We start from the raw sequence: 288358 nt of genomic DNA, 5'->3' as shown, positions 1-288358 counted from the left end.
ATTTTAGTTCTGGGCTCAAAGGACACATTAGATGGAGGAGATAAATTGGTGGGGAACTGTATTCAATGTTTTAGGCACATAACGGCTGAGTGCATGGCAGCGTGGTGGAGCATTAATCTAGCAGGTACAAGACTCCAGGTTCAGTTTCTAGCACTGAAAAATATAATCCTAAATCTTTGAGCATTTTGATATTATGTTGTCTTCATGGGTATGATTTCTCCTTCTTTCTATCTAATTCTAGGAGTTACCATGGAGTCAATGTTTTCAATGATAGCAGAACAATTTAAATGGTTTGCTTTTCTAATTTTCTTACAAAGTCCACGAGAGGAAACTCAAACTTATCCTTACAACCCAGTATCAACCCCAGCCATTTGTACAGCTTAAGCAGATTCAAGTTTCACACACCTTTTATTTCAAAAACTATGTGATCATTTCAGAGAACAATTCTAAGGACAAAATAAAAAGGCATGTTTGCTGACCTTGGAATCAGAGGATACTAATTTAATAGCATTTTAATCAATATCTTTGGATAAAGACTGTATCACACATTGTACTTATAGTCTAAAAGAAGTGTCTGTTTACTACAAAAGGACTTTGGTGGCATGAGCTGTGCTAATAGTTCCTGGAAATATGACTATTCTATCTACCTCTTATAGGGAACAATTGATATTTACTGCCTCTGAGAGGGGGGAAGTAGGGAGAGACTAGGGAGCAGGAACGAGTTATGAGAACAAGATGTATTGCCATGTTTGTGGCGAAGGATGATTAGACACACGAGTCTCAGAAGATAGCATATAAATCAGGGTATTCTGACATCATAATATAGGAGGTCTTTTAATGGAACTGATTTCATAGTCTTGGTGAGTCATAAAAAGTCTATTTGAAAAACTGCAATAATAATTAGACATCTGCCAAGATTGGGGGCTGGCACCGCTGGAGAACTGCAAAGTTTTCAGAAATCTGCTTTTAGGGAGACATCTCTCAACTAATTACAGAAGTCTTTAAAAAAAATCAAGAGACTCAATGTGAACCCTTTCTTTTTTTCTTTTTTCTTTGCTAATTGTTTTATTTGTCTACATTTCAAATGTTATTCCCCTTCAAACCCAATGTATGAACATTCTGAGAGAGAAGGCAGAATATGGTGTGGTTCCATAGAGACGACTCCAAAAAAGTTAGGAGAGGTTTCCACTTTTCTGAAATAAAAGTGGTAATTTAAACATGACTAAATTGTCATGTGAGTGCTTTAAAAGTCCTTGTGGCAACCTTTCTAATATTTAACTTTGTAAACATCAGAGTAGAACTAGAGTATCACAAGACAAGCCTTTAATGAAGTACCAGTTGTGGGAAAGTGTGGTCTCTTAAGTCAGAGAATGCGATATTGATCTAAAAATTCCGATTCTGCCCTATCAGCAGAATCATCGATTTATCCATGGCTTTTTGAAACTAAGAAATGATTTTTTAAAATGCACTAACAAATGAACTCATGAATTTGAAGCCAGTGTGGGTTCTTTATTTCTTCTGCTCACTCACAAGTAAATATCACTTTAACATCATGTGTTGATTTGTTCCTACATATGAGTACGATATATGGGAAGCCAGTGACAGAAATGCTTTATCCTAGATTCAAGAAGATTATGAGAATTTAAAAGTATTATTTCCTCCCAAAATAGTGGAGAAGAAAGGGTATAAAGGAACCGTCTAAATTTCCTTTAAGAATGAGCAAGATGGGACAAGAACTGCATAGGTATTCCTGGTCAGGTTTTAGTGGGAGAAGATGTGCTTAATCCCCGAGAGACTTGAGGCCCTAGGGAAGGGGGAGGTCTGGTGTGGGGAGCACCTTTCAGAGGGAAGGGGTAGGAGGAATGGGATGAATGGGATGAGAAACTGTGGGAGGGGGACTGAGAGGTGGCAATGACTAGAATGAAATAAAATAATAAAAACTGAAAAAAAAAAATCTGTTCTCAGTCATAGTGATTATGAGCTCCAGAGTGTAATAAGTTCCATCTTTTCCATTTATAATATTTAAGTTTGGATGCATTATTCTTTTACTATATCTATTTATTAATGAATCATTGATCTATACTTCATTTATGTGTGCATATTTGTTTATACCCTAAATCATTATTCAAAAGTAGATATAAAAAGTATGATTGTTTCTATTAATATACCCCTGATACATGGATAATTAATCAAAATCAAGACCCAAATAATCATCACTTTAAGAGTTGGTAAATTTGTTGTATGAAGTTAGGTAAGCTGTGCATCTGTTTTTAGAAGTAATCATATTTATTGCTAGCTTTTAAATTAGGTCTACATATTTCTAAGAAACCACTACTCTGATGATTCTAGTCAATAGTAACTCAGAAAAACAATCTTTTCTCTAGGAAATTTTAGGATTTTTAGATTGATTTTATCTTAATCATATCTTCCTGTTTTAATCTTGCCAGATTCAATCTGATCATAAAATACTGCATTATCTGAATTAGTGTGTTTATACTTTGGGTTTGAGAGACAATCGTAGCATAATTTTTATTTATCTTTTTAACCTTTTGTAACCTAAGGTCAGCAACAGGGATATGGTGTGCTTCTTATAAAGATTTGGTGAATTCTACCAAAGATTAGCTGTATTTAAATACATTTTGAAATTTTCATGACAGAAAAGTATTGTGGACACTGTTGTATACCTTTGCCGTAAACCCTATAAAATTGCATTTGTAGACCTCGTTTCAGGTTAGAAACAGAGTTTTCTAAAGAATTATGGGTCGTTGTCCCTTTCCTACATTTTAATTAGAATAAATGGGATTAAATAAATGTAGTGTAAGTCATTTCTGCATTTGCTATAGCCCAGGCAGGCTAATGATGAAAACATTTCTGAAGTCCCACGAACATGTTCAGGATTCATATCTAAAGCTACTAAAAAAATTACATAGCTCAGATTCGTTTCCAGACGTCTGCCTCAAGTTTCTTTCATTTATGTTCACGTATGCAGATGCCACTGCAGGGATCCTGGTGGTCGTGACTTCCCATTGACTCCGGTAGGGACACTTTTCTCAACAATTCTGAGAAAATGCTTTCACTAGCATTACTGATCTAATAAAGTAAAATAGGGCTCTTTGGTCTAAAAGACGCTTTATATCTTTTATCTGAGGCTTTTATCCCCCATCCTGAGTGAATAATGGATTAAAAGTTAGAGTTGCCAGCTTTCCTCCCTCACTGTGTCCATAATCTCCCCAGTAGAAAAATACGCACTTAAGGAAAAAGCTAGGGAGTCTTAAGTTTGAATTACTAATAGACAGCTAATGGAATTTATATTCCCAGATTTCCAAATGGTGTAAATTTGAGTGCTCACAGAAAATCAATGGACTGCATATTAATGAATTGATTCCAAATGCTTTGGCATTGATACTAGCAAATACAGAGATCATCTCTTCAAGAAGTCAGCTGACAGTTACGAGTTCATCAGATTGTCTGCTACAGAGTCAGATTTTCATGTCCTTATCACAAGGGAAATACTGTACTCTTGGTTCTATGTTCAATTCTGTGTTGGTCTTGTATGTTCCATGTTGGGCCTGGCAGTATAGCATACATACATAATTATATGTAGATTAATAATTAATATAAAGCGCTCTGTTCAATCAGCTGAAAAGGGCATCTGTGAGAGGAAATTACGTTATTGTTGCCAGAATGTAATAACATATTGCATGGGAGGGGGGACTAGATTCATGTATCCATCGATAATGCCCAGGGGTTAATTATTTGCTAACTAAGTGTTGGCTAATGAGATTCTAATTTGATTTTTCACTAAATAGGTCTTATTTTTTACAAATAGGTCCACAAAAGATTTCCCTTTCCTTGTGGCATGTAAAGGAATTGAACTCTTTTTAATGATTAAATGTTTATGTTTTATTTATTTCATTTATTTATTTATTTATTTATTTATTTATTTATTTATTTATTTAATTTGAGACAGGCTTCATTTCCCCTCAAGTTCACTGTGTTACCAAGTGACTTAGTTAGGGTTTTACTGCTATGAAGAGTCACCACGACCAAGGAAACTCTTATAGAGGATAATATTTAATTGGGGTTAACGTACAGGTTCAGAGGTTCAGTCCATTATCATCAAGGCAGAAACATGGCAGCATCCAGGCACGCGTGTTTCAGGAGGAGCTGAGAGTTCTACATCTTCATCTGAAGGCTGCTAGCAGAATACTGATTTCCAGGCAGCTAAGAGGAGGGTCTTAAAGCCCACACCCTCAGTGACACACTTATTTAACAAGGCTGTACCTACTTCAACAGGGCCCCACCGTGTATTAGTGCCATTCCCTGGGTTGAGCATATGCAAACAATGGCACCAAGGCTGCATTTGAGTTCTTTCTGCCTTCACATCATGGATAGAGTTGTTTTTATGTCTTTGATTGCAAAAGTCACCGAAGGAACACCCTAGTCTTTTGTACCTTTATATCTTTCACTACGAGAACACAATAAGGAAGTGTAACCTGTCACCAAACACCAAATTTACTTTTGATATAACTGGCCTTTAACTTCCCAGATACTCAAATGTGAGCAATACACTTGTCTTATTTATATATTACCAAGTCCTTGGTGTTTTGCTATAGTACTAAGAACAGATGAGGCAAATAGAGTTATCTTTCTTAAAAGTTTGATGTATCCTACTTTATAACGTAATATACAAAGTGAAGGTATATAATTATTTTCTATATAAATGCTTGAAACCTAGGTAAATATTTTGATCAGTTAGTATGGCTTTTATGAAGATCTACAGTAGAATAAAGCATAGAGTATGTCTGGTTTTGCTGCTGCTGCTGCTGCTGCTGCTAGTGTGTGTGTGTGTGTGTGTGTGTGTGTGTGTTGTATGTGTTTGCGAGTCAACTCACAAAAAGTTAAAAGCTAATCCCTTAAGTAGACTGAATCATTGAATTAGTAAAGCCAAAGTCACTGGTGATAGCTATTCTCACTGTTGAACTAGAAAATTGAAAGATTGAGATTCTCATTTGAAGTCAAAATATTTAAGATACTAGCCTCAGTTTCTAATTTAGGATTCTGAACTCATTTGGCCATGCGAAACAGTCCAATTTTAACCTGTCTTGCCTATGTTTTATATTGGCCCCTGTTCCTTTTGAGATAAGGTCCAGAAGATAACCTGATATGGCTTTGAATACTCAGTCTTTCTGACTCTCAACCTTGCGAGTATTAGGACTACAAGTACAATGCTGGGGTGCCTGTCTTTTCAATTTACAAAATATTTTAAGCTGCTACTGAACTATCACTAAAAGTTCACACATCATTAATTTTGTTTCAAAGATCGCATATTTGTAAATGTTGGCTTTTCAAATAAAAATCCTCCTCAGGGCTTCCTGTTTAATTTCTTGGAGATGAATGTGGAAAATATAGTGGATGCACAGAGTGCAGGAGAATTCTAGTGGTGATGCAAATAAACTTTGGGAGACATGTTACCGGGTTAGGTTGAGCAACAATAAGTTCTCATTAAGGAAAGTGTGGAAGGCAACCAAACATGAAGTGTTTATGGATGCAGATAAAAGGAATCATCTATATCTCTAATTCCTCAAACAGATAAGAAGTAGCATTTTTGGTTTAGAAAGAAATACAGAAGCAACACACTGCTAAATTGTTTGGTTTTTCTCATTGCTACCAGGCCATCCATTAAGCTTTTAACAACATAAGACAAAATTACTTATATATTAAATTTTTACCAGGTTAAAATAATCAACATATGTTTTTGGCTTTTGGGAGTTGTCCTTATAACAAATTTGAGTAAATTACAAAGGTGCAAAAATTAAAGAGAAGTTTTTGTTGTAACATTAATTCCAAAGAGTTAGACTTAGATCAAGGAGACTGACTCCAAGGCCTTGTACATGCTAGATAAGCACTTTCTGTCCATATCTCCATTTTCACCTCTTCAGGGTCTCACTATATAGCTCAAACTTGTGCAATCAGACTTGTTTTTTTTTTTTTTTTTTTTTTATTTTTTTTTATTTATTTATTTATTTTTATTATCTTGAGTATTTCTTATATACATTTCAAGTGTTATTCCCTTTCCCGGTTTCCGGACAGACATCACCCTCCCCCCTCCCCTTCCTTGTGGGTGTTCCCCTCCCAAACCTCCCCCCATTGCCACCCTCCCCGCATAGTCTAGTTCACTGGGGGTTCAGTCTTAGCAGGACCCAGGGCTTCCCCTTCCACTGGTGCTCTTACTAGGATATTCATTGCTACCTATGGGGACAGAGTCCAGGGTCAGTCCATGTATAGTCTTTAGGTAGTGGCTTAGTCCCTGGAAGCTCTGGTTGCTTGACATTGTTGTACTTTTGGGGTCTCAAGCACCTTCAAGCTCTTCCAGTTCTTTCTCTGATTCCTTCAACGGGGGACCTATTCTTAGTTCAGTGGTTTGCTGCTGGCATTTGCCTCTGTATTTGCTGTATTCTGGCTGTGTCTCTCAGGAGCGATCTACATCCGGCTCCTGTCGGTCTGCACTTCTTTGCTTCATCCATCTTGTCTAATTGGGTGGCTGTATATGTATGGGCCACCTGTGGGGCAGGCTCTGAATGGGTGTTCCTTCAGTCTCTGTTTTAATCTTTGCCTCTCCCTTCCCTGCCAAGGGTATTCTTTTTCCTCATTTAAAGAAGGAGTGAAGCATTCACATTTTGATCATCCGTCTTGAGTTTCGTTTGTTCTAGGGATCTAGGGTAATTCAAGCATTTGGGCTAATAGCCACTTATCAATGAGTGCATACCATGTATGTCTTTCTGTGAGTGGGTTAGCTCACTCAGGATGATATTTTCCAGTTCCAACCATTTGCCTACGAATTTCATAAACTCGTTGTTTTTGATAGCTGAGTAATATTCCATTGTGTAGATGTACCACATTTTCTGTATCCATTCCTCTGTTGAAGGGCATCTGGGTTCTTTCCAGTTTCTGGCTATTATAAATAAGGCTGCGATGAACATAGTGGAGCACGTGTCTCTTTTATATGTTGAGGCATCTTTTGGGTATATGCCCAAGAGAGGTATGGCTGGATCCTCAGGCAGTTCAATGTCCAATTTTCTGAGGAACCTCCAGACTGATTTCCAAATTGTTTTACCAGTCTGCAATCCCACCAACAATGGAGGAGTGTTCCTCTTTCTCCACATCCTCGCCAGCATCTGCTGTCACCTGAGTTTTTGATCTTAGCCATTCTCACTGGTGTGAGGTGAAATCTCAGGGTTGTTTTGATTTGCATTTCCCTTATGACTAAAGATGTTGAACATTTCTTTAGGTGTTTCTCAGCCATTCGGCATTCCTCAGCTGTGAATTCTTTGTTCAGCTCTGAACCCCATTTTTTAATAGGGTTATTTGTTTCCCTGCGGTCTAACTTCTTGAGTTCTTTGTATATTTTGGATATAAGGCCTCTATCTGTTATAGGATTGGTAAAGATCTTTTCCCAATCTGTTGGTTGTCGTTTTGTCCTAACCACAGTGTCCTTTGCCTTACAGAAGCTTTGCAGTTTTATGAGATCCCATTTGTCGATTCTTGATCTTAGAGCATAAGCCATTGGTGTTTTGTTCAGGAAATTTTTTCCAGTGCCCATGTGTTCCAGATGCTTCCCTAGTTTTTCTTCTATTAGTTTGAGTGTGTCTGGTTTGATGTGGAGGTCCTTGATCCACTTGGACTTAAGCTTTGTACAGGGTGATAAGCATGGATCGATCTGCATTCTTCTACATGTTGACCTCCAGTTGAACCAGCACCATTTGCTGAAAATGCTATCTTTTTTCCATTTGATGGTTTTGGCTCCTTTGTCAAAAATCAAGTGACCATAGGTGTGTGGGTTCATTTCTGGGTCTTCAATTCTATTCCATTGGTCTATCTGTCTGTCTCTGTACCAATACCATGCAGTTTTTATCACTATTGCTCTGTAATACTGCTTGAGTTCAGGGATAGTGATTCCCCCTGAAGTCCTCTTATTGTGGAGGATAGCTTTAGCTATCCTGGGTTTTTTGTTATTCCAGATGAATTTGCAAATTGTTCTGTCTAACTCTTTGAAGAATTGGATTGGTATTTTGATGGGGATTGCATTGAATCTGTAGATTGCTTTTGGTAAAATGGCCATTTTTACTATATTAATCCTGCCAATCCATGAGCATGGGAGATCTTTCCATCTTCTGAGGTCTTCTTCAATCTCTTTCCTCAGTGTCTTGAAGTTCTTATTGTACAGATCTTTTACTTGCTTGGTTAAAGTCACACCGAGGTACTTTATATTATTTGGGTCTATTATGAAGGGTGTCGTTTCCCTAATTTCTTTCTCGGCTTGTTCCTCTTTTGTATAGAGGAAGGCAACTGATTTATTTGAGTTAATTTTATACCCAGCCACTTTGCTGAAGTTGTTTATCAGCTTTAGTAGTTCTCTGGTGGAACTTTTGGGATCACTTAAATATACTATCATGTCGTCTGCAAATAGTGATATTTTGACCTCTTCTTTTCCGATCTGTATCCCCTTGATCTCCTTTTGTTGTCTGATTGCTCTGGCTAGAACTTCAAGAACTATATTGAATAAGTAGGGAGAGAGTGGGCAGCCTTGTCTAGTCCCTGATTTTAGTGGGATTGCTTCAAGTTTCTCTCCATTTAGTTTAATGTTAGCAACTGGTTTGCTGTATATGGCTTTTACTATGTTTAGGTATGGGCCTTGAATACCTATTCTTTCCAGGACTTTTATCATGAAGGGGTGTTGAATTTTGTCAAATGCTTTCTCAGCATCTAATGAAATGATCATGTGGTTCTGTTCTTTCAGTTTGTTTATATGATGGATCACGTTGATGGTTTTCCTTATATTAAACCATCCCTGCATGCCTGGGATGAAGCCTACTTGATCATGGTGGATGATTGTTTTGATGTGCTCTTGAATTCGGTTTGCCAGAATTTTATTGAGTATTTTTGCGTCGATATTCATAAGGGAAATTGGTCTGAAGTTCTCTTTCTTTTTTGTGTCTTTGTGTGGTTTAGGTATAAGAGTAATTGTGGCTTCATACAAGGAATTCGGTAGGGCTCCATCTGTTTCAATTTTGTGGAATAGTTTGGATAATATTGGTATAAGGTCTTCTATGAAGGTTTGATAGAATTCTGCACTAAACCCGTCTGGACCTGGGCTCTTTTTGGTTGGGAGACCTTTAATGACTGCTTCTATTTCCTTAGGAGTTATGGGGTTGTTTAACTGGTTTATCTGTTCCTGATTTAACTTCGATACCTGGTATCTGTCTAGGAAATTGTCCATTTCCTGAAGATTTTCAAGTTTTGTTGAATATAGGTTTTTATAGTAAGATCTGATGATTTTTTGAATTTCCTCTGAATCTGTAGTTATGTCTCCCTTTTCATTTCTGATTTTGTTAATTTGGACGCACTCTCTGTGTCCTCTCGTTAGTCTGGCTAAGGGTTTATCTATCTTGTTGATTTTCTCAAAGAACCAACTTTTGGTTCTGTTGATTTTTCTATGGTCCTTTTTGTTTCTACTTGGTTGATTTCAGCTCTGAGTTTGATTATTTCTTGCCTTCTACTCCTCCTGGGTGTATTTGCTTCTTTTTGTTCTAGAGCTTTTAGGTGTGCTGTCAAGCTGCTGACATATGCTCTTTCCTGTTTCTTTCTGCAGGCACTCAGCGCTATGAGTTTTCCTCTTAGCACAGCTTTCATTGTGTCCCATAAGTTTGGGTATGTTGTACCTTCATTTTCATTAAATTCTAAAAAGTTTTTAATTTCTTTCTTTATTTCTTCCTTGACCAGGTTATCATTGAGTAGAGCATTGTTCAATTTCCACGTATATGTGGGCATTCTTCCCTTATTGTTATTGAAGACCAGTTTTAGGCCGTGGTGGTCCGATAGCACGCATGGGATTATTTCTATCTTTCTGTACCTGTTGAGGCCCGTTTTTTGACCAATTATATGGTCAATTTTGGAGAAAGTACCATGAGGAGCTGAGAAGAAGGTATATCCTTTTGCTTTAGGATAGAATGTTCTATAAATATCCGTTAAGTCCATTTGGCTCATGACTTCTCTTAGTCTGTCTACATCTCTGTTTAATTTCTGTTTCCATGATCTGTCCATTGATGAGAGTGGGGTGTTGAAATCTCCCACTATTATTGTGTGAGGTGCAATGTGTGTTTTGAGCTTTAGTAAGGTTTCTTTTACATATGTAGGTGCCCTTTTATTTGGGGCATAGATATTTAGGATTGAGAGTTCATCTTGGTGGATTTTTCCTTTGATGAATATGAAGTGTCCTTCCTTATCTTTTTTGATGACTTTTAGTTGAAAATTGATTTTATTTGATATTAGAATGGCTACTCCAGCTTGCTTCTTCTGACCATTTGCTTGGAAAATTGTTTTCCAGCCTTTCACTCTGAGGTAATGTCTGTCTTTGTCTCTGAGGTGTGTTTCCTGTAGGCAGCAGAATGCAGGGTCCTCGTTGCGTATCCAGTTTGTTAATCTATGTCTTTTTATTGGGGAGTTGAGGCCATTGATATTGAGAGATATTAAGGAATAGTGATTATTGCTTCCCGTTATATTCATATTTGGAAGTGAGGTTATGTTTGTGTGCTTTGTTTCTCTTTGTTTTGTTGCCAAGATGATTAGTTTCTTGCTTCTAGGGTATAGCTTGCCTCCTTATGTTGGGCTTTACCCTTTATTATCCTTTGTAGTGCCGGACTTGTAGAAAGATATTGTGTAAATTTGGTTTTGTCATGGAATATCTTGGTTTCTCCATCTATGTTAATTGAGAGTTTTGCAGGATACAGTAACCTGGGCTGGCATTTGTGTTCTCTTAGGGTCTGTATGACATCTGTCCAGGATCTTCTGGCCTTCATAGTTTCTGGCGAAAAGTCTGGTGTGATTCTGATAGGTCTGCCTTTATATGTTACTTGACCTTTTTCCCTTACTGCTTTTAATATTCTTTCTTTATTTTGTGCGTTTGGTGTTTTGACAATTATGTGACGGGAGGTGTTTCTTTTCTGGTCCAATCTATTTGGAGTTCTGTAGGCTTCTTGTATGCCTATGGGTATCTCTTTTTTTAGGTTAGGGAAGTTTTCTTCTATGATTTTGTTGAAGATATTTACTGGTCCTTTGAGCTGGGAGTCTTCACTCTCTTCTATACCTATTATCCTTAGGTTTGATCTTCTCATTGAGTCCTGGATTTCCTGTATGTTTTGGACCAGTAGCTTTTTCTGCTTTACATTATCTTTGACAGTTGAGTCAATGATTTCTATGGAATCTTCTGCTCCTGAGATTCTCTCTTCCATCTCTTGAATTCTGTTGGTGAAGCTTGTATCTACAGCTCCTTGTCTTTTCTTTTGATTTTCTATGTCCAGGGTTGTTTCCATGTGTTCTTTCTTGATTGCTTCTATTTCCATTTTTAATTCCTTCAACTGTTTGATTGTGTTTTCCTGGAATTCTTTCAGGGATTTTTTCGATTCCTCTCTGTAGGCTTCTACTTGTTCTCTAAGGGAGTTCTTTATGTCTTTCTTGAAGTCCTCCAGCATCATGATCAAATATGATTTTGAAACTAGGTCTTGCTTTTCTGGTGTGTTTGGATATTCCGTGTTTGCTTTGGTGGGAGAATTGGGCTCCGATGATGCCATGTAGTCTTGGTTTCTGTTGCTTGGGTTCCTGCGCTTGCCTCTCGCCATCAGATTATCTCTAGTGTTACTTTGTTCTGCTATTTCTGACAGTGGCAAGACTGTCCTATAACCTGTGTGTCAGGAGTGCTGTAGACCTGTTTTCCTGTTTTCTTTCAGCCAGTTATGGGGACAGAGTGTTCTGCTTTCGGGCGTGTAGTTTTTCCTCTCTACAGGTCTTCAGCTGTTCCTGTGGGCCTGTGTCTTGAGTTCACCAGGCAGGTTTCTTGCAGGGGAAAAGTTGGTCCTACCTGTGGTTCCAAGGCTCAAGTTTGCTCGTGGGGTACTGCCTAAGTCCTCTCTGCTGTGGCAGCAACCGGGAAAATCTGTGCCGCTCCTTCCGGGAGCCTCCGTGCACCAGGGTTTCAGATGACGTTTGGTGTTTTCCTCTGGCGCCTGGATGTGCACAGAGTGCAGTCTCTTCTGGTTTCCCAGGCGTGTCCGCCTGTCTGAAGGTTCAGCTCTCCCTCCCACGGGATTTGGGTGCAGAGAACTGTTTATCCGGTCTGTTTCCTTCAGGTTCCGGCAGTGTCTCAGACGCAGGGGTCCTGCCGCTCCCGGGCCCTCCCCTATGGGAACCCAGAGGCCTTATACAGTTGCCTCTTGGGCCAGGGATGTGGGCAGGGGTGGGCAGTGTTGGTGGTCTCTTCCGCTCTGCAGCCTCAGGAGTGCCCACTTGATCAGGCGGTGAGGTCTCTCTCCCACGGGGTTTGGGAGCAGAGAGCTGCTGCGGTCCGGGATCCGCCGGTGTGGGACTTCCGGTAAACACAGGAAGTGCCCGGCCTTAGAGGAATTTTGCCTCTGTGTGTCCTGAGTTCACCAGGCAGGTTTCTTGCAGGGGAAAAGTTGGTCCTACCTGCAGTTCCAAGGCTCAAGTTTGCTCGTGGGGTACTGCCTAAGTCCTCTCCGCTGTGGCAGCAACCGGGAAGATCTGCGCCGCTCTTTCCAGGAGCCTCCGTGCACCCAATCAGACTTGTTGAATGACAAAACTTGTACAGAAACTCTGTATGAGTAGCCTCTGAGCCAGGATGTTTGAGAATCTCTTGCTTCAGCCCCTTAAATTGCCGAGATTATAGGCTTGTAGGGCAGTTTGGAATCTGCCTTAGTTAGGGTTTCCATCACTGTGAAGAGACCATGACCAAGGCAATACTTATACAGGAAAACATTTAAGTGGGGCTGGCTTGCTGGTTCTGAAGTTCCGTCCATTATCATGGCAGGAATCACGACAGGGCTCAGGCATGACACTGAAGGAGCTGAGATTCTATATCTTGTTCTAAAAGGAAGCAGAAGACTGTCTCCAGGCAGTTAGGACAAGGGTCTCAAAGCCCACCCTACAGTGACACTCTTCTTCCAAGAAGGTCGTACTTCCTCCAGTAAAGTCCCACCTCATAATAGTATAAGTTCCCATGGGTCAAGCATACTCAAACTGTCACATAATCCATTTTATTATTAGGTAATCTTGTCCTTATTTGGCCTCTATGAAGAAGAAAAATGGATTTATAACACCTGCTATGTGGAAAATTTATTTTTAATTCAAAATAATGAAGTATGCTGTATACTTAATTATGTTTTAAAAAGTAGAATGAAGAGAGTCTTACATTTTAGAGATTAAAACAGTATTTGTAGAGCTTGGTTTAACTTCATTTTTTTCCTTCATAATGAGATTTATCAAAGTAATTATCAGAATAAAATACAAAGTGCTATTTTAATAATTTTTGAGACATAGTTTTATAGAGAAAATTGTAAGTATACCATGCAATGGAATAGTATTCAAAATTGAAACCATTTTTGATAGGAAATGATTATATAACAACTACCAGGATGTGACATAAAAGTTTTTTTCCAAAAAGTTCTTCCAAAAATAGTTTCAACCAAAATCCATGAATCACAAATAACGAAGGAGGGAAGATGAAAGGCTTAACCGTTTTGTATTTGAGACAGAGAAATTGTGCTGTAAACATCAAAGAGACTGAAGCATGCTTACAGGATGGGAATTTTCCAGTTCATACTGCTTATTATATTTCAACATCCATCCACAAGTGTTTTCTATAATTTAAGTCACAGTCCCAAAGTACAAGCTACCTTCTTAAGGATTTTGTTTAAAGTTAGCTACAGGAATAAAAGAGAGAACAGGAGAATATTCATTACACGAAGAGGTAATTGTTCAATAACATTTAGCACAAAAGAAAAATTCTTGACATGCTTTACATGAACTTTTTGTTGCTTCCATTAGAAAGGCAAGACTCCAGTGGTTGTTCATCAAGATGTAGATCTCCGTGTCTTCGTATGACAGTTTGGATAAGACATGGATAGAGATATGACCTGAACTAAGAAAGTGTTGTAAGCAGTGTGCTGCTTAGTTGCTTCAGGCCTTGCCTTTCCTTTCCTTTCCTTTCCTTTCCTTTCCTTTCCTTTCCTTTCCTTTCCTTTCCTCTCCTCTCCTCTCCTCTCCTCTCCTCTCCTCTCCTCTCCTCCCCTCCCCTCTCCTCTCCTCTCCCCTTCCCTTTCCTCCTCTTCCCTCTCCTTCCCCTCCCCTCTCCTCTCCTCTCCCCTTCCCTTCCCTCCTCTTCCCTCTCCTTCCCTTCCCCTCCCTCCTTTCTCTCCCCTTCCTTTCCTTTCCTTTCCTTTCCTCTCCTCTCCTCTCCTCCCCTCCCCTCTCCTCTACCCTCCACTCCCCTCTCCCCTCTCCTCTCCTCTCCCCTCCCCTCCTCTCTCCTCTCTTTCCCTTCCCCTCCCTCCTTTCTCTCCCCTTCCTTTCCTTTCCTTTCCGTTATTGTCCTTTCTTTCTTTCTTTCCTTCCTTCCTTCCCTCTACCTTTCTTTCTTTCTTTCTTTCTTTCTTTCTTTCTTTCTTTCTTTCTTCATTTCTTTCTTCATTTCTTTCTTCTTTCTCTTTTTCCCTCACAGCCTTTCCTTTTCCTGTTTCATCTCAACTCTTCCAATATGTCTGTACCTTATGTGAAACAATAGTTACAGGCCAGAGCTAATCTCGGAACTAATCTTGACGAATAATACCTCATTTCCATAAAGATCTATATCCTAAAACAAACAGACTTGTGCATTATGAGGGCATGTGAAAGCAGGGGACTGGATTGTCAGTGCATAACAGACAATGGTGTGCTGGCAAATATTGAGGACTTTGCTCTTTGAATGTCAAAGTTCAGATCATTAGTGCTTGCTGATTTATCTGGTATAATTTTACACATCATGGTCAGTTTTATATATTACTTAATGCAGACCTGGGAAGAAATATGCAATGATCCATCCATGTAATATTTCCATTCTATAGATAAAATGAAGGTAATAAAGTCAAAGTTATAAAGAATGATAAAATACATTTAAGCTTTAAACAAATGGCAATAGATATATAAAATATGCATATTTATTATACTTATTTTGAATTAATTAAAATGTACATTTGTATATTTTAGTTTCCAATAATCATTTTGAATTTTCAAAACAAGATGACAGAGCTCCTGGAAAATTTAGAACTTGCTTTCACAAGTTCTGACAATTGGGTTTCAGAATGTTCTGGGAAAACTGAGGTGAGGTTAGTGTGTGCCCTTAGTCCAGGGAAAAGTACTGAGAGTTTGGACCACAATTATAACAGAAGCTTGGAATAAGTGACTTATCAAGGGGAAACGGAGGACTGGGAAATACCGAAGAGTTCTCTTTAAAAGAAAGTCTTTACTTCTTAACGAAATGTTAACTGAGTGAAATAGAAAGGATAACTCTGGAACTGAGAGCAGAGTTAGGAAGTCTCCTTGCAAGTGCTGTTAACGATGTAATATGATGTAATAGTGATGTTTTTCTGTTACTCAGACTTTGGACATTGTGAAAAATGCATGGGTGAAAGACTGTCATAGATGGGTTATCTGGACTTGTGGTTTCAAGAGGCTTTATCATATCATTGGATAGCTTCATTGCCATGAGTTAGAAATGATGAGGCAGAAGATTATGGTATAGCTTGATAGACATAAGATGTCCATATAGAATATGGGAAGGAGAGAAGGCATCTGTGGGGAGAGACACCAAAGGCTCAGAGCAAGGCACATTTCAAAGATCCCTTCCCGGTGACTTCCTTCCTTCTAGTCAGATCAGGAACTGCTAGCTGAGGAACAGCATCCAATTCATGAGCCTTTGTAGATGACAATTTATATCAAAGCAACAGTGGTTAATGGAAGGAAACAAAACTATTTTCACTTGCTTGGGTTTGAAAGGTAGTTGCTCTATTACTGAATGCTGTCCAGTCTTTTGAAGAGTGCATATGTGTACATTTGCATCTTTAGCAGTTTATACTTGTTTAGAGTGCATTTTGATCCTACATCTCTAATACCCTTTCTTAGGTCTTCCCACTCCATCCCATGAAACTATAAATTTCCCTTTTCACTATATATATATATATATATATATACATATATATATGTAATACTGATGAATTTTTCATATATATATAAATGAGAGATTTATTTTGTGTCATATATATAGATGAGAGATTTGTATTGACTTTTTAAAAGTATAAGCTAGGGTTAAAAACAAAGTTAAACTCAATTTTGAATTTTATTTTTCTACCAATATCAAGGACATCCCTGGCAAAATGACTTCTTTCTAACGTGATGTTCCTACAAGTGCTAGAACTTGTTATTCAAAAGGGTTTGATTGATGCCCAGAGACAAAGGGAAACCTGGCTTCCTGAGCACAGATTCAATCTCTTTTTACCCCTTTATTATTCAAAATATTCATTTCTGCTCTCCAGGTTAAAATGGGCTTAATTAAATGTCCTGGCTGCTAATTTATAATCGGTTTGTCTTCACATTCTCTTTCTTAGGAAAGTACTGAATTTTCAGTTGGTTTTAAAATTTATGTGGGCTTAAAAAGAACTCTGAGTTACAAAGCTCTTTTTTGGCTCACACTTCAAAAACAAAACAAAAAATGTGATTTCTTTTAAGACCCTATTGCAGAAGAACTCTGGGGGCCTCTATGCTCTGAGGTAATCTGTCTTCCTTCAGAGATGTGTTCCACATCTTTCATGATAGTGTAAAAGTGTGACAGCATGCATGTTGTCAATGCATAGGTCAAATAAGCCAGTGGCATAAATTTCTATACTTTGAAATCTATATCTCTTGCTGATCTCTTCAGAAATCTAATGTTTCTCAATAAATCTTTTCCATCATACAAATGTAGTTTCAAGGAGGACAAGGCATTGGCTATAGAGAATAGAAGTGTCCATAACAGATGTCACAGTCCATTTGATACTGCTGTGAGAGATTGCTTAAATCTGGGTATTTAATAAAGAACTAAACTTTATTCTTTGAGTTTGGACAGCTGAGAAGTTTAAGATCAGGAATTGAGTGCCCATCCATTGAGGGTTTTCTTGTCGCTTCATTTCCTAAAAGGAGAGGAATCTGAAGTCAAGAATGAACAAGAGAGGGGGCTCACGGCCTCAGATTACTAATCACTGGATTTATCTATTCATTTGGGTGCCACCCTCATGACCGATGCACTTCAACTTGGCTACTTCTCTGTGCTACTGTAATGGACCTGAAGTCTCTAACACATGCTTTCCAGGGGAACACATTTAGCCTTTCTCATAGACTATACCAAAGAACACCAATTTGACTTTCTTCTATTCATGAGAGTAAATTTTTGTCAGATACCCACCAAGTGAGTTCAACATATTTGAACAGGACAGTTAGTGGGACTATAGAACAAAGAGGTATTATACAACCAGAATTATACTAGCGTTAGGTTAGGTTAAGAATAGCTCTAATTATTTAGCCCTTATCAGTGAGACATTAATGCCTGAGCTATTAATAGAGACTCAGAGTCCACTTTTCTCATTACTGCATACCTTTCTAATGAGAGTATGGAAAAGGAAGGCTGTCAGTTATGTCCTGATTTTTTTAATTCCTTCTTATTTACTTATTCACTTTACATCTTGATTATAGACACACCCATCCCTCCTCTCCTCCTTCTCCCACCTTCATATCCCCTCTTTCTTTCCCCCTTCCTCTTCTCTTGTGAGAAAGTCAGTCCTCCCCACCCCCACCCCTTGGGTTCTAAGCTGCTCTGGTACATAAAGTCACAGCAGGACTATGTACATCCTCTTTCACTGAGGCCAGTCAAGGAAGCTGATTTTTTATTTGAAAGAGTGATGTACAAGAGTTTCTAGATTGTCTTCTTAAAGACAATGGGAGGTCCTTGCATACATTACACAAGAATTTTAGACAGGGTAGGGAATATGGCATGCAGCCTCCGACGCAGTCTTTAATGATGACTTCCTCTTGCTCCTCATATTCATGTATAATCTTGCAATTACTATACTCTGGACCTGTCAACTTTCTTTGGCAGTATGACAGAGCTGATGTGATGTCATAATAAACACTCGACACTCTGGGCGATCCATCCTGCGTAGCCTCTTACTTGCTGAAATAGCAGTCAGGTACTTTGGTACTAACTGTTCTGTGGAAGCCCATGGTAAGAAAGAGGGTGGCTTCTGAGTAACAGCATTGAAGAATAAATTCTTATTAAGAACTACATAATTAACCTCAGGAAATCCAGCCCTAGACAAAACTGAAGATGAACATATCCTCAAATGACATTTAGATTACATCCCATACATGAACCAAAAGAGCCTGCTACTTCCATATATCTTTCCCAAGGAAAACTAGAGATGCTTATTTTTTAAACAGCTGAGGAATGCCGAATGGCTGAGAAGCACCTAAAGAAATGTTCAACATCTTTAATCATAAGGGAAATGTAAATCAAAACAACCCTGAGATTCCACCTCACACCAGTGAGAATGGCTAAGATCAAAAACTCAGGTGACAGCAGATGCTGGCGAGGATGTGGAGAAAGAGGAACACTCCTCCATTGTTGGTGGGATTGCAGACTGGTACAACCATACTGGAAATCAGTCTGGAGGTTCCTCAGAAAATTGGACATTGAACTACCTGAGGACCCAGCTATACCAAGGGGAAGCCCTTGGTCCTGCCAAGACTGAACCCCCAGTGAATGGGATTGTTGGGGGAAGGGAGGTAATGGAGGGAGGATGGGGAGGGGAACACCGATATAGAATGGGAAGGGGAGGGGGAGGGGGAGGGGGGATGTTTGCCTGGAAACCGGGAAAGGGAATAACAATTGAAATGTAAATATGAAATACCCAATTTAATAAAGATGGAGGAAAAAACCATTAATTATGATATAATTGGTTACAAATATAGTGCTGATCCATTTTTTTCTGAATGCAATACTTGTACAAATATACATTCTATAATCACACATTGTTCTAAATTAGTATCATAAGAATGACACTATCTACTAGGGCCCAGGTGAGAAAGAGCTGTTTTCTCTAAACATTTATAACCGAGGACAACTTAATAAAGAGCCTACTTAGAGAGGGGTTGAAAGAGGTGTAAGAATCAACAAAAGATGTCAAAAGTCTCAGAACCTCACCATAACAGAAACTGCCAAAGACCTGGACTTCAGTTCAGAAAATATTATTGGTACCAAGAGGAATAGATGCTGAGGGAAGTGGGGGCTCATTCTTCCATTGGGATCTTCAAGCTTAGCTGTCATTTTAGCTCATGGGAAACTAGAGATGGATACCAATGCAGTGATTTCTTCCATTCTCCTCTCAGGTAAGTACACTGGCACACATACCTATGTGTGTCCATGTGGAGGCCACAGTTTTATATTGATATGTCTTCCTCTGTTTTCCACCTTATTTTTTTTTGAGATAGTATCTTGTTGCTGTAAGGAAATGTGGGAATGCAGACAGATTGTCTGACCAACGAGCCACTCGTATTCACCTGTCTCTTCCAAATTATGGGATTATTTGCCCAAGGCAATGCATGTCTCACATAGTTGCTGGAGATTTGAACCCAAGGCCCATGCTTGCAGAGCAAGCCCTTACTCACTTAGCAATCTCCTCATTCTCTCATCCTATCTCCAGATACATTTTTTTTCTCCAGATTTATTGTCCAAATTAAAATTTAGCAACCCAAAGGCCAGTAAGACTGGCTTTATGGACTTCTGTGGATCAGGGTGGAAGAGGAAGGTTATGAATCTCCACAGTTGTAAAAAGACAGAGGGGATATGCAAAGATGGCAATCTAAAGCAACCAGAAAATAAGGTGAAGTGTGGGTGTAATACACTTAGGGAAGAGTTGGGTTCTACTTTTTAGCAAAAACATAAAACCCCCATCCTAGACATAGGCTACACCACTATTCCACCATTTCATGGTCTCTATTACATATTTCTGACCAACACAAACTAAGCGAGGGTAGACCAACTTTAGATCTGGCTCATAAAAGCCTTGGATGAACTTGACTTTATGACCTTTGGAAGATTTCACTGTCTTGAAAGAGTGCTGTTTTGTACGGTAGAAATACTCCTACAAGTATAGGGTCTCTGGATGTCTATGTGGAGAAAACATAACTATACACTAAAACAAATTCATTATTTCTAAAAAAAGATGAAATAGCAATTTTCAAAATACATATATTTGAAGCTTCTTTCCTTGTGAAATGTAGTCAGTGTCAAGTATTTCAGTGGTATGGGGATTAGGCATTATAATACATTTTTCTCTGTATCACAGACCTCATTGACTACTGTGCCTTCAGTATATATGATTTTATATCTAACTTTACTAGTGTTGGGTACATTAGATTAAGATTCTGAGGAGGTAGTAGAAATCTTCCACTATAAACATCAATATTCTCAAAGTAGGGTCTCTTTTTCCCAACTGGATAAAACATTATTTTCAGGCTCCCATGTCTTTCTTAGATTTTTTTTCCTCCCAGCGTAATGTAGGCAATGTCCCTTCTTAAAATGGGAATGCTTATTACTAACTACAATAAAGTGATAAGATGAGGTTTCAAAGACGCACACTAATGGTGATGCAATTCCGACCAATTGGCTTATAGCAGTCCTGCTGTAATAGAATCAGAGCAGCTGGTCCACAGAGGCTGTTCATATGGGAAGCCTTTAGAAAGACCCAAAGACAAAGTTCATGGCTGGCAACATGCCTCAGTGGGTAAATAATGCTTTCTATGTAACCCTAGCAATCTTTTTCCATCTCAGTTGGAAGGTGCAGGGTAGAGGGTGGAGGATTGGATGGCGGGGGGCTGGATGTGCAGGGGGTGGTGTGCAGGCTTCAGGGTTCAGGGTGGAACGAGGGAAAAAGGTACTTCTACAAGTTGTTTTGTGGCATATATTACATAAAGAAACTAATAAAAAGAATAATTTTTCTTTTAACTTTATGAAAAATTCCAGGCCCCAGAGGACAGAGCCAGGAGCTCAGAGGGCAGAGTCAATGCTTACAGTAATAACGACAGCAGCAGTAACAACAACAAAAACAACAACACACCCAGACAGTTGAATTTAGTTATTTTTATTTAAAGAAACATGCTCTTTTTCTTATCACGACTGTATACCTATGCTTCCTATGTTTCCTTACCTCTTACTAATGGACCCGTTCACTGCAGGAATCCTATGGGCATACAGTCCTCTGTTGTATGTGTGCAGGGAAAGTGATTCTTTTCACAAGTTTTCAGACTGGATACTTGTGTAGAACTGATGAAATGTATGGAAGTTCCACTCTTTAGAGTCCTTGCTGCACCTGGACCTGATTTCAATAGAAGGACGCTTAGCTTGAGGCAAATAATTCAATTGAATTAAGCTTGAAAATTTTATAAGCAAATAATAGATTATTGGCCTCAGAGTGAAGGCAGCAGGACATTTCTCAAAATGTCTCCAAATGTATCTTTTTGTCACATGCTGTTTCTCCGTGCTGTCTTCTAGGCACTTTCCACTGACAGGGACATGAACTGATACCTCTCCTTTTCTCATTTGGATGCATCTGTTAGTACCATGTCTTTTTAAATGCATTATAAAGAATAAAAAAAATGGGATTGTTGCATTTGATTGCTAATCAAAAAAGCCTTACCTAAGGTTTGTACGTAATACCCATGTTTCATAGAAATAACAAAATTTTGTGTTATTTCTAGAGTTTGATTTTTCCTAAATGAAATATAAGACTTTGTAGGGCAAAATAATTGGGGGGGGGGAAGCATAAACTTAAAAGAATATGCCGATGCACTGCTAACTTAGGGCTGTCTACTTTGACTATCTACCCAGCAAAATCAATGAACACACGAGGCTGGTTACTTTCATTGTGGAGTTTCTGAGGATTGTGTTGTAACTATTGGAAGATGATCATGCTACTTTCATTCAAGTATATTCTATAATGGCCTTTTCTTTTGAATTATTAGGAAGTGAGGACTGTAGAAATGTCAGTGACGTCAGAATTCTTTGGTCAATTATTTGAAGTGAGTCTCAAATTCGTGGTTATGGGATGGTTTGCTTCTGAGATCTCCATGCTAATTAGATGCTCGGCTTTTATTGCTTCATGACCACCTGTTTTGGGTGACTGTCTATTTAGGGCTTTTTTCCCCCCATGGTGGGAGATGCCATCACTCTGCTCATATAAAAAGACTGGCTGAGCAACGCTGAGGAGTTAGTTAATTAGCATTTCTCCATGGTCTCTGCTTCATATTCTGCCTCCAGAGTCCTACCTTGCTTGAGTTTAGGCCCTGATGTTCTTTCATGAGGACTATCAATTATATCCATGTATAATGTATATATTTAATATTTATACTTACATATAATATACGTTGTATAACACAAATATTTTACACACACACACAGGTTGCTCTTGTGCTGCTATGTATTCAAATGCTAAATACTCTATCCCAAGTCTTGGTTGCTCCAAGGTGAGCAGATCCTCATGTATACCATCTTTTGTTATGCAAACCTTGCTTCCAAGTTATTCCTGGTTGGTGAATAAAGATATCTATAGCCTGTATCTTGGGAGAAGAGAAGCAGGTCAGGCTTGAGGTCGTGAGCTTAAGGTCACAGGCAGAGACTGTGAGGTGGAAGAGAAGAGAGGAAGAAGGAGGAAATTGCCATGGGTAGGTGGACCATAAGCACATGGCCATGAGGGATGGCCTATTGGAGGAGGAAAACATGGCAAGTGATATCTCAGAGGTTTTGAGAAGGAAGTAGACCAAGTAGTATAGAGGGCTGCTATCTGCCCAGCTCTAATGCTTTATGGCTAATTATAAATATAAAGGTTCATATCTTTTGTTTGGAAGCTAAATGACCTAAGGTGGCAAAGATAATATTTACACACACACACACACACACACACACACACACACACACACATACATATATGCTACATGTTATATAGTAAGAGGGAGAGAGGAAGCAGGGATGAGAGAGTGTCATTTACACTCTAAACCTAAGTTGTCCTGACTTGTTTCCAATACTTAGAATTTTATACTCTATGTATCAAAAATGTTTTGTCCAAGTTACCTGTGTTCGTTGCTGAAATCTTGGAAATCATTAAATTATTTGTGCCCAAAGATTTTCCAAGGGCTGATAGAAATACTGGAGGGGAGTGGAAATACTTGGTAGAAGTTAGTTATTAATGATCCTTGTGTTGACTCTGTAAATGTAGAGCATTCTGCCTCGAAAAATGAGGTCAACTCTCAACAGGAAATCATTGTAAAACAACACCAGGCTTTGAGCCCTATAAGAATTTTTACATGTTTAACATCATGGTAATCAGCCCAGCAAAGCTAATGGAATTCAACAAGTGCCTATATGAGTGTTTTTTGATGGTTCTCTCATATCTATATATCTATGTATCTATATATCTATATATACATCTACACATCTATATATTTATATATCTATATCTATATATACACATCTATCATCTATCTATCTATCCATCTATCTATACATTTATCTGTCTATTTATCTATTTATATCTTTATCTCTATACATATCTCTATATCTATGTATCAATATTTCTCTATATTTCTATATCTCTATATCTAGTCTCTCTCTCTCTCTCTCAGTCTATCTATCTATATTTGTATGTGTTCTATGCAACAGGGCACACATTCTACTTTGACAGTTGCTTAAACTAATTGTCTTAAAGTAAATAATGTTGCAAATACAATAAAGATAATGATGCTAACATTTCATGAAGAGAGGTATATACTGTTATATCAACATTTTCCTGTGTCCCCAGCAATATTTTTGAGGCTTACCAGTTTTTCCTATGAACCTCCTCATACTATAGTAGAGGTGCTCCTGTTGGTGAAGAACAACTTGGCATTTTCCTGCTTTGTTGTAAGCTGTGTTTTTTAAGGAAATGGTACTACATTGGTGCAAAGTCTAGTAAGATATTTTCTCATGGAAAAAGCTGAAGTTGCTGTTTCAAAAACCTGTGGTTAAATTTGGATTGCTAATTGTTCTCTGGAACATTGCATAGATTTCAGTGTGTGCAAAGTGATGGCAGATAACCAGAAACGCAAACCTCAGCCGGGTCCATCACTCTATTAGCTTCATTCCCTCCCACTCCACATTCTAATCAATGTGCAATGTCTGGGCATAATAAGACATGCTTCATTTCTTCTTCTTCTCTAGTGGGAGATTCTCTTTGAGTCAAAGCTAATTTAACTCATAATATTTAGAGTTCCTGTTGTAATTGTACAGGAGGGCTCTGTTTGCAAGAATGCTGAAAAAAAAATCTCCCAGCAAGATAGATGTAAAGTATATCATCTTGCTGACAGACACAGAATGGAACCAATGTTGGGCATAGTGGTAGAAGTGACTCCTTTTCAAACATCAGAAACTCATTTCTAACTGGCTCAAACAAATGAGGCCTGAAAGACCACAAATACCAGAAGATCCAAATATCTGCTTCTAGGTCAGAATACAGTGGAAACTCAAAGATGTTATTAAAAGTTGTATGTGTGTGTGTGTGTGTGTGTGTGTGTGTGTGTGTGTGTGTGTGTGTGTGTGGGTGGGTGTGGGTGTGGGTGTGTGTATGAGCATGTGAGTATGCATGCATGTGCCTGAGCTTGTGTGTATATGTGTATCTCTCTCTCTCTCTCTCTCTCTCTCTCTCTCTCTCTCTCTCTCTCTGTGTGTGTGTGTGTGTGTGTGTGTGTGTGGAGTTATATGTCTGCCAGCTTGTATGGGTAGGTATGTATGGAAGTCAGAAATTGATATAGAATGTCTTGTTCTCTTATCCTCTTTTATTAATTTTTTTGAGGCAAAGACAAAGGTTTCTCTGAGATCCAAGAACCTTTTTAATTAATTAATTAACATCTCAAACACTGCTCCCCATCCCAGTCTCTCCCTTACAAATTCCCTTCCTCTCTTCCCTTCTCCTCTGAAAGAGTCCTCCTCCCAGGTAGTTCCCTTCCAGCCACATGCAAGATTAGGCGCATCCTCTCCCACTGAAACCACCACCCCACCTACAAAACTTTCAGTCCAAAATTTATCCTTCCTAAAAGAAATGCAGGAATGGAGCAAAGACTGAAGGTAAGTACAACCAATAACTGGGCCAACTCTAAACCCATCCCATGGGCAAGCACCAATCCATGACATTATTTTTTTTCTTTTTTTTTTTTTTTATTAACTTGAGTATTTCTTATATACATTTAGAGTGTTATTCCCTTTCCCGGTTTCCGGGCAAACATCCCCCTCCCCCCTCCCCTTCCTTATGGGTGTTCCCCTCTCCTCCCTCCTCCCATTGTCGCCCTCCCCCCAACAGTCTAGTTCACTGGGGGTTTAGTCTTAGCAGGACCCAGGGCTTCCCCTTCCACTGGTGTTCTTACTAGGATATTCATTGCTACCTATGAGGTCAGAGTCCAGTGTCAGTCCATGTATAGTCTTTAGGTAGTGGCTTAGTCCCTGGAAGCTCTGGTTGCTTGACATTGTTGTACATATGGGGTCTCGAGCCCCTTCAAGCTCTTCCATGACATTATTAATGATACTTTGTTATGCCTGCAGACAGGAGCTTAGCGTAATTGTACTCCGAGAAGCTCTACCCAGAAGTGGACTGAAACAAGTGCGGCTTCCAGAGTTTTTCAATTGCCTAAGTTGGCTAACCTGAGGCTATGGGGATCATCCTGTCTCTGCTTTTTCTTTCTTTTTTTATTTCCCATTTTTATTAAATTGGGTATTTCTTATTTACATTTCAAAGGTTAGTATTATAGGCATATTCCACCACAGCTGGCCCCTAACATTTTACTTGGATGTTACCAAACTCAGCTCCTAAGGCTTGTAGGGTAAGCACTGTAGCCATTAAGCCATCTCCCCACTCCCCTGTTAACATAAATTTTATTTCAACTCAGGAGTTCTAAGTGTTGAAGTCTTTATTCTGATAATGTCACATATGATTTGGTGCTGATAAAGAAAAACTTCCTGAAACACAATATATGTGATATTCTTTACATTTTTATTCTCATCTTGATAGAATGTTTTCTCTCATAAATCAACTAAATGAGCATTTAAGTTTGCTTGTATCTGCCGTGGTGATACCTTGAGCCTGTCCTTTTTGTATTTGGCTTTTTACTAACATCTCCACAGTTGATCTATGCCAACTTTTCAAAAAATTCTGTTCCTCCCTGTTTTTGGGGAGCCTCATTTTCTTCTTTTCCATTTTATGTGTTTCTTCTCAGCCTGTTTTTTACCTCCTCTTTCTTTGTGACACGCATTGTGTTGAAGTGAATCAAGTGAGATCCCTGAATTATGTGGACTCTTCAATCTCTATGGAGACTTCTCTAGATGGAATTTTAAATGAGACTACAGCTTTGGACAGTAGTTTGGATATAAACTTATAGAAGATTATAAGTTAGAGATGTCCAGGGTCTTGATCATCAGGTCTCTCAAGGAATTACTCTTGCTATTCAGTCAAACTTATTTGAAGGAAGTTGACCAGTCACAGTAGATTGGGATTAGATGATATCTGTAGCTTTTGCCCACTTGGCAGTAACTAGCAAATGATAGAAAATGTTTTTAAAAAATTGATGTGCATTAAAATTATGCACATTTTCATATCATATTTATTACAGCTATAGAAGCAGCTCTTCTGTAGACAAGTATATTTATTTGATAATATAAGTGGTCTGAGTTGATATAAAACACCAAGTAAAATGTGTTGGAAAATCCCATGCTCTTTTATGTAAGAGACTCCATCAACCATGAATTCTCATAGCAGCAAGAGGTCCTAGGACCTCATGTGCACTTCATGGACATTGGTGAGTAATTGGACAATGACTGTGAATATTAATTACAAGATAATAAACTGGAAATCTTGCCTCAGTTGTCAGTTCTTCTCAAACTCTAATACTTACTGCTTGATTAGTTTTAATTTTGTGTTTTACATTGTCATGTCTAAAGTATAATTTTAGTTTTTTTTCAGTCAATGACATCAATACCTGCCTAAGTGTACATAAAAATGTCACTTTTTACTTTCCCACTAGTTGTTCCCTGTTGTTTTTTTTCCCACATTTAAGTAATTTTAATATTGGCTTTTTCCTTCTGTTCATTTCCCTTCACCTCTTTCAGTGGGACAAGCTCACATGCTAGTGCTGATTGGTGTCAGCTTATACACACTGAAGGTTAGATTTCTGAAATTTTGTAAAGTGTTTGCTAAATATTTGGTCACTGAGTTTGTAGGAGTCAAGGGGAGAGGTTTCATACTGTCGAAACTAGGAAATGTACAAATATTTTCTCCTCTTCCTTTTGTAAGTTGTTAAGTCTTTACCAGAATACCACTGGCTCCAGTAGATTCCAAACTGGCTTTTACTGCATCTGTTTTTGAGTTGTGTCCCCAGCTTACTTTGCTTCAATCACAAGAGTCATGGTAATGAGTCTGAAAAAAAAGTCAGATTATGTGATCTCCCTCCTCTAAACAATGCATCGTCTTCCCATTATACTTTTGTGGTGGCATTGCTCAGCTTGCCCTGTGGTTTCTAGCTCGTCCCTCATTGTCCTTAGGCATTCCAGCGTTTCTTCTCTTCATCCATATTTTGTGCCCATGTTTTTCTTTCAAATGCCTGCCTGATGATCACAGGACCAGAGCCAGGGATAGAAACAACAGTTAACAAACTGCTCAACCAGCTCCCACAATTGCATTCAGATCTGCTTTCTATGTCATATGCAATGGTTCTGTAGATCATCACTGATGCAGCTCAAAATGCAAACCAAACACATTACACTTTAGCTGTGTGTGCATTCACTTGTGTGACCTTGAGTAGACCTTCTTCTGGTCCTACACTAGTGTCACACTGACCTGTGTTCCTAAAAGATGTTAACTGTTCTGAGATATTTAGAGTTTTTGTGTAGTTGTTCTGTCTGCCTATCATGATCAGTTTCTTTTCACTGAGTCTCACTCAAAATGCCATCTTTCTAGGGTGTTTACCAGATGACCCAATATTTCATCTGAACAAAAATCTATTAAAGTTTCTTTTTGCATAATCCTGCTAGAATATTTTTTTCATTTATTTGATTATTTCTTCTTAGTAATATCTGTACAAGAGTATATACTGAGCCTAGTATATACGTGTTCAGTGTACATAATAATGTTCACATTGTTTTATACTATGTACAAAACTTGGGGAGGTAATGTTTATAATTAGAGCTCCTCCTGAGAAATCATAAGGGTTTTTGACAAAAACGGCTTGAATATCTGGGTCAAAGAGAGTTAGAGAGAGGACTGTGTGAAAAAAGATAAGAGAAAAGGCAAAATCTTGTTAGAGCAAATTATCTAGATTCCTTCCAATGTCTTCTTGAATATTGTTAGCTTTTCTTTTTTATTTTATGTTTTTTGGTTACTTTGTTTATTTACATTTCAAATATCATCCCCCTTCCTGTTTTCCCCATTGAAAAGCCCCCATTCCCCTGGCTCCAAGGAGTACTCCCCAACCCACCCACCCACCCACCCACTCCTGTCCCATTTGCCCTAGCATTCACTTACACTGAAGCATCAAGCCTTCATAGGACCAACGGTATTTCCTCCCATTTATGCCTGACAAGGCCACCCTCTGCTACATATGAAACTGGAGCCAAGGGTCCCTCCATGTGTATTCTTTGGTTGGTGGTTTAGTTCCTGGGAGCTCTGGGGGGATCTGGTTGGTTGATATTGTTGTTCTTCCTTTAGGGTTGTCAATCCCTTCAACTCCTTCAGTCCTCCCCTAACTCCTCCAAGGGGGTCCATGTTCAGTCTGATGGTTTGTCTCAAGCTTCTACATCTGTATCTGTAGGACTCAGACAAAGCCTCTCAGGAGACATCCATATCAGGCTCCTGTCAGCAAGCATTTCTTGGCATCAGCAAGTGTCTGCGTTTGTACATAGGATGGATTCCCCAGGTAGGGCAGTCTCTAGATAGCTTTTCCTTCAGTCTCTGTTCCACTCTCTGTCCTTGTACTTGTTTTAGATAGGGGCAATTCTGGGTTAAAATTTTGTGAAGTGTGGATGGCCCCTTCCTTCAACCAGGGGCCATGCTATGGTTTCTACAGGTTCTCTCTTCCCTTTGTTGGGTATTTCAGCTAATGTCATCCCTGTTGGGTCCTGGGAACCTTTTTGCTTTTCTGGCATGTGAGATTTTCTGGTAGCTACTCCAAGTGCCCCACCCACCATTGCTACATACCCCTGTTCAATTTCCTGACTCCTTGTACTCTCTGTCTCCTCCTGCACCGAATCCTGCCCGCCCCTATTTTTTTCTCTTCACCTCCTTTCTTCCTCCCAACTTCTTCCCACCCTCAACCTGTCATTATTTTGTTCCCCCATCTAAATACGACTGAGGCACCCAAAGTTTGGACTTCCTTTTTTCTCGACCTTCATATAGTCTGTAAGTTGTATCATGGATATTCCCAGTTTTTTCCTACTATCTACTTATCAGTAAGTACATACAATGTGTGTTCTTTGGTGACTGTGTTACCTCACTCAGGATGATATTTTCTAGTTCCATCCATTTGTCTGGGAAATTCATGAATTCATTGATTTTAATGGCTAAGTAGTACTCCATTGTGTAAATATACTACATTTTCTCTATTCCTCTGTTGAAGGATATCTGGGTTCTTTTTAGCTTCTGGCTATTATAAACAAGGCTGCTATGAACATAGTGGAACATGTGTCTTTTTTATATGTTGGAGCATCTTTTGGGTATATGCTGAGGAATGGCATAGTTGGGTCCTCAGATAGCACTATGTCCAATTATCTGAAGAATTTCCAGACTGATTTCCAGAGTTGTTGTACCATCTTGCAATTCCACCAGCAATGCAGGAGTGTTCCTCTTTCTCCACATCCTTGCCAGCATCTGTTGTCACTTGAGTTTTTAATCTTAGCCCTTCTGACTAGTGTGAGGTAGAATCTCAGGTTTGTTTTGATTTGCATTTCCCTGATGACTAACAATATTGAATATTTCTTTAGGTGCTTCTCATACACTTGAGATTCTGCAGTTGAAAATTCTTTGTTTAGCTCTGTAGCCCATTTTTTTTTTAAAAAAAAAGGGTTATTTGATTCTCTGGAGTCTAGCTTCTTGAGTTCTTTTTAGATATTGGATATTCACCCTCTATCAGATGTAGGATTGGTAAAGATCTTTTCCCAATCTGTTGGTTGTCATTTTGTCCTCTTGATAGTGTCTTTTGCCTTACAGAAGCTTTTCAATTATATGAGGTCCTATTTGTTGATTCTTGATCTTAGAACATAAGCCATTTGGTGTTCTGTTCAGGAAGTTTTCCCCTGTGCCCAAAGATTTGAGACCCTTCCCTATTTTCTCTTCTATTAGTCCCAGTGTATCTGGTTTTATATGAAAGTCCTTGATCCACTTGGACTTGAGCTTTGTAGAAGGAGATAACAATGAATCACTTTTAAAGCTTTTGCAGTTCAGCTCTTATTTTGAGATCTAACTTCATCTGTATGGGAAGCATCTGAAGAATAGCTTTTCTTTATCTATTCTTAGAGTGTTTATTTCTAGCATACAGAATCAACAAATATTTTCTGTGTTCGTGTTTCTGTTGAATCACTCTACAAAATTTATCAACAATATCATTTTCTGGGTTTTATTTATGATAAACATTGAGGATTTTTAATTAAAATTTCACAAATTGACTTTTTAAATAATAATATAATAGCATTAACATTATCAAATGTATGCGGCTATCTATCTTACTATATTTTAATATTTAAATTTTTATACTGCTTTTATTTAAAAATTATAATATAATTACATGATTTTCCCCATTCACACATGCATGCGCGCGTGTACACACACACACACACACACACACACACACACACACACTACTAAATATACAACTACAATCTACTCAGTGTATATTTTGTTGCCTGTATGTTTATGATCTCAGGGTTGACCACTTAGGGTTAGGTGAATTGAGGATCTCTTCCATATGGATATGGAAATATATCTTTTAATTTAGCATTTCTATTCATCTAATTTAGGCATTCATGTTGATGAGCCTTCTTGAGTTATACTTCCTTGACATTTCTTTCTTTTCTTTTCTTTTTTTTAAATTCTTTAATCTCTTTTACAGTACAGTCTTTATCCTCCTCCAGGTCTGCCCTCTAACTCTCATTTCATACCTGTTCTCCCCGCCATCTCCAAGAGGATGTTCCTACCCCCTAATCCCCACCCCACCTGACCTCCTTATTTCCTGGGGCCTCAAGTCTCTTGAGGGTTAGGTACATCTTCTTGAACTGAGTCCAGAACAGGTAGTCCTCTGTTGTATATGTATATGTTTTGGGGGCCTCATATCAGCTGTTGTATGCTGCCAATTGCTGCCTCAGTGTCTGAGAGCTCTCAGGGGTCCAGGTTAGTTGAGACTGCTGGTCTTTCTTTAGGGCCGCCCTCCTCCTCAGCTTCCTCCAGCTTTTCCCTAATATAACCACAGGGGTCCCTGGGCTCTGTACATTGGTTGAGTGCAAATATCTGCATCTGATTCAGCTGCTTGTTGGGGCTTTCCAAGAGCAGTCATGCTAAGCTCCTGTTTGTAAGCACACCATAACCTCAGTAAAGTGCCAGGCCTTGGGGCCTCCCCTTGAGCTGGATATGTCTTTGGGCCTGTTGCTGGACCTCCTTTCCCTCAGGCTCTTCTCCATTTTCATCCCTTCCGTCTTTCAGACAGGAACAATTCTGGGTCAGAGTTTTTGACTGTGGGATGGCAACCCCATCCTTTCATTTGATATCCTGCCTTTTCTGTTCCTTTGACTTTTACATTCTTTCTGTCCCCTCTTCTGAAACTATCCTATTATTTCCAAAACAGTTCCACCGCAATATTGGGCATCCAGTTTCTACCAGAAATTACAACATAGAATAGCATAGTGCAAAGTGATGAATTGTCAAATGATGCCTTATCTAACAAGTATGTTAAATGCAAAATTAAACAAAGATTATTAAATATTTAATGCAAAAAATCATTGCCAACCCACTTTAAGAAATGCCTCTAGTGCAGACATTTTATTATGTTGCATTCCTATGGTAAATTGTGTTTGTTAAAGAATCTTTTTCCAGGTTTTATTTTATTTTCCTTTGATAGCTGAAAGTTGGGTTATTTTTTAATCCAATTTTAAAGCCCCTGCACCTTTGTCTTCATGAGAAATAAGTGGTAAGTAGGATACCTTATTTGTAAGTAGGATAGTTTGAAACTCAAGTACAAAAGGAAAAAGATCTATTTCTTTCAAATCTCTTTACTAACCCCATTTCAGGCAACAGCCTACGGAGCCTGCTTTCCTTTTCCAAATACCATTCATGTATAATGAATACCCAATGCTTTCTATTCACTCCGTTCAGATAGGAGCTCTGGAGAACCAGAGATGAATTAAAGTCTTCACTTCTGATCCTAAGATGATTACTAGGAATCTCCAGGAAAGGACTTCACTGAGAGCTACAGCATTCAGCTGAATGGAGAGGCTATTATCTACCTGAATAAGTGCTTGTTAGCCTAGTTCAAATTCCAGAATCTTAAAACTTTAAGCACAAAAAAATCCCAGGGAACACAGAGCTTAAAATATATAATATAAACCTTCGAATAGAGGGAAATACTCTTGAGAGTATAACCCTTCTCTTTTCCTGTTCAGAACTAGTAAAAGAATCAGAGCGAATGCAGCTGGGACTATCGATCGTGCATTTTAAAGAAAAGGCACTCTCTGTTTCCAATGCCAAATCTGAATAGAATGAACAAGGCAGAAAGTTTAGTGGAAGTGTCAGGGAAACTTGGAAAGCAGGGGCAGGGGGAGCCAGAGGTAGCCTACAGACCAGTCCCTGTAATCTCCTGGTAATTTCATCAAGGGGAAGCTTTGTTGAGAACATCAGAGTTCAGCGTGTCTGACAAACATTTCGGAGTCTCTTTCCATGACCCCTGGAGGAGTGTAGAAATGACTGCGAGATTTGTATCTAGAAAAAAAAAAAGACCCCGCACTGTGCTTGTTTCTGAGGATTGAAAGTTGTAGAACTACAGTCTGCATTTTAATTGGGTCAATGGACAAAACAACACAAAGTTGATAATAAAACCCAGCAGGGTAGAAGCTGTCCTGTTTCAAATGTAGAAATATGAGCTACAAGAATGGATGATGGTGAGACCTACATACAAAGTTAACTCTTGCGGGCTTTCTAGAAATTAGTCTATGATGTCAAATCAAATAATTGCTGTAGGAAACAACCTTTTCCAATGTTGGATTTTAGCATAAATATGTAAAAGCTTCTTAATCTTTGTGTGGCTTTCTTTCTCATTTCCACTGTGTGAAAAATTCTAATATTTCCTTGGCTCTAGTTAGGTCACATCTAGCTTCCTGGTGTCAACATTTCAAGCCATGCCTTTCTGGGAGATGCACTTGCTCCACTGTAAAGTGCTACCATTTTTCCCTCTGACTTGGAGCTTCTGTCAACCACATGGATGGTTGCTCACACCCATGCTCTAGAAGTCTCTTAGTAAATGCTTCTTCTGGTTGTAGTTTGTGCTTTATTTCTACAGTAGACTTTCTCCTCATGGGGCCAAAAAAAATTACATAAGGTTTTTCATGAGTCTAGAAAGCCATCTGTCCATAATGTAAGAAGTGGGAGGAATCTAAATTTTATAAGACTCAACCTAAAGAGTCTGAGTTTTAGTTAATTAATTTGAGACAGGATTTGCTATTTAGGCTTGGCTGGCTGGTACTCATTATGTAGATCATCGACAGATTAAAATTCACACTATTCTAATTATAGTCCCTGAGTAGTGCACTATGGGGAGGGACCGCCCCCCAACCCATGAAGTATCATTGTGAGGCACTGCTGCAGAGCTGTCATGGCAGTGGGCACCTCTTCTCCAGTCACTCTGCAGCCATGGTCTCTTAGCCAAAGCTGCCTGCAGGCTGGACTATGTCAGCCCTGATCCATAGGCCTGGTTTATGAAAAAGGGAAAAACAAAATAACAACAAAACAAGAAAACAACAATAACTATAACAAAACCCACCATTCCCTAAGTAGAAATACCCACCAGTCCTTGAGTTTGCCACAGAAACCCATCAATCCCTTAGCAAGAAATCTCACCAATCCCTGAACAGAAAATCCACCAATTCCTCATTTCTCCAAGATTGTTGAGATCCCACCAATCTTCACCCTGGAAACCTCTTCCCCCTGAGAAATTCTAGATAAGCCCTGCCCAGTGTTCAAATTTTGATACTTTTTGCTGTAACAGAGGCAGATACCCTCCTGGGTTTTTCCTCCGAATAAATCTCCTATGCGAAGCTTTCTGTGTGGTGTGACTGTGTGGAGCTGTAAGGAGCAGGGCTGTAGGGGAAGCCTTTGGCTTTAGAGCTGCAACATTTACAGGCATAATGCGTGAGTGCTGGGATTATAGTGGTACAAAAAAAGTGCTATCCCCAAATCAATATTCTGGATGAGCTATTAATTAAATTGTATATCACTGTCGTTGTAATTCATCTATACTAAACATTATTTGATTCAGCATGTGTCCTTCATTAATCTATTACACACCAGAAATTTATTGAAACCCCAGTATTTCCCTGCTGTCACAGGTGTAAAAGTGACCACTCAGATTTGTAGCCTCAGGGAGGACACTCCATTCTTCCACAACTCACAGATGTCACAGGGTGTGTAATGCTGCTGTTTTCATCAGAGGTTGCACGCTCTAGACCTCGAGATTGGTCAAAGATTGGTGGACCCCAGATCCAAGTGGGTAACTACAGCTCTTCGATTAATTCCTCCTTCATCTCAAGACTATGTCCCTAGAAGAACCAGTGAAAGAAGATACGGAAAGCTTGCGGTTTTCTCATTCATCTGAAGTGCTCCACGCATGGGTCGTCAGTCAGTCAATTCAAATTGCAATTTTTCTGAAAATGAATTGGAGATGAAAGCAATTCAAGCAGTTATTTCTCAAACTTGCCATTCTTAATCAACAGTAGTGTTTAGGATAATTAGCAAGAGATATGCAATTTACATGAAAGCCGCTCAAGCAAATGTTTTCTAAAGTGCAGTTGGTTTCTTCCAGAGCAACGAGGCATTGTTTTTTTGTTTTTTTTTTTTTTTTTATTATTAACTTGAGTATTTCTTATATACATTTCGAGTGTTATTCCCTTTCCCAGTTTCCGGGCAAATATCCCCCTCCCCCCTCCCCTTTCTTATCGGTGTTCCCCTCCCCACCCTCCCCCCATTGTCGCCCTCCCCCCAACAGTCTAGTTCACTGGGGGTTCAGTCTTAGCAGGACCCAGGGCTTCCCCTTCCACTGGTGCTCTTACTAGGATATTCATTGCTACCTATGAGGTCAGAGTCCAGGGTCAGTCCATGTATAGTCTTTAGGTAGTGGCTTAGTCTCTGGAAGCTCTGGTTGCTTGGCATTGTTGTACATATGGGGTCTCGAGCCCCTTCAAGCTCTTCCAGTTCTTTCTCTGATTCCTTCAACGGGGGTCCTATTCTCAGTTCAGTGGTTTGCTGCTGGTATTCGCCTCTGTATTTGCTGTATTCTGGCTGTGTCTCTCAGGAGCGATCTACATCCGGCTCCTGTCGGTCTGCACTTCTTTGCTTCATCAATCTTGTCTAATTGGGTGGCTGTACATGTATGGGCCACATGTGGGGCAGGCTCTGAATGGGTGTTCCTTCAGTCTCTGTTTTAATCTTTGCCTCTCTCTTCCCTGCCAAGGGTATTCTTGTTCCCCTTTTAAAGAAGGAGTAAACCATTCACATTTTGATCATCTGTCTTGAGTTTCATTTGTTCTAGGGATCTAGGGTAATTCAAGCATTTGGGCTAATAGCCACTTATCAATGAGTGCATACCATGTATGTCTTTCTGTGTTTGGGTTAGCTCACTCAGGATGATATTTTCCAGTTCCAGCCATTTGCCTACGAATTTCATAAAGTCGTTGTTTTTGATAGCTGAGTAATATTCCATTGTGTAGATGTACCACATTTTCTGTATCCATTCCTCTGCAATGAGGCATTGTAATGGGAGATGTGAGACTTCCCTTTCCTGGCATTGCGGGTGGCCTTTCTCCTAAAACACGCCCCTTTTCTTCTGGCCTGGCATCTGGTCTTTAAGGGTACTTCACCTGTTCGAGTGCCGAACTTATGTCAGCGTAGATCCTCAGGGATCTGAGTGTAGAGGCCTTGGGCAGTATCCATGACATCTTAGAGCTATATGGCAGACTGAAAAATAAGATCTTAGTTTCAAAGTTTCACTGTGTATCCGTAGATCTATTTCTTCTAGCAGATGTTAACACGAGCATACACAGTGATGGGTTTGGTTTGGGCACTTTCGTGCATACATGGTGACCATTCACCTTTATCTGTAACAGTTCTTCCCCGTCTTTGTGCTCTCTCAGTGCTGCTCTCTTCCTGCTTTCATGGTTACATGAGTTCCACTTTTTCTCTTATCCCATTCCCTTCAGATATCCTCCTCACTCATAATTCTCTCTCTCTCTCTCTCTCTCTCTCTCTCTCTCTCTCTCTCTCTCACACACACACACACACACATACACACACACAATCACACACACACACACACACACACACACAAATGCACACTCATTTATACATTTAGACCTAGATTCCTCGTGTGAGAGAAAATGGCAATGTTGTCTTTCTGTGTTGGCTTATTTTGCTTATCATAATTATTTCTGATTCTGTCCCACTTTCCTGAAAATTCCATGATCTTACTGATCCTCATGTCTTTGATAATATTTTCTTGCAATTGTAAAGATGTATTGATGTATAAGCTGTGCTTTGTGGTTAACATATACAGGTAGCAGTAGATCACTGCACATTGATCTGTTGTATAGAAGCATTGCTGTGTTCACGTCTTAATCCTTTAGATCATCTTGATATAGAGTAGACAAAAAGCGTTTCACCTGTGAATAATAGATCATGCCTTACGTTCTGATGCATATGTCTTCTATTCTTCTCATTATGCTTTGTGCTATCCAGAAGATTTAGTAGTATAAGAGTGAATAAAATACAGAGTGGTTGGCATTTGCAGTTATTTATCATAGGATTAAGAACACTTTCAGAGTTATTATTTCTGTTGATATTATTTATCAGATTAAGAACAATTTGGAACAGTCTAGACATTCGAGGAAGAAAAGTCTATAATCTTGTACTTACAAAATATAAAGTTGAAGGACCGCTGTGTTTACAAAACTCTTGGATGTCCTGGAGGAGCTGGCTTCAGGGCTTCAACACTGGAGCTATTGATTCCATGAACACATTGCAGTATGTGTAATATGGGGATCAGGGAAGTGTTCCTGTTGTGCTTTGTGTTGCCCAGGTCTCCAGAGCCTTCCTTTCTAGAACGCAAACCAAGACGAAAGCTGTCATTTCACATATATACTTTTCCAAATATACCCCCGTGTGCTTCTAATTGGCAGAAGCAAATTTATAGGCTGCAGGTAGGTGGAAACAGAAGAGTCTGTGGTACAGCACAATATGGAAAGAAGGCATGAAATGTGCTTGTCAAACTACATGGTCTGTAATGAGCATCCAGACCAGTATTCGCATTTTATTTTTCAGTATTATCCAGATACCCTTTATGTGTTCTAAATCTGTCAGATTGCAAAACAGCAGCTCAGTGCTCCTGACTGACACGGTAGCTTTTCTAGCAGCAATGAATGGGCGTACTCCCTCTACTGAAGAGTTCCTTATTCACATTTCATCCCCCTGGGTGTATAATAGTCTTTATTTTGGGTGGTATACTAATTGCTCTGACGTGCTATCTTTTCTGGTCCTCTTAGAATTTCATTCAATGAGTTTTGATACCTTTCATTCATCTACCCCCAGGCTTCTTCTCCTTCCTCTCAATGTCATTCTAGGAAGGTGTTCTTTCTCTCTCTCTCTGTACAAGACTACTCCTTCCAATCGTATGTGTTCCTCATGGAGATGACTTCCAATAAGATTTGTCATATAATGTGTGATTGTAAAAGATGCATAACTCTCTGTGTTGGTTATTTTATGTCACCTTAACACAACTTAGAATCATTTGGGAAGAGTGACTCACAATTGAAAAAGAAAGGGCTCATATCGTTGGCAGATAGGCAAGCCTGCAGGGCGTTTTGTTGATTAACAATTGATATGTGAGGGCCCAGGCCACTAAAGGCTGTAGCACTCTTGGGCATGTGTTTTCAGTGCTATAAGAAAGCTGGCTGAGTAAGCCATTGCGGAATAAGCCAATACATATCTAGCATTGTTACATGACTTCTGCTTCAGTTCTTGCCCCCAGACTCCTGGCTTTTGTTCTTGTCCTGACTTCCTTCAGTGACGGAAGGTGATCCAAGTGTCATAACCTAAAATAAACCTTTTCCTCTCCAAGCTGCTTTTGGTCATGATGCTTTTATATCAGTAACAGAAACACTAAGTAACACAATTACTTTTGACATATTCTATTTATTTATTTATTTTTTATTTTATTTTATTTATTTATTTATTTTTTTGGAAAGCAAGTTACAGAACCTACTCATTCTGAAGAGTAAGCACTGGATGTTGGGAATAACTGTGATCATCCTAGAGTTTGACCTGGGCCTTCTGTTGAATTTTCTATAACTAGTAATCAGTGTAATTCTTATCTGGCTAGAGATTAATACATAAAGATAGTATGAGACTCTGTTTTGTTTGCCAAAGTGCTTAGTGAATATCTGAGAAGAGGATTAAGTTTGTAGCATTTCCTGTATAGACTTGAGAATGAAATTATTTTTGCTGCCTTATTTATAGAACTTCGGGAACTGTGAGGTATTGTAATTAGATCTGTGTATAAGGAAACAGATAATTGAGCTCACTGACCATTATGCATTGGATTTAAATAATTTACTTGACCTAATGTGTTTTTCGTTCCATCTACAAATTAAAGGATTCAAACTACAGAGATTTGGAAGTCCCTGTAACCTAAAAGTGCGTGACTGAAAAAGTTTTCTAAAGTAATTTTAAAGGACAGATGAAATGGCTCAAATGTAAAGGTGATTGCTGCTAAGTGAGAATACCTGAGTTCCATTCCCAGGTCCCACGTAGAGGAGGGAGAAAACTGACCATCGTAAGTTGTCCTCTGATGGCTACATATGGGGTGGCACTTGATGTCCACAAAAATAAATAGATAAATAGATAAATAAATAAATAAATAAATAAAGCAGTGGAACATGGAAAAGCAGCTACAAAATGGCATTTTAAATCTCATTGCATATGAAGTCTTTCCCACAAACTTGTTTTAATAATAGTAGGAAGAAATAGACAAAAAAAATTCAGTATTTGGTGAGTTTTATATTATATAGAGGAGACAGGAAAAATATTTCCACATTTGGAGATAATTCAATTACAGACAACTGAGGGCAAGAAAAATCTTTCATTTTTCCCTCTCTCAAGCTTTTACCGACTTAATATTTGACCTGTTTATACTTTTTCTCAATATAATCCATATGCTAGGATCATATACTTGAAATAAGTAAATTGATTTGTAAGAATTGTTTGAAGTCTTAAAACTCTTTGAATTCTGTTTAATCAACTAAAATTTTCTTTCCTTTTTTCCTTTAGATATTATATATATATATATATGTATATATAAATTGAATCAACATACTATTGCTCTAGTCACTTGGCTCAGGAAATTATCTCCTGACATAGTTCTGAGTAGACTGGTAAATTCTTTTATTTCCTTACTTATCAGAATAGGCTTTTTTTTTAAATAAACCACTTGGTATCACTAGCTGTAAAAACCTTTCCCTGATTAATGTAGAATGAAAGTGTTGTCAACGTCTTCAAAAACAATTTTTTTAGTGTAATAGACTCCTATTAAATATAATGAATGGAAACCAGAGGGAGTCGATGAGACTCTAAAGAAAACTCAGAGTCTGTCTTTTTACCACGTCTTTGTGACTATTGACTGTTACAGTCAAGGGACAGATGGTCATTAATAGATCACTTCTCTCTATAACCCTCTTTGTATTAAATTGAAAGCAAAAGATTCCAATACCTAGGGATCTCTATTATCAAGTATATTTGTATTTTAAAATAGAGGCCCAGACTGATATTTTATTGTACTAATTATATTTACTATACCAGAAAAGTCATTTAGTCACAGATCTGAAAAGACAAACCAAGCATTATTCTTATTTGTTTATATATATATATTTTGAGACAGGATCTCACAATGTAGCCCTGACTGGCCTGGAATGTGCTATGTAGAGCAGGCTGTGACCTCAACACAGATATTTGCTCACGTCTACAGTTCTCCAGGAGTGCTGGGATTAAATGTATGAGCCATCAAGACCAGCTCAACCCCAAATTTGTGCAGCGCCTTCCTTAAAAACATTCGAAGGTTACCTTCTCTACATGTCCACAGCGTGGTGGAAACGTGCTTTTTATGTCTGATAAATGTGTTTTTTTATGACTGTGTCCTTAGAGCAATTTTGGATTCTATCTACTATGAGCTGAGAGAAAAAGAAATTCATTACAGCTCTGCACTGTGCAAGCAAAGCTTAGAGTCTTGTGAGAAGCTCGACTGAAAAAAGAAAGGTCACACCAAAAGGGAGTATAAGCTTCCACCTTCCTTAATGTTTGGGAAACATCTAATCTCCCCAACACAGTCAAGGGAGGAAGTTGCTCTAAGTGGTTTCAAACGAAAAGAAGACCAGGGAAAGGAGAGAGAGAGAGAGAGAGAGAGAGAGAGAGAGAGAGAGAGAGAGAGAGAGAGAGAGAGAAATGGATTTAGGGTAGAATATATGGTGCGAATATATGGTGTGATATGTCCACATCTCAAGGACTCCACAATTTCTTTAGTCCACCCAATAACTCTGTGGACTGTGGATGGATGAGTTAAGAGAGTTAAGAGAAGCAGAGTTATAGTTTCAGTGAGGTCCTAGTTCTCCCTATATATAGCCTTGTCATCAGAATCTATGATGTTTAGACTGTGAAAACTTAACTATGCTCACTCATGTCTGGGACCACATGCCTAAAGTCCTATTTCGGTATGCTTGCATCAGTCGCTTTTCAAAAGCCCTGTCTTCCTGAGACAGTTAATAACCTCCTTGGGGTGGGTTTCTTTCTGATTCCACTTTAACATGCTCTCCTTTAACAATGGTCAGCTTCTCTCAGGGAACCTACTTCAGTGTCTCGCCTGCAGTGTGGAATAGCAGTAACGCCTCTCTGGAAGATTCAAAGCACATGGTAAAAATGTAATCAGGAACGTTTGTCTTTTTCTGAATTTTTTTGTCTGTAAGGGTCTCATCACTGGGAGAGGTTAATAAACACAGTAAATATTGACCAATGCACGGTGGGAAACCATGAAACCATAACAAAAAATGGACTAAAAAAGGGTGTGTGTGTGTGTTGTGTGTGTGTGTGTGTGTGTGTGTGTGTGTATACAAAGATAACAGTACTAACCACACAAAAGAGAATATGAACTGGAGGGTGGGGGTAGAGAATGGAAGGGGTTCAAGGGAGGTTAGCTGGAAGGGCTTAAAGAAGGAAAGGAAGGAGGGAACAGGATGTAAATCTGTTCCAATTAAATAGAAATTTCATTTTAAAAATGTCTCTTTTCTCTTAAATAAAATAAAAGTCTGAAAAATAAAATCTTGAATCTAAGGTTGGCAAAGCTCTCTATAAATGAACATCTGTTTAGTAGAAGCGAGGTACATTTGAGAATGCAAACAACGTATTTCACTTTTGGCAAGTGAACATGAATTCTAACACAGACAGATTTCACTTTTGTGAGATTAAACTTTACTTCTAACTATAGGTGCTAGGGATGATCCTTGCGTAAGTAACTCAGAAATAAGAATATAGGAAATAAAGAAGGGAAGTAGAGGGGAGAAATAGAAAGGGATCATTAGAAGGAAAATAGAAAGAGGGAACAAGGATGAGGTTCAGAGAATGGAAATTCTGAGGCTGGTAGACAAAATAGGTGGCCATTAAAGAGAAGGTGTTTGGTGTTTATCTTATAGACTGGTCTATAATAATTCTTAATACAAAGCTTATTTTTTGTTTTTCTCTTTTGTATTTCTAATAGATCTGAGAAGAAAACAGTCTGTTGTTTAATCAATAGGGATTTTTCAATGGGTCTCCAAAAAGGGGGGGGGGGAGAGGAAGATCTGCGTAACCACTGTTTATTATGGCTTAAACTGGCTTCTTTAGCAAATACCTGTAGAATGTAGTAAAAATTCAAGTCTCTAGGTTGTTTTCCTGAAGATTTTGTTTTATCTTATTATTTAATGAAAATGCTTTAAGGGATAAGTTTTTATGCATGTATTTTTATCTGTATTTATGCATATACATATATGTGTGTGCCATGTCTAGAGAACGTGTAGTCACTCATTGACTTTCACCTTATTTGGAATAGGTTTTCTCTGTTGTTTCCCCACTGCCTGAACTAGGCTAGGCACCTCATGGATTTTTTGTGGTCTTTATGTAAGAGCACTAGGATCACAGATACTTTTACAGATCAATTATCAGTACTCTTTGAGGAAATCAATTTTCTTCTCCCAGCAGATATCAGTTGCTAATGTCATCTTTGAGAAGGGTGGGACCATCCTCATCAGAGCCATTCACCTCTCATTTCCATGCTGGGATTCTGTCTAGCTTGAGCCTGTGTAGTTCTGTGTATGTTGTCTCAACTGCTATGAATTCACATGTGTTACTTACTGCCTTGCTGTGTCCCAGAAAGCACTCTTCTTTTGAAGCTAATGCCTTTAGTTCTTATAACCTCCATCCTTACTTCTACGATGATCCGTGAGCTTTAGGAGGAGAAGGTTATGATCTAGATGTTCCATTTAAATCTAATAATTCTGCTATCTCTTATGTTTGAGGTCTCTGTGTTAATTTCCATGTGTTGCAAAAAGAAGTTTCTGTAACAAGGAATGAAAAACGAAAGATGAATTAGTCCATGGGTATGTCAATAAGTCATTAAGAGTCAGTTTAATACTTTCAGCAGAATGATAGTAAGATCTCCCTTGGAGCCTGTGACTTGTCTCTCAATGGTTCTTGGCCTATGCATATTTGATAGTGATGCCACACATGGGTTTCAACCATGTGGAGCAGGCTTATATCTAATCATAAAGCAGTTGGTTACTCTCGTTCACGGAGCTAATGTACCAGGGAACATGTCTTATTAGGCCGGCAGTTGCAGTAGCTCCCAGAGTTCACATCTGGTTAAGAATGATGATTCCTTTTTTCCCCTTGGTAGTATGCAAAGCACCTTCCAGCTATATGAAAGCTAATCAATAGAGATGAAGTTTCCTATTGAATATGAGTTTGGTTTCCCCATGTTCTATTACTCAAGTACTCAGTGTCTTCAGCAGTACGAGTGGTTCATACAGTATCTTTGAATGGAAGAGTAACTGCCTGTACGTTATCTTTTGGATTGTAAACTGGCTATGTGTAACATAATTGCTGGCAGAAGTTTTCCGGGAGGTTGCTGGGAGGAGGGGCTTGGAAGAGAGGAGGGAGAGAAAGTGGTAGCTGAATGTAATATATGAAAGAGAAGGAAAAGAAACAGGAAAAGAGAAAACCAATTAGTTTGTAACTTGTTCTTCAGAGGTTGAAAGAACTCTCAAGTATACAGTTATAGACTAAGGTGTAGAAGTTTGATACAGACTCTTATAGTCCAGCCTTTTCCATTGTTTTTCAGTAAGTAGCAGTTTAAAATAGCAGTAACTTGGTCGTCACGATTTAATGACCTTGGAAAAGAAAACCAAGGAGCAATAGATAGACTGTACAACCAGAAATTGGTTTCATTGGAAGCAAGAGAAGAAGATGTTTCTTATTCTGATTTTTTGGTTTTATGATAATCCTTCCAATTGAAGATTCTGTATAATACTCTTTTCTCCTCTCAGTCTCAAGTGTGGTGCTAGGTGTTCAAATGTTTAATCACACACACCCACTACTTCTATTTCTGTGTGGGAGCCAGGCAGCAAATGAAGAATTCATTTGAAAATTTATCACATATTAGAGAGAATTAAAACTGAGGAGAGGAGTTATCCTGAGAGGAAGCAGGGCTCTCAGGCCAGTGGTTTTACTCTATAATATCTCCAGCAAGACATTAAGAAGGTCAGGGTTGAGTCTGCCCCACATGTGGCCCATACATATATAGCCACCCAATTAGACAAGATGGATGAAGCAAAGAAGTGCAGACCGACAGGAGCCGGATGTAGATCGCTCCTAAGAGACACAGCCAGAATACAGCAAATACAGAGGCGAATGCCAGCAGCAAACCACTGAACTGAGAATAGGACCCCCGTTGAAGGAATCAGAGAAAGAACTCAAAGAGCTTGAAGGGGCTCGAGACTCCATATGTACAACAATGCCAAGCAACCAGAGCTTCCAGGGACTAAGCCACTACCTAAAGACTATACATGGACTGACCCTGGACTCTGACCTCATAGGTAGCAATGAATATCCTAGTAAGAGCACCAGTGGAAGGGGAAGCCCTGGGTCCTGCTAAGACTGAACCCCCAGTGAACTAGACTGGTGGGGGGAGGGCGGCAATGGGGGGAGGGTTGGGAGGGGAACACCCATAAGGAAGGGGAGGGGGGAGGGGGATGTTTGCCCGGATACCGGGAAAGGGAATAACACTTGAAATGTATATAAGAAATACTCAAGTTAATAAAAAAAATAAAAAAAAAAGGTCAGGGTTGGAATTACTAGGTTATCTACCACAATGTGGTACCCTGATTTTGGAGGTAATATAACTTTTAGGATTGCGCTAGGGCTGGATCAACATAGGCAAGAGAAATGTATAGAATATAAAGTTAGAGAACTATAGAATTCAGGCCATGTAGGACAGGATAGATTATCACAAGAATCTAAGCTTCTATGTGACGAACATGCAAGCACACAGAAGAGCTGTGCTCGCCAATCAATCTGTGTTGCCAGGAGTAACATACTGATGTATGTGCTTCCTCAGCCGGTGTCTCAGCTATGGTTTCTATTGCTGTGAAGAGATGCAATGACCTTTGCCACTCTTAAATAGGAAAGTATTTAATTGGGACTGGCTTACCATTCAGAGGTTCGGTCCATTATCACTATGGTGGGAAGTATGATGGCATGTAGGCAGGACTGGTGCTAGAAAGGTAACCCAGAGTTCTACAAGTACATCTGCAGGCAGCAGATGAGAGAGTGACAATGGGCCTGGCTTGAGCATCTGAAACCTCAGAGCCAGTTCCCAGTGACATACTCCCTTCAGCAACACCACACCTCCTAATAGCATCACTCTTCTATGGGGGCTCTTTTCATTCAAATCACTACTCTATACTTCCTCAGACTCTGCTGTATGTGACTCCATTGAGCAAGACAAATTATAGGATGTAATTTAGTCTTGGACACTATTTATAGTGATATACTTGGAAACTTTCCCCTTCATGGATTGTGTAAAACCCCCAGCCCCCAACAATGCATTTAGCAATGTCAAAACCTCACCTGATTCTGGTCTAAATCTGGCTTCATGTACTGTCTGTATACTCATTAAAGTTTCTCTATTCCTATTGATACTTAGATTTAAACCCTTTCTATTTAACTATACTTCTAGTATCTTTGTTAAGAAGAACAGAAGGCTGATTTAGCCTGAGCTGGTTTTTGGTACATCTTCAGTTAGGCAAAGAGTAACTCAACACCATAATTTTTTATAATAGGATTTGCATATAAAAATGAGATGCATTATGGGAAGAAACATATACAGAACAATTTTGATAAGTCTTAATATATTATATATATAATATATTATTGCTCATGCTATACCATTTAGCAACCATTTTTTTTCTTCTTTTCAACCACTAAAAAGACTTCACAAATGGTAATCTGATGTCTTAAGCCCCATTTCACTCCTGTGGCTGCTGCTTCTGTGTGTGGTACTTATTTTTGTGCTGTGCTTTGCTCTCCATTTAGATAAGGAGTCCTTGTTACTTTTGCAGCTCTTTGGAAAAGAGGTCAAGAGGCTGAAAACATAAAACCCAGATTCCACACATCACAAACACTGCGAAGCCTTTGGTTATAAACGAAGGTGACTGAACACAAAATTTTGTATGAGAGTTTAGCTGTCATAGTGCAGTTTAAAGTCATGTGATAGTAGAAAGAAAATGTCAAATGAATAAGTTAAAATTACTAGTGCATTAAGAAATCACTAATTCACCATATACCTATGTTTACATTCTAACTTATTTCTTTTTTAAGACATCTGATCTTCTATTGTTCAAAACATTGTAGAAATGTTTTGATTCTGTTTGATTGTATTTTTGATAAGAGAGTGAAAAGATAAAAGAAGAAATAAAAAACTGAAATGTATTTTTTAATGGAAACATATTCATGTTATGTACTCACTAATGAGCAGGTATTAGCCAAAAATAAGTACAGAATACCCAGGATACAATCCACATATCTTAAGGAAGTTAACAGGCCAAAGGGCCCAAGTGATGATGTCACAATCCCACTTGGGAGGGAGAAGAAATCAATCACAGGAGGGGGAGGGAGGGAGGAACTTAGGTAGGAAGGGGGACAGGGAGAAGAGGAGGAGAACATGAACAGATATTGGTTGGGGGAACAGGACAGAAAACCTAAGGGCCAGCAGAAAGAGTGGAAACAAGCAATCTAGGGAGGTAGGAGGTGGGGGGTGCCCTCCAGAATGTCCAGAAATCTGGGAAGTAAGATACTCTCAGGACTCAAAGAGGGGGGAGAGGGAACTTGTAGAGCCCACCTCCAGCAGAAAACAGGGCATCAAGTGAGGGATGGGGTTGCTATCCCACAGTCAAAACTCTGACCCAGAAAGGTTTCTGTCTGTAAGAACTGCAGGGATGAAAATGGAGAAGAGCCTGAGGGAAAGGAGGTCCAGCAACAGGCCCAAATTGGGATCCAGCTCAAGGGCAGGCCCCAAAGCCTGACACTATTACTGAGGATATGGTGTGTAACAAAAAGGGCTGATCATGACAGCCCTCCAAAAGATCCAACAAGCAACTGGAAGTATCAAACATAGGTATTTACATGCAACCCATGGACAGAAGCTGCTGATCCTCGTGGTTGAAATAAGGAAAAACTGGAAGAAGCTGAGGAGGAGGGCCACCCTGTAGGAGGACCAGCAGACTCAGTTAATCTGCACCCCTGTGCTCTCTCTCAGACACTGGGCTTCCAACTAGGCAGCATACACCAGCTGATATGAGGCCTGGAACACAAATACAGCAGAGGACTGCTGGGTCTGGACTCAGTCAGAGAAGATGCACCTAACCCTCAAGAGACTGGACTCCCTAGGGAGTGGGGAGGTGTGGTGGGGTAGGGGTAGGGTGGGAATATCCTCATGGAGGTGGGAAGAGTATGGAATGTGGAACTGTCTGAGGGTGGACTGGGAGGGGGATAAAATCTGGACTGTAAAGATTAATTAAAATTAAAAAAAACTTAATCACTTAAATAATATTGATGTGTCAAATATTTGAACATTTTTATAATTGCTAGAGTCACTTTTGCATGGACATAGCACAAGATGTTAATAATAATAGATACATCAATCAGGTTAATATAAAGAACTTCCATTTTTGCCTATTTGTAGAAATTTAAGAAAACATGCTCTTGAGTTCATTAAGTATAAACTAAGAATACAATCTAACCTTTAAATCGAAAAATTCCTTTAGTTTTAGAAAATTGTAACAACTCTCATAACCTCTTAGTAAGCATTTACCAGATCAGTTTAAATTTAGCATAAGCTACTTGATATATTTAAAACCTGTAGAACTATAAAATTTTAATGTATTTTCCAACATGAAAAGAAAAACCTCATTTACACATAAAGTTTAATAAAGAGGATTGTTAGGTTGTACCAAATGGAATCATTTCATTACTCGGTTTTTTTTATTTTTTTATTAGGGAAATCTTGTATTTATTTGAATAATGATTCTTTTAATAAGAAAAAAAGCTGCTCTCTTTGTGAAACCATGTCCTCTTTATGAATCATTAAACCTACCAAAAAATGTAATAATGTACACAATACTGTTTTTAAATTAAAACAAACATTCAGAGAAATGTTAAAAGTTTGTAGGCTCAATTTCCATTGTTTGGTTTTTATGGAAAATATTTTTTCTTTCATCTTTTAAAATAAAATGATATTAACCCCCTCTGTTTTTTAATAACCCTTTATGATCCTATATACCTAAGCTATGTAGAAGTGGGCCAGACAAATAGAGACTCTTAGAAAGGTGAACTGACATATGTCCCACTTCCTAAAATACATCTTGTGGCCCAGATATCATCTGATCCCACCATATGTTGTTTTAAATGCAAAGCACATTTTCTGGCCTGATATTTCCTAATCTTACTACAACAAAGTCAAATGCTTCCAATTTTCATAGACTTCAGAGAATGTTGTTCAGAAATGCCCAGTAATTTATTTTTGCATTATTTTGCAGAACAGCAAGATTACTTCAGCATTGTTAACAGATGTTTTCTGTCCCCACAATGGTTTGCTGTTATTTCTTCAAGCGCAAAGATAACAGGGAAATGCAATAAGAAATGTATATTCATTTTTCCCATAACATTTATCACAATCAATACAGTATCGCAGCAATACTAGTACTTCTCTGGTCCTTTGAGGCTGGAAGTGTTTGTAGTGGAGCAATGGTATTGGGAGCTAGTGCCAGGATATATTCATGGAAACACTTAGCGATAATACTGCTTCAGTAGAGGCAGTAATGGTATAAACAGGGCAAAGGAAATACCAGGGTTGCAACAGATGCAATTGATTATATGCCTTAGGGAATATTCCACTCATTTATTTTAAATTCGGTCTATGTAAATCAAAAGACTCTGATCCTGTCAGGAAGACATACCCCAGGCATGCTAATGCACTGTGACAGCACTCTTGCATTACTGACATGACAGATCATACCTTTGGCTGTGAGAAGCCACTGAAGACCGGCTCTTGCACTGTTGGTCATGGAGAGTAATCTTATGGAAGGATCACAATTACCAGGACCTGTGATATGCTCTGTTCCTGAACCGGAAAGCAGCAGAAAAGGACAGCTTTAGCTACCATTCCCTTATGTATTCAAATTTCTTTTCAGAAAGGAAACAGCAATTCTCAATAATGTTCATAGTGGTCGATTCATATTCCAACAATGAATTCTGGGCATCTGAAAGGTCAAGTGACGTGTTCTCCCGAGACAGACTTTCAGCAAAGGAGGATTTGCTTCATGAAGACAAGGTCCCTTTTTCTCATTCCTCTCTTATTTATTAAGGGTTCTTTTTAAAAATGTCTTCTCTTTGGGGCTGGGGGGATGGCTCAGTCAGTATCTTGACTCGATGTGCAAACAATAGGCCGGACTCCCAAAGATGTTTCGGGTATAGCCTTGTGCTTCTCTAGTTCCAGTACAGGTCAAGAAGAGACAGATTCATGGAGCCCATTGGCCCTGTAATACAGCCTCAGAGATGGGTTTAGTTTCAGTGACACATAGATACTGTCTCAAAAGAGGAACTGGGTAAGGATTTAGGAAGACACTTACCATCAACCTGTAGTCTCTATTAATGCCCATGTGCACAGGTATCAACAGAAACAGGCACATATACCCATATGAAAACTGTCTCTGTTCCTGTTTCTTTCTGTCTCTGACTCTGTCTGTCTCTGTGTCTCTGTGTCTCTGTGTTTCTGTCTCTGTCTTTGTCTCTCTGTCTCTGTCTCTCTGTCTCTGTCTGTCTCTGTCTGTCTCTCTGTCTCTGTCTCCTTCTCTGTCTCTCTCTCTCTCTCTCTCTCTCTCTCTCTCTCTCTCTCTCTCTCCTTTTCCTCTGTCAATACAACCAGATCTGTACCAGCAGAAAAAAAACTATAGCTTCTGTCAGAAATGATGCAAGGGCTAGGAAAAGCAATTTATGTTTACTCTTTTCCCACTGATTGAAAGATCCACTGTACACCAGATTCACCTTGAAAGTATGATACGGATAATGGGCCTTTTCAAAGCTAGGACTTAAAGGGAATTGCTAAGCACTTCAAGAGACAAAAAGAAGGAGGTCTCTGGTAATTAATGATAATTTACAGCCTCACTCCTATGAAATTACACATTACATGCACATTAATTATGATTAGCATTCCTTCAATGAGTCTTGCTGGGAATTTATAATGATTTGTTACTTGGGATACAATGCTGTCACACAATATTTTCTGAAGAACAGGCTTCACTTGCCCATGTGATAAAAGAAGGCTAAATTCTAGCATTGTGATTCCTTTCACTAGATTATGGACTAAGCAATCAGTGAATGATAGAATTTTTGCTATAATCCCTTAAAAATTAGAGTATATCCTGTTTGTCCTTGTGATTTTGAAAATAAACCTATTATTTTTCTTAACAAGAAAACATTTTTTCCGTATCCCTACCTGTTTTTTTATTAGTTCTGATACAAAAGTAACATGTAACCTCTTACTCAGTCTTATATGCACTTGGGAATCTAGCAATTATTTGGAATTGAAATTCCACATAAATGTCATTCATGGGAAATGATCATCAACTATGAGGTCTTGCCCATAAATTTAGACGATCAAGAAATACCACACATGCACATGCGTGCACACACACATACACACACACACACACAATCAACTTTGAACTTGTAAGGACTAAAACCTCAGTTATTTGACTACTGGAAGATTCATCCTCACTCTCCATGTGTACAAATCTAGCAAGATGAGACAATCCTTTATCCCTCAGTGTACCAAGATGTCTGCTGATAATAACCTCACTGGAGTCTGTGGCTAATCATCCTTGCTGCTTTTCCTCCTAGTGTGGGACTGAGAATCTTTTCCAAGTTGATCATTTCAAAAAGTCTGATCTCCCTAGATGTAACCACAGCCCAAATCCTGCTGCATCGTGCCATGCTGCCAGGGGAGAAAAAAAGTCTCTACTATTCCCATGATCCTGGAATGTCTGACCCTTCCTCTTTCCCCAGTTCCAATCGATAAAGCTCTTTCTCCTCTCCTCATATCCCTGAAATCTAGTTTTCAAAATACCCAAATGAGGAGAAGAATCTGAAGGCAATTAATATCTTAAGCTTTACACACACAGCCTTGTGGTGGACAAAATAAAGGGGCAAAAAACAAACAACAAACAAAAACCAAAAAAAAAAAAACCCAAAAACAAAAAAACAAAACAAAACAAAAAACTCTTGGATACCTTATGGAAATGTGCAAAGGGAAAATATTGTGAGAACAGAATACCAATTAATAGCTCAATAAATTACCAACCTCACATTTTTGAAAATCCCACCTGGAATTTTTAATATATTGGTACCCATAGCTCATTTAGAATCATGCATTCAAAAGTGAAATGGAACACCCACACAGGGGAATATGTGCTCTAATCCAATCGTTTCCAACCCAGAAGATTCTGTGTCATTTCATAGGCAAACCTCAGTAGACATTCAAGCCAAAAAGGAGGTGGAGTCTCTGTTGTTCCAAGAACGTGAATATTTCCAAATGACCTGTATCTTTCAGCAATCTGATTTTTATCAGAGAGTTCATGGCATTTAATTTTTGAACCACATTTTACAAAATCTAGAAAGTAATCATTTATCATCCAATTTCCATTATATTTGGAGATTGATTAATTTTTTTTGTTTCCTTTGAGACAGATTAAATTTCAAAGAGCACTTAAAAGTTAGTTGCCAGTTTGGTCTGACTTGGTGTATTCTGCCAACCAGCACTGTGGTAAAATGTCTATAATATATGTCAGCTACCTATAATAAAAAGTGCAATGCCCAGAATTTAGACTGATATAACAAGTTAGAGTAGGTGATTTCAGGAGGTCTTGGCTGGTTTGCTAAAGTGTTAACAGGGATAATAAAGCCAGCATTTATGGTACTTTCTCTTGTTGGGATTGCTTCGGGGCTCTATAAATATGAGTTATTTTTATTTTTACAACAACCCAGTGAGGCTAGTGTTATGATCCCCACTCCACAGGTAGATCTGAGACAAAGCTCATTATTGGCTTACCTACATTCACATACAGAAGCTATTTGGATTTGAGCCCGGAAGATGAACTCCAGCGTAGAGAACGTGTACCATAATTTCATTTTGTAGAGTAGAAGGAGGTACCACTGCCTTACATAAAATGTATACATAAACTTCTGTTTTAAAACACAAAAAGAAACTAACTGTACTCATGGCATAAAAAGGGGACTTGTAACCAATCAGACCTCCCAGGGACAAAACCAAAGAGTACACATGGTGGGACCCATGGCTCCAGCTGCATATGTACCAGAGGATGGACTTGTAGGACATCAATGGGAATAGAGGCCCTTGGTCCTGTGAAGGCTCTATGTCCCAGTGTAGGAAAATGCCAGAGAAGATAGGCAGGAAAGGGTAGATGGTTGGGGGAACACACTTATAGAAGCAGGGGGAGAGAGGATGGGATAGGGGATTTCCAGAAAGGAAACTTGGAAAGGAGAAAATATTTGAAATGTAAATAAATAAAATATTAAATAAAAAAGTTTGTTACTGTATTTCAAGAGAGTAGTGATTAGAATATGTATTTATTTATTGGTACATGTAAAAACCACAACTGATAGTTAATATATACTTGCACTATGATAAGAATACAGCTAAGTGTGATGTGAGTCCAGAATACCATGAGAATTGTTTAGTTGAGTCGTCTTCAAATTATGATGTTATATTCTAAAACAATCTTTTTCTTCCTTTTTTTTTTTATTAACTTGAGTGTTTCTTATTTACATTTCGAGTGTTATTCCATTTCCCGGTTTCCGGGCAAACATCCCCCTAATCCCTCCCCTTCCCCTTCTTTATGGGTGTTCCCCTCCCCATCCTCCCCCAATTGCCACCCTCCCCCCAACAATCACGTTCACTGGGGGTTCAGTCTTAGCAGGAACAAGGGCTTCCCCTTCCACTGGTGATCTTACTAGAATATTCATTGCTACCTATGAGGTCAGAGTCCAGGGTCAGTCCATGTACAGTCTTTAGGTAGTGGCTTAGTCCCTGGAAGCTCTGGTTGCTTGGCATTGTTGTACATATGGGGTCTCGAGCTCCTTCAAGCTCTTTGAGTTCTTTCTCTGATTCCTTCAACGGGGGTCCCGTTCTCAGTTCAGTGGTTTGCTGCTGGCATTCGCCTCTGTATTTGCTGTATTCTGGCTGTGTCTCTCAGGAGCGATCTACATCCGGCTCCTGTCGGCCTGCACTTCTTTGCTTCATCCATCTTGTCTAATTGGGTGGCTGTACATGTATGGGCCACATGTGGGGCAGGCTCTGAATGGGTGTTCCTTCAGTCTCTGTTTTAATCTTTGCCTCTCTCTTCCCTGCCAAGGGTATTCTTGTTCCCCTTTTAGAGAAGGAGTGAAGCATTCACATTTTGATCATCCGTCTTGAGTTTCATTTGTTCTAGGCATCTAGGGTAATTCAAGCATTTGGCCTAATAGCCACTTATCAATGAGTGCATACTATGTGTGTTTTTCTGTGATTGGGTTACCTCACTCAGGATGATATTTTCCAGTTCCCTCCATTTGCCTACGAATTTCATAAAGTCATTGTTTTTGATAGCTGAGTAATATTCCATTGTGTAGATGTACCACATTTTCTGTATCCATTCCTCTGTTGAAGGGCATCTGGGTTCTTTCCAGCTTCTGGCTATTATAAATAAGGCTGCGATGAACATAGTGGAGCACGTGTCTTTTTTATATGTTGGGGCATCTTTTGGGTATATGCCCAAGAGAGGTATAGCTGGATCCTCAGGCAGTTCAATGTCCAATTTTCTTTTTTTTTTTAATTTAGAGAATACTTTATTAGTTTTTGTAATCAAACCCACGTATATAAGACCTTACATATTTAATACAGTGTGTTACCCCTGTACAAATGGAAAAAACTTAAGTTCAACATTTCTAGACCAATATGGCTGTTAATTTCTGTAGAGTGCCAACTCAACACAGTAAACGGGGATACTTTTTTCGAAAGTTGACAGCACAGGTAAAGTTTCAAAAAATTCAAATTATATATCTGTATATATATATTTATATTTATATAAAAAGACCAATAATAGCAGTGTGTTATGCATCAACAGCAGCAACAGCTTTTCCAGGTTCTGCAGTCATCTGAACAAAACTGTAGAGACATCCAGCACACTCCATTAAAAAAAAAAAAGTAAAAAAACAAAACCCGAGAAAACAGCACAGTTCTGTTACTCTTGTGGTACCTGGCACCATTTTTTTTTAAATTAGCTTCTCAATCATCATCTGGAAAGAAAACATTCTGAGCAACATCATTAAAAACAGCTCTGATAAAGCACGGTCACTACTACGTATCATAAAGCAGGTACAAGCTATTTTACATCCACAGAGGTATGATACAGTACTGTCCTACATCTATAATACTAGAGGATACAAATTAAAAGGCATTATTTGAGACTTGATTCTACTTTTCCAGCAGAGGGCCCAAAGGATGGTGTGACACAGCTTTGTAAAGAAACATACTCTAGACAGGATTTCCTTTCACTAGTGGCACACTTCTAAGGATTCATTCTCTCCATGAATGTCAGCTAAAACCGTTATTAAAAAAATGAAATATCCCTAGAACAAAACCGTATAACCACCGGATTCACATGAAGATGACCTAGTGGAGACAAGCTGGACCTCACCTTACCAACAAGCTATCAAATCTGTTATGTTAAAACAGTGAGACCTCCAAGGAAGGAGATGCCAAGTAGTGCTTCAAAGCTTCGGACCACAATCAAACACAGCAGCCTTTTCAACAGAAGCAGAAGCTCATCTGAATATGCTCATGGATGCTGACATCAACATTTAATCATCTCCTCACTCATCCAGGAAGAGGGGGAGATCAGTTACTACTGTACTTTATTGTGTTCAACCAAATCACCATGTTACAAAAATAGCAAGCGGCCATAATAAAAATTAAGGCTCCTCTATCCAGCACCAGATAGCATCATTTTACTTTCAAGCCTAGAAATTGCACACTTGTATATAAACCAATCGAAGATGAGGATTGAGAGTTCATCTTGGTATATTTTTCCTTTGATGAATATGAAGTGTCCTTCCTTATCTTTTTTGATGACTTTTAGTTGGAAATTGATTTTATTTGATATTAGAATGGCTACTCCAGCTTGCTTCTTCTGACCATTTGCTTGGAAAGTTGTTTTCCAGCCTTTCACTCTGAGGTAGTGTCTGTCTTTGTCTCTGAGGTGTGTTTCCTGTAGGCAGCAGAATGCAGGGTCCTCATTGCGTATCCAGTTTGTTAATCTATGTCTTTTTATTGGGGAGTTGAGGCCATTGATGTTGAGAGATATTAAGAAATAGTGATTATTGCTTCCTGTTATATTCATATTTGGATGTGAGGTTATGTTTGTGTGCTTTCATTCTCTTTGTTTTGTTGCCAAGACGATTAGTTTCTTGCTTCTTCTAGGGTATAGCTTGCCTCCTTATGTTGGGCTTTACCCTTTATTATCCTTTGTAGTGCTGGATTTGTAGAAAGATATTGTGTAAATTTGGTTTTGTCATGGAATATCTTGGTTTCTCCATCTATGTTAATTGAGAGTTTTGCAGGATACAGTAACCTGGGCTGGCATTTGTGTTCTCTTAGGGTCTGTATGACATCAGTCCAGGATCTTCTGGCCTTCATAGTTTCTGGCGAGAAGTCTGGTGTGATTCTGATAGGTCTGCCTTTATATGTTACTTGACCTTTTTCCCTTACTGCTTTTAATATTCTTTCTTTATTTTGTGCATTTGGTGTTTTGACTATTATGTGACGGGAGGTGTTTCTTTTCTGGTCCAATCTATTTGGAGTTCTGTAGGCTTCTTGTATGCCTATGGGTATCTCTTTCTTTAGGTTAGGGAAGTTTTCTTCTATGATTTTGTTGAAGATATTTACTGGTCCTTTGAGCTGGGAGTCTTCACTCTCTTCTATACCTATTATCCTTAGGTTTGATCTTCTCATTGAGTCCTGGATTTCCTGTATGTTTTGGACCAGTAGCTTTTTCTGCTTTACATTATCTTTGACAGTTGAGTCAATGATTTCTATGGAATCTTCTGCTCCTGAGATTCTCTCTTCCATCTCTTGAATTCTGTTGGTGAGGCTTGTATCTACAGCTCCTTGTCTCTTCTTTTGGTTTTCTATATCCAGGGTTGTTTCCATGTGTTCTTTCTTGATTGCTTCTATTTCCATTTTTAATTCCTTCAACTGTTTGATTGTGTTTTCCTGGAATTCTTTCAGGGATTTTTGCGATTCCTCTCTGTAGGCTTCTACTTGTTCTCTAAGGGAGTTCTTTATGTCTTTCTTGAAGTCCTCCAGCATCATGATCAAATATGATTTTGAAACTAGATCTTGCTTTTTTGGTGTGTTTGGATATTCCGTGTTTGCTTTGGTGGGAGAATTGGGCTCTGATGATGCCATGTAGTCTTCCTTTCTGTTGCTTGGGTTCCTGCGCTTGCCTCTCGCCATCAGATTATCTCTAGTGTTACTTGTTCTGCTATTTCTGACCGTGGCTAGACTGTCCTATAAGCCTGTGTGTCAGGAGTGCTGTAGACCTGTTTTCCTGTTTTCTTTCAGCCAGTTATGGGGACAGAGTGTTCTGCTTTCGGGCGTGTAGTTTTTCCTCTCTACAGGTCTTCAGCTGTTCCTGTGGGCCTGTGTCTTGAGTTCACCAGGCAGGTTTCTTGCAGGGGAAAAGTTGGTCCTACCTGTGGTTCCAAGGCTCAAGTTTGCTCGTGGGGTACTGCCTAAGTCCTCTCCGCGGCGGCAGCAACTGGGAAGATCTGCGCTGCTCTTTCCGGGAGCCTCCGTGCACCAGGGTTCCAGATGACGTTTGGTGTTTTCCTCTGGCGTCTGGATGTGCACAGAGTGCAGTCTCTTCTGGTTTCCCAGGCGTGTCTGCCTCTCTGAAGGTTTAGCTCTCCCTCCCATGGGATTTGGGTGCAGAGAACTGTTTATCCGGTCTGTTTCCTTCAGGTTCCGGCGGTGTCTCAGGCGCAGGGATCCTGCCGCTCCTGGGCCCTCCCCTACGGGAACCCAGAGGCCTTATACAGTTGCCTCTTGGGCCAGGGATGTGGGCAGGGGTGGGCAGTGTTGGTGGTCTCCTCCGCTCTGCAGCCTCAGGAGTGCCCACCTGATCAGGCGGTGAGGTCTCTCTCCCACGGGGTTTGGGAGCAGAGAGCTGCTGCGGGCCGGGATCCGCGGGTGTGGGACTTCCCCAATGTCCAATTTTCTGAGGAACCTCCAGACTGATTTCCAGAATGGTTTTACCAGTCTGCAATCCCACCAACAATGGAGGAGTGTTCCTCTTTCTCCACATCCTCGCCAGCATCTGCTGTCACCTGAGTTTTTGATCTTAGCCATTCTCACTGGTGTGAGGTGAAATCTCAGGGTTGTTTTGATTTGCATTTCCCTTATGACTAAAGATGTTGAACATTTCTTTAGGTTAAAACAATCTTTCTTAAAAATTAAATTTTTAAGGACACTCTTCTGATTGGATTGTTTCATGTTTCTTTTCTTTTCTTTTCTTTTCTTTTTTCTTTTGCTTTGGTGCGAGAGGAGTTGTCATAGAAGCCTTCAATGTCTCTCATTCTCTATTGTGAATCTACAGTCATTGAAACCACTGCAAAAGAAACTTTATTTCTCATAGTAGCTGACTGCTGCATGGATCATGGAGTTGCCACCTGGCTTCTGGCATTGGAATGGACCACAGACATCCACATGACCTCCAGCAGCATCGAGAACATAGACCATAACATTGTCTCCAGGGGCAGCATAGATCAGGGACCTCAACATGGCTTTGGGCATCAGCCCTGATTATGAATCTCAATACGGTCTCCAGTGACAACATGCATTATGGAGGTGTTTTGAGGAGGTTCAATCCAGAAAATGAACCATTCTTTCTCTCTGGGTTGTTGTCAGGGCAGCCACATGACTGGGCAGTATGTTTAGGGCAAGACCTACCATGTTTAATTTTTAAAAGTGAGTTTGTTGAGCAAGTCATTTAAACACAATCCAGGTCTTATAATACTTTCTGAATTTTTTTCTCTAAAGTTACCTAGGTTTTTATTCCACAAAGTATTCATAGGTGCCTTTTGAAATATTCCATGTTTTATTCCCATTCATTTTTGGTACAAACAATAGGAAAACTCTACTATATATTATTAGGTTATTTTAAAAATGTTTCTAAATTTCTATTTTTCTTGATATAGGAGGAAAACTTATTTTCTTTTCTCAAAAGAGATTGCTCCACTAAGGAAAATCAACCTTTGACTTTACCACATGCTGTAAATGAGGTTTTTCTAGTTTACTGTTTGTCTTTGTTATGATTAACAGGATTTTGAAATCCAAATTATTTATTTATTTTATCTATGTGAGTACACTATTGCTCTCCTCAGACATACCGAAAGATGGCATTGGATCCCATTACAGATGATTGTGGGCTACCACGTGGTGGCTGGGAATTGAACTCAGGACCTCTGGAAGAGCAGCCAGTGCTCTTAGCCACTGAGCCATCTCTCCAGCCCCATTTCCATGCATTAAAGACAAAATTGACTAGCTTATTGAAGTCTCTAAGTTTAAATCCTTTGTAGAAAAACAGGACATACAATGATTATGACAATTGAAAAACACCCTTTACATAGTCACCTTTAATTGCCATATGCCATCGTTTCTTTATCACAACTGTTTGCTCTTAAGCAGGAAATTGGATACCATTAAAATTATTAAGATATATTTATAATGTATCTAGTTCATGCACGATAATTAGGAGGTTTGCGCAAGAAGAGGTAAATAACAAGATATAAAATATAAATGAGTGGAGGTATTATTGCACAATGGGCATGTGAAAGGAATAAAAATGCATGTGAGCAGAAGTCAGGTGTTTGGGTAGGATGACTAGGTTGGAATTTCCTTGGAAGAAGATAGTAAGACTTGCCAGTAACCAGGCTAAGATTTCTTTGAAGGAGAAACAAGTGAAAGTCCCAAAGGCAGGAGCTTGTCTCACATGTTCAAACAATAACATGATATGCAGAGAAAGTGATGAAAGTGATGAGATGTCTACCAACAAGAACTTGGATGACATACATTAACGGAGGCAGGAAACATTTACTCTTTATTCTGATTGGGCGTAAAGTTTCAAAAAAAAAAAAACCTGTTCTTGGCTTTTTCAAAGAATATTTTCTTTCTTTTTCTTTTGAAATGAGTGATGACTTTTGAATATTAAAATGAGTTGCATCGTAAGGATTTTCTCGAAAGCATTCCACAGTTCTCTACATTTGTCTTTGGATAATAGCAAGATGTTTACGTATAGTTTAAGTAGATCGGTATAAGTGAAATGCCCTTTATCACCGTGCAATGTAGTATACTTTGGGGAATGTGGCTGTGCCCATTTTAAAAGCTGCAATGAGATGTAAATAAATTAAAAGAAAATATTTAGCTTGGTTATTGATAAACACATAGACATATGAACTTATAATTAAAGTTACTTGCATATATTATTACATTAGCAACAACATTGCTGTAAGAGGATGTAAATGTTTTGAAGAAGTATATTCTGGAGGGCTGAGCATAGGAACACATGCCTTTAGATCTAGCACTTGAAAGGCAGAATCACGAATGAGAGAAATCTGTGATTCTAAGTAAAGCTGGTCTAAATATCAGGTGGCAGGCCAGCTCTGTCTACAGAGTAAGACCGGGTGTCAGAAAATTCCTCAACTCCTCAAAAACAAAATTCCCCAAACAACAAAAAAAAAACAAAAAAAAAACCCCTAAAAAACATAAAAACAAAAGTAGCAAGCACATGTAGACAAGCAAACAAAAACTGAATCTTTTGCTCTTAACATAGAAATGAATTATTAACAAAGTTATAGTAATGATTTCTTTAAATTTATAGTCATATGACGGATATTGCTACAATGATTATGCTTGGGTCACATCAAATGTGCCCACATATAAGAATAAAATATAGGTCCTATCACATATGGAAATATGAATACGGACACTCACCTTCAATATTCAAAGGTTTTCTTAATAAACCAGGAAAAAAACCTGCAATGTTGTTCACATCTGGTCTTGTGTTGTATTTTTATGCATGAGGCAGGTAGGAGAGAAAGTGAGAGGAGGGAGATCAGAGAGATGGTGGGAGGAGAGACTAACAAAGATTTTTATTTTAAAAACATGGAAACTTGCTAAATTTTCTCTCTCTCTTGGAGACAGTAAGAAATGACTGGTAATGAGAAGACTGCATGTGGATTTGTCACGCATGTACACACTGAATTGTCTTTCCCCTTAGCCTGTGTCATTGTAATGCATAGACATTTCAACATTAATAAAAATCTATAGGCACACGACTGAGGCATTATCTTAGCAGCCTTGGTGGGCAGCTCTCTGGTAATTAGTACCCAAGTTCACCTGCACCAGTGGTTGACAAAGAAAATTACTTGCTTTCTGACAGTCTTCCCCTTGACTTGGGTTTTATTTTCCAAAGGCGAATGAGTCACTTACGTAGAAAAAACGGAAGCAAGAGAGTCCATTTTTATTATCTCACAGGGGACACAGAATATGCCAAGGACGGCTGACATTATCTGAAGGCTTGTGGTGAAAGCTCAGCTAAACTAAAGAGACAAGAGAGATTTTAGCTTTTGGAATCTTTTCTAATACCAAATAAGAACAAATACATAGGTGCTGACCTGGCAGTCTCTCACAATACACCTCCAAAGCAAGCGATGTGAAGTAAACAAACCTCCCCTTGAAGAGTGTCTAGAAGGATAAAGAAAACAGTATAGTTATTTTTCCACCTGTAAAAATATTACAAATATGAAAAGCTGGGTGATCTAAAACAAGAGAGTTTAGTAAAATTTTACTTATCAAATTCGTTCAAGCATTTAAAGTATTATCCTGCTTATTCTTGTCAATTCAAGGTGATGTGCTCTAATGTGGAAAGCCATGTTCCCGTGTTCATAAAAAAACATATTCATTGAGCTGTGCTTTAATGTAACCAAAGTTGGTACCATGTGAATTTCTGTTGTTCTGTAGTGGTAAATGATGATGATGATGATGATGATGATGATGATGACAATGATAGACCAGCTCTTGCTAATGCTGACACTGCAGATTCCACATTGCATCTGAAGAGTATTTTCATCTCAATCAGCAAAGCGTCTCAATCCTACTTTCTTAAGTTTCCAGTTTCCCCTGCTGTAGTAAATAAAGAGTGAGACACCAGCCCCTGCTAATGCTGACACTGATGGGCCACATCACATCTGCAGGGTATTTTCATATCAATGAGCAAAGCATCTCCATCTGATCTCATTGCCATGGCTAGCCCCAGAAGCAACCACCCTTCTAGTTCCCAAGGTGGGTCATTGCCACATCAGTCCCATACAGATACTGCCTGTCTTGCAGCTTTTTTTGCTGTGGACTCTGCTCACATTCCCAGCAACCTAGCAAAATCAAAACTCAATAAGGTTGTAATTTATCAATCAGATTTATACCAGTAAATTCGTACCTCACAAAACATCATACAATAAATTCTGAACCAATTAATATTGATATAAACTGCCCACCAAGATAAGACAAATTGTCCTATAAAAATTCATCCCTTATGAAATATTCATAACTACCTGTAGCCCTTTGAGGTCACACAGGTCTGGGTCATTCTCCTCTGCCTCCATTTCCCCTCTCTCCTCCCCTCTCTTCTCTCTTCCCTCTCCAAAACTCTGTGCCTGCCTTACATTTCCACTGCCCAATCACAAGCCTTGCCTTATCTTGTGCCTGCCCTCAACTGCATACAGACATCAATACATTGTTCTTTTTGTTTCTTTGAGCCTCTGGCTTTATTTTCTATGTCATAAATTAGGAATTGTCAAAAACACTATTTAAAGTGCTTTCCTATAAAATTCAGTGCTAGAAATGTACAAATAAACAAGGATATTCTGCAATGCTTTTAGAAATATGTAATTCTCTATATTTCTCTCCCTTTTACTTTGTTTACAGGGGATCTTAATGACATAAAGAAGCCCAGTTTCTGGACTGTTAGAGTTATATGATAGAACTATTTTCAAATACTTACTTATACTTCCAGTAAATTTTGATTCTTTAATTTTATTTTCTTCTTATTGCATGTGGTTGTATGTGTACATCTGTGAGAAGGTAAAACTTCTGCATAAATATATGGGGACTGGATGTTTTAGTAACTATGATTGAAATGTCTTAAGTCATTCTCACAGTTGCTTTTACTCAGGCAATAATGTTATACATACAAAGTTAAATTCACTGGATACAATCTAATAATTAGTGAAAATTAGATTGTTAGTCCATGTCATTCATATTAAAGCCAATGAATACTAATATTTCAAAAAACCACTTTACAGAGTAATTGTAACTAAGTGTAGTCACTTGTTTAATTTCTTTTCCAGTGGCCACATGTGAGGTGATGCAGACCTTGGGAAGATAAGCTTGATGACCATAGCTTTGAAGCCAGTCCAGGTTTCAGAGTGAGAATCCTGTCTCAAAACCCTAGTGAAAACCAACACTACCAACAGAATCAGAAATTTCTTCAGAACTATATTTTGTAGAGAGTTAACATAATGTTCAACATTATTTTACCATAATTTTGTCAGCTTATGCTTTCTTTACTTATTTTATAACAAAAGACATTCCAGAATAAGTCTCTCTCCCTCTTTTCTCTTATAATATTCAATCTTGAATCTGTAGCTTATTTGGGCAGTTATGGCCATTTTTACTACATTAATTATACCAATTCATCATTATGTGAGGGCTACCTCTCTTCTGGTGTCTTCTTTGGCTCCCTTTTTAGGCTCTTAAAGTTTTTAATGTATAGTCTTTCCCTTTTTGAGATTTATCTCCGTATATTTTGTCTTTATTTCTGAAGTGTTTTAATGAATTGACCATGAAGATTTCAATTCAATTCTTCACAGAAATGCAAGAGGGAATCTCGAAATTCACACAAAAGGACAAAATGCCCAGAAGAGCCAAAACAGTGTAGAGCAGTAAAGACATCCCAGGAAGTAGCTCCATCCCTGGTTCAAGTATGCCCCAGAGGAGCCTTGGCGACGTAAACAGCCTGTGGTGGTGGCAAACAAGCATGTTGATCAAAGGATTGTAAATGAGAACCCCTACAGTCAACCTGAATTTTTCAAAGAGACCCTAACCAAACATTAGAGAGAAGACATTGTGAACAAATGGTCAAGCTGGAAAGATACGTGTAGAAATACTGAAACTAAAATCTCTCTACATCATATAAAACTCAAATAGAGATAGATCAAGGGATTTAATATTAGACCTTGGAGCCTGAATCTGTTTGATAGAGGACAACGGAGAAAGTGTTTGAATTTATAGACACAGGAATGGACTTTCCGAACAGAACACAATAGTTATTGGACCAACAATTTACAAATGGGTTGCTAAGAAAAGCAAAAGATTTTAGTGAAAAGTCTGCTAACAGAATGGCAAATATTTCTACATCAACTATGTATGTGATAGGTGCTGGTGTCTAGAATACATAAGGTGCACAAAAGGAGTTCAGTAAAGAAACTAGTGAAGTGGCTGCCCTATGATTAGGAGTAAGGTCTTTATTGTGCATAAGAGAGAGCTAACATCCAGAGGCATCTGGAAAAGTCCAGAGCAGAGAGACAAAGGAGCATACTACATAGACAGCATTGTCTGCAGGAGAAGAGAGAAGAGCACTGAATAAGAGAAAGGATAGTAGTGAATGGTGTGGGATGAGAGAAACACATCTGCATCATAAAGAGTGGGGATTAAGTACTGCCTAGGCTAGCACAGCGCAGGGGGAGTTGGGAAGGTTAGAAAGGTCAGGAAACTAGTGTTGGAGCTTAGAAATGTATATTGGATAGTTGTGAATAGCAATTTAGGGAGCCTGCTGGCAGCTTTGATACAGTTAAATGTCAAATGAGATCTTAGGTTCCTTATGCCAGAGGCAAGGAAAGTGAGTTCTCTTGGTGAAAGGGAACTATTTCACAACTTCCTGAGTTATCTTGGTTTTTATCTAACCACCAGAATTCTTCTATAGTCAAGCTTGAGTTGGGCCAAGATTGTCAATTTTGGACATAGGCACTTCCTGAAACCTAACACAAGCCACACACACACACACACACACACACACACACACACACACACACACACATACACGCACACACACATGCACACGCGCACACACACAAGCCCTAAACATCCAAAAACAAATTAGCCTAATTAAGAATTGGGACATGGATTAAATGATGAGTTATCAAAGAAGAAACACAAATGACCAAAAATGCTTTTTAAAAAGATCTAATATCCTTATTCTTCAAGGAAATGCAATTTAAAACTTTGGGAGTTTACCTTACCCAAAAAAGAATAACTAAGACAAACAGACAAGCAACAGAAATGACCATTAGATGTTGGCCAGCATACAGACTAGTCCAGCCACTCTGAAGATCAGTGAGGAGATTCATCAAAAAGCTAGAAATATTTTTTTACCATATATCTCAGGGTTTCTATGGCTGTGAAGGGACCCCATGACCAAGGCAACTCTTACAGAGGAAAACATTTAATCTAGAGTGGCTTACAGTTTCATAGGTTTAGTGCATTATCATTGTGGGGAGAAGCATGGCATCATGTAGTTGGACATGTTGCTGGAGGAGCTGAGAGTTGTACATCTTGATCTGAAGGCATCAGAAGAAGACTGTCCCACAGTGGGCAGAGAGTGAGCATAAGAAACCTCAGAGCCAGCCCCGTTAGAGAACCACTTCTTCCAACAAGGCTGCACCTACACCAACAAGGCCACTCCTCCTAATAGTGCCACTCCCTACGGGCCAGGGATTCAAACATAGGACTCTATAGGGATCAAACCTATTCAAACTACCACACCACATGGTCTAACCACACCACTCCATGGCATATTCCCAAAGTAGTCTACTTATTATATACAGAAATTTGCTCACCCATGTTCATTGCTGCTCTGTTCATTGCTGCTCTATTCAAAATAACTTGGAAATGAAAATAATCCAGATCAGCTGAAAAATGGATAAGGAAAATGTGGCACATGCACAATAAGAAATTATGCAGCTGTTAAGAACAATGATGTTATGAAATTTTCAAGAAAATTGATGGAGATGGAAGTAATCATTCCCAACAAGGTAATCCAGACCCAGAAAAATAAAATGGATGATGTCTCAATGCTAGCTGTAAACTATCTCTCTCTCTCTCTCTCTCTCTCTCTCTCTATATATATATATATATATATATATATATATATATATATATATATATATATGTGTGTGTGTGTGTGTGTGTGTGTGTGTGTGTGTGTGTGTGTGTGTCTTGGAGTACCCATAGAAATCAGGAAACTAGTAAGGGGCTATAGAAGTGGGATTTCAAGCAAAAAGGTATATAACACAGGTGGTATGAAGAGGTAAAAAGGAATAATACTAAAGGGAGGGTTAAATGGGGTGGGAATGGTACACATTAAATACATCTGAAAAAGACATTTGAAAACAAACTACTGTAGATGCTTTCTAGAACTTGTGCACATATAAAAGGAGTTTAAGTGGGGTTACCCAAGAACAGGGTAAGAACCATGCTTTTCTCAGACAGCCTTGAGTGTCAAATGAAAAGCACAGTGGAAGGTATAAGTTACCTCTTATTGCATTGTTAATCCACAGGGTCCTATAGATGTCCCGATATGTTATATGCTATTGACATTGCTCCGGTTACCCTATAAAACTTGATAGTATGTTGCTAAAGCTGATGGCACAAACTTGATTCAAGACATAAAGAAATCAAGCTGGTGCTGACTAGAAGTTCAACCTTGCCAACTTGCTTACATGGTGCTAGAACAGGCTATATATAGTACTTGGGAGAACCATCATCAAAAGTCTTACCCATTTGGGGACCTCAAGAGATATAGTAACAACTACCCTGGCTAAATATACCCACTGGCATGGTAATGGCAGGAACGGGTTTGCGATTAAAGTGTATCTTAGTTATAGGGGACGAAAGGAATACTACAAAAATCACAGCAGGCAACAAACCTGAGTTTTACTAGGGAGTGGTCAGCAGGGGATATTAAAATGGCTACCTCTGGAGCAAAGATGGAGACAAGTCAGGCTATGATGGGCTTACAGGGGGTATGAAGCATTCACATGGAAAAAATACTGAGACTGTGGAAATGTATGGTGTTGGTCATTAGTAATGGTAGAACCAATGAATAATTAAAGTCAGGATGAGGGATGAGGGCACCCCAAGGAACCTGGTTCCAGAATGTGTGCAGTTTTTAGCTGACCAACAGGAACAACCATTCACTTTTGAATGAAATTTAAGGCTAATGACTGCCAAACAGAGAAGGAGAGACATTGAAAGCTCTGCTCTAAATGGCACATCTATATCACATCTTCCCTTAAGGCTCAGGGATCACTGAGGAGGTAGGGATGGGAAAAAATTATAAGAACCTAAGGTAGTGGACTTATGCAAAGGAAAAAATAGATCTGATCTGTCATATCCATGAATTCACAACAGCTATGAGTACATGTATAATACCTGCACAAGATCAAGCCAGGTAAAAGTCTTAACATGATTTCGGATTTTCATGCCACTACATAAGGAGCTATTGGCAAATGGTGGCTGTTAGGGAAGGAGAGTCAGTTCTCTTCAGAGATGCCATCCCTGAGAGGCTACCCATGCTCCCAGAGATGGTTCCATATCTATACATACACATGCAATATAAAGTTGACTTTGAAGGTTTAGAAAGGAGCACATGAACTTGTGAGAGGAAGTGAAAAGTCAGAAGGGAGGGAATGGGAGGTGGATTTGATCAAAACATATGCAAGTATTAAATTCTCAAAAATAAATATGAGCACATAAAAATATTTTACTTAAAATTGTATATACTTTAGCAATTTACAGAAAGTAGAAATTCTATCTTTCTTTATAAAATAGTATGGTTTTTTTAATGGACTTTTAAGAATAACATTCTTCAAATATTTTGTCTAAAGTGATATCATGCATCTCGAAGGGGCTCGAGACCCCTTATGAACAACAATGCCAAGCAACCAGAGCTTTCAGGGACTAAGCCACTACCTAAGGACTATACATGGACTGACCCTGGACTCTGACCTCATAGGTAGCAATGAATATCCTAGTAAGAGCACCAGTGGAAGGGGGAGACCTGGGTCCTGCTAAGACTGAACCCCCAGTGAACTAGATTGTCGGGGGGGGGGGGAGGGCGGCAATGGGGGGAGGATGGGGAGGGGAACACCCATAACGAACGGGAGGGGGAGGTATTAGGGGGATGTTTGCCTGGAAACTGGGAAAGGGAATAACATTCGAAATGTAAATAAGAAATACTCAAGTTAATAAAAAAAAGAAATTATAATAACTAAAAAATGTATTTCAGAAGTTGTAAAAGGATCTAAAAAGCTTTTAAAGAGACTGAAAGGATGAAGGCAGAGAATGGAGATGTCATTGTTGATTCCAGAAAGATAAATTCAAAGGGGTTTCTTAATAATTGCTTTGAATTTAAAAAAGGTTTTTACATAGAGACATTTTTTTCCTGTTCTTGATCTTCCTAGGTATAGACACAAGGTGGAAACAGCTCTATTTATTGTTTCACAGAAGTTCACACAGAGAGAAAATGTTTTTGACAGTGAGATAAATCAAGTGCTGACACAGGTAATTAAGGATTGTTAGGTTATCGTCAACTCTTATCTCAGGGGAATCACTTATTTTCTATAAACAGCTATGCAATTGAATGATTTAGATGGTGGTTCTGGAAAGCAAATCCCAAAATGAGATGAAAAATTCTAGTGTTTTCCTAATTTATGCTTAAGTGATTTTATTGTTGCATATACAACATATTCAAAGAGTTACAGCTATTCCTTTTTAAATTAAAAGTGGAGACAAATATTAGATTTAAAAACTATTTTACTTTTCTATTATTCTATTTATTTACATTGCAGTCATTGACACCCCTAACTTGTTTCCCCTCCCACAGTTGCTCAACTCATTCCTCCTCCCCCTTGTCTCCAAGAGGGTGCTTCCCGCACCAAGTATCCCTCTTCCGTGGGACCTCAAGTCTCTTGAGAGTGAGGTGCATCTTCTCTCACTATATATAGTGATACTATAGCAGTCCTCTGCTATATATGTGCAGGAGCCCTTAAACCAGCCCTTATGCTACCTGGCTGTTGGCTCAGTCTCTGGGAGCTCCCAAGGGTCCAGGTTAGTTGAAACTGTTGGTCTTCCTATGGAGTCATGGCCAGTTCTTTAGCTTTTTCAATCTTCCCCCAATTCAACCATAAGGGTCCCTGACTTCAGCTTATGTGTCTGTCTCAGCTGCTAATAAGGCTTCTCAGAGGGTAGCCATGGAAGGCTCCCATCTATAAGCACACCACGGCATCAGTAATAGTGTCAGACCTCAGTACTCTCTGCCCTCCCCCATAAGTTGGATCCAAAGTTAGGTTCAGTTTCTCTCCATTTTTCCCCCTGCATTTCGTTTAGACAGGAACAATTCTGGGTCAGAAATATTAACTGTGGATTGGTATCCCCTTCCTCCACTTGAGGCCCTATCTGTCTACTGGAGGTGGGCTCTTCAAATTCCCTCTTCCCACTGTTGAGCATTTTGACTAAGGTCACCCCCATTGAGTCTTTAAAGTCTCTCATGTCCTAGGTATCTGGTACTTCCTAGAGGGTCCCTCCACCTCCCACACCCAGAGGCTACCTATTTCTATTCATTCACCTGGCCAGAGGGGAGAAGGAGGGGAAAGGGGAAATAGGATGAGGTATGGAGGGGGGGACATTTTAGTTTTACAAGCAGCATATAATCATCTTATATAAGGCCTGTGCACCACTGTGGGATCCTAGAACATGTTGGACATTCATCTAGGAAGCATTTGATATGTTGCATTAGGGTTATACATTTCACTCCCTCACATTTTGACAGCTGAGACCATAACGAAAACTATTTGTATTCTCATAAACTAACACAATACTGTATATGACGTCTTCTGTTAAGATGTGGTGAAAGTAAGAAAGCAAAAGAGAAAGATATTTTTTCCTCTGATGGATGTCTTAAAAAGCTGACCCTGAAGGTCAGCAGAACATATTGTCCAATAACAGAAGGGCAATGTCAGAGATGAAGCAATATACTGGATAAGATTGCACTGCCTTAGAGCCCAGCACTTGGGTAGCTGAAGTAGGATGTTTAAAGATGATTTTTCTACATTAATTCCCAAGCCTTGAGGAGAGGAGGTAAGGCAAAGATGTCCACTTTAGAGTTGAACACTCTAAAGTCTCTTATTCTTTGTATCTTGAAGAGTTGTAGGTCATAAATCCAATCAGAAGGTATGTGGTTACTCCCATAGCATTCCTGCCAGTATTGTACCATTGGGCACATCTTGTCAGGTCAGTTTTTATTGTAGTTTTCTCAGTTCTCAGCTGAGTTAGACCTTAAATGACTTTTCTCCCATGTAGTGTACATAGTCTATTCATGGGTTCATATCTCAAACTGCCACGTTGGAGTTGTTGTTGGTGCCAGTCCTTCCAATGGTAACTAAACAACAAGGAGTTATGAAAAATATCTCTTCTACATAGAAATCTGTCACTAGCTAAATGTGTTCTAGCTTTGGTGCCTACTTGTAATTATTTTATTATATTTCTTTTAGATATCGACATATTGTACCCTAGTGTCCAGTGTTAAAACATAACGTGTGAAACTGTAAATGGACTAATAGGAATGAAGATTCTTGAACAGACACTCCAGTCATTTGGTCTTAATCAGACTATTGAAACAATAGTCTTGAACAAATAGAATTTCTTTGGGAATCTTATGCTAGGAGAAGTAAAAGTTGTTTGCTAGAGGAGGGACTTGTCACCTCTAAAGAGACTTCAAATAGTTCTATCAACTCCTCAGGCACCCTTCAGGATGAGACTGAAGCCTAGATAAGATCTGTCAATGGTAGAATCACAGTATACAATTGCGTGTCAATAGTGGTAAGAATTATACTATACCTATAATATACTGTATCTCAGGGATGGGAGGAATCACACTACACAATGATGTCAGTTGTGGAAGAATTGGAATCCGCAATGACCTGTCAATGGCGGGAGAAATCACATTACTCAGTGATTACACCATGAAGGGGACTGCTTAGATATGCATGTCTTATAAATCTCTGTTTAAACATTAATCTCATTTTAGTTATTCAAGGATGGGGTGGGGTAGGGGTATCCCTGGGTCTATTTGTTTATCTTCCTAGTGTGGCCACACTGAATGAATAGTTTTCTGCTTCTACATAAGTCAATCAATTAATTAATTAATAATTAGAAGGAAGGAAGGAAGGAAGAAAGCTCAAAAATTAAACAAAACAACATGAAATACCCAGCTGGCCCTATAATTTTGGTGTATTTAGAGAAAGTGGCAAATATGTGTAATCACCCAAAACCAAACAAACAAAAAGGACAAAAAAAACCTCTCATTCTCCACTAATATGCATTTAACCTAATAATAATAATATGTGACTGACACATATAATTCATGTGACTCAATGTTTCATTCCATACATAGATACATTATATATTGTATATTTGTATATTTAAACACTGTTTCAAAATTTTCCTCTCCTCTTTTGTTAGTGTCTTGACCTTTCTAGAATACCAGAAACTAGAGAAAATTGTGAGAAATGTGAAATATTCTTCATGGGATAAATGTATGTTGAATTAAAGACTGATATCCCTGTGAACAAATGAAAGCAAATTTTTGCAAAAATGGAAAATTATCTGACACATTTTCTTATATATTCTTGATTTTTAGGTGCCAGATACATTTTTCTTTGTGTTTCTCTTTGGGTTTGTGATGATTTTCTTTTGGTGTGAAATTGAAAAACATTATTATTATTAGAGTCAAATATTCATTGTTTGGCCCTGAAATATCACTTTATTTGTAACTTTTATTCTTCATTCTTTTAAATAATCTTTTAATCAATCTTTTTTCATCTTTTTTTAGTGGAATTTTTTAATTTTTATTTTAAATGTCATCTCCTTTCCTGATTTCCCCTCCAGAAACCATGTCCCCCAACCGTGCTTCTCTGAAGGTGTTCCCTCACCCACCCACTCACTCACTCACTCACTCACTCCTACCTCCCTGCCCTGACATGCCCCTACACTGGGGCATCACACTTTGATGCCCCACAAGGCCATCCTCTGCTACATATGCGGAAAGAGCCATTGGTACATCCATGTGTTTTTTTGGGATGGTAGTTAAGTCCCTGGGAGCTCTGGGAGGACTGGTTGGTTAATATTGTTGTTGTTCTTATGGAGTTGCATACCCCTTTGGCTACTTTAGTACTTTCTCTAACTTGTCCATTTGGGACCACATTCTCAGTTCAATGGTTGGCTGCGAGCATCTGCCTCTCTATTTGTCAAGCTCTGGCAGAGCCTCTCAGGAGATAACTGTATCAGGCTCCAGTCTGCATGCATTTCTTAGCACCTACAATATTCTTCTGTGTTTGGTGTCTGTATATAGGCTGGATCCCCTAGGTGGGGCAGACTCTGAATGGCCTCAGTCTCTGCTCTACACCTTGTCTACATATTATTTCTTGTGAGTATTTTTGTTCCCCCTTCCAAGAAGATCTGAAGCATCCACATTTTGGTCTTGCTTCATGTGGTTTGAGAATTGTATCTTGGATATTCCAAGCGTTGGGGCTAATATCCATTTATCAGTGAGTGCATACCATGTGTGTTCTTTTGTGATTGGCTTACCTCACTCAGAATAATATTTTCAAGATCTATCCATTTGCCTAAGAATTTCATGAAGTGATTATTTTTAATAGCTGAGTAGTATTCCATTTTCCAATTCTTGATCTTAGAGAATAAACTATTGGTTCAGGAAATTTTCCCCAGGGCCCATGTGTTTTAGGCTTTTCCTCTTCTATTAGTTTCAGTGTATCTGGTTTTATGTGGAGGTCCTGGATCCACTCCGAGTTGCGCTTTGTACAAGTGAATAAGAATGGATTGATTTGCACTCGTCTACATGCCAGCACCATTTGTTGAAAACATTGTCTTTTCCCCACAGGATGGTTTTAGCTCCTTTGTCAAAGAGCAAGTGACCGTAGGTGTGTGAATTCATTTCTGGGTCTTCAATTTTATTCCACTGATCTACCTACCTGTACCAATACCATAGAGATTTTCTCACTGTTGCTCTGTCATACAGCTGGAGATTAGGGATAGTGATTCTCCCAGAAGTTCATATATTGTTGAGGATAGTTTTGGCTATCCTTGGTTTTTTGTTATTTCAAATGAATTTGCAAATTGCCCTTTCTAACTCTGTGAAGTATTGGGATTTTGATGGAGATTTCATTGAATCTGTAGATTGCTTTTGGCAAGATGGCCATCTTTATTATATTATTCCCACCAATACATAAGCATAGGAGATCTTTGCATCTTCTGCTATCCTCTTCAATTCATTTCTTATAGAGACTTGAAGTTCTTGTCATACAGATCTTTCACTTGCCTGGTTAGAGTCACACCAAGGTATTTTATACTATTTGTGACTATTGGGAAGGGTGTTGTTCTCCTACTTTCTTTCTCAGCCTATTTATCCTTTGAGTAGAGTAAGACTACTGGCTTGTTGTAGTTAATTTTATATTTAGCCAGTTCGCTGAAGTTGTTTATCAGGCTTAGCAGTTCTCTTGTGGAACATTTGGGTTCACTTAAGTATACTATCAAATCATCTGCAAATATTGATTATTTTGACTTCTTCCTTTCCAATTTGTATCCCTTTGACCTCCTTTCGTTGTCTGATTGCTCTGGCTAGGACTTTGAGTACTATATTGAATAAGTAGGGAAAGAGTGGGCAGCTTTATCTAGTCCCTGATTTTATGGGATTTCTTCAAGTTTCTCTCCATTTAGTTCAATGTTGGCTACTGGTTTACTGTATATTACTTTTACTATGTTTAGGTATGGGCCTTGAATTCCTGATCTTTCCAAGACTTTTATCCTGAAGGAGTGTTAAATTTTGTCAAATGCTTTCCCAGCATCTAGTAAGATAATTATGTGGTTTTTTTCTTTGAGTTTGTTTATATAGTGGATTACATTGATAGATTTCCATATATTGAACCATCCCTGTATCCATGGGATGAGGCCTACTTGATCATGATGGATGATTGTTTTGATGTGTTCTTGGATTTGGTTTGCAAGAATGATATTGAGTATTTTGGCATCGATATTCATAAGGGAAATTTGTCTGAAGTTCTCTTTCTTTGTTGGCTCTTCATGTAGTTTAGTATAAGCATTAATTGTGGCTTCATAAAAGGAATTTGCTAGTGCTCCTTCTGTTTCTATTTTGTGGAATAGTTTGGACAGTATTGGTATGAGGTCTTCTATGAAGCTCTGATAGAATTCTGCACTGAAGCCCATCTGATCTACGGCTCTTTTTTGGGGGGGGTGGGGAGACTTTTAATGACTGCTTCTATTTCTTTAGGGGTTTTTGGACAGTTTAGATGGGTTTTCTGATCCTGATTTAACTTTGGCACCTGGTTCCATTTCATCCAAATTTCCAGTTTTGTTGAATATATGCTTTTGTAGTAGGATCTGATGATTTTTTTGAATATCCTCAGATTCTGTCTCGTTATATCTCCCTTTTCATTTTTTATTTTGTTAATTTGGATACACTCTCTGTGCCCTCTGCTTAGTCTGGCTAAGGGTTTATCTATCTTGATTTTCTCAAAGAACCAGCTCCTGCTTTTGATTTTTTTTTGTTTTTTGTTTTTATTGATTCTTTTGTATAGTCCTTTTTGTTTTTACTTGGTTGATTTCAGCTCTGAGTTTTATTAATTCCTGCAGCCTACTCTTTTTGGGTCTGTTTGCTTCTTTTTGTTCTAGAGCTTTTAGGTGTGCTGTCAGGCTGCTAATGTATGCTCTCCAGTTTCTTTTTGGGGGCACTCAGCGCTATGAGTTTTCCTCTTAGCACAGCTTTCATTGTGTCCCATAATTTGGGTATGTTGTGCCTTCATTGTCATTAAACTCTAAGAAGTTTCCAATTCCTTTCTTTATTTCTTCCTTGACCAAGTTGCAGGTGGGTAGAGTGTTTTTCACCTTCCGTGTGTATGTAGTCTTTCTGTTGTTTTTAACTGTTAATGAAGAGCAGCCTTAGTCTGATACGTGCATAAGATTATTTCTGTCATTCTAGCATCCAAGTAAACCTTCAAAGATGAAAAACTCCGATTCCGAAATGTTAAAGAAATTGCTTAATGGTACAAATAAAATAGTGGGAAGAAATAGTAATTTTTGTCCAGTTTAGAGTTCCTTCAACTAATTGGACAAAAAAATCAAAATAATGAGAATGACATCTTAGAAAGCTGGGGAAACCTGATGGCTCATTAGCTTACTGAATTAACAGCTCCTAAAACACCCTAAGCCCTTTTATTTGAAAAGGAGCATTTTTTATAGCAGCTACTTTATCTGCCATTTTCTTTATCTGTGGTTAATGTTTTCTCAAATGATCAAATGTGGACACAACTCTGACTGTGACATAGGAGCCTAACTTTAATGCAGGATCCTATTGCATTACTGGCAAGTAGCCCACGATCCTTTAAGGCTACAAAATGAAAAGCATAGATTTAGTTACTTGAACTTATTATAAATTTTAATCATATGAAAGATGAGTAACACATGAATTATACTTAATCATTTAATACATTTTTCTAAACTGCATTTACACAGTCAGCTTCTTCTTCAAAAATATACTTTGTATTTTCCCCTAATATTGTGCTCATGGATAAGACATGGTTACAAATTAATGAATGATTCTATGTAGTTTCATTCATTCAAAAATATAAAGTAAACTATGATGTTGTACATTGAGACTTTAATCAATTGCCAAAAACATACCCAACCTCTTTCTGGAACTGGATTATAATTTTCAGATAGTGTGAGAATATGTTCACAATTCATTTTGTCATTATGTGGCAGATGCAGTTATGATTTACTTTGTCCACTATTCTCTATCAACACTTTTTCCAACACTTCTGTTAGTGTAGAGACTTAATAAACCTTATTGTTTAAGCCTTTACATGTGGTGCTCATCAATTACCATGGCCTAATTTTTTTGTAATGGTTGCTTTCAAACTCCTGGCCTATTGCTAAATAATATACAAGCATGAAGAAATATGCTTTAGCACACAGTGATGTCTCTACTATAAAAATCAAGCTCAGTAAGTAGTTGCAAATATGTGTATAACTGTCAGTTATATTAAATCAAGAAATGAGCTTGACCTATTTTGTACAACTATAATTAATTGTATAGCACTAATTTTGTATAATAAGTGGTTTGCCAAATTGAGAAAATATAATCACTTTATTACCCTTTTATCCAATACTTTATCATCCTTTTACCCAATACTTCATCACAGAAATAATTGATTTGTTATTTAGTTCTCTTCAAATATATTTATACAACATCATATAAGACCTATGTTTGGATCTGATGCAACTTCAGCATGTATTTTTATTGATATTGTTTGTTCTTTCAGTTAGAGATAATGATAGTATCTATCATATGTGGTATTTGATGAATAAAAGCTAGTGTTATCTATACCTGTCACAAATACACAATAGTTTCAAATACCCTAGTGTAGTCTCAGCAGGCAGGAATAAAGTCTTTTAATTGGCTGTAGACTTAGAAAGTGTCTGAATGGTTTATCCTGGGAGTTTAGGTGTTATAAAGAAAAGACATATTAATGTGATGTTATAAACTATTTAGCTTTCTTCCAGTCTTGGAAGAACACATTATAATTAATGTGCTTTGGACAGTGAACATATTTCTCCATAGAACTGGAAAACAGAAAAATAGTTCTATCCACAGTCCAGAATGGAATCTGGCTGCATCTTGCCGACATAATCTACTGTCTTGTGTTTACAGATAAATGGATGAGCAGCTGCCTATATGTGCTGTTGAATTGGATGAAAATTAGTTTGACTGTACTTTCATAAATGTATTCAATTTCCATAGAATGTAGGCTATTAAATCTTAGTTAATGTAAAATAAGAATCCAATCAATTTAAGAAAAACTCTACCTGTTACTTAATTATTTATGTGATTCCGAACAATAGGGCCCCTATCTGGACCTCTGTATTTAACCAAATGTTCATTTTTGTTTTTTGTACACGGAAAGAATTAACTTGAGAAATTTCTTTTACAGTTGATCTTGTACCTTTTTCTTTTTTGACTGCTTGTCTTTGTGGTTTGATCTTTGTAGAATAGATCTTTAGAAAGTATCCCCTTACAGTAACATGGTACTAAAATAATTGAATGATTATGATACCTTCGTGGTAATGCTTTATCATTTTTCTAATTTGAAAAACTAACACATAAAAAGATTCACAAATAAAAAACAAAAAAACAAAAAAACAAAAAAAAAATAAAAAAAAATAAAAAAAAAAAGAAAAGAAGGGGTTGGGGATTTAGCTCAGCGGTAGAGTGCTTGCCTAGCGAGCGCAAGGCCCTGGGTTCGGTCCCCAGCTCCGAAAAAAAAAAAAAAAAGATTCACAAATTCTCTTCTTGAGTATATATACCATTTAGTCATCAGGAGGGAGAATGAACAAATATTCTGACTTTTTCCCAGAAAATATACATTGAATAATTAAAAGGGCTTTTTCTTCATTTACATTATTTCTCTAGAATTCATTTTAATTTAAAGAAGATTTACCTTGACCCTAGTATCACTTGTCAAATCTTTGTTTTATGATATTTTGTAGCAGTGAATTGTTAACCTGTTCTGAGCTCCCAGGAGGTGATCACACTTCTTGGCATCCACCAGAGTTGTCTAGATTCATGAATAAAAAGACACACACTTGCATCCTTTATATTTTGATATGCCTTGACTAGCTCAATGGCTGGGCATTTTCAAAGCTCCCCATGGCGTGCTCACACTTTCTTCCAGTATTCCAGAGTTAACACTCTCTATATTTATATTTTATCTTTGGTGCCCTGTTTCCTTCTGGTCAGCACTCCCTTGGGGTCGCTTTCCCTTTGCACCTACATTTTAGCTGACTCACTGTCCTGTTTCTTCACAGCATGGTCAGTCCTATGACCCTCTTGGTGGCCTTCTTTTTTCTCCCCTTTGGCCCTTGTCCTAGTATCTAAAAGTCTTGCCTCTGTCCCTCTGACAAGCATGTGTCCAATGGCTCTTTATTGATCAATCAAAACCCAGTTGAGGGGACACTCAACATTTGGACATGTAGATTTCCATAGGATTTTGGCAGCAGAATTAAGACAAAGCATTAGAGACAATCCCCAACAAGGTCTATATAATATTTAAGACGTTTAACATGAAAACTTCATCATTAACACTGGCTGTGTGTCACATAGTGAGACAGCGAAATCTGGCCTGTGGAGAAACATTCACACTTCCGGAATGAAGGTGAAGATATTTTTAGAAATAAATTCTGAAAAACTTTCTTTATTAATAATAGTTCGATGTGAAGTCAAAAGCAGACCCATCTCTTAGGCAAACACTTGAAGTTATTAAACTACAGTAAGTTGCAAGCTGTCTTTTCCATTTCCTCTCATTAAGCACACCAGATGAGAATAATATGACAGACTTTACAACCTTTGATTAATTGTTAAGTCAATGTAAACGTTCATCTAATCTCTTGTACACAGCTGCCCATTTGCATATGTATACAGAACACATGGATAGGTTTAAACTCAAATGACAAAGCTAATTTTAGACTAGAATAATCAGATATTCTTATAATATGCTCATGTTAGTGGGACTCTGAGATTGCATAAAAATAGCTTTTCTCAGTTTACCTAAATATTTGTATGTCACAATGTAGCAGTGACTTGTTATTGGAAGCCATTTACACTCAGCAGGGTTTACTGGATCCTCCACCAAAAACAACATTCATGGAAATCTGATTACACAACCAGACTGTGAACGGAACAGACATTTTATTACCTTATGGCAGATCCAGATTGGTACTTTGCATAGATCTAGGGACCACCATTATGCTGCTATGTCCTATGGGATGCTTTCCGTGCAGAATATCACCCTCCACCCCTAGAGTTGTGCAAAGTAGCCTATTGTATAATGCACAGCTCTAGACACAGGCAGTTCTCTCTTCACAGTAGCAGCTGCTATTTTCTCTTCTTATATTACAACACAGCTGTAATGATTAAAGCATACATGTGGAGTCAGACTGCCTGGCTTCATACTTTATATGCTTTGTTACATTCTTTACTTAAACATTTATGTAGCAATTATTATCATTATTATTTGCCATGCAATATCATAAGCATATTTATAAATATTAACCCATGTGGTCCTCATAAGAGCAGAACCAATATTCCAGCATACACAGTCTGGCCTAGTGCCCATGTCTTCAACTTTTTCTGAGGGACATTGCGAAGGTAGTTCAGTTTCTGGAAAATACAGACAAAATGGTAACTTTATTATATTTCTTTTGAAAGAATCCGTGATTTACTACCTGCAAGATATGAAGGAGTTTCTAGCACTTAGTATCCTGTGACACAGTCAGCTTTCCCGTAGGCTATGTTAGAATTGTTCTCAGAATTTCATTATCAACAGTATGTTATATTTCTTTCCTTCCTTTTTAATATGGTTTGGGGCTTTGTTTTAGTTTTGGTTTTATTTCCTAAACCAAATTGACTGTCATCAAGTCTTCTATTCCAGTTCTCTTACAGAAAGAACCTTGCCTAGTCAAATGGTTCAATCTCCATCTATATATGATTGGTAGCTGGCAATTGAAACAACTTTTAAGAGAACTACAAAGATGCTGGGTTAGGGACTGGCAAGATGACTAAGTAAGAAAAAGTGATTTCAAGACAAGCCTGAAAAATGGGAGTTCAATTCTTGGAACCCATAGTCAAGGGAGAGAACTGATCTTCTAAGGTTGTCTTCTGACTACCACAGATGTATGCTATAGCATGCACTTGCCTACATTTATGTATACAAATAATGTATATGAATAATATAATCACATGCATAAACACTAATAAATAACATAAGTTTTAGTGCTGGATTTGTAGATTCCTGTCAATGGGTCAAGGACATGTAACTAGGATGATAGTCATATTACTGAATATAATAATAATAATAATAATAATAATAATAATAATAAGGCTGATAGTCAATTATGAAACAGCTTTTCTTTAAATGTAAACACATACATAACAGATACTCCTACATTCGTTAGTATGAAGGTATGCTGTGTGCAAATGAGTAATATACTTTATGTATAAGAGTGTTTTGTCCTCATGCATTTCTATGTGCCACATATGTGTTTGGTGCCCCTGGTATGCGGATAAGGGTGTCAAGTCCTTGGGAACTAGAGTTACAGATAGTTATGTGATAAAACATGAAAGCTGAGAATTGACTCCGATCCTCTGGAAGAATAGAAAGTGATTTTAACCATTGAGTCATTTCTGCAGCCCTTGTGTACCACAATTTTAAGTACTTTCAATGTATACTCTTCTCATTATGAAAATACTTTGTTCATCAATTTCACCAGTTACATAATCTGCTAAGGAGTTGACTATGTATTCTATATTAGTGAAATGCTAATGTGCCCCAACCAAGTTCATGCATCAACTGTCTAGGCCTATTTGCAAAAGATCAAACTTAATAATATTACATTAGATACTTGTTTTTCTTATACTAAAAGTTTAATTACACTTTGTATTATATTATACATAGTATCGTTTACACCATTTAATATTATTTGCTGTTTACATCAATTTTGTTGATCAAATAAAAAATATAAGTTTGCAAACAGAGACGAATCATTGTTTACATAAAATAATTCAGAGTTGAGAGTGAGAAGGGAGAAGCCAAATGGCTACAAGGCATTGGTCTAAATTCAACAGAGAGTGAAACTATGTGAGAGCATGAATAATTTGTTACAATTATGTGGGTTAGAAAGGAGTCCTTAAAATGCAAAGAGAAGCCCCCTATCCCATCCCTCTCCCTTTCTTTAATAAGGATGTTTTGGGAATGGGAATAGCATTTGAAATGTAAATAAAAATATCCAATAATAAAGGGAGAGAAGTGAAAGAAGAGAAAGGAAAATACCTGGAGAAAGCTTTCCTTATGGAACCTTTTTCCCCCTAGAATCTGTCAGCGAGATGGAACACAATCAAATAAATATGAAGAGAAAAAATGCAAAGAGAAGGCAGAAAGGATGATTCAGATTTTATTAAAGAATTGATTCTCTGGAGGCTGAGACAGAAATCAAGTGGCCTTAGTGGGCAGATGATAAAGGATGATGGGCTTTAAAAATAAGCAGTTTCCTCCTAGATGTTGGGTAAAGAGTAAACTTCATCAGAAAAAATGAAACCCTCTTATATTTGTCATTTTCTTTAGACTCTCTGGGGGAGATGTCAGAGATAACCCATGAGGGATCAACACAGCTGTCCCAGAATGAATTCGTGACAGAAACTTATGGAGCCGTTTTCAATGGATTGCCATTAGGGAAGAACTCATATAGCACAGGCAACATACTCAAGCATATTAAGGATGAATGGTCAGTAGAACACATTAAGTTGAGCACATTAAGTTGTTTCTAGAGCCTCCTCAGGGTCTGATGAGACTGGGAATGGAGGATCAGGTAGGCAGAGGCAACGATTTGACTTTGTTTAGCTTATTTGACCTACTTGTATCCAAAATGTTATTGGAATTCAGTGGAAAAATTATTAAGTCTGTATTTATTTCAAGTAGAGCATGGAGAAATCTTACCCTTAAACACATTTCCTAACCATATGGAGTAAGTATATAATACCACAAGAGGTAGTGATCCTTCAATGAGAGTGGAGATGAATGTAAATATAAACATGTTTTGGAAACATGTGAGGCAAGTGTTTATATTCCTCTCATTACTTCCTACTATACAATTTTCTTTCTTCAATCTTGGATACTACCCAATAGTGTGCTCGGAAAAGCAAGGCATTATCCTCAACCTCCTCCCTCCCCTGTATCCCTAGAATAGGCTTTTGTAACATGTAGATTATGAGGACATGTTTGTGTTTCATGTGTTGGGTCTAGCCATCATCAAAGAAGGAAAAGAAAGCACAACATTTTTAGGATGTTGGTTTTTGTTAAAAATCTATCATTTGCTCTAATTATTTTATTTCATAAGTTGTGTTGTCTAGGATGTATTCATAGCCTATACTCAACAAAACTAGAAAATCTGGAGGAAATGGACAATTTTCTAAACAGATACCAGGTACCAAAGTTAAAACAGGATCAGATAAACCATCTAAACTGTCCCATAACCCCTAAAGAAATAGAAGCAGTCATTAAAAGTCTTCCAACCACTAAAAGCCCAGGACCAGATGGGTTTAGTGCAGAATTCTATCAGACCTATAAGGACCTAAAGACCCTAATACCAATACTGTTCAAACTATTCCACAAAATAGAAACAGAAGGAACACTATCCAATTAGTTATTTGAAGTCATAATTAATGCTTATACCTAAACCTCACAAAGACCCTACAAAGGAAGAGAACTTCAGACCAATTTCCTTCATGAATATCGATGCCAAAATACTCAATTAAATTCTCACAAACTGAATCCAAGAACACATCAAAATGATCATTTATCATGATCAAGTAGACTTCATCCCAGGGATGCAGGGATGGTTGGATATACAGAAATCCATCACTGTAATCCACTATATAAACAAATTCAAAGGAAAAAACCACATGATAATCTCATTAGAGGCTGAGAAAGCGTTTCAAAAAATTCAACACCCCTTCATGATAATAGTCTTGGGAAATATCAGGAATTCAAGGCCCATATCTAAACACAGTAAAAGCAATACATAACAAACCAGTAGCCAACATTATACTAAATGGAGAGAAACTTAAAGGAATCCCACTAAAATCAGGGACTAGATAAGGCTGCCTACTCCTTCCCAACTTATTCAATATAGTACTCAAAGTCCTAGCTAGAGCAATTATACAGCAAAAAGAGGTCAAAGGGATACAAATTGGAAAAGAAGAAGTCAAAATATCACTATTTGCAGATGATTTGATAATATATTTAAGTGATCCCAAAAATTTTACCAGAGAACACCTAAACATGAAAAACACCTCCAAGCAAAGTGGCTTGATATAAAATTAACTACAACAAATCAGTAGCCTTCTTCTACTCAAAGATAAACAGGCTGAGAAAGAAATTAGTGAAACAACACCCTTCACAATAGTCACAAATAATATAAAATACCTTGGTGTGACTCTAACCAAGCAAGTCAAAGATCTGAATGACAAGATTTATTTTCATTTAGTCCTCCAAGTTTCAAGTCAATGTGAAATAAAACAGTAAAGATTTAGGTTAATGAAAACTTGGTACTAATTGTGACTTGGTTTCATATATATATATATATTGCAAATATTGTCTTACTTCTGTCTTAGGAAGTTTATTGTGGGAAGTATGGTGTTCCCTCAATGTTCCCTGTGACCATTCCCATAAAAGGCAGGCAACTTTGATGATCACAACATAGAGTCAAGATAGTTATTCTGGAAAACATTTTTAAAAGTAGTGGTCTAGTAAGAGGATTTTCTGTTTTCTCCAATGGTTTACTGGATACTATATCAACCACACTCCAGGGCAGGTTCCATTCATAGGAAAAGTCATCCAACACAAAATCTACTCTTTCATTAGTGATTCTTGAGGGTTTTTTGTTCCCTTTTCTCATTTATTTATCATCTATCTGTCTGTCTTCTGTCTGTCTGTCAGTCTTCTGCCTGTCTGATTGTCTATCTGTTTGGTTTGTTGGTTGTTTTGTTGGGCTTATTGTAATACTTTGGCGTCTTTTGCATTGTTGGATTTTGTTTGCTAGGTTTTCACTGTTGTGCTTTTGTATTTTTTTTTAAAGAAAAAGAACATAGAGTTGAGTGAGTAGGGAGATGAGTAAGATCTAGAAGGATTTCGGGGAGGGAAACATGACCAAAACACATTGTATGCAAAACATTTGTAAATTAAGATACTGCTGTAAACACAACAAAAAGGGGTTAAGAATAGAATCAGTAATAGGGTATTTCTGAATCAGCAGTTTTGAATCTCTGATGATTTAACATATAACAATAGACCAACCCTTGTAGGGAATCAGATTAGTGTGAATTAGCCTCGAAGGTTTCACACTACTTGGTTTATCTATATTTTTGTAGTTGACTATCTTTTCTGATTTTTATTGTTATTGCTGATAATAAGGCTTTCTGATAAAGAATTCATTCTGTACTTTTGATATAACTTTAAAAATATCTGTTTATTATGAGTTAATATTATTATTAGATATGGGATACCCAATATTTATGTTATTTCTGTCACCAATTACAAAGCAACATAGACATAAAATAATGAAAATTTAACAACACACTTATTGATTTTAATTCATTTTTAAATGTTATCTAGGTCAAAATAAACACTAATTAGTTTTTAATTTTCTCTTTACTTCCTTTCCCTGGAAGTATTCGAGTAGACTGATCAGGAATGAAATTTGTCTGATATTTTTCTCAGTATCCCTTACATGGATATGCAGAGAACTTCCTCAAAACTTCAATAATTGGCAAGTGTATGCCAGCTGGATAGAAAATTCAAGTGAAATGATTTGTGATGTCTTCATCTGCCCATTCTGGAGAATATTTCTGGATATGATGTTTGAGAAGGTAAAAACACACATTATCTGCTACTGTTATACTAAAACTATAACTCATTTTTTGCTGATGAAGAATAAACTTTTTGTTTGTTCTTTTATCTTTCAGGATTTGATTTTTTTCTTAACATAATTCTCTTAAGCAAAATACTTCTTCCTTGTTTTCCTCTTCCTTCTCTTCCTCCTGCTCTTCTCTTTCATCTTCATCATTTCCTCCTCCTCCTGCTCCTCCTGCTCCTTCTTTTAAAAGTCTCATTATATACACCAGACTTGCCTAAAACGCACCTGTCTCTTGAGTGATAGAAATGTGCATCTCTACACCCTCCATAAATAAAACACTTCCACTAAAGATGTTCTTATATTTACCTGCAGGGTTAGATTAAACAGACTATAACTTGAATTATTTAAAAAAAATTAAGTTAATGGAAAAATAGCACACATTATTCATACATTTCAGAAGCTGGTTAAATGTCCATTTACTTTCTAAACCTTTCTTTGTAGGGGGCATTTTAATTTTTTCTTTATGCCTTATCTTTAACCACTTTGCCCTAGAGCTTCAGAAATATACTTTTCTTTGTGTTGACTTTGCTATTTAATTATTACAAAGCAGTTAAGATACAAGTTAATTTTGTTGTTTTTCTTCAATTGTTTATCTCCTAATTACATTGCATTTTATTTAGAGCAATTATACCTTGTACTCAGTAAAAATATATGGTTTTAACTCTTGTCTCTACTATGAGTGCTATATTTTATCACTTAATTGGATAAAGTTTTGGGTACTCTAATGCTTTTATAATCCTCAATTCAAGTTATTCCAATGTATGAAGGTTGTAAGTTAATTTTCCTTTAAAGCTCTAACAGATGACTCACTTCTTTTAAAGATACTTATATTTATTAATCATTTGAGAATGCTATACATTGCATTTTGAAAAGATTCAGCTCTGACTCTTCCAACAACTCCGTCCAGACCCACCTATCCCTCCAATGTCCCATCTTGATGTCATCATTTTAAAAATTAACTCACTGAATTCCATTTGTGTATACTTGTGAGTATAGGACTATCCATTGGATCTTGCTGGAACTTCTAGGAACTATATCCTTAAACAAACCTGATCTTCTCTTCCACGGATGCCATCCATTATCAATAGCTCATGATGAGTTAACTGTATAGCTTTATTGAGCTCTTAGTTGCATGCTGAAGTATCATTTGGCCTGATTTTGTGCAGTCTTTCCCAGGCAGCCATAGCTGCGGAGAGTTCATGAGTCCAGTGGTTCTGCCATGTCCAGAGGACAGCGTTCCATGACATCTGATTCCTGTAATGTTGTCATGTAAGTTTTCAGGATTATCTCTAAGCCTTCAGAGGAGAGTAGAGGTCCTATTTGTGGCTGAACAACTGATAACACTAACTCTGGTCACATTGATCAGTTGTGAGTTTCTGCATCAGCCATCATCTACTGCACAAAGGATTTCTTTATGAAAGACTGAAAGCTGCACCAATTTAAAAGGATAGACAGAGGAATTTATAGGGCAGCCTGAAACTATGTCCCAGATAACTCATTTTATCCTGTATTAAATGTTTCATGCAACTGAAAAATCTGAACCCGTTCAGCTTCAAGCAAAATCTGACCTACTATTTATAAATAAATATTAGCCATGTCCATATTCACATTTGACCATCTGTTGTTTTTGAATAAAATTTATCATAAGATTAGCTCTCTTTGTGGTCCCAAAATACCTTCCAGGCTACATTGGCTTTAAATATACATTGGTATATTCACTGGTATCGTATTCTATTGAAATCTTTTTAAAATATTTATTAATTTATTTATTGTGCATACGTATGCAGGTCAGAGAACATCTTTTGGGAGCCTCCTTTCACCATGTCTCTGGGGATTGAACTCAGGTTGTCATGCTTGGTGGCAAGAAAGCCTTATCTATTGAGACATAATTGTATTCATTCTCTCATGATTCACTATAATTCCCAATTTAAGTCCTAATCCTAAATAAAGCCAGTCACCCTGCACTTGAAGTGAATTATATTAACTTTGTCTAGAGTCATAAACTCTGTTTCTTGTAGAGTTTCTTCAGAATTTTATAGCTACCTATATCCATCATCTGTTACTGCACAGACCAAGCTCTCAAAACTTGGTGGCTTGAAATAACCACATTTATTATTTCAGTTTCTGTGAGCTAGGCTACAGGGATTTTCTTCTTGAGTCCTTATTCCTGGAGCTTCTCAAAAGCTTCAAACAGACTTTGGTCGGTATGACAAGTAATTGCAACCTCAACTGGGAACCTACTCTCCAGTTCTTCCTTGCGGTTGCTGGCAGAAGTCAGCTACTTGCAGGGTATTGGAATGGTGGGCTCAGATGCTTGCTAGCTATTGGCTGACATCCTCTTTCAGTTTCTTACCACATGTGTCCATACAATATGGAGCTTTGTATTCCTAAGACTTGAAGTAAAGAAGGCTATAAGGAAGGGACGCCAGCAAAAGCAAATTCACATTTTCAAAAACAATCTGATCATAGAAGCTCTATTCATTTGTTCTTGGAGATCCTAGCTATTAAATGTAAGGCACAATCCAGCCCACATATAAAGAGCTGGGATCACTGGGGGCCACGTTAGGAGATGTCTACCTCCCTTCCTCAGCTCATTTTAGCAGACTAAACATTCATTTGTATTTGTGGAATGCTAACAAGTGTTGAAGGTGTGACTTCTGAGAGTAAATTCACTTTCTGCTTTTTGGTTAAAAGATCAGCTATGTGATGCCTTAAGGATTAAAATGTCTCTGCTCTCTATCAGCATCACTCACTAAACAAGTAACAACGAGAGCAGAAAGAGTCTAAAGGCAATGGGTGGGTTTGGAGAACGGATTTGGTTTTATTTTGTTGTTTTAAATTGCTAATTGTAGACACCCAAAGGCCTTGAAATTGATTCCAGGCAAATATCCAGAACATTGAACATGTTTCTTTTAATCAGTTTAGGTCATCTGATTTTTACCTGAATAAATGACTTTCTAATGAAATAGCTAGGCTGGCCTCTATTGGTCACCTGCTGTGGCGACACAGATAAGGTTTATATTTATGAACTGTTGAAGTGTGAAACCTAATTCCATAGTAAAAAAAAAGAGTGCAGAAAAATTCAATCCTATAAATCTCACAGTCATATCAAAGAAAATCTTTTCAAGATTTCATCCACACGAAATACAGAATGCATTCCAAAATTAGTTGAATTTTCCGTGTAGTCTGTCTTCCTTTGTTGTATCTGATTTTCTGAGATGTGTGTGGGAGCATTCAGGTATTGAAATGACTCAAATTAAAAAGAATTTCCAGTGTATTGGGAAAGATTAGACACACTCTCTTGAGAACATGGAAATGGCTTCGTAGAGGCATTACATCCGAGTGGATGAAGCAGCTGCTTTGAAAGATGTCAGCTCTGATCCTAGCATTAGCTCTGATTTCCACTGTGACTTGGATAAACCGTGCATTATCTATGCATATGCACCTCTCTCTCATTTATAAAAGACAAGGCTAAAGCATCCATCCTGCTTACCGTAGACCACGACATTCATCTGAATAAAAAATGAGTTCTCGTCCCATACTTTCCCATGCATCACTGATGCTTAAAAGAAAAATTTCCCACTCTAAGTTCTATCTGGATAGGGAGCATTTAAATTAAAATTTTATGTAGACAAGAATTTTCAACATACTAATGGTGGTTACTTCCAGGAGCATTAAACATTGATTAAGCATAAGCTACAGTTCTCAGATTCTTTATATTGTATTATAATTTTTCTGAGATGAAAGAGAAAAATGTCAATGATATAAAGGCAATTCAAGCCAGAGAGTTTTACATTTATGAGAGGGTTAGAAATCAGAAGCCCTAAGACAGGCAGCTCTTAACAGTGAAGGCGATGAAGGAAGGTTTCAAAATGGGTTTGGTGTGTGATTGGAAGAATTGATAGGATTTTAAATTGTGCAGGTGATGGGTCAGAACTTTTACTTTGAGAAGAAATGTTCAAAATGGATCTGGAAGAAAGGCATAAGCTTTGTGCAGAGGGGAGAGGGTTCAGTGTGAGTCGTCTTGTATATAAGACACATCTTGCAGAACACACGGTGTAAGCTATTAGTTGGGCTGTAATCACAATATGGAGAAACTTGAAGCTCAGGGGAAGGCCTTTTCATGGAACTTTGTGCAACAAGAATAATTATTAGGGGTTCTCAGTGACATATTTAATTCGAGAGAGGCTGAGTTAGGAAGCAGATGTAATAGTCTAGAAATGGTCCGCTACATTAAGTGTGGTTTTTCCCAGCAACCAGATGCTTAGTAAAAAATTAAACGAACAGGCCTGAAAAGAACTCCTAGCTTTAAGTAGGTGATATAAATGGCCTGACATTATTATTTTTTCATTAAATTTCTTTGTATTAGATCATTTCTAGCATGTGTGTGCATGTGCCTGTATATGTGTGTGTGTGTGTGTATGCCTGTGCATGTGCCTGTATATGTATGTGTGTGTGTGTGTATGCGTGTGCATGTGCCTGTATATGTATGTGTGTGTGTGTATGCGTGTGCATGTGCCTGTATGTGTGTGTGTGTATGCGTGTGCATGTGCCTGTACATGTGTGTGTGTGTGTGTGTGTGTGTGTATGTGTGTGTGTGTGTTGCTTTTGGTAAAATTCAGTTATTTATAAAGAAAGAGTAAATTTTTAGACTTTCCTGTAACATTCTTTTTTTTTTTGATACAACCTCTTAATTTTTAAATAAGCACTTTAGTTTTTTCAGGCCATTTTAGATTGGCCTTCCTTCTTCCTTCCTTTTCTCCTCCTCCCTTTCTCTCTCTCTCTCTTTTTCTTCCTTGACTCTTCCCTCCCTCCCTTCCTTCCTCTCTTCCTTTCTTCACTCCAGGTATTTCCTTAGTTCAGTAGTAACTTGTTCTTGCAAACACTTAGTAGTTCCTGTGTGTTGTTAACTCTAACCAAATTTGAATGTTCTCCATGTTTTAGAAGCATGTCTTTTTTTGTTTGTTTTTAGTTTAGTTTAGTTTTGTTTTGTCCCTCATTTTTGTGGAGTGGGGATACTGCATCTCATGGTACAGCTCGTGCTGTCTTGAACTGCCTATATAGCCCGGATGGCTTCAAACTTGACATTCTTCCGCGTCATACTCCTGAGGGTTGCAGTTACAGGTATGAGATCAGATACCCAGCTATCCGAAGTTTACTTTTATGTGCAGTAGAAATATAAGTGAACAAATATGACTTTCTTTTTAATTTAAAAAACAACTGTCCTGAATATTCTTTTTAAATATGTGAATGTTACAGAAAGACAAGGTGTCTTATGTAAAATAAACAAAACATTCCTGCATGAACGGTGCTAATTTTGGATGCTCCAATTTATGTGTATTTGTATACTTAAAGTTTGGATATGAATATGGCTCTCAAATAGTTAATGTTAATAGTCATCTTTAAGAATCACTTAGTCAATTTTTACCTCTAGAGTTCTGGAAATAAATAAGAAGGGAATGTTGAAGTTTCAGCTGAAACTTTACTTGTAAAAGCACAATTCATTTGCTACTGATCGTGATGTGTATCTGAGTCACTGGTCCGAGGAGGTTGTCATAGTAACATTGATCACACACCATGTCTGAGGGTATTTATAAAAGAAAGTGTTTAATTTCAATTTACAGTTTCAGAGGATTAGAGTCCATGATGATAGAGCAAAGGAATAGTGGCATAGACAGCTGAGAGCTTACATCTTGATCCCCAAGTAGGAGCCTGGGGTTAGGGGAATGAAGAGGGTGAGAGAGTGAGAGCTGGGAATAGTTCCAGTCTTTTGAAGCCTCAAGTCCTGCCCTGAGTAATTACCACCTTATCCTTTCAAAAAACAAAACAAAACAACAACAACAAAAAAAAATCTTTACTGACTAGAGACCAAACATTGAAATAAATGAGCTTATGGTGCCCATTCTCATTCAAACCTTCATGGAGGTACGCTTACAGCTGCATTTCTATCTCCTTCCCCTCTATTCATCCACATGAAATTATGCCATGTACCTTGCATTTAAGAGGCTTCTTATTGCTCCTTCCACACATATAGAACATAGCTGTTTTAGGAATAAGTAAGTGTGGTTAAAAAAAATATCCTTATCTCCAAAATTTTCAGCTTGTTCACATGACATTATTTGGCTAGGGCATGTGGAATGAGAAAAGTGTTAATATATGTCACATGAAAGCCATCACTTTATGAATCCACTATGGGATATTGCCAATTGATGGATTTAAGAATGAAAATTTTACCTAAATAGAAGGAGGTGAAGAGTTGTAATCTAGGAGGCAATTATTTTATTATTATTATTATTATTATTATTATTATTATTATTATTATTATTATTAATTATTTACTATTATTATTAGTGGAGTTTCTATCTATCTCTCTATCTCTCTAGCTACATGTAAACAAGAGTACATGTATATGTTTAAGTGGCAGTGAAGCCAGAGACCAACACCTGGCATCTTCCTCAATTGCTCTCCATCTTAAGTTTAGAGATTAACTTATTCTCTGATTAAGAGTTCAGGAGGTAGGTTGGCTAGTCCGTGATCTCTAGGAATTTATCTTTGCACTTGAATTATCAGCACACACTGCCACATATAATTTTTAATGAGGGTACTGGTAATATGAGTTCAGGTCTTCATGCTTGTATGGAAATAATTTTATTGAATGACTCCCCTCCTCATTTATTTTATATTTTTTTTATTAACTTGAGTATTTCTTATATACATTTCAAGTGTTATTCCCTTTCCCGGTATCCGGGCAAACATCCTCCTCCCCCCTCCCCTTCCTTATGGGTGTTCCCCTCCCAACCCTCCCCCCATTGCCGCCCTCCCCCCACCAGTCTAGTTCACTGGGGGTTCAGTCTTAGCAGGACCCAGGGCTTCCCCTTCCACTGGTGCTCTTACTAGGATATTCATTGCTACCTATGAGGTCAGAGTCCAGGGTCAGTCCATGTATAGTCTTTAGGTAGTGGCTTAGTCCCTGGAAGCTCTGGTTGCTTGGCATTGTTGTACATATGGAGTCTCGAGCCCCTTCAAGCTCTTCCAGTTCTTTCTCTGATTCCTTCAACGGGGGTCCTATTCTCAGTTCAGTGGTTTGCTGCTGGCATTCGCCTCTGTATTTGCTGTATTCTGGCTGTGTCTCTTAGGAGCGATCTACATCCGGCTCCTGTCGGTCTGCACTTCTTTGCTTCATCCATCTTGTCTAATTGGGTGGCTATATATGTATGGGCCACATGTGGGGCAGACTCTGAATGGGTGTTCCTTCAGTCTCTGTTTTAATCTTTGCCTCTCCCTTCCCTGCCAAGGGTATTCTTGTTCCCCTTTTAAAGAAGGAGTGAAGCATCACATTTTGATCATCCGTCTTGAGTTTCATTTGCTCTAGGCATCTAGGGTAATTCAAGCATTTGGGCTAATAGCCACTTATCAATGAGTGCATACCATGTATGTCTTTCTGTGATTGGGTTAGCTCACTCAGGATGATGTTTTCCAGTTCCAACCATTTGCCTACGAATTTCATAAAGTCGTTGTTTTTGATAGCTGAGTAATATTCCATTGTGTAGATGTACCACATTTTCTGTATCCATTCCTCTGTTGAAGGGCATCTGGGTTCTTTCCAGCTTCTGGCTATTATAAATAAGGCTGCAATGAACATAGTGGAGCACGTGTCTTTTTTATATGTTGGGGCATCTTTTGGGTATATGCCCAAGAGATGTATAGCTGGATCCTCAGGCAGTTCAATGTCCAATTTTCTGAGGATTCTCCAGACTGATTTCCAGAATGTTTGTACCAGTTTGCAATCCCACCAACAATGGAGGAGTGTTCCTCTTCCTCCACCTCCTCGCCAGCATCTCTTGTCCCCTGAGTTTTTGATCTTAGCCATTCTCACTGGTGTGAGGTGAAATCTCAGGGTTGTTTTGATTTGCATTTCCCTTATGACTAAAGATGTTGAACATTTCTTTAGGTGTTTCTCAGCCATTCGGCATTCCTCAGCTGTGAATTCTTTGTTTAGCTCTGAACCCCATTTTTTAATAGGGTTATTTGTTTCCCTGCGGTCTAACTTCTTGAGTTCTTTGTATATTTTGGATATAAGGCCTCTATCTGTTGTAGGATTGGTAAAGATCTTTTCCCAATCTGTTGGTTGCCGTTTTGTCCTAACCACCGTGTCCTTTGCCTTACAGAAGCTTTGTAGTTTTATGAGATCCCTTTTGTCGACTCTTGATCTTAGAGCGTAAGCCATTGGTGTTTTGTTTAGGAAATTTTTTCCAGTGCCCATGTGTTCCAGATGCTTCCCTAGTTTTTCTTCTATTAGTTTGAGTGTGTCTGCTTTGATGTGGAGGTCCTTGATCCACTTGGACTTAAGCTTTGTACAGGGTGATAAGCATGGATCGATCTGCATTCTTCTACATGTTGACCTCCAGTTGAACCAGCACCATTTGCTGAAAATGCTATCTTTTTTCCATTTGATGGTTTTGGCTCCTTTGTCAAAAATCAAGTGACCATAGGTGTGTGGGTTCATTTCTGGGTCTTCAATTCTATTCCATTGGTCTATCTGTCTGTCTCTGTACCAATACCATGCAGTTTTTATCACTATTGCTCTGTAATACTGCTTGAGTTCAGGGACCCTCCTCATTTTTTAGCAGGGAGATTTTTAAGGTATTGAGAAGTCATTAGTCAATCTGAGAAGTCAAAGAAAGGGAAGCATACAGGGTGGTCTTCTGCCATCTGCATCCATACTAGACATCTGCTGGTGATTATACAACAGCCATTGTTCAGCAGGCTGACATTCAGGAAGGATAGTTAAATACAGAACAGGCCAACTAACCAACAACCGAAGAGTACATGTGGAGCAACCCATGGCACCCTCATAGAAGCAAGGGAAGGGGAGACGGAATAGGGAGCTCCAGAGGTGAAACTGGGGAAAAGGATAGCATTTGAAATGTAAATAAAGAAAATATTCAATAAAAGAAAAAAATACAGAACAAGCAAGGACAAGAAAGTAGACATACTCCTTATTTTCACTCCTTCTAGAGAGTAATGGTTCCTGATTTGCTTCTGCAAAACTCTCTTCTAGTTAACTGTAGCATGAAACTTTAGAGGTAAATGCAGTCTATGAAAGGGATGGTTACAAAATGCATGGTCTATGCTACTTGCATGGCACCATAGGCGTGAGCCATGTTGTGAGTATTCCTTTAACCATGAAGCAAGATGAATAAGACATGGTGTGGAGCCACAGTTGGATGAGAGCCTCAGTAAATCCTCAGCTCTTACATAACAATAACAAGAAGTAAATGTTTAGTGTAGTAAGCCACTGAGATGTTGAGGTTGTGACTCATGTATACTCCAGTGTCAGTGGAATTGATACTGGGAATGAAAGGCTGACTTACCCAAAAGACACAGATCTGTGTTATTTGTTTGTTGTTGGTTAGGGAGGAAACAGGAATCTGGGGGAATGAGTGACCTGTGTTTTCCATGTTCAAAACGTTCTGTAAAAAGCCATAATGAATAACTTGGAAGAGACATGATGACATTATAAATCAAGGATAGGGTGAACCATTCCATAAAAGAATGCCACGAGTATGAGTTGGTAGTTATCAGCTGCATTTAATAAGGTTTTAAGGAGAAAGACAGACACTCACAAAAGAATTGTCTTTTTAAAATAAAAGATGAGAATTAGAAAAAGAATGAGACTTGCATGTACTTTTTTATATTTAAAGAAAATGGTACTTTTTTATATTTAAAGAAAAATGATAAATTGTGTAAATTTTATTAACATACAGATACAGATGAGGATGCTTGCAGCTAACCATCAGAGTGCGGGGTCCCCAGTGGGGAGTTAGAGAAAGGACTGAAGGAGCTGAAGGGGTTTGCAACCCCACAGGAAGAACAACAATATCAACAAACCAGAACCTCCAGAGCTCCCAGGAACTAAATCACTACCTAAAGAGTACATATGGACATGTGGATGAACCCATGGCTCCAGCTGCATGTGAAGCAGAGGATGGCATTGTCTGGCATCAATAGCAGAAGCCCTTAGTCTTGTGAAGGCTCGTTTCCCTAGTGTAGGGGAATGCTAGGGTGTTGAGATGAGAGTGGGAGCATCTTCATAGAAGCAGTGGGGGGATGGGAGATGAGGGAAAGGGGATAACATTTTAAATGTAAATACATAAAATATTCAAGAAAAACGAAAAGGATTCAGACAATTTTGGGCAAAATGAACCCCCAAAATATTATGGTATTGTTAATTTTTAAATGTTTCAATTAGATTAATGTGGTCCCCAGAAAGATTTGTTGAGGAAAGTGCAATCGTTTCGGCAAAGAAACAATGCTAAGGAAGTTTAAATAAAATAATTGAAAGGGGAAAGCTATATGTCGCAAATTACTGCAGCTGTGCTACTGGTGCATGGACTTGGCTTTTTAAGATGTATGTAGCTAGGAATAACATTAGTCTGAATTAGAACTTGACGGCATATGAAGTGTTGAATAATTTTCAAGTTCATCAGGAGGCTTTTCAAGTTTGTCAGTATTCACCTGGAAGAAAAAAATAATCCTAAATATATAGTAACCTTGTAGTACTTGAGTAACCTTGAGTAACCATTGTCATCTCCTCTAAGTAGCAGAGTGAGTAGTATATCCCAGGTCTCCATTATTGTGATCTGTATATTTCTATCAAGAACACTGACCAACTTGGCATTTAATAAAAGCTACAGGCAAGGACATAGTAACCTATGTTTTTTAGTATGAAGAAAACACTCAACAAATAAAATGTGTCATTTCTTAGATGGTACCATATTACATTAGAGGTCAAACCTTAAATTTTTAGAACAACAAAGGCACTTAACAGATACCCCACAGTTCTTAGTATGGTAATCTATGTGTCAAACTAGAAATCATTAAGAATATAAATATGTGAAATTATTTCAAGCTTTGTAAGAATAAAAATATAAAAAATGTATGTGCACATATATGAATGCACATCCATTTACATGTGAATATATATATCACATATGTATATATGCATTTGAAATCCAGTACAATCATAGCGTAAAGATTCATAATTCCAGGTCCAACATATCCAATGTGTCTTCCGACATCCAGATGTGCCTGTGGTGCACATGCATGCAGGTAAAACATCATATCCCCACAATAAAAATTAGTAAATCTTAATAAAAAGTAAAGATGGGGAATTTCAATTCTTTTAGTGGAGCTACACATTCACAAACAAATTGATAAAGACTTTATAAGAACATTTCAATATTTTTCATAAACAAGAATAAAAGAGTTTTGAAAATTTTTGAGTGAAATGACAAAACTGTCATAAAATTAACAAAGCATGAAATTATATATGATCAAGATAGTACCATGAATGCAAAGTTGACTTAATTCTAAACTCATACCATGCAACTAATCACATAAAGCAGTAACCGTAGTGATCATATTATATATATGTTGCAAGATGTAATTATCTTTCTTTGGTAGGAATACCATACCTTACAAATAAAAGTAAATATGTCATGGTTGATAAAGAATATTCACAAATGTCATTCAACAAATATATTTAGTGAGGAAAAACTCAACATTTTCTATTATTAACCAAAGGTGTTTGGTATTTTAAGAAAGAAGAAACAAAGACATAAAAACTAAAATTGAAGAATCAACATATACTATATGAATAGACATTTTCTATGCAGATGTTTTATAAAGTCTATTAAAATCCAAAAAATTACAGAGTTAAATAAACAGAATAAATCATTACTAATAAATGTAATGTATATACATGCACACATATCACACACACACACACACACATATATATATATATATATATATAAATCCATACATACATGTAAAGCATTTTACAGATTACAACTAAGAAATAAAATCTGAATATATATCTCCCCTTAAATAATAAAATATATTGTATGAAAAATTAAATAAAAATTAAAAGGGATTAATATAAATATAATTGATTGAACTAAGTATTTGTAGACCTCCAAGCAGAAAACTCTGGAATACTTCCGAGAAAGAATAATGTCAAAGGAAATAAATGAAAAGAGGCCTCAAATTGGTAAACTTAACACTCAAAACAGAGGGGCTGATTCAAACAGTATTGAAGAACGTTCCGTCAAGCTCTTTCTGCTCCTTTAAATTTACATGAATATGTGAAGCACATAAAACCACTTTTAGAACAAAAGTTTATTGTACCTAAAAAACTAAGGAGTAAAGAAAAAAAAGTGCTACCATATATGACTGCAGATTTGCACACAACTTGAGCCTGGGCTGCATGGAGGATTGTATATGTGTAGGACAAGAAGCATGTAAATGCAAACATAGGATGCTTACTGTGGTGGTTTGAATAGGTTTGATCCCCACAGACTCATGTGTATGAATGCTTGTCCCATAGGGAATGGCACTTTTAGAATGTGTGGCCTTGCTGCAGTTCGAGGAAGTGTGTCAATGAAGGGTTGGACTTTGAGGTCTCCTATACTTAGGCTCTTCCTAGTGTGGAACTCCAGTCTCCTTCCGGCTGCCTTTGGATGAACGTGTAGAACTCTCACCTCTCCTCCAGCACTCTGTGTGCCTGCAAGCATGCCATGCTTCCCACCATGATGATAATTAGCTAAACTTCTAAAGCTCCAATTAAATGTTTGACTTTGTAGGAGCTGCCTCGGCCATAGTCTCTCTTCCCAGCAATGGGACCCTAAGATAATTAGTGATCATTAAAATGTAAATGTAATCAAAATACAACACTACTACATATACAACAAATGATTAAATTACAGTCCTAGAGTTTGTAAGAATTGTGTGTGACTTGAACTGCCTTAAAATGGTAGCAGGGATCCCAGGTGGCAGAGTTGCAGCTGTTTGCAAGCTTCTGATGAACTAGTAGACTTCCACTAGACGGTTTTTCTACAAAACAATAACAGAACCAATGCTAGCATGCTCATAGGATTTTGCTCTCATTATTTAGGCCACAGTATATAATATTATTAATAACCAAACTCTAAAAGAGTAAAAATTTCAATTAGCAAAGTCGTTGATAAATTCTCTTGTAGTCATACACATGGAATTGCATTCATTGAGCAACAACTCAGCCACAAGGAGCCAATACCTTGTAAAGAAATATAATGAAATGAATGAACCTCTAAACTATACTCAAGGGAAAGCATCTAGATACAAGGAGTGCATATCATATGATAGGCGTTGGCAAAGTGCTGATGTAAAGGCTGTAAATATTTTAGGTTTTATGAGCCATGTGGTCTTGGCCATAATTAGTTAAGTGCCATTTTAGCATGTAATCAGACAGATAAAACACCAATGAGTTTCACTGTGTTCCAATAAAGTTTTATCTGTGAAAATACATGCCAAGTTGGCTTTGGCACTGAACTGTATTGCCAACCTCTGCTGTTTGATGCTGTTCATAAGAAGTTCTAGAATAGAAGAAAGAAATTTACAGAAATTAAATTCAAAGTAGACATGATCTAGGATGCAGTAGCTTGCTTATTATGGTGCAGGAGAGGGATTTAGTATAAGACATATGTAGAATTTTAACTAGAGTGGAATTATGTATGGTATACAATTGGCAAAACTCACCTCGTAAGTGTATGCAGAAGTATAGAGAGAAGAAAACTTCAGCAGATACAAATGTCATTACCCTTTACATTGCTGGAGAACTAGGTACAAATCATGGAGAGAAGGGTGAAATTTAGAAAGACTACAGAACTATCTGTTTAGGAATTCATGAATAAGGGCATAGTATACTTTGTATGCCATAATGTAGAATCTGTAGTATCTGTTATTAATGGCCATTTTGTGTTTAATTATAGATCTCTCATTCAGTTATGTTTGTCATGGATAGTAAATTAGACTGTATAGTAGTTCCTAGATGTTTCAAGATAATTTTACAGAGAACGAACCTTCTAAAATTTGTTTTGTGATCATAAGCCACTCATTTCCTTCAAGCATATTAATACTAGCATAGAAATAACCACAGTTTGAGTGTAAAATCTCTTGAATGCATTGCTGCCAGATGGATGAGTTTCTGTCCACCAGAAGGGTGTTTATAGTCTCACTTAAGCTCTGAGTGCCCTTTTCAAAAAGACAAGTTGAAAATTGTCTCTGTGTCAAACAAACGTACAAAAAGCTAGCACCCTGAAAATCCAGGAACAAAAGTCTGTATGGTGATGGAGTGATGGAGCTGGGCAGCTTTGAGGATATTAGGTATGTTAGGGTTATTTCAGTCCAAATATGAAACTATGCTACCCTGCAGATAATGCAAGCATCCTTCCAGAGGAATTTTGTGACTGTCATGATGATATGTCTACTAAAGTTGTCTAAATAAAGAGCATGAGACAGACCTAAGGCAGGGAGGGAAATCAGCATTTACGAACAGGAAGTGGAGCTTGTCTAGGGGGTCACAACTTTATTTTTTACTTCTAGTGTGTCTGATAAATTTGGAGCCTGGTTTCCTTGATAAGATTTTAATATGCCAACACTTATCATAAATTCACGTCTCCACAATAAATGTACATGGTGACTCATTTTCTTTTCCAAGGGTAAATCAAGTATCAGTCTGTGCTGAAGGAAGCCACCTCCCAGGAGGTTTCTGAGTCTACCCATGGGCCTGCAATCATGTTTTCTCTTAGAATACAGTTGAAAACTCTTGTGAAATCGAGTTTTCTAGGATCGTGAACAGACTGAAAAACATACCAGCTTCTATAATATACAGTAACTTCAAGTACCCTGAACTCCATAGAATATTTTCTTGGTTTTGTTGGGATAAATGGTAATGAACAGAATATTTAATTTTTAAATTTTATAATCTGGTTATAAAGTCCCATATTTTTCCATCAAAAATAAATTAGAATAGGATAAATTTGATAAAAATGAATACCAAAATTACTGGCACAACTTTTAATATTAACACTGGGAATATTTTAAATAAAATATATATTTACTTTTTATGACATTAGTAGTGAGAATGAGTAACTCAATACATGGTTGTGTGATAAAGAAAAATGATTTCTAACATAAAATTTCTTTCTTCTTCTAGGTAGGTGCTTGCATAACGGATTTGCAATTAAGTTCAATAAATGTGAGAATGTACTGTCTATAAAATTATCTTAACCAATGATATCCAATGTAGAAAATATTAATATAATTTCAGTGGCATTTGAATAATTTGAAAACTTTCATACTTTGATTGTGCTTAGGTTCATGCTTTATAATGAAAACTGTTTGATATTTTAATTTTAGAGGGTGAGGAATCTAAACTCAAGATGTAGCAAAGGTGACTTTCAATCATCAAGAGTGTCCTTACCTACTAATGCTCGCAAAAAGTATCCATGATCCCCAATGCTGCTGATCTAAGGAGTCCACATGTGCTTGGTTATTGGTTTCCCTTCATTTTAGCCAGAAAAGAAGAACTCTTCTCATTCACATACCTTTAGAATGTGTGTTCTTTCTTCCTTTCTTTCTTCCTTCCTTTCTTCCTTTCTTTCTTTCTTTCTTTCTTTCTTTCTTTCTTTCTTTCTTTCTTTCTTTCTTTCTTTCTTCCTTCCTTCCTTCCTTCCTTCCTTCCTTCCCTCCTTTCTTTCTTCCTTTCTTCTTGTTCTTCTTCTTGTTCTTCTTCTTGTTCTTCTTGTTTTTCTTCTTGTTCTTCTTGTTCTTCTTCTTGTTCTTGTTCTTCTGGTTCTTCTTCTGGTTCTTCTTCTGGTTCTTCTTCTGGTTCTTCTTCTGGTTCTTCTTCTTCTTCTTCTTCTTCTTCTTCTTCTTCTTCTTCTTCTTCTTCTTCTTGTTCTTGTTCTTGTTCTTCTTCTTCTTCTTCTTCTTCTCTTCTTCTTCTTCTCTTCTTCTCTTCTTCTTCTCTTCTTCTTCTTCTTCTTCCTCTTGTTCTTCTTCTTCCTCTTCTTCTTCTTCTTCTTCTTCTTCTTCTTCTTCTTCTTCTTCTTCTTCTTCTTCTTCTTCTTCTTCTCTTCTTCTTCTTCTTCTCTTCTTCTCTTCTTCTTCTCTTCTTCTTCTCTTCTTCTTCTTCTTCTTCTTCTTCTTCTTCTTCTTCTTCTTCTTCTTCTTCTTCTTCTTCTTCTTCTTCTTCTTCTTCTTCTTCTTCTTCTTCTTCTTCTTCTTCTTCTTCTTCTCGTTGTCCTTCTCCTTTTCCTTCTCGTTGTCCTTCTCCTTCTCCTTCTCGTTGTCCTTCTCCTTCTCCTTCTCGTTGTCCTTCTCCTTCTCCTTCTCGTTGTCCTTCTCCTTCTCCTTCTCGTTATCCTTCTCCTTCTCCTTCTCGTTATCCTTCTCCTTCTCCTTCTCATTGTCCTTCTCCTTCTCCTTCTCGTTGTCCTTCTCCTTCTCCTTCTCGTTGTCCTTCTCTCCTTCTCCTTCTCCTTCTCCTTCTCCTTCTCCTTCTCCTTCTCCTTCTTCTTCTTCTTCTGATTATCCACTTTCATGTTTGCATAATAACAGGGTAAGATGATAATAACGCACACAAAAGTTACTGAGTCACACATATGAAGAATTTGAAATGATTTTTAAATATTTCCTTTGATATTATGACACCTCAATTCTCTGCCAGTAAATCCCAGTGCTGATTTAAGGACTGACCAAGCCTGTCTCTATCACTGTGAGTAGTCTGTTTTTGAATTTCAAGGAAATGAGTCAAACACCAGGATTCCTCATTATAGACATTGTTAGCATCCTTGTCCTCCTTTGTTCTGCTCAGCTTTGACTGCAAAAGGCCTGTTGTATGGGGACATTAGTACAACCAACACTTTAAAAGAAGCACATTTAATTAAGTATGTAACTTTGGCCACTTTTTAGTAAATAGGTGCCCTTTTTTTCTTCTCTTTATAGATTGCTTACTTTAATAAAGCTTGCATAATAACAGGGTAAAATAATTATAGCATACACAAAAGTTATGAAGTCACAAAAATGAAGGATCTGAAATTATTTTTAAATATTTCCTGCATAGGTATTGTATAAAAGTTTATTTTCATTTTCAATCTATTTATAAAGATCTTTTCAGGAAAAAAATGAAACAAGGACAGAAATTGTTTATAATAGTGTAATAATAACGAACCAAAACCTAGTGGTGTGAAAGCGCATATTGTTTAATGGAATGCACTGACTCTGGAAGAAGTTATTGCTACATGTGATGATCAAGAAAAACTTTTATCAACACTCTTTATCTCTATGACGATACACGTTCATTTAAAAATACCAGTTGCATATTTTCTGTATGGCAATCAAAAAGAAAAAGAAAATAAGAAATTGGCTGGGCTTTGTTAAATAATTTCCGTTTTGGGTTTTATAATAAGTATGATTTTAGATTTTGTAACAAATATGTCTTTAGAGGAATGATTTCTAATGAGAATCCATTGTGTGGGCTGTGCAAACTGTAATACTTAATCACACATGGCTAGTCAAATTATGGTTGTTAACCTCTCATGAAGTGTCACAAGTTTGCACCTGAAATCAATTATTTCTGCTCATACTAAGACAGATTATAGACACGACACTCAATCTTAGGGGTGAAACAGAATGAAATGGTGTGCTTGTTAAAGCACAGATGGCTATGTCTACCCCCACACTAATTTTGTAGATCTTGGGTAATGTTTAATATCTAGGGTCCTAATGTTCCTGGGTGGTATTAAGTTGTAAACCTTTACTTTATATGGTTCTTCTTACCATTTGTTCCCTGCTTCTTTGTCTCTTTAAAACTGAAGATAACTGCTTCTCAAGCTGATGGCCTTTTCTCATGTTTAGTGCATGTGAGAAATGCAGTAAAGAAGCTTCCAAAATGGCCCTTCCGTTTGGGGAACAGTTTTATTGTGAATAGGAGAGAAAAAATATCCAGAGGCATCTGTAAGAATCAAAACACAGAGATAAAGATTAGATTGGCGATGATCATGAGTCAAGAAGTTGGAGAGTGGGAAAGAATAGTGGAGATGACAAGAAGTAGAGAAAGCAGAAGGCACAAGAGAACAGCAAGAAAGAATGATAGCCATTGCATAGCAAGAGAGAGATTAGTAAAAATAGGCAGGTGATAAGGAGGATGAAGAGCTGGCTAAAAGGTTGTCTGTGAGATAGAGGGAGTTTAGGGTAGAAGAGGAAGGAAGAAGGGCCAATATGTGGTTTTTGCTACGTCTAACAAGAACTTGTGAGTACAGACTGAGGAACTCAGGGCCAGCATGGGCTTTGGTATGCAGCCATAGGTCCAATTCAACAGACGGCCGTATGCCTCCTCTTCCAGAGATAATGGAAATGACTTCATTTGGGGACAGAAAGTGCATTTCACAAGACATGCTGGCTGTTATCTGACTGCCAAAAAACCTTCGATAGTTCAGCTTGAGCTCATCTATAGATATATGGACTGTCTGAAACGTAATGTTTGTGATCATCAGAAAGCTAATCAAGAGGCATGTACTGATCTTTCCCTCACAAGGTCAATTCAAATCTACTGTTTTTCTAAATTTCGCTCACGTTGGACTCCAGTTCTGCAGAACTTTATCATGCCCTTTCTTTAATCTTGTCTTACAGTGAAGAGCTTCTACATATGCAGCCAATATATACTTATTAATTCCTCTCAAGTATAACTTTTCTTCTACACTCTTAAGTCCACATCTCTACTTTTTAAGTCATAGTCACTGATACATATCCAGCTCTATTGCTACATCTTCTGATGGATTTTATGAGTCTTATTGAAATGAATTTTCCAGAATGCTGCTTTGCATAGATCATATCTTCCTGATTCACTTAAATTACATATATTTATTTTTACATTATCATAGTTCCCAATGCTCAAATAACTCCTATGCTTGCCTAGAATTTTTCAGGTTTGCCTATAATGTTTCCCTAACTTACAGGAGAATAATTGTTTTGTTCGGTGTACCTGTTCCTTTGTCTTGTGGGTCTTGAAGGTGTTGCTCAGTTTCTCCTTAGTATGCCGCATTGAACATAGGAGGGATGTTTGTTTATTTACGTTCTCATGGAAGAACTAAATGTGAGACCATGTGTGATAAACAGTAGTAAAATCCTGGATGTGATATCTACATCTCGATTTGGCCTTTTACCTCTCAAACTTTCCTTTTTCTACAAGATGGATTTATTTGGGTTCTGCCAGGCAGATGTCCCAATGTTTGTATACCACATTTGTTATCATAAAATTCACTTCTAAAGACCATTCCTAGACTTAGCTAAGGTCTACTAGTTCTTTAACATGATGCATAACCATTTTCTCCTTCTTCAGGCTTTTCTATTTAGAGTTTGTTGTTTTTATCTGGCAAAGAGGATCCTCAATTTACATGGAGGAATAAGGTGTAAGACTGTGACAAGCTCCACTTTCTTTAATTCTGTACCAATCCTTGTTGATTAATGAATTTTGGGTTGGACTTTTCTTCTCCCACTATAACATTTTCATTATTAAATGTTTGGTAATACCTCTAAGTGGTGAGAGTGCGGTGGTTACCAAAGTGTGGATTATTATTCCTCTGACTTTTATTTATTAAAATAGTAGAGAATGAGAATGAGAAGTAAATGATAGGAAATTTGGGCAATGTAGTGTTCACTTGGGAAGTATCCTCATAAATATTTGGCTTAGCATGACTAACTTGATTAGTTTAGTTCACCAGAAGAAAATTGCACATAAATTGGTTAGATTGAGTTTCTTCCTCTTTCTTTGTTTTTGTTTTTTGGTAGCCAACAATACCATTGTGAAGTATGAAGCTCAGTTGTCACAAATGTGGGCAAATTTAGAAACCAGGGATGGCAGCAGGGACATAATGCCCTCCAGGAATATTGGTCAATAGTTCAAGAAAAATAAGGTCAAGTTTCTCTGATTCTCTGTCACACAAATACCCAGCATTGTATGTTTTGAGCCTGTGACATTAGCAGGCATGGTGTTATTTGATTGCATTCCTGTCCTCGTTCTCATTTTCCTTGACATTTAGGTATTCTGAGGGAGCATAGCCCCTATAAGTGGACCAAGAAATGTAGCAAAAATAGCACCTCTGCATTTATGATTGTGGTGATCCATGACGTTAGCATCTTCTGTCTCTTAAAGTTAGTTGCAGTCGAATGTAAGTGGCTAGATTGTCAAGGGTCCTGCCTTTTCTACGAGGAGGATACAAATATTAAGCATCGTTTATCTAACTTCTGTCTTAGAAATGCTTTCATGAGGGAACATTATAAAGGAGTACCTTTTTTTGATCAAATGGTCCCAAGATAACTTTTGTCTCTGCTACCGGTTATGTAAGGTATTGGTATGGTTAACTGCACGCTACATGAAAAAGATGTCCAACATGTGCTAAGAATCATAGATCTAATTTTATGAGCTTATACTTTTAACGTGAACAAAGTCAACTTACTGGGTAATACATTCAAGGTAGGATGTTCTTAAGTTCAAACAGGGCTCCATTTAATCCCAAATGAAGGCAGTCTCTATCCACTTCAAAGCTAACCCAGGGCTCCTCTACATAGCTACTGGGCTTTCTTAGGTGAGCAAAGTGAGAAGGGATGGAAACCAAAGGAAAATGGAGATTTTATGGTTCTGAGGTTCTGCTTGTCTCTCGTTTTCAATAAAAACTATCTCTTAGCAGTGTAAAAACTTGGAAAAATACAGTATATTTCTTCTAATTCTGATGGCTTCCTGTATTCTGAAAGAAATTTGCATATTGAGCAGTTCATTCCAAAAATAAATTTATCAAATAAAAATGACTCATGACTAAAAACAGAGTGAACTGTATACACACAGTTTTTCAAGAAATCTTCACACTTTCTTGACTTGAAAACTGAAGTAAATTTGACTGCATTGAGTTAATGCATTCCCACACAAACAACTGAATATTTGGGAATCAGTTAATATGATATATTTATATTACTATAAATTCCTTATTCTTAAAGACAACCACATAATCAATATTTACAAAACTTTTTTATGTTTTAGGTGAGTTTTATTGCAGTGGATGGAATCCTATTGTAAGTTAAAATGAATAATATTTTCAGTTTGTATCTCATATTGAAAATAAGAGTAGGTTGACTTAGATAGTGCAGAAGTCTGAAAATGAACTCAAGCCGGAGCATAGACAGATTCTGGCAGTCAGAAAAAGGCCAGCATTCCTTACTGTGAAATAAATTTCTGTCCACCAAAAGGAATCATTTCCCTTGCCTCTGGTAGAAGGAACATAGGGTTCTGTGCTGACATATATCTGGGATTGCATATTAAAGAACATGCCTGCCTCAAGGTTTCCTCAGTCCCTACACACAAGGACTTATTATACATTTCAAACCCCCATACTAGCATGCTGTCCCCTCTCACCACATCCTTCTCTATCTACTACAAACTCCCAGGTCTGTTTCAGCTCATTTGCTGCCCTGCCCTCCAACTTCTCATTCTCCTTATAAGTCTCATGAATTTTGTAACCCTTGTTCTCTCATTTTTCTCATGAAAATATCCATGCCATGTCCAGTCTACTTCTTCCTTTCTCTGCTCTGCATATATTCTTTCTCTTACATCCAATAAAAAAAACTGTTCCTCTAAAGGAATGGCCATTTCAGCAGTTCCTTTACTGAACTTTCTTGGATATAAGTCATTCAGCAGGTATTCGGTTTGCCTCAGTAGTGTAAGCCTGAGGAAATACTTGTGAAATTTCAGATTAATACGTTTTCCATGTGAATAATATTTTAATCTTAGACTCTTAGTCCTTTACCTTTCGTACTTCTTCCAGCTTTTGCTTCTGTACAGAGGTCTTCTTAGTGTGGTATGATAACACAGTACTGCAGACTGGGTAGGGTTTGCAAGCATGACTCACTTTCTAATTGTTCTTGAAGCTTGAAGTCCAAAACCGAAGATTCTTGATTTGGTTTTGGGCTAGAACTTTCTGGCCTGTAGATGATGATGTCTCGTGGCCCTTTGGTGACACATGTGAGGAGAAAATATGTCTGTTCAAGAGGGTCCCGCTTTGTGTTTTAAGGTCAACGCTAACATTATGGAAAGAATACTACCTCTTTAGAGTACTCTCCTTTAACGTTAATTACTGACTTGGAAGGCAATCTTGCAAACATGAGGGTTTATGGCTTTAAAATGTGAGTTTTAGAAAAGATGAAACTCTTATTTTCTGTTACTCTAATAGCAGAGTTTCCTCCCTCCCTTGGCGATTACTGAAACTATGCTTAAAAGACTATGTGATGTGTTTTTTTCCTTTGCTATTTCCAGGGAGGATTTTCTCCAGGCTGCAACTGAAATTTCACCTACACTGTTACTTCTGATGATGGTGCCTTTTATATCTTTGGTGTTCTCCATGCTCTGCCTCACTTTCTTCTTTTTCATTCTTTTCCTGACAAATCATTTTCTTATGGTCAGGGAATTTCTTTGTGGCTACAGTAGGCAGAATGATGGACTTGCTTCCAAATCCCCACCCAATAGTCTCTCTACCACCTTAAAGCTGAGTACCTCTTAAAACCTAAAACAAACAAACAAACAACTAAGCAAAACAGAAACCTGAGAACATTTGGTGAGACACAGTTCAGACCTATGAACTTAAGAATACAAGATAATTTGTTTTTAAGTTTGAATCTATTAAATTTGGGAGAACTTATGGTATCAAGTAGCAAAAGTAACATAGTAGAGACCAGTCAGAAAGTAGATATGGCTGCCAAATGACCAACTTTTCAAGTATGTGAAAAGTTCCATCTCTAAATGCTAAGCACATTTTCCCCCAGAAAATTCTTTCTTGAGAGATTTCTTCTTTAAAAAAAATCTTTGTTTTTATATTTTCAACCTGTTTGCTATGTGTGCTTAATGGTTATGATTCGTGCTCTTCTTCCTTGAAGATTCCTGACATTAGAGAGAACACAGAGTATATCATATTTATTACCTTAGAGATAGGTTTCACGTGTGTTTCACTGGGGCTGCTTTCATGAGAATAAATTGTGTTTTATGGTGTGAACACATTTAATGAGCATTTTATGAGCATGTAATGCATTGTGACATTTAAAATAAATTGTTACACCTCACGGGGTCTGCATAGAAATAGTATTTTACATTTTTTAAGGGATATGATATTGTATGTTAGTAACAAAATCTGTGAGAATAAACAGTTACAAGCCCAATCTAACACTTTTTAAAAAGTTTTTATTAGATATATTTCTTTACTTACATTTCAAATATTATTCCCCTTCCTGGTTTCCTGTCCATAACCCCCATTCCCTCCCCTCCCCCATACAGATATTCCCCCTATACATCCCCCTTACTACCCCCCCCATATTCCCCTGCACTAGGGGTCCAACGTTGGCAGGACCAAGGGCTTCCCCTTCCACTGGTGCCCCAACAAGGCTATTCTCTACTACATATGCAGTTGGAGCCCTGGGTCAGTCCACATATAGTCTTTTGGTAGTGGTTTAGTCCCAGGAAGCTCTGGTTTGTTGGCATTGTGGTTTTTTTTTTTTTTTTTTTTTTTTTTTAGTTTACAGCTTTTATTCCATGTTTTCAGAACAAGACCATATCTGACCTATACATAAGCCGCCCATGAATTCACAATGAGAAGTTAATAACAGCTATTTAACAATCTGAAGTAAAGCAGGGCTGAAAGAGTCTGTTCTTTAACCTTCATTTTGAATATGCAGGTATGACCCCTAAAGGTGTGTTTTCTAGACATAACTTCAGCTCGTGTCTCTTCGGTCTTCCTCTGTCTGTACTTTCTTTTTTTCTTTCTTTCTTTCTTTTTTTTTATTATTAACTTGAGTATTTCTTATATACATTTCGAGTATTATTCCCTTTCCCGGTTTCCGGGCAAGCATCCCCCTCCCCCCTCCCTTTCCTTATGGGTGTTCCCCTCCCCACCCTCCCCCCATTGCCGCCCTCCCACCAACAGTCTAGTTCACTGGGGGTTCAGTCTTAGCAGGTGCTCTTACTAGGATATTCATTGCTACCACTGGTGCTCTTACTAGGATATTCATTGCTACCTATGAGGTCAGAGTCCAGGGTCAGTCCATGTATAGTCTTTAGGTAGTGGCTTAGTCCCTGGAAGCTCTGGTTGCTTGGCATTGTTGTTTTTATGGGCTTACAAGCTTCTTCAACTCTTTCAATCCTTCCTCTAATTTTCCCCAAGGGGGTCCTATTCTCAGTTTGGTGGTTTGCTGCTAGCATTGACCTCTGTATTGGACATGCTCTGGATGTGTCTCTCAGGACAGATCTATATCCAGTCCCTTTCAGCATGCATTTCTTTAGCTTCATCAATCTTACCTACTTTTGGTGGCTCTCTATATATGGGCCACATGTGGGCTAGGCTCTGAATGGCCATTTCTTTATTTTATTTTATTTTATTTTTAATCTTTTTTAACTTGAGTATTTCTTATTTACATTTCGATTGTTATTCCCTTTCCTGGTTTCCGGGCCAACATCCCCCTAACTCCTCCCCCTCCCCTTCTATATGGGTGTTCCCCTCTCCATCCTCCCCTCAATACTGCCCTCCCCTCAACAATCACGTTCACTGGGGGTTCAGTCTTGTCAGGACCAAGGGCTTCCCCTTCCACTGGTGCTCTTACTAGGATATTCATTGCTACCTATGAGGTTGGAGCCCAGGGTCATGAATGGCCTTTTCTTGAGTCACTGCTCTAAATTGCTTCCATATCACCTCCTATGGATATTTTTCTCCCCCTTTTAAGAAGGACTGGGAGCATCCTCATTTTGGTCATCCTTCTTCTTGAGCTTCCTGTGGTCTGTAGATTGCATCTTGAGTAATTCATGCTTTTTGGCTAATATCCACTTATCAATGAGTGTTTACCAAGTGTGTTTTTCTGTGATTGGGTTACCTCACTCAGGATGATATTTTCTAGTTCACTCTATTTGCCTATGAATTACATGAAGTCATTGTTTTTGATAGCTGAGTAGTATTAGTTCATTGTGTAGATGTACCAAATTTTTTGAATCCATTCCTCTGTTGAAGGGCATCTGGGTTCTTTCCAGCTTCTGGCTATTATAAATAAGGCTGCTATGAACATTGTGGAGCATGTGTTTTTATTGTATGTTGGAGCATCTTTTGGGTATATGCCCAAGAGAGTTATATTTGGGTCCTCAGTTAGTAGAATGTCCAATTTTCTGAGGAACCTCCAGACTGATTTCCAGAGTGGTTGTACCAGTCTGCAATCCCACCAACAACGGAGGAGTGTTCCTCTTTCTATATATCCTCACCAGCATCTGCTGTCTCTGGAGTTTTTGATCTTAGCAATTCTGACTCCTGTGAGGTGGCATCTCAGGATTGTTTTGGTTTGCATTTCCCTAATGACTAAGGATGTTCAACATTTCTTTAGGTGCTTTTTGGCCATTCGATAATCCTCAGCTGAGAATGCTTTGTTTAGCTCTGTACCCCATTTTTAATAGGGTTATTTGACTCTCTGGAGTGTAACTTCTTGAGTTCTTTATATATTTTGGATATTAGCCCTCTATCAGATGTAGGATTGGTAAAGATCTTTTCCCAATCTGTTTGTTGCTGTTTGTCCTAATGACAGTGTCTTTTGCCTTACAGAAACTTTGCAGTTTTATGAGGTCCCATTTGTTGATACTTAATCTTAGAGCATGAACCACTGGTGTTTTGTTCAGGAAATTTTTCCCACTGCCTGTGTTCAAGACTCTTCCCCACTTTTTCTTCTATTAGTTTGAGTATATCTGGTTTGATGTGGAGGTCCTTGATCCACTTGGAGTTAAACTTTGTACATGGTGATGAGAATGGATCAATTTGCATTCTTCTACATGTTGACCTCCAGTTGAACCAGCACCATTTGTTGAAAATGCTATCTTTCTTCCATTGCATGGTTTTAGCTCCTTTGTCAAAGATCAAGTGACCATAGGTGGTGGGTTCATTTCTAGATCTTCAATTCTGTTTCACTGGTCTATCTGCCTGTTTCTGTACCAATAACATACAGTTTTTATGATTATTACTCTGTAATACTGCTTGAAGTCAGGGAAGGTGATTTCCCCTGAAGTTCTTTTATTGTTGAGAATAGTTTTTGCTATCCTGGTTTTTTTTCCAAATGAATTTGCAAATTACTCTTTCTATCTGTATAAAGAATTGAGTAGGATTTTGATGGGGATTGCATTGAATCTGTAGATTGCAAAATGACCATCTTTACTATATTAATCCTGACAATCCATGAGCATGGAAGATCTTTCTATCTTCTGAGATCTTCCTCAATTTCTTTCTTCAGCGATTTGAAGTTGTTTGGTTAGAGTCACACCAAGATATTTTATATTATTTGGGACTATTGTGAATGGTGTCATTTCCTTAATTTATTTCTCAGCCTGTTTATCCTTTGAGTAGAGGAAGGCTACTGATGTGTTTGAGTTAATTTTATACCCTGACACTTTGCTGAAGTTTTTATGAGGTTAAATAGTTCTCTGGTGGAACTTTTGGGGTCATTTAAGTACACTATCATATTATCTGCAAATAGTGATATTTTGATTTCTTCCTTTCCAATTTGTATCCCTTTGACCTCCTTTCACTATACTGAGTAAGTAGGGAGAGAGTGGGCAGCCTTGTCTAGTCCCTGATTTTAGTGGGATTGCTTCAAGTTTCTCTCCATTTAGTTTGATGTTAGCTACTGGTTTGCTGTATATTGCTTTTACTATGTTTAGATATGGGCCATGAATTCCTGATCTTTTAACTTCTTAGTAATTCTAACCTAGTGAGCATAGGGTTCTGATACATTGTTTCCATTTAGCTTTGGTCTTTGCATAATATCTCACAATTTATTTATCTAGTGGCCAAAGGTTCTCCAATTGAGAATCCCAAAAGACCTATATTTTTCACACTTTTCATGAGGGTTCCCATATACTTATTTTTAATTCCCTTCTTGTATTTTCCTTCTCTCTTGGGATATAAGCCTTGAAATATTATGAACTTCATTTTTTTCTGTATTTTATAATTAATAATTGGTTTATATCATATGTGATTTATAGTTTCTTAGTTTAGAGGTTGCCCTACCACTTATTTTATCTTAATGCATTAAATTACTTTATTATTTATTTTTTTCCTGGGTCTTGAACATGCTAAACAATGAGCCCTACCAACTCTTTTAAGTAAAGTTTTCCTCTTGAAATGCAACTAGAATTATTTATGCATATATTGCCTTTCATTACATTATAGCTGTCATAGCAAAAATTCATAATTATGAAGGGATTTCATGATCTAAAATTTAAAACAACTGAAAGATGTAATCATTCATTTTGTTATGAAGGTTAAGAATTAAAGGACAGAGACTTTAGAAGGGTTTTGTGTTAGTTATTGCTTCAGAGGTACAGTCCATTATAGCACAAGAGACATAGGAAAAGAAATAAACTAGGAATCACAGGATGTAGGCCAGAGCATGTAGGACAGCTTCACCGTCTATCTCTAATGATCTGCTGCCATCAGCCACAGTCCTCTACTAAAGGCTCCAAAATCTCCCAAAAAATTGCACCAGCCTAGGAGACAGTGTCAAATAATAAACTTATGAGTTCACTTTAGATTTAAATAAAAGTAAGAGATTTTGTAATATGGGACAGGGAACTTCCAATATGCGCTTTAAATACTCTATGTAAAAAGTTGGTTTTGAAAAGTAAGAGACTGCAGTAAGAGAATAAAGAATCAGTTAGAAGGGAGTTATGCTGGCCAAATGATGCTGAACGCAGTATCACAGTAACAGTAATGGCTTACCACAGCGTCAATTAACATACGCTAATATAAATAAGTGTGTACGTGATAGAGAAGGAGAGAACTCTTACAATAGAGCGACAACTGATAAATGTTAGAAGTAGGGAATTATCATTTGGCAGCACCAGAGGAGTTTGATTCAATTGAGAATTGCTAGGAATGGTAGTACAACTATAACCAAGTAGAATCCCTGTTTGCTATTCTGTTCCCTATGATTACCTACTCTTGTTAGAAGGCTATGCTCAGTTGAATTGATTGAAAGAGTGCTTATATTACAATGGAATGGTCATAGAAAAAATAGGATTAATTTTTCTTACAAGTTCATAGTCCCTTGGTTTTTGTTGGTGAAAATCCCATTGTCAGTCCAAATTTCAGGTCAAGAGAAAGAGATATATATCATCTCTGAGTGAAAACAATAAAAAATCACTATAGCCTTCTTTGAGCTTCCTTTTTCATAACAGTCAGTGCATCTGGAATAGAACTTAAGTAGTGTTGGCAGTAATATTGCAGTGTTGAATGGATACTTGGTTTACAAGGTTTTCTGGTGAATATCAAAGAATATGTTCTACTTTTGGGGAAATAAACACTGGAGTGTTTGCAGTATTTAGGGACAACAAAGTACTCATCTCATTTGTAGCTCGCCAGAGCAAACTGAAAGACAACCATCTTTGCACATTCTTTTAGGTGAAGAGATGTAAGAGGGATAGAGAAAGCAACTGGACAACTGTGTTAAAATACTATTAATTGTTATGGTTAAAGAGAATATGGGTGACCTGTCTATCTACATTTAAGTTGCAACATTTCAAAATAAATTACAAATTTAAATATTTGGATTTTCCCTTTGTGTATGGTATGTATGTATGTGTTCACTTGTGCATGGGCTCAGCATGCATGTAGAAGCTCCCGAGTTGAGGTTGGGAGATTTTCACTCTATTACTCTTCATATTGCTATGCATTGAGGTAGAGCTATTGCTGAACCTGAAGCTGGCTAATTCATGCTAATCAAGTTAGCTGCCCTGCCCTCCCATACCTCCTTCTAGACCTCTCACTTTATATGAATGTTACCATACCATCCATGCTTTCATGCACCTTCTTGGAATCAGACTTCTAGTCTTCATTCTTGCTCAGCAGGCACTTTATTTATAAAATCATCTTGCCAGCATTTATACTTAAGATGGGCAAATCCTTGGCCAAACTAATAAAAAGGCACAGAGACAGTATCCAAATTTTAAAAAAAAATCATAAAAGTAAAGGGAGACATAATAGTAGAAACTAGGAAATTAAAAAAATCATCAAGTTTGACTGCAAAGGATTGCACTCCACAAAATTGAATAATCTAAATGAAATGGGTGAATTTTGAAATGGATGAACATATACCAAAGTTAAATAAAGATCATATAAACTACCTAAACAATAACCCTCCACCAAGGAAATACAAGCAGTCATTAAAAGTCTCCCAACGCACAAAATAAAGAAAGAATATTAAAAGCAGTAAGGGAAAAAGGTCAAGTAACATATAAAGGCAGACCTATCAGAATCACACCAGACTTCTCACCAGAAACTATGAAGGCCAGAAGATCCTGGACTGATGTCATACAGACCCTAAGAGAACACAAATGCCAGCCCAGGTTACTGTATCCTGCGAAACTCTCAATTAACATAGATAGAGAAACCAAGATATTCCATGACAAAACCAAATTTAAACAATATCTTTCTACAAATCCAGCACTACAATGGATAATAAATGGTAAAGCCCAACATAAGGAGGCAAGCTATACCCTAGAAGAAGCAAGAAACTAATCGTCTTGGCAACAAAACAAAGAGAATGAAAGCACACAAACATAACCTCACATCCAAATATGAATATAACGGGAAGCAATAATCACTATTCCTTAATATCTCTCAACATCAATGGCCTCAACTCCCCAATAAAAAGACATAGATTAACAAACTCAGAGCTAAACAAAGAATTCACAGCTGAGGAATGCCGAATGGCGGAGAAACACCTAAAGAAATGTTCAACATCTTTAGTCATAAGGGAAATGCAAATCAAAACAACCCTGAGATTTCACCTCACACCAGTGAGAATGGCTAAGATCAAAAACTCAGGTGACAGCAGATGCTGGCGAGGATGTGGAGAAAGAGGAACACTCCTCCATTGTTGGTGGGATTGCAGACTGGTAAAACCATTCTGGAAATCAGTCTGGAGGTTCCTCAGAAAATTGGACATTGAACTGCCTGAGGATCCAGCTATACCTCTCTTGGGCATATACCCAAAAGATGCCTCAACATATAAAAGAGACACGTGCTCCACTATGTTCATCGCAGCCTTATTTATAATAGCCGGATGCCCTTGAACAGAGGAATGGATACAGAAAATGTGGTACATCTACACAATGGAATATTACTCAGCTATCAAAAACAACGAGTTTATGAAATTCGTAGGCAAATGGTTGGAACTGGAAAATATCATCCTGAGTGAGCTAACCCAATCACAGAAAGACATACATGGTATGCACTCATTGATAAGTGGCTATTAGCCCAAATGCTTGAATTACCCTAGATCCCTAGAACAAACGAAACTCAAGACGGATGATCAAAATGTGAATGCTTCACTCCTTCTTTAAATGAGGAAAAAGAATACCCTTGGCAGGGAAGGGAGAGGCAAAGATTAAAACAGAGACTGAAGGAACACCCATTCAGAGCCTGCCCCACATGTGGCCCATACATATACAGCCACCCAATTAGACAAGATGGATGAAGCAAAGAAGTGCAGACCGACAGGAGCCGGATGTAGATCGCTCCTGAGAGACACAGCCAGAATACAGCAAATACAGAGGGGAATGCCAGCAGCAAACCACTGAACTGAGAATAGGTCCCCCGTTGAAGGAATCAGAGAAAGAACTGGAAGAGCTTGAAGGGGCTCGAGACCCCAAAAGTACAACAATGTCAAGCAACCAGAGCTTCCAGGGACTAAGCCACTACCTAAAGACTATACATGGACTGACCCTGGACTCTGACCCCATAGGTAGCAATGAATATCCTAGTAAGAGCACCAGTGGAAGGGGAAGCCCTGGGTCCTGCTAAGACTGAACCCCCAGTGAACTAGACTGTGGGGGGGAGGGCGGCAATGGGGGGAGGGTTGGGAGGGGAACACCCATAAGGAAGGGGAGGGGGGAGGGGGATGTTTGCCCGGAAACCGGGAAAGGGAAAGAAAAAAAAAAGACAAAAAAAAAAAAAGAAAAAAAAATGTATATAAGAAATACTCAAGTTAATAAAAAAAAGGAAGTGCATGAATTAGGTGTATTTAATTCAAAATATTAAAAAATAAAAAAGTCTCCCAACCAAAAAAAAAACCCATGGACTTTTTCTGGTAGTACAGAACTCTACCAGAGTTTCAAAGAAGAGCTGCAACCAATACTCCTCAGCCTATTCCTCAAAATAGAAACACAAGGAATACTACCTAATTTGTCCTATGTGGTCAATCACCCTGTTATCTAAACCACACAAAGACACAACAAATTAGTTATGAATATCGACGCAAAAGTACACAATAAAATTCTCCCAAACCAAACCCCAAAACACATTGTTGTTTAGTCCTATCAATGTGGACCACTATTGCTCCAGGCAGGTAACTATTGTACCTCTCATAACTCATAGCTTATTGAGACTGATGATTAGTTTCCTTTTTCAGAACATGGATAGAATCTGCCAGCACAATGAAAGCTAGTCATAACAGATGATGCTTTTAAGTGAGTAGCAGTTCGATTTCTCTATGTTCTATGACAGAAGTATGTGACATTGTGGAGGTAACCAACAACACTAGGGGAATATCTCTAAGACCCATTTGTCCAAGGACTCAGAAATGTAACCTATTCCAAGTACTGGGTGTTCTATTTGGTAGCATACGATGTCTGGTTGGGGCATTGTTTCCCCCATTACTTTGGAACTCCATATATGAAAGATTTTATGGTAGTTGGCTACAGTATGGATTTTCAGATGGCCTTCAGTATTTGGTATCCCTCCCCATCTCTGACTTCTGTGCTGTCTTCCTACTCATCTCACCATGTAATCCTTATCTAAATTTTCCATTATCCCTTTATAACATTACATTCCTTTTCCCAGATCTTGGAAGATCTCCCCTCCAACTCTGGTTACTATCTATCTAACTTCTATGGATATTCCAAATGAACATACATATCTAAATCATAAAACTAACATAACTCCTGTAAGAGAAAATGTGCCATTTCTGTCTTTCTCTGTCTGGGTTACATCACTCGAGATTATTCTAGGCTAACTGTTTTCTAGACACAAAGGACTGACACACACAATAACTCCCAGATGTTATGACAGCACACAAGATATTTACAACTTCAAGCTAGACAGAATGCCATAATGATAAAGGGAAATCGAGCACAATGTCATACTTCTAACCAGTCGTCTATTTGCAATTGCTAGTTGCTGGGATCACTAAAATCAGTTTTCTTTCAATGGAGTAACATTGAGTCTATCAACCATGTTCCAGGGCTAGCCTCATGTTCAGGAGAAACTGATCAACACAAAACAGACTATATATTTTTAAGAGATAGAAAGAACATTAAGTAGTAGGTTTCTGAAGAGGTTTGGGGAGGGATTATGGGAGTGGAAAGAATATGATCAAACTATATTGTATACAAGTTTTAAAAATAATGTAAAAAGAGATAAAAAGGGGGAAGTCTGAAGTAAGACACCCTCAATACTCATAATTAGTATAATATAGACTGATGATGAATAGGACTTTTGATCAGAGAGATATGGCATTGAGCAATGGGCTGCTTGGAATGTGGTTTTCAGCACAGAAGTTATTCTGACGGCCCATTTACACAGAGAAGCAAACATGCAAAGCTTGAAGGTCACACTGCAACTCTAACATTCTGCTTTGTCCTCAATGCTCACCCTAGAAAACAAATGAACAGCCAAGTTTAATTTTCACCAAGCTCTGAGACCATTTAAACACAGTCAGATTTATTCAGAGTCTAACAGATTCCTTAACTCAGACCAAAAGCTGTGGCTCTTCTTTATTTGTTGGAAAAATTCTTCTACATGAGCTTATTCCAAATGGATAAATAGACCAACTGTGAGTAATGTGGTTTGTTTTGTGCATAGCGTATACTTTTACAAGAGAAGAAATCTTCCATAATAGAAGTGGTTCTTGTTGAACTGGAGGTATAGTTGGTAATTAAAACAATTTTTACTGCGTCAGTAGCAGTGACTACTAAAATATCAAAAGGCACAAAGTAAAAAGTAGCGAATTTTTGAGCTAGAGACTCAAGGAAAGTTATCAACATATTCAAATACATGAATAAGTAAATTTTTTCTTAAGCAAATTGTGTGTGTGTGCGTGCGTGCGTGCGTGCGTGCGTGCGTGCGTGTGTGTGTGTGTGTGTGTGTGTGTGTGTGTGTGTGTGTGTGTGGTGAATGCACCCTCACAATATTTTGAAACTGAAAAGTATATAACTCCCTTATTTTCCACATCTCTACCCAGGATACCATGCTGACGTCTTCCTCCACCGAAAGTGCTGCCATTTTGTTGAAACTTTGTATGAAGAGGATCCCTGCCGTGGGCTGGAAATGCTCTTCCTTCAAAAAATGAGAAATCGGGTGTCAAATAACCTACAAGAAAAGGTCTTACCGGCTTTATTATTACTCTGTAGTCATTTTAACTGTGGCTAAATTCTTTTTGTAATCTTTTATTGATTCTCTTTTAGTTATACATCATGTATCCCAGTCTGCTCATCTCCCTGTCCTCTCATTTTCACCCTTTGCCCTTGTAGCTCCCTTCATCAGGACTCCTGGTTACTTGGTGGTTGCTCTGTGTCATGGAGGTCCTGCAGCTTTGGAACAGCAAAAATGGCCACTTTTCACGTCCCAACAATTCACAAATGATAGAGATTTTGGAGTGGGTCAACTCATATCCCTGGATCTGGGTTTTGGTAGTAGCTGAGCTGGTCAGCAAACCTGCTTCCCCTTATCCGCACCACCAGGGCGAGTTCTCCAGCACTGCTCCGGCTAAGTTACCAAGGCAGTCATCTGCAGGAGCTACTCTCAGCTCTCCTCCTTTCATGCGCTTGAACCCCGCTCACGTGCGCGTACACCTCCAGAGCCAACTCCACTGTGCTGCCCAAGTAAGGTACATAACCTACTCTCCCAAGTGTTGGAGTTAGCGAGGAGGCTGGACTAAGTCTCCCACTCTCATGACCCCAGAGCCAGCTTTCTCTGCTACTACAAATGGGAAGGGAGAGAGAGGGGGCATATCACCTCATGAAAGGTGAGTGGTAGGGCTTGATCTTCTTTATTCTTGCCCTCAGGGGTAGCTCACTTGCAGACCCCCTCCACCAGGATCAGGTCTACTGTGCTGCCCAGAGGAAGTGCAGGGCTCAATCTCAGGAGTGCTCCTGCCAGTGAGAGACCAGGCCAGAGTACTACTGCATTCAAAGGGCGTGGGGCCGGTTATTCACAGCCCCTGGACATGCTGGAGGCTGCCCCAACCAGTGTCATCCCCATGTTCTTTAGTGGTAATATGAGCCACAGACAGGACATTGACAAAGGCTTCTGCTTCTGAAGAGCCACGGACTCAGACTTGCCCCCAGGAGCAGCTCAGTAAGGAACTTGGCCCAGGCAGACAAGCTGGCCACTCATAATGGCTTCTCCTTTTCGCCCTCAAGTCTCCAGTTTCGTTTCTTTTCATAATGCTGAGGCTGCTCCTCTTCTCTTTCTCTCCCATCTGAGCATCATATAGTCACGCACTGTAATGGCTTCTGCTGCAGGCTGGACACACGGTCTGCAGATCCCTGGGTGGGTGACATCCTCCTTCCATGCTGTGATATGGTGGCAAGCAGGTGCCTTTGACCTCCCCATGAATGCACTGGAAGGCAGGTCTGCGAGTGTCATGATTCTCCACAAGGTTTCTGTCTGTCCTCTTCTTCATTTGCTGTGCAACCTGGATTTGATTTGATTTTTATGACTCTTAGGCACAAGACAGCTTTGGCCACCAAGCCAGACATTAATCTAGGACGAACAAAGGACTGCCACCTGCTCTGCCCCTGACTGATAGAAGACCGACACTATCAACAAGGTGTCTTGTTGCCCATTGCCAGGAGGGATTAACTCTGACTAAATTCTTAAAACTGAACATATGTAGGATTATTTCAACCATGTAAAATCAACACAGTGTATTAATTCATTTCCAGGAGTCAAAGGAGTCATAGAAACAAGACTGCCATATAATGTGATAAATTTTTTTGTATGAATTTGAATAAGAATTGGAATAATACTAGGTGACTGTAATATTGGTAGCCTGGATCCTGCAACAACAGTTAACCTATTAAATGACGAAAATCATTTACATGTGTTCCTGCTTGAGTGCATATCTGTGACTTGTTCACATGTTGGACCTGTCTCTACAGAGAAGGAACCGTAGATAAAATAAGAACGAATGAAAGATAAGCAAACATAGCTCAAAACTGACAACTCTGATCAGAGCATGTCCCCTGGCTAGCTCCACACAAGCGGGAGTCGTTTGAGTAGTGGGAACTTCAACTGAACAAAAACCCTCTTTAAGATTGTCTTTTGGATAAACATGTGGTAGGGTTTCTTGATTAAGGAATGTGTGGGTGGACCTACCCTATAGGACATGATGCCATTGTTGGGAAGGTGGTCCTGGATGATACAAGAAAGCCAGAAAAGTGAGCTAGTGGGCAGCACTCCTTTGTGACTTCTTATTCAGGTCATGTCTTCAAGTTTCTTTTTCTTTTTCTTGGATTTTTTTATTTACATTTCAAATGTTATTTCCTTTCCCAGTTTTCTGTCCATAAGCCCCCTATCCCACCTCACCTCCCCCTTTGTCTATGAGGGTATTCCCCATCCCCAACCATACCCCCTTCTTGTCCTGACATTCCCCTACACTGAGGGTCCAGCCTTGGCATTGGTGCCCAACAAGACCATCATCTGTTACATATGTAAGAAAGCCATGAGTCTGTTCATGTGTACTCTTTGGGTAGTGGTTTAGTCCCTGGAAGCTCTGGTTGGTTGGTATTGTTGTTCTTATGGGGTTGCAAGCTCCTTTAGCTCATTCAATCCTTTTTCTAATTTCTTCAACGGGGACCCTGTTCTCAGTTCAATGGTTTGCTGCTAGCATTTGCCTCTGTATTTATCATGTTCTGGCTGAGCCTCTCAGGAGACAGCTATATCGGGCTCTTGTCAGCATGCACTTCTTGGCTTTATCAATATTGTCAGTTTTGGTGGCTGTATATATATATATATATGGGCTGGATTCCCAGGTGAAGCAGGCTCTGAATGGCCATTCCTTTGGTCTCTGCTCCAAACTTTGTCTCCATATCTCCTCCTATGAATATTTTTACTCACCCTTTTAAGAAGGACTGAAGCATCTGCACATTGGTTGTCCTTTTTCTTGAGCTCCATGTGGTCTGTGGATTATATCTTGGGTAATTCAAGTTTCTACCCTAAGTTTCTTACCTGACTTCTCTCAGTTATCTACTGACACTTGGAAGCTTATTATGAAACAAACCCTACACAAAGAACTATAGGCATCTGAGGAAAGGTAGGAGAGGGAGAAGTGGTCTTTCCTAGAGAAGAGCATACTGGTTACCCAGTGCCGAATGATCATCCCTGAAACCACACATGCATACAGGTGGAACAGGTTATATATAGGAATATTTATGTATGTGTATATACATATATGAATACAATAACAAGTAGTGAAAGAGGAAACAATGGATTTAAAGAACAGTGGGAAGGGTGTGTATTGAATGGTTTAGAAGAAGGAAATGGAGGTAATTAATATTATAATTATATTATAACATCAAAAATAATTTGAAATAAGAAACCCCTTTTGCACAAGTGGCTTTTAATCATGATGGTTTATCCCAGCAGGAGAACCCTAAGACTGCACGGCTCTCTGAGTTTATGGATGTAAACAACAGGAAGCTTGGACTACTTGGAAGCCCCTCAGAAGCCGCGCACCATGGCTCCCGGATCCTTCTCAGCTTTGTTTTATGCTCCCATCTTCTGCTAAATGAAGCAGTTTCCTTGTAATGTCTTCTCAGCTTTCTCCCATTCCGAAAATACATGTTTAAATGTTGTGGTCTTCAAACCGAGAATTTCCAAGCCGTCTCTAGATGGGCATTCTTTTTTCCTTCCGTTCTTTTTCCTAAGTCCCCTCTGCTTGAGGTGTTCCCATACCCACTTTGAGCACTTCTCTTTTATGAAACACTGATCCCTTTTAGTTATTTTGTGGATGTACCTCAGCCAAGAGTCGCACTGAGGGATTGTCTACACTGGAAGTTCCGGTGGCCATGTCTGGGGGCTGGGGAGGGGTATTGGCTGAATGAATTGGTGAGGAAAACCCACCCCATTGAGCATAACACCATTTCCTAGGCAGTGTGTCTTGAGCTGCATAAATAAAGTGAAAAAACCATGCTAAGCACAAAGAAGCATGAAAGAATGTATGCATTTACCTTTTTCCCCCGTTCTTCATTATGGGTGTGATATGGGCTGCTGGGGGAAGTTTTCACCTTGATTTCTTCACACTGATGAAATTTAAAGCACAATTAGGGAAGAGTTGAAAGAAGATGAAGGGAAGGGTATAGGAAGACCCCCGAGATCTCTTGGAGTCTAAGCCACCAGTCAGGCAGCATACACCTGCTGAAATGAGTCCCCCGAAACACATACAGGAGAGGACTGACCAGTCTGGCCTCAGTGAGATATGATACACCTAACCCTCAAAAGACTGGAGGCCGCAGGGAGCGGGAGGTCTGATGGAGTAGGGATGTGGAGGGTGGGGACATTCTTTCAGAGATAAGGGAGGAGGTATGGGATGGGGAATGGTGATGGTGGGGCAGACTGGGAGGGGGTAGCAGCTGGACTATAAAGGAATATATAATTAATAATAATAATAAATAATAACAACAGCAATATAGATATAAGCTTAAATACCTTTCTTCTCCCCTATTTGCCTTTTGTCAAGAAATTTTACCAGCAAATACAAGTTCTTTTTATTGTTTAGATTTTTGCACACATGTGTCTGTGCGTATCTGTTGTCTGCAGAACGTAGAAGATGTGAGTGGGGTTACAAATGGTTATAACTATCATGTGGGTTCTGAGTTAATTCCAAGTCCACAGGAAGGAGAAGGAGTACATTTAAGTGCCAGGCCATCTCTCCAGATCCTAGAAACTAATCTTGTTCGAGTGCTGTGCTCAGTGTGAAACATTTTGTAAAAGACAAAGAAAGGTAAAAAACTAACTTTATCAAATAATTTTTCAGACTCTTTCAATCCTAATCATTTTATTTGCTTCCACATATTGCTTAATATTTTATACTTTTCTTGACACAGAATTATAGCTACTGCACACATTCGTTTAACATTTGTTTTTCCTTTGACTAAAAGCACAGAGAAGTAAAATAAAACTATAAGACTCATTGACATTGATAGTCATTACTAGCTTTTATCCTTGTTTTCTATTTAATGATTCTCCAAATCGGAACTTCAGAGCTTGGGGGCTCTGTTCATGTTCAAACAAATATTTCCCAAAGTAATCCTTCAGCTGGGGAAAAAAAAACAACAAGATAGGCTAGCAATTAGTTTGAAGTCTTATAGAATAAATAATAAACAATAGAATGTTTTTCTTTCACTTGTAATTTACAAAACAGAAAAAATTATATATATATAATTTTGCTTAGATTATAAGATGCTCTTTAACAATGTATTTTATATGACTGTCTGCTTATCTTATATATAAAAAATTTAACTAAATTTACTTTAAAATTATATTTTAAAAGAAATAAATCAGTTAAATTGGAATTAAAATTATATATATTAAAGTAAGACCTTACAAGTTGAATTTTCAATTTGATCTGAGTTTGCCAAGAATCTTAAGTGGCAAATATTTATTTAAATCGGAAGGGAACCTACAGAGGACAGGTTTTAATTAGGATGTCTTTAAGTCATTGTAAAAGATACTTCATCCTAAGTATTTTCAAATTTGAAATGCAATTAATATTGTAATTTACCAGCTGTTTCAGGTATAATGAGTTGTATAGAGTACTACTAAGTGAAAGATAATAAGTAATAATTAACTGCTAAGTCTTGGTGCAGGTTGAATTTTATTTTTGGTATAATTTCCAGAATTACAGAAGCGAATGCCTACAGTGTTGTGCCAGGAACTATTCATGAACCCCAAAGGACCACCAAGGAGCTGAATCTGATGTGATTCCATTAGAGTCTCTTTATCCAAACTCGAGGTGGGGACACACCACTGTCTCTGACAGGGGAATGGGAGCGAGCCCCAAGCCCAGTTGCAGGCAAGCATTTATAAAGGCAAGAAGAGGGGTATCTAGCTTGGTATACTTCTGATTGGGGATCATATGGCCTTTAGCATAATTGACTGATGCTGGGAGCCTAACTAAAAACTTAAATTCTGCTTTCCTCCTAATTGGTGGTTGTTAGGAAGTGAAGTGTCAGGGGCAGGCCTGTAACCCAGAGGTTCAAATTTGTTGGGGGCTGGGGGACTGGTGCTAGACACAGGTCTTGTTGAGGGTAGCCTGGATAGTGGTGCTAGGTACTTGAATGGTGCCTGTTAGTTAACTTGAGTTCAACCTTAGGTCAGGATCTCTAAGATCCCATCTTAATCCAAAAGATTTGGTCTCTCAACAGCAGTTGGTCAAAATACTTAGAAAGTGAAGTTGCAATTTTTGTACTTAAACATCTGAAAGTACAATTTGCAAGTACGTTTAGATGGGAGACCATAGATCTTTCAAGAGTATTTTTTACCTACAAATCACTATGTGGTTCTTTACCTTTTTCAAAAACCTGTTAATTTGAGAGGAATTTCTGTAACAAGATTCCTCTGATTTCCAACTACACTATTATGTGAATCAGGCTTAACCTTTCTTACATTTGCCAAAACAGAGCAAGAAATAAGGTCAGTGCTGACAACTATAGCGTTATAAGCTCTAAGCCTTTTCTGATCTGCAGGTATTCAAGTTGTAGAGGAGAACTCCTTCACAGTGTATTGAGAGTAAATTTCAAGGACTTTCTTCTATACACAAGAGCTCCTAATCCTACAATACCTATGGTCAGTTATAAAATATTGTCATAACCAAGGTGAAGAAATTTTAGTCTCTGAATATGATTTTGTTTGGAAAATATAGTGGAGATGTTTAGAGAGGTACAAATCTTTAAAGTCTTAAAATATTAATTTACCATTTAATCAATGGACTATTTAGAATTAGTTAAAATGTTGAGCATAGTGGAAAAATACCTGCTACCCCAGCACTGGGAAAGTAGAAAAAGAGAGAGTTTTTTAACCAATGGGTGAGCTTGCGGTTAAGGGATAGAACTTGTCTTAAAAATATCATTGATTTTATAGTTCTTTTCTTTTTATTCAGGTATGTACTTCTTTTTATCTTCTCTTTGTCAAACTCTGTATGTATGTTGATTTGTTTAGCAGAACACAACACACATCTCAAGCTCTGTACTTACCTTCTTCACTTGATTCTATTTAGTGACTGCTGAACATCTATTCATCTATTATCAAGTTGAGAGATTAATTTTTAAATATTTACCTCCAGTGAATTTTAAGCTAAACACTAAATTATTGCTACTATTATTTTATATTTTAGTGAATTTTCCTTTTAACACTTTAGAACATAATATCTCGTTGACTTTTCTTCCTATTGTGATTTTTCTTCAACTTTTTTTTATTTCGTTGTAGTCCTTGTACACTGTATTTATTTATTTTTTCTGTTTTTCCATGAAACCAGACATCCTGGACTATTTTGGTGTTAGATTTATCAAGTCTCCAGCATTTGCTGTTATTTCTATTCCTCTGACTTTACATATATTATATAAATAAATATATTTATATTATATTTATTGCTTATGGTTTGGAAGTCTTGATTTACTATTGCTGCAGCTTTGTTATTCTCTGCAGTGTTTATGGCCCATGAGATTTTTACTAAGTTTTTTTTTTTTTTTTCAGAGCTGGAGACCGAACCCAGGGCCTTGCGCTTGCTAGGCAAGCGCTCTACCACTGAGCTAAATCCCCAACCCCACTAGTTTTTGCTTATTGTGTTTTCAGTACTTTCTTTTAGTTTACCAGACATTTTAGGGTCTGTACTTAGTTCAATATAATTTAGTTGTCTGTCAGGGATTCGTGAAACGTTCTTAAATCCCTTGATATTATATATATATACATATATATATTCTTTTATTAGATTTTTTTTATTTACATTTCAAATGTTATTCCCTTTCCCGGTTTCTCAGACATAAGCCCCCTATCCCATCCCCCTCCATTTCTTTTATAAGGGTGTTTCCCTCTCCATCCATACTCCCTTCCTGCCTCCCCGGACATTCTCCTACACTGGGGTCCAACCTCGGCAAGACCAAGGGCTTCTCCTTCCATTGGTGCCCAACAAGGCCATCGGCTGCTACATATCATATATTAGATATTTTTATAAACTCTTTGCCATAAGATATGTGTGAAAAGGCTCATCCAAGACCTTACATGATTTGTTGGTATATTTTATTTCCTCATTGTGTTATTTGAGGTCAGTCACAGGTGAGCAACTGGAGGTTTCTACTCCACATTTGTCAAGCGTGCACACTGCATTGTAGAATCTCTGTAATACATCTTCTAGATGTGAGTTGGTTTTAAAGATCCCATTTTATGTAGTTCTCTGAGATTTCCTTAATAATGCCTGCTATGTCCTTATTTTTCCTAACCAAAATTCTAAAGTTCTACATCTAAAATAAGTCAGCAATTCACTTTTGCCTTGCTAATATATTCAAAAATGAATGTAAATTTGAATGTTATGAATTAGTTATTATTTAAGAAAAATTGCCAATGCTCCTATATTCCTTTCACATGCATTAAATTTCTGAGGTTCTTATTATGACCTTGAATACTGTACAAGGTATTTAGCACATAAAAAAGAAAGCTGGTACATTAACCAAGAATGTATCATAATAATAGATATTATATAAATATATCTGAGACTATGTTTTCATTGAGAATTTACATTCTTCCTACAAGGTTAAACTATTCTACATCGTCTTAATTTTTCTACAAGCTGATATTCCTTAAGTGGTAGACAGGGGATCCAGAGAAATTTGTGGAATTACCAGAATCTTAACTTATACTTATGTTCTTGGGTAGACCAAATAACAAATACACAAAAATAAAGATTTCTACAAATTTTCCTCTGTAGTATAATGTCCAAAAATATACAAATCATTCCTTCTTCACAGCTCATTCTCTCCTCCTCTCCAGTTCAGTTAGTGTTGATTTACATTTGGTTCAATTAATCTATGATATCTGCTTTAGAGATGCTTGCCTTAAGCAGGTACTTTTTTTCACAACACAGAAGCTTGTAAAACCCTCACAGAGATTAAGTTAGTATAATTCAGGGACTGCAGGAGGATACTTGCTGAGAATATTTGCCAGATCTACTTGTGACTTTCTCCTTTTCTATTCCACAATTTTGTATTTCACAATTTTCTATGATTAGTAATCTTTTGTAGGTAAATGATATTTTTTTAAATATTTATGGACAGTTCCCTAGGGTAATATAAAATGAATATATTTCTGATCAGTACAGCAGACACATTCTTCTTCATACAGTCATGCATTATGAGGAGGTATGTTAGTTCAGCCTCCAAAGATAGTCATTTAAGGTAAATTTCACTTAGTAGCAGATATGAACCCACTGAAACAGAAAATGTTTCCTTTCTTTCAAACTAGGTCTAATGCAACAATTCCAGCATGATGACTTTACAATCTGGTGTTCAATAGAGAGGAGCATGCCTTTCCCCTCTTTCCCTGCTTCTTAGAGGGTACTTGCTCACCCTCCTACCCATTCCTTTCCACTGTCCCACCCTGACATTCCCATACACTGGGACATCAAGCCTTGGCAGGACCACTGATGCCCGGCAAGGCCATTCTCTGCTACATATGTGGCTGGAGCCATAGATCCATCCCTGTGTACTCTTAGGATAGTGGTTTAGTCCCTGCGAGCTCTTGGGGAGGGTGTCTGGTTGGGTGATATCGCTGTTCTTCTCATGGGGTTGCAAACCCCTTCAGCTACTTCAGTATTTTCTCTATTACATTAAAATAATATATTCTATGATGGGAAGGACTTATTATTTATGAAATGTTCTTTTTTGGTTTCATATAAACTCTGGTATGACTTATTTTTTTCCTTGTTGAGTTTTCAGACTTTAAAATCACCCTCCCCTGTGTATTTTATAGAACATTATCAGGTTGCGTTATCCCTAGGAATTAACAAGTTATTGTAAAAAGAAGTTGTGTGATATTGAGTATCAAATCAAAAAGTTGGTAGTATTAAGAGGAATGTAAAAATTAGAATAGTGTTTCTCTGGATATCAGTAATGATTCTATACCTCCATAATGTTCAAGTTAAGGAAAGAAATGCAAAATTTGTAGCTCATGGTGTCTCTTATTGGGAGAATAATTGTGATTAAAACAATGTATTGTGAGTGTTGCTTGCTTAATTGTTTAAAGAATAGACAGCGCTATCATACCCCAAGTCTAATATCCTTGGAATGATGGGAATGGAACAGTCTCTAAAAGATTGCACAGCAGGAAGAGCTGCTGTGTCCCCAGTTCTTGAAGGAGACAAACAAGGGAGGAGGGACAACCCCTCTTCACTAGTATTTTAAGGCCTATATTGCCCATAATACGTGAAAATAACATGATTGATTGCTGATAAAATATTACTGTTTTATTAGTTGCATTTAGTGGTAGGACTCCAGAAGGATGAAATGCAGGATAGAACAATTAAAAAGAAATGATACATTTAAATTGTAATTTAAAATCTTGAATATTTTAAAACATTTTATTGGATTTATTAATTCTTATGAGTGCTTTGATCGAATGTATGTATGTGTATCATGTGCGTGGTTGATGCCTGTGGAAGTGACAAAAGGGCCTCAAATCATTTGAAGTTGGAGTTAGTGGTGGCTATCAACCACCATGTGAGTGCTAGGAATTGAACCTAGGTCTTCTTCAGGAGCAAACATAATAAAGGCAGTTTATAGCAAACCTATAACACCATCAAGTTAAATGGAGGGAAACTCAAAGCAATTCTATTAAAATCAGTAATAAGACAAGGTTGTCCATTCATTCTGTACCAATTCAATACAGTTCTTGAAGTCTTAGCTAGAACAATAAGTTATCAAGGGACACCAAGGGGATACAAATTGGAAAGGATGAAAAAGGAAAAAAGGCAAAGAATCATCATTTGAGGATGACAAACAGGATGCATACGGGACTCTAAAACTGCTAACAGAGAATTCAGGTGATAAATACTTTCATAAAAGTAGCTGGATAAAAATTAAACCAAAGAATTCCGTAGCACTCCTATATACAAATGGCAAATGGACTGAGAATGAAACCAGGGTAACAATACCCTTTACAGTAGCATCAAATAATGCAACATGTCTTGAGACTTACAATAACCAAGCATGCAAAAGCCTTGCATGATAAAAATGTTAAGAATTTTTTAGAAAGTCTTCAAAGAACTCATCAGAAGATGGAGAGATCTCCCATGCTAATGGATTGGTAGTATTAATATAGTAAAATTGGACATCCTAACCACAGCAATATACAGATTCAATATAATTCCCATCAAATCTCTAACACAACTCTTCACAGATCATGGAAGGAAAATTATCATCTTCATGTGGAAAACAAAATGCCAATTATAGCTAAAACAATCCTTAGCAATAAAGGAACTTCTCTAATTCTCACTATTCCTGATTTCCAGTTGCCCTAAAGACTTAGAGTAATAAAAGCTTCATGATATTGGCAAAATACAGAGATGTGATCAAGGGAATTGAAGAATGAGAAATAAATCCACAAACCCACAGACACCTTATTTTTGATTAAAAAGAAAAAAAAAGCCAGAAATACAGGAAGGAAAAAAAGACAGTATCTTCAACCTATGGTGCAGGTCAAACTGGATATTTGCATATAGAAGGAAATAGATCCACAATTATTACGATGTACAAAATGCAAGATTTTTATTTTGGGGACTTGACACAAACCTAGACATACCAGTGGAAAGGGAATGTCAACTGAAAAATTGCCACCCTTAGATTCGTCGATGAGTTTTGCTGTAGAACAAAGTCTTGATTGCTAATCCATCCACGTATGCAACCTACACGTGGGATGAACTGTACACCAAAGGTAGCTGAGCAAACCCAAGGAAAGCATACATGTAAGCAGTATGCCTCTTAGTCTGGCTCAGTTTCTGCTTCCCAACTATATAATTTTGTGTGTGCATACGTGTGTGTGTGTGTGTGTGTGTGTGTGTGTGTGTGTGTATGTGTGTGTGTGTGTGTGTGTGTGTGTGTGTAAATGCCAGGGAACATATGTGAAGGTCATCAAACAACTTTTGAAAATCAGATCTTTCCTTCAACATGTGGGTCATAAAGAGAAAACTGCAGATTTGGCCCAACCTTCTGGCCCAACATGCTTTTATTATTTTTTTAATGAGAAAGTTATATGTATATATTTGAGTAAAGAAAGATAAATAGGTAGAAAGAACATAATAATTAAAAGAATAAGAGAAAGGATTTTAAAAATATGTATGGTTTAAAATGCAGAGGAAATGAATTATAAAATTATTTTCTCATCATTAATCAAAGGTAATTTATGGTCACTTTGTACGAGAATGGTGAAAAGATGTCATGCAAAAAGGACAATCATAAGAATCAAGACTTAAATTAAAGCAAATTACAAATATTGGAAAGAGTTGGCAGGAAAGAAATGGCAAATTTTTGGCAAACGTAAATGTGAATTTCTGAATTATAATTGGGCAGAGTAATTGGCTAGATCACTTGGTTGTCATGGCGGTTTGGAAAGAAAAAGAATGTTTTAGAATGTTCATGCTAACTCAAAACTATAAATGACCTTTTGTTCTGGCACATATAAATGAAAAATATCCACACAAACACAAGATTTAATTATACAAGGAAAAACAAACATCCTGTTATCTGACTGGTTTTAAATTAGAAAGAACTACTTCAGCCCACAAAATAACTTCTTGCTATAATTCCTTCTTGTAAACATATTCCATTCAATGGGTTTAATGTATAATATTCCTAAATGTAACCTAAAACAACGTGATGATCAGTATCAATTTATATGAACACACAGAATATAATATAGTCTCAAACACAAGAGTTAAGTGTTGTTATACAAATCATAAAATACAGTAATATAAGAGCGGTAGAAATTTCACTTTTTCTTTCCTTGTTTTGATGTTCAAAGAGTGTCACACTATTGTATATTGAGTAGATGGTGGAGATGGTAGTTCTTGATGGGATCTTAACTCAGATTTCTAAAAGTGATCTGACATATCTGACTCCCCAACACAACCCTTTCTCCAGATTCGTTCTAGTCCTCCACCATCTTGGATGCCTGTGAATTTCTCTGTGTTATATTGTTGCATAGCCACAGCCCCAGGAGACTTCATTCTCCTTAATGATAGCTGATATTTGAATCCAATCTTTGGAACATCCTTAGAGCCACCAAAATTTTAGATTTTTTTTTACTTCTTAGCTTTTACTGAAGAAATTGTACAGGGTATTTTCTTTGTGTATCTTTTGACAAGAATTGTATAAATAACATGTTGAATGATTACACAAATACAAATTTTCATCACTCTTGATATTATAAATGTGAATGATTCTCTAGAAATAGATGCTTTATCTGGTGGAAAGTCCTGGAACCCTTAAGCAGGTAGAATCTTTACTAAACTACATAAATGTTCAAAACATAAACAAATATAACCTGGTGGGAAGTGGATCTGGTTTTTGTAAGATGAAATTATGTTTGATTCTTATAGGTCTTTGAGTAGGTGTCCTAAATAATGGATTAGTGAGTGCAAAGGAATATATATGTAATGTAGAATTTGTTTGGGTATAAGCAAAATCTTCATCAAAGACTGCTCCTGAGAATATGAAATGCTGTTTAGGGATGAAATTGTTTAGGGATGGATAGGCAATTACCTTAGTGTAAAAAATATGCATATTCTTTCATTGATAAAAAATAAATAATAAAATCCTCTGTACACTGCTGCAGGATGATCTATTATTTAACCCAATCCTGGGGAAGAACAAAACCAGAAATCCTCTGAGTATCCATATGTCCTGGAGTCCTTTTCCATAACAAAATGCAATTTTAATGGGTGTACAGCTGCAGAAGTTTCCCAGAGGCAGGGTGTGTGTCGAGAAGATACATATGGCTATAAGACAGAGGTTAAGGCAAAATCATCTAAGTTCTTATGTATATTTACAAATGAGACTTTGGAGTGGGATTTGTAACATGTAGATTAAGGCATTGTTCTGTACTCAATGATTTCATCTATAACTTTAGGCATCATCGGAAAGGGTGGTGCAGTTGAAATACACCCATCAATAACAAATTATATTTTCTTATAGATACCCTAGTTAGTTTTTTATTCTAAAGAAAAAATCACACAGTTTATAAATACTCATTTATATTATCAATATAAAAATATATCGATATACAGAAACAAAGCACAAAAAATGAAAGATTTAGGTCTTAAGTCATAAATTTATCTACAGGTTACTTGAATTTTTCTAAAGCTGGGGTGAGGGGTCTGCACCAGGCCCTCTGTGCATGTTATGGCTGTTAGCTTGGTGATTTTCTGGGACTTCTTACATTGGGAGTGGGTTTATCTCTGATGGTTTTACCTGCTTGGGACTCTATTTTCCTGTTGGTTTACCTTGTCCAGCTTGACATGAGGAAGGACTTTGTTTGCCTCTTACCGTATCTTCTTTTGTCTTGTTTGGCTGTCTGGCTGTCATCACTTGGAGGCCTGTTCTTTCTAAAAAAGAAATAGAGGGAGAGTGAATCTTGGGGATAGCAGAGGTGTTCGGTATTAGGGGTGGGGGATATAGGGTAAGAGGGTGAGTGTGTAGAAAAGGGAGACTGTCCTTGGGTTGTACTGTATGAGTGAAAAAACTATTTTCAATAAAAATTAAAAAAAATTCAAAAAAGGAAGAGTGAGAAGAAATAACGTTCACCACTGGAAAGTTTATAAAACTCATGTATTTTGTAGGACAGGAAAAAAATTTAAGCATGGTTTTATTCAAAATGACAGAAATAGGGCTGGAGAGATGGCTCAGTGGTTAAGAGCACTGACTGTTCTTCCAGAGGTCCTGAGTTCAATTCCCAGCATCCACATAGTGGCTCACGACCATCTGTAATGGGATCTGATGCCCTCTTCTGGCCTGTAGGCAGAAAGCTGCATGATGTATACACAATAAATAAATAGATATTTTTAAAAATCCCAGAAATAAGGAATCTGGGAGCAATTGAAGGAATGTTCATACCTAATCCAAATATACTAGAGAAAGCTATTTTCCTCAAAGTTTTGGTGATCTTTTGGGGCTATGTTTGCAACAAGCTCATAAGGACAGGAGCTTTCATGAATGCCCTTGAGTAGCCCAGAGATAAATCACAATCCCTTTGTCCATATAATGTCATGATAATAACATGGTGACCTCTCAAGTCAAAAGATGTCCCTCACCAAGTACCTGGCAATATCATCATCATGGCAATACTGTCAACCCTGGTCTTCAGAACTACAATAAATGCTCCTTTTTCATTTTGAAGGCATCCAGTTTATGTTATTTTTGTTATAGCATTCAGAAGAGATAAAGACAAAAGCTTTCATAATAAATAATAACATCTATGTGGAAAATTTGTATGTTTTATACATTAATATCTGAATATAATACCAGACAAGAGATGGAATAAATGCAATAAGCTCACTTTAAATTTAAATGAATCAATAAACTGGTGATTATTATAAAAAGATTCCAGCAATAGTCTGGCCAACTCCTTGATTCAAAGCATGTAACCATTAGAACTCCAAGGGAACAAACTAGTATAGGAAACAACCCATTGTGCAATCCTTTGCTATAACAGCATCAGGCTGCGAGCCTGGTAGTTAGGTGTGGGGTGTCTTCTCCCTATTACCATGGAGGAGATACTGTTGCCTTGCATGCTCAGGTGCGTTTTCCGTTTAATACTCACCTTAGCTGCTCAGTCTTTGAAAGTTGAAAACCTGAAACAGAACAAAAGAAAACTCTGCTTGAGTCGTGAGTTTTATGAATCTGGTAGTTGTGTATGTGCTTGTGTATGAAAGGCCGTTGTGGGGGTAAGAATGATGAATTTTCCGAAGAGTTGTTTTGGATCACCACAAGCTATCTTTTACTGATCATAGCTTCGATCATAAAAAACGGACTTTTGGCGATTTATTAGTTATTATGACACTTGTTTAAGTGGAAGCAGAGCAAAGAGTATAAAGGATAGATTTTAGTCACAGATGTAGACATTTGCCCTGAGCTGCTTTAAGATTCTATAAGAGTCAAATCCCTTATTTCTAAGCATGAAAAACTGAACACGTGTGGAACACAAACCTAAGAATGTGGCTACGTTTATGAAAGTTCTCTAATATTTGAAATGATTCTTTTTTGACTTTCTCCAAATGTAATGTCTTCTCATTTCCCAGCCCTTTTCTTTCAGTCTGAGTAATTTTGGCGGTGTCCCATTCTACATGATCCTTCCACAAAGACAACGGAGCGTTGGTGAGTGTCTCAGTCTAAGCTTCCATATCATGACCTAGTGAAACTGGAAGATGGCCAAAAGTGACTATGAATCCTTATTACCACATCCATCAGGGGGTGAGATTTAAACTAATTTGCTTCTTACTTTTAAAATTAGCAATTGTTTTTTTTTAAACCAATCTTTAATTTATACATGTGCCTGGCATCGATAAGACCCCAGGGGGACAGATAACTATTACCACAAGATTCCATGTTTTTGGATGTTAATAATCAGAATGTCATTTAATAGTGTCTGAAATTATTTTGTCTGCTTCTTAAAAGTCTGCCTGTGAGGGAGAGTCAAGGTAGGTCAAGGTCCACTGGCAGATTTCCGGGCCTGCTGACGCAGAGAACGATAAGAGGAGATACACTTGAGGCTCAAGGCCAGGGGCCAAATGTTCTATTAACCTTGATAGAAAGAACAGAGAGGCCTCCAGATAGGAACAGATATCTTATGTATATGTCAGTCATTATTTTTACTAGCTTATGGTTTTGTTTCCAGGGACACTGTGAGATACAAAAGGGCTACATTGATTAAAGTCAAGGCTTCAATATGTACTGAGAGCTGTCCCAAATCTATCTCTTGTCACTATGTTTTCTTTCTGCCTATCCTATCTGTAATCCTCACTCCTCCTTCCAAGACTATTCCACTGGTGCTGTCGGGTTCTGGCACAGTAGTTCATTTAAAGCTGCCAAAAGAAATACCTTCTTAAGGGTGAAGCTTAGGAAGCTATCAGAAAAATATAAAAATTCCAGATTGTTCTGTAAAGAAACCGTTTCTGATTTTGTGCTCTATTAGATCTTGTGTATATTTTGACAACAGGATGCAAAGGTGTGTGTGCGTATGCGCGTGCGCGCGCGCACGTGTGTGTGTGTGTGTGTGTGTGTGTGTGTTTCCTAGCCAATATGTCTTTAATTAAGATTATTGTAATTTGTTATGCCACATTTGGTTGATATCCATTGGAAGTCTGCTTTTTTTGTGGAAGGAATATGGAAGAGGAGCGAATCGGGGACATAGGGGAGGAAGGGAGGGGGAACGGAAGAACTGGGGGGAGGGGAAGCTATTATCAGGATGAAGTGTATGAGAGAAAAATAAAATAAAAGGAAATGAAATTTAAAAAATCCTTAAATTTAAAAACAAAAGTCTTGTCCTCTGTTTCTCTTATCTAAGATAACATTTTTTATGCTGATCAAAAAGTTTGTTTGGTAAATAGTTAATTTTTATATTTTTCTGATGGTTTCCTTAGTGATTCACACAGAAAATTCCACTTGAACTGAAATCAAGAGCAGAGAGAACAGCAGACAGAGAATAATCTCATAAGGTGGTAAAGAATGAAATTCATGGTGTCTCACGGTGACATTCATATTGTGGCTATCGCGTCTTTTTCTTATTCTAAGCTATAACATGTTTGAAATTTTTTTTGCATACATCAAGTTGTACGAGAAGCCAATAGCCCATCTGATGGAAAGAGAAACATTTTCTAAATGAAATATGTTTATATTGATGGCTTTCTCTTAGGCAGAGGATAAAGCCCCAATGTTTTCTGGGATGTCGTGAAAGTTTACAGTTTAAGATGGATCTGTTGCTATGTGGTTGTTTTCCTTAGTTGCTCGCAACCCCAGGGCAATCTGGTAAAACCGTGCAGCATTTCTGTGGAGAAATGCAAGTTTATGAAATACGGCAACACAGTCACAGAAAGTGAAAATTCCGAGTAAATTTTAGCCTGAAGTACATAAAAAATGGAGCAGAAAGGTTTACATTTTTGAGCTGTAATTATCCAGATAATTGCTTCAATTCTCCATTTCCCTCTCTGGAAACTTGGGCACAGCATTGGCTTGATTTTTGTTCTCTTTATTTTCTTTTTTAGAAATTTGCAGTTGTCAATCTTGTGCTCGCTTATCACTATTCTCTAAGTAGGATACGTGTTGTCCTTGGAAAAAAATAACACTTTCTTTCTTGACCTGACTCTATACCTGTAAGTCTTGTTTTAAGATTTGAAAGTAGCTCATGTGATTATTACAGACTCAGTGGGTGTGTTAGACAAACACAGGGCTTATTTTCTTAAGGCAATTTTATGGTGTGTTTTATATTTTGCTTTTATAAAATCGGTAACCATTCTGTGCATTCTTGCATACATTTTGATATTGTTCTTACTGTTTAGGTTCAGTTCAGGCTCAGAACGTTTTGCCCTTTGACTCTATTATCATCGTAGAAGGAATTGTTCAAATCTGCCCACCTACGAGGTCAGAGAGTTCACAGAAAAATATACAATCTGCAGGAAAAATAAATTCACAATCCATGTTTTTGCTATAGCTAGAATCAAAGCCCAAGAGGTACTTCTTATGTGAACTCTATTTTATTTCACATAAAATATCTTTATCTTAGGACTTTGTGTTATAGATTTACATGATAAAAATACACTCAATATTCTACAGTACAGCACTACATTTTAAAATCCATTGTTTAGAATAGACATAGTTTAGCAAATGTTAGTTGTTGAGATACATTTAAAGTGAACCCATACATGCTTATGTGATTTTGTTATTGTTTGTAATTGAAAAAAATCACTTTATATATTTAGTGACAATTCCCTTTGAAATGAATGAAAGTTCAACTTATATACCACTGGGGAGAATATCTCATTACATTGTCATTTTTTTTAAGCCAAGGAGTGAAATAATATTAAATAATTTTCATATAAACCACACTAGTCTTATATTTCCTTTTAACAGGATACACAATTATTTAATTATATTGGGTTTTCTATTATATATGTATATATGATAAATGATGTAAGGTGTAATATATATGTGAAAGCTTATTTAAACTTATTTTCTTCCGGGGTCTAATGTAACAAGGCAGGAAGAATTTTGTTATTCAGAAAGGAAAGACACTTTCTTGGTAATTCCTCTTCTAATATTTTTGAACATGTCCCCTCTCTTTATTTAATAATACATATTCATTGTTGCTACATATTGAACCCTTTCCATAACTTAGGCTGGCTTGTAATCAGCTTTCCTAAGCCTTAAATATGATTGGTTTACAGGCTTGTGACAACATGCTCAGATTCAATTTCTTAGATTAACGTGACTGTCACAATGAGCATAATGAATATTATTTACTTTAGTGTGGTCACAAAGAACTCTATATTTAGAAGTGAATTCTATTTCATCCATATTTGTTTTCTGTATGATGAAAGATTACTGCAAAGTTACTTGTTTGGGTTAGTTAGCTTTGATGCCTGTGACCAAAATACCCGGTAGAAATAATTTAGGGAAGAAAAAAATTGGGATTATGGTTTCAGACATATACAGCTATTTGGCTGCAAGTGATTGTACAAAAATTACAGTGGCAGGAACCTATAGCATGACTGTTCATATCCTAGTTTATGAGACAAGCACCTAAGTGAAGGACTGAACCTTGATCATTAGCACTTATCATGTACCAAAACCAATTTAGGATGAATCATAGACTTACTTTAAGATATAGAGCGGTAGAAGTACCAGAGGAAATATATGGAAATACTTGAAGATACTGTCAATTACAGTCTCATAAATAGAACTCCAATAGCTCAGGAAAAGGGCAAGGACTTACAATGAGGATTCATTCCCTGCACATCTAAGAAACAATCAGGTAAAAGAGTATAGAATGGCAAAGTCATCACCACATAAATATGTAACATAGGCTTTCCATCCTGAATACAGGAAGGATTAAGAATGGAGGCACTAAAATAACAAATTATCATCAGTAAATAGGCAATTATTTCAGCACACAAATTTCAAAGGAAGAAACCCAACTAATACATCAAAACACAATCAAAACCTAGAACCATCAGGAAAACATTAATCAGAACAAAATTGAGATATTATTTTACCCCAAAATGGGTGGCATCAAGAAAATTATTAATAAATGCTGATGTGGATATAGGGATATTGCTGAGGGGAATGTAAATGTGTCCAGTTGCTTGGGAAATGAATAAAGTCCATCCACTTTATTTAGTCATAATATTCTGAGTACATATCTAGAGGACTAAGTCAGCATACTATAGAGATATTTGCATATGTATGTTTATTTGGGCATTCTTAGCAACACTCGAGGCATAAAATCAGACTAGGTGCTGCTCATTCCAGATGAATGGAAGAGCATGTGTCAAATATGCACAATGGAGGTTTGTTCAGCCATAAAGAAGAAATGGCACGTATAGGAAACTCATATCATCTATAGGAAAATAGGTGGAGCTAAAGGTCATCATGGTAAATGAGATTTGCCAGACAAAGGATGACAAACACTAAATGCTTGCCCTTATCTGTAGACTCTGACATGGGAGGATTACATTCAGCAGTCTAAGACCACTATTTTAAAAGAAGGAGACGATCACTGAGAGATGTAATATAAATAATAGAGTTTTAGGGTTAGAAAATTGTCGAGGTGTATTATATACATATACGAAGATGAGTAAGATCTAGTTTGTATAATTACACATTAATAAAAAATAACTTTGGCTTTATTAATTTCAATTTCTATCACAACTATTTGTAAACTATGTGTTTGATATATTTAGTATGGAAACATAGAATAGTAAATATTATTCTTTCTTCCATGTGGTGAGGCTGATTTAAAAATTTGTAATCCTCTTACCTTAGACTCTTGTCTCCAGACAAATGTGTGAGCATGCTGCATGGTTAATGATTTTAGATTTCACTTCCTATTCTACAGGAAATTGATTTCCCTTTGAAAGATTTTTATTAAGAAAGAATATTAACCAACTCTGCTTCTTCTTGTTTGAGGTTTTCTATAGATTTTTATTAAAAATGCAAATATAAGCTCATTAAAATATTCAAAAAGCATATTTGGCTATAAAATACAAATACTTTATTAAGTAAAAACCCATGAAATTAAACATTGTTTAGGATTCAGAGTGTATTTATAGACAAAAATTACAATTGGATTTTATTTTTTTAACGGGAAAAGTAATATCCTTTTATTTTTAGAACTTTCTTGTACCCTGGGTACCCATCTATAGATCTGCTTTAGTGTTTGTCTTTATTGTTACTTTTTACATTGTATCTTAATATCCATAATTAAAATTCTCGGCAGAAATGGCAATTCTATTTAATAATATTTAACATACCAGTTTTATTAAAAGAGGTTATATTGGATTTAAGATTTCATAAAGTCCCATTGGAACAAGCTTAACAAGGAAAATAATTTATGTGCCCTCACACCTTAAAAACGTCAAATGTGTTGTTGCAGCAACATTGAGTAAAATTGGCTCCACAGCCTAAATGGAAATCGTGGGATATAGCACAGCTGTTCTTAATCTCCCCTTGCATCCCTTTGGGTTCATTCCTTTGTCTAGGTAGATATCTCCCCAGTGTCCCTTCAACATGCAGAACTGGTTGTTCCAGACTAAAAGTCATATCCTAGGAAGAAAGGTCATTCTCTTCTGTTTCTTCATGCAAATGTTCAAGGAAAACTTCTGCTTGTGTTCAATCGATAGCTTTTCTATAACCAAGTGTTGGAATCATGGAAAAGAATATTTTGATGTAAAGTTTGTAACATATCTTATTTTGTAGATTTTATTATTTTATCCCATAGATAGCATTAAATTAGTTTTCTTTTTTTAATTGGATACTCCTTCTCCCTCTCTCTCCCCCTTCTTCTATGAAGATGCTCCTACTCCCACCCACTCACTCCAACCTCAACTCCCTGGCATTCCCCTAGACTGGGGAAACAAGTCTTCATAGGACCAAGGACTTCTCCTATTGATGCCAGACAATGTCATCCTCTATTACCTATGTGGCCATGGGTTCCTCCATGTGTACTCTTTGGTTGGTGGTTTAGTCCCTGGGAGCTCTGGTGGGTCTGGTCGTTTGATATGGTTATCATTGTCGGCTTAGATTTTCACAACTGAGTTTCCTGTTCCCCCACCTTCCCCCCTCAAAAAAAAACAGAAAGAAAAAAATAAAAGAAAAAACAAGAAAGAAAAAAAGGAAAAAAAGAAAAATTTCACTTTATTTCATAGTCATAGGGTCTAATAAGTCTAAGATCAAAGTCAACAGATGCCATCTATATGGCACTGCATACCTGTGCTCTCCCGTCACATTAAAGACAGGATGTCACTGATGGGCATCTACTTTTATAACTTAATCATCTGCCTTTATTACATACTATCACAATAAAGGGAAAAATGTTCTTAGTTTTTGCATATGGGTGTGAGATGGTGTAGATATTCAAATTGTATCAGGTGAAATGCTACAATTAGACCATGGGTTATATCCATGCTTGAAGAACATAAATAGTGACAAATGCATATGGACATAGGAAACAAAACAATACGCATCTCCTGGTGGATATATGCACATTCAATTCTAGAGCTAAATTATTAGAGAAATGAATGCACCTTAAATTCCTTGAATATTTCTATAACTTCATCTATAATGAATAACTAAATATTCCCTTCTGATTGCATACATTTACCTCCATTATAGGTCTAGTCATTTGATAGTTGTTTCCTATCTGAGAAAAAGAAGTCATTATTATTTCATTAAACATCACTGGAAAATGGTCTGGAAGGAGTAATTTTCCTTTGTGTTATGTTTCCTTTACTGTGAACTCCCAGTTCATAGGGTATTTTGATTTTACAGACCAAACAGCCTAACTGAAATGGTAAAGAGATTATTTTTCATTTATCTGAAGGATAATTTATTTAGAGATAAAGTGCCAGATAGGAATGTTGGAAAAGATTAGAAATCATCATCTTCTTCTGCATCACCACACGGCTGGCAGCATCTACTTATATAACCCATTTTTAAATATGGAGACTAACAATTACGATTCACTTTTGTTCTGCTGTACTCTGAGAACAGATGAGTCATTGGAAGTCTTCCTGGAGGCAGTTTAAGATATGATACCATGTGAGTGGAGACAATTTTTCCAAGCAGCCTAGAGAGGAAAGGGTCATCCAATAGAAATAATGTGAAGAATTCAGTTCTTTTGAAGGCTGAGAACCCTGAGATCTGTCTTGGAATATGAGATGCTCAAAGACATACTTCAAAGTAAATACAGAGGAAAACAAAGAGTACGGAGTCCTGTGATCCAAAGCCCAAAATGTTGTTTTGTAAAGACCAAGTATGTAGAGGTCAAGAGAAAGTGTCACAATTTCAACAACAACAACAAGAGTAATATAAAACGTTTGTCTGATGAGATTTTCTGAGGAACTTTGGTATCGGTGTTTCTCAAAGATCAAACGTGTCAGAAAGCTAACAGCCAAAGATTCTGACAAAATGGAAAATAACAAGAGATTTGGTGGAAGAGAGAACATTGAAAAGGATGAAGTAGAGGATTAGGTAAAAGGATTTACAAATAGATTTGCTGGTTCACAGCTGAAACATTTTATACTTAATAGGAAATAGTAAAGTGTTAGAATATAGCTGTATAAGAAGTTATGGTTTGTTGTACAACAAGCACTGGGGGAATGATTATGGTTAATGATTGGGGCGATGAATTCCATTTATTTTCTCAGTGAAAGGAAAATCAGTTTTAGGAAGAGTTATTAAATCCATTCTAGTACATTTTCTCACTGGATCATTACTCAGTACATACCTGCTGACTGCTAGGCATTGCGTTTATATCTAACATTGCAATGGCATATAAGACCACATACATTTTATCTATACAGATTTACAGATAGTTTCCAAATCAGTTCAACGAATTCACTCTTTTTAGTTTATAATCTTCTCAACCTGTACATAGCAATGTTATTTGCAATTTAGAAGTAAAGAAAGAAAACATAGGTACAAAAGGTTTACATGGATTTCCCTTTATCAATTAGGAGAAAGACACAAACCTGAAATGTAAGCCTGAGTATAGCCTAAATGTTAAATTTTTAATATTTACTTTTTAGGGAGTGTTTGTATGTGTATGTGCATGTGCAAGTGTGTGTGTATATGTGTGTATGTGTTTTTGTGTGTGCATGTGTGCACAAGCATACATGGTGTAATACCCATCTGGAGAACAGTTGTTTGCGGAGTAATTTGTCTGCATCTAACAAGTTGATTCTAAGGACTATATTCAGGTTGTCAGGCTTGACAACCTGCTAGGCTATCTTGCCACCTACAGTTTATAGTCTTTGCTTTAAAACACATACCATACCCACATCCACCTACACACACACACACACACACACACACACACACACACACACACACGCACATACACATATTTGAGACAGGGTTTCCCCATGTGGCTTGGTTGTCTGGGAACTTACTCTGCAGATCAAGATAACCTCTAGCTCAGAAATACACCTGCCTCTCTCTCTCCCAATTCCTGGAACTAAACTCATGCTTCTCATATTTTTTGAGAAAAGACTTACTATAGAATAAAGAATATTGACAATGTATTTGAATAAAGTTTCATCCAGGAAGTGACATTTGAAATAAGGTAAAAAATTTGATAAAGCTATCCATGTTCAGAATCTGGAGACCACTATGCCAGGTAGAAATAAAATCATGTTCTGTGACTCTTATCAGTAGAAAACTAGTGAATTATAGAAGGAAAAGGTCACTATAAAAAATTAAGAGGATGTAGAAGAAATGAGATATAACCATGAGTCACTCTTTGCAAGGACTTAGTCTATATTCATTGCATACCTTCATTGGAGATTTGAGCTGAAGAATAGAGAGCTGTTAAAAGACTCCACAAAAACTCTAACCTGTTATGATATGTACTTGATTTCCTGCCATGTAAAAATAGTTTGAAGGAAAATAACAAGACATAGTTAAAAAAATCAAACAGCTATAAAACTAATTCTGCGAAAGGCGTTTGTAGAGGTGACATTTAAGCATTTTGAGCATATCACAGTAAAATGGTTATAAACTAACTTGGACCCCCAAGACCTCTCAGACACTGGGCCACCAACCAGGCAGCATACACCAGATGATATGAGGCCCCCAAAACACTTACAGCAGAGGACTGTCAATCTAGATTCAGTCAGAGAAAATGCACCTAACCCTCAAGAGACTGGAGGTCCCAGGGAGTGGAGAGGTCTGGTAGGGTGGGTTGGGGGTGGGGTTAACCTCTTGGAGACAGGGAAAGAAGGTATGCAATATGGAACAGTTAGAGGATGAACAGGGAGGGAGATAAAATCTGGACAGTAAAAAAAGATTAAATAAAATAAAAAAACATGACATTGCAAGAAATAAAAATCACACACACACACACACACACACACACACACACACACACACACACACACACACAAAACAAGAAAGATTGGGATAAAACAGTTTACAGACCTCAGTCAGGGACTTTAAAGATGCATGTAAGAAATGTAGTTAAATATGCAGAAAATTGGATAATGATCTAGAATCCAAGGAGAAACACAGAAGAAACATTTTTGCAATTCTCAGCATAGGTAAAACAATTTTTATTGGTTATTTTATTTATTTACGTTTCAAATGTTAACACCCCTTCCAGGGATTTCCCTCTGCAAATCCTATCCCAATCCCCTCTCTTCCTGCTTCTATGAGGGGATTTCCCCCTCCCAGCCACCCATTTCCACCTCCCTACCCTGTTATTCCCCCATGCTACGTCATCAAGCCTCCACAGGACCAAGGGCTTCCCCTCTCATTGATGCCAGATAAGGTCATCCTTTGCTACATATGGTGCTGGAGGAATCTGTCCCTCTATGTATACTCTTTGGTTGGTGGTTTAGTCCCTGGGAGCTATGGGGGGTCTGGTTGGTTGATATTGCTGTTCTTCCTATGGGGTTGCAAACCTCTTCAGCAATCTCAGTCCTTCCCTGATCCATTGAGAACCCCATGCATAGTCTGATGGTTGGCTGTGAGGATCCGTGTCTGTATTGGTCAGGTTCTAACAGAGAGTCTCAGAAGATAGCCATACCAGGCTCCTGTCAGTAAGCGCTTCTTGTCATCACCAATAATGTCTGGATTTGGTGTCTGCAGATGAAATGAATCCCCATGTGGAGCAGTTTCTGGATGGCCTTTCCTTCAGTCTCTGCTCCACTCTTTGTCCCTGCATTTTTTTTAAACAGGAACAATTCTGGGTTAATATTTTTGAGATGGTTGGGTGGCCTCATCCATCAACCTGGGATGTGGTTGACCTCTATATATGGTCTATCTTTACTGTCCTTGTTGGGAATTTCATCTAGTGTCATATCTGTTGGGTTCTGGGAGCCTCTTGCTTTCCTAGCATCTGGGACTTTATAGTGGCTAACCCCAGTTCCCCATCCCTTGCTGCTACATACCTTTCAATTTCCTGACCCTCTGTACTTCTCCCTAGTCTCCTTCCACACTTGATCCTGCCCACTTTGTCCATCCCCCTCCTCTCTCCCTCACATATTCCTCCCTCTATCTACCTTCTGTGATTATTTTGTTCCCTCTTATAACAAGGACTAAAGCATATATATTTTGGTCTTCCTTCTCCTTGACCTTCATATGGCCTATGAGTGGTATCATGGGTATTCTGAGCTTTTTGTCTAATATCCACTTATCAGTGAGTACGTACCAGGTGTGTTCTTTAGTGACTGGGTTACCACATTTATAATTATTTTCTAGTTTCATCCTTTTACCTAAGAATTTCATGAAGTCATTGTATTTAATAGTGGAGTAGTACTCCATTGTGTAAATGTACTATATTATCTGTATCTATTCCTCTGTTGAAGGACATCTTGGTTCTTTCCAACTTCTGGCTATTTTAAATAAGGCTGCTATGAACATAGTGGAGCATGTGTACTTGTTATATGTTGGAGCATCTTTTGGGTATATGCCCAGTAATGGTAAAGCTAGGTCCGAAGGTAGTACTATGTCCAGTTTTCTGAGGAACTACCAGATTGATTTCCAGAGTGGTTGTACCAGCTTGCAACCCCACCAACAATGGAGGAGTGTTCCTCTTTATCCACAACCTCACAAGGATCTGTTGTTGCCTGAGTTTTTGATCTTAGCCATTCTGACTGGTATGAGGTTGAATCTCAGGGTAATTTTGATTTGCATTTTCCTGATGACTAAGGATGTTGAACATTTCTTTAGGTGCTTCTCAGCCATTTGAAATAGTGCAGTTGAGAATTTTTTGTTTAGCTCTTTACCCCATTTTTATTTAATAGGGTTATTTCATTCTCTGGGAGTCTAACTTCTTGAGTGCTTTGTATATATATTGTATATATTGGAAATTAGCCCTGTATCAGGTTGGTAAAGATCTCCTCCCAATCTTTAGGTTGACATTTTGTCCTATTGGCAGTGTCCTTTGCCTTATAGAAGCTTTAAGGTATAATACTGAACATATTTGAGGTCCCATGTTTGATTCCCAACACACACACACACACACACACACACACACACAATCATCCCTTCCTAAGATAGAAAAACAGCAATGAAATATGACACTAAGAAATAATTGTTGCTGTAAAATTATAAAAAATGCTGTCTTTTACCCCACACTATAGATCCGGCACCATAGTGCTCCAAGATATCTGGTAGATATCTTCATTCAGTCAGCAAAACACCTGACCTGCTCTGCTCCATTCCACATCACTGCTGGTGGCTTCTCTCTGAGCCTGGCTGCAATCTCTCTAACCATTTAGTTCCCAAGGCATGCTGCCACCATGCCAGAAATAAACATCCCAGTTCTGTGGAGGCCTAGTGTCTCTGGCTGCCACATACTCTCTTAAACTTAAATAACCACATGAAAAACACACAACAAAATAACCTGTGATCCAATTATAAGATATAATGGTCCACCTAAACATACAAAGCACTGTATGTACACATCTATCCCTCAATAATATTCATAACAACCTGTAAGTGTGCAGAGAGGAATTTTAACATCAGCCTCCACGTTCTCTTCACTGCTTCTCCTGCCTCCCCTGGTCTCCTTCTCTAAAACTTTTCTCCCGCCCATCCTTCCTTTTCGTCCAATGACAGGCCTCGTTCTATCTTTTCCTTGCCGTCACCGGTATGACATCCTACAGATAACTATTAAAAAAGCAAGAAAAATATTCGAGCCAATAAAAGCAATCGTGTATAATCTGAAAAGAGTAGTCTTTATATCACTGACATCTGAATATAAACTCTCTGAGAGTGACCCTTTCCTGCCATAGATTATAGCCCACAGAGAGTAAACTGAGCTATGCTCTTCAATTTACAGGCCTTGACTATTGTTTAATCGATAGTGGATCATTAGTTGACATTACTTTCTCCTAGTATTCATCTCTCAAAAACATCAATAGGCAGAAAAAGAAGGAAAGAATAAGAGAGAGAGAGAGAGAGAGAGAGAGAGAGAGAGAGAGAGAGAGAGAGAGAGAATCAGAAACTAAGAAACTTTTGTGGTTAATGTACAATTGGAGGATCTGCCAATGCATAATTGGTTCAGGAAAAAGAGCAAATATTTAGAACTCTTTTGAGAAGTAGCCAAGGAATTGGCTTACAGTCTTCGGATTATGTTCAAGAATCATACTGACAGAATCAAACAGCAAGGGAAGAACATGCTCTGAGCTAATTGTTTAGAAATCGATTTTTGTTCCAACAGCTATAAAGTGGAAGACGGATGATGTGAGAATTTGTAATTTGTAATTTAAAACTACATGAACCATGGAAGTTTCCAGAGACTTTGGTCCGTCCGTTGCTTTACTAAAAATGACAAGACCACCATAATCCAAAAAATTGTCTCTTTGCCCAATACTATGCCAATGAAACAGAAGAGAAAAAAATCGAAATTACTCATTTACATTTTCAGTTTGTGTTCATAAATTGTTATTAGGCTTGCTGGGTTGAATTTATATAAGATCTTTAATGATGATGAAATTCTGGCTTTAAAATAGTAGCCTGTATAAAAGCTTAGTAATTGGCAATGATATGTGTACCTTAATACTAGCTCTTAATTTTTAACTTTTTAAATTTGTGCTTTAGGAATACCATCATGTATTGTTTGATACTTAAAACAAGTAGTAATATTTGTAATTAAAAATAAAATCAGTGTATATGTGTATATAAATACACGTATAAGTTGCAAATGTTACAATCAGAGAAACATGGATACAATATTCATTTTCGAATGTATTATCCAACTCCATTGACAAAAGGAGTAGCAATAGGGTTATACAGGCTTTTACTTACTTATTTTTTCAAGATGCACATTTTGAATTGAAGAAATAATGTGAATGAGAGAGAGAGGATGTCATCCTACATGACAGAATATGATCTGGGAAACAAAATCTGCCATTTGCTAAATAATACATGATCACTTCATGTAGAACTTTCACCTCTGTAAAGCACCTGTGGGAATTTTTTTTCTTTTGGAAAATCTATGAATGAACTACCTAACTTTTCCAGTCCCAAAGCAATATTTTGTATTCTAAATATCTCCCTTCATTCATACAGTGTCAAAAGATATGAATATGAGATTCATAATGTCAGCACAGAGACTATTTGAAATTTCACCTTTCATTTTAAATAAACCTTATACATTTAAATGATGCCTGAGAAGATTATTCTATTGTGAAGCCTTAACACTTTATTAGGGGTCAAATTAAAGCAAGAAGAAGAATCACTTTCGATTTCTTGCTCAAAGTGTGGCTTTCAGAAATGCATCAAAACGGAGGATCAGATGTTACTGGTGAAGTTACATGTTCATCTTCTTTGTTCCATTGTTTGAGAGTTGAGTTACTAGACTTTATGTTTCTGATTCATATTTAAGTAGAGACTTTTCCTCAGTTGGAAGTGAATCACACTGAGCCATTTCCTGGGATGCCAATGCTGCTTCTGAGGACAACCTTATTCACTTCTTAAGCTCAAATCTTGGCCTCAGAAGGTTAGGTCATGATCTAAGTTTCAGTGTAATTTTGTGCTATTTTTCTGCAGTTTATTTTACCCTTCTCATTTCCCCTCTCTTCATCAGTTCACTTCCATATTTTTTTAAACTTGTAAGCCATGAGTTGGTGTAAGGACCTGTTTATGAGGAAAATGTTTCTAATTATATATTAAAAATAACTGTAGTTTAATTTTCTTCAAAAGAAAACCTAGTAGTGAACCACATGTTTATTGTTTTAAAAGATTTGTCAAATTACCTTGGCCAGAAATTAATATTTTCTCTGAAAAATAGTATGGCCTATTTTGACACTTGATGTTGCTTAAACACATTTCTTCATCATGTGCTAATAGAGTTTGCTCCATTGGGAATTGATTATGGAGATAAATTTAACCAAAAGAATTTGGAATTCCCTATAATTTCATTCGGAATACTCTGTACTGCTCACATTAATAGATGTTGATGAAGTAATTTTATTGTAAAAAACAATCTAGGTTTCAGTCAAGACCACAGGACAGTTCTATCACACACACACACACACACACACACACACACACACACACACACACACACACATATATATATATATATGTAAAATTTTTTGTAATCTTAGATACTTAGAAAATCCAAGTTTGTTATTGTATTAGCCAAGGTTCTCAAGAGTCACAGAACTTATGGAATGTATCATTATATGAAGGGAAATTATTGAAATGACTTACAGTCTGCAGTCTGTAAGTCAACCATGGGCATCTATGAATGGGAAGTTGGAGAATCTAGAAGTTACTCTGTGCCATAAGGCTAGATGTTTCAGCTGGTCTTCTGTATAAGTCAGAATCCCGAAGAAATAGGTTCCAGCAGATATGCTGGCAAGTAAGTGCAAGCAGGCAAAGAAGAAGAGAGCCTTCCCTCTTCCATTGTCCTTATGTAGGTCTTCAGATTAAAGGTATGTACAGCCATGCCTAGATTGAAGCTATTCTTCACTTGGAGCTTGCTCTGTCCCAGGCAGGTCTTGAACGCAGAGATTTGCTTGCCTGTAGATCTTGGGATTAAAGGTATGTACCAAGTTGTCTGGACCTAAGCTTTTCATGGGTACTATGCCTCAAGATCTGGATCACAGGAGTGACCTTCATTTCTGGATTGTAGTTCATTCCAGGAATAGTCAGATGACAACTGGGAATAGCCATCATAGTCATGTCAAAAATTATGCATCATCAATACTTATTCTAAGTACCAATGGACTTTTTCTCTCATTTTTCTTTTATATGAATGAGTTAGTGTGGTCCCACAGCTTATAGGTGTGAGACCTCAGGAAAATATTTAATTCCTTAATTTTATACCCAAACCTTACATTGTATTTTGGTTGGTTCCTTTACTATCACCAAGTTCTTTATTTATCCTTGACTATCTTTATATTTTTTTAATCACTTTTCTTTTACAGGAGAATATAAAAGCTCGCTTCAGAATTATAAAAATTGAGACTGTCAAGTCACATATGATATAAGGTAAATAGCTCATAATAGACATGCATTAAACAAAGGAATTTCATACTTTTATCTTCGAACAAAGTGCTGCGTCTTTAAACACACAGATGTTTGCTGTACTCTAGTCATGACAATAGTGCACCCATATCCGAAGTCCACCGTGGAGAATCAGGTGCTACATGCCTGAAATGGAAAAGTTATGGATACTGTGAATATTCACGCATATTTTGTTCTTTTATAATGGTTTAAAATATAGACTTATATTTTTAACTTTATTTTTTGATAGCATCACTGGTGTAGAAGTCTAACATTACTTCATAAATTATTATCAGTTGTACTTTATTAAATATCCATTACAATTTGCCGTGTGTGTGTGTATGTGTGTGTGTGTGTGTGTGTGTGTGTGTGTGTGTGTGTGTTGGTGAAATAGATTCTATATTATATATCTGCAAGTGTTGGCTCATGCTATGTTTTCTGAGGTGGTGGTTTGGTTATCTACATATATAGATGCGTGTGGGTTTAAGTATGAATTATATGTATAGAGGAAGTATTTTTGTTTATAAAATAGTCAATATGTTTAACCAACTTGAAGTTAAAAAGCAAAACAACAAAAAATAGAAATTGAAATAAATGACATTTTGCGTGGCTTGTCAAATATGAGAGTGGTAAGGCGTCTCAGAAGAGGAACATTGCTGAAAGAAAAGACAAAAGCACTTGTGAGTAAAACAGTGGATAACTTCTCAGCAAAGCAGAAAATACCACAATCGAACAAGAAGTTGTTTGTAAACATTAATAAAGCTATTTACCTGGAATGCAATGCACATGTTGTCCTAGATCAGCCTTTAATAAAATGATGATCTGGGCTCAGTGCTGAGTTTTACCTCCTTTTCAGCCGAGAGACTCATACATATGTGCACTTAGTATTTCATGTTCATGGTGTCTACAGTTATTTTAACATGACAAAATATAAAATGAGTCATACTGAGAGTCTGTTTGAGGGCAAAGGGATCATGCAATAGAATTGTAAGGAATATAAAACTATGCATGAATTAACACATAAAAGAGCAAGTTAATTTCAGATAGTAGCTTCAAAAATGTGCCAAGCATAAAAGTAGGACAATGACAGCATTTAAAAGTAAATTATATAACCTCTGTTCATCTCTTGTTTATGTAAGGCACAAGTGAACATCAGAAACTTAAAGGAGCACAGAGGGGAGAAGAAAGAAGTAGTTGTCTTAGGAATTCCATTGCTGTGAACAGATGCCATAACCAAGGCAACTTTTTTTAATTGGATTTTTTTATTTACATGTCAAATATTATCTTCTTTCCTGGTTTCCTTTTTGGAAACTCCCTATCCCATTCTTCTATCCCCTGCTTCCATGAGTGTTCTTTCCCACCCACCTACCCCTGCCTCCCATCCCTGGCATTCCCCTACACTGGGACATCGAGCCTTCCCAGGACCAAGGGTCTCTCTTCCCATTGATGTCCAGCAATGCCATCTTCTGCTACACATGCTACTAGAACCATGGGTTGCTCCAGGTATACTATGTGGCTGGTGGATTAGTCCCTGGGAGTTCTGGGGACGGGGAGTCTGGTTGATTGATATTGTTCTTCCTATCAGGTTGCAAACTCTTTCAACTCCTCCGTGCTCAGTCCAATGGTTGGCTGTGAGCATCTGCCTCTGTATTTGTCGGACTCTGGCAGAGCCTCTCAGGAGATGGCTATATAAGGCTCTTGTCAACAGGCACTTCTTGTCATTAGCAATAGTGTCTGAGTTTCATGTCTGTATAAGGGATGGATCCCCAGGTTGGGCAGTCTCTGGACTTCCCTTCTGTTTCTGCTCCACACTTTCTCTCCCTATTTCCTCCCTTGAGTATTTTGTTCTCCCTTCTAAGAAGGACTGAAGCATCCACACTTTGGTCTTCCTTTTTCTGGAGCTTCATGTTGTCTGTGAATTGTATCTTGGGTATTCCAAACTTTTGGACTAATATCTACTTATCAGTAAGTGCATAACATGTGTGTTCTTTTGTGATTGGATTGCTTCACTCAGGATGATATTTTATAGTTCCATCCATTTGCCTATGAATTTCATGAAGTCATTGTTTTTAATAGCTGAGTAATACTTCTTTATGTAAATTATCATTCTGGATATTATAAATAATGTAATTCTTATGAGGACAATTTAACTGGGGCTGGCTTACCTGTTCAGAGGTTCAGTCCATTATCATCAATGTTGGAGCATGTAGTATCCAGGCAGGCATGGAGCAGGAGTAGCTGAAAGATCTACATCTTCATCTGTAGGCCTCTAAGAGAAGACTGGCTTCCAGACAGCTTGGACTTAGGTGTTCAAGCCCATGCCCACAGTGACACACCTACTCCAATGAGGCCACAAATAGTGTCACTCCCTGGGCCAAGCATATACAAACCACCACAAAAGTAAAACATGATGCTCTCAGGATGTTAAAGGCTTTCACATTTACAGGAGAGTTTATCTTATGCACAAGAAAAATCCATTCTCTGCAAAGTGACCACTGGGTGTAACAGTCTGAGTGTCACACACTTGAACACTTCACCTTTCTTCCCTTTAGAATCAGGTGACCTTAGCCACTAAAGAAACCACTGGAAGGATCCAAGTCCTTTTCCAATTGTGTCATTATGCTCCTTCCTGTCCTGTGCTATGCTTGCCCAGCCCTGGGGACAGAGTGTGCAGGTCACTTGTCTCCATTGCTCCTATTCTTCAAGGTATGTTGTGCTTAATGCCTTCCATGGTTTCTGTGGTTCCTCACAAAACCTTTATGTTTAACAATGCTTTCCTGTCATCACAGGCAATTAAAGAAAAAAGGGTCAAGGTGTACTTCCAAAGTAAAACTTGCCCTTGAAGAAATCAGTCACCAGAGTTTCTTAAATGTAGAATGTGCAAAACAGAGCTCCCTTTTAGTTGATTTCAGAAGAAAGGCAAAGTCATTTGTGATTGGGCATTGCGTTATTCTGTACTTGAAGAAGTATAGAGTATCACTGCTTGGAGAAAGGGCTTTCAAGGTGAAAACTTGTGCGCGCCATGAATGTCTTGTTAAGATGTTTTGATTTGACCATTCACAGAATCTGTTATTTTACTTTAGAGATAAATCAATGTGGGGATAAGCATAAAAGAGCTCAGATAATGGGAAGAAAATATGAAATTTATCATTTATTATTCATCAAATTTTATGAAGAGCGTTAAATGTGTGGAGATTAGTTATGTTTCTTAAGCAAAGGCAGTTATAAAATAAGAAAAAGACATTAACTTCTGTCAGCTTTTGTCCTCTTTTACATCCTTCACTGTTCATCCTTTGCTTGCCAATCTAGCCAGCATGTCAGTGCAATGAAAGCTTCGAATCCCCCTCCAGTTTTATCCTTATTAACAATAGAACTATGATTTAATTTGTTTCTCTAATCGGTAGAATGTAATATTATTTAACTGATATAGATCTCATGCCTTAGTTATCATTTCTCCCTAGAAGATGCTCTATAGTATGCAATATGGCAGTAACAGAAGTATTTCATAATTTCAGATAGATATGCGATCTAAAATATCTCATAGAGGGAGAGAGTAGGGTGGTGGTAGTTTGGGCGAGGCTGCAAGTTGGAATTGAGAAAATGTTGCTCAAAGGCTAAAAAATTCTATTAAACAGGAAGAATAAATTCAAGACATGATCACTGTAGTTCACAAGAAAGTATTATATACACTTAAAATCGTCCAAAGATGGATTTCAAGTCTTCACCAACCCCCTCCTCCCCACAAATTTGTAAGTTATTAGATAGGTTAATTAGCTTAGCTTTTCCAATCTAAAATAAGAGTTTATTTCAAAACATTGCAATGCAGGTAATACTTAATGTGAATTAAAGTAAACGATCATTTAGTAATTATAAAACTCATTTGATAAAAACTTGTTGAATAGAATTAGTCAAATATTTGAAAAGGCATAGACGTAAGAATTTCTATATTAAATGATTATTTTGCGCTATTTGCATGAGTTATTGCCTATTTCTTTAGCCTGAGGACTGAAGCAGAGTACTGACTGACATGCTAATGAAATTAATACAGAACTGAAATTAATTTGATGCTTTTCCTTGTGAAAATAATGCCAGATTTTTACTGAGAGTGTTTCCTATGGTGATCTTGAAAGAGAGCCAAAGACTTTGCAGTAAAAATAAAAGAGTATACTCTTAGTCTTACTACGGGCCGTGGGGACTTTGTGGGCATCCTGGCTCTGAGATCAAAAAGGTCATGATCATTCTGACTGGAGATGAGGATGAGCTCAAAGTCATAAATCGCTAAACAGGAAGATAATCCTGAATTATTGTGGCGAGCCCAACCTGATGACAGTACCCTTAAAAGTAGCTCATTTTTAAAAGTGAAATTAAGAACTTCTTTTCCTTTTTTGAGATTATAATGCAATTACATCATTCTCCTTTCCTCCTTCTGCCAATGCTTCCACAGACCTTTCCTTTCCTATCTTTCAAACACATGTCCTTTTCATCATGAATTGTTAGTATATATTATTAAATACATATGTCTAGCCTGCTTTGTGTCTATGATTCAGCCAGTGTATTTGCATGTATATGTTTTCTTGAATGATCATTAATTATTGGATCACCAGCTGTTGTGTGCTCTTCCTTGGGGAACACTATTTCCCCAGTTCTCAGCCTTCTTTAGTTGTCTATAGTTATCTGTGTAAGGTTGAGACCTTCTAACAATCCCTACACACACACACACACACACACACACACACACACACACACACAGATACACACACAATGTGGCATATTTATTATTTTTATTCTTGTGCTGTGCAGGTTTAAGGAGTCATATTGGTGAGACTTTATGAATGTAGTTCTAATATTCCTTGAAAATACAATCCCATGGAAGATCTTCTGGTTCTGATGATCTTTCTGCCCTGTCTTCTGAATTGATCCCATAGCCTGAGGTGTGGAGACTTGCATTATAGATGTACTCATGAGGACTAGACTGTATACATTTTGATTGTTTGTGGTTTTCTGGTCATTTTTGTCCAGTTAGAGGCAGATGCTGGTTATTTTTTGCTTTTCATTTGTTTTGATTCTTTTTTCAACTTGACACAAGCTAGAGGAAACTTAGTTGCAAAAATGTCTTCATCAGGTTGCCTGTAGATGAGTTTATAGGGCATTTCCTTGATTAATAAATCATATAGGAGGGTTCAATGCACTGGGGTAGTGATACCCTTGAACTTTAGTATAGGACAGTCTAAGAAAGCAGGCCAACACCAACCAGGCAGATACACTAGCTGCTTCAAGGTCCCTGACAAATGTATAGCAGAGGACTGCCTGGTCTGGCCTCAGTGAGAGACGATAAGCCTAACCCTTGAAAGACATGAGGCCCCAGAGACTGGGGCAGCCCGGCAGGATGTGGGGTATGTGTGTGGGGGGGAGTGTGTGGAGACATCCTCTAGGAGACAGGGGTGTCCGAGGGCAGAATGGGAGGGAGAAAATGACTGGACTGTAAAACAGATAAAGATAATGATAATTTTTCTAAAAAGCAGGCTAAAAATCTATGGCGAGTAAGCCAGTAAGTAGCACCCAGTTCCTGCACCCAGGTGCCTGCCCTGAACTCACACCTTGATATCCCTTTGTGATGGACTATGGCTTGGCAGTGAAAGATAAAATAAACCCCTTCCCACGTTGTTTTTTGTGTTTTCTCACAGCAATAAGATAGACATGGTTTAAAAAAAAAGGCAGGACAGTTGCTGTTGAGAAGGAAGGCAGATTCTATAGATTAGGGAAACTTGGTACCCATTGTGAGTACAGCCTGCAAGGACCAAAAAGATGTTTCCAGGAGATAAAAGCTGTGAAGAAATAGAGATGAAAACAAGGGACTGAACGAGTCTTTCAGACCCATTCTCTAAAACTTAATTTAGCCCTATCTGCAAATTGATCAGGCTTTTAGGTGACCTGAGCCAGAGGAAATCAGATAGGCCATATTGTCCCACACAGAACAGGGTGATAATAAATGGCTATCTGCTAAATTGGTGATGAGAAATGATAGAAAGACTAATGAAAGTCATAATGTGAAGGTGGCATGGGATTCTAATGTCACTGTGTAACTTTGCTAAAGATTTAATAAGCATTTAACCTACTATTGCTGTCATTATGCCATTTCATATGTGTTTATAAATGAATTTTAGTCGTATTCATCCTCAAATACCGTCTCCCATTGCCCTTCCAACTCCAACTGGCTTTTCTTTTAGTTTAAAGTAATGCAGACAACTTTAGTTTGCTAGGCCTATATTAAGAAATTCTTTCAACCCAAACCACTTATTCTGAGAACCTCTTTGCCTTAGTTAGGGATCAGACCTTGGGCAATAATGCCAGTGCTATGTGATTTTTATAACTATGGCTTAAGCAGACTAATGACAAACACCTTGGTGAACAGGGGTAACAGAATGACTTCCATTTTGAATTAAAAATTGCAATGAAGAGATCCTAATTCTTTGAACATTGCAAAATAGCAGATAAATGATTGGGATCATGATGTGTGCATGGATAGGAAAGAGCAAAATGGAAATCTAAATAGGCAAAAGTTGTTTTGTTTTTGTTTGGTTTTTTGTTTGTTTGTTTTTTGTTTTTTTATTGCGAATGGACTGACCCTCATTATGCAAAATTTCTCCAGTTAGATCAGTGTTAGAGGGATATGTTACCTCCATCTATCTTTATACGCAAAACAAAAAACCAACAACATAATGTTGGTGGCATTGCTGCACTTCTATTTAAAAAGGTGCATCCATTAAAGTGATCAAAATTATTGTGACAAAGAATACCCTAACGTTCATTTGCACTACTCCAAAGGACCATCCTAAATCAATGTCTTCAAGTAATCGCTCTTCGTCTTCTCTTTTCTTTGTTTTTATTGTCAGTCAGCTCAGTCTGCAGTTAAAACAAACAGAGGAGAAACAAGCCTCCTTAGAAAGCTGCAGTCTTCAAGTGGCACTTACTACTTTTCTGTTCAAGTTTTGGCAAGAGTAGTTCAGATGGCTACAATTAACCACAAGAAGGGCTCAACGACACAGCCTACTCAGGACCCTTGAAGAAGTCAACGTAATTGGGATGATTAGCTAGCAGCCTCTGCCGACAGATGTTCCCTAATTTGCTCAATGTAAGACAGCTGATATGAACAGAGGTGGGGATTGAAACATAGATCTGTGACTTGGGAAGTTAAGATCTTAAACATTTTCCCCTACTACATTTTTATTTGACCAGATGGCTTGCATTTGTATAATTAGTTGACTTAGAGTTCCACTAAACCTATTAAATTGCCAGCTCACAAGTTCTCCTCTTGTTGATTTACTTTTAATTTAGATAACATCCAAGAGAAACTCAGTGCTCAACTGTTTCTGGAGGGGTCACTATAACGTGTGCAAGAGCAGCTGATACGTCAATTAGGCTACTGTCTGTGGAGCTCAGATGTGTGCGCACATGCTAGATTATTTCATTATAAATGTTAGCCAAAACATTGACATCCTATACCCTTTTTTATTGAGCCTTCAGAGATCTCACTGCTGTGAAGTGATCTATTTTTATGATATCAGTAGAAAGCAAGAAAGTAGAATGTAATCAAATTATATTTTAGATATTTATCTAAAATATGAAAAGACTGAACAAATTCTATTTTTATTCGTATTCTTTTTTCTGCCCTGTCATTTTTTCAGAAGCTGAAAAATGTGGGTTAGACACAGTTTGATTTGTCCCTATGAGTTTATACCTTCTATTTTAATAACTTTCTAAGCTGTTGAAGAGGGAGGTGTGTAATTCAATTATGGTGATTATATATATAGGGTCCTTGGGAGATGATTTGTGTAGGTGAGGTTAGTATATATCCTGTGATTGACTAGCAATGATGTTATAAGAGCAGGAAGAAAGAACAGGCACCAAAGTATTCTCTGACTCTTTCCAGGTGACCATTACTCCATCATAGGGCTTGATTAGTAATGAGGCTATTACCATATGAGCACCAATCCACACTTGTAATACATATACTGATGTTCTTTATAATGGTTCCAGTCTCGGTATCTTGCAGAATGGATTAATGAAGGATTCCTTATTAGTGGGCCGAAAGCATTATTGGGATCTTTTATTAAAACTGTTGCTGTTGGGCTAGGGTTGAATATTTAGTGAGACTAGGGCATAGCAATTAAGGTAGACTGAACCAGGACACTCTCTTCTACAGATAGATCTCGTGTTCTAGAAGTATCTGAGGCAGAACCCATGATTCCATAATCTGAAAGTCATTTCCTCTTATTCATAATTGAGCAAGATATTTCAAAATAAAAAATAAAGAATTGAAGACAGAAGGGAGGAATCATGATTAATGTTGTTGGACATTCTGGTTCTTGGTAGTATAACTTGGACTCTTGTTTTCACTGTTGTTGGTTTGAAGGTAGTTCTGATTTTACTTTATGAAACCGAAAGTATTTATTGAAAAATGACAAGGCATGGTACTCTCCTCACCAGACCACAGGTTGTTATAAACTTATCTAATTGTCACAATGTTATCTGTATAACATAGAGACAATATGAGTAGATTTGTCTTGAGTTCTATGGCTACTAACACTGGCCATGATCCTGTGGTAGCTTTGCGGAATATGGCATAGCATCCCTATGAAAGCAGGTAACTCTCAGTAAGCAGGATACCAGAGTAAGAGAGACTCTGTAGAGATCTTAGAGAGCTGTTCTACTATCCTAGATTAATAACTGCTTCATTTTAAATTCTATAATATGTGCTGGGAGAGATGGATGCAAGTCAGTCTACCTGCATAAAAGATGCAAAGGCATGACACCGTTGTATTTGTGTTCTTTGTAGACACTCTATTGGCCTCTGTAGCACCCTCAGAAGCTTTAGCATCCCTTAGTTCTCAGCTGACAGAAGGGGACACAACTCACTATGTAAAATAATAACCACTCTAAGCATCAGTGACAGAATGGCAGAAGTAGAAGTCAGCAACTCCCTAAAGCAAGTTCACCTACAAGGATTAGGGAACCCTTTGCACTGTGGCTTAGGGTTTTATTGCTATGAAGATATGCCATAATCAAGGCAACTCTTAAAAAGGGAAACATTGTCACGGGTGGTGGGGACAGTAAGCAGGGGTTGGATGGGGAGGGGAACACCCTTATAGAAGGGGAGGAGAAGGGGTTAGGGGGCTTATGGACAGGAAACTGGGAAAGGGAATAACATTTAAAATGTAAGTAAAGAAATACCCATTTTTTTTAAAAAGGAAACGTTTAATTGTGGCTGGCTTACAGTTCAGAGGCTTAGTTCATTAACGTCATGGTAGGAAGCATGGTGGTACGCAGGCAGGCATGGTACTGGGGAAGGCGCCGAGAGTTCTACAATCAGATCAGCAGGCAACAAAGTGACTTGAACTACTGAGCTCTCAAAAGCCAGCCCCTAGCCATGTACTCCCCCTCCAACAAAGCCACACCTACTCCAAGGTCACACTTTCTAATAGTGCCACTCACTATGGATCTATGGGCACCATTTAAATTCAAACCACCACACGCTGAAAACACTTTAACGGTGCAGAACATATGAAAGAACATTGACTGTGAAACAATTCTCAGCAAATAGAACTTCAGGGCTTACTTTAGATATAAATCTTCCAGCATGGCATGGTGGTACATACCTTCATTCCCAACATTTGTGGAACACAGCCAGGGAGATAATTATGAATTCAAGGCTAGCCTGGTCTACCTAACAAGTACTAGGTCAGCATTATTTAAAAATAAATAAACTAAAATAAAGCAAAGCTTTCTTCTCTGAGGGAAATCATGACTTAAAGCAACCTTGAGACGTCAGAATTTATTCTAGGCAGCTTTTGAATCAGGTACATACTTGCGGCAATGAATTCCTCTTTTACTGAAAGGAAGAAATCTCAGACAAAATCAATGATTGTCTGCAGAGAATCTGACTGAAGTATCAGATTGGGGACTTTCGCAACTATGAGCCTTATCTCTAAGTTGATTCTGAACAGAGTCAGAGTCCAAAATCACCCTAGTTAAGGGACAAAATAATGCACATGAAAACAAGCCAATACAGGTCCTGAAGTTCTGCCTCAACTTCTAATCATTTCCCAGAGCCGTAGAGAAAGAAACTGTCTTTACCTCCTGAAAATATGTGGGATCTAGAACAAAGTCAAATAATTTTTAATCAGACTCAACTTCAAGGTTTCCCAAGTGATTTTCTTCTCCTATTTAACCATGAGGAGTATGATTGCCTCTTCCTTTCCAACTGCTTTTAGCTTTTACAGCTTACCAACAGAGAAAAAAGATGTTTTAAGACAGCTTTGATAGTTAAAACAAAATCCTCAAAATCACAAAATAATATAAACACGAAAATGATACCAGTCATAGTTCCAACCCAGGTTTGTCAGTGTAAATGAAACCAACAAGGTCATCACAGGAAACCAACAGCATCACAAGATTTCCCAGCCCTGGAGCGATCCTTGAGGTTGGTAGGCCACCTTGATGGCTGTCCCGTGATAGCTGTCACAGCAGCGAAGACACAGGGAGGATCCTATCTTCTGCTTTGTTCTTTGTTTTTCTTTGATTCTTTCATAGACATTTCTCACATTTTCTTCTTCTTTCCCCATTTCCACTAAAGCTATGGAACTTATCAGCACAGAGGTGCTGGTATCGTTCAGTTGGAACTTCCGTAATGGGTAACAGCAGCCCTGATCAGCAGGTTGATCTTACCACACTTCTACACCCAGCCTTGGAAAGAATACAGAAGGTTTACATGCTGATTGCCATGGATCTTGACAGTATGTTTAAAGGCAGGCTTAAGGCTATCAGAAGCAGGCAGGCATCCAACACTCGGTGCTCTTCCGTTTTACTCCCTGTGACTAATGCAGAGAGGCAGTGCGGATCAGCCAGCCTTTATCTTCTGGCTCGCTCTCATCAGGAGCAGTAACTCGAGTCGTCTCTGTAGCAAAGCCTAGACTTTTTAATTTGGGATGCCTTACCAATACAGACAGAATGAAAGAGAAAACAGTGGAAGAAAGCCCAAAGGAAATGTTTCCTCCTTCCATGGTGAATAGAGGAGAAAATGAATTTAGGAAATTTCGGAGCGAGATCTGGGAATGCATGAGTTTATTTTTTGAAACTAATAAATTGAAGAACAAACAGAAAAATTACAACTTAGCAGCACACACACAAACACACACAAACACACACACAAACTCCCATTATGTTATTTCCTTGATTCACATGCATTGGACTTTCACTGGAAACCAGTAACCTGTGGTGGACTCCATTTTTTATGAAGTTATTTTTTAATTAAAATATGTTACATCACTTCCCCACTTCCTTGTACTCTTCGCAATACCTTTCCTATCTTTGGCCACTTTCTCTTAAATTGATAGTCTCTCTTTGTTCGATTATTATTGTTAAATATATATAATATATTCATATATTCCATTTATCCCTATCTATCTATCTATCTATCTATCTATCTATCTATCTACCTACCTACCTACCTACCTATCTATCTATCTATCTATCTATCTATCTATCTATCTATCTATCCACCTATCTATCTATCTACCTACCTATCTATTCACCTATCTATCTATCTATCATTTATCAATTCAGCATTTGTTGTTAGTTATTTTCTTGATATTTTTCATTCTGACTGGGGTAAAATAAAATCTCAAAGTCTTTTTAATTTGCACTCATTAAGTTCTAGGGACCACAACCACTTTTGAGATATTTTGCAACCATTTTCTATTTTTTTTCTTTTTTCTTTTTTTGAAAATTCTCTGTTCTGTATCTGGGTGATTTTTAATGTTTTTTTTTTACTTGATACTTTTTGTGTTCTTAAATATTCTGGGAATTAAATCTCTGTCAAACGTACAGCTGGTGAAGATTCTCTTCCATTCCCTAGGCCTTGTCTTCATCTAGTTGATTGTTCCTTTAGCTCTACAGGGTACATTGTGGTTATGTGAAGTCCCACTTATTGGTATTAGATATTGGGCAAATGAGGCCCTATTTTAAAAGTCTTTTCTTATCACCTCATCATGTAGGGTACTGTCCGTGTTTTCTGTTAGCTGTTTCTATGTTTCAGGTATCACGTTTAGGTCTTTGATCTATTTGATCTATTTTTTTGGCACTCATCTAATTTATTCTTTTGTATGTGGATAGTTTCCCCAGCACCGTTTGTTGAGGATGCTTTATTTATTTTCTTGAGCTTAAGTTTTAGATAATATATATTATTTTAATTAAGCTAAGATAAGCTCTAAGCATCATCTTTCCATCTAAAAAATGGAAAAGAGCAGAGAGAAAGCATTGAAACAAGGCATGGCTTCCACATACTTGTAACATGGGTCCAGTTACAAAACAAGTGAACAAGAACAACTAGAACAAAACAAAAATTTCTAATGAAAATATTAAACGAAATGGATGAAATCACAGGTACTCTTCTTTGGGTATTCAATTTTGATCCATCTGTTCACATGTCCAGCTTTTTTTTTTTTTTTTTTGAGTCAGTACCATATAGTTTCTATTACCGTGGATCTCTACTGTATCTTGAGATCTAGATTGGTAATCCTCACAGCTTAATTCTTTTTGCTCAGAATTCTTTGTAGCTACTGGAGGTCTTTTTGGGTTTTGTGAGAATTTTAAAAATAGGCTTGTTTTTTAATTTCTTGAAAAATGATATGATACTTTTGATTGGGACTGCATTGGTTCTATAAATAGTTTTGGTAAACAATATTAATTGTACCAGTCTATGTACTTGGGATATATTCTAGTGTCTTGCTCTATTTTTTTTTATTATTTAGAGGGTTAAACTTTTCATTGAAAAGGGTATATACTTTCTTATTTAGTTTTAATCTTAAATTTTGTTAATGGCTATTATAAATTAGCATGTTCATATTTTCGAGATACATTAGTCCTTGGCATATTCCCAAAAGATTGTTCATCTCTTCAACAGATACTTACTCAGTCATATGCATTGTTGCTCGATTCACAATAGCCAAGAAATGGATTCAACCTAATGCCCTACAACTAATGAATGGATAATTAAAATGTGGTACATATAAACTATAGAATACTGCTCAGCTCTAAAGAAAAATGAAGTCATAACCTTTGATGATAAATGGATGGAATTGTATTCCTCTGGCTAGAATACAGATACACTCTTAGAACACAATAAGAATTTATTACATCATAAGAACTTCGTATCCCTTTTTATTAATTAATTTGTGTTTAATTTACTTCCTGATTGCAGCTTCCCCTCAGATCTCTCCTCCCAGTCTCCCGCTCTCCCTTCCCCTATCCCTATGCCCCACTCCCTTTCTCCTCAGAGAAGGGGAGGCATCTCATGGTCATCGACCTCTGTAACAAGTTACAGTAGGACTGAGTGCATCCTTTCTATTGAGGCTAGACAAGGCCATCCAGTTAGGAGATAGTAGCCATTTCTAAGGCTTAAAGATCTAGTTTGTACTTGACAAGTTTGTTTTTGTGAGTGAATTTCTTACCTCTGCTATACTTTATAAAATATTGACTTCCCTCTCTTTACTGTTAACATCAGAGGAAACCTCTCCTTGTGAATCCATTTTCTCCCTTCCAGAGGAACAAAGAATTCTTTTGAGACTTAAAACAGAAAACCAGTGTCTTACAGAATGCCATCAATACATGTGTAGGTACCAATCTGAATGTTCAGAGGACAGCAGCAATAGGATGGTAATGTTACAGTTTGAAATGTTAAATTTGACATTGGGTAAGCTAGCCTATGAAGAGTCAGTAAAACCAGAGTCTTGCTCAGTTAAAATTTCAATAATCACCTAGATTATTGATTTCAAAATAAATTATTTGGATAACAAGATTTTCCAACTCAGAGAACTTAAGCAAATGAAGCCGGCCATAAATTTTTCTTCTTCCTCCTTACAGAAATATAAGTACAAAATATCATATCATTTGATTCTCAGTGAAATATATGAAGCACCTACTAGAGGACTGTCTCATGACACCTCCTTGGTAGGAAAATGGTATTTCCCTATTGGAAACAACCACACACCTATATTTTTATGCCATATAATAGTTACAAAGAAACTAATCTTATAAACTAATGGCACATTTGAAGTAAATGGAGTGGTCATTCTCTTGTGTAGAATGAGGAAATCATCTGTGTTTTATTTCTGATCGGCAGTCAGTATACTTATGAAGCTCAGTTGAGGTAAGTAGATTTTCTCTGTGAAGCCCTAAATGATTGTCATTGTTCATATTTACTTTCCTTTGGCATGCTTGTCCAATTTGTTTGTTTCTAGCTAATTTCACATGGCTAACCTCATAATTTGAGGTATTAGTGACATATCCCACTGTACATATTTAAGGACTCTAATCTGATACTTTAAAAGGATTTATCTATTTAATGCATGTGTGTGTTTGAATGACCATATTCATTCCTAGAGTGCTATGTGTGTATATTTGCACAATATGAATGCAGATGGCCACAGAAGGTATTCAATTGAAAATTGTTAATTCAATATAAAATACTGGACAATTTCATTTTTCTTTGACCGTGAATTATTATAGGCAGCTTTATTCAGTTTTCATGTTTCTAGAGATTTTTCAGTTGTCATTTTGTTGTTGACTTCAACCATTTCTATTATAGCTATAGAAAATATCATATGTGATTTAATTAATTTTAATTGTTTATACTTTTTAAAAAGTATGGTCAGTATTTTAAATTATTTTGCATATATTTAAAAACAATATGTATACTGATTTTTATTAGTTCAGAGTTCTATAAGTATCGATGAGGTTAATTTGTCAACCTGACTGTTCAAATCTTAGCTTTTAATAAGCATTTTGTTAACATACAAAGAAAAGAGACTTTCACATATGTTTCATTATACTTTATTCTTATTTATAAAGATTTTATTTGCCAGAGCATGTCAAATACAGAGGCAAATGATAGCAGCATACCATTGAACTGAGAATGGGGTCTCCGATGGAGGATTGAAAGGGTTGAAAGAGCTGAAGGGACTTGTAAGCCCCTAAGAACAACAATGCCAACCAACCAGAACTCCCAGGGACTGAACCACTACCCAAAGACCATACATGGGCAGACCCAAGGCTCCAGTTGCATATGTTGCAGAGGATGGCCTTGTTGGGCACCAATGGAAGGAGAAGCCCGTGGTCCTGCCAAGGTTGGACCCACAGTGTAAGGTAATGTAAGGTGGGCAGGAAGAGGGATTGGATGGGGAGGAGAACACCCTTATAGAAGAAGGGGAGAGGAATGTGAGAGGAAGCTTATGTCTGGGAAACTGGGAAAGGGAATATCATTTGAAATGTAAATAAAAAATATCCAATAAAAGAAAAAAAATAAGATTTTTCTTTTCTCACTTATTTAGAGGCATTATCTCCTTAATGTAGTATTCTAAGATTTTCTTTTCCTTCTCACAGTTTTACTTCTTGACTCATGCTTCAAATCTCTTTTACTGCGCACATAATCATTTACCATTTCCTTTGGATTGTAGTACTACCTGCAAGTTTAATGCTAATGGTAACAGACAAGATGATACCATTGGGAGGTAGATATTTAAGTGGTATTAGACTTGAGGATTTCTCCCTGAGGATAAAGAGATGTAGAGAGAGTGACTGTTGGGGAAGAAAGCTTGGGCACCTATAAATTTCTCTTATACACAGTTTTTCTCCCACATGCTCTCTGGCTGAATGATGTATCTAAAATATTATGACGCATCCAAAGCCCTCAAAGGTGCTATAATCTTGACTTGTACTCCTCAACCACAAATAAGTTACACATTCAGAAATATGCCAAGGTAATAGTGTTCTTGAAATGAACTAAGTCCTTTATTTTTGTAAACTTTTCATCTTTATTCAGATATTGTCTTTTTTCCAATCTTCCTGACTGATATTAATAGAGACCTCACCATAATTAGATTATTATTCTTATATGTTATATTCTTACTAGTTCTTACACACTTAACATATTATTTTATTTAAAGACTTCCATATAAATATTGGGCCTTTTTGCCCATTTGACAATTTCCGCCTACAGTTAAAACCTTCACCCAATGGAAATGTGATAGGTTGGGTTTAAATTTATTACCTTATTATTTGTTTTCTGTTGTTTTAAATGACATTTGCTGCTTTTTAAAACTGTTTATTTGTATTATTTCTAAATTGCTTTTTGAGCTTATAAATTTCTTTTGCATTGATTTATTATTTTGTTTAAATGTTTAACTTTTTTTTGTTCATTGCCTATAATTTCTTTCTCTTTTTGTTCGAAATATAATCTCCAACTGGCATAGAACTCACCAGGTACTTTGTGGTGGCCTCAAATTCACAGTAATGATTTTACTTTCTTTATGAGTCTAAAATTGCATGGGTAAGTCACAACACCAGGGTAGTTTTTTTAATTTTATAGGCTGTTTTGTTTATAATATAAGGCTATATTACCACAGTGCACCTTTTATTCAATTAAATGACTTCTTATGCAAAATCAATCCATTACTTATTCCATCTGTCTTAGTTTGGATTTCTTTGTTTTGAAGAGAGACCGTGACCAAGGCAGCTCTTCTAAAGGCAAACAATTAACTGGGGCTGCCTTATGGTTTCAGGGATTTAGCCCATTATCATCATGGCCGTGTGCAGGCAGACTTGGGGTTGGAGGAACCAAGAGAAAGATTTACTTCTCCTGAAGGTAGCCAGGAGGATGGTCTCTTCCTCCTTGGGTGGAATTTAAGCCCTCAAAGTCCACTTGCACAATGAAACACTTCCTCCAACAAGATCACACCCATTCCAACAAGGCTACAGCTCCTAATTGTGCCACTTCCCATGGGCCAAGCATATTAAAACCACTGCAATATCTAATGTAGTATGAAACTTAGAAAATTAGGCACATGTAAAAGTAAAGTAATTTTTAAAAAGATTATTTGTTATTTTGTGGGTGTAGGATATGAATGTGTGCGTCTGGGATGCACATAGGATAGTTCAAGTGATGAGGTCATAGAAAAATTTTGTGAAGTAGATTTTTCTCCTCTACATACATGATGGGGATAATACACAGGTTGTCAGGCTAACGCTGTAAGCCATTTTATTTGATAGGCCATATTAATAGCTTCCCAAGAATCTTCTCTAATGAGGGCTGAACAGTACAGTAATCTATGAGGTATATCAGAATGTCATTAGTTTTCATTCTATCACTAGGTTCTTTTATCAGAATAATTATAATAATCAAGGGAAAATAAAGTAAGGAATAATAGTTACTTAGAATAATTGTAGTAGAGTTTTCTCTATGTTTGTGTTGTATGTAGTCTTTGGTTCTTGATCGCCTTAGCACTATCACTTGTGGTTTTTATCTGATTGTGTAGTCCTCAAATTCATTCAGAAAACGAGAGGTTATTCTCATAACATTTGTGTGACTATTACACAGGGATGTACATGTTTCATGAAGGTGACTATTGTAAGTTGCAGATTCCTACCTGGGAGAGATTGCTGATTACCTTTCGTTTTTGGTAGTGTAGAGTTCCATCCAGTGCTATGATCTTCATTAAGTAGAGATGAAGCTTCTATTCAGACAGTAGTCTGACTTTTCCATGTTCAAAGACATGTTTTCTTCAGCAGTAGGATTTTCATGTCATGTTCTGGAGAGTCAACAAAGCCTTGACAGCATGCTGGGATGTTTGGGGACATAGCTTTTTGGTTTTTACTGGTTTGGGTTTTACTGCTGTAGAGAGACCTCCACTGAGGCAACTCTTATAAAGCACAGCATTAATTGAGGCTGGCTTATAATAGAGGTTTTCACTATCATCATAGTGAGAAGCCTGGTATAGAAGCAGATATGGTGCAGGGAATGGAACTAGAAGTTCTATATCTTGATACACAGGCAGTGGCAGAAGGAATCTGTGTGTGTTATACTGGGCATAGCTTGAGCATATATGACCTCAAAGCCTACCTCCACAGTGACGTGCTTCCTCCAGTAAGGACACACTTCCTAATAGTACCACTCCCTATGGGTCAAGCATTCGTACACAAGAGTCTGTGCAGGGACCTTTTCACTCAGACCACTACAGTTAATCTTTCTTATGTTATGCCATTGATGTAGTTGTAGTAAACCATATAAAGTAAGAAATACCCTAAAGTTTCAGTTTAATGAAATGGTTTCATCTTGTAAACCTATATAGTAAAGAGTCACAATCAAATTATTGGTAAAACCAAGACAGTCAGGGATCTAGTAAACAAAACATTCATTTCTGTAAATATATAAACTTCCTTGCATTCTTCTCAAACCTACCCATAAACTTTAATCAATTCATTTCACACAATTTTGTTATTTCAATAATTCATATAACTTATATATAAAGTAATTAACTTTTGGATATTGGACTTTATATTCCACATGCATCACTGGAAATTTGTGCAAATTACTATCACACACTATTTATTTATAATTATAGTTAAATTATTGTTAAATATTGTATAGTTAGGAAGTGTCTTTAATAATTTATTTGTTCTAAGTTTGCCCCTAGATTTAATCTTGCTCAGTTTTCAATAAAGCTGACATGGCTGCAGGTCTTTTGTCTTTTTTTTCTTAGATAAGTGTTTACAGGTACATATTTTGTGTCAGATTCTATCTTAGAAATTAATCAGTGTGGGAGTGGTTGCTCAATGGGTAAAGCATTATAGAATAAGCATGAGTGTGTGATTTAGATTACTAGCACCCAAATAAAATCCTGGCTATGATAGAGTCACTCTTATTCCAGAACTGGAAATCAGAGATAGGAAGATTCTTGAGGTTCACTGTAAAGCCAGACTAGGCAACTAGTGAGCTCAGGTTTAAAAATAAGACAGGTCTTGTTTCAAACTAAGGTAGAGACTGAGAGAGGAAGCACACACAAATATGTGTGTATGCACATTTGCAAATATTGAACACTCACACACACACACACACACACACACACACACACACACACACACACATCTGCCAAACTGATTTTCATTTTAGACCTATCAATTCAATATCCAAACAAAATATGCTGATCCAATTTCCTACTTCGTCAGTTTCAAGGAAGGCATAATGATCTTAATAATGTTTTACTTTAATTTTTTGTTATAATACATTTTTGTTTTGAGTTTTATCAGACATATGTATATTGTATTCATCTCTCAACCCTGTCAGTAAAAAAGATTCTTCTATATACACCCAATGTTATATCCTTTAAACACACACACACACACACACACACACACACACATACACACACACACTCATGACCACATTGTGCTGTCCTGAATATTCTTGGCTGTTTTGTCTTTTACTGGAATGCAGGCTACACATTTAGGGAAAACTGACCTTTCTTTTCTAGAAGCTAACAATTGGTAAGTACTCTTCAGCTAGAGATGAAATGGTGGGTCTCATTCTCATTACCATGCTGGGATTTTTATGGTTTGGGAACTCCCATGTTTTGTGCATGATGTCTCAACATGTGTGAGTTCATATGTGTAACTTCCACACTGTATTCCAAAGACAATATTCCTTTGTAGTGACGCACATCCTCTGCCTCTTACACCCTTTCCCCTTCCTCTTGCACAATGATTCCTGAGCCTGGAAGGGGTGTGTTGTTTATACGTTCTCACAGGGCTGAGCTTTCTACAGTCTTGTATTTTCTGCCTGTTGTTTAGTTGTGGAACTTTGTATTAATCATCACCACTATTTGCATTTTCTGATGAATAATGATGCTCAACGTATTTTTTTAAACTTTATTGTTTTATTTTGTGTAGAGGCAAGTTCACACAACCGCGTGTGACTGTGGAAGTTAGTGAGCCAGTTATCTCCTACCACGACTTGTTTCTGTGGAGTAAACTGTGACATCAGGTTTAGTGACAAACACCTTTAGCCAGTGACACATCTCATCATCTTTTAAATGTATTCATACAGGTTTATTTGTTGTTTGTAGCTTCTCTTAAAACAATATTTAATTTCTTCTGTCCCTCTTCTTTTTGACTGATAAACACATGATTCAGAACCTTTCTTATTTGCTTGTCCAAAGTCACATATCTTCTTAAATGAAATATTCCTTTGGAGGTTTTTTTGCATTTTAAAATAAGACCTTGCCTAATTTACCTTTCCAGTTTTATGTTAAGACACTGCAACCAAGGCAACTATAGAAAAGAGAGTATATTTGGGAGTTATGGTTACAGGTGATTAAAGCACATGAGTATTATTGAAGAGGATCAGGCATCAGTGCAACAGTCATGGTCCTGGAACAATAGCTGTGAGCCTACAGTTTCAGTATAAGCATGAGGGAGAGAAACACTGGGAATAAATGGGTTTTGAATCCTTAAATCCTGCCCCAGTAACACCTCTCTTTCAACAATGCCACACCTCCAAATCCTGCGCCAGTAACACCTCTCTTTCAACAATGCCACACCTCCAAATCCTGCGCCAGTAACACCTCTCTTTCAACAATGCCACACCTCCAAATCCTGCGCCAGTAACACCTCTCTTTCAACAATGCCACACCTCCAAATCCTGCCCCAGTAACACCTCTCTTTCAACAATGCCACACCTCCAAATCCTTCTCAAACATTTCCTCCAACTGGGGACCAAGTATATACAAGTTTTATGGGAGTAGGACATGCTCACTCAAGCCACCCCAGCTCCATTGCGTTATATGGGCTTAAGAATTATTCTGTATGCTTTAAGGACAATGCTCTACCAGGCAAATATTTCTTTTTCAGATTGGATTCATGATTTTTTTCTTACATAATCTTCTAGGAGTTTATATTTCACACTTGGTTCTTTGACATTTGGGGTAGTATTTGTGGTGCATAGAAGATATACAGCGGATTTCTTTTTGTATGAAATGTCTAGTTGTCCTAATCTCATTTGTTTTAAGGGACATTGATGATTTCATTGCTTTTCCTTCTTTATCAAGCATAAACGGACTATATTTATGCTAATCTATTCTGGGATCATCTTTTCCCTTCCATTGAACTATGTAGACATCTATTACTTATCCACCAAATACAGTGATTTGATAACTGTAGCTTTGTTGATAGTCTTGACTGTTAGGGGCTCTTGTTCTCTAACAGTGTTCTACAATACCATGTAGGCTAGACTTGATTTTTTTTTTTAGTCTTTCACATAAATGCTAGAATTCTTAGCTATTGAAAAAATAAATTAGAATTTGATCGAGAAAACATTAAATTATAATTTATGTTGGGAAAATTGTCATTGTGACCATCTTGTGTCTTCTTATTTATGGATCTGTTTTGCTTTACATTTATTTTCTCTTGATGTATCAGGGTTTTATAGTCTTCATTTGTTCTCATACATATTTTTATTATCTTTACACTGAGGCATATTATTTTTGGCAGGTAAATTAAAATCGTAGGTAAATAGTGTTTATAATATAAAAAATCTACTAATTAATTACAGTTGTATGGAAAAACAATAGACATCCATGTAATAACCTTTTGTCTTTGTCAACCTCACTGTAGTTTATTGTTTATTAAGTTCCAGGAATTAATTTATTTCCAGCTTTTTAACTTGTTCTTTTCTCATTATTTTCAGGGTAATCTTGTCACGGGTAAAGAATGACAGTTTTATTGCCTACTTCTCTATCAGTGCTGCTTCTCTTTGCTTTCTTGTTTCAAAATTAGCCAGTACTTCTAATACACTGCTGGGAGGTTAATAAAAAAATTGTAAGCATCCTTACCTCTCTGTGTTTTTCATGAGACTGTTTCTAGTTCAACATTTTTTCCCCCAGAGGTATATTTTTCTTATTTTCCTTTTCTTTTATTGCATATTGTCTTTATTTACATTTCAAATATTATCCTATTTCTTCCTTTCTTGGTTTCCCCTACAGAAACCTCCTACCCCATCTCCCCTCTCCATGCTTCTATGAGGATGCTCCCCCTATCCACCTACTCCCTCCCACCTCCCTGCCCTGCCATTCCCCTACACTGGGGGCATCTTTCCTTCACAGAACCAAGGGACTCTCCTCCTATTGATGCCCAGCAAGGCCATCCTCTGCTACATCTGCAGCTGGAGCCATGGTCATTCCATGGGCACTCTTTGGTTGGTGATTTAGTCCCTGGGAGCTCTAGGAGGTCTGGTTGGTTGGTATTGTTGTTCTTCCTATGGAGTTGCAAACCCTTTGAGTTCCTGTAGTGCTTTCTTTAACTCCTCTATTGGGGACTCTGTGCTCAATCCAGTGGTTGAGTGTGAGCATCAGCATCTGTATTTGACTGGCTGTGGCAGAGCCTCTCAGGAGACAGCTATATCTCCTGTCAGCATGTACTTCTAGGACTATTAAGTAGCATTTTACCAACCTAACCTGAAAATGTCCTGATTCATTATGTGACTGTGGTTAGTGAAGATGTGGATACTGCCTTTCTTAGTCTTTTGTTGACTTCTTCATCTTTACTGGCTTTGACTGACCTCACTCAAGCTGACAAGGGCAGAACTTCAGTGCTGTAAGGTATAGCTGAGGAAGAAGATGTCTCACCAAATCTTGGTTGACACTAAAGGGCAAACTGCTTCACAGCATTAAGCTTGATGATAATAGGATCTCTAGGTCTCAACTACAGGAGTCCCTCTTATTGCTCCTTTGGTGGTGATCAATGGCCGCTGTGAAGAGATTTGCTACTGCTTAAAATAGTGTGATTGTTTGGGCTGTCTGAAACCAGGCGGTGCTGTGGACTTGGACAAACCATTACTTCCTTGCTAGTAAATCTAGATGCTGCTCAGGCTGTTGTGGAGTTCATAAATATGTGATTGCATCTTTTTGTTTTTCTTTTGGAAGAACAGTTATTGTCTAAATGTTTTCTAATTTGCTTGTCTGTTTCTTCTCTGGTCCTATCACAGCCCTTCTTCCCCACCACCTGTGTGTGTGTGTGTGTGTGTGTGTGTGTGTGTGTGTGTCTAGGCATCTTACTATTTGATATCTAGTGTTTATAAAACACTGTTTCCTCAATTTGGCTTGTTTCTGTGTGAATGTCTGTATGTGTGCATATCCATGTTGTTAAACCTGAAAATCTGGAGAGAAAGAACAGTTCCACAATTTTTTGAGACAAATTTGAAGCAAGCATTAATTAAGTACTGGCCAGGTTGATGGACTTTGGCCAGGTCCATTCCACATTTCCCAGGAAATGACAACAGATAAATGACATTTTGCAGAGACTCATAAAGGCAAACCCATATGGTCACTGTATTTCCTATCAGGTCCAACCAAGGGCAAGCGTGTATCCTGAGGGACTTCTTGCCTGCCTACCTTGTGTATACTTCCTGCCTACATTCAATCGAGAGCCAGCATTCATCCTGACACTGCGCCTGCTCATGTAGCTCCTACCTACATATGATTAAGCACATCTTCTTCTAAAGTTGAGTTAAAGTTGTTTAACTTTTTTGGCTTGTTATCTCCTATAAACAAGAGCTTTTTGGGAAGTAGCTGTCCTTGGGCCAGGGACTTACAGGTTAGAGGCATTTATTTCGCTTATCTCTTAGGCAAAGCAATTAAAACTTAAAACATAACTTTGGCTCTCACAATGTGAGTAGAGATAAAAGGATAAATTCAGGTGTTATCCCCACAGGCATCCCCTCCCCAACACACACACACACACACACACACACACACACACACACACACACACACACACACACACACAAGGACACTTTCCAGAGTTCCTGCCTGGAAGTCACTGAGTAGGTAGGGTGGCCAGCCAAAGAATTCCCCAGCGATCTGCCTATCTCTGCTGCCCTGGAGCTGGGATTACAAATGAACAAATTTGGCCTATATTTAAATTTAATTTTAAGTAGAAAGATAAGTCCGGTACTTCATATTGTAAATTTCCAGCAGAATAAATCCTATCGTAAGTTTCATAGAAGTAGTCTCTGGCATACAAGCTCTTTCTGTGGGTTGCTAGCTTTTGCAGCTCCAACGTATTTATGTTATATGCAGGAGAAAAGGAAAACCCTGAAACTCAACATAATATTTCTTTAGTCATATATATTCCCCAGACAGTCTGCCTTCCCCTTCTACGTCTGACCTCTTCTTGTATGTATTGTATTTGCAGTATAGATTGTTTTCCTTGCCCTTAGCAAAAGGAGTGGGAAAAAGTATTTTACTGTCTTCCTGGAAGTAGAAACACAATCTTTCCTTGAACTTTGTGTAAATAACGTGTTTTTATTAACAAGACATTTTCATAATCTTCAGATCATTGTTCTAGTATAGACACGATACATTATGACAATGTTTTTCACGTGTTGCTGTTTTATGTTCTTAAATTCCTTCTTGGGTTTTCTTCTCGAGCATGACTGAGTTACTTGGAAATTTATTTGAGATTTAGATCCTGCTTCTGAGATTTATGAGGTAGAACTTGAACCGTGGTCGTTCTGTCACTAATCCTTTTTTTTTTTTTCCTCTGCTACCAGGATAAGTTTTTTCCAAGTACCTCTTCTACTCACTGTCCTATGAATGAGAAGTTTTCCATTCTGGCCAAGGAACCTGTCTGTTGCTGTTCCTGTGTGCTTTGAGTAATATTTCCTCTAATCCTTGTGGGTAGCTCCTTCCGGGATTTGAGTCATTTCCTTATACACACACGGCTCCATACTTATTCTCCAATGGACTTGCTGCAGTCCACTGGGTTTCTCAGTCTATATAACTTTGCTAACCAGCACACTGACCTGTGGATTCTCACCTCTTTGGTCTTCTGGCACCCAGTTCCACATCCTCAGTTCTGTGAAACTGTTGAGCTCCATCCGGAATCTCCCTCTCTGTGTCAGGACTTGACAGACAACAGATACAATTCTAGGCTTGCATCAGTAACTCCCTGCTCCTAGAAATCACTCTCTTTGTTGCTTTTAGCCACTGTCTTCCCAGTATAGTGTCTATTATTTTGCTGGATTTTTGTGTAGGCTTAAGTACAAAATGTCTAAATATCTTTGAAGTATACTTTAGAACTTAGCTTTTTAAACTCAAATTATAGATGTGAAAATCTTTACTAAATGATCTTGAACACGTGCATATTTTCAGCCTTACCTTTTAATTGTTAAATACATAAAAGATTCTCATAATGTCTTTTCTTCATACTATACCAGAGAACATGAAGCACACAGTCTAGAATATAGTGAGTATTAAATTAGCAGTGAGTGTTGTTACATACTTGGCTTTTGTTCATAGAATATAGCACAGATTGTCATTTCCTGTACTCCTGCTTTTTTGTTGTTGTCTTGGAGGGATTCGAACTTGCCATGAACTCACCATGTTTCTCAGGCTAGTTTTCAAATCAAGATCCTCTTGCTTCAGCCTCCCTATCTCCTTCTGTATTTATTCTATACATGGAATAGATAGGTATGTTATTTTCTACTAAGGGAAGGCTAATGGTTACTAGGGAGGGCACAGTGAAGCTGACTTAGGTGTTGAGGGGACATGAGGATATGCAGAGGAGATAATTTTTCCCCAAAGAGGTGACACTTCTGTGGAGAGCAGTTCTATCTGAAGAACTTACAGCATGCCAGGGAAATGGTGGGTAGAAACACTGAAGATTTGTTCAAATGATGGCACATGTCACCTTTTAGAATTTTGTAGAATTTACCCTTCCTCCAGGTGGTAAAATTTTGAGAAGAATGAGAGCCTGATCTTGACTTGTAGATAGAGCAAACTTACTGCTTCTCGGCCTTTTGGCTAACATCAGGTATAGATACAGCAAACTTGTTGTTTTCTTGTGACAGGGACAATCGTTATGCAGACAACTGCTACATGAGTGATCATTATGAGTTTAGGAAAATAAAATTAGACTTCCCAGTTGAACTTCAGGAAAAAGTTATCTCATGAAAGACAGCTTGGGGGAAAAAGCATTATCAAATAGAAGCCTGACAGTGTGAATCCGTGGTTGGTGAATAGTTGGAACATACTGAACTTTTTTTAACTTAAATGAAGAGAAAATATTTTGTTTTAATTCCAGAAACGTTGAACCATGGAAATGGAAAGTTTCATTTGTTTCACTGGGTTGAATTCAAAGGTCTTTCCTCTTCACAGAGTTCAGCTAATGCAGAAAAACACAATCTAGCCAAAGGGTAATTATTTCAAGTACAATAACTGAATCTCAGAACGAGGCTCTGAGGAGAAACTATTTGAGAAAATTAGTTGAAAAACCATATTTGTAAATGTAAATTTGGGTTAAATAAATGCATCAGTAGTAAAAGATATCAGTGGTATTTATTGTTATTTTTTTCTGTTCACATATCTCTTTTGGGCATACATAAAAATTTAACTATACTGTTAGTTGTTGATATAATTCAAAAGTATAATATGTACCAATAAAACCAGCAATGACAGAATAATAGAGCTGGAGACATCTCTCCAACAGTTAGGACACTTGCTACTTTGGTAAGGAAACTTAATTCAATTCCCAGCACCCTCAGTGGGTAATTTATAATAGCATATAACTCCAATTCTGTGGTATCTGACACCTTCATCTGGCTTCCAAGTGCACTTGTACATATGCACACTTAGCCACAAAGAGTCATATATGCTCACACATACATATACACAATTAAAAAGATAATAAATCTTTAAATAAATGAAGTCATATCAGCTTTAACAATATAAAAGCAGCTTGAAAGCATATTGTTTAGAAAATCATACCTGAGTTCAAAATTTCGTATAACTACTTCGAAGAAGACTGATCATTGCCATATTTTGTTTTTTAATTTAATTATGATGAGGATATGAAAAAAGTATGTGTTAAGAGTTGAATGTGACATTTGCAAGCACACAGAGAGCCTACTTTGATCTCACCAACCTAATATAACCACACCTCTTCTGACACAAGCTCCCTCAGCTACCGTTAGCCATAATTTTTTGTTCTTGTCAGTGTTTCTACTTCTATCAGAGAAAATCTGATAGTTTGCATCTGCATCTGGCTTATATCACTAAATATTATAGCCTCTAGTTGTACCCACTGTGGTATAAATGATCAGATTTCATTTTTTACTTGCATAATAAACCATTATGTATGTCTACATGTATATGTATGCATTCATATTCATATTTTGAATTTCCTTACCTAATTATCTGGTATTGGCATCTGGCCCATGAGTGGACAGATTTCTCACAGCACTCCATATTCTATGTCATATAATCTTACATTGATAATGTAATTTAATTGATAGACTAAAATGCACTTCTGTTCTGACTCTCCTGTGTGCACTTCTGTTGAGCACAAAGTGTTTCTACTATAATCCTTTGATTTGTTTTCAATTCATGCTCGATAGTGGGATAGGAACAATACAGTCATTTAATTTAGAATGACTATTACTACTAATGCAAGTGGGTAAGCAATCAAACAAACAAACAGAACACCCCAAACAAATTGTAAGAAACGTGAGTTAAGAAATAAAGAGACTTATACATTGTTAGTGGGAATCAAAATTAGTACCACCCTTCTGGAAAACAGTCTGAGTATTCCTCAAGAAACTGAAAATAGAAGGCTCTTTAAATTTTTAATGGTTGCCACAAATTTTGAGTTACGAGTCGAATCTAAATATAATCTTGCCTTTTTAATATGTTTTCTATTTCCATTTTCTATTTCAATCTAAAAATAGTCCTTAAAAAAACCCACTTTAAATATAAATAAAGAGGTTCAGAAACGTAAATTCCAGTGCAATTACGTAGTGTTGAAGCAAACATCCTAAGCTGTATTTTAATCTTGTTCCTAGGTCATTTTGCTTTTATATTCCTATATTTAATTTATGTACTGGGTGCTTTTCTGTGGTAGTAATTCATGATCTGAGTGCTTTTGTGGTAGTAATATTTTGAAAATTTTTACTCTTCAATTGAGGTACAATGTTGTACATTTTGTGGACATAGTATTGTTTTGTGCAATGTATGTGTAGAAAGGCTAGTGATCAAATTAGGATAATTAACACCCCACCTCCAAAAATACTTACAGGATAATTAGCACCGCCAGTTCCACAAATACTTGCATTTTAAATTTGTTTGGAAGCCTCAAGCTCTCCTCCTCCTCCAGTTATTTAGAGATGTATAATTAGCTGCTTGAGACTATTGTTACACTGCTGTGCCATAAACATGAGGCCTATTTTCCACCCTCTCTGAATTATAGTACCCTGTTTCTGTCCCATCCCTGTTACCCCTCTCTATTCCCATCTCCATATTGTGGCAACTGCGACACTCTCAATTTCTCTCAAGTCACAGTTATTTCTTTCATCAATGATTGAGAACACATGTCATATGACTTTCTGTGCACAATCCACACTGATCATGGTGTGGAATTCCTTGAGATGTTCATTGATTGAGGAGCAGAGTTTTTAATAACAAGCATATATGAAAAAATCTATTATCAATAAAAGAAAAAATTAGTCGATAAAATCATTCTGGAAAACAGTTGCATATAGGCAAAATAGGCTATTTTTTGTGGAATAAAAAGGGATGAAATATTTCCAATTATATTAACAAGCTTGGAACTGAAGAAGTTCCATTAACTATATTGTTTAGATAGCTGGCCTAGCAGGCAACTGACAGGTTTCCTATGGTACTTGCTTTCTGACCATACACAGTTAGATTGGGGCAGAGGGCATGGTGGTACTAAACTAATTGTAGCCAGCATTTCTCTAGCTAAAAAACATTGATTCTCAACCTTTGGGTCGTTGCCCCTTTGGTGATCTTGTCACAAGAGTCACACATCAGATATCCTGCATATCAGATATTGAATTTACATTATGATGATTCATAACAATAGCAAAATTACCATTATAAAATAGCAGTAGAAGATATTTATGTCACCCCAACAGGAAGAACAGCATTAAAATGTCACAGCATTAGAAAGGGTGAGAATCATTTTTCTAGCAAGTTTAGAGTATGAGTCAAAGATGGTTTTCTTTTTAATTGCTTTTGAGAGAGAATTTTATACTTGATCTTCACAACTCAGTCTTTTCCCTCACTTGACCCTCCAAATCTTTCTGTGTATCCCCTCTCAAAATCATGATCTCTTCTTAAATCATTTATTATATATGTCCATACATTTATAACCTTTTGAGTCTGTTTAATTTTTCTCTTACATACTATGACCATGTGGAGCTAGATACCTTGTGGGATTTGTCCCAGGGTAAATAACTCTCCCTCTCCCAGTTGTCACTGCCTCCTTGTAGCTCTCTGTCTAGATTGGACCATCAGGGGCTTCCTTGGTCCTCATTTGCATGTCAGCCGAAGTTGCAGTTATGCTGGTCTCGCTTAGACAGTCATATTTTGAGGTGTCACAGACACATTTTCTCTGTCATGTGTAGGCTTTCTCTGCTCTTCATTGTCACGTGAAAACCGAGCCAGGCATTTGTTAAGGCAAGTCTTCTGACTGGCAAAAGCTATATCAAGTCAGCAGGAGGAAAATCAGGCAGCATACAAAGAAATGAAGACATAAGACTAAAAGGGACAATTTTAAAAGAAATTGCCTAAAACCTGCAATATTATCTAAACTCCTATCCAAAAAAAATTCACTTTCAATGACACTGCAGCCAAATCTCACATATTATCTATAATTTTAGATTGCTGTATAATGTTTTCTGAAAAGACTAAATTATACTTTTGTCAAATCTCAAGGTTTCTTTCCTGTTAGGTTATGTACCAATTGTCATACAGAAGGCATGATGTTTTCAATACTTCTGTTTTATTTTATTCGACTTACTCATTTTCTCTAAATTTCCTAGCCTGATGTTAAGGTGAACAATTTTCTATCAAGTTTATATCCAGAGGGAAAATATGGGAAAGGATGTTCCTCAAATTAGACAGAATTGTTTCCTCTTCTCATGGTAAAGAATTTAAAAAATATAATGACATCTGCTCACAGAAGTTACATAGGAAGAATGAAATGCTAATTTTGGAAGAATCATCAAGGTTTATTAGCAGGTATTTATAGAAATCAAAGAAACATATTAAATAAAAGCTAGCTTATGTAAATCTTAGACTGAAACTTTAAGAAAAATATAGTTCACTCTATACTTTTTGGGGTATTAGATTTATATACTTTTGAAAGAGTCACCTGATGTTTTGTTTTTAACTGTTTTGAAGGAGGATTCTCTGAAGTCTAAAGTTTATGGTTGGGATATTTGACTATCTTTTGAGCATATCCATAAGGAAAATCTGAATTTTTTAAGTAATGAGATCAATGTAAAAGACTATACATGGACTGACCTTGGACTCTGACCTCATAGGTAGCAATGAATATCTTAGTAAGAGCACCAGTGGAAGGGGAAGCCCTGGGTCCTGCTAAGACTGAACCCCCAGTGAACTAGACTCTTGGGGGGAGGGCGGCAGTGGGGGGAGGGTGGGGAGGGGAACACCCATAAGGAAGGGGAGGGGGGAGGGGAATGTTTGCCCGGAAACCGGGAAAGGGAATAACACTCGAAATGTATATAAGAAATACTCAAGTTAATAAAAAAAAATTGATTGGTCATTACCTCACTTTAGCATAGTTATAGTTTTTGTATTGTAAATGATTTTGGAAACTTTCCTCTTTTAAATTCTTTTATTCAAAAAGGTATTTTCTATCTTTATTAATTTTCTGTACTAATATGTAGATCAGTGTGTTTTAGATACTTAGTACAGCTAAAATAAATATACACTAAATTTATTTTCAATTAATTATAAACCCTGTCCATATATTGAGTAGCATGATGTTTGCTTATACCTATCCTAAATATTTTAAGACTCAAATGTGCCTCATGTGTTCATTGTTTTTAAGAATGACCTAAAAATAGTTTACTTGATTGAAAAGTGAAAAAATTCTGAAATGATCTTATCATCTAGTATTTTTATGAAATTCATGGTTAAGTTTAAGGAGAATACTATAAAGGAAGATACAACTTCTTTGAAATGGATTCTATAATTATAATTAATTTTTTAAAAATAAGTGTTTTATATATTAAGCAAAATATACTATCATGGCTTGCTATGTACGATAAGAGCAGAAGACTAGAACAGAAGAAGTAGAAAATTATACTTAACAGTGTTCAATTCCCTTCGGGTTATTTGTGTCAACCTATACAACTTGAAGTTGACCAGTAATTTTGGCAATTCGGATAGAATTATCATCACATGCGTTTGCTTGGCACCAGATGTCTAGATATTAAAAGGATTCCAATTCAGAAAAAAATGATAACAAAATGATTTTTAGCATATGTTTGTCAGAGACCATTGTACGTTAGTCTGCATACATTTAACTCTATAGGTGACCAAAAGTTGTAGGAAGTCATATTGGCAGGAAAAAGAAGTGATTTTATTTATTTATAGTAAGTCTATGTTTTAGCAATTTCTCTTGATTACTAGAGTAAATCATAATAATACTGTCTAAATGTAGTCATTTACTTGTCTAAATTGTGAAATCTTTCAAAGTGCTATGGAAGGATCATACCTTCCTGGTGTAGTCTGTTTTCAACATTTTACTTCCATATCAATATAACAAATTGATCTGAAACTGTTGACAGGTTAAGAAGAGTGAAGACTTTGGGGAATGTCACATTTGTTTTGGAGCCAAAATATCACCGTGGATTTTCTGCACCTTAGAGGCTTTTAGTGAAGCAGAATAAAACCCTAAGACTTGAAAAGGGCAGTCAGAATCACTAAAGTCAAAGTGTCGTAAATATGTTGACTTATAAAGAGGCAGAGAAAGTTACTAATGTTTTCCTATCAAATTGAAGATGAAAACGAAGATTATAGTATGTTTTTTCTCTTGTTAAAATATTAATGTACAGAATGTAAATTTGTCTAAGCTTGTCATTTATACTTCCTTGTATAAGAAACCATTCAAGGAAATGCTTAAACAGTTAAAGAATTCTTTTCAATAACTGTTCTCTGGAAGCTATTATGTGCAAGGCACAGTGGGTTTTTCAGGGTGGGGTTGGGCAATATATAGTTCTCTTAAATCTGTGTCTTGCCTTAAGGAAAATTTTATTTCCTTAGTGAATTAACCAACATTACCTTAGCTCTTGGAAAGTAAACTGATTTATGCCTGGGATGTACTAATTGCCCATGGTGATTTATGAATATTCATGCAGTATGCTGTCAGTAATTGAGTTGTGTACTTACTGATGATCAGTCAAGTGTTCTCTAGAGTCACCTTATTTGCTTTAGAAATGAGGTAATTAAATTACATTGTATTTTTGCGTCCCTACTATTGCCCCTTGTTCTGGAGATTTGCTCTAAGAGTACATAGTTGAAGTCATTACTAAGTTTTATCCTTGGGAGAGATGGTGATATAAGCAAACAAAGGAAAATGGCATCATGGGCAAAATCAGGAGGAAATAAGACCCAGTCTTCTATTCATGGCTCACAAGTGGTGGCCCACTGAATCGACCAACTTTAGCAACTGGTCATAAGAAACCATGTAAGACATTGTCTGTGTAGGAAGCTCACGTGCACTTATGAGTTGAGCATTTTAATTGAGAGTCTACATGGGCATGCATTGTCTGGGGATTATTAGAATTCTCCATTTTCCTGGGAGTTCAGGTGTTTCTTAAGCCTTCATTTTTTCACCAGCCCATTCCCAATGCACCACAGTGGCACGGCCACTATGAGACCATGGAAGCGTAAACCATTTTATTTTAAAAAGTTAGTGTTGTACTTTCCCTTTCCTTTTGATGGAGGAATGTAGATCTTGATCTCGTAGTGTGCCATACAAACTGTATAGACTGGTATGTAAATGATGTGGGTGGAACACGGCTAAGCTTTTGTCAAAGAGCCAAAACCTGAAGAAAAATAGCATACCATGGAAGCCTTACATCTGCACAAAAGATTCTGTTTATTTAAATATTTTGAAGTGGGGTGAGCGTATGAAATACTTCTGTACTGTCACAGCACTACAACACTTTGATGTATGTGCTTCCCAAAGTTTCGACTTTGGGAAGAAGAAAGCTGTGGAATAAATAGTTTTGCTCTCTTGTACTCAATTTTCTTTACCCACGTTTGGCAGCAATAAAGTGGTCGTGTCAGAATTTTATTGCAGTCTTGAATACTTTGTAGTTATGGTTAATTTCATTTTTCGAAACCTAACCTTTTGTGAATTATGCTGTTTAGCAGGAAAAAAAGTCTAATATAAAAGAAAGACAGTGACAGGGTGACTGGATTGTTAGAATTTGGGCAATCCACTCTATTTCATTACTCTTTGGTGTGAGTATGGCTTTGCTGTTAAGTCTTCTCGGTACGGATAGTCATAGAGCTTGCTGTCCCACATGAGGCCTTTTACAATGAAAGCATCAATCATGTGACTATTTCCCAGAGCTCCGTGTGTGATGTCGGTCTTCTCTCACCATGTCTTCATTATTCAGCAATTTAGCCAACCTTGGATTGTTTGTTTTTGACACTAGTTCTCTTTATTTAGTAAAAATAGAATAAATACTTTAGGTCTACCTTCAAATTCTATCAATTAAGGAAATAAGGCAGATTATTGCTTTTTTTTTCTTTTATTGAGAATAGTTTTTTTTTCATACAATACATTCTGAGTATGCTCCCCTCTTCCAACTCCTCATAATTCCACCCTCCCATCCAGGGTCACGTCTTTTTTGTCTCCCCTTAGAAGGCAATCAGGGATCTAAGGAATGATAATAAAATATGGTAAAACAAAAACAAACAAGTCAGAACGGTACAAAGAAGACAAGCAGAGAAGAAAAAGCACATATAGACAAAGAGACACACACTTTCACCCAGATTGGAGTCCTATAAATGCACAAAAACCTGAGCCATAATATACATACACAAAAGACCTGTATAGCTTGTGTGGTAGTAGGCTGGGGGGATGGGGAGCATAATGTTATGAAACAGAAAATCTACCAATAATAAGGTTGATTGTTTTTCTTTTGGTTTGGGCATGGGACATAAACATAAATATGGTTTGTTTCTCCACTGACATTCCTTTGGAAAGGACAGTGTTCATTTGCAAATGGTTATCATTTGGAGAAAACTTCCAGGTTAGGGTTGGAGGAATGTGTCTACTCTCAGCTCTAAGACTCCATCTGTTGCAAGCCTGTGCATGCCCTATGGGTATTACCACAGTCACTGTGAGTTTTATGTGAGTAGGTCATGCTTTATTTAGGTCTTCTTTTCTCAGGGACCCTATCCCCTCTTGCTTTAACAATCTTGAGGTCTCTAAGCCATAAAGAGAGGGGTTTGATGAAATCATTCCCTTTAGGGTAGAGTATTCCAAGATCTCTCACTCTCTGAGAGTGACTGAGAAATGCATAAGAAAATGTTAAGAACCACTTTCTTGCTATTTTCCTTTAGTAGAAGTGTAGTATTTGGTTTTGCTCTAGGTCTCTGCATTGTCTAGATGCAGGTTCTTGGCCATAAAAACAATGGCAGGTATGGGTTCTTTCTCATGAACTGGGCCTTAAATCAAATCAGATCTTGGTTTTTCACCTCCATAAGCTTTGTGCTACTATTGCATTTCTTGAAGGCAAGTCACCATTTAGAGATGATTTGTATTTAAGTTTCTCTTTTAGTAGTATGCAGAGTATCTCTAGTATGTTAGTCTACAGCAATGAAGCTCTAGTTAGGAACCAGCTTGACTTTTCTATGTTCAAGGTGTTCTATATTTGATCTTTTCAACAACAGGGCCCTACAGTCATGAGCAACCAATAGATTTGGCAATAGCTGGAGTTGACTTTCAACCAAATGTTATTAAAAAAGAAAAGGAAGGACACTTCATACTCATCAAAGGAAAAAAAAATCTACCAAGATGAACTATCAATTTTGGACATCTATGCTCCAAATGCAAGGGCACCCACACCCACATTTATAAAAGAAACATTACTAAAACTCAAAGTATACATTGCATCACACACAATAATAGTGGGAGCCTTCAACACCCCACTCTCATCAATGGACAGATCATGGGAACAGAAACTAAACAGAGACACAGTGAAACTTACAGAAGTTATGAACCAAATGGATTTAACAGATATCTATAGAGTATTTCATCCTAAAACAATAGAATATAACTTCTCCTCAGCACCTCATGGTAGCTTCTCCAAATTGACCATATAATCAGTCACAAAACAGGCCTCAACAGATAAAAGAAGATAGAACTAATCCCACACATCCTATCAGATCACCGCTGATTAAGGCTGGTATTCAATAACAACAAAAACATCAGAAAGCCCACATATACATGGAATTTGAACAATGCTCTACTTAATGATAACTTTGTCAAGGAAGAGGTAAAGAAAGAAATTAAAGACTTCTTAGAATTTAATAAAAACGAAGGTACAACATACCTAAACTTACGGGACACAATGAAAGCAGCACTAAGAGCAGAACTCATAGCCCTGAGTGCCTCCAAAAAGAAACTGGAGAGAGTATACACTAACAGCTTGACAGAATACCTAAAAGCTCTAGAACAAAAAAGAAGCAAATGCATCCAAGAGGAGTACACAGCAGGAAATAACCAAACTCAGAGCTGAAGGCAAGTCTTATAAAAGACAGCATTTAATTGGGACTGGCTTACAGGCTCAAAGGTCCAGTCCAGTATCATCAAGGCAGGAACATGGCAGCATTCAGGCAGACATGGTACAGGAAGAGCTGAGATTTCTACATCTTTTTCTTAAGGCTAAGAGTGCCACTCCCTGGGACAAGCATATATAAACCATCACATAAACAACAACATATATGTATATGTTAAGTTGGATTCATTTTAGAAAGTCTGTCAGTGTGGAGCCAGGTTTTTAGGACTTGCCCAGCGTGATACCCAGTCTTCTCCTTTATGCCTGTGGATTGAGATGTAGAACTCTTGCCTCATTTTGTACATTGTATGGCTGCACACTGCCATGCTTCCTGCCATGACAATAATGGACTAAACATCTCAAATTTCAAGCCTCAATTAAATGTTATTCTTTGTAAGACTTGCCATGGTCATGTGTTTCTTCACAGCAATGGAAACACTGAGACAAAAGTCATTTCCAGGAAAAATGTAACTGTGATAAATCTAACCATTCTTTGGTTTGGAGGAATGTGGATTTTGGGATTTTGGATTTAGAAAGAAGTAGACTGTCATTTTAGAGATATACCATTTTCCTCAACACCATGGAAGTCAAGTTTATCAGTAAGACATAACTATCAGAATTATGGTCACGAGATGTTGTAGCACAGCTGAAATATATGCCAGCACCTGTTAAAGCTTTCCAACAGGTGAACACAAGAATATAGAAATAGAACCAATAGAAGCACTAGGATCTGTTCATTTCTCAGCAATTTAAATGTAGCCAGAAAGCCCATGAATACTAGAGGACACTGATCAAGACCTCATTCCCGATGAGATAATTTTTCTGTTATACATCAACTAAGTTTTGTTGTGTGAGCTCTTTATGGGATGTATGAACAAATGTCTACTTACCCCATACAGAGAACTAACAACTTAGCATAAAGTAGGGATGTCACAAAACTCCAACTTGGTGAGCCAATGAGTTTTTAGGGGGGTTACTTACAGTATAACAGCAGAGTGGTTATATATTCACCATAGCAGAACTGATCGAAAGACAATTGCATTGCCAAGGCATAGGGTAACAGTTCATAAACACTGGATACCTGGAGCTCACTGACAACCAGCAGGCTGCTCAACAGGTTCAAAAATTTCCATGGCTCATATGATTTAAGCATCTTCTAGGCAGCTTACAGTGTTACAGTGTCTGTTTCTTCCATGTAATTTGGTTGGTTTCTGTTTCTTCAGTCTACTTTCCTGCTCTTTTCTAAACTGTGACTCTCATTAGCTTTTATTGCTTATAAATCTGTTTGGGCAAGCAGGGGTGGTAGGTGATCTGTTTATTTTAAGGTATTTCCTAAAGCTATTTTGAATTGTTTCCTTTCTAAATTGACTAGATTCCTTCTTTTCCTTTCTTCTTCTTTCTCTTTTCTTCTTTCTTTCTTCCTTTCTTTCCTTCTTTCTTTTATTTTGGTGATTCTTTTTAAAGATTTGTTTATTTATTTTATGCACATAAGCACCCCGTCGCTCTCTTTAGACACAACAGAAGAGGGCATCAGATCTCATTACAGATGGTTGTGAGTCACCATATGGTTGCTAGGAATTGAACTCAGGACCTCTGCAAGAGCAGTCAGTGCTCTTAACCACTGAGCCATCTCTCCAGTCCAGGAATTTCTATTATGATGCTTTAGACATTTTATGCAAATAAGTCAATATTCCTAGGATCAATATCTGTTAAAGTGAAGCATGATTATTTTCACTTCATATTAGTAACTCCTATTGTTTCGTTCTCAATAAAACTGATGTTGAACTCCGTTCATTCTTCTTAATGACCTTCCCTCCAAAATGGCTTTAATCATGGAAGCAAATGCTACACAACACAATGTCCATAGTTTTGTTTGTTTTTCTCATTTGTTTTGTTTTGCTTTTATTTCTTTTTCAATATTTAATCTTGCTGCAGCTATCTATATCAGTTTCTCCTGACAACGATAAATTATAAATAACTGTATTTCCACCTCAGCCCTACTCACTAAGGCTTTATCTATTTGCATACTACCCTCTCATTTTGAGAAGTATTCTGTGTAATTGATTTAAACCTATGCTAATTGTAAAGAAGTTAAAAATATAGAGTTAATAAAATGAATAAAATGAAGAACAGAAGATGCTAGGAATTATGCTAAGGGGCAGTAGATCATGAGGACTGTGGTCAGACCCAGTAATATTCAAGAAACAGAAAAGACAGAGAATTTGGCTCTGAAGGGAATAATTGGTTTGAAATTACAAGGGTGGATAAGGAAGACGAAACTGAAGATGTTACATGCATTGGTAGGATGAGTGACCAGAATCAAAGAAGGTGAAGTTTAGGAGGATGCGGAACTTTTGTTTGTCTATCAGAAAATAGCAAATGTTATTTTTTCCCCCTGAGGTCTTAATAATCACTGCAGGGTCCTTCCAATCTTGAAATGTTTTTCTTCAAGCACTCAAAAGGTAATTTTGTGCTTAAAAGCTGCCCTATTAAGGGAGCTATTATCTTACCTTCTTAATGCCCTAATCACCCATAAATTGAATTAAAAGCACTGCTTGCCAGATTTTCTTTTGGATTAATCATAATTACCCAGCAAATAGTTTTCAAAAATCATTATGTTTCAAAAATAGTTTTTAGCTTGTACAGTGTGCTTTAATCTCAGGTACATTTATCACTCAGCTTTATCCCCTGCTGACCCTCTTTTCTGTCTTGGAATAACCTCATATAATTAGACCTCAGAGCAAGAAACATCTTTTAACATTCATTGTGCCCAGGACCTCATGACATCATTGCTATTTGAAAGTGTAAAAAAGTAAGTGGACTTTGTGAAGTTTAAGAACTTAAACAATGAATTTTCTTGATCTAATCAATGCATTTGTTATTTGTGTTCCTTCCCCAATATAATTTCATACATTGACTTATTTAAAAGCAAACTTTATAAAGGAATTTGTATTAAGGCACAATTTCAGTAGGCTTACTTTGGGGAAATGTTTTAGTTGCTCTTGAAGGATCCAATCATGAAAAACAATGTTTTCTGGCAAATTTTTAAAACTAACCTAATATTTTCTTTTAGGGAGTTTCACAGGAAATACATTTTCCTATAATAGAGATTTATTTGATATTGAATTGTGAAATACATTCTGAAAAGTAGCACTCTGTTTGAGAACCTAAAAAATGTTCACGTCGGTATCTGTTTTAAGGCTATTTTTCCCTAGTGACTAATCCATTATATGCTTTTAGAATTTTAAAGTATGCTCACTGGTGGTATTTTATTTCAGTTTTATATTAGGTTCAAATGTAGATAATATCTTCAATTCAATGCGAATAAACTACTTATCACACTGAAACAAATTTTATAAAGCTACATAGTAAGTTAGATACAGAAAGAACTCAGTCTATCCTATTAAACAAATTGAAGGAGGGATATTGTACTGTAGATATGTATTAAGAAGTTAATAGGATATACATGAGAGATTTTTATAAGACAAGACAGGAAGCTGAACATTAAACCTAGAGTGGAGACTCTAGAAATGTGGTTTGAGAAATAAAGAACAATTCAGGGGAGCAAGCATTTTCCAATAGGAATTGAAGCAAGAGGAAGTAGCTTGGACACTAATAAACTTTGAGTAGTGGGAATGTGTGCTCAAGTTTGCTAAATGCTGTAACTATAATGGATATGCTGGCGACCAACGGGAGCCATGAGATTTATTGGTAATGGTGATAATTACTATCGCTGTTAACTGTTGTTTCAGTGACGTAGTGGAGTTAAAACCTGATGTGAGTCAAGGGACAGGGAGCAAGCTAGAGCACAGGGGAGGGAACACTGAAAGACAGTAAAATATTAGAGGTTTGCTGCAGGGCTATACAAACCTCGTGGGAGGGAATTTTGTTTTGTTTCTAGAGGGTGGATCTTCCAGAACATCTGCTTGATGGGGAATTAGAGGATGTTTGTGTTTAAGAGAAATGCTGAGTTGAATTTAGAATGATTGTAAGAGCTGGAAGGTTGGGTATCTGTAGGAAAACAGAATATTAAGGACATGACTATTCAGTAGCTCACAAGGACTCACCACAACTATGACTAGCTACATAAAACTTGCACAGGCCAAGAGGGCTGCTTTTTCTGTCTTCTGTGGGAGAGGTTGAGCCTAATCCTATAGAGACTTGAGGCCTCAGGATGGATGGGATAGTTGGGAGCACCCTCTCAGAGGTAAAGGGGACGGGAGAAATTCTGAGAGGGGAGACTAGGAGAGGAGGTACAAGGAGAGGGGGTTGGTAACATTTGGAATGTAAATAAATAAAATAATCAATTAATAATACAAACCAAAACCAAAACGAAACAAAAAAAATTGCACAGGGTCAAGACAACCAAAATCCCATCATAGACAAAGTAGGGAATAGGGAAATTGCACCTAAATCTGAGGAGCTATTCACAGTTGATGACTATTGGGAGAGCCACATTTTTGGAGGGATGCAGGTCAGAATACTCCATCCATTGTCCAGTAGATGGTCTAATACCTATGCATATATAGTTAGCATTAAATGTATATAGTCGGCATTAAGTACCAATAAAAAAGGGAGCTTGTGAAGTTGGTGTGGTGGTAGCTAGAAGCAGGTATAGGAAGACAAAAAAAATGAGGATGGATTGGACCCAAGTACATTATATGCATGTATGAATATTAAAATATTTAATTAAAATATTGAAATAGACTTAAGAATTTTATTTGCTGGTTTTGTGTATTAACTTGAAACAAGCTGGAGTTATTACAGAGAAAGGAGGAAATGCCTCAATGATATTCAGCGGTAAGGCATTTTCTCAATTAGTGAGCAAGGGTAAGGGCCTAGCCCATAGTGAGTGATGCTATCCCTGAGCTGGTAGTCCTGGGTTCTATAAGAAAGCAAGCTGAGAAAGTCAGTGGAAGCAAGCCAGTAAGTACCATCTCTCCATGGCCTCTGCATCAGCTCCTGTTTCCTGCGTTGTGTGAGTTCCTGTCCTGACTTCCTTTGGTGATGAACAGCAATGTGGAAGTGTAAGCTGAATAAACCCTTTCCTCCCCAACTTGTATTTTAATCATAATGTGTTGTGCAGGAATAGAAACCCTGACTAAGACAAGAATATTTAAGATTATCTTCAATTAAAATAACATTGAAAATTCTGTTAAATTAAGAATGAGTTGTTGACATTAGATCAATAATACTATCATAAACTATCACTGTTAAATTGTTAGAAAAAAATAATTGTGACGTGAGGTTCGTTCTCTGAAAATACTGAGCTTCAATGGCACTCAAATTGAAGTCTTTGTGGCTGCCATTACCTCATTCCCACAATGACTTGGAAGAAGAGTGATGCCAGGCAGTAACTGACTGCTTAGGTAAGGAATGTGAGGGTGACCCATCCAAATATCCATCAGTCCCTAAATATAACAAGAGGAGCTTCTTCAGGTTAATTTCCTGTAGAAAGACAGGGGCTACTTGGGATTTTGTGGAGGGATGTTGGAAAACTTGTATATGGAACAAAATAGGATGGGGTCAGAATTAAGGCTCATGACAAGGTTCAGACTTTGCTGCACAGCTAAGAGGGAATCTCCAAAGAATGAGTCAAGTTCCTTCTCTGCTGATGACTGAAGGCTTTGACTATGGCTTTTTACTTTCTTATTTTTTTTAAAATTTATTTACAATCCAGCCGTTGTTCCCTTCCACACACAGCTCCTCATCTCATTCCTCCATCCATCCCCTGTCTTCAAGTGGATGATCCCCCACCACCAGGTCTCCCCCTTCCCTGTGGCCTCAAGCCTCTTAAGGATTAGGTGCACCTTCTCCCACTGAGGCGGGACCAGGCAGTCCTCTGCTATGTGTGTGTCAGGACCTCCAATCAGGTCTGTATGCTGCCTGGTTGGTGGCTGAGTGTCTGGGAGTTCTCAGGTATCCGGGTTAGTTGAGACTGCTGGTTTTCCTATGGGGTCGCCCTCCTCCTAGCTTCTTCCATTCTTCCCATAATTCAGCTAGGGGGCCCCTATTTCAGTTCAATGGTTGGGTGTCAGTATCTGCATCTGTCTCAGTCAGCTACTAGGCAGGCCTTTCTGAGGGTTCTTAATCAGGTGTTACCCATGGACAATTAAACTCTCAGCTGCTGAGGGCTGTGAAACGTCAGTTTTTGTACTCAAATACTGACCATAATGGAGGAACATCTCTTGGTCAAACTGAGGTATACTCTCTTCTACTTTGTAGTAGCATAAACTAATCATTGTATCTATTATTTTACCTACCTGGAAGCCTGCTAGGCCCTCCAGCCTCTAATATTTCCCAAGATCCCTTTTTATATTTCTTTTTCTTAAATTATAGCCTCAAATTCTTTTTTGCTAGATATTTTATTTTTACTTTTATTTCCTTTTTTTGAAACAAATTTTCACGTATGCAGTTGAGGCTAGCCTCGAACTCCATATAGACCTGGCCTCAAACTCCATCTACTTGTTGCTGCCTCTGATGTGATGGGATGTAGGTCATGTGCCACCATGCCTTTTCCCCTTGTCCTAAATACCAACCAGTAAGTCTAGAGCCTGAACAGGATCAACTTCCTTTGTTTCTGAGCACAGGCAGGCATGTTCATTAATGTTTAAGTAGTTTTCAAAAGTGAAATATTTGCATAGTATTCTGGGAGAACTGATACACAACTTAGAATGCTGAGTTCTTTTCTTTCTTGTTTTGTAGTAGGAGTTTTGCTGTTCTGAGAAAGTTAAATAAAACAGACACAGACCAGAAAAAGCTGAGCTTATGTTCTCTAAATAGGATGAAAATCTATACCCAATTTTCCTTCCTTTTGTATCGCTTATTTAGAAGAAGGAGTTCAAGATATAGCAGTGGGGACTGACAATATTTCTGAGGCCAATGTGCTTTGATGAGATCTGATAGACTTAATCATCTGCTGAGAAAGCAATGTTTGCCTACTAAGATCTAATTAAAAGAGAGGAAAGAGGAGGAGAAAAATATGGGCTAAGAGTGTCTGGGGGAAGAAGAGAGAGGATCAGAGCAAGTCAGACAATTTAAACTCCAAAGAGCTTGCTGTAAGGCATTAAAGGAAAACACATACAGCATCCACACTGAGATCTTGAAAGGCAAACCATTTTCTTTAGTCAGATTTTCCTGTGTGGAGGAAAGGCTGATGAGCCCCTGGTGAAAGGTACTGACAGATGTTAAGCATCATAGGTCAGGGAAGTGATATTATTCAGCGTGTACAAGATGTTGCTTACCAAAGGTTCTTAGTAATTCCAGGACTCTGGATCAGAAAAAAAAATATTTTCTATTGAGTGAATTTGTGTGATTTCCTGCAGCTGTGGTATCACACTTGGGTGGACTTGGCAGGGGGATGGAAAAGACAGGTGGGACTCAGAGTAGAAACCAGGTGTACTCGAAAGAAACTTGGCTTTTGTTTGTGAAGAGGATAAAACAGGTCGGTGCCCAAGAAACTTGGAGCGCTAGTGACTGAGAAATAAAAGACACAAAAATGAGGGTTAACAGGTAGGTGATTGAAGTCTGTTAGAATGAGTGAGATTGAAGAAGAAAGAGAGGAAGAGCAAATATGAGCCAGTAATAATAGACAGAATTACAGCACCTTATGTAATTTGTTTACTTGTGTTGTGGTCTTCACAAAACATTGGCAAGAAAGATACCGAAGAGGTCGACTGTTGTCAATTCAAGTAGTGAATGAGCTGGGGTCCAGGTAGCTGCCTAATTTCAATCGTCTTGTCTTAACACCTGTTTCAAGTTCAGAAGCCAGGGGTGGGGGATGATAGCATCCCTGATGGGAACGAGCAAGTAATTCCTCGGTGTGAGAAGGGTGGATAACAAGGGGCTGTGGCTGAGCTTATCTTGCTGTACTAAGGCCGTCTGTCTTTATGGATTTTACTGCTTTCATATTATACTTAAAAATCCCTGTGAGGATGTGTTTTTCTAGTATTCTTTGTACATACAAAACAGATGGGATCTGTCGAAGGAAATTTAAATGTCAAACCCCCCCCAAAAAAAACTCTTCAAAATAAATCTCTCCATTCATATTTATTTCTCTGAGCATAAATTAGTGGCCTGTCACAGCTGACATCTGCAGAAAATTACTGTGAAGCCACACTTCTTCCTCAGCGTGAGTTAGTAGTATTTGTTACAATTCATAACACATTGGGGAAATATGTTTTTCTACATGGCATGTTAGTCCTTTTTTCTTCATGCTTATTTTTCTTTTGGACTGGTTTTTTTTTCTATTTCTAAACGGTTCATATTTTCTTTCCATTCTCTTTCTAAGTAAGCGATAATGTTTCTTTTTGTATAGTAATTTCAAATCCATAATTAACCTACTCTGTGCCTCAGGGTATCTTTTCAAAGTATGTGTTCTGAGATGTTTTCTGAAGATATGTATTTTATCATCCTTGGCTGAAATGCGTGGGGAGACTTGTGCCCGTTTAAGTAATGAATTTATACAACTGCAAAAGAACAAGACAGACCAAAATAACCCAGAAGCATTGGAGAACACCCAAAGGTAAGTGTCAGAGCAGGACGAAACACTGTGACACAAACTCGCATATTTCTCCCAGTAAAAGGTTCCTGAAATCATGTGCAAGGCAAAAAATTCTTTAGAATATTTTCTTTTAAATATAGCAAATCAAATTGATTTGAAATAATACCTAAACAGATTTGAAATTCTTAGTCTCCTATGAACATTATATTTCTGTAAATATCTTTATTATATTTTGATTGTAATTTTAGAGCATACTGAAAATAGTAATTAAACCAATGTATAATTGTTAACAAAAACCAAAATCGTTTTCCCTTTGATACCCTTCTATGCTGTATACATTATTCATTGAAGCATTTTTATGCTTTTATCCCTTGGTGACACTGTTCCTGATTGTTATTAATTGTTTTACACTTCCTGCACATAATGAGCATTCATGACTAGTTAACTACTGTTTGCATATATTGTCAAGATATAATGTGAAATGTCAAATAGGTGGTCAAAATATACATAGAATACATGAATGGATGAATATATGCATTGATGTGACATACTGCTAGAAGATTGAATATGTTACACACATACAAACACATACATACACACACATACACATATACAGACATGCACACACACACATACACACACATACACACACACATACACATATACACACATGCACACACACACATACACACACATACACACACACACACACACACACACGCACACACACACACACTTGCTATGGAAACAGAAAACACAAACATGAAAATCTGGATCCCCAAAGCTCCAGGCTTGAAACACATGGTTGCATGTTACATGTCTCTTTGCAGTTCATGATTCTACAGGAAATGACGCTTCCATTCTGAATTACTTCGTTTTTATTTCCTGCTACAAATTTTGCTAAATCCTCTAGGAAATGCTGCTGTTTGAGTTATAAAACACACTTAGAGATAATTTGATATTAAACATAGTTCTACAATTAAATTTTATCTTTCTAATTGCAAATACTTTTTGATTATAGTTTTTCTTAGGTTAATTTTAGTACAGTATTTCTGGGAGTGGCTCTTAATATTGCTATGTGACTTATAGTACATTCTGCACAGCGACAATTTAGTCTATGTGTGATATGATTAGCCTATAAAAGGCAAATGATAAATTATTTTATTTCTATTTATTAATCTTAAACTTATTATGTAACCAAAACATAACCAATCTCCCATGATGCCTGAAAGGTTTTTCCAGTACCTTATTCTCTTTCCTCTGTGTGAAAATGACATTAAACACATGGGTGTTGTGTCCAGACCATAGTCACTCTAAATTGCATACAATCTGAACTCTGAAATTAGAATGTTTGGTACCTGTAATTAAACTGTGCCTGTATGCATTAAATTGTTTCTTGTACTATTATTGTCCTACCTGTATTTAGAAGCAATTACAGGAAAAGAGTAGGGAGGAATGGCTTATGAACTTGGCTTCTATTTTTTCTTTCTTTTTTTTTTGAAAGTGTTCTTTTGATCTCACAAAGAAAAGTCTGATGAAAGGTTTGATCAGGGTCATGATGTAGGTTTGTGTTGTATATGTATCAACTGGGTTGCTCAGTAGTTTTCTGGAATTGACTAGTGGCTTTCTGTAATAGTTCAGTCTATTGCAAAATAAAAAGCTTCTTTGGGGAGGACTGAGTATTACATTTATTTGTAGATATAAGGATAAATATTTTTAACACAGTTTGGAATTGTATTGGTTTAGGTGAGGTTTTCTTCAAATATCCATTGCGTCCTTAGCGATTGCTGGCTGGGTATCTCTACAGTATTAAGCATGCATTGCTTCCCGTTGAGTCACCATTTCCATTTAGACAACTGATGATTGTCAGCAACATATAAAAGCCACTACTTAACTTTTGTAAATACACTGACCATTGTTGTGGTTCATAGGCATCATGGCTGGGTAGAATGTCTGATTGTGTTTGCTCCTTTGCACCTTCGATAGGACCTGCTGGCACTATGAAAGCTGGTCCTCAGGGAGGAATCTTGCCAGTCAGATCCAGCTGGGGTCCTCAGAGTTGTTGGTCCACAGTGTATGGTGTCTTCAGCAATAGAAAATCACCGCAAACCTCTGTACTATTCATTTTTAATAGCCAGAGCGACACAGCATCTTTTGTTACCTTACACAAGGTCAATCCTGATAAAAATTATTCCAATGTAGATGTTTCAGAAGTGTAACACCTAGCTAAGGAGCTATTGTCAGTGGATGGCTATTGGGAAAGGAAAGTAATTTTCCTTTAAGCATTTGTATACTGATAGGTTACCTATGCCCTAGAGGATAACAAATTAATCTAAACAAGGACAACACCAATTGAGTTATAAGGAAAAAGAAAGGGAAAAAACCCAAAGTGATCATGAAGATAGGGGGGAGATGTGTTGAGGGGACTTGGTGTAGGTGGACAATGGGAATGTGGAGTGGCTATCATGAAGATATATTGTATACATGGATAAACTTTTCAAAAAATAAACTATAAAATTAGCCATAGTACAATATTTTTGAAGGTTTTTATAGGAAAGATATTAAAATGTTGAAGACTGTAGATACACTTATCCTTATTTAAGGGTTATAGAATATAGATGTATAGAGATGGCAGAAACCAAGCAGGGGAGACTGCAGTGGTAAGTGTGCTTCCTGGAGATGGCCCACCATTGTGCACAGTTGTCATTGATTTACCTTGGAGTGGGACAAGCCCAGTGGCTTCATCTCTGGATTGCTTCTTGTTGCTGCTGTGCCTTCTCATGTCTGTCATGACTATATTCCTCATGTGTCTATGGTGATGTGATTGTGCAGAAATAGCCTCATTGCCTATAGTCTGGTGTGATTGCTTTCTGAAAGACAGCCCACTCTATTGGGCAATGTTCCTGCAGATTAATATGAAGATGAACTTTTATAAAGTTATATTGTTTAGATGAAATAATGATTTTACAGAATTGTTAACTTGGTAGAAATAGTTTTAGGAAGTTAGGGTAGTTGATAGAAAGTTTAAGGAGATGGTTCGCATTGTATTGACAAAAAGAATAAATATAATAAAGTAAGAATTAAGAGTAGAATATGTAGAATGTTGGGGGCTGCATATATTTGAAAAGGAATACAGTGAGCTTCATGCATTATAAGCACATAATTGTACAAGGAAAAGAAAAATGCTTGGGACAAGTTAATGTTATAAAATTAACTCCAACAAGTCAGTAGCCTTCCTTTACTCAAAGGATAAACAGGACGAGAAAGAAATTAGGAAAATGACACCCTTCACAATAGTCACAAACAATATGAAATATCTCAGTGTAACTCTAACCAAGCAGGTGAAAGATTTGAATAAAAAGAACATCAAGTTTCTGAAAAAAGAAAATTGAAGAACTCAGAAGATGGAAAGATCTCCAATGCTGAAGTTTCAGGAGGATTAACCATAAAATTGGCCATCTTACAAAAAGCAATCTACAGATTCAATGCAATCCCCATGAAAATTCTAACTCAATTTTTACAGAGATAGAACAATTCTCAAATTCATCCAGAATAGCAAAAAGATGAGGGTAGCAAAAACTATTCTCAACAATAAGAGAATGTCTAGAGGAATTGCCATCCTTACCTCGAGCTTTACTGAAGAGCAATAGTGATAAAAACTGCATGGTATTGATACAGAAACAGATCAGGTAGATCAATGGAATAAAATTGAAGACCCAGAAATAAACCCATACACCTATGGTTACCTGATCTTTGACAAAGAATTCATTGGATACAAGACAGCATATTCAACAAATGGTGCTAGTTTGAGTGGAAGTCAGCATGTAGAAGAATGCAAATTGGTTAAAAAAAAAAAGAAAAAGAGAAAAGAAAACCATTTCATTCTAGGTTGTGCCTGAGTTCTCAGATCTTGTGATCGAGGGTAATGTCCACATGTTTCAGTGTGCACTAAAATAATGTACAATTATGAACAAAGAGTAAATAATTCTATTATGAATATAAGAATAGAGAAAAGATTATTAGCCAGTGAACCGGACTTCGAAAATAAGATGTAAGATAAATGATTCATTTCTTGGTAAATATAAATTGTCATCATATAAGTATAGGGAAAAACTTCCTACCTTAGATTTAGCTTGATTAACATTCATTAATCAATAAACAAAGAATTATTGCTAAGGGGTTATGTGAACATATGGAGAGAAAGATAGATGGGAAATGTTTAGTTTTATATGTGTTTCAAAGAAGAATATATAATCAATAATGTTGCAATTTCCTTTTTTTGTGATGATTTTATTTTTAAAGAATGTGTTTTTGTGGTGATTGTTTTTAGAGAATATGTAACATGTGACTATGAGGTAATCTTTTTATTACATAGAGAATTATGTTTTAGGTTGTGTCAAAATGTGACGAGAAAAAAAATAAAGTTTTGGATCTTGTTTTTTGGGGCTTGCTTCATCCAGCAAGTGTGTATGAGTTTTTGCCCACTTTACATCTTCGCCAACCTCACATTTTCTCCTTGGATCACTGAACACATTGTCAGATCTGGTCTTCCACATAGAGACATGACCTAGAGATAGCTGAAAGTTTCAGCTTTTGCCAGTGTCTGCCACTTTGATAGTATCATGGCTTTGGAAAAACTATTAATTTTCTAGCAGTTTTTGAAGATAAAAATTAAGAATATAAAAAAAGGCTTGTACTGTTATTCTTTTCTACCATCCTGGTTAGTTTTCTTATTGCTGTGTTAAAACTCTCCACCAAAACCAATGTTCAGGAGAACGAGTGGGTTTGGGCTGAGAGATACAGCAGATGGAGTCTATTACAGAAGAGCACACATAGTATACTGCTTCTATGTAGTGGGGACATGTAGATTTTGTTCACCTGCAGAAAACTTGAAAAGAATGAGCTTGGGTTACAACAAGAAGAAATTATAGCTTTCAAAATCCCATGTCTCGTCACCCATGTTTGTCAATCATTCTGCATTTTCTGAAGGTTCCATTGGCCCTCCAAACAGCACCACCGGCAGTAAAGTGGGAGCACAGGGCATGAGCCTGTGCGAGACAGTTTAGATTCAGATGGTAGGTTACACCAATTAATACACAAGAAGCTATAAGTTGAGCAACAGCATTGGGGGAAAGTTTGTCTGTGGATATTTTAGTTTTATGCTGTGTATATATTTTTTCATAAAAATTTGACTTACAAAATATTCACATATTGAAAATATTTTGTTTGTGAAAAAATCCTTTCAGATTTAGGAAGACATAATTTATGCTTCCCAGTGCAAGTTTTGTCATCTGGAGAGATATCTAAATGTCAAATGAACTATAGCAAAAGATACAGACACACACACACACACACACACACTCATACACACATATATGTGTGTGTACATATATATGTGTACACACACACACATATATATATATATATTACAGAGTATCCTTATATCTCAATAATGTGATGCTGTTATCATAAAACTTCTATCACTAATTTGTATTTCAAATGATCTGAAGAAGTAACTCCTCTACAAGGCTAACATTCTCAGTCATAAGTGACTTCAATGTGTTCAATGAGGAGGCTCAAATTTAGAAATAGAGGAGAAGAGAAGCATTACAAGTACTGTTGGTCCTCACTCATTTGATGGTAAGAATTTTGTCGTTGTATTAAGGTAAAAACTGTATTAGCATTTTCTATTGCATACCCACTGTTTTTCCAGTAACCTTTTCTTTTAATGTAAGCTCAGTATCTCAGTGTGCAGATATACTCTACTAGAAGACACCAAAAAACAAAAATAGAAACAAAACAAAAAACAAAAACAAAAACAACAAAAAACCTCTGCACATTTGGAAATCAGCAGTACTACATATAATTTTTCATTGATTTCTGTTTTTTACTTCAGTAACATTTTTAGTTAGACCTTTGATCTTATTAATTATTGCTTTCCTTGCTAGGGAGGTGGTATCACAATGTCAGAGCCTTTAAATTCAGTGCAGACAGATTGTTCATTGTAGACTTAAATGACGGTTCTTTCTCAAATGTGGGCACATCACATTCAGTTGTGTCCAACAGGCTCATTACTCCTCTTTCTTGATTTATGCAAGAATGTTTGTCCCCCAATATTTGTACTTGAAGGTGTAGGACCCCATTTGCCCTGGTGCTTCTCTACATCTTCTATAAACATAAAGTCTATGAGAAACACTTAACAAGAGCAAATATGGTGTGGACAGAAGAATAGCCTTTAGGAGCATAGATGCTTCCTGCACTGTGAGCAGACACTGTGAGATGAATTCTGGCAAAATTGCTTGTGTTTTGAATCTTGAAGATAGAAGAATACAAATATTCACTGTGTTTGAGATATTTTGTTGATTTACATGTATTATCTTAAGTGTCATCTGACTCTGACCGTATCCCCAGGAAAGTGACAAAGTTTTGACAAAACTTCCCATACATGTGTCATAGAAAACCAAAACTTCAAAACAACACATATGGTATGTACACACTGATAAGTGGATTAGCCCAGAACCTTGGATTACCCAAGATACAATCCACAGACCACATGAAACACAAGAAGGAAGAATAAAGTGGATGCTTCAGCCCTATTCAGAAGGGGGAAGAAAATAATCATGGGAGATAGAGGGAGGGGGATCAGCGAGGGAGAGAGTAGGGGGGAAAAGGGAGCAGGGTCAGATGTGGGAGGAGACTGGGAAGAAGTACACAGGGTCAGGAAATTGAATGTAGATGTGTAGCCGAGGGGGATGGAGAACTGGGGATAGTCACTAGAAAATCCCAGATGCCAGGGACTCAAGAGGTTCCCAGGACACAACAGGGAGGACATTAGCTGAAATACCCAGCAAAGGAGAAAGAGAACCTGTAGAGACCATATCCAGTGGATAGGCATACCCACCGCGTGAGGGTGGAGCCACCGACCCATCTCAAAATTATTAATTCAGAATTGCTCCTGTCAAAAGGAAATGCAGGGACAGAGTGGACTAGAGTTTGAAGGAAAGGCCATCCAGGGACTACCCCACCTAAGGGCGCATCCCATCTGTAAACACCAACCCAGACACTATTGCTGTTGCCAAGATTGTCCCCTGAGAGGCTATGCCAGAGCCTAAGGAATACAGATGCTGATGCTTACAGTCAAATATCAGACTAAGGGTAGGGACCCCAATGGAGGAATTAGGGGAAGAACTGAAGGAGCTGAAGGGGTATGCAATCCCACAGGAACAATATCAACTAACCAGATCCCTCCCCCCAAAAAATGCTCCCAGGGACTAAACCAATAACCAAAGAGTACACATAGAGAGACCCATGGCTCAGTTGCATATGTAATGGCGGATGGCGTTATCTGGCATCAATGGGAAGGGAACCCCTTGGTCCTGTGAAGGATCAATGCCCGGTGTAGGGGAATGCTAGTGTGCTAAGGTGGGAGGGGTTGGATGGGTGGGGAAGCACCCTCATAGAAGCTGGGGAAATGGGGTAAGGAATAGGGGGCTTAACTGGGAAGGGGGATAACATTTGCAATGTAAATAAATAAAATAATCAATAAAGAAAGAAGAAAACCAAGACTGAAATGATGATATATCCTGACCCAAGGGATAAGCTTTCTGAAGAGTCCTGATAGTAAGTTTTAGGAAAAAAAAACATTTGCTTTTCCTTTATATTCTACTCCTTTTACCATACCAGTATTTTTATGGTTATAATTTCTAAAAAAATAAAAAATAAAAACAAACCAATTTGTGTTTCCAAGGCGTTATCCAACCTAAATATATTTTAATGGATTTCGTTTTGGCTTAACAAAATTGATATAAGCAAAACTATACATGATTATTACAAATAATCAGTCACACTTACCATAAATAGGAGTGACCCCTAAAATACATGCCCCATATGAGGCGAAAGCTCAATCAATGTCATCAAATGCTAGCCTGAGGTTGGAACATTTTTCTGTTAAAAGGGGGAGATTAGCATGATCCAGAAGGAGGCTGAAGACAAGCTGTGACTTCAAACTGAGACCTTTCTTAATGTAATCAACAGCTTTGAAAAGAGGATAATTTTCTCATAATGCAATTCACTGTTATTTAAGGCCATGCTTGTAAGCCTTCTGAAATCAATTTGTGTGCCTCACCAGTGGTATTTGTTCCACTTTGTGGTGAGCGCTGCACAATATTTCACCTAGCAAGACTGACTCTTAGGAGTCTCAGTATACACACCTGAAAGCTCATCAGTAGCACTAGAAATAACCAGCAATGTTTGTGTCTCCATCCCCAGCCTCTTATGTGCCTCTTTTGTACAGAAAAGTATATGTTCTTGTGTAGACAGTGCTGTGTACATTTCATTGATGAAGAAATAAGAAAACCTTAGATTTACTTACTAGAAGATACACACTTTGTTCATCGTAGTATTTAGATTGTCTAACTCCAGAAGAGTGTATGTGTTATTAAAGGGTCAGGCACTATGAGTCACTTCTAATATTTCATGACGATTTACAAGAATGTTATGCCTCTTCATATCTTGTTATTGAATACGTCTGCTTCAGATGGTTTACATAGATTCCTTTATCTTCTTTATTTCATTCTGACTTTTTAACTATCTTACTTCCTATAAATAAATTTACACACACACACACATAGACACACACACTTAAAACAGATTAATAAACCTTTATTTTAATTTTATTTCACTGTGTCAAATTATTTCTCTCCACCTTGCTGAAGAAAGGCCACATGTTTGTATCCTAGCCTAACTGGCCCATGACCATCCTGTTTTCACATTTTATTTCAACATAGGTGTGAAAAAATGGCAGATGCATAGCATCATATCTGGGTTTTGTACATGAATTCTGGGAATGAAACTTGTATTGTTGTACTTTCAAAGCAAGCACTTTGAACCCATGAACCACCTTGCTGGCCCAGAACATCTGTCTGTCTGCCTGCCTGCCTGCCTGCCTGCCTATCTATCTATCTATCTTATCTATCTATCTATCTATCTATCTATCTATCTATCTATCTATCTATCTACCTATCTATCTACCTATCTTTCTTTCTATCTTCCTTTCTATCTTCCTTTCTCTCTCTTTCTTTCTTTCTCTCTTTCTTTCCTTCTTTCTTTCTTTCCTCCTTTCTTTCTTTTTTCCTTTTTTTCTTTCCATCTATCATTTTGAGTGATTTTCATTCTTTTACAATTTTACATATTTATATTCTGTATTCTTGTCCCTCTTTTCTAACCCTCTATTTTCCTCTAACCCCTAGGAGACTTCCTCTTATCCCTATAAATCCCTTTTTTCTATTTACTCTTTTGGGGCTGGTTTGGTGTCCTACAAATCTAATTAAGGCAACATGTGTTATTCGGAGTTTGGGACCAGGAGAGCCTGGTTGCCTCATCAGAAGGTATAAAGCTAGATGATAACCACACCCTATCACAGAATCTGCTGGCTGCCAGCAGATTGGTACTATGTACTAAAACCCTATCAATCTTTTTCTTTCTATATCTGTCAGAAGTGCCTCACTTCTGTGGACCCATTGCCAGTAGGCAGAGCTGCTCTGACTTTATGGTTGCCATAGCTTTGATGTGCTTACTCTACTTTTGCTCTAACATTGTTTATGCTCTGTCTTAGTTGGGGTCTTATTGCTGTGAACAGACACCATGACCAATGTAAGTTTTATAACAGACAATGGACAACATTTAATTGGGGCTGGCTTACAGGTTCAGAGGTTCAGTCCATTATCGTCAAGGTGGGAGCATGGCAGCATCCAGGCAGGCATGGTGCAGGAGGAGCTGAGTTCTGCATCTTCACCTGAATGAAGCCAGGGACAGACTGAGCATCCTCAGGCAGCTAGGAGGAGGGTCTCCAAGCCCACTCCCACAGTGCCACACTTCCTCCAACAAGGCCATATCTTCTAATAGTGCCACTCCCTGAGCCAAGCATATGCAAACCACCACATGCTCCTTCTTCAGAAATGTCCCTGGAATCTTAAGGGGTAGAGTAAATACTGCCACTGTAACTGAGCTCTACCTTTTGCTTTTTGTTGTCAGCATCTTGCCACTCCTAGTCCTTACACTTATTTCTATAGATTGCAAGGAGAGACTTTTCTATTTAAAGTTGAGAGTTAACTTTGAGGGTATTAAGAAGAATGCTTTAAGGAGTGGAGCAATGCTATTATCTATTTAGCTAAATATCCATCTTTCATTCCCTCCAAGCTCTAAAAACTTGTCTGTCATTTGTTTTTGATGAGATCTTTACTATTAGACAATAGCCCTACAACAGTCACGCTATTGTAGCAATAATCATCTCATGTAAAATATCTTGGATTTGTAGTTTTTAGAGTTCACATCTGGATTAAATTGTGGATGTCATTACCCTACCACAACCTGTAAGAACATAAAGAACCATGAAAACAAGCCAGCAGGAGCGAATCTTACCTTTCAGTTCAAGAAGGTATTATTAATTTCTCAATTATCTATTGAGAAATGGAGAGAAATGAAAATGGATAATAACCAAGCCTTTTTATCTTTTTTTTTTAGTCTTTGGTCTCTAAGTTCAAACTATTAAATTCAACATTAACTTTATTTTTAAGCAGTTGATTAGAAGCAAGCATTATGAGTCTCTGATGTCCTTGCTTTATACATGTTTGCAAGCTTCAGTTGGAACATGAGCTTATAGAGCTGAATAAAGTCTATTATGATTTACAAGGGTCATATTGCAGTATTCAGTCCTCAGCTGAAAGAGACGGGTACACAGCATTTCATAGGATGCTGTGTGTAGGAATAGTTCTTTCAAACACCTTCCAATGGATATGCCTTTATTAGTCAATGTTCTCCCGATTTCTCCAAGTTTTATCTTAGATTGTAATGAAAAAATACCCTAGAGAAAAATCCTTAATTGTATACCCAGGCAGATGGTATGTGTCACGGTTGTGCTGTAGTGTTGCTTTTAGAACAAAACCTCAAACATTCAATATACCTAATGAAGAATCAGAAGCCAGACACTCTGTTGAAAGTCTGTTAGCTCAGCAGGGCAGAGAAAGCACCCAGCTGAACTTGTAACTCTATTGATGACCCAGGTGGGAAAAGCAATTCCTTCTCTAAGATATCTTAAATATCCTTCAACCCAAAGACCCTCCTTTCTCTTTCCTGGGTTTTCTTGTATTCACTCCCTGTCAACTGGTTGCTTACTCCACTTCTTGATCTATCCTTGACTTTATTTATCTATTGTTTAATGATAGAACTTGGGTTAAATGAGTGTGCTAAGGCTGAACCACACCACAAGAAAGAGGTTTTATTTTTTATTTTTTTCCAGTTCACAATCTTAGTTATTGCAATGAAATTAAATATTGTAGAAAACTACATTATGGATATACAAAGAATATTAAATCTATATATAAAAATGTTTCTGAATGTTTCTCTGATACTATTTACAAGCTTTGCTTCCTTTAACAAATGCATTCAGTAAGGTACATTCATTCCTGATCAGTGAAGTGGGGATAGAATTATTCCTGTTTATGATCGAATAATATAAACCTTGTCAAAAATTCATGTAAGTAGGATTGATTATTAATGATTATGATAGGTTCCTCTTTTGAGGCTTGTGATTCATCTATCTGTAAATAAGAATATAGTGCTTAGAATCTCAAAAACCAGGTAACATCTTGATGGTCTGCTGTTTTAAAGTCTCTCACAGTTAGTCTTTAATTCAGTGACCACATTGTATATATGTATGATGTTGTTACTTTTTGTAGAGTTATATGACTGGGACTTACACATCTGTTTGGCAGACATTATGAGTTTTATATTAATGTACTCTTAAGGACCAGGCAGGCAATCACTTAGCATGTGTCAGGGACCAGATCGATTTTGCAGAATGAATAAGTGAATTAACCAATACAGGGATGATGGTTTTAAGTTTTCCACTTAAGACAAACATAGAGATAGTTAAAGATTCTATCAAATTACAACAGATTTATTTCCTTACATCAGAAACTCTAGTTTTGTTAAACTACCCTTGGGTGACTATGGCTTTCTCAGAAACAGAGAATCTAAATAAATGTTAAGTTGAATGATACAAATGTACCAGTAATGCAACCTCATCTAAAATCATGTATAGTTATTAAAAATCGTTACCCACCTTCCTGTCTTCATTTTTGCCCAGAGTCAGGACTGTTCCACAGCCGTTGGACACAAAACCTGCCTGTAGAGAGTTGGTCTACCAGGAGCACTCTCCCTGCTAAGCTCTCAGCCCAGAGGTGAGATCCCACTTTCTCCCCATTGACTGTCCAAGGAGAGACCCTCCAGAAGTCCACAGAGCTTAGGAGCCACAGGGCAGCATGGGAGGGGGCCCTTCCAGTCTCCATCTGTGCACAGAGCAGGAAATGTCTCACAGCTCTTGGACTCAAAACTGGCCTACAGAGAGCTGGTCAGCCAGGAGAGCTTTCACTCCAAAGAATATAGGCTCACAGGCTCACAGGTTCACAGGCTCGCAGGAGAGACAAGTTCCAGTCAGAGACAGCAAGAATGACTAATATCAGAGATAAATAACCAGATAGCGAGAGGAAAGCAACAAAAACCAAGACTACTTTGCATCATCAGAACCCAGTCTTCCCACCACAGCAAATGTTGGATAGCCCAACAAACCACAATAGCAAGATTTGGACTTAAAATCACATCTCATGATAATGATAGAGGACTTTAAGAAGGACATAAATAACTTCCTTAAAGAAATATAGGAGAACACAGGTAAACAAGTAGAAGCCCTTAAAGAGGAAACACAAAAATCTCTTAAAGAATTACAGGAAAATAGGTGAAGGAATTGAACAAAACCATCCAGAATCTAAAAATGAAAATAGAGACTATGAAGAAATCACAGAGGGAGACAATCCTAGAGATAGGAAACCTAGGAAAGAGATCAGGAGTCATAGACATAAGCATCATCAACAGAATACAAGAGATTGAAGAGAGAATCTCAGGGGCAGAAGATTTCATAGAAAGCTTTGACACAATAATCAAAGAAAATGCAAAAAGCAAAAAGCTCTTAACCAAAAACATCCAGGAAATGAATAACAGGTTTAGAAAAGAACAAAGACTCCCAACCTAAAGGGCCATACAGATTGGACCAGAAAAGAAATTCTTCCTGTCACATAATAGTCAAAACACCAAATGCACAAAACAAAGAAAGAATATTAAAATCAGTAAGAGGAAAAGGTAAAGTAACATATAAAGGCAGACCTATCAGTATTACACCAGACTTTTCAACAGAGACTCTGAACGCTAGAAGATTAAGGAAAGATGTCATATAGACCCTAAGAGAACACAAATGCTAACCCAGGCTACTATATGCAGCAAAACCCCCTAATACCATAGATGGAGAAACCAAGATATTCCATGAGAAACCAAATTTACACAATATCTTTCTACAAAACCAGCCCTACAAAGGATAATAGATGGAAAACTCCAATACAAGGAGGGAAACTACACTCTAGAAGAGGCAGGAAAGTTATCTTTCAACAAACCCAAAAGAAGGTAGCCACATAAGCAAAATTCTACCTCTAGCAACAAAAATAACAGGGAGCAACAATCACTTTTCCTTAGTATCTCTTAATGTCAGTGGACTCAATTCCCTGTAAAAAGACATAGACTAACAGACTGGATATGTAAACAGGACCCAGAATTTTGCCGCATAAAGGAAACATACCTTAGTGACAAAGATAGACACTACCTAAGAGTAAAAGAGGAAAAAAAAATCCAAACAAATGGTCCCAAGAAACAAGCTGGAGTAGCTATTCAAATATCAAAGAAATCTAATTTCAACCTAAATTTATTTAAGATAGATAAGGGAGGACATTTTTTTTTACTCATCAAAGGAAAAAAATCTACCAAGATGAATTCTCCACTCTCATTAATGGACAGATCATGGAAACAGAAACCCCAAATGGAGACATAGTGAAACTAACAGAAGTTATGAACCAAATGGGTTTAACAAATATTTACAGAACATTTTATCCTAAAACAAAAGAATATAACTTCTATTCAGCACCTCATTGAAGCTTCTCAAAAATTGACCATATAATTGGTCACAAAAGAATCTGCAATAGATACAGGGAGATTGAAGTAGTCCCATGCATACTATCAGATCACCATGGACTAAGGCTGTTCTTCAATAACAACCAAAACATCAGAAACATCAAAACAACGTACACATGAAAGCTGAGCACTGCTCTACTCCATGACAAATTGGTCAAGGAAATAATAAAGAAATTCAAGACGTTTTAGAATGAAATGAAACCAAAGGCACAGCATACTTAAACTTATGGGATACAATGAAAGAAGTGCTAAGAGGAAAACTAATAGCTATGAGTACCTCCAGAAAGAAACGGGAGAGAGACTACATTAGCAGCTTGACAGCACACTGCTTTTTTACCTTATCTTGTAATAGAGTGGAGTGGACAATATAGTTCATAGAAGTTTATATAGTAATATTTGAAAAATTAATGTGTTTTTCCTTTTAAAATTACAATCTGAAAGATGACAAAAATATTTGTTGGCAGTGAATGAACTCATTAATAAATAAATACCATATGTGTTTTCTCTTCAGAAATATTGATGGGCAACTGTGAGTGTTGCTTGGGTTTCCAGTATCAATTTCCAGTTCTTATGAGCTAGAAAACACTGATAATCACCAATGTGGGGTTGAAGAATCATTACCCTATCTGTTGTGATTGATATTCATTTTTTTTTCTGAATTCTACATTTCCTCTCAAGCTAATGATGGCAGTTTTTCCAGTGATATATCTGTTTTCAAATATGGGACATTATTTAAAATCATGCTAAACTATGTCTTAAAATATATTCAACATTACAATACAGCGTTATTTGTAATTCAGACTTTCTTCCCTTTGTATAATTATTATAATTACACTCTTTAATTTTAAATTCAGACACACACATATTTTTAGATTAATGGTATTATTTGTGACCATTTAAATTTTTCCTTAACATGAGGTTTGTTCTTCAATCATATCATCTAAGCTTACTAAGAAGTACAGTTTAAAACAGAATTATGCAAAATAATTTCCTTGAATACCAAGCGGTGTTCCTGGTCCATCCTTTAGTAGTCAAATGTTTGGAAGATAGTTAAAGATGTCTGGTGAATATTTTGGTATCTTAAAAAGGATATGTATTCCAAGTATTTCATCACATGCAGAACCAGTGATAAAAGAAACATAATCACCTAAAGATAAAAGTATTAAGTGTGTTTTGTTATATTTTACAATACATTCTCGTCAAATGTTCCAAACTGATCTAACAAAAGTGATGGAACAATTCCAAGCAATATTTATTTTTAATGATTTCAAAAATTTTATAAGAAAACAAAGAATATCCTGTAAGAAACTAGTTTCTCATAATAAGTCCTGTTTCATAAAATGTTTTGGAATACCCAAATGTAGGAAGTTTAAAAAGAATAACCTTGGTTTGATCAAATAAACTAATTTCTAAGTTCAATAAGGAACATTAGTTTTGGAGGCACATTGAGAAAAAAAAAACTGTATGTCAAAGAGGAGAATAAGCATTTCATTTACACAGATAAGGTATAGTAATAAGTTAGTACAGATGTTGACATGAGGTTTATATTTAGTTATGTTTTTATACCTGGGTCTGTACTTAAAAGGCACATTATGAAATTTTGCTATAATATATGACACCATAACTTAATAAAATAATTATACAAAATTGTATTAGAACATATAAAAGGGTCATGGAAGATAATAACAGCTAGAAAATGATTTTTTAATGTCCGATTATGGCAGAGGATAAAATCAGAGATATATAAAGATATGACAAGTTTTAAATATTTGAGATATTCTTGGGATAATACTTGGTGTAGAGGAGAGTTGGAAAACCTTGGTTTGGATGTGAACAGAAAAGATTATTGGACACTAGTGTGCACAGAGATACGAGTCCACTAGTGGATACCCAAGGGCTAAAAATGACCAACCACAGATGCTCGATTGTCATTTAGAATTCCCGAAAGGGCCCAAGTGAGGACACCTCAGTCCCACTTGCAAGGAAGAAAATAGAAATAGCAAAGGGCGAGGGAGGGAGAGATATTGGAGGGAAAGGGGATGGGGTGAGGAGAGGAGAACGTGATCTGGTATTGGGTGTGGGAAAAGGACCAAAGCTCTGAGGACCAGCAGAAAGAATGGAAATAGGTAACTTCAGGAAGTAGGAGGTTGGGAAGACCCTCCAGAATATACCAGAGACTTGGGAGGTAAAAGACCCTCAGGACTCAAACGGAAGATCTTAGATGAAGTGCCCTACAATGGGGAGAGGGAATTTGTAGAGTCCATCTCCAGCAGAAAGACAGGGCATCAAGTGAGGGATGAGGTTGCCACCCCACAGCCAAAGCTCTGACCCATAATTCTTCCTGTCTGAAAGAACTGCAGGGATGAAAATGGAAAAGATTCTGAGGAAAAGAAGGTCCAGTGACAGGCCCAAAGGGGAATCCAGCTCAAGGGGAAACCCCAAGGCCTGATACTGCTACTGAGGCTATGGAGTGCTCACAAAATGTGATCTATCACGACTGCACTCCGAAAGACCCAAGAAGCAGCTGAAGGAGTCAGATGTAGATATGTGCACCCAACCAATGAACAGAAGCTGCTGACCACTGAAGTTGAATTAGGGAAAAGCTGGAAGAAGCTGAGGAGGAGGGCTACCCTGTAGTAGAACCAGCAGTCTCAATTAACGTGGACCCCTGAGATCACTCAGACACTGGATCAACAACCAGGCAGCATACATCAGCTGATATGAGAACCCCAACACATATACAGCAGAGGACTGTCAGGTCTGTGTTCAGTCAGTGAAGATGCACCTAACCCTCAAGAGACTGGAGGCCCCCGGGAGTTTAGAGGTCTGGTGGGGTGGGTGCACTGGGATCATCCTTATGGAGATGGGGGTCAGTGGGGAACTATGGGATATGGAACAGTCAGAGAGTGGACCGAGAGGGGAATAAAATCTGGAGTGCAACAAAATTAATAATATAAAGACGAATCAGAAAAAAATCTTTTTTATTTTTAATTGAAATATATTTACACCATTTTCTCTTTTCTGGTTCCTCCTCCCAAGCTCTCCCAGATACTCCTGCAACTTGCTCACAGATTCATGGCCTCTGACCTCTATAGGTAGCAGATGTGCACGTTGGTCTTCCTGTGGGTCCTGAACATCTGGAACGAGGCCCTATCCCAAAGGCAGTTACCTGTGTGCGGTGTAGGGTCTTCTAGCTGGGCTGTCTTCTCTGGCCTCAGTGGAAGAGGAAGTGTCTAGCCTTGCAGAGACTTGAAGTGCCAGGGTAGAGGGATATGAATAGGAGGGCCCACTCAGCGGTGAAGGTGAGGGGAAATGGGAGAAGGATTGTGGGAGGGGATGATCAGGAGTGGGCAGGGAGTTGGATGTAAAGTGAATAAGTAAAAACAGTAAATTAAATTAAATTACATAAAAAATGCCACACGCATGTGCGCCCGCGCGTGCGCACGCCCGCGCTTGCACGCACGCACACACACACACACACACACACACACACACACACACACACACACCTAAATATATAAATAAATCTTCTCAGTCCAATAATGTCCCTTGTATGTGTGTGCTTTCAGTCTTTCAGTTGTAATCACACGGCATTAGATATCGATTTGGATAACCCTTTTATGGAGAGGGCTGTGTTCTTCCGATTTCAATATTCTTTTTGTGTGGAGTTCTTACCTAGGGTTGACACTTCTTGATATCCCACTCTCTGTGTTACTGTGTCTATGCGTGTAGTCCTCATTCAGTTCCGGTTAAGCAGCCCTGTTGCTGCGATTTGACACTTTATGAGTTTCCCTCCCTCACATTTGTTGGAGACAGATACTCACAGCCAGCTTACTCTCTGTTCCTCTGGTTCTTACAGTCTTTTGTTCTTCTCTTCCACCATGTTTCCTGATCCTTAGGTTCAGGAGTTATGATGCACATGGAATACTCAGGGCCAGGCATCACAACAGTCACTGCTTCTCTGTATTTTAGTCAGTTATAACTTATTGTGATAGTCTCTGTTGCAAAAAGAAAAGAAAATACTTTTTCTTTGTGGAGGGGTGACTGCTACACTTATCTGTGCGCATACCAATATATGTGTAGAATGCACTTTGAAATTATGATAGTTTATTAGAGGGGCAGTTTTCAGTTCTCCTCTGAGATCCATGAAGATGCTAGCCCCAGATGGTTGGCTAAGTTTCTTGAATTGAACATTATAATAGACATTCTAATCTAGCCGGCCTTAAGTTGAATTATGGAGTTATTGGTTACTGCTAGATATGAGTGCTACTATTGGACCCTTAATGTTATTATGCTGGACATTGTGTTATACATATAATATACACATATGCATGCGTGTGTGTGTGTGTGTGTGTGTGTGTGCATGAGAGAGACAGGGGGACAGAGACAGAGACAGAGACAGATAGAGAAAGACAGAAAGACATAAGCACATGTCATAGCTAAGTATGACTTTTGGTTGCTTTTTGTTCCATGGAAGCATTTTTCTTCTCCCTGAAAGCTAGTCCTCAGGGAGAAGAAGGCTTTCATTTCAGATCTAGCTCAGGCCCTTTAAGCTCTGTGTCCAAAACACACAGTGACTTCATCAATGAGATTTACCTGTTTCCTCTGGGAGGCAGTGAAAAGGCAACATCAATAGTGTTTAATATTTTGGGAGTTTCTTGGACTCTCCTGATCAACAACTCAAAAGTGGGCTTCATCTGTTTTTTTGTTTTTGTTTTTGTTTTTTTTTTGTTTTTTTGGGGTTTTTTTTTGTTTGTTTTTTTTTTTTTTTTTGTCTATGGCCTTTGGATGGAGCACTAGCAGTTCTGGTGTGAAATTTTAATTTAAATTCTATACGTAAATGCACACACACTCACACACACACATACAATTTTAGATAAATGACTAATTTAGGTAAATATGATTCTTCTATTTCAGACATTCCTACTGTTATTTTTTCCCCTTACCCACCTCATCTGTGTTGATTTTCCTATCTCTTTTCAATTAACCTCCCCCTTTTTTCCATTTCCTTCCTCAAATTATTTTTAACTTCCTATTACTCTTTCTGATTGTCTTGCAAAGATCTCACTTTCCGTGCAGGGATTCTATGGTTACTGTGGGTTATATACTCAGATATGGAGATTTGGATTCTAAGGTTACTGTGTTTTATACACTCAGATATGGGGATTTGGAGTTAGAAACCACAGGTGAGAGAGCACACACAACATTTCTTTTCAGGTCTGAGTGCCCTCATTCAATATGGTATTTTCTAATTCTATCCTTTTGCCTGCAAATTTCATATTTTCCCTTTTCTTTACATCTGAGAAGCGCTCTGCAATATTTATGTACTGCATTTTCAGTATCCATTTGTCAGTTGAGGAACATTTAGATTCTATCAATGTCATGGCTGTTTTGACCACAAAAGGCCATGGGACATGGCTGAGTATCTGTGCAATAGGATATCAAGTCTGTTGCTATTTTTCAAGGAATGGTATTGTTCCATCACATGGTAGATTTGATTTTAGCTTTATGAGGGTTAACAACACTGATTTCCAGATTGGCTGGACCAGTTTGAGAGGCCACTAGCAGTGAATGACAGCTCCTCTTTCCTCATATCCTCTCCATTAGAACTGAAGCTGTGTAGAGAATCACAGAGAAAATGATTGAACGCTGAGCTCTTCCAGAGCATGTCAGGAACCAGAAAAACAGAAAGAATGTTAGCTTGAGAGGAAAAATACTGCACAATAAATCATACATCAAGACTGTGGTATCTTAGAACTAAACATTCTTCCAAAAAAGAATGAATTTATATGTGGCACATAGAAATGGGGTTATAAAAATTACATGTAGAAAACAAACATAGTAGTTTGCCATCTTCCTTCCTTCCTTCCTTCCTTCCTTCCTTCCTTCCTTCCTTCCTTCCTTATTTGCTTGCTTTCCTTCTTTCTTTCTTTTGTTGATTGATTGTGGTCAAAGTTGTCTGAGATACAAGGGAGACACATAACCTATCAAATGCTGTAAGGAACTTTGTCAAAATGCAAAGAGAAATAATCCAATTAAAAAATTATTTCAGTTCATTATGTCTGAAATGATGGATGTTAGTTGTTAGCAACAGAAAATATATGCACAAAATTGTGCATGTTCACACACATCCACTTGTGTTCACGCATGCGTGTATACACACACACACACACACACACACACACACACACACAACATACACATTACTATAAATAGCTCTGAGGAGATAGCTCACACTTTTCCGGGAGAAAAATCCAGAAAACACGGGTTTGCAAGTGTCCTTAATGTCCAGTGAACCAATGAAAGGAAAAAGATTTAATCTGATTGATTAAATCAGAAGTGAATTGGAGAAATGGGCACTGGGTCTCTAAAGGAATTCATCTTTGAGTTTACTGGGAATATTTCTTCCTTGGTTGAGATAAAGTGGTCACAAATACAAAATAATTTATGTATATTTGATATCTATAGTCATGCTAAGAGATTGTGTGACCAAGATAGCTTGAGGCAGTTTGAATCGAGAATTTTTCTTTGTTGAGGGGTGACTGCTACCCTTATCTGTGGGCATACTGATATATGTTTAGATTGTGCTTTGAAATTATGATAGTTTATTAGAGGGGCCATTGTAGGTTTTCCTCTGAGATCCATGACCAAGCTAGCCTGAGGTGGTTGACTAGGTTTCTTGTACTAGACATTATAATAGACATTCTAGTTGAGTAGGCTAATCTTACATCAAATTACAGAGTTATTGAGTTTTTCATTATGTTTATTTTGAGCAGTTGTTGACATCAAGAAAGGCGGATTCTAGCACATTGATTTTAACATGGATAATAGAGCACGGACAGATGAATTTAAATGTCATTTGAAACGAGTAATTATGAACATGGGGTGTAAACACAATAAGAAAATAATAGGACCAATGACTATCAAAATGAAAAGGTATCAACGAAATACTAGTCTCAATTGGTTGAACTGTTATTGGGATACTAAATGATACAGAAAATACAAATTAGTACATTCAGGCTGGAATTACCTAGTATACTAATTATTTGAAGTAAAAAAAAGTCTTTTAAGTTAACAATTATTAGCTACTAAAATAATAAACACAGAGGCCACCATTGTAATTGCTTGTCCTGAGGTATAATATTCTTCCTTTTATTGTATAAAGTACTGAAATATTTTAATTTTATATTCAAGATGGCATTTAAAAAAATTAGAATCTTATACAAATGACTCTTCCTTGGGGTATTTTGTAGTTAATGTTAACAATTTAATTCATGCCCTGGGAAGATGGCTGTGGAGGGATATGTATGTAGAGCACCTGCTGTCAAGCCGAATGACCTAAGTTTGATTTCTGGGAACCAAGTAGTGGAGGGAAGAAGAAATTCTTGCACATGTCTACATACATACATGCCATGCCGTGTACCTCACTAAATATATAAAATGTAACAAAAATAAAAGTTAAATTTGTAATCTTGGGTTTTTATTTGTTTATAAGTATTTGAGGAACTACCAACCCCCAATTAACACACATTTGAAGTCATTTCTGATAAGAGATATCTAGCTGTGTGTAGTCGGAGCCATCGCTTTAGTCATTGTCTATTCTATCAAGTCACATGTATTCCTGTATCTGTGGATGTGGAATTGTTCTTTTTACAAAATGTAAATGACAGTTGTTTGGGGGAAGGTTTTGCTTACGTTTTTATCTGAATTCTAGAAAAAAATCTTATGTTTATTTCAGAGATTAAAATCTAAACATTAAATGTAAATATATGTTTACTGTCTTTTCCTAACAAGGGTACTTTCAGCAAATTAGTTTTAAATATTTAGTAATCATAACAGGTTTTTGGCACTAGTTTGTTGTTGTAATTTAAAGCATATTTTAAAATACTAACATAAAATCTATCTTTCATAGGGGTTTGTTTTTATAATAATTATAAGGCTGGATAGTGTTTTTCAACTAAGCAGACCTTTATGTTGGCAATTAGGGCAATGTATATTACTTCAATCTATTTAATGGATTTAACATTGTTTCTTGAATGTGGATGTATTTTTAATATATATTAACTTTCTACATTTTATAATCCAATATACAGTTTTTCTAGATTTATATATGCATACAGAGGAGTATACACACACACATACACACACACAAACACGCATATGTGTGTGTCAAATTATACATACATGCTCTTATATAATATATATTGGTGAAACATCAGTGATATTAATTTCTCAAGTGAAATATGTCAAATCTGAGACTATTTCCTTAAAAAATCACTGATGTAAAAGTTCTTGATTTTTCAATAAACTACATCTTTCATTTTGCTTCTCAGTATATGACTGAATGGCAGACTTTTAAGGCGGAGGGTAGGAACTCTTGGAATCGCTTTGTTTTCCCAGGGAGGAAACTGGACTAAGCCTTCTTCAAATGCCACCTCATCAGCAAAGGGCAGATCCTGAACTCAGACTCTGACCTCAGCAGTTGTGTTCTGTTCATGGGGGGTGATAGCAGGCTTTGCAATTCTACAAGGGCGTGCTGAAGGGGTACCATCAAGGGGAAGTTCATCATGGAGAGGTCAACAAGAGCTTTATGACACTCCACTGGGGAAAAGGCAAAAGCAAGTATAATGTTCCACAATGTTCAGAGGAACTAAAAAAGAATTGAATGAAATATAGATAGCTTTAAAATATCATCTTGCAATGCTAGCAGCATGTCAGTCAGTCCACTGTATTTATTTTGAGCAAGTGGGTGACATTTCGAGAAGGGAGGACTTTGGCAGCTTTCAGTAGGTGGTCAGTTTGACATTTCCAAGTAATGTCTCCCTGGGCGAAGAAAGTTTGTCAAGACCTGCTGATTCCATTCCCATTTTATTCTTTCTGTGCATTTAAAGTAACACCTTAGTAAATGCCAGCATATAGGCAAGTGTTTACACATAATAAAAGTTTAAGCCTGATATTTTTCTATGTATAACAGATGAGAGAAATGTGAGCAATTTTTGGTCTTTTCATCGTTTAATTTCATTTTCAATGATTAAAATTTCAGTTTATCACCAATAGAACAAATTATATTTTTACATGATTCCTACAGCTATTTTAACACAACAGACTCACGTGACTTGGCAACCAGCAAAGAACACCAACATCTGTTGCTGGAGAAAGAAACCGAGATAAATCTAACTCTCATTGATGTTGCTATAATTTAGTAATAAATTGGTACATTTCAGCACAAAATTTTACTCCATAACACCAGTCATGTCTTTATAATTTGTTGATTTATAGCACAACATCTCACCTACACTCATTCAGAAATCCTAGGTTTATCCATCTACCTAGTAGGGGCTCTTTTCAATCATCTCTGTTGATGTGAATATTACTGCCATACAGTTAATAGCTGACGTTTACTTCTTCCTTCATATTTTACTTCTGGTTGCTTTTCCCTTTCAGTATCTAAGGGGGACTACTCTTGCTTGTTGGCATAGGATTTTAATCTACTGTTGTTCTTGATGACTCTATCCCTTAGTGTGTTATTGTACTGTGTGTCTTCTTTTACAAAAAATAGTTGGATTAAGCTGCTATACTCCTTCTGCTCAGATGTGAAGGAATTACAGAGCCATGTCTTTTTTTTCTTTTTCCTTAATTGGATATTTTATGTATCTACTTTTTAAATGTTATCCTCTTTCCTCGTTTCCCTTCCAGAGTTCCCTTCCCCCATCTCTCTTCCCTCTGCTTCAGTGAGGGTGCACCCTCTCCCACCCACACACTCCCACCTCACTGCCCTGGAATTCCCCTACACTGGGGAAATCAAGCCTTCACAGGACCAAAGGCTTCTTTTCCTATTGATGCCAGACAATGCCATCCTCTGCTACATATGGGGCTGGAGCCAATTGTCCCTCCATGTATACTCTTTGGTTTGTGGTTTAGTCCCTGGGAGCTCTGAGGGGTCTGGCTGGTTGGTATTGTTCTTTCTATGGGCTTGCAAACCCAATCAGCTCCTTCAGTCCTTTTTTCTAACTCCTCCGTTGGGGTCCCCGTGCTCAGTCCAATGGTTGTCTGTGAGCCTCTGACTCCGTATCTGCCAGTCTCTGGCAGTGCCTCTCAGGAGACAGCTCTAACAGGCTCCTGTCAGTGAGCCATGTCTTATTACCATCCATGACCGAAGGCTTGGGGAAGTAGTTTACTGCTCCATGTTCAACCATCTCCTCTGTTTACACAGCATCTTTTCATATTTGAAGATCACAATGAATATTCATGCAGGGGGATTATCTTTCTGAATATTACCCAGCTCCTCTCACATAGTTATTTCACATAATGAGGCCAACTTAAAATACTTCTCTTCACAGCCATGCTATGCCTTACACTGATTTCCTAAATGGAAGGCCTTCGCTTACTTTTATTACCCAATAAGGAAAGTCCTGTTGGATTTGAGAACAAGAAACTCCCATCTCCCCTCTGTTTCTATTGCACTTCCCATTCTCCCACCTAGAACCAACATGAATAAGTTAGTTACATTATTATTCTTTTTTCTGAAATTATTTTATGAATAAACTTAATCAGAGCATTGTTTTTAACACCGACCTAATAAAGTGGGCATACAATCAACCGGGAAGGCAAAGCTGGTTATTAACTGTTTCATTAATTCTGCATTGTAGATATAGGGGCCTTAATTCCCTCCAGAGTAAGATATTTGCAGACAATTCATTTTAAAGTATAGTGTCTTTCAAAGCTCACCTCTTCTCTTTCTTATGAGTTCTTCATTATATTCTGCCCTTAATATTGCTCTGAATTACCTAACACCAACAATAATGGTGACTCAAAAAAATGAAACCTTCAGCTTCACAGTCAATAAAAGCATCATCTAGCTTCTTTCTTTTCCACAATTCAACTGTCTTTTGTTAAAAAGTCCATTTATTGATACTTATCTCCATCATTTCTCTTGTATTCTAAAGCATGCCCATAAAAGACCCTTTTAATTTTGTTTTAAAACCATTGATTTCTTTTTAAATAACGATGAACAGGATTAACCTTGATTTTTCTTTGAATATTTCTACTACTATTCTGAAAAGGAATTATAAATATTATGACTCATTTATATTGAAATGTTCCTATATACTGGAGCGCTTCCCAGTCAAGGTTAATTTTGTATTTAGCATCTTGTTCTGGTGTACAGCAGCCTCTCCTTTATATTTTTAGGACATTTCTGCAACAATAAACTCTATTTACTCTTTTAATTTCCTTCAAATGCTCTAACTCTAAAAATGAATAATTTCACTTAAATAAATCTTTGTGCTGGTAATTACAATATTGTTATTTCTTTTACAACAATTTTAACCCTAATGTAGATACTGAGGGGTTTATTGGGTGTTGAATACTTTTCTAAATTTTATAAATGCATGAAGTATATAATAGGAAATATACATTTTGAATCTTTTGCCCTTCCAGGAAGAGATAAGGATTAGCTAACATATGTAGTTCTTCTAATCTTAGAAATGACTATGATGTCAGTTAGTGAATACCTAAGAACTTAGGGAGAAAGGTAAGAGGAGAAGATGGGAGAACAGAGATGGAACGGCGATATGAAAATCCAATGACATCCTCCAAATTATAACTCAAACCTCTCAATTTCCTTATCTGAAAAACTGATAATTTTGTAATCCTGTCAATATAGGATAACCAATTTGATGTACAGAAAGTGTTTTAGAACATCTCATCTTTATATTATGTTAAGTTTCCTTATATTTCCCACAGGGATAGGTGGAAAAGATTGCCGAAGGTTTATAACCTTAGCATTATAAGCAATTAATTAAAGTTTGGAGTTTTGTGTAGAAAGGCAAATATTTTTCTAATGAGTTGCCACAAAATATGTTTTGTTTTTTTGGATTTTGCTTGTTCAATTGTTTTCTTTCACAGGGTTTTTCTTTTTATTATTAATTATTTTATGTATTTATATTTCAAATATTGTCCCTCTTCCTGGTCCCTTCTCCATGAGTCCCCCAACCCATGCCTGAGTTACCCCTCTAGCATCTCCTTTATTTGGGTCATCAAGTCTTCACAGGACCAAGCACATCCCCTTCAACTGAGGCTAGACAAGGCAGTCCTCTGCTACATATGTAGCATGGGCCAAGGACCAGTTCATGTATGCTCTTTGGTTGGTGGCTTAGGCTCTGGCAGCTCTGAAGGGTCTGATTTGTTGATACTGTTGTTCTTCCTATGGGGTTGCAATCCCCTTTAGTTCCTTCAGCCTTTCTCTATCTCTTCCACTGAAGACCCCAGGATCAGTCGAAGGATTGGCTCTAAGTTTCTGCATCTCTCTCAATAAGGTGCAGGCAGAGCCTCTCAGAAGACAGATAAGCCCGGCAACTGTCTGCAAGCACAACTTGGCATCAGCAATAGTATGGGGGATGGGTGTGTACACCTCAGATGAATCCCAAGGTGGGGTAGACTCTGGATGGTCTTTCCTTCAGATTCTGCTCCAATTTTTGCCTCTGAATTTCCTTTAGACAGGAACAATTCTGGGTTAAATTTTTTGAGATTAGTAGGTGGCCCAATCTCTCAACTGGGGCCCAAGACTATCTCCTGGAGGTAGTCTCTTCAGGTTCTGTTTCCCCAGTGTTGGGCATTTCTGCTTATGTCATCTCCATTGGGTCCTGTGAGCCATCCACATGCCTGGTGTCTGGGACATTCTAGTGGTTCCCTCAATTTCCCAACCAACACTGTTGCATATTTCTATTCCTTCTCTTGGCTCTCTAGGCTTCTGCTCTGTCTCCCCCAATACCTGATCCTGCCCCTCCCCATTTTTCTCCTTTTCCCTTCTCCCACTCAGGTCTTGCCCTCTGCATCCCATGATTATTTTGTTGCTCCTTCTAAATGAGATGGAAGCATTCACAGATGGGCCTTCCTTCTTGTTAAACTTTGTTTGGTTTGTGAGTGGTAACACAAGTATTCTGAACTTTTGAGCTAACAGCCACTTATCAATGAGCATATATCTTTTGGTCCTGCTTTACCTCACTCAGGATGATATTTTCTAGTGCCATCCATTTTCAGGCAAAATTTGTGATGTCATTATTTTTAATAGCTAAGTAGTATTCCATTGTAAAATGTTTTCCACATTTTCTGTATGCATTCTTCCATTTGGGGACATCTGGGTTGTTTCCAACTTCTAGGTATTATAAATATGGCTACTTTGAACATAGTGGGACTCAGGTCCTTGGGATATAGTGGAGCATCTTTTGGCTATATGCCCAGGAGTTGAATAGCTGGATCTTCAGATAGAATTATTTTTAATTTTCTGAGGAATGAACAGATTGATTTCCAAAATGGTTGTACCATTTTGCAATCCCATGAGCAATGGAGGAGTATTCCTCTTCCTCTCCATCCTCTCCAGCATCTGTTGCTGCCTGAGTTTTTGATCTTAGCCAGTCTGATTGGTTTAAGGTAGAATATCAGAGTCATTTTGATTTGTATTCCCCTGATGACTAAAGATGTTGAACATTTCTTTAGGTGCTTCTAGAACATTCAATATCCCTCAGTTGAGAATTCTTTGTTTAGTTCTGTACCCCATTTTTAAATTGGGTTATTTTGTTTTCTGAAGTTAACTTCTTGAGTTCTTTGTATATTTTGGATATTAGCCCTTCTATCAGACATAGGGTTAGTAAAGATCTTTTTCCAATCTGTAGGTTGCTACTGTGTACTATTAACAGTGTCATTTGCCTTTACAGAATCTTTTCAATTTTGTGAGGTAAAATTTGTCAAGTGTTATTATTATAGCCTGAACCATTGGTGTTCTGTTCAGGAAAATTTCCCCTGTGCCAATGTGTTTGAGGCTCTTCCCCACTTTATCTTTTCTTAGACTCAGTGTATCTGGTTTTATATAGAGGTCCTTGATAGACTTGGACTTGAGCTTTGTACAAGGTAATAAGAATGGATCGATTTGTATTTTTCTACATGCTGACATCCAGTTAGACCAGCACCATTTGTCGAAAATGCTATCTTTTTTCCACTGGATGATTTTTTGCTTCTTTGCCAAAGATCAAGTGTCCATATGTATGGGGTTTATTTCTGGGACTTGAATTCCATTCCATTGTTTGACCTGACTGTATCTGTACTAATACCATGTAGTTTTTATCACTATTGCCCTATAGTACAGCTTGAGGTCAGGGATGGTTGTTCCCCTAGAAATTCCATTCTTCTTGAGATTTGTTTTCACTATTCTTTGTTTTTCCATATGAAGTTGGGAATTGCTCTTTCTATTTGTAGGAAGAATTGGGTTAGAATTTTCATGGGGATTGCATTGAATTTGTAGATTGCTTTTGGTAAGATGACCATTTTTTTACTATGTTAATTCTACAGGTCCATGAAAATGGGACATATTTCCATTTTGTGAAGTCTTTTTTGATTTCTTTCTTTCGTGACATGAAGTTCTTGTCATACAGGACTTCACTTACTTGTTTAGAGTTATACCTAGAAAATTTATATTATGTGTGACCATTGTGAAGGGTGTTGATTCCTTAATTTCTTTCACAGCCCATTTACCCTTTATGTAGAGGAAGCTTGCTGATTTGTTTGAATTAATTTTATATTGTTACTTTGCTGAAGTTATTAGCTGTAGGAGTTCTCTGGTAGAATTTTTGGGTTTGCTTCTCTATACTATTATGTCATATACAAATAGCGATACCTTGAGTTTTTCCTTTCCAATTTGTATCCCTTTGACCACCTTTTGTTGTCTAATTGCTTTAGCTAGAACTTCTAGTACTATATTGAATAAATGGAGAGACAGTGGATAACCTTGACTTGTTCCTGATTTTAGTGGGGTTGCTTCAAGTATCTCTCCATTTAATTTGCTGTTGGCTATTGGCTAGCTCTATATTGCTGTTATATTTAGGTCTGTGACTTGAATTCCTGATCCCTCCAAGCCTTTTAACATGAAGGGATGTTGTATTTTGACAAAGGCTTCTTCATCACCTAATGAGATAATCATATGATTTATTTTTTGAAATAGTTCATATAGTAGATTATGTTGATGTATTTCTGTATATTGAACCATCTCTGCATCCCTGGTATGAAGCCTAATTGATAGTGTTCTTGGATTCAGTTTGTGAGAATTTCATTGAGTATTTTTGCATTGAAATTCATAAGAGAAATTGGTCTGGAGTTCTATTTCTTTTTTGGGTCTTTGTGTGGTTTAGTTATGTGAGTAATTATAGCTTCATAGAAGGAATTATGAAGTATTCCTTCTGTTTCTCTCTTGTGGAACAGTTTGAAGAGTGTTGGTATAAGGTCTTCTTTGAAGGTCTGATAGAATTATGTGCTAAAACAATCTGGCCCTGGGCTTTCTTTCATTTGTAGACTTTTAATGACTGCATCTATTTCCTTAGAGGTAATGAGACTGTTTAGCTGGTTTACGTGACCTGATTATTTTTGGTTTCTGTCTAGAAAAACCATCCATTTCATTTAAGTTTTCCAGTTTTCTTGAATATATACTTTTCTAGAAATATCTGATGATTGTTTAAATTTCATCAGTTTCTGTTGTTATGTCTTTTTTTTCATTTTTGATTTCATTAATTTGGATACTGTCTCTTTGCCCTCTAATTATTTTGGCTAAGGGATTATGTATCTTGTTGATTTTCTCTGACATAGGTGGAATGGTAAGGGTTCAATGTTCTCAGAATTAACATTTATTTAATTTAAAAATCTAATGTTTTCTTTTAACATTCCCTCCCCATGCGTTTATTCCTAGAAGGAACAAATTAAACTTTAAACATAACTACAACCATAAAATGACACTTTGTATGACCCCAGAGGAATAGAGAAGCAAGCTTGAAAACGGTGAAATAAGCACTGTTTCACATGAAAATGTTTTGTTAAAGTTAAAGACTGAGTTCATTTTTTAATAACGAGCACAAGAACATTTGGAAAATTTTGAATGGCAGGCATTTTTAAAACAACGTTCATAAAGTGACTAGAAGTTGAATGTTTAAAAGTGTGTTTTAAACTGGAGTTCTTAAAAATTAAAAGCATTTACTAGTATTTACTTGAAACTCTATTGAAATAAAACAAACTGAATGATTTTATAAGTATAATCAGGATGTGTTCCGGAGCCTTCAAATGAATTACTTAAACTGATACAGAAATTAAAATTTAAACCTCAACAATAGGTTATCCTATATTCTGCCAAGACTCTCTTTTAAATCATCAAAGGTGCTCATATATTAAGTCATATTATCTGGCTGTTTGGTATTTGTATATTAAAGTCTAAATGCTCTGGAGTGAAGCTATATAAGGGGAAACTAGATTTTCTATTTGTTAGCATAAATTATGGGCCCTATTCAGTAGTAGCCATACATACAAAAATGCTCTTTCAGAAAGACTGTCTGAAGGGGAGAAATAGTTTTTATGGGGCTGAGACATCAAACACTGCACATACTATGAACCTAAGTTATAATATTTCAGTATGTTGTTTTATACATTGTGCATTAGCTCAGCTCCAGAAAATAGGACTATGATTACTCTGACTGAATAGGAATTACAGGTTAGGTAGGATAAAACATTACATTCAGGCTTGATTTTTTAATATAGAGAGATTAGAGAATAACAATACATAGATAAATATATCACAAAGATACAGCCATTTTGTTCAGTGCTCAAGACAAGGTCTTTCACTTAGAAGGTATTCAATACATATTTGTTCAATGCAGAGATATGATAGACATGAACAGAAAAGAGTTCTATACTTTCATAAGGTATATAGTAGGACATGGCACATAATGAGTGTCTCATGAGTCTCATATCCAGTTGTAGCTCAGCTCTGTGTTTAATGATTCTGAGCATTAGATGCTGAGAGATAAATGTAATATACTCATTCCTACTTGATTTACCTTAGGCGTCAGAAAATAAAATCAGCTACCTTGAACTCTGATACAGTGATATGCATACATAGACACTCACAAATCCTACTGTAGCATTTATCTACTATAATTAGATGGCTTGTCTGTCTTTTCTGGGAAGTGCTGACTTTATTGTGGACAGGTCTTCTCTTTTCTCACTAAGCTCTGCTGTTGTAATATTGAGTAAATTCAGTAAATTTCAGTAATTAAGCAGGTAAAGAATGAACAAATGAACAAATGAGGAGTGGTGTGTTCAATCTTTCTGAGATTCTGTAGCTGATTCTGAACATATATACAGTTCTCTTCTAAAATTGTATCCTTAATTTTCCCACCATATTGTAGGATATAATTATCTACAACAATCTCCAAATTTGGTGTATGTTTGAAGATACAATATACTATTAATATACTATTCACTTTTTGTGAGTTCATTCATTGAATTTTTAAGTTTCAAATTACTATATATATATATATATATAGTATATATATTTAAGTTGAAAATATACAACTGATTTTGTCCATTAAGTTGAATCACATTGTAACCATATGTTTGCATTTGCTTTGATAAAATATACACTCATTTAAATTTTCACTTTTCCTATAATTTTTCTTTTGTTGTTTTCTTAACCTGTCCATTGCTGATGCTGTTCATTGCTTCCTTATATGTTATGATGCTCCCTAATAATTCTTGCATTATACATAATTATTGGGTCCAGTTAAAAGGAAACTAAGTTGAGGACATATTTAGCTTGGGTTTGGTAGAATATAATTGAATGGTTCACAATACTTTGAGGATGTAGGTAAATGATTGATAGCTATGAGTAGATTTCAGGAATAATTATATAATTTTACCATGAAACCTCTCAAGGACACACTGACACTGACAAAGTCATGCTGAAGTATATTGTTGTCTTCTGGCTTTCAGTATCAGGAGGATAAAGTTGTACAGGAGATAAAAACTGATATTTTTGAGGCCAGGAGCTAGCTAGTTGTCATGAATATTCTAATCAAGGACATATAAAAGTTTGGTTTTCAACTTATAAAACAACTCTCAGTAAGAGCAGAATATACTTTGATCAATTGTGGTTCTATACTTTTGTAGAACCTATTATAAAATATCTTTCATTTAAAAAGATAAGGTTAAAAGGTAGAAAACTATTCTAGAGTTTTTTAATCAATTAATTAAAGATACTATTTTTCTGGCTGTTTATGATATTTTTCAGCTTAATCTTTTTAGGTCTTCATGATATTTTTTATATTTTCTTGGATTAACATATATTTATACTCTATTTTTTTGTTTTAAAATTGTCCATAGCATATACATTTCTGGGCTCATAAACCTAGATAATACAGATTAATATGTAGCCTATGCTTTAATGTTCTTATATGTTGAATGTCATTTATTGTTCTTTTTCTGTCTTTTATTATTGCTGTTTTTTTTTGTTGTTATTGTTGTTACTAGGTATCAAATGCAGGAAATAAAGGCCTTAAGCATATTAGGATTTTTTTAACCTACTATGCCACAGAAGGCTTCCAGTATGTGCCCAGTAGAAGGACCATCTTTTGAAACATGAGTAGTTTTCAGAGACTGCAGTCTTGAAGAAAACAGATTCTTCCTGGGCTGGAATGCTGTAACTATAAACTTTTACCTTTATATATGAATTATCTCAGATCTTTATGATAATCAAAATGCCCAATGACGAAGTTTGGTTACTTAAAACATGAGGTATTTATAGTTATAGTGTCAATATAAATGGCAGGCAGCAAGTAGCCATCAAAGGATATTTAGAACTGCATATGTTAAGGCAAGATATATGATGAGTAGCAATGAGAGGGAAGCTGTATGAAAGCCACATCTATTTCTATCACAAGCCATAGATCAAAACAGAAGGAAGTTCCAGGATTGTACAATGTCCATAAGGGCTTGTACCCCTTAAATAATTCTTCACTTTTCAATAGCCTGACCTTGTGGTCAAGCCTTTAAATATCAGGAGGAAGTACAGGTAGACATCAAAATTAGATGACACATTGAAGTTGAACTCTGAAAGAAAGAAAGAAAGAAAGAAAGAAAGAGAAGGAAGGAAGGAAAGAAAGAAGAAAGGAAGCTGAATCTCTCTTCCTGAGAAGCTATTAGGTACTAGTAGCTCCTCAGCTAGGTGTAGGACAGGGTGAATTCCTTCACATCTTTTCTGAACTTGGTCTTGTGAATATGCTTTTGATTTGGCTAGAAAATATGAAGTATTTCCTAAGAGGAAGGAAAACACTCAGAGGAGAAAGGATATCATGGACTGAAGCAAGGCTTCTCCAAGAGAATTCTCTTGGACAAATAAAAGGGAACGTGTTATATTTGCCATTGTAACCCTATTACGTATGTAACTCAGAAAACCATTAAGCTTTCCAAAATTTCCTTATCTATACTGGTAAAGTATAACCCTTAAAATTTGTTGTGAAAATTATATTTGATAGCAGTAGAAACACTTGAGTAAAACGTGCACTAATTACAGGTATTGACGATGATGGTTAATGAAACAGCAATTGCTTCAGTTGACTGGACTTGCAAGTAACTGCACAGTTGTTGAATTCTATGAGTTCTCTGGTGACCAGGCTACGTTTGTCTTGTTTATCCTCATAATCATATCCCCTAACAAATGCTTGATGTAGACTATGGTTAAAAAATATTCTTGACTGAATGAATAAATGAGTGTATCATTAACTGAAAAAGTTGGTTTTAAATAGAAAACAACATGGGCTGTATATTTGTTTAAGTATTGTGAAATATTTTTCATTCTCCTGATGCAATTGCCATCACAGAGCTTACTGCTGAGTAATCTTACCCTTTCTAGTTCTTTCTGAACTCAAGCTGGGTGGTTCATCTCATTGGTTCTGGATCAAATGCCTCTCCAAGTTGACTGTTTCAATCTGACTTCTCTCAGCATCTGTCTGAATTGTTCTGCTTGGGCTTAATCTAACTCAGGCAATTTGTTCTAATCTTCTGGATCCTTGATTTTCTCTGGCTTCAAAATACCTCTTCTCAACTGAACTGTGACTGTATGAATTCATGAGCAATTCCACTACATAGTACTCATTGGACTCACTGCTAATTAATTCAACTGACTGTGTTAAGGTCTATGTTAAGGTATAATATTAAGGTCTAGATGAAGGGTCTAGGTAACTGCTACCTGGCTAGCCTGCCATTATAAGGAAACTTTCTCCTATACTTTGACTGTTACTAGGGAACTTTCTCATACCCAAGTTGATTATATATTTTGTTATGTTCTGTGCCCTGAGAAACCAATCACAATTAGACATCAGTAGAACTGCTTTGTATAGTTACCCACAATAAGTTTGCACCTGAACCAACCACCCAGCAGCACTTTCTGAATCTATGCATAAGTTTTCATGGCATTTCATTTTATATACTGCCCCTGGGATAGACCCCAACTTAAGAGATATGAGAAACTATTTTAAATGAGACTTCCATTATATATAGGGGTTGAGTGAAGTTCCCAAGATCTCCCTGGGAACTGACATTCTACTTGGCAGAAAGAAACATGTACGTGGACAAGTGACACCCTACTTGGCAAGTTAAGACATGTTATTAGACCATGCAAGCCTGTGCCACAGTTGAATACCCCAACCAATGGGAGTAGGATAAGTTTATAACAAAGATGTTTTCCTAAGGAAATCCCCTTATCCTTAAATCCTGATTGGTTAAATAACACAGATGTTGGTAGAGCTCTGGTTTCAAAAGCCCTGCTGGACCTTGAGTTGGGGATACAGTTCAGTCCTTGAGCCTGGGATGTGGCCCTGATCGATCAGTCTTGGGGACTGACATTCACTAAACCATCATGACAGAGATCAGTTTCTGAGTGGTTTATGTGGCAATTCTCTGACCCCAGTGGACTGAACAGAATTGAACAACACTTTCTTTCCCTGACACTTATGCTCATAAATAGCTGTTCTTTCTTTGCTGTTCTGTTCTTGTGAGAGTTAAGAGCATCCTATCTTTGACTCATTCTTTCATTTCTTTGTCTGATTTGTCACTTTGCCCCTCAATTAGATGTCACTTTTAAACATGGATGTTTCCTACTACCAACTAATTTTTTCCTACATTGTTTGGGATTAAAGGTGTCTACTAAAGACATGTCTTTTTTCCAGACAGAGTAGCCATGTGGCTGGATTAAAGTTCATCTATGGGGCTCAGCAGTTTAAGAGTACTGACTGCTCTTCCAGAGGTCCTGAGTTCAATTTCTAGCAACCATATGGCAGCTCACAACCATCTGCAGTGGGACCCAATGCCCTCTGGTGATGTGTCTCAAGAGAGCAGCTGTGTATTCACATATTTATAAGAAATCTTTTTAAAATGAAATTCCTCTGCAAGTATTCTCCTTTAGTCCCATTTATTTTACTTACTAAATAGCAAACTAATAACAATTATAGTTTAGCATGTATCAGATACTATTCTGGGAACTATGCAAAGAGTTGTCTATAATTGTCTGATTAGAGATGATAATTATTTGCTAGTACTTTCATGAAAAATGAGATAATTTCTCTAAGTCCTACACATGCATCAAGATGTTGGAGCTAATGTATGCAGTTGTTATTCAGCCCAATGTGTATTTCATATGCACATATATAAAATATTTAATTGCATGTGTAAAAAATAATACATTGCAGTTAATATCTAAAATCCTTGAGTTAGTCCTTTATTGTTCTGGTCTACAATTTGACCCATTTATTGAAAATACGTCAAAAATACAAGGAGGGGAGATGTATAAAGCTATATAAGTGTTATAATTCATTTGATTGGGGGAAATTTTACCTAACAAAATGATGCTATGAACTTTTATTAGAATTAGTCAAAAATACTCTAACTCAGATTAACAGAGTGATTTCTGATATGCTTGGTTATTCTGATGGTGGAAGCAAGAACAACATTGGGCTCTTCTCCTTTTGTTGCTATTCCACAGTTCATTAGAGAGTTAACCATCATGCTTAAGAGTCTTTACATTAGAGACATTAGGTGCTGTTAATGAGAGGGAAAGCTCATTACTTGTACTCATTAAATAAGAGCTCAAATAGTATGACTTTCTCCTTAAAAGTAGAGAATGTTAGATTTATAAGCATAAATGTGTATGTATGTTCGGCTATGCATGTAAAACCATTTTAACCAATTTTTAAAAGATGCCCTAAATTTGAAAATGAAAAATTAAGTGTCCCTGATAGGGTTAGTAGTGAGGAAAGGAAGGGTAAGATGTTATAATTTTACCTCCAAAAATTTAAGAATAGTGATAGGGAGATGTATAATCACATAAGTTGAGAAAATATTAAGTACATCATTAGAATAAGTTATAGTGAGAAATTTTATTTTAAATGTATACTTGTTTTCAGATGAACAAAGAGTTTATCTTTTAAATTATTTTTCCACCACAATATTTGTACTGTTTTTACTCACACTATAATCATTCAATCTCAGTGCTATCATTTTTGAGTTGTAGAGACACAGGCAAACAAAAAGGATTATGGAAGAGAGAAAATCATTTTCATGTGGCTGAGTGAAAGATACTTGGAATTCCATGGGATACTGAGCAAATGATTTCTCATCCCACATAATATAAACATAATAGATTCGTCTGGGATGAATCTTGTTTTTTGGTGATGAGTCATTGGTCTGTGTAATATTTGTAGAAATAAAAATGGTCAGTTTCTCCTTCTAGCAGCAGATGTTTCTCTGCCAATATTGAGATAAACATTTCTGCTGTCAGAAGTGTCTGTCAGAAGGATGTGTCTACAGTAGAAATGAACACCAGGGGTATTAGAATGTGTCAGTTAGGGGAAAAATACTCATTAACTAAAAAAAATAGTATTTGAAAAAGAACTGAGGTAAAATTTCAATTATAAATCTCAGTTAACAATATTTGCTGTGAAGCATCTTTTCTAGAATATGTTACCACTTGCTATCTGCAGGCAGATAATGTTTTGGATATTAATATGAAGTGTGGAATATATTTATGTATGAATTATGGTCCTATGCCTTGCCAAACAGCATGGTGAGTTTTCTGCTTTGCCATTGAGATGGAGGCTAATAGGTGCTAAAACAGTATTTATACAGAATAGATAGAAATACTTAATAATGTGTAAAGTAAGATTTAAATCTAGCTATGCTTTTCTCTGGAAATAGTATGTAACTATATTGTACAATATTCCAAACTAGGAAATATAAACTTTTAAAAAAGAATTTTTATAGTTGTGAAGTAGGTGGTGGGTAAAATTAAGAAAGAAAATAATTTGAATCACTTTAAATAGTCAATTCATTCATGTTGTTTGTTTTAATTAAATATTAATCATAATAGTAATATTTTACAAAGTTAATTCATATAGATGAACATAGGACTGTATTCACTTTCACCTTATAATGACCACAGAATCATAAAAACTTGTTTGGAAGTATCAGTCTTTCATATGCACTCACTTTTTTGAAAAGTTTTGAGATTTTTTTCTTCTAGTAAATGACCCATATATTTTTAAAGTCACTTATGTCCTTTGTTTAAATTCTCATTATAAGCCCCAAACCTTCAACAAAACAAAATTCAGCATAAATATCTGGCAGTTTACCCCTTACTCCCAGACACACACATGTAGAATCTACATCCCTGCCTATTATATGTTTTAGTGGAGGTTTGCAAAGAGGGATTGTGTCATTTCAGAGCCCAAGCTCTAAAAACCTCATACATACACTATGATACTTCGCTAATGTTTAGAGATTGGGCCAACTCAAATCACTAAGAACCTTAGCATTCCCTACCTAGATCAGGGCTCCTTCCCAATATCTGCATTTTTCTGTTAACAAAATCATCATTTGAGAACTTGTCAAAGGAATAGATTTAAATTCTGAAGTTTGTGATTTTGGTTGGGAACTAGAGTCATTTCAATACTGACCATAGAAGATGCAAAGATCCAGAACTTTGTCAATGTTCAAGGAATAAGGAATTTTAGAGGGCCCATCTCTAATTGACACATCTATATCATAGCCCCCTTCTCAGTGTTCAGGGATCATTGGAGATGAGTATGGCAAGAAAGTGTCTAAGAACAAGAAGGAGTTAAGCTCTGCAGTGAGACATTTGTCGAGACATGGCAGAGCCCAGGCATTCACAGCAGCTACAACATTTTGTCCAAGGCCTATCCAATCAAGCCTGCCAGAAATCCCAGCATAGATGGTGAAAGGAGGCACTCATGACATCCTACACTTCTCTGACTATAAATTGATGATTGTTGGTCTCTGGGAGGGAGTCAGCTTCCTTGAGAGATATAGATGCTACAGGGCTAACTGTGTTCATGGACTGTTTCAAACCCATGAATATACAAATTATCACTGAGTGAACTTAGTGGATTTTTAAAAGGGAACACATGATATGGGGAGGAAAAGATGTTGATGGGGGAAGGGAAGTGGGAAGTGAGTGGACCTGATCAAAACACCTTATATGCATCCATTTGATTATCAAATTATCCATAAGAATTTTTCTATAGACTAAATGTTTTAAAACAGAGTTCAAATTACTTAACATATATTGTTTGGGAGCAAAATGATTTTTTATACCAATGACCTGTCTCTCCATAATAATGTATTGCCACTTTAGGTTGTACAAAGGTACAACATCTGTCTGTCTACATTCGATCACAACACAATTTGACATCTTTGAGAGTATTAAATAAGTACATATTTTCATAATTCACAGAAATCTGTCTGCACACCCATTTTATGACTTCAACACAGCAGGCACTCAAAGACAGAACCCCTGAATAGCAAGATATGAAGGCAAAGTCTAATTGGATGAGTCATGGTAGTTTTGAAAAAAAAATAGACAATGTCTGCAATTCTTTCCTTTTTCCTCTTAAATCATCAAAGGACTGGCTGGACACATACTTACAGCAGGGTGCTGGTGAGTTTCTACCATGGTGACAGGGTTGCTGTGCTACAGTTGGTAGAATCCCAGATCTCAGACATGGCATTAAGAAATTCAGCATCCAATCACCATATTGTAGTGAATTCACAAAGCAGTCTGGTTACAGACTTCCCAGTGGTCCACATGGTAAACCTTTGCTATGAAATTACTAGTGTGAATTTGTAACCAAAATATATTGTTCACAAAAGAATTCATTCCCCAAACAAGTTATTTCCTTTTTATAACTGATTTATATATTCCATCAGTGTTGTGGATAAAATCCATGTAATTTTTCTTCCCTATTTTGTACTTAGCATTTTTTCTCACTATGTTATATTTTTTTCTAGATTTTGTATTTCCTGGTATAGTGTTTTTAACATGCTTGGCCCAGGAAGTGGCACTATCAGGAGATGTGGCCTTGTTGGAGGAAGTGTCTGATTGTGGGGCTGGGCTTTGAGACCCTCCTCGCGGCCTGAGGAAAATCTGCTCTTGGCTTCCTTTGGATAAAGATGTCGAAGGCTTGGTTCCTCCAGTACTGTGCTTCCTGCCTTGATAATAATGGACTGAGCCTCTGAACTTGTAAGCAAGTCCCAATTAAATGTCCTTTATAAGTGTTCCTTGGTCATGGTGTCTTTTCATAGCAATGAAACCATAAGATACATGGTATAAATTTTAATGCACAATATGTAAAAAAAATTCAAATTTAAAGAAAAGAAGAGGCAAAACACATTCTTCCCAAAGACTCAGGGGGATGATGGTTTTGGTTTGACCTTGGATTTGGACTTCTTGAATCCAGAGTTATGATAATGTATATGATAATTATATATATGCCATATATTTTGTAGTACTTAATATCATCACTCATAGGAAAGTAATAGTCACCTCCAATGCCATTTTAAATGACCTAGTTTGATAAGGAGCACATAGCTTAAATAAGGAGTCATTTGGGGGTATGTCACCCATTCAGTTTATGTTCCTAGTCTGATTTAAGTAGAAGTATGTGTGTCCTTTCCTGTCTGTGTGTATGAATCTGTCTCTACATAGGAATATATGCAGACAATAAAGTAGGAATCAAAATAAAACAAACAACAAAACAAATAAAAACAGCTCGTGACTGCCTAAGCATGAACTAAACAAGGGCAACACCAATCGACATGTGAAATTGGACAGTGAAAACCTACACGAAGAATTTCAGGCCCCTGAGGTATTCTGAGGATGGGATAAATAGTATTGCCCTGCAATAAACACACCAAGTGGTTATCCAATTCCAAACAGTGAATCCTAAAGTCATTCAGACTGAGTGGCATTTATTCCATTAATATATGAATTTACCTATGTATGTATTTAGCATTTACCTTATTGGTATGTTACAGCAATGACGTTCCTGCTTACAGTGCTTGTCTTCGTGATAGAATGTTACAATTTTGGAGAAAACTGTTACACAACACTCCATCCCTTCCTTTGGTTTTCCTCTGGCTCACATTCTTCCCACCCATCTTCCACAGTAATCCCGGAACCATAGACTGGGTGACGACAGATGTCCACTTATGGGTAACAATTAGAACTCTGTGCTATAGTATTCCTGTGCCGAAAGCAGCCATTTGTTCTGCAGTGCATTACCAGTGGTTCTGAGTTGAGGCTGGCATCACTGGCAATCTATGGATATAAAACCACATGTTTAGAAGGCAGTTAATAGTGACGTCACACCCATCTATTAAATCAATGGAAATTGCTTTCCCATTGAGACTTATGACCTCTCCAACTATAGGCTTTGTCTTAGTTTACAGTACCAGATGTTAACTCTCTCCTCAGTAACAGGCCTTAATCCAAGCAGAAGAGAGTTGGTTTCATCCATGATAGCTGAGCCACTGTTGCAGTAGCAGTCACATCCTTCCTAGCATGTCAGTATTTTACCACACAGGTTCCATTAGTAACCAGATAAAAAGATTGGTGATTGTTCTTACCAGTGCCCTGTCTAGCCTCTTCTTGAAAAATGAAAGCCAGGCAATAGGACGGAAGGCTCTATTTCAGTTCCAGCTTAATTTCTTCATTCCTTGCTGTCAAAACATGTAATGTCTTCAGCAGTAGGGTCTAACCGTCTAGTTTTGACAAAAAGCCAACATCAGAAATAGCCTTTATGGTGTTGAGACTTCAGGGGCGTCTAAGGCAAACATCTCACAGGGAAGTAGCCCACCTTTGGCACTAGGGTTTTCAGTAATAACCTTATGGGTTATGGGAGTGGCCTTTCCCACTCATGTCCGTACCCTTTGGCTTTTGCTTTAACAACCCATTCTCTTCTTGAATTGTAATGTAAGCACAAGTAAGTTCAAGTACCACTGTACCTGGTCGTCTCTCCAATGGCATTCCAAATCCAAAAAACGCTGAAAGGGTGACCTCATGGCACCTATATAACAAAAGTTCTTCCAGAGGATGAGCAGGGCAAGGCAACACCTAGAACCATCATCCCATCACAAATAGAAGGGCTGTAAATATAACCTCTGGAGCACTCTGAAAGTCTCTTGTTTGTTCTAAGTAAGTTTTAGGTGCCCCGGATGTTCTCAACTAAGAAGATAGTAGCATAAGACAGGCCGAATATAGTATGAAGAGGTCCCATTCATTTTTACCATTTGCTTCCTCCACAGATGAAGTTTGGGCAAAGAATAGATAGGGAGTACAAATTAACTCCCATTAAACCCCAGTCATTCTCCCTGAGACATTACATATCCATATCTTGGAGCTCTTTCGTGGACATCTCCTATATTTCGGCATGCCTGATGAATTTAGTAGGGTGACTTAATCTACTCAGACCTATTGAGGACCCTGCCCTCCCCAGTCACGCCTTGCGGTGGCACAATGGATGTACCTGTAGCTGTTGCTTCACCATGTGTTGCTGTTGGCTGAGATCCTGGATGGGGGTAATTATCTCCACATGGGTAGGCTTTACTGTCTTCGCTTGTGTTGTTGTGTTAGGGAGAGGCAAATGGATGGAAGTATAAAATATCATCCTGGGTGAGGTAACCCGGACCCAAAAGGACATGCATGATATTGACTCACTGATACGTAGATATTAGTCATTAAGTACAGAGTATTCATGATACACCTCACAGACCCAAAGAATTTAAACAAGAAGGAAGACCCAAGCAGGGATGGTTGAATCACACTTAGAAGAGGGAACAAAATAATCATTGGAGAAAGAAGGAAGGGAAATGGGTGAAAGAAGGGAGGGGGAAGGCAGTGGAGACCAGGAGGATAAATGGAAATCTGCCGAGGGTTGGTGGGGGGAAATCTCTACAAAGTTTCAGAGACCAGGAATTAGGGAGGCTCCCAGGAGTCAATGCAGGTAATAGTAGCCAAGATCAATAACAGCTGGTACATGGAACCTAAAGGGCCACCTCCTGTAGCCAGGCAGGACCCCCAGTGTTGGGATAAGGACAACAACTCACCCAATTTGTCCTGTCTAAAGATATTTAGGGACAAAGACGGAGCAGAGGCTGAAGAAATGGCGAACCAATAAATCCCATGGGCAAGGGCAAGGACCACAATGAAATTGTTAATGCCATTCTATTATTGATGTGTTTATAAAAAGATAAAAGATAAACAAGGGAAGGGATATGTCTTGGCAGAGGTTTAGTCTGCTGTGGGGGAATGGGGTTCCTTGGTGAGTCCATGCTGAGGAATACCTTCTCCCTGAGGGACCAGTCACACGATGATATAATGTAGAATAGAGTTTATTCAGGCCATAGGCAGGGGAGTTGAGAGGGTAATGGAGGCAGAAAACAGGAGAGAGAGAGAGAGAGAGAGAGAGAGAGAGAGAGAGAGAGAGAGAGAGAGAGAGAGAGAGAGAGAGAGAGAGGAGAAATAGAAGGGGAAGGGAATGCGTAGACACTGGGAGCAAGAGGGCAAGAGCAAAAGCAAGAGAGTGAGGAGTGAGGAGGGGGAAAGCAGCCCCTTTTATACTTTTATCGTGAGTTAGGCATACCTGGCTATTGCCAGGTAACTGTAGGGTGGAGCTTGGACAAAATGCTAACAATTATGCTTGCAAACAGGATCATAGCATAACTGTTTTCAGAGAGACTCTATCTAGATGCTGATTGAAACTGATGCAGATACCTACAGCCAAACGTTGGACTGAAGTCTTGAACGTTAATGGAAGAATTGGGGAAGGATTGAAGACCCAAAATGGGATGGGATACCCATAGGAAGATCAAGAGAGTCAACTTATTTGGATCCCTGGGAATTCTCAGAGACCAAGCCACCAGCCAACAAACATCTATGGGCTAGAACGAAGCCCCTGGCACATACGTAGTAGACATGCTTCTCAGTTTTCATCACTGCTTTGTCAGGCCTTGGTGGGAGAGAATGCACTTAATCTGGGAGAAACTCAATGAGTCAGGGAGGAAGGATACGGGGGAGGTGAGGGCAGGGGGCACCCTCTCAGAGGAGAAGAGGAAGAGAGAGGAGGAAAGACAATGTGAAGGGGGGACCAAGAGGGAGCAGTGCTTGGGATGTTAATTAATTAATTAATTTAAAATATTCTAATTCCATATATTGCACCACTGATTATTTTCTGACCATCCCAGTTTTTTGCATGGGACAATGATTAATGTTTATGCTGCTTTACAGATTTTTTTTTTCCTTTTCACACTAAAGGTTGGACTGGAGGGATAACTTTTATCATTTTTTCCCATCTCTCTTTCATCGTGTATTTATCTAATCACTTGCCAAAAGTAAACCTCAGATCCATTTCCAATAAATTACAGCTATGGCCACTCTTGACTAATCTCAGGGACTTCAAATTTTCCTCTAAACCTTTTACTGACCCAGGGCATCTGCTTATTCAGATGGTGGACCCTATTTACCTATTTACCGTGTAGGCATGCTACTCATACATGAAGACTGCCAGTCTGGGATTCCTCCCAGAGACACTCTTCACCCTGAGAGTTTAGCCTTTGTCACATGTCACACAACCCATAGAAAGAGCTGCACAGCTGCTGTCATAGAGAAGAGGCACATCAATCCACACTGTATAAGAGAAGACAGGTGCATTGTTCTTTCCTTTGTGAACGACCCCCAAGGGGCTGCTCAGCCTTAGCTTTACTCACACCCTCTACCCACAGCCAGGACCAAGTACACAGCCCTTTCCTATTTATCCTTTGTTTTAAAACTCTGAAACTGAGCAAGCCCCGGTTAAATGCTTTCTTTTATAAGAGTTACCATAGCCGTAGTGTCTCTTCATAGCAACAGGACAGTGACTAAGCCATTATTTTCATTGTTTAAGATATTTGGGAAGGAATCTGGATTCTTGCAGATAGTACTTATAAGTTATATACCAAGTTTCTTTAAAAAGCTTTGAGATAGGGTCTTGCTATGTTGCTCAGTCTGGCTTTATATATATATATATATATATATATATATATATATATATATATATATATATATATATATATTCATTCACCAACCTGCAAAGTCAGGGCTTAGCTATTACTCTAGCATGGAGTTGCTACCTAACCATGCCTATTTTTTTTAACTCTGCCACTATTATAGTCCAAATTAACATCTTCTATGACTTGAATCTCTTCTCTCAGACTCCAAAGTCTTTACTGATTCCCACTCTTTCCTCACTTAATTGCATAGAAACATGTCAGTAGTTCTGTTAGAAACCACTTTTAAATGTCTGCCCCTGATATCCTGGATTGTGTCAAGACCACCATGATTCTGCCTTTCTACCTCCCTTTCTGTCTCATATCATTTCCTCCTTTTGTTCCTCAGCAGTGCGCACGTGGATCCCTTCCTGATTTGTGAAATATTTAGATTTTTCTACTCAAAGCCATTGGTTTGCATTCCTCAGTTTTCTCTATCAATGTATATTGTTCTCAAGTTGAAGATGTCTTCCCAAGCTTCATTGCTTGATTTCTCAAAGGATCTTTTTGGCTACTCCAACACCAGTACCAGGTTTTGCCCAACAGCTTATGACGCTTCTTTTCAAAATATTTCTAGTATTTGAAAGTCTCCCCCCCCACCGTGTGTATTTGACTATATGCACATAAATGTGTTTCCTATATAAAGAGATGAGAGGTATTAGATATCTCTGGGTTCTGTGTTTGGAATCAATAGCTGGTTGTGATCCACTATCCATGGATGCTGGGAGTCAAACTTGGCTTATCCACAGAGAATTACAAGCTTTTATTGTAAGGCTTTTAAAATAGCTTTGCAATTCTAGTAATTGAATAATTTTATGTTTTAGTCTTTATATTTTAGGTATAATTTAGATCTGTAAGAAAAGGCCTTCCACTGCTGACCACAGTAATTTCTTTGTCTGGAAGAGTAATCCAATTGTTTGGAAGCATTTTAATCATTATTTGTTGAATAAATTGTGAAATCAAACTGTATTTAAGGAGATAACTATGTTCTACTTATTCTAATTAAAATTTATTTTTCTGTCTTTGTATTTTGCACAAAAATATCAGCAAGAGAACCACAGTTAATAGGTTTACTTTGTCACAGTTTCATTCTTATTTAAAAAGATTAGTCCATGCTTGATATACTTTACCAGCTTTCTTCTCATGAAGGGGAATTTTTCTGAGCATCATCTGTAGCAGAAATTCTGAAACTTAATGAATAACTAAAAGCTATCAGGGTAAGTTGCAGGAAAATGCACGTGCCATTCCAGACCATTTTATTTACCAGTACAACTTTCACCTCAATTATCTTCTTTCCTTGCAATGCCCTTGTATTTCTAGTTCTGCTGCTGTTGGATGCTTATCATGGTGGTTTGAATGAGAATATGCCTTACTGGTGCATATATTTGAATGTGAGGTCCCAGTTAGTGGAACTGTATGAGAAGTATTAGAAGGTGTGACTTTGTTGGAGTAGTTCTTGCCAGTAGTTCCCTGTGGGAGGTGAATCATCCTGAAGGAAGATTGTCACTCGTGGCAGGCTTTGAATCTGTAAATCATTTCTGCCCATATCAATGTTGCTATAAAGCTACGTTTAGAACAAAGCAAATTTAACGAGATCCTTTATGTGGAACTTGAATGAATTATCCTTTCAGCTTGGCTGAGACCTTCCAAAAGACTTACTTATTGCAAATGAGAAGTTATGACCTATTGGTTAACACTTAAATAGTGTTTCATCAGTAATAAGAACAGAAATGACTAGCATTATATATCACAGATATTCAGTCAAATTTCAAGTATCTCATTAATTAATGCTATTCAAGAATTTATTGTGATTGCTTGCTATGTGATAGGTATGGTGTTGTTTATTAATCAGCAGACTTGTTTCATTTTTTAAAAAAATCCTATTCTGCAAATTTATTATTCTAGTATCAGAGAGTGGTTCCAGTATTTATATTTGAAAATTAGACATTAATTCATGAGTCCATAGGTAGAATGCATAAAATATATTTGTCAGTCTGAATATTATTTTGGTATTCCTCAGATGTTATTGTATAGGTCAGTGTCATTCTTCTTTTATTCATTGGCTATTTTAATTGTTTACATTTTAAATATTAGCCTCTTTCCCAGTTTCATTTATTTGACTGAGTTTTTGCTATCCTGGGTTTTTTGTTATTCCAAATGAATTCGCAAATTGCTCTTTCTAATTCTATGAAGAGTTGAGTGGAAATTTTGATGGGGATTGCATTGAATCAGTAGATTGCTTTTGGCAAGATGTCCATTTTTACTATACTAATCCTGCCACCCATGAGTATAGATCTTTCCATCTTCTGAGATCTTCTTCATTTTTTTTTCTTCAGAGACTTGAAGTTCTTGTCATACAGATCTTTCACTTGCTTGGTTAGAGTTACACCAATGTATTTTATATTCTTCGTGACTATCATGAAGGGTGTTATTTGCCTAATGTCTTTCTCAGCCTGTTTATCCTCTAAGTAGAGGAACCTACTGATTTGTTTGAGTTAGGTTTATATCCAGCCACTTTGCTGAAGTTGTTTATAAGGTTTAGGAGTTCTCTGATGGAATTTTTGGGAATTTTTGACTTTTCCCTTTCCAATTTGTATCCCTTTGACCTCCTTTCATTGATTGCTCTGGCTAGGTCTTCAATTACTATACTGGATTGGTAAGGACTTGTCTAGTCCCTGATTTTAGTGGAATTGCTTCAAGTTTCTCTTCATTTAGTTTGGTGTTGGCTACTGGCTAGCTGTATATTGCTTGTACTATATTTAAATATGAGCCTTGAGTTCCTTAACTTTCCAACACTTTTACTATGAAGGGAAGTTGAATTTTGTTAAACACTTTCTCAGCATCTAATGAGATGATCATGTAGTTTTTTTCTGTGATTTATTTATATCATGGATTATGTTGATGTATTACCTTATATTGAACTATCCCTGTATCTCTGGGATGAAGCTCACTTGATCATGATGAAAGATCATTTTGATGTCTTTTTGGATTCAGTTTGTAAGAATTTTGTTGAGTATTTTTGCATCGATATTCATAAAGAATATTGATCTGGCTGAGATCAACCAAGTAGAAAAAAAGAGAACTATACAAAGAATCAATAAAACCAGGGGTTGGTTCTTTGAGAAAATCAACAAGATAAATAAACCCTTAGCCAGACTGACCAGAGGGCATAGAGTATGTATCCAAATTAACAAAATCAAAAATGAAATGGGAGACATAACAACAGAATCTGAGGAAATTCAAAACATCCTCAGATCTTACTACAAAAACCAATACTTAACAAAACTAGAAAATCTGGATGAAATGGATAGTCTTCTAGACAGATGTCAGCTACCAAAGTTAAATGATGATCAGATAAACCATCTAAACAATCCCATAGCTCCTAAAGAATTATAACCATTTTATTTAAAGTCTCCCAACAACAACAACAACAAGGCCAGGACCAGATGGGTTCAGTGCAGAATTCTATTGAACCTTCAAAGAAGACCAAATACCTAATACTCTTCAAACTATTCCACAATATAGAAACAGAAAAACCAGTACTCAATTTGTTCTTTGAAGCCACAATTACACTCATACCTAAACCACACAAAGACCCAACAAAGAGGACTTCAGACTAATTACGCTTATGAATATCATTGCAAAAATACTCAATAAAATTCTCAGAATCCAAATCTAAGAACACATCAAAAATATCACTCGTTCTTAAATTACTTGTATTGTTTATCACTTCTTCTATTTTCATTTTTTCTGTAATATAAATGAAACACTGAATTTGAGAGAGCTATTTAAAAATATGTGACTTTTTCTGAAATAATTAGTAGAATTCTTTTCAAATTGTGATGAAATGTGTGTAATTCATAACTACTTACAGAAGTTCCTAAGTTTAAAGATGTTATTTATACCATGCAAATGTGTCAGGCATTTTGTGTTAGGTGTTTATTATTATAGCAAAAAACAAATTCTGGTGTGACTATTTTGGATGACTCCTAGCTTTTTATCATATTGTTGGTTTTTTTCTTAAAAATATTTTAAAATTCTAGAAGTTTTTCAACAAGTAACATTTGAGTATACTGTCCTGACATCTACACTTCAGAGTATTTTTTAAAATATAGCTACACATATATGATAAGTTTTGGTAGAGACTCAGGACTCAAGCAGGATGCAAGCTTGAGAAAAAGTTATTTTCAGTAATTGTGCCCCTAACTGTACAATGTCAAATCTGCAGTACCTGGCAGGTAGATCATTTAATGCACCACAGGCATGTGACATATTATCTCTTACTTAGAGTTGTTAAAGAGCACAGAATGCTTTACAATTTTAAATGGAAAACTTTACTTCATCACAATGCAAGCTGGTTTTATGGACTTGGGACTTAATTTTGGAATGCATGACCTCTCCTTTTTCTTCCATTGCTAAAAATTACACAGAAAACTGAAGAATGCTTCTCTAGCTTCCTGTTATCTTTCTTATGTTAATATCCCTGAATACTCTGTGAAGTAATATAATATATTTAGGCTTTAAAGTTCACTATTTAGCATTATTTTCTGGCTGTCAATTTCCCTATTTCCCTGGATAATGTTGCATTGTTGTCCTTATTCTGGGTGATAAAAATTATTTAACAATGTGTGCATGTAAATTATTTGGAGGTATGTTAGAGCCACCATAACTGAAAAGTTCTTTGGTTTATTGTTATTTACATTAATTTAAAACTTTTATATTCATCACTACACTATACCTGTTGAGTGATTTGAAAATATTCAGTTAGTTTAGTGAAAATTATATGAGCTGGATATTTCTGTTGCTGTTTAGAGAAACTAAATTTTTATAGCTTAAGTAAATAATCCAGGAACACATTCTAGTCTGGGTCTATTTTCTACACTGTTCATGAAGTCAGCCTGCCCTGATATTCCTAGCTTAAGAAAATGATTGAATAAGAAATTGTTAATAGTATTGTGAACCCAATGTTTTATTAACAAATGTTCAGTTCTATAGACATCGAAGCATTAGTATGCATTTTCTTAATTTTTGACTTATGCAAGTTTAGTAATACCTAAAAAATTGGCCACCTCTTAAGTCACATCGCTTACAAAATGTAAAAGATCTGTCTGGGTGTGGTGATGCCTGCCTATAATCTCAGCACTAGGGAACTAGAGGAAGGAGAATCAATTATTTGAGGCATTTAATATACAAAGCAGATTCTAGGCCAACCAACTAGACTACAAAGAAAAGCCTGTCTCACAAATAACAGAGTAACCAGCTGACACAAACAAAGAGGGAATAGTGCTGCAGGGAGACATATATAATAAACTAAAACTTAGTGACTACTGAAGACAGAGAGTGGAAATTCTTGGGTCAGCCAAGAGTTAGGTGTCAACCAAAGCATTATTGTCATTCCTCAGAGGGATTGCTTCTTATTAAACAGGCTAACCACCTGTGTGGAAGGATGTTGCCAAAAGTCTTCTCTTGAACATTTGGTCAAAGCACTCCACATCAGCATATCACTGAGATGCTTCCAAATCTGGTTTACTGTACTGTTTATGAGAGTAGCTAAGGTAGGAAACCAGTGTAAGTGCCCATCAACAGAAGAATGGATAAGGAAGTGTGATTTGTACATATTTGGATGTTTATATGCTGTGAAGAACAAAGTTATGTTCTTCAAAGGAAAATGGATGAAACCTGATATAATCTTACAAAGGGATTCTTAGTTTCAGAGAGTCAGAAGTTGCATTATTTTTATACAGGTGTGAATCCTATTAAACAGACCTAAAATTACAGGTGTTTATATAAGAGGAAAGTAGAAATAAAACTCCACACTAGAAGATTAAAGGAGAGTACTCAGAAGAGGAGGGAGAGAAGGGTGTGGGTGGGGAGGTAAACCTTAAGGGCCTTACACATAAGAAAATGTCCTCCTGGGATCCTATACCATGAACAACGAATGCATGCCAACTAAACACATTATTTAAAAAGACATAACCTCATTTTGGACATTCCTTCACTTGTATAACCTCCAACAAAACAGAGTTTTTCACAGTTTATAAGACCTATCTCAAAAAAGGCTTTTATTTAGCACCATTTTCCATTGTCAGATGAATCAAGGCAGGGTTTCTTTTTTTTTATTGGATAGTTTATGTATTTATATTTCAAATGTTATCTCCTTTCTCATTTCCCCCTCCCCCATTTCCCCTCTCCCATCTTCTGTGAGGAAGTTCACCCTCCCACTTACCCACTCCCACCTATACACCCTGGGGACAGGAGACTTCCCAGGACCAAGGGCCTCTCTCCTCTTATTGATGCTAGATAATACCATCCTATGCTACATATGCAGCTGGAGTCATGGGTTCCCCACCTGTGTACTCTTTGGTTGGTAGTTTAGACCCTGGAAACTCAGGGAGAGGGGTGTATCCGGTTGGTGGAAACTTTTTTTTCCCTAAGGGCTGCAAACCCCTTCAGCTCCTTCAGTCCTTTTTCTAAAGCCTCCATTGCGGTACCATCCTGAGACTGTGGTTGGCCGCAAACAATCCACTGCATAAACAAACTCAAAGGAAAAAAAACACATGATCATCTCATTAGATGCTGGGAAGCATTTGACAAAATTCAACACCCCTTTATGATAAAAGTCTTGGAGAGATCAGGAACTCAAGGTCCATACCTAATCATAGTGAAAGCAATATACAGCAAACCAGAGGCCAACATCAAACTAAATGGAGAGAAACTTGAAACAAACCCACTAAAATCAGGGACTAGACAAGGCTGCCTATGCACTCTGTACCTATTGAATAAAGTACTCAAAGTCCTAGCCAGAGCAATTAGACAAAAAAAAAAAAATCAAAAGGATACAAATTTGAAAGGAAGAAGTAAAAATATCACTATTTGCAGATGATATGATAGTAAACTTAAAATGACCCTAAAAGTGCAACCAAAGAACTCCTAAAATTGATAAACAACTTCAGCAAAGGGGATCGATATAAAAATAACTCAAATAAATCAATAGCCTTCCTCTACCCAAAGGATAAACAGGTTGAGAGAGAAAATAGGCAAATGACACCCTTCATGATAGTCACAAATAATAATAAATACATTTTTGTGACTGAAACCAAGCAAGTGAAAGATTTGTCTGACAAGAACTTCAAGTCCCTGGAGAAAGAAATTGAAGAGGATCTCAAAAGATGGAAAGATCTCACATACTCTTGGATTGGCAGGATTAGTATAGTAGAACTGGCTATCTTGCCAAAAGCCACCTACATATTTAATGCAATCCACATCAAATTTTCCACTCAATTCTTCAAAGAATTAGAAAGAGCAATTTGCAAAATGGGGAAAAAATCTTGATAGGAGGAAATCCAGAAACAAAATTTGGAGCAAGGACAGAAAGAAAGGCCAGCCAGAGACTGCCCCACCTGGGGATCCAGCCCATATACATTCAGTCACCAAACCCAGGCAATATTGCTGATGCCAAGAAGTACATGCTCACAGGAGCCTGATATAGGCTTTCCTGAAAGGCTCTGGCAGAGCATAGCAAATACAGATGCAGATGCTTGCAGCCAACCACTGAAGTGAGAATTGGGTCTCCATTGGAGGATTTAGAGAAAGGATTGAAGATGAAGTTGTTTGCAACCCCATAAGAACAACAATACCAACCAACCAGAGCTCCTAGGGATTAAACTACCATCAAAAGAGTACACATGCACAGACTCATGGCTCAAGGTGCATATGTTGGGCACCATTTGGAGTTGAGGCCCTTGGTCCTACCAAGGCTGTACCCCTAGTGTAAGGGAATGTCAGGGCGGGGAGGAGGGGAGGGGTGGGTGAGTGCAGGAAAACTCTCATAGAGGAAGGGGGAGGGCGCATGGGATAGGGGGTTTATGGATGGGAAAGGGGATAACATTTGAAATGTAAATAAACAAATTCAATAAAAAATATTTGGAATAACAAAAAAATCCATGAATAGCGAAACTATTATCAACAATAAAAGAACTTCTAGGGCAATCACCATCCCTGATCTAAAGCAGTATTATAGAGCAATCATAATAAAAAAAACTGTATGGTATTGGTACAGAGACAGGCAGGTAGATCAATGAAATAGAATTGAAGACCCAGAAACGAACCCACACACCTATGACCACTTGATCTTTGACAAAGGAGCTAAAACCATCCAGTGGAAAAAAACAGCATTTTCAACAAATGGTGCTGGTTTAACTGGTGATCGGCATGTTGAAGAATGCAAATCGACCCATTCTTATCGCCCTGTACAAAGCTCAAGTCCAAGTGGATTTAGGACCTCCACATAATACCAGATACACTGAAACTAACAGAAGAGAAAGTGGGGAAGATCCTCAAACACATGGGCATAGGGAAACATTTCCTGAACAGAACACTTATGGCTTATGCAATAAGATCAAGAATCGACAAATGGGACCTCATAAAATTGCAAAGCTTCTGTAGGGCAAAGGCAAAGTTTCTTACAGAATTGCAACTAACCCAGGAATTGCTCTCATTAAATCCTCAGAAAAAGTCTAGGAAGTTCCTTTTTATTGTCTAATGTCCAGTGACAGTTCATAGTTCTTTATATATGGACCTTTTGGAGAAGTTAACCATCTGCCTGGCCACTACCTCAGCTAAGCTCAGAAGTCACATAGCAAGATTAGAGAGAAATTTAGATGGAAATGAACAGCTGCAAAATGTTCAAATATGTAAAGCAGGTAAAGAAGTAGAAAATTGGATCCTACAATTATCAGGACGATGCTATTTTACAAAAGAGAATTAGGGTCATTTATTTTCCTGATCCACAGCTTGCTGTTGTTAACATTTGACATTTAAATATTTGACTCATTTTGAAATCTTCCTTGTGTATTATCTGAGATTTATTTTTCCCAGGTACTTTATAAAATGGATCACATTTCTATCTTAATATCAGATCTAAAATACATATTATAATATCCTTATAAAATCACTTGCTTGATTTTTTTACCCCAATGCTTTGTTGGTATATTAATATGCTGTCTTGTAGTAATTCTGGAAACATGATATTATAATTACTGATATGTTTATAGGACTCCTCACTGAGGTCTGTTCTGTCATGCAGAATTTTCCTGCCAGTAATGTTAATATTTTCTTATGATATTTAGAATAATCTGTTTAGCCCAAACCTATATTTTATAATTGAGTTATTATTAAGTTGTAATTACTTCAGTCTTCTTCTATGAGACTATGGGTTAGTAATGTTATCATTTTTAATGTTTAGCAGTCAAAGACATTTCTACATGTCATTATTTCTAGGTTAAATATTTGTGTCTTCCTTTAACTTGTATTTATCATCAAATATATACTTTTTAAGAATTGGAATTTTTTTGCCAGGGTCTTTGACAATTTCATGTATACATAAGATGTATCCTATCACTCTCACAGCCCTCACTATGTACCACGATCCTTTATTTTAAATTTTTTGTATATTTTTATTTACATTTTAAATGTTACTCCCTTTTCCAGTTTCCTGGGCATTAGACCCATATCCCATTCCCCTTCCCTTCCTCTATAAGGGTGTTCCCCCTCCCCCATCATTCCCTTCCTCCCCCACCAATATTGCCCTACATGGAGGGGTCCAGTCTTGGCAGGACCAAGGGCTTATCCTCCCATTGTTGCCCAACAAGGCCATCCACTGCAACATATACAGCTGGACCATGGCTCTGTTCATGGGTAGTAGTTTAGTCCCTGGGAGCTCTGGTTGGTTGGTATTGTTTTCCTTGTGAGGTTGCAAACCCCTTCAGATCCTTCAACCCTTTCTCTAATTCCTCCAATAGGGAACCTGGTCTCTGTTCAATGGTTTGCTGCTAACATTCGCCTCTGTATTTGTCATGCTCTGCCTGTGCCTCTCAGGAGAGAGCTATATCAGGCTCCTGTCAGCATGCACTTCTTAGCTTCATCAATATTATCTCATTTTGGTGGCTGTGTGTGTGTGTGTGCATGTGTGTGTGTCCGTGTGTGTGTGTTTGTGTGTGTGTGTGTGTGTGTGTGTGTGTGTGTATGCTGTATACCCATGCAGGGCAGGTTCTGAATGGCTACTCCTTCAGTCTCTGATTCAAACTTTGTCTCCATATCTCCTACTATGAATATTTTTGTTCTACCATTTAAGAAAGACTGAAGCATCAGCACTTTGGTTGTCCTTCTTCTTGAGCTTCCTGTAGTCTGTGGATTGTATCTTGGGTAATTTGAGCTTTTGGGCTAATATATCCAATTATCAGTGAGTGCATAGCGTGTGTGTTTTTTTGTTATTGGGTTACCTCACTCAGAAAGGTATTTTCTAGTTCCCTCCATTTGCCTATGAATTTCATGAAGTCATTGTTTTTGATAGCTGAGTAGTACTCCATTGTGTAGATGCACCATATTTTCTGTATCCATTCTCTTGTTGAAGGACATCTGTTCTGTGTAGCTTCTGGCTATTATAAATAAGGCTGTGAACATAGTGGCACATGTATCCTTGCTATATGTTGGAGCATCATTTGGGTATATGCCCAGGAGTGGTATAGCTGAGTCATCAGGCACTGCCATGTCCAATTTTCTGAGGAATCTCCAGACTGACTTCCACAGTAGTTAGTTGTACAGCTTGCAATCCCACCAAAAATGGAAGAGTGTTCCTATTTCTCCATGTCCTTACCAGCATCTGTTGTCATCCGAGTTTTTGATCTTAGCCATTCTGACTGGTATGAGGTGGAATCTCAAGGAAGTGTTGATTTGCATTTCCCTAATGACTAAGAATGTTGAACATTTCTTTAAGTACTTCTCAGCCATTTGATATTCCTCAGTTGAGAATTTTTTGTTTAGCTCTGTACCCTAGTTTTTAATAGGGTTATTTGGCTCTTTGGAGTCTAAACTTTTGGGTTGTTTGTATATATTGGATATTAATCCTCTATCAGATGTGGGATTGGTAAAGATCTTTCCACCATCTCTTGGTTTTCATTTATTCCTAATGATAGTGTCCTTTGGATCACAGAAGTTTTGCAGTTTTTTTGAGGTCCCATTTGTCAATTCCTGATCTTAGAGCATAAAAACATTGGTGTTTTGTTCAGGAAATTTTCCCCAGTATTCATGTGTTTGAGGTTCTTCCACACTTTTTCTTCTGCTAGTTTGATTGCAACTGGTTTTATGTGGAGGGCCTTGATCCATCTGAACTTAAGCACTGTACAGGGTAATGAGAATGGATTGATTTGCATTCTTCTACAGGGTGACCACCAGTCGAACCAGCACCATTTGTTGAGTTAATTTTATAGTCAGCTACTTTGCTGAAGTGTTTATCAGGCTTAGTAGTTTTCTCGTGGAACTTCTGGTGTCACTTAAATGTACTATCATGTCATCTGCAAATAGTGATATTTTGACTTCTTCATTTCCAATTTGTAAAGCTTTGACCTCTTTTTGTTGTCTGATTGCTCTGGCTAGGACTGTGAGTACTATGTTGAATAAGTAGCGAGAGAGTGGGCAGCCTTGTCTAGTTCCTAGTTTTAGTGAGATTGCTTCATGCTTTTCTCATTTAGTTTGATGTTGGCTACTGGTTTGCTTTATATTTCTTTTACTATTTTTAGGTATGGTTCTTTAGTTCCTTATCTTTCCAACACTTTTATCATAAAGTGGTGTGGAATTTTGTCAAATGCTTCCTCAACATCTAATGAGATAATCATGTGGTTTTATTCTTTGAGCTTGTTTACTGATTACATGGATGGATTTTTGTATATTGAACAATCCCTGCATGCTTGGGATGAATCCTGCTTGATCATGTTGGATGGTCATTATGATTTGTTCTTGGATTCGGTTTGCAAGAACATTATTGAATACTTTTGCATCAATATTGGTAAGGGAAATTGGTCTGATGTTCTCTTTCATTGTTAGGTCTTTGTGTGGTTTAGGTATAAGCATAAGTGTGTTTTCATCAAAGGAATTCTGTCTGTATTTTGTGGAATAGTTTGGACAGTATTAGTATTAGGTTTTCTATGAATTTATGATAGATTTCTCTACTAAACCCATCTGGTATTCATCTTTTCTTGGTTGGGAGACTTTTAACAACTGTTTGTATTGCTTTAAGAGTTATGGGACTATTCAGATCATTTATGTGATCCTCATTTAACTTTGGTACTTGGTATTTGTCTAGTAAATTGTCCATTTCATCCAGATTTTCAAGTTTTGTTTAATATAGCCTTTTGTAGTGGGATCTGATGATTTTTTTAATTTCCTCAGATTTTGTTGTTATGTCTCCTTTTCCATATCTGATTTTGTTATGTTGGATTCATTCTCTGTGCCCTGTGGTTAGTCTGGCTAAGGGTTTATCTATCTTACTGATTTTTTTTTCAATGAACCAGCTCCTGGTTTGTTGATTCTTTGTATAGTTTTTTTGTTTGTTTGTTTGTTTGCTTCCACTTGGCTGATTTCAGCCCTTAGTTTATTTCCTTGGATGTATTTAATTCTTTTTGTTCTATATTTTTCAGGTGTGTATTCAAGTTACTAATGTATGCTCTCTCCAGTTTCTTTTTGGAGGCACTCAGCGTTATGAATTTTCCTCTTAACACTGCATCCATTGTGTCCATAAGTTTGGGTATGTTGTGCCTTCATTTTCATTATATTCTAAGAAGTCTTTAATTTCTTTCCTTTGTTTTTTGACCAAGATATCATTGAGTAAAGAGTAGTTGTTCAATTTCCATGTATATGTGGGTTTTCTGTCATGTTTTTTTCCTTATTGAAGAGCAGCCTTAGTCTGTGGCGATTTGATAGGATTCATGGGATTATTATACTCCTCTTGTACCTGTTGAGGCCTGTTTTGTGACCAACTATATGGTCAGTTTTGGAGAGGGTACCGTGAGGTGTTGAGAAAAAGGTGTATTTTTTTTTGTTTTAGGGTGAAATATTCTATAGATATCTGTTAAATCCATTAGGTTCATAAATTTTGTTAGTTTTTCTGTATCTCTGTTTAGTTTCTGTTTCCATGATTTGTCCACTGCCAAGAGTGGGGGGGTGTGAAATATCCGACTATTATTATGTGAAGTGCAATGTGTGCTTTCAGCTTTAGTAAGATTCTTTTTATGAATGTAGATGCCCCTACATTTGGAGCATAGATATTCAGGATTGAGACTTCATCTTGGCGGATTTTTTTCCTTTGCTGAATATGAAGTGTCCTTCCTTATCTTTTTTGATAAGTTCTGGTTGATAGTTGATTTTATTCAATATTACAATGGCTACTCCAGCTTGTTCCTTGGGACCATTTGCTTGGAAAATTGTTTTCCAGGCTTTTGCTATGAGGTAGTTTCTATCTTTGTTAGTGAGGTGTGTTTCCTGTATGCAGCAAAATGCTGGGTCCTCTTTTCGTATGCAGTCTGTTAGACTATGTCTTTTTATTGGGGAATTGAGTCTATTGATGTTAGGAGATACTAAGGAATAGTGTATGTTGTTTCATGTCATTTTTGTTGTTAGAGTTGGAATTATGTTTGTGTGACTCTCTTCTTTTGGATTTGCTGCAAGATGATTAGTTTCTTACCTTTTCTTGGTTGTGGTTTCCCTTCTTGTGTTGGAATTTTCTTTCTATTATCTTTTGTGGGGCTGGATTTTTAGAAAGTGTGTACATTCAGTTTTGTCATGGAATATCTTGGTTTCTCCATCTATGTTAGTTAAGGGTTTTTTTAGACATAGTAAGTTGGACTGGAATTTGTGTTCTATTAGGGTCTGCATGATATCTGCCCAGGATCTTCTGGCTTTCATAAACTCTTGGGAGAAATATGGTGTAATTCTGATAGGTCTGCCTTTATATGTTACTTGACCTTTTTTCCTTACTGCTTTTAGTATTCTTTCTTTGTTTTGTGTATTTCATGTTTTGACTATTATGTGACTGGAGGAATTTCTTTTCTGGCCCAATCTATTTGGGCTTCTCTAGGCTTCTTGTATGTTTATGGGTATCTCTTTCTTTAGGTTGGGTAAATTTTCTTTGATAATTTTGTTGAAGATATTTACTAGCCCTTTAAATTGGGACTCTTTGCTCTCTTCAAAACCTATTATCCTTAGGTTTGATCTTCTCATTGTGTCCTAGATGTGTGATTTCCTAGATGTTTTGGGTTAGGAGTTTTTCTGTTTTACATTTTCTTTCTTGGTTGTGTCTTGGTTGGTTTGCCATAGTATCTTCTGCTCCTAAGATTCTCTCTTCTATCTCTTTTATACTTTTTGTGATGCTTGTGTCTATGACTACTGATTTCTTACTTAGATTTTCTGTTTTCAGGTTGGTCTCCCTTTATAATATTCTTATTTCTATTTTCATTTTTATATCCTGGATTTTTTTTCAATTCCTTTACCTGTTTGGTTGTATTTTCCTGTAATTCTTTAAGGGATGTTTTTTGTTTCCTCTTTAAGGGCTACCACTTATTTACCTGTGTTGTCCTATATTTCTTTAAGGGAGTTATTTATGTCCTTCTAATGGTCCTCAATCATCATTATGAGATGTGATTTTAAATTCAAATCTTTCTTTTCTGGTGTGTTTAGATATCCAATATTTGCTTTGGTGGAAGAACTGGGTTCTGATGATGCCAAGTAGTCTTGGTTTCTGTTGCTTAGGTTCCTGTGCTTGCCTCTGCCTATCATGTTGTCTCTGGTGTTAGCTGGTCTTGCTAACAATAGCTTGACCCTCCTGTAAGCCTGTGTGTCAGCACTCCTGTAGACTTGTTTTCTTCCAGAGGGATTTGGGTATAGAGAGCTTTGGGACAAGGTCAGCTCTAGGTGCAGTTTGAAACCAGAAGGATCCTGTCCCAGGATGCTCCTGGGTTTATGTTTCCTGAGGGATCCAGGAAGGTTGTTCAGAGCAGAAGAGTTCATCTTACCTCTGCATTCAGGCATATCAGTCATCTGGTGCCTGGCTTTCAGTTCTCTGCACAGGCAGAGACCAGAAGGATCCTCTCTCTGAATGCTCCTAGGCTCTTGTGTCCAGAGGGCTCTAAGTGGGTTCTCCTGGGCCAGGAATGTGAACAGAAGCAGTGGTCTTCCTTGAGCTCTCAGGATTTTAAGCATGTTTGAGAGTCCAGCTCTCTCCCCCACAGAATTTGGGTACAGAGGAGTGTGGGGCCAGGTCAGCTCTGGGAGCGTGCAGAAACCATGGACCAACTCTTCTTATTTTCTACTTTTATTGTATCAATATGTATTACTATGGCATTTCTCTCTTAAGCCCAACATGAAAATTTAGTTTAGAAGTATATTATATTTAATATATGCTCCTATCTAATTAATAATATTATATATAAATGGTAATTTGTTTCTATAATAATTCATTAGGTTCCTTTCTTTATTTTTAAAGTGAATTTTTCATTTTGTTATTTGTAAATGATATTGCAATTAATTGTATGTGTACAGTACTTGAAAGAGTTTGTAACTGTCATCATGGCTTCTAAAAATTATAACTCATTTTTTAAATTACTGTTTACATAACGGTTAAATGATTCATCAAATCTGTACTATAGAAGAAACTAGTTTTATACAATTGGTTGCTATTTGGTTAAGTTTCACTTTTATCAAAATGTATGGTTTTACTGATTATCCTGATAAAACTTGGTAAACTGTATAGCAACTGGAATTAATTCAATAAAAATCTATTAATTTTTTACAGATTAACACATCCATTTTTCATACTGAACTCTAATGATTTTGTGGGTTCTAAATTGATCACCTGTAGTTTTCTATATTTAGAAGTTTTATGTTTGTTTCACTGTCACTAGTTGGCTTACAATTTGACTACACTGATTTTTAGGAAAAGAATCTTAATTTTTTAGGATCTATTTAAGCTTATTCTTTTATGTTTCAACACTAATAACTCCTTTTTTGCATTTCTTTGGATCTTTGTATTGATTTGTTTTCTAACATTTGCATTGGGTATTTTGTTTCTTTTATTTTGTGTGTAATATGTGAACTCTTTATTAACTACCTCAGTGATGTTTTATGTTTCCACATTTTAGTTTAATTTCTGGTTTAATAGAAAATTATTTTGAAAAAGATTTCATTATATTGAGCATCCTAGTTTGTGTGTATATATTTTCTATTCTCTGTTTCCCTCTTTACTCACATAAAAATTATCTGGACAACACTTATATTTTGTGACTATGGGATATTTTCATCATGAAGGTATGAAGGTTTTAATCATGATTGTTTATGCAAACCTTGGGGAGATATTTTGCCATTTCTCTTCATGTGAAGTTCAATATATTTTGATAAAATCAACCTTTCCTTGCTTTTAAATATTATTTCTATAATTATTATAATCCAGTTAATGTCTAATATTGTTGTCAACTAGATTGAAATTAAAAATTCTGATGAATTATAGTGTAGAATATGTCTATGACAGCATTTCTAAGGAAATTTATCTCATGAAGGCTCTGTTTCATTCATTGATGGAGTACAATTTCAATAAATGTTAAGAATTAGTGAAACAATAGAAGACAGAGGCTAGTTACAGAAAGCACATTGCTGAGAACATGTTTAGAGAAGGTAACTAGCCATGTCTTGTCTATACTTCTTTATGCTCCCTAACGTCCATGAATTAAACAGCCTTCTCAATCACAGAGTGATGTCAATTAATAATCAACATTTGCTTAAATTAAATCCTGGGGCTTTCAAACTGCATCTGAACTCTTGGAAACTATGAGTCAAAACGATACATTCATCCTTAGTTATTTGTCATGAAAAGAAACATTCTATATAATACACTGACACCTCTGCTTTTAAGAGAGAAATCTTTCAATTGTTTTAACATACCACATAATAACTGTATGTATTAACTGGGTTTAATGTGATGTATCCATAGATACAGACATTATATAAGACTGCAAGTATTGGTCATAAGAAAATTATCTGTATCTAACTCCAAAAACCTTTTCAATCTCTAGTAAAAACTGTTCTTTTTTAATTTGTTGTTGAACTTCTTAGCTTCCATACACTAAACAGATAGGTTATATTTTTAATTTTCTTAATAGTGTGCCCTTTGGTTTTTTGCATTGTGTTTCAAATGATGAGAGAACAGGCTTTGCAAATGATAAATACTCTATTTTTTGTTTACCTTCAATTTTATTCCAGTGGTTTCATTTTTTTTTTGTCTTAAACCGAGCTCTTTCTGTCTTGGGTTCATCTTTTCTTGTGCTGATAGATAACTTGGCAAGAGTTAGTATTCTGTTAAATATATCCACTTCTCTTAGGATTGATTTTTCCTTAGAATGGAAATTCTTCAAGGTGTTCTTCTTTTGAAATGGATATAAACAGATTTATATTTGAATCTCAGTTTTCTTATATTGTTCCCCAACTCTATTTTTAATGTCATCATAACCTTATATTACTGTCACTCTGGAGGATGTCTTAGTCATTCAGATTTGTTTTGTGTTCCCATGTGCATCATAAATGGATCTGTCACACACATCAATGGTGTTGGGTGAAGATTACAGTGGGATTATATATCGCTTTTGTTAAAATTCTCATTTTGTATTTATTCTTTCAACTGCAAACATGTGAAACCTTTTCTTTGTGTGAATTTCTTTATTCTCTTTTACTTTTGATTCATAACTTCATTTTATTCCCTCAATTCCTTCATTCAGTTACCCCCACGGACTGTATTTCCCCTAGACTCATGTGAATGGGATTGTCTTTATTATCATTTTTCTCACTAAATTCATTATTGTTATGTGGAAAAGCTATTTACTTTGTCTACTGATTTAGTATGTCTTTAATTTTACATGATTTATCCATTTGAGTCCTTATTGGATAGAATGTTTAAGAGTTTGTATGCTAAATCATGCCACCTACAGTGAAATAGCATGTCCTTATGTCTTTTTTGTAAGGAGTTCTTTTTTGTCAGTTTGAGTACTGATTATAATGGGTTGTAACCAAATTCATCATCTTCTCTGACTACCTATATCTACCTTTTCCCTTCCCATCCAGTGACATGCCATTTTTTTTTCATTCAGCAAGTCTAATTTGTGATTAGCATAGCTTTGTGGCCTTTCTTTGGAGTATGGTTGTCCTATCATTGAAAATATTATTAATGAAACCCAGCAGCCTTTTTACTAACAGCTATAAATTGCAACACCTCTATATCTAAGACTGGGATTTGTTCTGGTTTCAACTTGCATAAGGTTTATTCTTGCTCTAATAGCAGTGAGTTTTCATGTGTGGAAATGATTTTGTAAAGAAAACTTGTTTGTTTTTGTAAGTATTTCCAATTTTTTGCTCTGACTTTATGGTGGTTTGAATTGCTTTGGCCTCCATAGATATGTTTTTGACATCATGGCCCACAAAATGTGGCACTATTAGGAGGTGTTGTGTTGTTAGTGTAGGTGTGACTTTGTTGAAGAAGTGTCTCACTGTCTTTGAGGTTTCGTATATGTTCAAGCCATGACCGGTATAGTAGACCCAATCCCCTTCTGCATGCTGTGGTTCAATATATAGAACTCTCAGCCCCTTCTCCAATACTTTGTCTTCCTAAATGCTGCATGCATTTTGTGGGAACACTATGATCATAATGGACTAAACTTCTGAAACTATAAGGCAGCCCTAATTGAATGTTTTCCTTTATAAGAGTTGCCTTAGTCATAGTACCTCTTCACACCAATAAATCATTAACTAAGACAGATAGTTTTCCTACAATAATCCTTGAACCTTGAAGAAAGGGTTAGTAGAGATGTTTGATGGAGGGTTGAACATTTGTTTCTTATTCTCTTCCATTTGGCCAGTTGTGGGTCTCTTTGTTAAGTACCATTTATTGTAAATAGACTATCCTTTGATAAAGGTTGAGGAATACATTAATCTGTGAGTATGAAAATAATTGATCTGAAATCATTTTAAATATTATGCCTATTTAGCAGAATGGTAGCATTAGGTTTCCCTTAGGGTCTATAACTTGTCTAAGCACAGTTTCTTAGCCAAATCATAGTACCAAGTATGGATATCATCTTAAGGAGTGTGACTTAATTCTAACCCGCATAGGTTTGTACTCCCAATAAAACTAGGCACAAACTTTCAAATCAAGGCTGGATGAGGTAGTCCAGTAAAAGAAAAAAGGGTCCTCAAAAAGCAGGCAGATAAGTCAGAGATCCCCCTACTCTCATTGTTAGGATTCCCACAAAAACACTGAACTAACAACTACAACATATAAGTAGAGGGTCTAGCACAAACACATGCAGGTTTCATGACTGTCACTTTAGTCACTGTGGGTCCCTTTGAACCCTGCTTATTTGATTCTGTGGACCATGCTCTCCTGGTGTCTTTGAACCCTCTGGGTCCTCCGATCTTTCCATGGAGCTCTCCATGCACTGCTTAATGTTTGACTATGGGTTTTTACATCTGTTTCCACCAAATGCTGAAGGAAATCATTCTGATGACAATTACACTGTTCGCCAATCTATGAGTATATCAGAACTTAGTTTATAATCATTTCATTTAGTTTAGGGGTTTGTCATGTTTTGTTATTTTCAAAACATGTTTTTCTATGTTTTAGGGAACCAGGGCCTGGAGCGATGACTTAGCAGTTAAGAGCACATGTTACCCTTTTGGAACATCAGGTTCTGAATCTCAGCATTCAAATGGTGGTCCAAAACCATCTATGATACCATTATTTCAGGACGGGTTTAAGATAAAAGGATGTGATAAAATGTGAAACTGTTTTTAAAGAAAGGAGTTCCAATTATGACATGATTGACACTTTTGGCTTAATATAGTATGGGTATTGCATATTTGCAAGAATCATTCTGTATAATTAGGAAATTTCTGGATGTTATTTTTTAACTGACAGCTTCTGACAAAGGATGTCACTTATTTATGACTCACTATACACAGACCTTTTCATAGACTCAATTATAACATATCAGACATTAATATAAAATTAGTTTTATGTAGACATTAATTCAGATTGTAGGTATACATTTTGATATCAAAATATTATTAAATTTCTAAGTCATCAATAAAGAACAATATTACTTAAGTTTAAAAACAAGTCACTCAAGTTCACTTTTGTATTTTTTTACTTGGTAGGGTAAAATAGCCAGGAGGACAGACTGATAAAGAAAAGGTTGATAAAATGATAATCAGAACAGATAAGCCACCGAGGCCGGGCTGCCAATGGATACATGTAAAATAGAAATCAGGATAATAAGAAAATCCCAGCCAAGTACTTCAGATATGTATCAGGATAGAGTTTCAAATTTTATAACAATGTGTCTTTGTACAATGGAATATAATATTTAGAGCATTTCAGTCACTTGTCTATGCTTATATTGTAGCATGAAGGAAGTAGTTTTGAAGTGTATTTGTGTGATCCCTCCCCTTACACTTTGAGTAATATATTATCTCTATAACACAATGCATTCAAGTGAAAACAAAAATAAATGTCTATATTTTTTTAAGATTCAGAGTACACTTGCAGATGAAAATGATTTCAACATTATTTATGTCAAACATGTATGCAGTGCCTTTCGGTGCATTGGAATATTATAGATGACATTATGCATAACTTGCAGTGGCTATAAAGCATTTTGAAAGACACTTTAAAACTAAGGCAAAGAATAAGTCATACTGTTACAGATTTACTCTGTGGGAGTTTAGCATTTTCTAGATGTATGACGTTACCATACTCATTCACTCTTTGGTAACAGCAATTTAGAGATCACAAATCACCTGTCATTTGGATTATAAAAATAAAAACGTATACTTGGTAATTTATACTATTACTAATAACTTCCCATGTCATCTTTGGGACAGAGAACTGGTTTAGTGTTCACAGCTTCGGGTGAAACTTTTATTCTGAAGCAGTGCAATATCATGCAAAAATGTTTTAACAATTAAGTCAAAAAATAGAGGTGATAAATATACATTATATAAGAATATTTCCAAAGAAATTAAACAGCTTATTCAAGGTTGTAGGTTAAGAGAAATAAGTGAAAGCGTTTTATAAAAACAGCTTTCTTTCTTTTGGGCTTGAATGTTCATTGTGGTTTGTAGTTGAACTGATTAATAAGTCTGATGCTTTTATTTATTAAACGGACTTGGCTTGGATCATTAATAGAAAAGTCAAAGCAGCTTCACATCAAAAGTTAAAAAAAGCATTATTTGGGAAAAAAGGGTCCTAGATAAAAATAATATAGCATCAGACCTACTTAAATTATGCTTAAATTCCAGTGACTAACTTTAGTAGGCTTCTATAACTTAGGTGCTCAGGTTATGTCATCCTCAACTATGAAAATAGCTGCCACGCAGACCTTTCCAATTATGCTCCTATTATTTTATATCTGTGTGATGAGTGTGCTAAGCAGGAAACATCAACCAACATAGACCAACATGATAATGCTGTGTCTTCCCACATCAGAATTTATTAAACAAGCATACATACACAGGCATGACAATTTCCAGGGCAACAATTTACTAGATAATTACACATTCTTTGATAATGTGTCCCAGAACAATAATGCAATAATTCCTATCTTAATTACTAATATTAATCTCCGATGACATAGCCCATATCTGAAAGTAAATATACCTATATAAGAATGCAATGTATACAAAATGGTAAAGAGGCCAGAGGTAGGGTTTTTAGATGTTTCAGTCGTAGACTGATAGGATCTGAAGACAGTCTACATTGACAGAGTAAGGAATTTGGTCTACCATCGAGAAGAAACTGCTGCTGTCTGAGACCAAGCCTGTAGATCAACAGTCCAGATGTGAAATGAAAGGGTGGTTCCTGATTCATATTTGGAAAATTCTAATGGATGGACAAGTTACAGATTGATGAACAGATGGATGGATAGAGGGGAGATGAGAAAGTCATCCAAAGTGGGGACTGTGACAAGCTTATGTCACTGGGATCTTCATGAGTTCTTTGACCATATGTCTTTGATGCATATATTAGATGTCCAATAACAGGTCAGTTAAGATTCATTGCCGTCTGAGTGTTGGGTGTCTAGCTGTTATGGAATCCAAATGAAGGAGCTGTATAACTTTCCAGTTGAAAGTATACAGTAAGTTGTGGGGTCTGGTTTTGTTTTTTCTTTTAATAATTTTAATGTGCCTTGTGCCCCTACTGTTTTAATTTTTCTAAGTTTGTTTAAATGGTTTCCACCCTTTCCACTGCTGTTAATGTCTTTTCTGTGTTGTAATGGGTGGTACCAGATAGCATTCTTTGCAGGTCCATAAGACATGGAGTCACCTCCTAAGCCTCAAAATGGATTGAAAACCTGTTCATAAAAATGAAATCTCTCATGAATAGACCCCATTTAAAAGTATGTATTTTACTTAAAATAGAGCAGTGCCTAATGCCAATGATCTAATATACGATAGGAATTATGGATTGACATGGACACTCATAACAGGTTGAACCACTACACTATAGTGACTGTAGGCATACATTTATTTGGAAATTCTGTCTTCCCTGATGTGATCAAGTTCAGAGAAGGTAGAATGACACTTTCTAATTCAATATGGCATGTCCTTTTAAAATGTTAGACATGGACATACATGCACCCCCAAAACAGTATCTGTGTTGAATCATGAGCAGAGAAAGAAAAATGCCATAGAAAAATACTCAGAGACTGAGGGCAGGCATCTGGCAGCCAACAGATGCTAAGACTGATAACTAGATTCTAGGAAATAGCACTCTGTATTCATTTTAGACTTTCAGCTTCTGAAAATGTTAGCGAATGCATTTCTGTTGTGCTAAGCCATTCAATTTTGATTTGCCATGGCATCCCTCAGCTATTCATGTAGCTGTTCTGCATTTGTCCTGGGAAAGACAAAATGGTCTGATTAGTCTGACATCAAATTTAATGTTAATTAAAACTGTGTCTCATTCAGATATAATTATGTATCTTTATTCATTTGTTTATGCCTTTTCAAAGGAGAAGATATTTTGCTCATCGGTAATAATAAATAGATGATTCAGGTAAATTAAATATATCTAGGTAAGTTAAAATATTATGAATTAAAATAAGATATCCTACCTCAATTAAGGCATGAATGAGAATTACTTTAGCATATGTTAAGAGGCAAAAATATGATGTCATAAAAATTCCTGTTGAATAAGAAAATTTTGACCACAATTAACTTGTGAAAGTCAGTTATATGAACTTAGGATAGCTGAAATGAGGCAGGACCAGCCTTCATCACTGAGCCCAGGAGTTAACCCTGTGCCAGAACTCTCTGGACCCAAATCACGCAGAGAGAAAGCTGGTCTCCCTGGAGTGCTGCTACTACAAAGAGCACAGTTGAGAGGAACAATTTTGTTCATCAGTCAAAGCTGTCCAGTACCAGATGGGTTTAGTGCAGAATTTTATCAGAGCTTCAAAAAAGACCTAACACCAATACTCATCAAATTATTCCACTAAATAGAAACAATAGGAACACTACTGAATTTGTTCTACAAAGCCACACTTATGCTCATACCTAAACCATACAAAGACCCAACAAAGAAAGAAAACTTCAGATCAATTTCCCTTATGAATATCAATACTAAAATAGTCAATAAAATTCTTGCAAACTGAATCCAAGAACACATCAAATGATCATCCATCATGATCAAGTAGACCAGTGTAGGGATGCAGGGATGGTTCAGTAAATGGAAATCCATCAATGTAATCCACTATGTAAACAACCTCAAAGAAAAAAGTGAATATCTCATTAGATGCTGAGAAAGCATTTGACAAAATTCAACACCCCTTCAGGTTAAAAGTCTTGGAAAAATCAGGAATTCAGGGCCCATACCTAAACATAGTAAAAGCAATATACAACAAAACAGTAGTTAACATCAAAATAAATGGAGAGAAACTTGAAGCAATCCCACTAAAATTAGGGACTAGACAAGGCTGGCCACTCTCTTTGTACCTATTTAATATAGTACTAGAAGTCCTAGCCAGAGCAATCAGACCACAAAGGAGGTCAAAGTGATACAATTTGGAAGGGAGAAGTCAAAATATCACTATTTGCAGATGATATGATAGTATATATCCTAATAATTCCACCAGAATACTCCTAAACCTGATAAACAACTTCAGCAAAGTGACTAGATATAAAATTAATTTAAAAAAATCAGTAGGCTTCCTCTGCTAAAAAAAAGTAAAAATGACCATCTTGCCAAAATCAATCTACAGATTCAGTGCAATCCCCATCAAAATTCCAACTCAATTCTCCATAGAGTTAGAGCAAATTGCAAATTCATTTGGAATACCAAAAAAAAAATCCAGGACAGCTAAAACTATTCTCAACAATAAAAGAACTTCTGGGTGAATTACCCTCCTGACTTCAATCTATATTATGATTGCTAATCTAAGCAATCATGATAAAAACTGCATGGTATTGGTACAGAGATGGGCAGGTAGACTAATGGATTAGAATTGGTCACTTGATCTTTGACAAAGGAGCGAAAACCATTCAGTAGAAGAAAGACAGTATTTTCAACAAATGGTGCTGGTTAAACTGGAGATCAGCATGTAGAAGACTGCACATCGATCCATTTTTATTTCCTTGTACAAAGCTCAAGTCAAAGTGGATCAAAGAACTCCACATGAAACCAGATACTCTGAAACTAATAGGAGAAAAATGGGGAAGAGCCTTGCACACATGGGCCCAAGGGAAATTTTTCTGAACAGAACACCAATGGCTTGTGCTCTAAGATCAACAATAGACAAATGGAATCTCATAAAACTGCAAAGCTTCTTTTTGTAAGGAAAAGGACACTGTCTATAGGACAAAATGGCAACCAACAGATTGGGAAAAAAATCTTTACCAATCCTATTTCTGATAGAAGGTTAATATCCAATATGTATGAAGAACTCAAGAAGTTAGACACCAGAGAACCATATAATCCTATTAAAAAATCGAGTACTGGCAAAGCACTAAACAAGAATTCTAAGCTGAGGAATAAGGAATGACTGAGAAGCACCTAAATAAATGTTCAACATTTGTAGTCATCAGGAAAATGCAAGTAAAAACAACCATAAAATTCCATCTCATACCAGTCAGAATGGCTAAGATCAAAAACTCATGTGACATCAGAAGCTGGCAAGGATGTGGAGAAAAAGGAACACACCGTCATTGTTGGTGGGATTTCAAGCTGGTACAATCACTCAGGAAATCAGTCTTGGGATTCCTCAGAAAATTAGACATAGTACTACCTGAGGAACCAGCTATAACACTCCATATACCCAAAAGATGCTCCAACATATAACAAGGACACATCTCTACTTTGTTTATAGCAACCTTATTTATTATAGTCAGAAGCTGGAAAGAGCCCAGATGTCCTCCAACAGAGGAATGGATACAGAAAATATGGCACATTTCCACAATGGAGTACTACTCAGCTATTAAAACAATGACTTCATGAAATTCTTAGGTAAATGGATGGAACTAAACAATACCATCCTGTATATATGAGCTGGATCCCCAGGTGGGACAGGCTCTAAATAGCCATTCCTTAAGTCTCTGCTACAAACTTTGTCTCCATATCTCTTCCTATGAATATTTCTGTTCCCCCTTTTAAGACGGAGTGAAGCTTCCTCACTTTGGTTGTCCTTCTTGAGCTTCATGTGGTCTGTGGATTGTATCTTGAATGATTCAAACTTTTTGGCTAATATCTACTTATCCGTGAGTGAATACTATGGGTGTTTTGTTCTGATTGAGTTACTTCACACAGGATGATGTTTTCTAGTTCATTCAATTTGCCTAATAATTTCATGAAATCATTGTTTTTGAAAGTTGAGTTGAACTCCATTGTGTATATGTACCACATTTTGTGTATCCATTCTTCTGTTGAAGGGCATTTGGGTTCTTTCCAGCTTCTGGCTATTATAAATAAGACTGTTATGAACAGAGTGGAGCATGTGTCCTTGTTATATGTTGGAGCACCATTTGGGTATGTGCCCAGGAGCCATATTGCTGGGTCCTTGGGTAGTACTATGTCCAATTGTTTTGAGGAATCTCCAGACTAATTTCCAGAGTGGTTGTATCAGCTTGCAATTCCACCAACAATGGAGCAGTATGTCTCTTTCTCCACATCCTCACCAGCATCTGTTGTTACCTGAGTTTTTGATCTTAGCCATTCTGGCTGGTATGAGGTGGAATCTCAGGGTTATTTTGATTTGCATTTTCCTGACTAACGATGTTGAATATTTCTTTAGGTGCTTCTCAGACATTTGACATTCCTCAGCTGAGAATTCTTTGTTTAGCTCTGAACCCCATTTTTAATAGGGTTATTCGGCTCTCTGGAGTCTAACTTCTTGAGTTCTTTGTATTGATTGAATATTAGCCCTCTATATATCCACCAATCCTAGACAATATTGAAGAAGCTAAGAAGTGCATGCTGACAGGAACCTCATATAGCTGTCTCCTGAGAGGCCCAGCCAGAGCATGAAAAATACAGAGGTAAATGCTAGCAGCAAACCATTGAACTGAGAACGGGGTCCCCAATGTAGGAGTTAGAAAATGGATTGAAGGAGCTGAAGGGGCTCTTGCAACCCCATCAGAACAACAATACCAAACACCAGAGCTCCCAGGAACTACAACACTACCCAAAGAGTGCACATGGACAGACCCATGACTCCAGCTGTATATGTAGAGGATGGGCATGTTGGGTACCAATGGGAGGAGAAGCCCTTGGTCCTGTCAAAGCTGGACCCCATAGTGTAGGGGAATGTCAGGGTGTAGAGGAAGGAAGGGGTGGATGTTGGGGAGGGGGAGCACCCTTATAGAAGAATGGGGAGGGGCATGAGAAAGGGGACTTATGGATGGGAAATTGGGAAAGGGAGTAGCATTTGAAATGTAAATATAAAGTATCCAATTAAAAAATTAAGTATCATCCTGAGTGAGTAATCCAGTCACAAAAGAACACACTTGTTATGCACTCACTGATAAGTGGATATTAGCTCCAAAGCTCAAAACACCCAAGATATAACTCACAGAGCACATGAAGCTCAAGAAATCGGAAGACCAAAATGTGGATGCATCAGTCCTTAGAACAGGGAATAAAATATTCAAGGGAGGAAATATGCAGACAATGTGTGGAACAGAGACTGAAGGAAAGGTCATCCAGAGACTGCCCCACCTGGGGATCCATCCTTTATACAGACACCAAACCAAGACACTAAGGTGGATTCCAAGATGTACTTCCTGGCAGGAGCCTGATATAGCTGTCTCCTGAGAAGCACTGCCAGAGACTGACAAATACAGAAGTGGATGCTTATAGCACCCAACAACTGGATTGAGCAGGGGGGTCCCCAATGCAGGTGTTAGAGAAAGGACTGAAGGAGCTGTAGGGCTTTGCAACCCTTAGGAAAAACAACATTATCAATCAACCCTTCCTCCCATAGCTCCCAGGGACTAAACTACCAACCAAAGAGTACACATAGAGGGACTCATGGCTCCAATCTCATATGTAGAAGAGGATGTGCCCTTAGTCCTGTGAAGGCTTGTTTCCCTAGTGTAGTGAAATGCCAGGAGTGGGTAGGTAGGTGGGGTAGTACCCTCATAGACTCAGGGGAAGGGAGAATGGCATATGAATTTTCTGGAAGGGAAACCTAGAAAGGTCATAGTATCTCAGATGTAAATAATATGTCCAATAAAAAATAAATAAAAAGAAGGGAAAAAAGTCTAGGATAAAAGAAATGAGGCCGGAAGGACTGTGAGAGAGGTGTCAAATGCCTACACTCTTGAGTCTAACATTTATTTACTGGTAGCAATGGTATAAGGGAGTACTTTAATATTAAACCACATTTTATTTTTTAAACCACATTTTCTTTAAAGACATATTAGTGTATATTTATTGCCCTATGTGATTTTCATATGATATTTTCTTTCAGTTATATGTCATACTTTTCCTGCTCTAGTTCTTGCTAGTCTTGATTCTATTTTGAAATGAAAGTATATAGAGCATACACATGCATAACATAGAGCCTACATATGAGAGAAATTTAATATTTCTCATTCTGGGTTTGTTTTATTCAATATTCCCACCATGGAAAATATAAGAATAAGAGTATACAAGATGAAAAGAGAGTCAAATGAGCTTGCCCTTTAATGCAATTGCATTAATTCTATTTTTGAGTATGATATCATAATGACCTGTCCACAAGTAGGTATAGCCAAATGCCTCACTTTCTAATACTGTTTCAAAGGCAGTTAATCTCCTTCCATTTTTAGGAGAGGATATTATTTTTTTCTCCATCGTTATTAACTTGGGTATTTCATATTTACATTTTGATTGTTATTCCCCTTTCCGGTTTCCGGGTCAACATCCCCCTAACCCCTCCCCCTTCCTTTCTACATGGGTGTTCCCCTCCCCACCCTCCCCCCATTACCGCCCTCCCCCAACAATCTAGTTCACTGGGGGTTCAGTCTTAGCAGGACCCAGGGCTTCCCCTTCCACTGGTGCTCTTACTAGGATATTCATTGCTACCTCTGAGGTCAGAGTCCAGGGTCAGTCCATGTATAGTCTTTAGGTAGTGGCTTAGTCCCTGGAAGCTCTGGTTGCTTGGCATTGTTGTTCATAAGGGGTCTCGAGCCCCTTCGAGCTCTTCCAGTTCTTTCTCTGATTCCTTCAACGGGGGTCCTATTCTCAGTTCAGTGGTTTGCTGCTGGCATTTGCCTATGTATTTGCTGTATTCTGGCTGTGTCTCTCAGGAGAGATCTACATCCGGTTCCTGTCAGCCTGCACTTCTTTGCTTCATCCATCTTATCTAGTTTGGTGGCTGTATATGGATGGGCCACATGTGGGGCAGGCTCTGAAGGGGTGTTCCTTCTGTCTCTGTTCTACACTTTACCTCCCTATTCCAGGAGAGGATATTCTAACCATTGCAAATACCTCCTGTGTATTGGGCTTTATTTGGAATATTTTAAATATTACTCTTCTTTCAATCTTCAGCTACTTACATTTAGTAATATTTCAAAGAATTGATATTTGTTTTTGATAGTTTATCTACTGTATTGACCTGCACATGCTATATCAAAAATTTCAATGGATACTTTTATCTTTCCACAATATCAGCATTAATTGCATAACAATAAATTGACAAGGTGTAGTGGTTTTAATGGTAGCAAATTTCCATGTTATCCCACCTACCATGGTAATAATAAGAGTAAGAATCTGTAACAGTGCAATGTCACTCTACACTGTTAGAGTGTATTCTTTCATGGGATACCCCATTACCTTCAGACTATATCAACCCACCATCTCTGAATAATGACATGCAGACTTTATTATTCATGAAAGCTTAGGCCTTATAGATTAGGCTTATTCCGAACTAGTTTGTAAACTTAACCCATTTTGCCATGTTCTCAGTTACCTCTTATTCTGCCCCCCATTTGTCCAAATTTCTGTCTGTGGCTGGCTATTCTCCTGTCCCTGATTCTTTCCCAGAATTCTGATCTCTACTTGATAGTCCTGACTTTCCTCTCCTATACTGCTATGGGCCATCAACTCTTTATTAAACCAATCACAAGGTGATGGTGAAGAATGTTTACAAAATAATTAGGCAGGTGATGATCCAATAAAAATAACAATAGCAAGGTCTGGCCCATACTCAACTCACAGAGTTGTATAGAAATGAACATTTGAATAAAATAATGACAACCATTACACAGTTCACAAGAGACTATCCCGACACCCCATATTTTCAAAGCAAAAATTAAAACATGTAAAATAGCTATAGAGGAAGGTGAGGTATGTTTCAAGGTTTTCTTGCTATTAGATAGTCATTCCTTGTGTACTTGACACTTTGAAGATTATTTATTCACCCTCTTTTTTCTTTCATTACTTTGTTATTATTTTCCTTTCTTTGCCTTTAAAGTAGTCTAAAATCTTACATTTAGAGACATGCAGAAGCTCTCCTAAGCATTTGCTAATAAAAATATTTCAAGAGTGGTCTTTATCGGAAAACATAAAAAGGACAAGTTACCTTTGAAACATTCACAGAAATTAAAACATATCTGCTTTGTTATAATACTTTATAGAAGAAATCTGATATTTACAGAGACACACACAGACACATACACACGGGGTGGTGGCAGGGGGGAGGTTGGTGAAGGAAGATTTGTTCTTTGAACCGAAGTGTATTTTTCTAATAGAAGAAATAGATGTTAAATTTATTTTTGCTACAGCATTACCAACTACTCATTATACTTAAATTCATACAACAATCAATTTGGGCTTCTGAGAGCCACAGGTGATTCTGACCTAGAAACTGTGATTTATGTTGTAAACACATCATTAGTTTAAGCAAATGCAGATGTGCTAATTCCCAAGATGACTACAGTGTTCAGGTCCCCTTTGCATTTGTTTTGGTTTTTTTCCACAGCATGTTTATAAATGTTCTACATTTATTTATAAGCAGTGAAGTTTAAAGTGTAATAACAAGATAGTGTAGGTTTTCTTGACATAATATATAAATAGAAGGTGAAATATTGTTTTCATTATTAGAAGAATAACTTGAGACTGACTTTTGAAAACTAGAGCTAGTATAGATTTTTATCACATGCTATAATTTGATAAGATAGCAAGAATTTCAGATTGTTAAGAAGTAATTGTATATTTTGATAAGTCTTTAAAAGATTTCATTCTTATTAAAAATAACCTATTTCCACGAAGAAACAACATTAGGGACTTATGTAATTATTTTTATTTTAATAATAGTAAATATTCAGTCACAATTATGAAATATAATATGAGTAAAAGGATCAAAAAGCTACCTTCAAATTGTCATCCTTCATAAAATTGAGATACTGACTTCCCTCCTGATCTTTAGACCCTGCTCTACATAGTCTTTGAGTCATAATTTTTTGTTTGCTTGTGCTCTTCTTTTAAAGAAAGAGATCTGTGGAGTAATTTTATGTGGACTAATTTTATTCATATTAATCTAATTGTCTATTTCCAAGACATCTCCGGAAATAGCAGTGAATGCTATAGGTAGGAAATGGGCTGAAGGTTTGATGTTTCTCAGAGGCCCTGCAGCAAGTTTCCATGGAGGAAGTTTCACAAGGATCTAGAACTAATTCTAAGGGCAATGCCCTCGATTCGTAACAACACAGGATGCATACAGCACAGTAGACTTACCCTATAGCTACAGATAAGCTGTCTGATTGAGTTAGGTTCACAAGGCAGCTGCCCTGTAGCCCCAAGTAGTGATATGCATGTCAGTCTCAGAGAGAGGATCGTGAAGAGTTTCTGACTCCTAAATAAAGCTCTACAAATTTATTAGCTAACTTCTCAAGAGACCGCCAGGCTGCAGCCCCCTTTGAAGTTCTCTTGAGAAAATGGAGATTTAATTTCCCCAGGAAAAGCGACTATACAGGTTTCAGGTTGCTAACCTTACTTGACTACAAGCTGTTGGAAACAACAGAGCTTTTCAGTAAATAAGATTTTAAGCATCATTTTGAGGGAATTTGCTGGGGCTCCCCAAAAGTTGCCTCTGTTGGTAACTGGGACAGCAATTTCTCTTCCTGTCTTGTCAGTAAATATCTCTGTGTTATACAAGGTGCACCTTATCTCCTGCCAATTTCTGATTTCTAGTGTTCTCTTGTCTGTTCCCTCAAAAACAGCTCTGTGTGTCCCTTACTCTGGCTATTTGCAAAAGAAACAAGAGCTCAAGGACTCTGTGCCATGCCACCCTGAGTCCATTGACAAAACTAAGAATGCAATCTCTATTAAAAGTGGAAAGTATTTTTGGTTGTGAGTCTAGCCTTTAAAAAGCCTGCCCACCTGGGGGTCCAGCCCTTATACATACAGCCACCAAACCTAGACAATATTGATGAAGCCAAAAAATACGTGGAGACAGGAGCTTGATATAGCTGTCTCCTGAGAGGCTCAGCCAAAGCATGATAAATACAGAGGCCAATGCTAGCAGCAAACCATTGAACTGAGAACAGGTTCCCAATTGGAGGCGTTAGAGAAAGGGTTGAAGGAACTGAAGTGGCTTGCAACCACATAAGAACAACAATACTAACCAACCAGAGCTCCCAGGGACTAAACCACCATCCAAAGAGCACACATGGACAGACCCATGGCTTCAACTGCATATATAGCAGAGGATGGCCTTATTGGCCACCAATGGAAGGAGAAGCCCTTGGTCCTGCCAAGGCTGCAAGGCTGAACTCCCCAGTGTAGGGCAATGTAAGGAGGGGGAGGTGGGAACGGTGGTTGGGGAGGGGAAAACACTCTTATAGAAGAAAGGGGAGGGGAAAGGGATAGAGCACTTATGGGCAGAAAACCGGGAAAGGGAATAACATTTGAAATGTAAATAAAAATTATCCAAAAAAAAAAAAAGAGCAAATTATTCTGTAAGAAGACCAGCAGTCTCAATTAACCTGGGCCTCTGAGATCTCTCAGACACTGGATCACCAAACTGGCAGCATTTACCGCTTGATATGAGGACCCCAACACATGTACACCAGAGGACTCCCAGTTCTGGGATCAGTCAGAGAAGATGCACCTAACCCTCAAGAGACTGGAGGCCCCAGGGAGTTTAGAGGTCTGGTGGGGTGGGTGGGTTGCGAATAGAGGAAGTAGGACGGAGAGAAAGTATGGGATATAGAACAGTCAGAGAGTGGACTGAGAAGGGAATACAATCTGGAGTATAAAACTAATTAATTAATTAATTAAAATAAAAAGATCAGTTACCACGGGTTTGGCTCACAGCAACAGTATGTTGGCTCAAACCTTCTGTACCCTCTCTGTTACCAGACCCACATGTAGTACAAATGCCTAAAGATAAAAAAATAGAAATCATTAAAAATTGTAGAAACTAAACTCAGTGTCATGACAGGGGCCTTAATTTCTACACAGCACTTAAAAATATATTTCTTTTGTGTCTATTTTATTCCCTTTACTTTTAATGTAAAAACCAGTATCCAAAACCTTCTGTGGCACTGCAGTAATGGCTATAGCTGCTGGGATATATGTTTCTTACCACTTGCCTGTGAGCATAGACCAGAGTCAAATTTATTGCCCAACTTGGTCTTCAGTTCTTTTCGAAGTCACCAAAATCTCTTCTTATTTGCCTTTTATTAAAAGTACGTGGCTAATTTATTTGGCTATCTAATACATTAAAAGTGATTATTTTCCCTTGGTAATAAAAATGAATTTTGTATTAAACACACGCAAATTCCCATAAAGTGTAATTTATATGTCTTCCAGGAAATTATTAATTATTAATTATTAATAATTTCCTCAGCTGATGGTAAAGAACAAGATGTAATTAACAGCACATGGCCACATGAGAACAAGACTTTCCCTGTATTTGTTTCTACATAGCCAGCTTGTCCCCAAACTATTCCTTGTTTTCCCCTGGTGCTTTTGGCATCACATACACTGGTTAATTTTATTCTTCACCGTATACTTTGAACAGCAAGATGTATCAGAGCACTGCTTGGAATTATACCAGAAGGTTCTAAGGAAGTGTGCAATCTAGCAGAGTCGGTTGTCACTGTTAACACTTAATGATTATAATACTACAGTAACTTGCCGTAACCCTATGCTTATAAAAATACCTCTCTTTACTATGGTCCTCACTTTATAGATTAGAAGAGTGAGTTGCAAGCAAATACTCAAAAAGATGTCCTCTTCCTCACTCGTCAAAAGCATAAAGACATGTAAAGAATATGCACCAGAGGCAATAGGTGGATCCAGTCTGTCTAGGTCTAGTATCTGTGATTAAACCCTTTATTTGACAAAGAAAAGTAACCGGTTTACTCTTAGAACTCAGAGAAAATCCACGTCAATAATGTAGACATCTCAGAAAATGCTTAGAGTAGAAGCTGAATTTGCTGTTGGCAAAGGGATGAGAGCTGTTCTCTGAATTGAAGTAATAATCTGACAGTCCATGGAATACAGGTTGTGTAGTTGATTACAGGAAGTTCTAATAGTGTTGATTATAATTGTTCCTATGGGAAAATAGTAGGGAATAAAGATGAATTTGTGGACACACATCAAAAGATGATGAGTGTCTCACATAAGACTATGAAATGTGAGCTTTATTCCAGCAGCTTTGAGGAATGATCCTAAACATTAAGGGCTTTATAAGATAGCAATGCCATTTAGGAAGATCATCCAGGCGAAAGACTAGAGCATGAGCTGAACAACGTCTTCTCAGAAAACAAAGGAGGTAAAGAAAATATTTGAGGAGAGTGCAGACAGAACTATGGAGAAGGGAAGGACAAGGAGAGGAAGGGAATGGAGACTGCTCCTTATTTCAAAAGGCCATCAGCCCATATGTATTTTCTGTGTGTATTTTACCTGGGACTGTCTATATGTAATCTCTGATGTCTAAGTATTTCTATGAGAAAGATTTTGTTCTTCATAAAATGTATCATAGTGTCATATAATGCAGTAATCCAAGCTTACAAAGACTAAGTAGCTTAACCAAGGTTATACAGCTATTTATGAATTGGGATTCACCAATTCAAATTCAAATCAATCTGTCTTTTTTTTTTCTTGATTTTCTTTTTATACCTTTTGGGCGCATGAGTTGTGCACACGCGCTTCTGCGTCCACGCGCGCGCGCTTGCGTGTGTGTGTGTGTGTGTGTGTGTGTGTGTGTTTATGTAGGGTGTGTAGTATGACTTTGTGTGAGCCTGTGTGGAAAGATGTGAAGGTCAGATAAGAAATTTAAGTGCCTTGCTTTATTACATTCTTCCTTATTCCCTGGGGTGATCTTTCACTGAAGTTGAAATTCAGTGTTTTGCCCAAGAGGGCTGCCAAGAAATCCCTGGCAATCGTCCTGTAACCTCTAATGTGGGGCTGGGGTTATAGACATGTATGTAGGTGCTAGAGATTCAAATTCAGGTTTCCAATGCTTGCGGAGTAGGCCCTTTTTCTAGTCATCATCTTGACTCCAAATCATTGGCTTTTCGTACTCAGGACACTGTCCTGAGTCTTTAATAGCAATCTTCAGGTTTCAAAGAAAGCTAGGCATATAAAGTACAGTTAGAAATATGGAGGTCAGGGGCTAGGGAGTAGTTTGGTTGGTAGTGTGCACGCCCAGCATGCATAAAGGCATGAATTTGATCCACAGTATAACACAAAGGAGGTGTAGTAGTGGACAACTCTATCTTCAGCCTGCAGGAGGCAGAACCAGGAGAATCCATTCCAGGTTGTCCTCAGTTCAAACTGTGTTTAAGGCCATCTTGGGGCATATGAAAATCTCTCTCCCCAAACAGAAACAATAACAAACCCATGAAATAAATTTTGCTTAATATTTAAAATTCTGGTACGAGTGTGGTAAATTTCAATATCCCAAAGTGTTAAATGACAAAAACCCCAACCTCAGTAAATTAGAAAGAATTATACACATTTGTTTTTGGCATATTCAGATTTGATTTGGAAAAGGGATTCTTCCCAAGCAGTGGTTCTTTGACGCACCATCCTATGATTTTCTTGAGCATCAGAAAGGATGCTCAAGTTAGGATTTGACAGTTAGGATTAACTGTCTTCAAAAGGATGTCCTAAACTTGCTCTCATTTTTATTTTATCATGTTAAATCCACCTTACATTTTTCTATTTCATAATTTTTCATAATTTATTTATTTTTACACTCTAGATGTTATTCCCCTCCTGGCCTAACCTCTGACTGTTCCACATCCCATATCTCCTCCCTGCCTCCTTTGTCTCCAGGAGGATGTTCCCACCCCACACACCCCGCCCACCCCACTAGACCTCTAAACTCTGTGAGCCCTCCAGTCTCTTAAGGGTTAGGTGCATCTTCTCTCACTGAACCCAGACCCAGGACTCCTCAGCTCTATATGTGTTGGGGTCCTCATATCATCTGGTCTATGCTGCCTGGTTGGTGATCCAGTGTGTGAGAGATCTCAGGGGTCGAGGTTAATTGAGACTGCTGGTCCTCCTATAGGGTTGCCCTCCTCGTCAGCTTCCTCCAGGGTCACAAGAAGGCCAAAAGGGAGAACCAGAAGCCCATAAAGCCACCTAAAAAATATAACAGGAACTAACAGTCATCCATCTGTCTTTAATATCTCTCAATATTAATGGACTCAACTCATCTATAAAGACATAAAAGCTAATGGACTGTATACTCAAACAAGATCCAGTCTTTGTTAGAACCTTAAATGACTAAAAATACAGATTATTTCTCCAAAAAAAGAAAACCAAAACAAAGAAACATACCTCAATAACAAATGAAGACACAATCTCAGAGTAAAAGGATGGAAAAAGGTCTTCCAAGCAAACGGTCCCAAGAACCAAGCTGGAGTTGCCATCCTAATATCCAATAAAATAGACTTTCAACCAAAAGTTATCAAGTGTGATGAGGAAGGGCATTTCATATTCATCAAAGGGAAAATCTACTGATAGAATGTCTCAATTCTGAACATCTAGGCCCCAAATGCAAGGACACCCACATTCATAAAATAAACTTTACTAAAGCTCAAAACCATTGAACCCTACACAATAATAGTGAGAGACTTCAACACCCCACTCTCACCAATGGACAGGTCGTTGAAACAGAAACTGAACAAGGACATAGTGAAACTAAGAGAGGTTATGAACCAAATGGACTAAACAAATATCTATAGAACATTTCACCCTAAAGCAAAGGAATACATCTTCTTTTCAGCATCTCATGGTACCTTCTCTAAAAATTGACCACATAATTGGTCACAAAACAGGCCTCAGCAGATCCAAGAAGACTGAATTAGTGCCGTGCACTCGCTAATCAAAGGGAATATTGCATAGAGAGGAATTAAGTGTGAAGGTTAGAGAGTTCTCTGTTTACTTCGGAGTGTTGGATGATCTCAGTATAATGTTTTCAAGTGTCATACATTTTTCAGAAAGTTCATTTTACAGATGAATATTTCCTTGTCTCTATAGTTTACAAAAATAGTAAAAAAAAAAAAACAAAAAAGAAAAAGAATAAGGAAAGGAGTTTTAATAGTTGACTTGGATGAGGTACAATTCTGCTGCCAGGAAATGTATTATTAAATACAAATAGTGCAAGGCACAGGTGACCTCTCTGAAGTCAGGGAAGTCCGGAAGCAACCCAAAGAGTATCAGCAATTGCCTTTACTCTCAGTTTCTCAACACAACTAGATGCTAAGGACCTACTGCTGGAAAGAACAAAGCATGTTGGTTTCAGGATATTAATACAAAACAACAACAACAACAACAACAACAACAATAGCAATAACAACAATAGCAATAACACCGCCACCAGCAGCAACAGCAGCAGCAGCAGCAGCAGCAGCAGCAGCAACAACAACAACAACAATAACAGCAACAATAACAACAAACCCAGACTTGATCTGACCAGGAAACTCCTGGTGGCTAGCTATCAATGCTAGAACATGCTATTCAAGCTGCTCCAAACTAATATCAATTATCTTACCCAGTGGTGGGCACTACATACTACTTCTTAAATTAAATTATGACCTTCCAGTATGATCACTGAACTAATCTAGAAATTATAGGTTAATGCATCTAGTCTCTTTGGAGTGTAATTTTCCACTGTTTCGACGTTATGGAGGTAATGCAGAGGGTTTTGTTAACAACAAATATAACTGCATTAGGTCCCTTCATCTTGTATTTGTTTCTCTTACTGGAACCCTGATAAAAAGTAAACTGAATTATTATAAATGAAAATTCAAAAAGAGTAGTAATATGTGCCTGGGTTTGACATATCTTAGATTGGGAATTCAGATGACCATAGAATCAATGACAAAACTTTGCCAACAAGTTTTTTAAAAACCTGATTGTTCTTTAGATTAGTGCTTTCCCATGTGTTATTTCTAGCCCAGGGATCTGAGATTCAAAAAAGAGAATAATCTATGATAGCACATTTCACATTCCACATCTAGCCTTCCACATGCCAAATGTGCTTTTAGTCCTTTTGGCAAAAGATCTTGCCCCATTACCAGTAACATCCCTAGGTTCAGAAGCACTATCTTTTTTTGAAACAGAATGGTTGCTCTCAATGAAGCAAAGGAGGGACGATGGGACAGGGAGTTTGCAGAGGGGAAACGGGGAAAGGGGATAACGTTTGAAATGTAAATAAATAAAATATCCAAGCGAAAAATGGTTGCCCTCACAATAAACAAAGCTTTTCTTTTGAAATAATAGAGAATAAACTTGGGGAGAATTGAAGACTACTAAAATATCCTAAAGAAAATTATAGGTATTTCTTGTCTTAAAGTGAGTAAGTCAAGAAATCCAGTGTTAAGAAATAGATCTATAAAAGGCACATGCTTTGGTAAATAAAATGTCATGAATGAATAGTGTTTTAAAGAAGGATGTTTCTGAGGTGAGGCATGTAGAGAAGTCAATCCCATCTCAAAGACTCAAGAGTCATCAAGGATGAGAACTAATAGGAAGCTGAGAGCGAATCACCTGGAGATAACAGGTTTAAAACAAATATGTGAGCAAAAAATTACTGACATTTAACATGAACCATTTAAACAATCAAGGGAACTTCAAAAATAGGCCAGCTATAAGACCTAAAGTTCTCTCTCTCTTTCTCTCTCTCTCTCCCTCGTGTGTGTGTGTGTGTGTGTGTGTGTGTGTGTGTGTGTGTGTGTGTGTGTGGTGTGTGCTGGGGTCCGGCCTCGACAGACACAGAATCAGAGTTCTCAACGAGAAACAGGGATATCTGGAAGGCGCATAATATAATGCACAGACTACTCTTTGGGTATAAACTGAAAGGCAGTTTCAAGGCTTAAAGTTTCTCAGTCTCTCTCTCTCTCTCTCTCTCTCTCTCTCTCTCTCTCTCTCTCTCTCTCTCTTGCAGCTTGAGGCTGCACACACTCTGCATTCTCTTGTGCACTCTGCTTTTTTATTGCGCTTTTCTTTTCTCGAACTCCCACACTCATGCACACCTCTGTCCATTACCCTTTCATTCTCACACACACTCTTCATACATACCTCACATTCTCTCTTCACTCACTCTTCACATTCTCTTCTCACGCTCTCTCACTAGCTCACTCTCACATTTGTTCTCAGACTCGCTCTCTCATTCGCTCCCTCATGCGCTCTCTCATTCACTCTTCACATTCTCTCTTCACTCACTCTTCACATGCTCTTATGCTCTCCAGCCTTTCTCTTGCCCCAGTCTTTTATTGATAATCCAAAAGCAGATAGAAAAAAGACATTGTATAATCATTGCCAAATCAAATTCAAAAGAACAACTACATCCCCAAAGAACTAAGAATTACAATTGTCCCCAAATTTTCAAGCTTCCCCTATTCCCAGGCCCATGGCCAAAATAATAATAATTGTAAACTTATCATTATTTAAACTTTAACTTTTAACTCTATACTTCAGAGCTCAGAGCTCCGAGGTCAGCTACTTGCATTTTCCTGTGAAGCTCTAATGATAAATGACATGGGCAAAGCCGCCAGGCAGTGGCCAGAAAGAATCAAGTTAACCCTTAACTCAGTGGTTCCGCTAGCTTTCTGTTCCTTGCCCACAATGACTCTCATAAGAGTCCCAGTATTTTGACTTAGTTTACTAGCATATAATTTTATATATTCTATACTTTCTTATCCAGGAACCACTCTCAAATGATATGCAAAACTTATTTCCCTAACGTCAATTACTTTTTCCTTTCTCGGAGTCCCAATGTTGGCTCTAATTCATTTTCTAATAATTTCTTCAAAGTTTCTTTGCAAGTCAAGCATTAATCTGGAACTACTATTGTGCAGTTATTACATTGTTTCCAAGATGAGAACACACAGCATGCACCTGGGCCATTAGGACTGCGCTATGTTGTGCCCCTACACCTCAATTTCCAATTCTTTAAGAATCATTATATCAAGGAACATCTAGTTCCATAGAATTCACCAGTGCAGAAGGAGAAGTAGGAAAGTCAGATATAATATAATAATTATGCACACCAAGGCCAACTGAAAAGCAGTCACGCACAAATGAAATCTATCCAGCCGCTGTCCAGGGCTAAGGTTAGGAGAAATGGGAACAACCAGTTCTTACAAAGAGCTGCTGTGGTTACTGAGATGTCTCCATCCCAGCCTACTGCAGGCAGCCTCTTATTTCATATGGCCGGTCTCCTGGAGGGATGTGTCTCCTGCTTCTTAGGGTCCCAGATTCCACCCTACTTTACAAGGAGCTGGCAAGGGCTTCTGACATGTTTCCATTTTGGCCTACTGCTGGCAGTCCCTGTCATCATATGTTGTCCCCAATATGTATGTATGTATTTATGTGTGTGTCTCTGTGTGTGTGTGTGTGTTTGTTTGTGTGTGTGTGTGTGTGTGTGTGTGTGTTTGTGTGTGTGTATATAAAAAATAACAAGAATGCCAGTGTGGTTAAAATTGATGAAATTTGCAGTTAGTCACTTAATGTTATAAAATGCTATACAAGTGTGTTTTATAAATCTGTGTTTTTCTTAACACTTCTAATTTGACTCTTTACTAAAGAAAGTTACCAGTAAGCATTAAGGTTGCTTCTATAAAGAGTTGGTTCGGTGCTGGAAAGCTGTGATAATATTTCCTATGAAATGATAGCTTATTGATAGTTTATAGTTACTCCAAGAGAAATTTATCTTGAAATAATTTTGAGTTTTCATTCTTTTCAAGTTTGCCTAAACAAATCTTCCAAGTACTAATGGTCTTAAATTTTAAGGAACTTACTTTAACTTCCTCTTTATGGTTTAATCTGGAGACATACATTAGAATAACAAATATGGGATGTTAAATAGAAAGACATTAAGAATGCTAGCATTTCCAAGTTTCTAAATGGAGAGCAAAAATATCGACATTAAAGGTGAGCAGTGCTTCCAAAGGGGGAGAGAAAAAAATAGAATAAAATTGAGAGAAGTCAGTTGCCTTGGAAACTGAAGCCAGGCAGCCACGTGTGACTAGATGAGATCACAGCAGCACTTGGAGAGAAAATGACTGGGTTATCCACGTTATAAAGCAATGAATTCTACTTCCAGGAATTACCTGCTATTAATGCAAATTTTATACATCCAGGAGAGATTGGAGGCTTTTGAATTGATTAAGACTCCAAAATGTGATAACAGATAAGCCTGTGGAGAAGGAACACACAGTAACCTCATGGATCTTGCACTTTCCTAGAAGGAGAGACGCCATTTTTTTATTATGAAGGTATATAATTCTGATCCGTGGGACTTCATTACTGATAATGGAGTTTCAGTTTCTGATATTAAAGGTATCCTACTTAATCAAAGTTCATAAATTCTGAGAATAACAGCTTAATGACATTCTAGATTTGGAGAAAGTCGATTTGCGAAGTGGTTATTTTGACTAGTAAGTATTAGGAATCTTTAAGAAATATTCTATAATTGTTAAATCCCCCAGACATTAGAAGGGTTTTCAATGAACAATAAAAATAAATTCAGGATCCATTTGTAGGTATTTTCTCAGCTTCTATGTAGATGGAACTCCAATCAACTATTAGTAACAGTATACTAAAAAATGTATATTTGAGGTAAATATAGACTAGAAGGAGAAATATAACTTGCTTCTTTACAATGTATTGGTGATACGGTTATAAAGTGGAGCCATCAATACCCAACTCTGGCCAATTAGACAGGTCTTCCAGATTAAAACTAACAGAGATTCTGGGTCTAATTGATGTTATCAAACAAATGAACCCACTAAATATTTATAGAGCACTGTACCCAAATATAAAATAATAAACATTCTTTGCATCATTTCTTAAATTTTTTTCCCAAATGCAACCCAGACTAGGAAACAAAGCAAGTCTTAATAGAAAAAAGAAAATGGAAATAATACTCCAATTCTATCCAATCACCACAGATTAAAACTACATAACAATAGCAACAGACTCAACAGAAATTGTACAAACACGCGGAAACAAAATACCACTAACAAATGAACATGAGTCAAGAAAATGATTAAGAAAGAAATTTTCTCAGACTTTCTAGAATGGAGTGAGAATGGATACACAACATATCTGAATTTATGGGACACAATGAGGGCAGTTCTGAGGCACAAACTGACAGGAGTAAGCACACACATGAATTATAAATTCAAGAAATGTAATATACCATATAAAAAAACTGGGAAACTATATGATTATCTCATTAGATGCAGAAAAGACCTTTGACAAAAAGTCAACACTCCTTCATAATAAAAGTTATGCAAAGATTAGAGACATGTGTGACACACCTAAAAATGCTAAAGACAATTTACAGCAAATCCATTGCCAATGTTGAATTAAATCGTGAGAAACTAAAAGCAATTCTACCATAATCAAGAGCAAGAAAAGGATGTTGACTCCACATCTATTCAGTATAGATGAGAGATAAGCTTAGCTTAGAGAGATAAGAAAACTAAAGATCAAGTGAAAATTTGCAAATGAAAAAGCAAAAGTATTTTATTTGTAGATGATGTGATAGTATATGTAAGTGACCCTAAAAATTCCCCTGGAAAACTGTTGCAGCTGATTAAGTACTTTCGGCAATGTAGCCAGATTTAAAATTAACTCTCACACACAAAAAACCCAGTAGTTCTTCTTTATACAAATGACAAATAGACCAATGAAGAAAACAGAGAAACAATATTTTCACAATATCTGTGAACATTTAATATCATGAGGTAACTCTATCCAAGCAAATGAAAGATTTGAATGATAAAAACCTAAAGTCTATGAAGAAGGATATTGAAGAAAAATATTAGAATATGGGAAGATTTTCCATGCTCATAGATTGGTATGATTACCATAGTAAAAATGGCCACCCTATGCAAACCAATCTACAGAGTTAATGAAATTCCCCCTCAAACTTTCAACACAATTCTACACAGACCTAAATAAGACACATTTAAGCTACAGAGACATAAAAACCACAGAACAGTTAAAACGATTCTGAACAATAACACATTTTTTTTCTGGAGGTATCACCAACTTTGAGTCAAGTTTTACTACAGAGATATAGTAATAAAAGCTGCATGGTATTGGCACAAAACCAGATATGTTAATCAATGGAAGAGAATTCTAGGTTCCGTTCTGAAATCACACAACTAAGGACACCTGATTTTTGATAAAGAATCAAGAACTAAAAACTGAAAATTGGACATCTTCATCAAATTGTGATGTTCAAAGTGGATGGCAGAGTTCAGAAGAATACAAATGGATTCACACTCATCACCATGCACAAAGTCAACTTCAAAAGAATTAAGGAACCAACCAATGAGCTTGACAGAGGAGAAAGTATGGGATAGTTGTAAACTCACCGGATCAGAAAACCTTTCTACATAGAAGGTGATTAGCACAGCCACTAAGCTTGACATTTATTGAATGGAACCTCATGAAAAAGCTTCTGTAAAGCAAAGAACACTGTAATTCAGACAAAGCAGCAATCGCTTCTCGGCCTTTTGGCTAAGATCAAGTGCAGACAAAGCAGCAGCCTACAGAAAACATGGGGAAAAACATTTACAAACTCCACATCTGATAGAAGGCTAATAACTCAAATATGTAAAACTAGATTTCTATAAAACAAATAAACCAATTGAAAAACTGGGATGCCGAAAATTCTCAAAAGAGGAAATTGAATTGGCTGAGAGACAAAGAAAAGTTTAACACTTGTAGCCATCAAGAAAATGCAAATCAAAATTACTTTGAGATTCAGTCTTGTACCTAACAGAGAACCACATTTAGGGAGAAGCCACATAACGTTTTAATTTTTTTTCAAGTTTTGGTAGACAGTGACAGAATAAAAATATGATAGAATTAGTTTCTTAATTTACAACATCAGAAAATAAGTGGTGGTAGTGGGCCTAAGAAATATTTGTTTAGAGTTAAGTAGGAAGAAGCAAGCAGGACATGGAGATAGACACTTTTTCTGGAGAGTAAAGAGTTGCACAAGGTCAGTCACTTATGTCACTGAGTTACTAATGTACTGTTTCCTCTTGCCTGCAATTACTGGATTATACCACAAATGATTCAGTATCATCAAAAGTACCATGTCCATTCCTGTGTATGACACTATGACTGGTCCAACCACTTCAGAAGAGTGGGAGGCAACATTCTTGGGCAGGTGATCTACATTTCAGAGAAATGTGTAATGCAGAAGTTTCTGTGGGTATAGAGAGTGATATATGATGGGTCTTTGGACTACAAGTTTTCTCACTTCCCTGTGAACTTGCTCTGAGGTCAGGAGTAAAGAATTGACATATTTTTTTCAATTCCTCTCAAATTCCAAAATAGTCTATATTTTAACAGAAGATGACTCATTTTAACACAAAAAGAATCTGTGGCTCAAGAAAGCAAATACACAAAAATAAAAGTATTTTTTCTCAAATTTTTGCCCTCTTCTATGCCCCCTGGCTTTCTTGTTGCAAGACAAGGAAAAAGATAACCATTTTAGCAATGATCATAGCAGAAGACCAAAGAAACAAACTGATGTAATCTATCCCAAGCAAAGATGTGTTTGAAAAGGTAACAAAAACAAAAGAAGATAATTGAAAATTTCTCAGTACAAGATGATGAAGCCTGAGTTTTCGTAGATTTTATAGAGTTACAAAGAAGGAGGAGCTGATGGGGGTACTGGAATTATAGAGAAAGACTATAGATTGAGGGGAATAAACATTGTAGTTTATTTAGTGTTCCAGTGAGATAGTAGTATATAAATTAGAAATACAAATGATGAAAGCTTTAGTGTGTATAACTATTGCTGATTTTTTGAGGGTCTTGATTGAACCCAGGGTCTCAGGCATACTGGGCCATTGGCCTGCCATCCTGCTATATCTCAAGATCTAATCAATGTATTTGAAAATTGAGATAATAGAATTTCATCAATATATGATAAATATCATTTTGGATATATGTTCTATTTCTATTTCCCAATCAATCCATTTACCCTGTCTCACAGCATTCATTAAGCAGCAAATAAATGCCAGAAACTAATATTTCCTTCATTATAAATCTGTGACCAGAATCACAAAAACCATGCTATTTCTCAAATGCAAACTCAATACTCCTGTTTCTAAAATAAGGCCAAGGTTAGAGTTTAATATCAGTTTAGAAATTAAATTAACTTTGACCATTAATCATGTTTTTCCTTAAGGCACTGCCTTGATTTGCTATTCATCTAAAAGGGTTTTCTGTCACCTTCTAGAAACTGTATTTAGTTCACCATAGTTTGTATTCAAACAACTTTTGTGTCCCTCTCTAGAATTAAAAAAATAAAAAAAAATAATATATCTTATTGTATTAGCTAATTTTGCAATTTTTATGTGTTTATAAGGATCACATATTTCATTGTAGCTTTGAAGTGGCTCTACTCAGATTTTGACCTACAAAATCTTGGGAGGTTTTATGACTTCCTGTTGATTCAATGTCTTCTATAGTTAATAAGGATCAAAAAGAAAGTATATAGTGAATCTTATAATCAGAGAGAGTAGGGACTCAATTATTAGATATCCATATTGCTATTTTGGATAGCATGTTTGACCTAACCCAGAACAATAAAATTCCTTGAATTGTAGGGATATATATATATATATTATATTATATATAATATAATATATATAATAATATATATATATTAACTTTTTAAAGTTTGATTTAGTTGAAAACCTGTTGTCTTATTTTTTGTGGGATGTATTGGAAAAAAGAACTTGGGTAGTAGATTTAGTTTTTGAGCAGTTAAGGACATGTGCTATTTTTCTCCAAACAGCCACTTTGTGAATCTGAGACACTCTGCTTTAAGAGTCATTTAAGCTAGAAGTCCAGTTCTTGTCTCTGTTTCTGTTGCCTGAGCTGACTTGACAGTTTTACAATAGGAAGGAAATGTTGAACACCTTACTTTTCTCAATAAAAACTTAGACTATTCTGTAGATATTCTATGAGCAGTCCTCACACGAATCTAAAACCGTATAGTAATAGAAGGTAAGGCCTTTAAATTAATACACAATGTAAAACTTACCCTACTGGAGACACTAATGTACTTTAAGCAGGATGGATCTTTGAACACATAAGTTTTTTTTTTTTTTTTATAAATTGTTTGCTAAATGTTACTGTCTCTTTTCCAAACAAGTAAGAGTTGGGGATTCTGATGATGTTGACTTAGAAATGTTTGCATTATGTTTTACAGCTTCATATCGCATTCATGAGTTCTGTTATTGTCTGGGACTTGGTTGATTTTGATTGGAAGACAATGTTGTATTAACTAAAGTGTAACTGCTCGGTAGTCCTATGCAGTAGTTATACTTGAGTCAGTACAGTATTAATACTTAGGCAGAGAAGAAAGTTTGTAGTCTGAGACCATGATGTTCAAAAGTAAATGTGGGCAATATTTTTAGTGTGACAAAAAACATATCCTTGTTTTGTTTGGGTTTTATTTAAAAAATCCCAAACTTTTGTCATTAAATTAACCGAGTATTTGTTTATCAAGAATCCAAACATATGAATACATGATCAATATTACTAGACATTACACTTTACTTCAATATATAAAACTGTCATAGTACTATTTTATTAGGTTGAATTATTTGGACTTATTATTTTTAATGACTATGTATGGTCAAGTAATGACATTACTATAATCCTTAAAGATAGTAAAATTTATTTTATTTTATATTATCTTTTTACTTCTAATTAGATTTTTTATGTTATTTGAAAAATCTAAATGTTGGCAATTTTGCATCAGTTTTATATTCAAATTTTAATTATCTTTATTTGGACGTTGGGATTGTTTATGAATCCTTTTACTGCATTAATTATTTGAAATTTGCTGATTGTAGTCACTATGATCTCTATTAGATTTACAGAACTCTTTATCTTTCATTATTGGTGTTCTATACCCTGTCTAGTTGAAGAAGGCAGGATTTAACCACTTTCAGGGAATTGTGTTTTGTTTTGCTAGAAATTAGATTAGCAGAAGTCAGATTACAAAGGAGATAGGGGAACTATTTATTTATTTATTTATTTATTTATTTATTTATTTATTTATTTATTGCATTCTCTTCATTGCCACTCAAAGACAAAGTAAACAAATACTTGAAGAATCAATGAAGCAAACGCAGTCATTTACATAGTGATGTCCATAAAGAAGGGTGAGTGGTGAGACAACACCTGTACTGGCTAGTTTTGTGTGTCAACTTGACACAAACTGAAGTTATCACAGAGAAAAGGAGCCTTGGTTGAGGAAATGCCACCATGAGAACCAGCTTTAATGCATTTTCTCAACTAGTGATCAATGGGGAGGGCTCAGCCCATTGTGGGTGGAGCCATCCCTGGGCTGGCAGTTTTGGGTTCTGTAAGAGAGCAAGCTGAGCAAACCAGGGAAGCAAGCCAGTAAGTAACATCCCTCCTTGGCCTCTGCATCAGCTCCTGCTTCCTGACCTGCTTGAGTTCCAGTCCTGACTTCCTTTGATGATAAACAGCAATGTGGACAGGTAAGCTGAATTAACCCTTTCCTCCCCAACTTGCTTCTTGGTTATGTTTGTGCAGGAATAGGAACCCTGACTAAGACAACACCTAAAGGCTCATGAAGGCTTGAAAGACAGTTTTTGGAAAGAACAGTTCAGGCCTCTCCTGACCTTTTCTGTTAGTAGAGTCATCATTCTGCTAATGAAAGGATGGATTCTGTCATATCTCCTGGTGAAAATTAGAATGATTTAGTACTAACTGTTTCTCAAACTTCATTAATTAATAAAACAACCAAAGTGACAGCATGCCATGCCCTGAATTCCTTGATATTAGGGGCCTAATATTCCCTATTTACACATTTTAGGGAATCACTATTCCAATCTCTGATGCTATTTAGTTTATTTCTAAATATAAATGAAATCACAGATCATTTGTCTTCTTCTCTCTGATTTTATTACATCTGGTAGAGTGTATTATGTTAGGAATGTCAAGAATTCTTTCTTAAAAAGGCTCTCTCTCTCTCTCCCTGCCTCTAAAAGCTGATAGTTTGTTTCCTATTTTGGCTATTAAATAGTACTACAGCAGAAATGAACATTTTACACTTATTTAAAGTTAATAAAAGCTATAATTACAAGCTAATCTGGTATACTCCCTAATCTGATTTGCCAATTATATATATATATTATATATATATATATATATATATATATATTCCCTAATATATGTTTGTATCCTTTTGTATGGGTGCATGTGATTATTAGAATTTCTAAATAATTTCAGATTGAGTTAGAAACTTGTGTCCTTTGCTTTAGTTGTATGTTACCAATTCTTAAGAGGAAGCATATTTCTTTTAATAATGATGTATATCGTTATTATTAAGATAAAACTTTTAAATGGCTTTTTTTCTTTTCTTTTCTTTTCCTTTTTTTTTTCAGAGCTGAGAACGGAACCCAGGGCCTTGCGCTTACTAGCCAAGTGCTCTACCATTGAGCTAAATCCCCAACCTATTAAATGGCTTTTAAGTAAAAATAAAGTTCATCAAAATAAAAAGTGTAATCTTGACTTAATCCTGAGCTATAAACAAATGAGCTGTGATATTTGCTAGTTTATAATAACCCCTAAACCTGCATTTCCTCCAGGAATACACTTCTTTACCTTTGCAATACTCAGAAAAGGTGCTTTTGGTTTGAAACAAATATTTCATTGCTTTAAATTCATCAATGCAAATATTTAAAACACACGTGTGGTTTTTGTTACTTCATGAAGTGCCCTGGAATCTTCACTGAGCTATTGGTGAAGAAAGAGTGCATTTCAATGTGGACTGGGAAGAAAGATGAGTATTCTTTTCCTCTTTATTTTTTCATGAATATATCTTTTACTTCTTTCAAAATAGTAACCATATCTATACTTATTCAAATTATTATACTTTGACATTATTATCTCTCCACTATTGTATTGCTTCCTTTTCTGGATTTTTCTCAGGTGAGGAGTGAGTTTTGCTTTTATACTACTGTGTGCTGTGGATGATGAGTTTCTGTTGCAGTATGGCCTGCAGCACAGCCTCCTGTTTTTTAAAAAAATTGGATATTTTATTTATCCTTCTTCTGGTTTCCCCTCTGCAACTCCCCTATTCTAGCCTCCCTCCTCCTGCTTCTATGAGGGTGCTCCATCCATCACCCTCACCCCTTCTCCCCATCTGCCCTAGCATTCCTCTACACCAGAGCATCAATCCTTCATAGGACTAAGGGCCTCCCCTCCCACTGATTCCAGATAAGGCCCCTTCAGCTCCTTCAGTCCTTCCCCTAACTCCTCCATTGAGGCCCCTGTGATCAGTTCAATGATTGGCTTCAAGCATTTGCATCAGTATTGATCAGGATCTGGCAGAGCCTCTCAGAAGACAGGTTCCTGTCACAAGCACTTCTTGGCATCCAAAATAGTGTCAGGGTTTGGCGTCTGCATGTGTGCTGGATACCCAGGTGGAGCAGTCTCTAGATGACCTTTCCTTCTGTCTTTGCTCCATTCTTTGTCCTTTTATTTCCTTTACACAAGAGCAATTCTGGGTTAAGAATTTGGAGATGGGTGGGTGGTCCCATCCCTCACCCAGAGTGGTGGGTACCTAACATCTGGATATGGTTTCTATGGGTTCTTCCTCCCTTTTGTGAGGGTATTTCAGTTTATGTCATCCCTGTGAGGTCCTGGGAGCCCTTGCGTTCCTGGCATCTGAGACTTTCTGTATGTTACCCCTAGGTCCCCATCCCCCATTGCTACACACCTCTGTTCAATTTCCTGACCCTCTGTACATCTCCTCCAGTAACTGATGCTGCCCGTCCTTTCCCCTCCCCCTCCTTTCCTCCTCCCAGGTCCCTCCCACTCTCTACTTCCCTTGATTATTTTGTTTGCCCTTCTAAGTAGGACTGAAACATCCATCCACTCTTTGGTCTGCCTTCCTCTTGACCTTCATGTGGTCTTTTAATTATATTGTGGATATTCCAAGCTCTTTGACTAATATCCACTTATCAGTGAGTACATACCATGTGTGTTCTTTTGTGACTGAGTTACATCATTCAGGATGATATTTTCTAGATCCATCCATTTACCTCTGAATTTCATGAAGTAATTGTTTTTAATAGCTGAGTAGTATTCCATTGTGTAATTGTATCACATTTTCTGTATCCATTCCTCTGTTGAGAAGCATCAGGGTTGTTTCCAGTTTCTGGCTATTATAAATATGGTTTCTGTGAACATAGTGGAGCATGTGTCTTTATTACATGTTGGAACATCTTTTGGGTATCCAGAGAACCAAATAACCCTATCAAAAACGGGGTACAGGTCTAAACAAAGAAATCTTAATTGAGGAATATCAAACAGCTGTGAAGCACCTAAGAAATGTTCAACAACCTTAGTCATCAGGGAAATGCAAATCAAAATGACTTTGAGATTCCACCAGTCCGAATGGCTAAGATCAACAGCTCAGGTGACAGCAGATGCTGGCGAGGATGTGGAGAAAGAGGAACACTTCTCCATTGCTAGTGGCATTGCAAGCTGGTACAGCCACTCTAGAAATCAGTCTGGAGATTCCTCAGAAAACTAGACATAGTACTACCTGAGGACCCAACTATACCACTCCTCCGTATTCCTTTCAACAGCCTTGGTTTTCCTGTTTTGTATATACTTTGAACATTGAAGATGACTCTCTTTGTTGCAGTATGCCAAGGAAACCAAGCTATGATTGACCCCTAAGAGTATGCAGTTTAAAGTTGGCTACTATTTTCTGTGGAATGAGAACTCAAAAAATTATGTTTTCTATATGTCTAGAATCAGAATTTTAGCGCTGTTAGCAAAATTCAAAATGAAAACAAATTTAATAGAAAAAGTACACTCAACACAAAGAGTGATCTGTCTATGATCATAGAAATATGAATTATGTATGGGAGAGTCCAAAGGAGAAGGTCACTTGCTTCACTTGAATGTTATTGGAGATTTTACTCTAGCGTGTATTCTCATAGCACCCATTATAGATTATAGACTGGATGATTGTATGACTTTAGAGACACATTAATTTATATTCTTGCTTCCTATGCCAAATATAACTCTTTTTTTTGCTCCATAATGTTAAGCCTTTAAACATGATGTCATGTATTCCATTTCTATGTGGAATTTGTTTTCCATAAGTGATTGCTGGTTATGTAGATATAGACATTATGGGTGAGATGAGTTTTATTTTTTTCATCAGTTTCGTCTTCTATACTTCCCCGGCTTTCAAACCATATTTAATGTCACCGGGCAATTTTCTGACTCCTCTCAAGGAAAACGAATGGCAATTATATTTGTAGTGGAACCTCAGGAGCCAATTTTACTTTTCAGACCCACAGACTCTATTTCCACAGTTACACTACAAATCTTTGTTTTTCTTGTTTATCTAGAGTTCCCTGACAGTACACTTCAGTGACTCCTTAAGGATTCTTTCTGCTTGGCAACACTTTTCCCCAGTGACTCTCCAAGGACCATATGAGTATCTGGGAAATTTAACTGCCTATAGAACACCATAAGCTTTGTTTTACAGCCTGTAAATTTTCTAAAAATTGAGTTAGCTGGATTGGGGGTATAAGATTGGATGAATGTGTGTGTGTTTGTGTGTGTGTGTGTGTGTGTGTGTGTGTGTGTGTGTTTCTAAAGCCTGACTGTATAGTAATAAAGTTGAAATCATTTTTATAGTTATGGAACACAGATCTTATGGGTTTTTTTCCCAAGGACAACAATGTA

This window comes from Rattus norvegicus, chromosome 7 (assembly GCF_036323735.1).
Source record: "Rattus norvegicus strain BN/NHsdMcwi chromosome 7, GRCr8, whole genome shotgun sequence".
In the NCBI taxonomy this organism is placed as follows: Eukaryota; Metazoa; Chordata; class Mammalia; order Rodentia; family Muridae; genus Rattus; species Rattus norvegicus.
The sequence above is the reverse complement of the archived record's forward strand: the minus strand, read 5'-3'. Positions refer to the sequence as shown.